General features: G+C 44.9%; 1 protein-coding gene, 1 non-coding gene and 1 pseudogene across 7 annotated transcripts; 1 reads left to right on the top strand and 2 right to left on the bottom strand.

The window, feature by feature from the left end:
- Nucleotides 1-62,917: 62,917 nt before the first annotated feature.
- Nucleotides 62,918-210,238, bottom strand: NRF1 (nuclear respiratory factor 1). 6 transcript variants are annotated; one of them, XM_078439593.2, is made up of 12 exons: nt 210,101-210,236; nt 159,685-159,916; nt 150,406-150,520; nt 147,656-147,782; nt 128,195-128,335; nt 112,004-112,162; nt 111,034-111,231; nt 110,319-110,420; nt 106,317-106,475; nt 103,777-103,934; nt 96,029-96,153; nt 62,918-64,942 (listed from the first exon to the last, which is right to left on the bottom strand). In XM_078439593.2, exons 2-12 carry the CDS (start codon nt 159,905-159,907, stop codon nt 64,779-64,781), a joined length of 1,671 nt encoding a protein of 556 aa, XP_078295719.1. In that variant the 5' UTR covers nt 159,908-159,916; nt 210,101-210,236; the 3' UTR covers nt 62,918-64,778. The 6 variants fall into 6 exon arrangements, with proteins under 6 accessions (XP_078295719.1, XP_078295735.1, XP_078295727.1 ...); XM_078439609.2 differs by having other exon boundaries at nt 106,329-106,475; XM_078439601.2 differs by lacking the exon at nt 210,101-210,236 and adding an exon at nt 209,506-210,037.
- Nucleotides 72,557-72,661, bottom strand: LOC132679994 (small nucleolar RNA U13). Its single transcript, XR_009610471.2, has one exon. It is a non-coding gene; the product is annotated as a small nucleolar RNA U13 (small nucleolar RNA).
- On the top strand, nt 175,275-176,175 carry LOC132676390 (large ribosomal subunit protein uL30 pseudogene; annotated as a pseudogene).
- Nucleotides 210,239-211,406: the final 1,168 nt, after the last annotated feature.

Raw genomic sequence — 211,406 nt, 5'->3', positions numbered from 1 at the left:
GACAGAACCCAGACGCTCCCACTCCGCAGAGGCCGTTCCGCTCGGAGGGGCGGGAAGCGCACCCAGTCCGTCGGTGCAGCGGGGCCGTCGAGGTGGGGGGGCGGACCCCCGAGGCCCAACCGCGCGTGCAGCCTGGAGCCCGCGTGCTCCCCCCCGCACGCACTCGGGGGATCCCGGCCGTCGTCTGCGGAAACGGAAGTGGCCCACCCAGGAGTCGGGAGGGCTCTTCCCGGGGCCGCGGGGCGAGGGATCGAGGGCGCGCGGAGAGAGGCGTGGCCCACCCCCGGCCATCTTGCGCGGCGGCCGTCCCTGCCTCGGACACCAGGGGGCGCCGGAGCCTCGCGCGACAGCCCCCGAGCTCCCGGGCTGCCCCGGCCCTCGGCGCGTGAGCCCCCCGAGCCGGGCGGGGCTGGCCCCGGGGGCCTGGGGCGTCTCTCCCGCCGGAGACCCTCCGCCCCGCCCGCGGGGCCCGGCAGCTGCGGGAGAGAAAACCCCGAGGCCAGCGAACACCGAGCCCGGGGAAGCGGCCCCACCCAGAGTCACCGGCCTTGACCTTCCGTGCCCATCTCCGGAGACAGGGCCTCTCAGCCTGACCGCGCCCTCGGCCGGGGTGGCCAGCGACAGAAGTGGCTGCATAGGCAAGCAGGGGCTTGTTGGAAGGTCAAAATGGGGCCCCAGAATTCCGAGGAGGCTGTACGCCAAGATTTGGAAAAGGAGAGGAGCTGAGGGACTCTGGAGACCCGGCCGCCTCGGGACAGTCGGGCCAGAACAAGGCCACCCTGCATGCACCTCACAATCCTTCCTCTCTGCATCACGTGGGAAAGATGAAGTCCCAGCGGGAGCCAGGGCCCCCGTTCTGCGGGTGGGAAACCAGAGAAGAGGGCGGTAGACCTCTCCCATGTGATCCCTCTGGGAAAAGAGCCCCCGGGACGGAAAGGGAGCCGGAGCCTACACGTTCACTACCTCCGTGCCAGCCCCTCTACCAAGCCCACCGCAAAGTCCGGGGCAGGGAGAGGCGGCTCATCCCTGCTGACCCCGCCTCCCCAACCCAACTTTCAGGCAAGGTGCACTAAAAGTCCTGAAAGCACCACAAACCACAGGGAGGGGCTTCCTGGAGGAGGGGGCTTGATCAGGGCCGGGCTGGACGGGAAGGAACAGTATTAAGGGAGAAGGGGGCTGGGCAGTCCAGGTAGGAGAGAGGCCAGGAGTCTGCCCCGGGGCGGAGAGGAGGGGAGTGGGGAGCGGGTCAGAGGGGAAGGTGAAGGATTCTGGCTGGCCTGGAGGTCGTGGTGGGAAGGGAGGTTGAATGGTCGCTTGGGGCCATGTCCGGCATCAGAGGCATAGCAAGGGTACAGAGGAGAAAGAGAGAGAGGGAGACAGGGAAGCGGACGGGGACCTGACGTGTTCTCCAGAAGATCGGGGAGGGACACGGGGGCGGGGGGGGGGGGGGGGGGCGGGGCGTGGGGAGGAAGGGCAGCTAGGCAAGAGGGATGGGGGGTGGAGCACAAGGGCAGAACGGGTAAAACAGCCGAGGGGGTTTTCCCGTCCTGAGACTGAGTGGGAGACAGCAGCTTCTGCATGGAGTGCACTCTCCCTTGCTGCCTCTTTCAGTCTTGAGTCTCTCTGGGCGAAGCCCAGATAGGCTTTGAGCTGCCCTAGAGAGAGACCCACATGGCTGGGAATTGAAGCCCTGAACCAGCGGCTCCTTACAGACTCACGCAAGCTGGTAATGACTGCAGCTCAGGCTTCTGGAATCCCAGATCCCTGACCCCCAGAAACTGAAACAGATGATCAGTTGTATTAAGCTTCTCAGTTTGGTGCGTAATTAGTTACACGGACATAGATGTCTAATATTGTGTATTACCCACCCCCCCCTTGAGGAAAATTGGGATTCTACGGATGCAAGGTATGGATCTTGTATATTTAGAAACTGTTGGAACAAGTCAGCTCTTAAAAAATTAAGAGACAATTGGAGAAATTTAAACAATGAATGGCTATATGATGAAGAAATTATCATGAAGTCATCGTTGCTTTTTTATGGGTGATAAAGGTATTGTGTTTTATACTGCGGGTGTGTGTGTGTGTGTGTGTGTTCAAAGACCACCTTTACATACTGACTTTATGGATGAAATGATATGATGTCTGGATTTGTTTCACAATAATCCGAGGGAGGGGGCGCCTGGGTGGCTCAGTTGGCTAGGTGTCCAACTCTTGATTTCTGCTCAGGTCATGATCTCACAGTTCATGAAATCAAGCCCCACATCGGGCTCTGTGCTGACAGCTTGGAGCCTGCTTGGGAGTCTTTCTCCCTCTCTCTCTTCCCTTCCCCCTCTCATGCGCGCGCTCTCTCTCTCTCTCTCTCTCTCTCTCTTAAACACACACACACACACACACACACACACACACACGAGAAAAACAATAATAATCCAAGGGTGGAAGGGGAAGGGATTTTTGAATAGGTTATAAAATTTCCTTTAAAGTCCTGCTACGAAGTAAAAGTATTGAGATTTATATTTTTAAAACCGGGGTTCTAAAACATTGGCGTTCTGTTATTAAAAAATAGTGGAGGATGGCTTTGGGGGCACACACGGTCTCCGCCAGTCGCTAGCAATTAAGCTCAATTCCTAACTGACAGAGATTGTCCGAATGTTCCATGATCTGGTATATTCCGACAGGCTTGCGACCTGTCCTCTAGGCCGTGGTACCAGTAGCCTCCTCGGTTGCCTGGCACTTCCTGGATCCTGCTGAATGCCCAGATTTGCATTATAGGCCTGAGAGGAAGGGGGCAGAACCAAAGGCATGTGAGATCCAGGCCCTCGTCCCCAGCAGTTTATGGTTTATTTGAGCAGACAGCGTGAATTGAAGGACCCCCACGCTCCACGTAATGACGCCAGGGTAGGAGACCCATAGGTGGCAGGTTGGAACAGGGCCTTGGCTTGACTTGATAAGGGGACGAGGCAAATGTGGTGAGAGGAGACACTGCCTGTCTCAGGGGCTGGAGGAAGCTACAACTCCGTGCCTCTTCCTGGCCCCGGCAAGGAATTCGGTTTTTGTTTTTGTTTTGTTTTGTTTTTAGTTTATTTATCTATTTGGAGAGAGACAGAGACAGCACGAGTGGGGGAGGGGCAGAGAGAGGGGGAGAATCCCAAGCAGGCCCCGCACGGTCAGCACAGAGGCTGACAGCGGGCTTGAACTCCTGAACCAGGAGGTCATGGCCTGAGCTGAAACCAAGAGTCGGATGCTTAACCGACTGAGCCACCCAGGTGCCCCAGGAATTCGTTCTTAAGGATAAAAAGCCAAGTCACAAAGTCTCCCGTGCACAGTGACAATGACAGCAGCAGCAACAACTAATGTTTGAAGGTTCCCAGCATCGAGCTGAGGATGTTTTTTTTTTCCTTTTTTTTTTTAACGTTTATTTATTTTTGAGACAGAGCATGAACGGGGGAGGGTCAGAGAGAGAGGGAGACACAGAACCTGAAACAGGCTCCAGGCTCTGAGCGGTCAGCACAGAGCCTGACACGGGGCTCGAACTCACAGACTGTGAGATCATGACCTGAGCCGAAGTCGGACGCTTAACCGACTGAGCCACCCAGGCACCCCTGAGCTGAGGGTTTTAATTCATGTCAAGTCTGTGAGGCTGGTGTGATCTCCCTGCAGTAGACCGCCTGTTAGTTTCACCTGCCCAGCATCTGTTCCTTCTCCTTCTGGAATCAGTCCCGCCATGCTCCTTAGCAGGGTCTACCCTTCCTTGCTCACTCTCTTCCATGTGGTTTTTGGAAGCTAACTCCTTCTTCCCCCCCTCCCTCCAATGTGGGCCCCTTTGACCCTGCCGCCAGTCAGACATCCTGCTCTGAGTTCCGAGAGGAGCCCAGGACCGGGATTTCTGCACGGACCACTGACGAACAGATGCGTTTCCCTCTAGGGTTGCCGAGCTGGTAGGAAGTGAGCCTGGAACAAGGCTAGACAGCCTGCCTAAGAACCTCCTCCCTGGACTTTTCATTCACTCATTCATTCATTCATAAAAAAATTTTTAATGTTTATTTTTGAGCGAGAGACAGAGCACGAACGAGAGAGGGGCAGAGACAGAAGGAGACACAGAATCTGAAGCAGACTCCAGTCTCTGAGCTGTCAACACAGAGCCCAACGCGGGGCTTGAACCCACGAACTGGGAGATCATGAACTGAGCTGAAGTCGGACGCTGAACTGACTCAACCACCCAGCTGCCCCTAGACTTTTCCTTTAGATGAGCACATGAAGCCCCGTTTTTATTGAAGCCAGATCATGCTGGCTTTCTGTCATTTGCACTCGAGAATCCTGACTGATACGCACCTCCATTATTCAGGTGAGGAAATTAGAAGGTGCAGTTACAAGCCCGAGGTTACCGCATCTGCTTAGAAGCCATTCCCTTAGAAGCCATTGCCTGAGTCTTAGAAGACAGAATTCTGAAAATGCAGCAAAAAGAATAGGTTTAAGCCAAAGCCTTATATAGAAGAGGATGGCCTCCAATTAAGATGACCAAGCAGTCATACAAGTTAACCTCACTCCCTACCAAAGCCCCTAAAAATGAGAGTATAGGGTCACAGAAGGGGGAAGGGCCATAACCGCAGGAACAAAAAAAAGGAAGTGTAGACAGCAAATAATAAGAACACAACAACATTGTTGGAAACTGGAAAGGACGTGTCGGCATGGTAACTAATATGATAGATGCAAAGCAAAACAAAACAACAAAATGGAGCTTGTCTCATCAAAACCCTGTTCCTGAGCCAGAAGGGAGGGAAATGAACAAGCGACCCAATTGGCACTTCAGAGCCCCACGCCGCCCCCCACCCATGGCTGGTGGCTCCAGGTCCCTTTTGATCCTGGGAGTGACTGAAGGCTGTAAAAGGAGACAGGGTTGGAAGTGTTGGACACGGAGAGCTTGAGATCTCGTCCCTAGTTCTGTCCCCCCAGGCGGCTGGCCCTTTCCACTGGACAGATCAGAGGGTTTTGCCGAGGGAGAGAGTAAACCAGGGCGTTACAAGCACAGCTGAGGGGAAATCGCTGTACTGAAAACCAGGGCGTAAGTGAAAGTTAACATACGGAACTGAACCTCCACCTTCCTCCTCCGCTCAGCCGCCGGAAGCCCAGCAGCGTGTTGGATCCAGGCAGGAAATGGGAGGATTCCACCATGAACACACACTCTCAAGAGGAAGGAGCCTCCACGAACACTGGGAGCCTCCCAGTGAAATGGCCCAGTTAGATCACAAGTGGGAAAGGCCACCGACTGTCAAGCTTACCCGTGCACGTGGAGCTTCTAACCAGCGTAACGTCCCTCTTTTAAACGTGAACTGAACAAAGGCCAACTATATACCATCGGCAGGAAACACACTAGGATTCAAAGATACAAACAGGTTGAAAAGCAAGGGAAAAGATACATCATGCAAGCAGCAACCGAAAGAAAACTAGAGTGACTCTGTTAATATCAGACAAAATAGACTTTATTTTTGTTAAGTTCTTATTTTAATTCCAGTTGGTTGACAAGGGGTGTTAAGTTGGTTTCAGGTATACAGTATAGTGATTGAGCCCTTCCGCACATCACCTGAGGCTCATCATAAGTGCTCTCCTTAATCCCCATCACCTACCCCCCGCCCCTGACCTCCCCTCTGGTCACCATCGGTTTGTTCTCTGTAATTAAGAGTCTGTGTCTTGGGCTGTCTCTCTCTCTCTTATTTTTTTTCCCCTTTGCCTTTTTTTCATGTTTATTTATTTATTTATTTTGAGAGAGAGAGAAAGAGCACGCGCGAGCGAGCATTTGAGCAGGGGAGGGGCAGAGAGAGAGGGAGAGCGTCTGAAGCAGGCTCCACCCTGTGAGCACAGAGTCTGATGCAAAAGACTCAATCCCAGGAACCATGAGACCGTGACCTGAGCTGAAATCAAGAGTCGGTCACTTAAATGACAGAGCCGCCCAGGTGCCCTGTCCCTTTGCTTGTTCGTGAGCAAAATAGACTTTCAAACAAAACATGTTAGTAGAGATAACGAGGGACGTTTTGCAATGATAAAAGAGTCCATCCATCAGAAGGCGATAACGTGAAGGGGAAAAAACGAACAGAAATGAAGGGGGAAAGAGACGATTTGACAGTAACAGTTGGCGACTTCAATACTCCTCTTTCCATAAAGGGTAGAATAAGAAGGCAGAAGATCCACACGGAAGTAGAGGACTGGAACAACACTATAAACCAACCAGACCTATCAGCCATCAATAGACCCCCCAGCCAACAACAGCCGAACACATACTCTCCTCAAATGTACGCGGAACATTGTCAAGGGTAGCCCACAGACTAGGCTGTAAAACAGCCTTCATAAATTTAAGAGGATTAAAATTGCATGCCCTCCAATCACAATATAGTGAATTTTAAAAATTAATAACAGAAGGGCGCCTGAGTGGCTCAGTCGGTTAAGTGTCCAACTTTGGCCGGGGTTGTGATCTCACGGTTCATGGGTTCAAGCCCCACGTCGGGCTCTGTGCTGACAGCTCGGAGCCTGGAGCCTGCTCCAAATTCTGTGTCTCTCTCTGTCTCTGCCCCTCCCCTGCTCGCTCTCTGTTTCTCTCTCTCTCTCTCAAGAAACAAGTAAACATTTAAAAATAATAACAAAAATTAAAAATTAATAACAGAAAGAAATTCGGGAAATGGATACATAGTGAAAATTAAACACCACTCTCCTAACTAACAAACGGATCAAAGAATAAATAACAAGGGAAATTAGGAAATTTTTTAAGATGAATGAACATGATGATACAACATGCTGGAACTTATGAGAAGTAGTAAAGCAGTACTCAGAGGAAAAATTTTAGCTGTAAATGTCTACGTTAAAAAGGAAGAACGATCTCAAACCAATCACCTGAGCTTCCACCATAAAACGCTGAAAAAAAGAGCAAGCTAAACTCGAAGCAAACAGAAGGAAATAATAAAGATTAGAGCAGAAAGTAATGATACAGACAATGGAAAAATCGTAGAGAAAATCACCCACACAAGTTGGTTCTTTTGGGGCGCTTGGCTGGCTCAGTAGGAAGAGTGTGCGACTCTTGATCTCAGGGCCAAGTTCGAGCCCCACGTGAGTACAGGGATTACTTAAAAATAAAATTCTTTTTTTTTTTTAATTTTTTTTTAACGTTTATTTATTTTTGAGACAGAGAGAGACAGAGCATGAACAGGGGAGGGGCAGAGAGAGAGGGAGACACAGAATCTGAAACAGGCCCCAGGCTCTGAGCTGTCAGCACAGAGCCCGACACGGGGCTCGAACTCACGGACCGCACCGTGAGATCATGACCTGAGCCAAAGTCAGACGCTTAACCGACCAAGCCACCCAGGCGCCCCTAAAAATAAAATTCTTAAACAAAGCTGGTTCTTCGAAAGATCAACAAAATGGACACACTTTCAGCTAGATTAACTGAGCAAAATCGAGAGCAGAGTCAAATCACTAAAATCAGAGATGAAAGAGGGGACATTACTATTGACTTCAGAGAAAGAAAAAAGATTTGGAAGGAATACTGTCAACAACAAATTAGATCATTGGATGAAGTGAAGAAATTCCTGAAAAGACCCAAACTACTGAGTCAAGAAGAAATAAAAATCTGAACAGACCTAAAACAAAAGACTTGAAACGGTCATTGTAAAATCACCCACAAGGGACACCTGGGTGGCTCAGTCGGTTAAGCATCCAACTCTTGGCCCAGGTCAGGATCACCCGGTTCGTGGGTTCCAGCCCTGACAGCTGACAGCTCAGAGCCTGGAGCCTGCTTCAGATTCTGTGTTTCCCTCTCTCTCTGCCCCTCCCCTGTTTATGCTCTGTCTCTGTCTCTCTCTCAAAAATAGATAAACATTAAACAAAATAAAACAAACAAACAAAAATACCCACAAAGTAAAGCTCAGGTCCAACCAGCTTCACTGGTGAATTCTATGAAGCATTTAAAGAGAAATTGATACATAAGGCGCCTGAATGGGTCAGTTGGTTAATATCCAACTCTTGATTTCGGCTCAAGTCAGATCTCATGATTCCTGACATGGAGCCCTTTGTCCAGCTCTGTGCTGACAGCAGGGAGCCTGCTTGGAATTCTCTCTCTCCTCTCTCTCTCTGCCCCTCCCTCACTCTCATGTGCACGTGCTCTCTCTCTCAAAATAAACAAATACACTTTTTTTTTTTAATGTTTTTATTTATTTTTGAGACAGAGCATGAGCAGGGGAGGGGCAGAGAGAGAGGGAGACACAGAATCGGAAGCAGGCTCCAGGCTCTGAGCTGTCAGCACAGAGCCCGACGCGGGGCTTGAACTCACACACTGTGAGATCATGACCTGAGCCAAGTCAGACGCTTAACTCCTGAGCCACCCAGGCGCCCCAATACACTTTTTTTTTTTAAAAAAGAGAAATTAATACCAATTTTTAAAATTCTTACCAAAAAAATAGTAAAGAAGGGAAACACTTCTCAACTCATTTGACGAAGCCAACATTATCATGATACAAAAACCAGATAAAGATATCACAAAAGAAAGTGACACTTCACACAATTTTGCATGTCAGTTATATCTCAGTAAGTTTTTATTTTACCAAAATGAAAGGACAACTCACAGAACGAGAGGAATGCTTGCAAATCATATATTTGATAGGGGTTTAGTGCCCAGAATATATAAAGAACTGTTATAACCCGACAATAAAAAGACAAATAACCTGGGACGCGTCTGTGGCTCAGTTGTTTATGCGTCCAACTTCAGCTCAGATCATGATCTCGCAGTTTGTGAGTTCGAGCCCCACAGAAGATCTGAAGCAGACACTGTACTGACAGCAGCAGGTCCGCTTTGGATCTTCTGTCCCCCTCCCCCCTTTCTGCCCCTCTCTAATGCTCTCTCTCAAAAATAAATAAACATTAAAGAAAAGATAAATAACCTAATTTAAAAGTGGGCAAAGACTTGATTAGACATTTCTCCAAAGAAGACATGCAAATGACCAATAAGGACATGAAAATACGCTCAACATCATGAGTCATTAGGGAAATGCATATGAAAACCATAAGATACCACTCATAACTGGCAGAATGGCCGTAGAGGCTCTAATAGAAAAGGTGGGCGGGGCTCCTGGGCGGCTCAGTCTTTGAGCTTCAGACTTCGACTTTGACTTTGGATCTTCTGTCCCCACTCTTTGCTCCTCCCCAGCTTGTGCTGTCCCCAAAATAAACATTTGAAAGAAAGAAAGGAAAGAAAAGAAAGAAAGAAAGAAAGAAAGAAAGAAAGAAAGGAAAGAAAGAAAGAAAGAAAGAAAGAAAGAAAGAAAGAAAGAAAAGGAAAGAAAGAAAGAAAGAAAGAAAGAAAGAAAGAAAGAAAGAAAGAAAAGGTGGGCAGTAACTAGTGTTGGCCAGGATGTGGAGCAGAGGGAGCCCTCAGGCAGCGGTTGGTGGGAATGTAAAATGTCGTAACCACTTTGGAAAACAGCCTGGCAGTCCCTCAAAAGGTTAAGCATAGAGTTAAGCTTAACCTTGTTCTTCCAGCAAGTCCACGCCTAGATGTATACCCAGGAGAAATGAAAACGTGTTCACATAAAAACTCTGAAGGAATGTTCACAGCAGCATTATTTATAATAGCACATAAGCAGAAACAACTCAAACGTCCATGGGACCAAACGTCAAAGGACCAAATGTGATATATAGTCATGCAGTGGAATAGTATCAGATGTGAAAAAGAATGAGATATAGCCGCATGCTACGACATGGATGAAACTTGCAAACATTGTGCTGAGGAAAGAAGCCAGACAACAAAAGGCCACATATTGTAATGAAATGTCCAGAACAGGCAGATCCATAGGGACAGAAAGTCGGTTAGTGGTCATCAGGGGCTGGGTTGAGGGGACAGTGGGAGATGACTATCAATGGATAACGGGTGTTTTAGGCGGTGATAAAAATGTTCTAAAACTAGATACTGGTCATCAGTTGCTGGCTCAGGTGGTAGAGCCTTGTGACTCTTGATCTTGGGGTAGTGAGTTGGGGCCCCGTGTTGAACATGGAGCCTACTTTAAAAATTTTTTTTAAATAAAACTAGATACTGGTCACAATTGCCTGACTTTGTGAATATACTAAAAATCACTGAATTGTTGGGGCATGTGGGTGGCTCGGGTGCTTAAGCGTCCTAGACTTCGGCTCAGGTCATGATCTCACAGTTCGCGAGTTCAAGCCCTGCATCAGCTCTCTGCTGTCAGCACAGAGCCCGCTTCAGATCCTCTGTTCCCCTCTCTGCCCCTCCCCGGCTTGCACATGTGTGCGCAGACACTCTCTCTCTCTCTCTCTCTCTCTCTCTCTTAAAAAAAAAAAAAAAAAAAAAAAAAAGGAAAAATTAAGCACTGGAAAAAAAAGTGGCTATTTGTTTTTCCTAAATTGCTGAATTGTTTGCTTTAAAAGGGTTTTATAGGATGGGAATTATATCTCAAAAAAATTGTTACAAAATGTTATTAGCAATAGCTCTCCTAATGAGATTAATTTTTGTGCCTTTTTTTGCAATTATTTTGTGTATCTATAGTTTTATACAGAATTCAGGAATAATTTTAATCCTGTTTTTCATTTTTAGAGAGGTAAGCACGAAGAAATCTTGTCCACATATATAAGGAGATGGGGAATGGAAACATTTTGATATAGCAATTTTTGTCAATTCTTTGAATTCTTTCTGAATTATGGCCAAAATTGTAATCTATCATCACAAATTTTTAATGATCTACTTGTTGACAAATCTATTCCATTCTCTAGTTTGCTGAAAGCAAAGAATTGGAAGTCACTTGACTTACAAAACAATTTTTTTTTAACTCCATTGCTAAAGTTATTCTGTCAATTATGGCAAGTATATCGAGAAAACTTTGCCAAGACTTAGTAGATAAGTTATCAACTATATCAAAGACTTATCAAATATGTTAATTGTATCTGTTATTTTTTTCACTTTTAGGAACTTGCTTAACTGATCATACTCAGAAGGTTTGGGAGAGTGAAAACATTATTAATTTTAATGATTTCATTAACATAATTTTTTATAAAATGCCTTTATCTGTCATACGTTTTATAGATATAGATATAAATATGAATACACACATATATGTGTAACACACACATGCACACATACATAATTTTTTTGTGTCAAAACCTTAAAATAGCAGAATTGACGATTCAATTTATAGAAAATATTTACTATATAACCGATTCGATCTTCAAATCAATCAACCAAATCAGGCTTAATTTCTGTCTGAAGAACCCTGATGTCACTTTTCAACTCAAATAAATGCTTTAATATGCACTTGGGGAAATAACCATTGGGAAATAAATTATTGAAATACAGCTAGCAAAATAGATTATAAAGGCAGATACAATTAAAATAATATAAAACTAATATAATTACCAGCGATTGTGCTCCTTTATATTTACCCAAAGGAGTTGAAAACTTGTGTCCCCCCAAAAACACCTGCACACTGATGGTTATAGCAGCTTTATTCGTAATTGCCACATCTTGGAGGCGACCGAGGTGTCCTTCAGGAGGTGAATGGAGAATCACAGTGGCACCTCCAGACAATGGAGTATTATTCAGCACTGAAAAGAAATGAGCTATTGAGCCATATAGAGACATGGCAGAACCTTAAATGCATTATCGCTAAGTGAAAGAAGCCAATGTGAAAGTCTATACACCGTATGATTCCAACTGTATGACATTCTGGAAAGGGCAAACTATGAAGGTACTAAGATCAGTGGTTGCCAGAAGTTGAACTGGAGGGGAGGGATGAATAGGCGGGACACAGAGGATTTTTCCGGCAGTGAAAATACTGCCTATGCTGCGTGAAAAATGAATACCTGTCGTTGTACATTTGTCCAAACCCATGGAACATACCAACGGAGAGTAAACCCTAATGTAAGCTATGGATTTGGGCAATAATGATGTGGCAATGTAGGTTCGACCACCGTAACAAGTGCACCACTCTGGTGAGGTTGTTGATAATTCGGGAGGCTGTGCGTGTGGGGGCGGGGCAGGGGACACATGGGAAATCTCTGTACCATCCGCTCAGTTGTGCTGTGAACCTAAAACTGCCCTAAAAAATAGCCTTAATTTTTAAAAATTAATTAAATTTTTTTTAAATTTTTGAGACAGAGAGAGAGACAGAGCATGAGCAGGGGAGGGGCATAGAGAGAGGGAGACACAGAATCCAAAGCAGGCTCCAGGCTCTGAGCTGTCGGCACAGAGCCCGACGCGGGGCTCGAACTCACGGGCTGTGAGATCATGACCTGAGCTGAAGTCGGACACTTAACTGAGCCACCCAGGTGCCCCCAAAATTAATTTATCTGTTAAGGTAAATCTTTTTGTCATTCCTCCTTTTCCGTGCTCAGTTTCCTTTCCTAGAGGTAACCACTATCTGAAGCTTCATGAGTGCCCCCACCCCCGAGATGACTCCTGTGTTTATAAGCGTGAAGTAGCAGATTCTTGCTACAGAAATGGAAGCCAATTATACACACTGCTCTACACGTTGCTTTGTTTTTCATAATAATAATTCCGCATCGGCACATGTAGAGCAGTTTTGTTCTTTTTAATAGCTGTCTAATATTTCGTTGCATGGGCACTATATGTAATGAATTCTTTATTGTCTCAAAGTTCTAGAAGTTCTGGTTGGTTATTTCTCATATCTACTATGTCTATATATGTATATAGAACACCTGGTAAGTGCATAATAATAATAATAATAATAAAGATACATATCTTGGCGGGAAAGACAGACCCAGGACTGAATATTTATAAACTTGGCAGGCAGAAAGGGCTGTGGTGGGGACACAGGCAGGGCACAGTGGGACCCTGGTGCTCAGAGAAGTCTCCTTAGAGGAGAGAGGCCTGAGTTGAGTCTTACATAGGAGGTGAGCAGCAGCTGGGGAGGTGAGGGTAGTATGTTGGGGGGGGGTGGTTGACATTCCAGGCTGAGGAAGAGGCCTAAGTGAAAGCAGAGAGATTGGCACAGCATGAGGGGAACCGCCTAGCGTGTCGTGCCTGATCCTGGAGGGTGAAGGGCAAGCAGGCCCAGGGACTTGATCCTGATCCTTGATCCTGTAGTAACCATGAACGGGCCTGAAGCAGGAGACGGTACGTCATGTGTAGAATGAAAGGGGCTATTGTGCAGGCAGGGAGCCCTGGCCGGGGGCTGTCCCCTCATCCGGGAGAGGGCGGTGTTGGTTTGGACCAGCCTAGAGGCCAGGCAGATGGATTCAAAGAGTCTACGTACAAGGTGGAATTGGAAAGATTTGGTGATGGGGGCCGTGGGCGGGGCTCCAACTCTGGCAGTGAGACCCTCTGGGGTGTGGAGAAGCCTTTCGGGCGCTGGGGATTTGCTTTGCTGCCCAGGTGGAGGCCTCTGGGGCCAGCAGTTGGCCTCCCACTGGGAGTCAAGATACCCGGATCTGCTGAATTATTCAGCCACTGCCTCTCAGTTGTGACTGCGTTAGCAGGGCCTTAGCAGGTACTGGAAACCCGGGATGCTCTGCTGGCTGCCTGGGGACAGGGGAGCCCTGAGCCTCCGGGGAGAGAGAGCCCCTCACCTGCTGCTGGGCCTCTGAGCTGGGGGAGGCACAGTCTCCCTGACATCCTCCCTCCTGCCCACTTCCTGGAGGCCTGAAGCCTGGCCCACTGGGGCTGGCACCCTGGGAGGGCTGATGAGGGAGGTTGTGACCTCACCCTAGTCTAGGGTCTCAGCTCCCATCATCGTCTGCTCGTCACCCTGGAGACCGGTTCCCCCACCGGGCCCAGGATGGTGGTGCTGGGCAGCCCCCAGGGTGAGCAGGTGAGCAGCGGGGGTCTGGCCTGCCAGATGCGGGAGCCTCTGGTCCTGACCTTTGGGGCCCAGAGTTGGGCAATCGATTGCAATCCTGGCCCCCGATAAAAGCCTCAGCCAGAGAAGACCACTCTGGTCATCCAGCCCCTGAGCCCCCTGTCCCTGCCCCCCTGGCCTATATCCATCGTGAACCCAGAAACCAGCCTCCTGTGGTGTCAGTGGTTCTGTGCAGAGCAAACTTGGGGCACACTCAGGGCCGTGGGTGCACGAGCTGTCCTCCTTCCGGAGGGTCATAGTTTCTCTGAGGTCACATGGCTGGTCACTGACAGGGCCCGGCCTGACCCCCCTTCCTGTGAGGAGCTGATCTGTCCCACTTCCTTTTAGGACCACTCTTCCTCAGTGCCCTTGAGCAGCTCAGACCCCACCTCGCCCCACCTAAGATGTGCTCCCCCACTGAAGTTTCCCTTCCCACACAGACCTATCCGTCCAGTAGCTGATGGCCTAAGTCCTGGAGAGCTTTTTCCTCCAGTGCGATGTCTGTCCAGGCATCGATGCCTTATCTCTCGCAGGAGAATTACAGGGCTCCTCGGAGAGGCGTTTTGGGGCAGTCAGGACCTTCCCGTGCCAGGGCAGCTGCTGGAGACGAGTCACAGGCCCCAGGACAGAGCCTGAGTTCCTCAGGGATGTCTCAGAGCTGCAGTGGAAGTGAAGGGGCCATCAGGCGGCGCACAGGGGAGAGGCACGGCCTGAGCCTCTGCCCCTGGGAATGAAGAGCATCTCGCCACATGTATTCCTGGGCTGGGGAGGGGGGGGTGAGCTTCCCATGGCCTGCTCCCCCCTTCCACCTGGGCCTGAGGAGAATCGCTGGGGTGTGAGCAGTGCCCCCTGCCCTCCCACATGCCCCCTGTCCTATTCTCCCCAAAACCCACAATCATGCAGACCTACTTGACCCAGGACATGCCCTCAGGAGCCCCCGCAGCTGGGCCGCTGCTGGCCCTTGGCACACTGAGCCTAGCTTGCCAGGGTCTCACTGTGGCCCTACTGTGTCTCCCACCTCCTACTGCGACCCCCCATGAGGGCAGAGACCAAGTCCCAGGGCTCCAGAACACCAGGCCGGAGGCAGCCTCGAAGCGGACCAGCTCACTCCAGATGAGGAAACTGAGGCCCAGCCCAGGAAGGCCTTGCACCCGAGCAAATTGTTCCTTAGAGGCTCCCTGGGTCATTTCCTGACACTTCCATGCTGGGGGACCTCTGAAAGAAGTGACAGTGTGAACAACCAGTGCTCAGGACGTCAGAAGAGAAAGAACCTGTTTGCATTTCTCTTCGACTTGATGCAGAGACTAGGGCCCGGGGGAAGAGAGGGTGTGCAATGGCTCCACTACAGGGCGGAGTCGGGAGGGCAGGGGGCCCCCAGGCTCGGGTTTCTGCCCCAGTCTGGAAACAGGGCCCGGGGCCAGCGGGATCGGTGGCCATTACTAATGCATGTGCTGGCTGTGGCCATGTCAGCCTCCCCAGATGGGGCCCGGTGGGGCCAGGGCGGGCTCGGGGAGGGTGCTGGGGCCCACGTTCACTCCAGCTCTGGGGAAACGCCAAGACTGGCCTGAGTGGACAACCACCCCCCTCGGGCTGAGAGCTCAGACCGGCAAAGGAGGGGGTCAGGCAGCATCCCGGTCTAGGGCTCCCGTTGTGCCCTAGACCGTGACACCCTGTCCCTCAGAACCTCTCCGGACATATCTGTGCCAGCTGCTTTCCCTAGCCCTGATAGCACCTCGGATTTGAATTTCGTTTTTACAAGGGAAATGACCTGTGCTGCCTGCCAGGGCCTCCACCCTGGATGGTCTCCTTGCTCTTCCAGACGTGTCCAGTCCCGCCAGAGCCAGAATCAAGATGCTCCCTGGATCCTCAGGCACGTGGCTCTCCTGGGCTGGGCCTCACCTGGATCCGGACGCATTTGGTTGGATTGGTATGTCTGTGTCTCTATTTATACACTGCCTTGTTGAGGAAGGGTCTCAGGCACTAAAGTTTTGCACCCAGTAGCCCCCTTGGTCCTGGGAGACACAGAGGGGAGCCGCAGGTGCCCCAGCACGGAGTTCAAGAGACTTGTTCAAGGCCAAACAGAACTCATCCAAGGTCATAACACCAACCTCCCTATCGCCAGCCCAGGGTTCTTTCCACCGGACTCCCATACCTCCTCATGAATAATTTGCACCAGCCTGGCAGAGCGGTCGTTGACCACAGCCCTCTTCTCGCTTTTCTAGAACGCCAACGCCAGCCTCTCTGCTCTCCCTCTGGCAGCTCTCCCGCCCATTCTGGCAAGCTGGAGGACCTGTGTGTTCAAAATTCTTGGTCAGTTCTTTCCCCTCCTGGAAGGAAGGCAGTCAAATAATGTCTCTGTCCTTGTCAGGTGGGCATCTCATGCCCTGAATGCCACCTTGTGTCACCCTGATCAGAGTCATGTTCATAAATTCATTCATTTGGGTCTGACCCAAATGCAAACAGGAGACATTCGCACGCACACACACACACACACACACACACACACACACACTCATTCACATTGCAAGAGCCCCTACAATAATACATCTTTTTTTTTACATCTTTTTTTTTTAAGTTTACTTATTTTTAAAAGAAAGAGAGAGAGAGCACTGCACATGCCAGTGGAGGAGAGGCAGAGAGAGAGGGAGACAGAGAATCCCAAGCAGGCTCCAGGCTGCCAGTGCAGAGCCCGATGCGGGGCTTGAACCCACCAATCACAAGATCATGACCTGAGACGAAATCAAGAGTCAGACGCTCAACCAACTGAGCCACCCAGGCGCCCCTAAGACATCTTTAATTCATGAGTTGACATTTGTGATATAGCAACAGTATATTAAGAGGAAATGTACCTTTGCACCCTACATGCAAAAAAAGTATAAGTCAATAAATAGCATGATTGGGGCGCCTGGGTGGCTCAGTCAGTTAAGCGTCCGACTTCGGCTCAGGTCATGATCTCAAGGTCCGTGAGTTCGAGCCCCGCGTCGGGCTCTGTGCTGACAGCTCGGAGCCTGGAGCCTGTTTCAGATTCTGTATCTCCCTCTCTCTGACCCTCCCCCATTCATGCTCTGTCTCTCTCTGTCTCAAAAATAAATAAAGGTTAAAAAAAATTAAAAAATAAATAAATAAATAGCATGATTGAGAAAAAAAACTTAATATCCTACAAAAATCATCTTCAGGATGGCTTTCGGAGCTTGTAGCAGGGAGACCTGAAGACGGAAGGTTGCCTCCCCCTCGGCTGAACCCTGGGTCCCAAGGTCTCTCTGATGGAACAGATCTCAGGGCCATTTGGGTACAGTCAGAGCACTTGTGACCTTTCTCCATTTATGCTAAAGGAACTCAGATCTCTGCAAACAAAGGCTCTGATCTGATCCTTTGTCTCCTTCCCGTATGGAGAGCCCCAATGGGCAGTTTGTTTCCAAACCTCCTCACACGCTGTTGGACTCCCTGAAGTCTAGTCTGTGGTTCAATGTCTGGCTCAAGCATCAATCCTTGGCATGGTTGGTCATTGATAGGCTGGTGGCCTGGATTTTCTGAAATCCAGGGCATGTTCTGAAAGGAACATCTGGTGTCTTGTATATAACAGGGCTGTGGGCACAGAATCTCTAAAATACCAGACTCGCTTGTTTCTAGGTGCTTCAGAAATATATCTGACAGCTATTTGAAATAGCAAAACATGAAAAACAACCCAAATGGTCACTGAATAAACTATATTTACCTAATGCAATTTTAGGCATCTGTTAAAAAACAGAAGAAACGAAGGGGGGCCCTGGGTGGCTCAGTCGGTTAAGCGTCCGACTCTTGGTTTAGGCTCAGGTCATGATCTCACGGTTTGTGGGCTCGAGCCCCCCATCAGGCTCTGTGCTGATGGCACGGAGCCTGCTTGGGATCCTGTCTCCCTCTCTCTCTGCCCCTCCCCCGCTCGCTCGCTCGCTCACTCGCTCTCTCCCTCTGTCTCAAAAATAAATAAACACTTAAAAATTTTTTAAATGAAAGAAAGGAAGAATTTCTCTATGTGCTTCTATGGCATGACCTCCCAGATATATTAACTAAATTTTGAAGCAAACAATTTTTTTTTAACATCTTTTTTTTTAATGTTTTTTTTTTTTTTTACGTTTATTTATTTTTGAGACAGAGAGAGACAGAGCATGAACGGGGGAGGGGCAGAGAGAGAGGGAGACACAGAACCAGAAGCAGGCTCCAGGCTCTGAGCCATCAGCCCAGAGCCCGACGCGGGGCTTGAACTCACGGACCGTGAGATCGTGACCTGAGCTGAAATCGGACGTTTAACCGACTGAGCCACCCAGGCACCCTGAAGCAATTTTAAGGTAAGCTCTTTCTCTTCCTCTTCTTTCTTTTCTGTTCCCTCCCGGAACACTCCAAAAGCCATGAAGCACTCCAAAAGCCATGAAAGGGGCTGAGCAAGGCGGGTGTGCACGCTGAGATGAGGGGCAGCCTGAGCCGGGTGAGGAGGGCACTGTGCGGGAGGGGTGTGGCCCGGGGTGTCAGAGCAGGAACGGGGAAGGAGGGTGTCCACAGAGCTGGGCTTTCACCCACTTGGGTGTCAGAGCCTGAATGGGATGAGATGGGCACCCCCAAGGGAGGCCCGCCCCTTATGGAGGGTCAGAGAACTAGAATGAGATGTTGGAGCTCAGCAGAGGTGAGAGCGCTTCCGTTCCACCGAGGCAACCCTTGGGGGAAGAGCGGCTGTCACGTGGGGTTAGCTATATACAGGGATTCATCAAACAGGTCAATATTTTAAATTTTTTTTTAACGTTTTTATTTCTTTTTGAGACAGAGAGAGACAGAGCATGAACGGGGGAGGGGCAGAGGGAGAGGGAGACACAGAATCGGAAGCAGGCTCCAGGCTCTGAGCCATCGGCCCAGAGCCCGACACGGGGCTCGAACTCACGGTCCGCGAGACCGTGACCTGAGCCGAAGTCGGACGTTTAACCGACTGAGCCACCCAGGCGCCCCAAACAGGTCAATATTTTAAGAATGACAGGAGCCGGACTTCTCACTGTGGCCAAGGGGGGGGGGGGTGCAAACATGTAAAGAGGGGAGACTAGGATAAGCTGTGAAGTCAGAAAGCTTGTGTTTTTTCGTCATGTGTACAGGCACATAGAAATACATTTAGTTCTGCACACAGACGTGTTTTCATCTATGGATCCAGGAGACGAGGACAGCCGGGTTCACAGCCGGTCGCCGTCACTGGTCACAGGGGACTGTACCCATGGGACATATCTGGCCATTCTTGAGGAACCTTCAGACAGCATGGCAAGAGGTCCTGGTGGGAGGCTAACAATTGTGCGCGGGATCCCAACCTTCAGGACAAGTGACACGGTGGTTTTGGAATTGTGTAAGACACGCTGCGATGACTGACATATGAAGGGGCTAGAGGCTTGACGAGCCCCCTCACGCTTTGCTGTAGAACCTCACTTGGGACAGGCTGACTATGGTGGCCACCGACTGGAACACGTTCCCCAAGAGCCAGGGGAGGAGCCCGGAGGGACCACATCTCTCCGGCAGAGAGCCTCTGGAATCTTTAGCAGAAAACGCATCCTTCCCACTGGACGCGGCAACTCGCACGAGAAAGAAGTCTGGGTGGTGACGTTCCCGCAACTCCTCCATATTGCAGGGCTAATTCGAGGGGGTGCCGTGTAAACGGAGAGGCAGCTAGGTGGTTGCTCCCGGAGAGATGTGAGGTGCAGTCCTGGACGTGGCAGGTGGGGCCGGGAAAGATGTGAACGGGGGGGGGGGGGGGGGGGGGGGCGATGAGGCCTCCCAGGAGAGGGGGAGGTGTCCCATTCACGGAAGGGGGGAGCCTGAGAGAAGGAGCAGCTTATAGGCTTTTTAACATGTTGGCTTCGGGGTGTCTGTGGGATGGCGAGTGAAGGTGTCCACGGGGCCCCGGGTAAGAGGGATCTGAACCTCGGGGAGGAGATCTGCCTGGAAAGACAGTTAAGGGCCTAAAAAAAAAAAAAATGCAAGCTCGCCCCTGAGACTCCAGGAGAGACCGTTTCATGCTTCTCTGCTGCTGGCCACACTTGGTGTCCCTTGGCTTGTACAAGGTCACTTCAGTCCCTGCCTCCACTGTCACATTGCTTCCTCCTCTGCTGTGTCTGTCTCCTCTGTGTGTCTCTTGTAAGGACACTTGTCACTGGATTTAGGACCCACCCGGCTAATCTAGGATGATCTTCTTGTCTCAAAAATCCTTAACTTGAGGGGCGCCTGGGTGGCGCAGTCGGTTAAGCGTCCGACTTCAGCCAGGTCACGATCTCGCGGTCCGTGAGTTCGAGCCCCGCGTCAGGCTCTGGGCTGATGGCTCGGAGCCTGGAGCCTGTTTCCGATTCCGTGTCTCCCTCTCTCTCTGCCCCTCCCCCGTTCATGCTCTGTCTCTCTCTGTCCCAAAAATATATTAAAAAAAAAAAAAAAAAAATCCTTAACTTGATTACATCTGCAAAGACCCTTTTTCCAAATAAAGTAACATTCACAGGTCTTGGGGATTAGAACACCGACATATCTTCTGGGGGGGGGGGGGGGCCACCATTCAACCCACTACCCCAGCCTTTAAGAAGAAACAGGCAAGAACTCCGAATGGAGTCACGGGGCTGGGCTGCTGATGGACCCACTCGGGGATGAGACAAGGTGGGCGCCGATGTTTCTCCTTTGTTTTGATGCGATTTCGACTCCTCAGGTTTCCTTCCTCTGTGATTTAGCAAAAGCCTGCTTTGAAAGTTCTAGTCGGTCTTGGCCGTGAGGAACCCGGTTCGTGGGTCAGAGTAACAGAGGGAGTTCAGCTCACGTGGGGCCAAGGCAGAGTCAGCGGCCATCCAAGTGAGAGACTGAGGAAAGGGGGAGTCGGGAGCACGGTCAGCGTGGTGAGGCCGAGGGTCCCGCCCTCCTGGAAGCCTCCTCTCGGGCCAAGCATTGGAGAGTCAGGGTTCTGTTCCATCAAGGAAGGTACTGTCCTTTACACAAGGCTTCCCACCTGTGGCGCCTCTTGAAGCTTGAGGTGCTGTGCAGAAATAAAGCGGGCAGAGGGGAGATGGCGGGGGGGGGGGGTGGGGAGGGGCAGGGGGGGAGTAGAGTGGAGAAGACAGAGAGGAGTCCAGACCCTGCAAGTTTCGGGTGCCTCCTTTGCCTAGGGAAAAGCCCCTTCTAGACCATGACCCCCCTGAATAGGCCGTGAGCAGCTCCTCACCAGCACCCCCACATCCCTGGGGCTCATGGGGCCCCCGGGGAAATGTGCACCTGTGTGATGAAAGATCTGGTCTAGGGATGCCTGGCTGGTTTAGTCGGCAGAGCGCAGGACTCTTAATCTCAGGGTCATGAGTTCAAGCCCCATGTTGGGTGTGAAGCCTACTTAAAATAAAATGAACTGGTCCAGGTTGGTGCTGAGGAAAGAGAAGCCGGCCAGAGCCAGACGGAGCCAAGGTTCTCTCTTAGCTGGAGGCCGCAGGCGGGGAAGGAGCTGACACTGGAGAACCTGGACCAGAGCTGGCAGAGCACCTTCCAGAATGGCCCCCCAGAATCACAGTTCCCTAATCAAAGCAAGATGATAAGAGTGCCCACCTTGAGGGCAGTTGTGGGGGAGGTAAAGGGGAGCCACTGGGAAGATTTTCGCGCCCACATATTAAGTGGTCACTGATGGTGGTAACCGTCATGAGCACCAGAGGAGGAGGCGGACTGATGCGGCTGGAAAGCCTAGCACCCCTGCAGACATTGCCAGAGGTACTGGGGCAGTGACCCATCCCCCTGAGGTCTCCCCACCTAGGAAAGTGAGAGTTCGGCAGGGCAACCCCTTGAAGGAGGAATATCTTCATGAATCTCACTCAAGCATCATGCAGACCAGTGGGTGCCCCAGCCAGGAAGGCCTCCTTGTTGAATTCGGACGCCCCAGACCTGAGAGTGCTTCCCCAAAGATCGTAGGCAGGAGATGCCACAGCCTTGCTCGTGTTCAAGGTGCCTGTCATCGGGGAGTTCGGCTTGGTACCTCTCTTAACGCTCTCATGCTGGAGGCCTGGCAGATGGCCTGGTGTTGGGCTGGAGACACAGGCAGAGGTGGCTTTGGGAAAACAAAAAAAAATGCACATCAGGATTGAAGGTTCCTGTCCGGCTCCATGGTGACAACCACAAGCCCTTGGTTTTGGGGGGCAGGCGGCAGGGGAGGGACCAGCCGCCACCTGGAGGGGATAGGGCCAGCCTCAGAGCTCTATTCTCAGCCTCTGTCAACTTCAAAAGCAATTTCCTGTATTGCTGGCGCCATTGGCCGGAACCCTGGATGAGCAAATTAATGTTGGAGGCAGGTGGGCACAGTTAATACCTGCGCTCGGCTTTATGTTCTCTCAGTGGTAAACAGAGATAACCTGGAGTCTAAACAGTCAGTTCCAGACTGCTGCCCACATGGGCCCCCCAACAGCTCCCGTCGTTCAGCAGGTGATGTGCGATGTGCTTGTTTGTTCTAACCACACACACACACACACACACACACACACAGGGCCTTTCTTTGACTCTGCTGAGATGCAGGGTGTCCCGGATCGCAGGACTCCGGGATGCCCCAGAGGACAGCTCTGCCAGGGGGAATCCTCCCTGCTGTTCTCCCAGCCCCTCCCCTCCTCCCGTCTCTCACTGCCCCTGCACAGGACATCCTGTAGTAATGCAGATGCTGTGAGGAGCTTGTGACACTGAGGCCTCCAGGCCAGACAGAGACACCTGTCTCCGGCGGGACAGAGACACCTGGGGGGCCCAGCTCTGACTCCCCCCCCCCCCCCCCCCGCATCCACTGGGCAGAGGCTGCTCCTGCTTCCTTGTGTGCTGGCCGGTGTGCAGGCTCCTGCGGCTGCTTAACCCACCCTCCCCCTACAGCCCTTCCCGGCCCTCTTCTGGACCCCTCCCCTGCCCATAGCTCTGAAGGCAGGACACTGTGATCTTCAGCAGGCCCTTCTAGGGACTGGCAGGGCAGAGCCCCTCATAGGGTGCCCGGCAGCACCCAAGGCTGACCACATGGAGGTCCGAGAGCAGACCCTACCGGTGCCTAGACGTCAGAAGACCAGTTGCTATGCTTTTGAACCCCTACTACGTGTGTGCAGAATGCCTCACATACTCGGTCGGACTGGTGTCTCGAGACCACAGCCCTGCGAGGTGCGCACTACTGTCCCCAATTGCTTCGGGTAAGGAGAAAGGGATGCAGAGAGAGCTGGGCTGAGCTCACAGGCAGTGAGTGGTGGACACTGGGACGCATGGACGTGGGAGCCCCCCTTCCACAGAGCCCTGCGTGCCCCCTCCGCCCATGCCCACAGCCAGCATCCTCTGGGACCTTCATGACCGGCTCCCTGGGATTCTAGCCCACCCCTCCTCTCCCGCTCTCTCTCTCTTTCTCTCCAGTCCCTCTTCCACCTGCTGCCATGGCAGCTGCTCTCTTTTATGCCAAAGCCCTTCATGGTCGACAGAATCACATGGAAAGTTCTCAACCCCCAAGACCCACCATGGCTTTAGTTCCCAGCCCCCCTGCCCAGGCAAGCAAGGCTCCCACCAAACAGGTCGCAGGCCCTTAGACCCAGACCCCAGGAGGAGAGCGCTGTGGTCCGGGTGCTGCAGGAGGGAGAAAGCACTTCCAGCTGGGGGTCAGGGAAAGCTTCCAGAAGGAAGCAGCTTTTTAAGGTGGGTCCTGGAGGATGGGCGGGCTGGGGGTGGGCCAGGAGGCACTGGGGCAGGTGAGTTAGCATGGGTCTTGACAGTGACTCCCACGTCCTGACCCCACCCCGTAACAATCCCCTGCTGCTCACCACCCATCCCCAGTTCAAGCTGGCTTGTGCTGACCCCTCTTGGGCTGTCACTGGCTTTGGGAGAGGAACAAACGCCCTGGAAAAGAAGGAGGAGCCAGCCCAGACTGGTGGCCACACAACCCCGATTCCCCAGACATCGATATTGTCCGAATTCCTGTGCATCCGGGGCCCCTGGGCCCAGAGCCAGGAGGAGGATAGCCCTGGGGACAGAGGACAAGGGAACACCACCTGCCCCTTAGCCCTGCTCACTGTCGTAGCATCTGGGTGCTGTTGTGGGTGTGGAGGGTTGGCGGGGGGTCTAGGGACTGCTGTCCTGATCACCGAGGACCCAGGCCAGCACCTACTGCATATAACACCTGCTTGCTGGAATTTATGACGGGGCATATGTGGCTTCTGTAATATGGGCCAATAGTGGGTCTTCAAAAATATTTGTTAAAGTTTATTTCTTTTGAGAGAGAGAGCATGAAAGTGGGGGGAGGACAGAGAAAAAAGGAGACAGAAGATCTGAAGCAGGCTCTGTGCGACAGCAGACAGCCCTACGTGGGGCTCAAACTCATGAACGGTGAGATCATGACCTGAGTTGAAGTCAAATGTTTTAATCGACTGAGCCACCCAGGTGCCCCAAAACAATAATGTTTTAAATTTGGGGCAGCTGGCTGACTCAGTCGGTGGAGCACGTGACCCTTGATCTCAGGGTTGTGAGCTCGAACCCCATGCCGGGGGGTAGAGTTTACTTAAAACATAATAATAATAAATAATCCTTTTGAAATTAATGATTCACATTTACATACTCTTTGACCTAGAGATAGCACTTCTCGACATATAGCCTAAAAGAAAAAAAAAAAAAAAAAATCAGAGTTTGTATTATAGCCGGAAATTGGAAATTACCCAAATGTCCTTAAGATGAGCTTCATAGATTGAAGAATAACTATAGGATGAAATACTGCAGATTATTATCGATTATCACAGGACACAATATTCCCAAATGAGAAAAGGTAATTCAGTGAGAAAAATAAGAGACAAAACAGTATATACCAAATGCTCTTAGTTTTTATTAAGATAAAATGCACATGGGAAAAAAAGACTGGAAAGTAGGGGGTGGTCAGTGTCTTTCTGGGGTTTGCGTTATCTGTTCCGTCTTCTTTATCTTCTGTCTGGGGTTGCGGGTGTCACCAAACGTCAGTTTTAAAAGAAAATTAGGGGCACTGACTTCGGCTCAGGTCACCATCTCACAGTTTGTGAGTTCGAGCCCCACGTCAGGCCCTGTGCTGACCGCTTGGAGCCTGGAGCTGCTTTGGGTTCTGTGTGACCCTCCCCCGCTCATGCTCTCTCTTGCTTTCTCAAAAATAAATAAAACATTTTAAAAATAGAGAGAAGATGGGGCGCCTGGATGGCGCAGTCGGTTAAGCGTCCGACTTCAGCCAGGTCACGATCTCCCGGTCTGTGAGTTCGAGCCCCGCGTCAGGCTCTGGGCTGATGGCTCGGAGCCTGGAGCCTGTTTCCGATTCTGTGTCTCCCTCTCTCTCTGCCCCTCCCCCGTTCATGCTCTGTCTCTCTCTGTCCCAAAAATAAATAAAAAACGTTGAAAAAAAAATTAAAAAAAAAAAAAAAATAGAAGAAAAAGACAATCAGAGAAAAAGAAAAAAGAAAAATCCAAAGCACCCGAACAAATTTCGCCGGGTGGCCCATCCATGGTACACGGTCATGCGTAGGCCCGGCACCTCCATGGCTGCCCTCCCCTCCCCTCTTTCCATGGCTTCTCCGTCATTCACGTAACTCGAGCCTCCCAGCGAGCCAGTGAGGGGGGGTCTCCATCTCCTGGGCTCTTGTCCCTAAGGCAGCTGTTTTCCTGGGCCTGGGGGGTCAAGCCCAGAAGAGAGAGATGCCTCCTCAGGCCGGACGGCAAGGCTTGCCGTGGCTGGCAGGAAAATCCTGTAGTCGAAGTAGCTGGAGTAGGGCTGCAGGACCCTCTGAGGTCGTGTGGCTGTCCTGTCTGCCCAGGGCTTCCTCCTCTATGGTTAATTACCATGTAACAAGATACTGGAGCTGGCTCCTGACCTGCAGAGACAGAGAAGAAACATGTATTAAGGGTCTCCCATTTCCCTGCACTGTGCTCAAAGCTCTACATACATTATTGACGGTAAGCCCGATGTTCCCACGAGGTAGGTGAGGAAACTGAGGCTCAGAGGTTAGGTAGCTTGTTTCAGGTCCCACTAGCCAGGAAAGCCAGCAGATGCTTCTAGCTGCAGGTGGGGCTCGGCTCCCTTCTCCCAGGCTGGTTCCGACTGGGCGGGGTCTTAGCTCCTTTCCTGGGGTATGAAGGCCGGGGAGGTCCCTTCTGCTGCTGCTTGGCTGGGCCTCTGGGTGGAACAGGTCTGGTGAGGCCCTCTGCTCCGAGGAGGCCGGACAGCCCGGCCTCAGGTGGGTGGGGCCTGGGCTGTTCCTGCTGCTCCCCTCCCCTGGTACAGAAGGACAGTGTTTACCCCTTTATAAAGGTCTTGTCTCAACCCATTCCCAGCTGAGAAAGGGTCTCCCGAAAGGCCCGGGGTGGGAAGGGCTGTGGCCGGGAGCCCCAGGCTTGTGTTCCTCACATGACTTTGAGCAGGGCCTAATCCCCCACTCTCCCCTCACCCTCAGGGGTCTCGCCTTCATGGCTGTGCAGGCTGGTCCCCTGGGGGTGGTCTGAATCCTCAGCACCAGGCATTCTCAGTCCTGCTGAACAGTGTCACCTGTAGGGCAACAGGGTATATGGGATGGAGGCCGAGGAAGGACTATCTAAGACAGTGAAGGAGGGCCTGAGCGTAAGAGATGAGCAGAAGACAAGAGAGATGGGAACACAGGCAGGGGAGCAGACAACAGAAAACTTCAGAGACTCCTGGAGAGCACAGGAGGACAACTGGGCCCAGCAGCTGGTCAGACATTGCAGTCAGCAGGGGGGTGGGGATGGCATGAGGTAAAAATACCTTTTTAAGAGAGAGAGAGACAGACAGAGCTTGAGCGGGGAAGGGGGCAGAGAGAAGGAGACACAGAAGCCAACGCACAGAGCCTGACGTGGGGCTCGAACCCACGGATGGCGAGGTAAAAATACTTTTTTAGTATGAGTATGTCCTGTGCAATATTTGGGACACACTTACACTAAAAAAATGATTTGTTGTTGCCTAAAATTCTGACTGGCGTCCTGCGTTGTATCTGGCAACCCTAGACCCAGGGCCTGTGTTTTGCTCAGCTGCCGAGGCCCCCCCCAGACGGCACCCATCTTCACGCAGCCAGGAAGGGGGCTCCCCCCCAGTCATGTGACAGGTTCACCTCTCACCATTCTGGCCTTGGGCCATGACAGGTTATGGCTGCTTAGCATTTTCTACTTAGCAAAGTTCTCTTCCCTCCTTTGTGTCATTCGAGGTGCACAGCTACTCCAGACCCAGTGGAGCCACAAGCCCTGCCCCTGGTTTTGCACGTGCACGTGCAGAATCTGAGGCAGGTGTAAGAGACCAGCCCAAAGCCCTGCAGATGGTAGAGCTCCGACCAGAATGGGGGCTGTCTTGGCTGAAGGCAGAATGAGGAACCCCGGGGCAATGTGTTGCTAATCCCTCAGCCAGTGAGGATTGGGATCCAGAGAAAGTACCTAGCTTCCGCAGACACGAACTCAAGTCCAGGGGCATGCTTGGATGATGAAATATTTGGCTTGGCACACAACACCCCCGCCTCCCCCATGGTCTTGGAAGATCCCAGTTTGTGTTCAAAGGGATTCTGGAAACTTGAAAGATAGCAGAGGTGCCTGAAGCAGCCCCCACCCTGGACGCTAAGCCTTGCCCCCGCCCTGACCTCTGCAAAGGGGCGGCCTGGCTTGAGTGGATTACTTCTCATTCTCCCCCGTATCTCAGTTTCCCCACCTGTGAAGTGGGTGGAAATATGCTGTGATCTCAGGCTCCCAGCAGCCCGGAGTGATGCCCTGTTTGATTACAAAGTGGATTAAAAGTCTTATGTGCTTGATACAGGTAACTCTATCCTGTACATGGATAGTTTCACTGAAAAGCAGCCTCAGGTGGCTTTTCACCAGCCTCCCTGCCCCTCCCTTCAAGCCCCCACCAAATGGGCTGGGAAGGAAAGAGAGAAAGATGATAGGTTCCTCCTGGTGCCCTGAAGTATCACTGTTGCTGCTTATTCTTGCTGAGGGCCCTCAGGAAGACCCCGTGGGGCCTGGCCGCCTGGGCTGGGCCCCAGTTCACGCCCAGCTCCTTGCAGGCTGGGAACTGGTCTCTGCTGAAAAAGGCCCAAACAGCCCTGACAATGGGCTCCAGACCAGAGGGCCAGGGACCCTGCAGAGCACGAGGGGCCGCTCGGGTGCCCAGTCACCTGACTTCTGCGCCCCACCCCAAACCAGACTCCCACTGGGCACTTTTGCTGGAACCTGTGCCCTCGCAAGAGAATCCCACGTGACACAATCTCAGGTTTGGCCTCTGACCAAGACGCGGGCCCCTCAGGTCCCCTGGACATTCAGGTGAAGGCAAAGCGTGAGCTGCCTCGGGGAAAGGCACCACACACTGAAAGGCCACCCTTAGCCCGTTTCTCGCAAGGCAAGTGGTAAGGGCTCCCTGGGCCCCTGAGGTCAGCACCTGCGAAGGGCTTAGTCGCCCTGCTGCTTTAGCTAGTGGTTCTGTGGACTTTTATCCTCCTCTTCTGAGGGGGTTTTGCTGGGGGTTTTCTTCTGTGAACAGCTCTTCTGTAGACGGTCTTTCATTGTCTGCTCCTTCTGGAAGCGGGCTTCAAATAAACAAGTGCCCAAATGAAATGTGGCTCAGTGGTTTTCAGGAAGCTGGACATTAGTGGAGTAGCATTACCGTCCCCACCATGCCCGCCATGCGCCCCCTTCCCCCCCCCCCCCCGCCAAGAGAGAGTGGCAGGGAACCATGACACTGATACTCAGGCCTCCTGTGGCCTCAGCCAGCCTCAGCCACAGGCTGCCAATGGCTGCTGAGTGTGGCCTGAGGCCTGCACTGGCTGAGACGCCTGGGGCTGACCCGTTTGATTTCAAAATGGTTAGCAAGTCTCCTGGGCTTTATACTTTGGAGCAGAGGGATGATCTCTGAGGGTGTGGCTGATGCTGGATTTGGAGATCTCACTCTAGGGAAGATGACTGACATCTTACCTACCTTCACAGGCGTAGTCTGCCAGAAGGGGCCAAGGCCTGTCTGGAGCTCGGGATCTCAGGCTGCCCGCTGCCCACTGGAGGCCCCAGGGCCCATTCAGGGATGTCAGCACTCACTGTCCTCACATACGATAGAGGGTCAGCAGGACACTCAGACTCTGTTTGAGTCCTGGGTCCACCCCATCCTAGGCCAAATTATTAAGGCTAGTAAGCCTCAGTTTTCTCATCCATAAAGTGGGTATGATAATGATAGTCTCACACAGTTGCGGTGAGGAGTGTAAAACACCCACTCAATAGATGTAGTCTCCTTCCTCCCGAAACCGTGTTCATTAACAAATGCCATTCGTTTCGTTAGCAAACTCTAACAAGTGCCTACTATGTGCCAGAAAGGTACTGTTCACATCAGACCTCTTGGACAGAGGTGAGCGTCTGGGTCCACAGGTGGGAAACACACACAAGGACCCAAGGCATCTTGTGTCTGGATTTTCATGATGAGGACAGAAGATGCAGCACACGTGGGCAGAGTCTTCAGCAGGAATATCCTGGTTTTCTTTTCTTTTTTTTTTTTTTTAACGTTTATTTATTTTTGAGACAGAGAGAGACAGAGCATGAACGGGAGAGGGGCAGAGAGAGAGGGAGACACAGAATCCAAAGCAGGCTCCAGGCTCTGAGCCATCAGCCCAGAGCCCAACGCGGGGCTCGAACTCATGGACCGTGAGATCGTGACCTGAGCTGAAGTTGGAGGCTTAACCGACTGAGCCACCCAGGCGCCCCTATCCTGGTTTTCTAATCTCACGACCGAAGGTAACCTAAAGCAAGGTCTCCAGGGGTCTTCAGGCAAGGTCAAAGCCACCATGTTAAGAAAATAGTTCTTTTTTTTCCTTTTCAACACTTCTTTTTTAAGCCCAATGTGGGCTTGAGCTCACGACCCCAAGATCAAGAGTTGCACACTCTACCAACTGAGAAAATATTTCTTTTTCTTTAAAAAAAAATGTTTTTTAATCTTTATTTTTGAGAGAGAGAGAGTTTGAGCAGGGGAGGGGCAGAGAGAGAGGGAGACACAGAATCCAAAGCAGGCTCCAGGCTCTGAGCTGTCAGCACAGAGCCCGACATGGGGCCTGAAACCCGGAACTGTGGGATCATGACCTGAGCCGAAGTCGAACGCTTAACCAACTGAGCCACCCAGGCACCCCCCCCCCTTTTTTTTTTTTTAATCTTTATTTATTTTTGAGAGAGAGAGAGAGAGACAGAGTGTGAGCAGGGGAGGAACAGAGAGAGGGAGTCTTTTTCTTTTTTTAATGTTTATTTATTTTTGAGACACAGAGTGCAAGCAGGGAGGGACAGAGAGAGAGGGAGACACAGAATCTGAAGGAGGTTCCAGGCTCTGAGCTGTCAGCACAGAGCCCAATTCGGGGCTCGAACCCACAGACCATGAGATCATGACCTGAGCCGAAGCCAGTCGCCCAACCGACTGAACCACCCAGGTGACCCTGAGAAAATAGTTCTTTAAAGGTCGCTGAGGTCAAACTAGCTGGGACTGGCTGAGGCCTAGGGCAGGTGGCCCCGGTCAGCTCCTACTGTGGCCCCCCACAGGATTAAGCAGGACAGAGGGGAATCCTTGGATCTCAACACAAGTGGAGGGCAGATGAGCCTCGGCAGGACATACAGTGAAGCCAGAGAGCCAAGAAAGCCGGTAGGGTTCAAGTCTCGGCTCTGCCACTCATGAACTGTGGGGCTTGAACAAGTCACTCAGTCCCCAGAGCCTCAGTTTCCTCACTAGTGGAGTGGGGTTGTCCTGAGAACCCGGTGAGATGAAGTACGTGAGAACTTTTCGTCAGCTGCGAAGGGGTGTTATCACAGCTAGGAGCGAGCAAGACCAGGTCTGAGCCTTGATCCTGAGCGAACCAGGAAAATGCACACCCCCATCAAGCATCAGATCTTCCTCCCTACACCACTGAGATCTGAGGGAGAAACGAAAGTGTTCGAGGAAGAACTCTAAACTGTGCTGTCTGTGGGCTTCAGTCAAGGCTGCTTGCTTCCTTGGCCCATCCTTGACCCGGGTGCCCCTCCCGCGGCATCTCGCTCCGCCACATTTCCCCATGATGCTCCAGACTCAGGCCCTGCTCCCAGCCCCCCTCAAAACTTACCCATCCAGGGGCGCCTGGCTGGCTCGGTCGGTAGAGCAGGTGACTCTTGATCTCGGGGTTGTGAGTTCGAGCCCCGCGTTAGGCATGGAGCCTACTGAAAACAAAACAAAAAACGCAAAAAACTTACCCAGCCAGGCACACAAGCACGTGAAAACAAGTTTTAGCCTCGTCAGTCACCAAGAAAATGCCAACTAACCCCACGGGGAGATGTGCAGCATACCCTGTATAGAATGCTAAAATTAAAAAGGCTAAAAAGACGGGCATATCAAGTGTTGGCAGGGACGGGGAGCAACCAGATCTCTCATGTCTCTCATCAGACCAGGGAAATGAAAATCGGTGGTAGCACGTTGAAAGCTTCAAATTCCCCAGGTGGGGAGTATTTATCCCTCAGAAACCAGCCAATGCTACAGGTTCGGGCTTTCTCCCACCCCAGAGAGCTGGCTGTTAAACATTTAACCAGCACAGACTCTGATGGAAATACGTTCACAAAGAGACTTGCACGTGAACGTTCCTAGTAACTTTATCCACGATGGCGGAAAATTGGAAACAGCTCATGTGTCCATCAGCTGGGGGGCAGGGCGGGATGGGTAAACTGTGGTACATCCATACAATGAAACACAAGTCAGCAATAAGGAGTGAGCTAGCCAGACACGCAATTTGGATGAATCTCAAAGACATGGTGCGGAGTGAAAGCAGCCGGGTTCAAAAGGTTATACGCTACATGACTGCATTTATATGAAATTCTAGGGGCGTGGGTGGCTCAGTCAGTTAAGCGTCCTGCTCTTGGTTTCGGCTCAGATCATGACCTCACGATTCGTGAGTTCAAGCCCCTCGTCGGGCTCTGTGCTGATCTTTTCTCTCTCCCTCTCTCTCTCTGCCTCTCTCAGCCCCTCCCCTGCTTGCACTCTCTCTCGCAAAATAAACAAATTAATTAAAAAAAATAAATTCTAGAGAAGGCAAAACTATAGTGATAGCGAGCAGATCAGTGGTTGTCCGGGGCCAGAGGCGAGGTAGAGGGTATGGTGATGGAGAAGGGAGACTGGCCCGGAAGGAGCATGAGGAAAAGGTTAGGGGATGGTAGAAATGTTCTATATCCTGATTGTGGTGATGGTCGCATGGGTGTATATGCTTGTCAAAGCCCATCTAATTACAGGCTTAAATTTGATTAATTTTATCAGATGCAAATTATATCTCAACACAACCATCCAAGCAAAACAAAACCAAAAACGCATCCATTCAGCATTGCACTCCCTTCGGTTTTGCTAATACATACGGGATCCTGGTGGACGTGCCCTTTGCACCGCCAAGATCCGGTCTTAGAAAATGCCTCCACCTGATGATTGACTGTAGGATAGACCAATGGGGAAGCGATTTGGAAGCAGGAGCTGCCACCTCAAGTTACACCTCTTCCAAGGAGGTGGGGCCGGCCCGGGGTCAGGGTTTCTAGACTGGGCAGAAGCTTCTCTCCCATTCAGGGGCCATCTTTTCCACCTGCTCTCCGCCTGAAGAAGCTGGTGACCTATGGATGCCGATTGACAAAAACTTTGCCTTTTCCCCTGAAGGTGGGAGGAACTGAGGGGTCTGGGGTCACTGAAGCTTAGAGGAAAGAAGATGGGAGGGGGATGAGGGCAGGGAGGGGTCAGGACCATGTCACCATTCACCTGCGTGCTGGGAGGATTAGCACAGGGCAGGTAGCAAGCAGCGGTTCTCTGTCGGTTCCAGACGACAGCCTGTGCCGGGAGCAGGAAAGATTTAGGTGATGCATAATGATGAACTTCCCGAGAGCGCTCGTGAGAAGGTAGACATGTGTGTGCACACCCACGTAGGGGTGTGTGTGTGTGCGTGAGCGTGCGTATGTTGTAAAGTCAGAGCAGGGCAAGAGGGCACTTGGTATGTAGAATTCCTCTCTGGGGCACTTCAGGAATCGGAAAGACAAACACCACTCTGAAATGAGCCTGGTCCCTCTGGGCTGAGGACAGAGGGATGGACTCAGGGCCTTTCTCTAGGTACCTTGGAGGGCAATTAGCTGGCTGGTCCATCAGTAAGACCCCCCAAACCAGAAGCTTGCGGAGCCAGATGGGTACTTACTTCCATGGCCCGACCCCCTCCCAGACGGCCCCGTGCACTCTCCTCCCATTAGGGCAGAAGAGAGCATCCATCACCAGCAGGGATGGTGATGTCACAGCTTCAGGCCTCCGAGTGCACAGGAAGACTGTTCCAACCCCTCTGAGGCGCTAAATCATTCATGGGGCAGAGAGCCCGGGTGGCAGGAGATTTACTGCCGAGGAATCACTTTAGGGACTCGTGGAAATCAATTCTTTAACGAGACCCCATCCGCTGGCAAGTGGCCTGAGGCTGAGGCTCGGGCATGTGATGGGGACCCAGTGATGGGGATCCAGTGAAGCGGGATCTGGTGGGGGCAGCTTTCCAACTCCAAAACAGAGGATGGGAGGGAGCCCACAACCTTCAGCCAAGGGGAGGTCCAAAGTGAAGGCAGATTCCCAGCACCCTGGGAGGGGGGGGGGGTTCCCCGATAGCCAGCTCTGGCTCACCCACTCCTCCTGTCACTCCTGGGGGTTCCTGTGCCTGTACCCACAGGAGTTCTGCAGGTCAGTAAGACAGAATGAGGAATGGTGTTGGGATGTGTTTGCTGAGTCTGTTGGCCCTGCGATCTTGGACCATCCCATCCCATCCAGTCTCTGCCGGAGGGGAAGTTTCAGGCCCAGCATTCACCCTCTTGTTTCAAAGAGAACGTGAACTCCTCAAAGGCCCAGTCTGTGTTGTGATCCAGAGAATTCCAGAACTTGGTGATTCAGCTCCTGGGGTACCATGCGCCAGTTTAACCAGCAGGAGCAGGTGACATCAGAAGCATCCTGGGACTTCGGCCACCCCACGCAGCACAAAGCACACAGTGGGAGCCTCAGATCTCAGACAGTGGAGCTCTTCTGGTCCAAGCCCAGCCCAGCTCATCTGCCTCCATTGAAATGGCTACGGCACACTTCCTCTGTGTGTCTTGAACAAGAGAAATGAAGGGATGAAAGAAGAAAGGGAAGGCATTTCCAGACCAGCTTTGGAAAAGCAGACACAGCTCAGGTTTCTTCCTGGTTCTCTCACTCTACAGCTGAGGAAACTGAAATCTAGAGGCGGAACTGATGGTCCAAAGCCCATGTCCCTGAGATGGGACAATGAGGAGATGAAAGGTCCTCAGAAGTCATGCTGAGCAGTCTCTGCCTCCCTGGAGATGGCCTCCGTCATTGCGAAGAGGGGAAAAGTCGAGCAGGCAGCCGCAACGGAGAGAAAGGTGCGGGCTGGTTCTGGCCCCCATTCTGCTGCCGAGCTCCTTTGCAAAATGGCTCTCGATGTGCTGCAGGGGGAATCCTGTGGGACCCTGATGGGACTGCACTCTGAACCCTTGCTCATTTATTCACTCAAACATGTATTTGCGGAGCACTTTCTGAGAGTCAGGCATGGGGATACAGCAGTGAACTAGACAGATGTAGCCCTTCCTTTCCTGGAGCTTGCATTTTGTGTTACCAGGATCGCGGTTAAAAGTCCGGGCAGGTGATCCCCCTCCGCCATCCAGGCCATCCCTCTCCAGCTCTCCAGGGTGCTCCCAGCACCCCCAACTCCTTGACAAAGGCCGAAGTCTGCTTCTTCAGAGGGACCTCACCACCTGCAGGGCAGTCCCTCCCTCAGCTGCCACCAGTCTCTGGAGGGGCCGTAGGAGCAGGTACTTGGTAGAGCTTTGCAAAGAGCAGACCAAATTCACGGTGGGCCCAGTCCTCCCAACCACCACCCAAACTTCTGGTTTTCCACCTCCCTTTGCGCCTCTACCAGTTCTCCACCCCGCCCCCACCAGCTCCTGACCGGGGGGGGGGGGGGGGGGGGGTCCGTCAGCTTGTGGCCTGGGATGGAGGGAATCTTTCTTCTGGGCATCCCAGCATTTGCTTCTCACCTACTCCTCAGATTTGACCCTAGAAAATCTCAAGTTCCTGGAGCCCCCTCCCGCCTCTACTAGGCTAGAGGCGATGTTCGCTCAGGGGACTGGGTCGATTCTGAGACCTGGAGCTCCTAAGGGCCCTGCCCCAGGGGGTCCCTCAGCATTTCTTTCTTAATCACCAGTTCCAGTTCTCTCTGGACCCTCCCTACCCAATGGGGTGGAGAAAACTCCGGCTGGGGTCCAGAGAACAGGGCTCGTCCTGGCTCAGGCACGAATTCAGGGCCTAGCTGGGCTTCTGATCTCTCCTGTGAAATAATTAGGGGTTGGATCAGACATCCCCTGGAGCCCTGGGAGCGTCAAAGAGGAAGGGAGGCCAACCAAACATGCCCCAAGGCAGACAAGCAAGAGGAGACACTCGCGAAGACGCGGAGACTGAGAGGAACCCGAGGCGAACCCGGGGCCAGCAGGATGCATGACGTCGAGGGGGCGTCCTCAAGGCACCGTGGGGTGCTCACTGGGAGATGCCACCGGCTAGGAGCGAGGGAGAAGGGACACAACGCCCCCGGAACAGAACGCATCGTCTGCTCTGCGGCCACCTGCATGCAGGTAAAAAGACTGTTCTATGTCCCTGCGGGAGCTGTACGTCCTCATTCAACACAGGCTGCCGACTTGGATTTGCGTGGTGACTGCGGGGCTAAAAAGAACCGTCCCCTGGAGAAACGTTTTGCTGTTTCCAAAGCGCTTGCAAAAACATTTCGTTCCTCGATTCCCCAAACAGTCCTCTCTGACTTGGGTAAGCTCCCAATTTTCCAGTGAAGAAATGGAGGTTCGGAAACGTCAGGCAGGTGCCCAACAAATACGTGTTAGGTGATTAAAAATGCAGGTTATTCTAATTTGAGACAAATCTTAACTCTCTAAAGCATCCCAAAACAAATAAAAGCGTTTGCCTGGTTGGGGGCTGAATTATTCAGCTAAATTCTGATTTGGACACAGAAAGTGAAAGACACCTAACCATATCTGGTCACCGACCTCTGGATAATCTGCTGAAGGCTGCCAAACGCCTACCCCACCAACTGCAGGCACAATCTCTCCTTAGAACCTCCCGGCTTGGAGCCCTGGAGCCCTGATGTCATTCCCAGGCCTTGGGGCTCGGACGGGGCTCCATGCCCATGGGCGCCAGAAGGTGGGGGCTGCCTTGCTGGGGCCCTAAGTGGGGGTGAGGATAGTACGTTTCTAGCCCTGGAGGGAACCCCGGCTGAGCCCTGGTGGACAGTGCTTCTTTCCGGGGGCCATGGGCCCGTTTCCTGTCCCTGCCCTCCAGAACGAAGTGCGCGGGCGTTCTCCGTTTTCTTCTACGGAGGAAGAAGCGGAGGCTAGACTCAACTCCCACGCGCTGAGCACCCACCAGCCATCCTCTCCGATGACATCTCTGGGGTGGTGCTCAAGTCTCAGCTTTGGCCAGAGCCAAACTCAGCCGGAGTGTCACCTGGCGGGGGGAGGTAGGAGATAGAATGTTGCACAGACGCAGGGGCCACGGAAGCTTGCTTCCCTCCCGGATGGTCTTTGCACGGACCCAAGCCACCAGGAGCCGTGGGCCCTTGGCACCCCCCACCCCCACCCCAAACCACTGCCTTGCCCTTCACCACAGCACAAGATCTCTGGGTTAGCCTCTGGCTCACCCTCTCTGATTCGACTCCTTCAGGCTTCAGCGTCTGGAATCAGATTTTTTAAAAAAACAACTTATGCAGTTTCTTTTTTTAACTGAAAATTTAATACGCGCATATGGTAAATAAATGCATACACTTCAAACAGTCCAGAAAGACATACAGCAAAGAGAAATTCCCCTGCCCCCCAATTCTCCCACACAGAAGCCACCCCTGTTCGTGTCTTGGGTGGCCGGTGGGAGAAAACCTGACACCTAGATACTGCCCCCCCCCCCAACTTATATTTTTACACAAACAGAAACCCGTGTGTCATTTGTGCTTTTCACCTAAGGGCCAGGACATTTCCCAGGACATATTACGGACCCTATATAATTTCCTCAGTGGTTTTAACAGCCGAGCAGATTCCTATGACAGGATCGCCTTTTATTTGTCTGTGCCTCTGTTTTTCTCGTTCTTTCCCTATCAACCCCTGCATTCGCGGCCCCCTGCACCTAAATCTCTGGGTGTCGGGACCCTTTGAAAATGGTACAGAGACAGCGCGCCGCTGAACAAAAACGCACACACGCACACACGCACTGTTTCTCGAAAGATGGGGGATTCGTTGTTTTTCGAACACACCTGCAAGGGTCGACCAACGCACATTTAGAGTCTAGAACAAAGGCCCGGGATCTGAGGGCCGGGCCTGGCCCAAGACAGAAAGTACTTCGGCTTTCCCCCAGCGGACCGGAGCCCCAAGCACGAGGCGCCGGCGGGGCGTGGGGTGATAGTGGCGACAACTCGAGGGGCAGCACTAAGAATCCTGGATCCGTCCGCAGGGGACCGGCATTGGAAGGCTTCGCGCAGCCAGGCGTACACGGTCCGCGACGGTGATCGTTCGGGTTCCGTAGTTTGTATAGATCTACGGGCCACGAAGTACGTGCGTGCCCACAGGTGCATTTTCTTTATCCTCCTGAGAGGTGGGAGTCATTATACCCATTTTGCAAATAGGGAAACTGAGGCTCTGAGATTCTGAAGTGAATGGCTGGAGGGATCGCGCAATTGGTTAACTGGAGCGCGGGAGGACCCGAACCTGGGACTCCGTCTCACTAGGGAATGCTCGTTCACGCATACTGTGGACCTAGAGCCCGGGTCAGCGCGGGGTGCGGACCAATCTGAGCGAGGCGGCAGGCAGAACTGCCGCTGCCCGGGAGGGTCTAGGTGAGGGAAGGAGGCTGCATCCCAGACAGCCTGCCCCGCAGAGGGAGAAGGGAGGGGAGACTGAGAGTTGATGAGCTCTTCGCTCAACATCTTCAGCACAACGGGGACCGCCAAGGAGAGGGCGAGGTGAGGGAAGCAGAGTGGGCCAGCGGGCGGGAAAGGACTAAGTTGGCCAGAGACAGGCCAAAACACCAGGAGCAAGAAAGGACTGTGTCCAGGGACGAGGGAGGGGGGCCGTCTTCCAGACTGGAGTAGCCCAGGTTTAGGGGTCCTTCCTAAGCCTGACCCCGAGCGTCGAGGAACCCAAACCTACGCGTCCTGGGCAGAGTGAGATGTTGGTGGAGAGGCGGAAAAGGTCCTCTCTAGAAGGAGGAGGATGCCGCCGCCGGGCAGACAGGCGTTCGACCTGCTGAGGGAGGGCACAGGGTACGTAGGACAAGGCAGCAAAGTGAGGACCCGAGGTCGTCCGGAGTCACCTCCTCCCCTGCCTGTGCCCCGGGGCCGAAAGGGATACACGGTATCGGGTCCCCGGGGGCCACCCCCTCACCGTCCGGGTCTGGCTCCAGTTACCGGCCTGTCCTGCTCCCTAAAATATGTATGAGGCCCCTGAGGGTGCAGTTTCACGCGCCCTCCCGGAGTGGGGTTGGGGGCCTTGGGGTGCGCGGGGACCCACGGGAGGAGAAAGCAACGTTGGCTCCTGAGGCCGGGGCCGTCTCAGTTTTCAGCAGCGCATTTAAGAAAAGGTGGAAACTGGATCCGTCTCGGCGGCGCCCCCGCCCCGCCAGCCCCGACCGCCGGACCGCGCTGCCGGGTGGCTCGCTTTGCGTTGAGCGGTGTCTGGTTCTCAACAGCAGGTGAATGGGCCCGGGCGGGGCGCGCCGGGCACGGGGGGCGGGGCGCGCGCTATAAAGAGGGCGCGACAGGCCGCGGGGGCCACTCGCAGCCGGCCTTGCCAGCCCTCTGGTTTTGCGGTTCCTGCCACACCGCGCCCCTACCACCCAGCATCCCATGGCTCTCGGGGAGCAGGTAGGGCGCGGCTGGGGGCAGAGCCAGGGAAGTTCAGGACGACTCGGCCAGGCAGGGGAATGCGTGCCGGCCGGGGAGGGGTTAACGTGGAACGACCCCCCCCCGCCCCTCCTTTGGCCCATTGGGCCCCGCGCTTTGCTCAAGATCTCCCCTGTCCGGGTCCTGGCTCACCACGCCTCATCTCGGGCTATTCTTTAAGAAGGTCACCGAAGCCCCGCGACTCGCCCGGGCGGGCTGCCTCGGGTGGGGGGATCTGGCCTCTTCCCCTAGCTGAGACAAGCAGGGTTTGAGCAGGCCCCGCCCAGGAGTCGGACCTATTTAACGGTTTGTACCCGCACCTCAACTCTCGGCCCCTCCCTGCTGGGCAGGGCCTGGGGTAGTGGGGACTATGGACCCTGCCGCCGCGTCACCACTGCCTACTTTCTGCCTTCGCTGGATCCCAGAAGAGCGTGCTAACGGTCTTCAATTTTAATACAAGAGAGTTTTAGATTTGGTGGGGGGCATTGGCTAAGCACTCTCCTTTTTAGGGGCATCTCAGCCGCCAGACCTGCGAGGTTCAAAAGGGAAAATGGGAGTTAAAAGGGAGGAGGACGGATTAACGTTTTATTTTAATCTGGTTTTGAACTGTGGTTGCCGTCTGGGGAGGCCAGGAGGGGCCGGGACTGGGAAGGGCGCCCAAAGCAGAGGGAGAGGGCGGAGGCGCTGGGGTGCTGAGGATGCTGGGGAAGTAGGAAGAGGCCACCTCAACGCTAACAGCCTGGTTGTCTCCTAGCCCCTGCCCCGCCCCTCGGAATGCTCCGAATGGTATCGGAGCAAAGGACCGCAGAGAAGTATCTAATCAGCGTCTGCGCGCCAACCTAGGGCCGCCCCGCCCCCTCCCGGGGGAGCCACTGCAGTAGGAGAGGGGTTGGGGGAAGAAAGGGAGATGGGAACGGGTCTGGGGGCGTCTCCTCTCCCCCTCCCCCTTCCGGGACAGGCAGCCTTTGTTCCCGCGGCGCAGTGGCCAGACACCTGTGAGGCCGCAGAGCTGGGCAAGCGTAGGTGGGTGAGGAGGTAGAGGGGAGCCTCCTCGTCCCCGCTCCAGCCCTGCAGCCCTGGGTCCGCGTGGGCCCGCTGACACAGGTCAGACTTGCGCACCTTTCTGCCGGGGAGACTGCGGAGGTCCGTCCAGTGGCCCCACAGGGCGTCCCAGCTCCAAACGCACTTCCCCTCCCCCAGCACAGGGTCATATTTCCAAGCACGCTGCTCTACACACACCTCGGCTAGCTCCGGGCTTAGAGGGCGGCGGGGTAGCAGGGCGTCGGGGCGCACCTTGGCCTGCGGCACCCTAGCCTGAGGGCAGGAGGCAGGGGTAGAAGGCGGGCGGCGAGACCCCTTGGGGCCAGCCCCGGCCGGGTTTGGGCAAGCAGGCGGGGCTCCCAGAGTCTCCGCAGTCCCGGTCGGGCGTGCCCTGCGCTGTGCACCAACCCGAGCCACATTCAAGGTGAATCATCCTCGGCCCGCCCCCTGCCCCTCCCCGCCTCAGGGCACCTGAACCAATAGCGCAGCGCGGGGGGCGGGCGGGGCCCAGGGGGCGGTAAACCCTCCCAGAGTCATTATCTCTGAGCTCCCGTCGAGTCCCTACACCTCTGCGCCGGGGCCGGCGGGCCTCTCTCCCGCCGCACAATCCGGGGCGCCCGGCTCACCCTTTCCCTCGGCCTTCGGGGCCCCTGTGTCTCTCCTGCCCGGCCCCGCCTGCCGCGCGGAGGCGGCTCCTCCTCAGGTGGCAGGGCCGGGGCCTCCCCCAGCAGACCTGTCACCCGACACCCAGGAAGCGCGCGGCCCCATCCCGGCTCCTCTTTGTTCCCCCGCCGGACTCCGCGCTCGGGCGCCGCCTCCTCCCGCGGAGCGCTGTGGAGGTTAGGGGCGCCGCCCTCGGCCCGCCTGCGCCCCGGGTTCCGTCCATCTGGCCCGCTCCGAACCAGGGCCCTTTTTATCTTGTTTTTCCCATGTGGACTCCGCACGGAGCTGGAGCTGGGAGGCGGCGGTGCGCCCAGCCCGGAGCCGGCGCAGGTGAGTGTCCGGGGCGGGGCCGGGAAGGGCCAGCGCCCGCGAGGAAGAGAAGGTGGAGGCGGGCGCCCCGGGGCGAGCAGTCCTAGAACCCGGTTTGGGCGGGCGGCCGGCCTTCGGGGATGACGCTGCAGTGCGGCCTCCCTCCTCTCCCGCGCCTTCCGGCAGAGGTGCGCACGCGGTTCCGTGGTCCTGGGTCCCCCGGTGGAGTCGGCCTGTGCGCCCCCCCTCCCCCACACCCCGCTGCGACCCGGGCCCGCGGCGGCCGCGCGGTTTGGGTGCGGATTGTGTTTGGCGAGGTGCGTATCGGTGCTGGCCCAAGCACCTCTCTGGGGAACCGATCAGGGGTCGCGTTGGCGTTTCGCCGCCCTGGTGGGCTCAGGTGGAAACGCAGGGCTGGGAGGCAGGCGCCGATCTGGGCTGGGGGAGAGTTCCTGCTCCCAGAGCTAGTTTCTCCAGCCCCCTCTCCGGGCTTCTCGATGGGTCGTTACCATTTCTGTGGCCCCAGGACGGCCCCGCCCAGTCTCTAGGGGAACGTAGTCTCAGACCTCCAGCTCGCCTCTGCTTCGGGGCCACCCATCCTGGGAGCCTTGGAGCACGCGGCCGAGACACCCAGCCGCCCTGCGCCTATCCCCATATCCTTGTTAGAGCTATCGAGCACCCGAGGCCCCAGAGCTCTGCCTCGGGGTCGGCAGCTGGACGCCGTGCCGGGTCCCTCACCCGTGCGCGCATCCTGGCAACTGGGCCGTGAGGGCGCCGCCTCGGAGTCAGGGGTCGCCCGGTTCCGCCGAGCCCTCTAAGCTCAGCCATTCGCTGTCCCTTCCCCCAGCCCTGGCATCCCTACCCTGTGTATAGACGTACCCGCTGGGGGCTGGGGGCGCTAATACAGGCTCAGAGCGATTAAGAGCCGGGAGCCGGCGGCGCCCTAATCAACCTCCCCACCCCCATTCGTTAGGTGAGGACGGAGCCTCCCTGCGTTCTGTCGGGGTTTCGTAAAGCTCTAGAGGATTAAAAGCCCGATTTTCCTCCTGGGGGCCAGGTGGCCGATGTCTGCGCTGTGCCCCTGGCCCTCTGGCGGGGTCACTGGGCTCCACCCGTGTGCACCACCTCCCGCAGTGAGCCCAGCGGGCTCCGAGTCGTCCGGTCTCCGAGCAGAGATTGAGCCTTCCCCGAAATCTGTCCTGATCGTGGACCGAGCGCACCCAAAGGAACATGGCCCCACATCTCAGCTGAGACAGGCCAGCGCGCCAGGAGGCTAAGGGTTCGGATCCCGGCTTCTGAGCTGCAGCCTAGCTGCCGATTTCTTTACCAATCATGGCTGCCCCTTCGTGTACTTGAGGCCTTGGCCCGCTCCTGGGGGAGTCGGGGAGCCTCTGGAATCGACCTTATGCAAAGGAGAAAGAATGCTGGGGTAACGAATGTGACAATTTCGTTTATTTCTTTACCCCTACTAGTCGGGTTAAACCGGCGCAGTGGCTCCTGCGTGAGCTCGCACAGCTCCAGCCGCCCGCATTAAAGGTGGGAGCTCTGGCGACCGGGGTTGCAACGAAAGCAGCTTTGGGTCTCTTCCCTGGGCCCTCTGGGGAGACAGAAGGGCACGCACTGGGCCCTGGGCATGTCCGAGGGCCCCAGCTGTGTCCAGCCTCTAGCCTCTTGGGCCTGGGGGCATTCGTTGGAGACCAGAGGGACGAGGCCCCGGGCTGGCGGCGGGTGGTGCCCCTCGGATTCGCGACTCCGGAATCATTTTGTACACGTCCAGTGCAGAGCTGTAGGGGGTCTTCTGATGGCCCAAGACCCACGATCTTGGAGTAGTCATGGCATTGTGTCCCAGTGACCCTCTCCTCCTGGGAGCTGTTAGAATTTGGAAGGGAGCCTGGGCCCTGCTCTGTGCCCTGGGGAGGGAAACCTCTAGAGGAAGCAGGAACCAGGGAGGTGTCTGAAGATGGTCCTAGCTGAGTTCTGGAGGGTGGGGCTGATGGCGAGGTCAGCAACGACCTTGTAGAGTGTATAGGGTACACACAGTGTGAGACCCTCAAGTATTCTGTGGACGCTTGGGGGGCTTTAATGTCAGCAGCCTTCCCACCTGGCCCACAGGTCAGGTCCCCATGAGGACACAGCAGCTCTGGAGCTCTTTTCTTTGTCAGTATCTCCCCATCTCCCCCTGGCCAGGGTGGGAGCAGGGACCCGCCTGCTACCAGACCTCATCCTCATCTTCCCACTCCCAGAAGTGGATTTCTGTGCCTTTGGATCTCAAGGTCGGGGCTGTGTCACGTTACCCCCTTCTCCCCGCCGTGGCGGAGGATGTTGCTCTGAGGAGTCACCTTGAACTACAGGCCTCAGTGTTCCCTTTTGACCCTTCAAATGAGGCTTTTAGCTGCTTATACCCTCCCAGCTCCCCTTGGCCCTCATTTCAGGAGAGCAGGGAGACCGTGCTCCCTTAGGATCCAGGCCTGAGCCTGCCCCAGCGGAGAGCAGAGAGGTACCGCAGGGCTCTAGGGGTTGACCCCGGAGGCTGGGGCGGCGGGTATGGCGCCGCCCCAGCACTGCGGCACTGCCGCATTGGGCTTAGCAGGGGCGAGGCAGGCGCAGGGGAGGAGCCTGGCCCAGCTTTGCCACTCCAACTGGAAGCTGGAAGGGGATTTGGCCTTTAAGCTATTCTCTGCTTACAGAGACCCGAGTCAGCTGCAGAGATGAGGAAAACAGACCGAGTGTCTCCACGGATGCCACAATCAGGAGCCCGCACAACCCCCGAGGCCTGCCGCCGCTGTCTTTACCTTTCATTTCCCGTACCAGGGCGAGCGAGCAGGGTCCCTAACTGCTGTCCTCTGCCTGCTCCTGGGTTGCCTGGTGCCAGGCTAGTCTCCCCCAACATCCGCCTCTCCCTGCCCCTCGCTCCCCAGAGAGAGAAAGAAAAAAGAATTTAGGGTTGTTTTAAGTACCCTGGGGTAAGGCTTCTGATGGTCTAGAGTGGTGGCCTCAGGAAAGAGTTCCCAGACCTTCCGCAAAGGTCGGCATCCCCTGCGGCAGAATTGCCAGGGTACCTTTTAAGATGCAGATTTCTGAGTGGCCCACTAATCTGCATTTCAGGGGCCCCTTGGGTGAGTCTGCCGGTTACACCCTGAGCTCTTTTGATAACTACCTCCACGTGACCCACAGTCGGCACCAACGTTCCCACCTACCTCCCACCCCCTCCCCCAGGGTAGCAGAGATCGTGTCCCTTCTTTTCACTAGCTGAGTGCCCCGACGTAGTGGGGGGAAAAAATTGGGGTGGAGTGCCAGTGAGTGACTTTCGAAGACCTCCATCCCAGAGAGCTGGAGACCAGAGGCCAGCAGTAGGCCTGTGTTGAAAAGCAGGGTGAGGATTCCCGGGGGCCTGGGGGAAGGGGAGCGTTGAGCCGTGATTTGGGCTCCATCACTGGCGTCCCAGGGTCAGAGTGGATGAGGATTTAGTATAGGTGCTCATAGGAGGCAGCGTGGCTCCTAGCAGCCCTGAGGTCGCTGGGAGAAGCATCACCAAGGGGTTTCGATAGTTTCTGGGCCAGGGGACTCCCTCTCTGGCCCTTCCAGGCTGCTTTGCTAGCCACTCTGCCCCCTGGTCCCTACTTGGGGCTGGAGCAGACTGAGACTGCCACTCTGCAGAGTCCCCAGCCCTCCTGCCTGGACGCCAGCTCCTCTGAGACCGACGCTTTCTCCCCTTCCCTCCTCTCCTTCCCCAGGGCGCCCGGCACCAGAGGCAGGAGCTGCCACGGTGACTTCTCTCGAGGCAGCCACTCTGGCAACCACTGATGCAACCTTCCCGGCCCCTCCCTCACCTCCCTCACCTCTGCTTTCCTCTGCAGTCCCCTCCGTGCCAGCCAGAAGCTGCTCCCACTGCTGGAGAGCAGCTGTGCCTCCAGCTCCCTCCATGCTGCCCCCTTGGCCAACCGACTTCTGCCCACCTGCCCTCCCGTCCTGGCCACAGGCCGGCGGCAGAGGTGCCCAACCAGGGCAGTTCAGGATCTGGTCTGGTTTAGGATGGGAGTCCCCCCGGGGGGGAGCGGCAGGTTTGGTTTGTCCCCGAGGCTCTTTTTCTGCCACCACGCGGGCTGGGGGCTGGAGGATGGTGCAGACCAAGACATCTTGGAACAGGAGGGTTCTGTGCTCAGAGGTCAGGGGAGGCACTTTGGACGTCCCGCTGGCCACTGCCCCCTTGGGACCTGGTGTGATGGGCAGAGAGGAGGATCTGGCCGGCTGTCTGCTATTCTGAACTGGATTTTCCTCCAGCCCCAACCTGAGCAAGGGTGGGCTGGGTGAGGGTGGGGGACTGGGTGGGCGTTCAGGTTGAGACAAGGAAACACCCCGAGGACGTGGACATCTCACCCCACCCTCTCCCAAGCTGTGAGTGTTGAGCCCTCCTCCACTGTCACTGCTTCCTCAGAAGGTCATTTGGGGCTAAGACAAGGCGTGTCAAGCTTGTGAAGGTGTGGGGTGAGGAGGGCTGCTGAGCCGTTGGTGGGAGGCTGGCCCTTCTGCCCAGGGTTGGGGGGGCGGATCGGGGCGCGGGAGTCTCTCTGCAGGGTCAGCAGGCCGGAGAGCGCGACTCCTGTTCTGTGTATGGCACTGGTAGAATTCACTGTGAACAGTCTCGGTCAGTGAATTACCGAAGGGCCATAAACAGAGCAGAGACAGATCCGCGAGCGTCCCGGGAGCACTCTTCACCCCCTCGGGCCCCGCGGTGGGCCTGGACGTCGGAAACGGGTTGCTTTCGGTGGGGGGTGGTAGGTGCAGGGCTGCCCCCTTCAGCGTGTCCCCACGGGGCCTGCACCACTTACAGTCTGCTTGGCCGATTTTGGCACTAGCACATTTTTGCTTGTGTCTCTCCGCTCTGAGCAATCATGTGCAGTGCCAATATGGGAAAAGCGGGACGCCGCAGCCGCGTTCGCCTCCCCTGCGTCTTGTGTCCGGGGCCCCAGCGTCTCGTCGCCACTCCCTGGCCCATCTGGCTCAGCTGCTGCGAGAGCTGCAGCCCCGTGGGCAGCCAGATCGCCTTACACTGCCTCGGGCCACAGCAGAGCTGCAAGCCGGGCAATCCGAGCTGGGCCAGCAGATGGGGCCGCCTGCAGCAGTGGAGGGGGGGCGGTCACCATCTGTAGGGCCAGCCCGGGTGATGCCATGGATCGGGAAGGCCCAGCTCGGCTCCCAGCACACCCTTGGGGTGAGACCCTGGCTGGCAGCACAGGGCCTGGCCTTCTGCCGCAGGAACTGAGGGAGACAGCTCCTGGCAGTGGGGGCGTCCTCGAGGTCAGGCGCGGTGTTTCATGGGGGCCGTTCTCTGGGGACGGAGCCTGCCATGGAGTGGCACTGGGAACAGGGTGCTTGGTGGGCTTGGAGTTGGAATGTGTTGTTCAGGCCCTGCTCCTGGCAGGTTCTGGGGCAGGGGCCAGTGGTCTCCTTCACGTACCACACACCGGCATGTGACCCCCTGGGTCTACGGACTTGGGCTGTGGTCGTGGAACCTGCACAGGCCACATCACGTAATGTCATCTCTTCGGTTCCCCACCACGGCCCTGTGGGGTGTGGACATTTTTTCAGTCATCTTCTAGATCTTTCTGAGAGGAACAGCCTGGCTGAAGAGGTCAGTCGGTGAGGAGTCGGGCTAGGCCACTGTTGCTTTTAAGTCACCAGCCACAACTCGTGTGGGGTCGGCTTCATTGGTTTTGTGCTTTGGGCACTCCTGGCCCCCAGTGCTTGGAGGCATCTCAGCTCTGAACCCACAGGCCTGGGTTCGGATGTTGCAGACAACCTATTGAGGTTGAGGGGCCTGGACACAGCCGGGCTGTCCCGGTGGGTGTGAGGCCCCAGTGACCTGCGCCCTCAGCAAGAGGCCAGCCGGCTGGCCTGGGATACTGACCAGCTGGGGGCTGAAGTCATTGGCCCCAGTTCCTGATGGAGCTGTTTCTCCTTAGGGAGTGAGCCTCAGGCCTGGGGTGGGGAGGGAGGGTAATGTGTGGTTGAGGCTGTCAGTTGAAGGATGGTGGGATTCAACGAGCTACCAACCCCTCCTGCCTAGGGCCCTAAGGACGCACTGCCCTGGAGGAAGGAGTCAGGCCATTTCTCTATGTTGGTTCCCTGTGTGTCAAATAGGGAAGAGCTCCCTCATCAGGAGTCCCTCCTGGATGAGGTGACAGTGTCCCTGTGCAGAAGCTCTTTGAAGTGCTGCAGGAAAAGGAGGGATGCTAATTACTTGCTATTTATCCTAAGAAGGAGACTTCAGCCCCTGAAGCTTGGATCTCTCCTCTGATGGCCCATTCTCCCTACAGGGCCTGGCTCATCCGGTCTCTCTGCTCAGGCCCTCTCTCCTCAGGGCTAAAATGGCCGACCTGCCTGACAGCTTCCCTCCAGGGCTCCATGCCACAGATGAGAGGGGCAGGGAAGAAGGGTGTCCATCAGAGTGACCCCTGGGGGTGGGGTGGACACAAAGCCCAGCAAGGGGAGCTGGAAGGCCCCTGGGCATGATAGTTTCTAGAGCATCCCTGGAACTTGGGAAATGTCCGGCCACATTTCTGTACCTTCCTGCCTAGTCCTTCCAGCCTGAGAATCGAGCAGCTGCCCCTCACCCCCTGGGTGGTCTGCAGCTGGGCTCCATTCTTCCTGTGGCTTTGCTTCTGCATCTCAACACCTGCGCAGGTGGGTGCCTTTGCTGAGCCCTGAGTCACAGGTGCCAGTCAGGGGGTGTAGAGGAGCCAGTTCTGTCCCTGCGGCCAGCCTCCATGCCTGGCTGTCTCTGGGGCCCAGCTCCAGTGCTCCAGGGGAAAGACCTCAGGCCCTGACTTAGTTTCACCTCGTAATTTAGACGGTCCCAGACCAGGCCCCAGCTCCTGGCCTGCGGGGTGAGTTCGCCCACAATAGCGACTCCGCCAGACTGGGACCCCTGTAGCCAGCTCTCCTCCCCAGGGGCCAATTTCCTGGCAGTTGGGGTGGGACGCCTTCCTTCCCCTCCTCCTACCCCTCCAGCCTTTGTTCCTCACCACCCTGTACCCTGGGCCTGAATCCTCCTTTGTGTCTCTCCGGGGAAATAAGCAGAAGGTTTTACCCACTCAACAGGCAGCTCGGTTATGGAGATGTTTGATCTATCCAATGCCCTGTGCCCCACAGGGATTCCTGTAGTCTGACTGAAGTCCCTCCCGCTGCAGCTGAAAGCATTTTCTTGTCAGAGTGGGAAGCACTTTGCTGATTTTTCGGTGCTTTTCAACAGCAGCCAGTCCAGGGTGTCCAGAGGCCTCCCCCATGCAGGGCCCCTGCTTGTCTCTGGTGCTTGGGGCTTCTGGAGATGGCAGCCCCAGGAGGGACTGTGAAGTGGATTTTCCAGACTCCCCACCCCTCCCCCTCTGCTCCATTTGCTTATTCAATCCCAGCCATTATCCCGGTCCCAGCCTCGGCTCCGCTCCTCGAAATGCGATCCAGCTCCATTGATCGAGGGCGGGGGCCAGCGAAGCCTGGCTGGTGCAGCGAGGAGGCTCCCTCCCCGAGGGGTCCACCCAGCCCAGTGCTCCAGCCACCGCAGGGGGTGGGGACAAGGGACCCGCCCTTCCCACCTACGCTGCGCCGGCCGGGAGCTGGAGGAGCTTCCTGGCCTCGTCACTGGCCCCCGGGGAAAACCCTGGGACCAAGAACCCAGTTCCTGCAGGTGTTCCCCAAACAGGCCCGTGCACCCCACGGTCTGTGAACCTTGCCCAGTTCTGTGAACCTTCAGCACCGAGCAGATTTCTCTCCGCGGAAGAGTCTCTCCCCACACGCGTGCCCGCCGGCGCTCCCCAGGGGCTGCAGCTGTCCCCCGCCCTACCCTGCGGGAGCCTGAGGGTGGCCTCGGCCTGCATCTTGGATCTTCTACTCCATCTTCCCAGGGGCCTCTCTCTACCCCAGAAGGAGCAGTGGCCACTCTCTCCTGGCAGCTGCTTTTCCAGCTTGGGCTTCTGGTTTGGAAAGGGGTCCTCTTGTGATTTGGTCTTACTGCCCAGGGGACTTGAGACAAACGGATCCTTCCAAGCCTTAAAGGGCTGGGACTGCTTGCTGGCTGAAGACTCGGGGTGACCTTAGGTGGTTTCAAACACCCCTTAGGAAAGGGCCTCAATGCACCTAGGGAATGTGGGGCACAGAAGTGTGCTCTCCTTGGGGTAAGTTTCCTGAGGCCTGGGGAGGCGGCGCTTTGGGGAATAAGATTGAGGCCACCCCCCCGGGGGTGTAGGCGTGGGCAGGTAGGGCATGAGTGTATATGGTGGGTTTCATGGTCAGGAGGATGCTGCGTGGATGGGATGTTCCACAGGTTTTGGCTTGGCTCATTTCTGCCACTGACTGGCCAAGGTGAGTGATGTCAGTGGGCCCACAGGCTGCTGGGCCTAGAGGAATGGCACTAGCCCAGGGGTCAGCCCACCATCCCCAGGGAAGAGACCACAGCAAGTGGTTTGCCTCTCCGGGGCTTGATACCCAAGAGTATCAGGTACAGAAACCGCCTTCCTCCCTGTGGGGTGGGCCAGGTGGTGAGAATGACTTGGGGGTCGTGTCTCCCTGGATCGAATGAGACAGTGACATGGGAGTGCAGTGCTCGGTAGGCAGCAGAGCATGGCCCACTTGAGCTACCTCTCCCCTGGAGTCCTGGCAGAGGACTGTGGAGTGGAGGTGCCCTCTAGGGTTCCCCTGAGAGTGGGTGGGGACAGGCCCGGTCCTGAGCTGGGTCCCAGTAGCTGACAGCTGCTGCCCCTGCGTTCCCTCCCTCCCTGCCTGCACAGTCCCGTTGCAGAGGTGCTGCCCGGGGGCAGCTGAGGAGCCACCCGGGAGGACAGAAGGACGTGACCTTGTTGTCTCGCGTCGGTGTGTGGGGGGGTGCCTCCCTCCACCGTTCTGGACCATGGACCATGCTAACTCTCCCGTCTCTTCTTCAGCATAGGCAGCGGCCTCTGCAGCCTCCTCAGCTCCCCGGCCCGCCCGCCCCGCCGCTGCCGCAGCTCGCCTCCCACCGTTTTTGGCAATGGTAGAACTCACACTGGTGAGGTAATGGGATCCGGTGGTTCTAGACTTGCCAACTATGGTGCGAGGGCTCAGCGGGCAACTCTGCAGCCAGCCTCCGATGGAGGGACCACGCCGCGCTGGACCTGCTGACCTCCAGGGGAGGAGGGAGGGACTCCGGGGCCCCGGATGGGGGGTGCCCCCGGTGCCGGGCAGTGGCAGAGGGTGGGTGCAGCTGGAAGTGATACTCGGTGTTTCCCTGCATCCCCCTGAGGTCACAGGTCTCTGAGTCAGCTGGGAAGCTGTCCTCCGGCCTTTGGGGGTTTTACCAAGAGGGCTTGAGGTGTCCCGCCCAAAGTGAGGGTGTTGGGGGTGGGAGGAAGGAGGGAACATTTGGGGTTAGGTACCCTCACCCAGCTCTTACATTCAGGGTGGGCTCTGAGACCTCGAGGGAGGGTCTCCTTCCCTTCCACACATCACTGAGAGCGGGATGAGGGCAGGCCGTCCGTCCTTGGGCATCTGTGTCATGTTGTCGAAGCAGTGACAGATGGATGGGACAGAGACCCGGAGGTGCAATCAGGGGTCTGGTTAGGCCATTTCTATATATTCAGGGCTGGCTCCCTGGGGAGTGGGTGACCTGTGGCCTGGACCTCAGTGTCAGGCTGGTGTCTCAGAGCCTGGGGTGCAGCGGGGGCTCCAAGACAGGCCAGAGGGTCAGGGACCCAGCGTGGCTTGGGATGGGCGTGAGTGCGGTGGACAGACCTGGATCCCAGGACTAGGGCCCCATGGGGGGGGGGGGGAGGGGAAGAATGCATTCTGACCGGAGGTGAACAGTAGAAATAGAAATGCAAAGGCCTTTTCCCTGTTCCCCAGCCCTGCATTTCCTGGGAGACCCCATCCCCTGCAAGTCTAGCCTTATCCCCCTCACTTGCCTTCAGGGAGGAGAGTGGTACCAGCCATGGGCTGGTGGGTGGGCGGGGCCAGGCAGACCTCCCTTGGCTCACTCTGACTCCACACAGCTGCAATGTTTTTTGGGAAGAGTTGGGCTGAACAAGGAAGATAGGGGTGTGAGGGAGGGGAAGCAGGCTGGTGGGGGTGCATGGCCATCTGAACCCATGGCTCTTGGAAAGAAAGAGACAGGAAGAAACACTGTCCTCTCACAGGCTGCAACTGAGTTTAAAAACCTGATACATTATGTGCCAGACGTGAGGATGAGAGTTTGTCCTTGTTGCCAAGCATTTATTAAGCACCCAGCATACCAGGCGGTGCATTAGCACTGGGGCTGTGGCCAGAATGGGCAGTGGGAGGAAGGGTGCGAGGGGCACCTGAAAGGCCCCGGATCGGGGTGGGGGGGGGGGGTTGCTGGAGGAGCGAGACCTGGTACTAGGGGCGGAAGAGGAAGAAAGGAGTCTGAGAAAGTGCAGGTTTTGTATGGGGAAGCAGGCCCAGGGGGCAGTGGGAGCCTTGGAAGGCAGAGGGGGATGTGATCAGGTGAAATGAATGGAGGGATGGAGGCCGGAGGCGGGGGGGGGGGGGGGGGGGGGGGGGGGGGCGGTGGGCACGGGAAGGCCGGTGTCCACCAGCAGGCAGATCTTGGGTAACTAACCGTCTGTGCAATCACAGCGCTCGGTGTGGCTGCTGAATGGTAACAGTCAGGTAAGCAACATCATTAGAATAAATTTATAGCCAAAGCCAGTGGAGGTGAGCAGAGCCGGTGGCCAGGGTGGGCCGACATCCTCCATGACTCCCCTGCCTCGGGCTGGCTACTTTGGGTCTTGGACGTGCAGGCAGGAGTGAGATTATTCCTGGGCCTTCATGGGGAGGGGAATTAAAAGAAGAAATTGGGGGGCTTTGGACAGATTTAGTCGTGGTTAAAGCTACTGATCTTTCAGCACTTGCTGTGTGCAGTATTTTCACGATTTCAATTAATCCTCACAAGTGCGGGCCAGCCAGGGTTAGGACATGAAGCACCTTGACCTTGGTGAGAAGCAGAGAATTTGAGCCCTGGCCATCTGCCTCCAGAGCTGTGAATCGCTGCTCTGAACCAGGGGGCATGGAGCTGGCTGGGACACTGGCCTCCGTGGGGGTCCTGGTAGCCACCTCAGGGATTCTTGCCCCAGTCTGGGGGGCCATGGTTGCTGAGGGAGGTGGAGGCAGAACCAGGGCGGGCAGGGAAGGCCCGGACACCACCACTGCTGCCTCCCTGCCGGGCTCCGCGTTCTCTCCTGACTGTCCCCTGCACTAATCTGACCGTGACAAACCCTCCCTGCTCCACCACCACCAGGATAAAGCCAAGCCCCTTACCTGGTTTTTGGGACCCTGCCTACTAGGCAGTCTGCCCCCTTCTTACCCCCCCCCCCCCCCCGGGCTTCTCATGCTCTGCTAGGAGATCCCATCAATGTCCATGTCTAGCCACCTTCCCTTTGCCTCAGTGCCCAGGGCACAGCCTTCCCTGGGCCCGGCCCTGGCTGTCTCACTTGAAAGCATGTTGGTGGGTCTGTTTCCCCATCAGCTCAAAGCTGTTCGAGGGCCAGGCTCTCTCACTCATAGTTGTGCGCTTGGGACCACATAGGTACCTGGCATGGGACTGGGAGGTCCTGGAATCCTGTAGGGATTGATTTCTGTGATCTTGGACACCTCTACCATTCCTGGTCACCTCCAGAGTCCCAGTTCCCCAGGAATGTAAAAGACCACCCCCCCCATCCCCCCCACCCCCGCTGTCCCACCCCAAGGTCAAAGGGAGGTGTTGCCCCAGGGTCAGGGCCTGGCAGATGGCTATGGCCTGAGGACTTGAGGTGGCAGGGACCCCACCTCTTTTAGGTCTGGCAGCTTTCTGAGCACAGTGTCCATTGAAACCATGTGTGACCAGCCTTAATGCAGAGAGAAGTCAGGTGCCATGAGTTGACTGATAATCCTGTTGGGTGTTAATGGTGAAGGCCTGGGCTTGCTAGAGGCCCATGGGTTGATGTAGAGCTCAAGCGGGGCAGTGTGGACAGAAGGCAGGTGCAAGCAGTGAGATGGTGCGAGGTGCTGGGCCTGGAATCAGGAATGGCCCCCGGAGCAGCGGGGCCATTGAGCTTTCAAGGCAGCACCTGCACTGAGCCTTAGAGAAGGTCTGGGGAGAGACGCAGGCAGCAGCAGCTCCTGGCGAAGGAACAAGCCAGAGCAGGAGTAGGGGAGATGGAGAAGCCTGGGAACTGCCCCCCAGTCTGTGTTCGGGCTGAAGGATGGCCGTGCCAAGGTAGGATCCTGTTCTCTCTGTGCCCATTTGCTGCCAGGATACAGCATGTGGCTGACACAACCAGGTCTGTACAGAACAGTGGCCTTGATGAGGTTTTGGGGTGATGGTGGTCGGGTTCTTGGGGTCTGGAGCCCATGGCCAAGAAAGAATTCCCGAAGACTTCTTCGGTGCAAAATGGTGATTTTGTTACAGCATGGGACAGGACCTGCGGGCAGGAAGAGCTGTGCTGGGGCTGTGAAGAGTGACTGCTTATATACTTTGGAACTGGGATAGGAATGTTATATACTCTGTATTTGCCTCAAGTACTAGTCAATGGGCTGCAGGTTATAAGGAAATTTAATTTTACCTGCCATTTCCATCTTGCCTTTCCCTCACATCAGTTAACCATTTGTTTTCTTTCCTTTCCCTTGTTCTTGGGCAGCCAGGAGTGCCTGAGGAATATCACACATACCCCACCTGTGGGGGTGGGGAGGTGCTGGCTCGTGCTTTGCCCTTAGCTTGCCTGATGGTCCCTCATCAGTCTCAATGGAGTGAAGGGGGGTGAGTTTTGCCCCTCTGGGGAACATCTGGCAATATCTGGAGACACCTGATTGTCATAACTGGAGGTGAGGGTTGCTACTGGTCTCCAGTAGGTGAGGGTCAGGGATGCTGTTGAAGAGCCTGCAATGCATAGGATGCCACAGAGTAATTGGCTCCAAATATCAATAGAGCAGAGGCCAAGAACCCCCAGGGTAGAATAAGTTAGAAGCAAGTTGACATCTCAAGAGGTGAAAATCCTGTGCTTAGGTGAGGAAGAAACCTCAGTTGTACTAGGGTAAGAATGGAGGAGACCGGACTACTGAAATGAAGGCAGAAAGATCTGGTGACTTTGGTTGACCACACATTCACCTGAGATGGCATTGAGGGAGGGACAGCAGCGGGTCACGGGAGGTGAGTAGGCTGTGTCTGTACCTTGGTCAGGGTCTGGTACCCTCCTCAGAGGGTCTGCATCGGCGAGCTGGGACCAGTGACATTTCGGGTACCCACATGCTCTTCTGAGGATTACACAATTGCCTGTGGCTCAGTCAGCTAAGCATCCTGACTTCAGCTTGTCATGATTTTGGGGTTTGTGAGTTCAAGCCCCATGTCAGGCTCTGCTGACAGCTCAGAGCCTGGAACCTGCTTCAGATCCTGTGTTCTTCTCTCTCTGTCCCTCCCCCGGTCACCTCTGTCTCTTTCCCTCTCAAAAAAAAAAAAAATAAATAAATAAAATAAAAATTAAAAAATTAAAAAATAAGAGGTATTTTAAGAGTGCCTGGCTGGCTCAGTTGGAAGAACATACAACTCTTGATCTCGGGGTCGTGTGTTCAAGTCCCATATCGGCTGTAGAGATTACTAGAAAAAAAATTAAAAAAAGTTTTAAAATTCAGCTTTTTTGGTTTTCACTGGGAGGATCATTCAGGAAATCTGGTCCACTTTATATTTGGAAACAGCTGACCAATCTCCAGGAAAAATCGGAACTGGAGATTTTGGCTGTGAAAAGGTTTGGGTGGGAAAGTGAAGGCTGTTTTCAATTATTTGGAAGAAAGGGGACCTTCATAATTCTCTGTGACTGCAGAGGCAGTGAGCAGGTTTTACAGAGGGGCAGATTGTCTCCCAGAACTTCCTTACTGGTCCGTCGGGCTGTGACTTAGGATGGGCAAGCTCCCCGTCCCTGGAGATGTTCCAGCAAAGGCGTTGGGGTGCTGGGGTGGGTGGCCGCCTCAGATGGGGGCTGGACCAGATGCTTTGTCGCTGTGTGAGACGTCGCTTTACACTGAAGCTGCTTCCTTGCCCAAGTGCAGGTGGCTTACGTCTCCCTCAGCTCCTGGGCTGTGACCTAGGCCTTATTCAGCTCACGGGCGCACAGCTTTTGAAATGCACGTAAAGGCTGTTGCGAACAAACTGCAAATTAATTGAAGAACTTTGGATCCATAGGGAATGTGTCTTTTCTCAACCAGCAGATACTGGAAAGCCAAAAACTGTAGTGGCACGGCTGGTGGGCAGCGCGGTTTTGTCGGTGGATCTGTCCCATGCAAGGTTCTCAAAGCTCTGCCATTAAGTGTTGGCTGAAGCCTGACTTGAACCTTTCAGGCCTCCCTGCTGCACTGGCTCCACTGGGGTTTCTCAGGGTGAGATGTCAGGTGGAAGAAGAGGCAGCAGGTCTAGGGGATAGTGATGGAGGCGGCAATGAAGGCTCCCTTTTCCCGGCCATGGCCCTTGCCTAGCCTATCAGTAGATACTTCTGGAGGGTCTCCTGTATGCGTCCTTCACCCCCAGCAGCACTGGAGGTCCCCAGCTTCTGGGAGCCAGTCTTCTGCCTCCTTAGCAATCCTGGGAAGGTGGCATGGGGGCCTGATGGGGCCAGGCACCTTTAGGACCAGGAGAGCAAGGACAACTTCCTGTGGAGGTTATGGGGGAGGGGAGATGCAGACAGAGGTGCCCCTCATTGGAAAGAGATCCAGCCCTTCACTGCCACTGGTGAACCCACCAGTTTTTTTTTTTTTAATCAAGAAACAGACTTTTAAAAACAGTTTATTTATTTGGTTTTTAAAGTTTATTTTTAAAGAGAGAGAGAGGAGAGACAGAGCACGAGTGGGGAGGGGCAGAGAAAGAGGGAGACAGAATCCAAAGCCGGCTCCAGGCTCTGAGCTGTCAGCAAAGAGCCTGACGCAGGGCTCGAAATCATGAGCCGCAAGATCATGATCTGAGCCGAAGTCAGATGCTTAACCCACTGAGCCATCCGGTTTATTCTGAAAGAGAGAGATACAGTGGGGGAGGGGCAGAGAGAGAATCCCAAGCAGGCTCTGTGCTGTCAGCATAGAGCCTGATGCGGGCTCGATCTCACAAACCATGAAATCATGACCTGAGCCGAGATCAAGAGTTGGACACTCGGGGCACCTGGGTGGCTCAGTCAGTTGAGCGTCTGACTTCGGCTCAGGTCATGATCTCGCGGTCCGTGGGTTCGAGCCCCGCGTCGGGGTCTGTGCTGACAGCTCAGAGCCTGGAGCCTGTTTCAGATTCTGTGTCTCCCTCTTTCTCTGACCCTCCCCTGTTCATGCTCTGTCTCTCTCTGTCTCAAAAATAAATAAATGTTAAAAAAAAAAAAAAAAAAAGAGTTGGACACTCAATGGAACCACTCAAGTGCCCCGAACCCACGTTTCAAGTGTCTTCTCTCTTTACAAAGGCAAAGGCATCTTGCCTTGGCGAGTTTGAACACAGTGTGGTTTTATTTTCCACACTCACTACCTTGACCATGTTCTGTTGACTCTCTCTTCTGGTTCCTTAATTACATATTGAGCGAATTCCGTAACTGTATAAACATGATTCATCATTAAATCCAGACTCCCTTGAAGCTTCAGTCTCAGACTCGAGTTCCACTCCACCTTCTTCCAAGCTCCGGGACCCACAGTGTTTGGCAGTATGGTCTGCTTTGTAGTCAGCTACCTACCCTCTGTCCTCTTGCTCCAGATCCTCCAAGGTTGGGGAGGTGGGGGTGGATGGTGACGGGCAGGCAGGGAAGATGGAAAGGGAAGGCAGATATCATAATAGCAAAGCACTTTCCTCAAGGCCAATGACCTTAATGCTCCTCCCATTCCCTGTCGGTCTCCAAGGACTGGGAAAGGGCCATTTCAGACGGCTCATTGATTGATAACAGCTCCCCACACTTACCTCTTGCCTACCCTTTCCTTGGATAGTTAATGATCTCTGAATAGACACTTAACTGCCACGTTAGTTTAGATCCTCCCAAAATACCTTCAAAATGGAGGTGTTTTGAAGCAATGCTCAAGGCTTTAAAAGCCTAAGGAAGTAATCAAAGCTATCGTTTGGGGTGGAAAAATGTAGCAGATGTTGAATGTAAAATAACTTGCGAGCTCCCTCAAACTTTTAAAAAAGAATTTAGTGCTTTGTTTCTGTTGAGTAACTGATGATTTGCTCCTTTCTTCTGGTAACAGGACTTCTTTGTCAAGAGCAGAGCTAAAGGGAGACTTCATCAAATCACCAACGTTGGCTCCATCGTGGCAAATGTGTGGCCTCCTTTTATTTGGTCTTGATTTCTCATTCCCATTTCCTTATTTCACCGCATGTATCTTTTATATATAACCTTCAAGTTCTTTTTTGGGGTAAGTGTTAAAAATAACCTTTTGGGGGGTGATGATGAAAGTGTTCTAAAATTAGATTATGTGGGGGCGCCTGGGTGGCTCAGTCGGTTGGGCGGCCGACTTCGGCTCAGGTCATGATCTCGCGGTCCGTGAGTTCGAGCCCCGCGTCGGGCTGTGTGCTGACAGCTCGGAGCCTGGAGCCTGTTTCCGATTCTGTGTCTCCCTCTCTCTGACCCTCCCCCGTTCATGCTCTCTCTCTGTCTCAAAAATAAATAAACATTAAAAAAAAAATTAAAAAAAAATTAGATTATGTGATGGTCCCACAACTTTGTAAACACACTAAAGATTGTTGAGCTGCTCAGCGCCCTGCCTCCCCCGCTCCCTCCAGCCCAGGAAGGCTCCCCGCCTAAGGCGGGATTGAACTCAGGACCTTGAGATCAAGACCTGAGCTGAGAGATCAAGAGTCTGATGCCCAACCTTCTGAGCCACCCAGGCGCCCCAAGATGCTCATTTTAAAACGGATTACCTGACTGGCATGTAAATCATCTCAAGTTATTTTTAACCGCTGTGAGATTATTGGGATGGTGGGATTGTGCAGATGGGGCACAGTTACCCCAGTGACCTCCTAATTTACTGACTCCAGACATTCAGAGACCTAAGAGGGTTCTTTGGTAGAGGCAACGTGAGACAGCAGGGAAGCTATTAGGATCCCAGCTTCATTGTCCCCGGTTGTCACAGGTTGCGTGGAAATGATGGCAATCGACACTAGGTGGACCAGCATTCCACCAGCTTCTCTACCTGTGAAGTAGACCGCCCTCAATCTCACTGGCCATTGCTGATTGGCCCAGAGGCAGACACGCGACCTCAGTTGTCCGTGGTCTCCTGATACCAAGGCTCAGAGTTGGGCCAGGAGTTTGGATGAACTTTGACCTGGAAGACACAGATCCTTGGCTCCATTCGCAGCTCATCTTTACTCTGGCACCTCTGGGTTCTGCTGTTCACACTAGAAAGGTTTTGGTGCCCAGCGGGCGTCAGGCTCTTTCTGGCGTCATCTCATTCAGTCTGGGCAGATGGGCTGGGCCCTTGCCAGAGGTGTTGGGACCAGCGAGCACAGGAGGAAACTGAGGCCAAGACTCACAGCCTGGACCATCTCAGCTCCGTGCAGCTTATCTGTACTCGACTGAACTAATTCACTAGGAGAAGCAAGGGACGTCACCTGGGCCACTGCACCTCGTTGGTGATAGGGTCCCCTGAATTGTTCATTACCCACTGTTCGCACAGATGAGAAGCCTGAGGGCTAGGGTAAAGAATCCTATTATGTGATGTCTTTCTCTGAATTAAAGCCTGAGGGCTAGGGTAAAGCCTGAGGGCTAGGGTAAAGAATCCTATTATGTGATGTCTTTCTCTGTTTTTATGAATTAAAACCATATTTTTGGCCTCTCCCGCCAAAGTATCCCTTTATGGCTCTTTTCTGCAACAATTTTGGTAAATTCTGGCAAATTTCAGACTCAGATTAATTTATTTGGCTTAAATATTGTTCTCTATGAAAATAGTTCTGGCAAGGGGAATGCGTAGGCATAGATCATTTTCAGGTTTTATTGTTACCTTAATTTTTTTTTTAAGTAATCTCTACGCCTGATGTGGGGCTTGAACTCACAACCCCAAGGTCAAGAGTTGTATGCCGTATTGACTGAGCCAGCCAGGCACCCCTAAATTCTAAGGTTTTAAGAATTTAGATGGCAAGGCCAGGGCAGGAGGAGCTCAGAGTTCATTGTGGGTAGGATCCCGGCCAAGAGTCCGAAGTCTGGGTGCAATGCTACACTCATGTGGTCCTGAGTCTCTCTCTGCCTCTAGGCTTTAATCTTCATAGCCTAAATGAGGGGTGGTGGCTAGTGTCCTTTCCAGCTTTAAAATTCTCTTCCATGCGAGGCCACTGAGGAGCCAAAGACTGTATGGTGCTTCGGCCCAACTGACCACTTCACAATCCAACTACTTTGCCAAGGTTTAGCTTGGCCTCCTTGCTCAGAGCTCCTTGGGTTTTAACATCAACTGATCTCTCTCTAGCGTTTGGGCCCTGGGACGTTTCACGAAGACCATGTAACTTCTCACGCCCAAGAAGGTGTTCGGGCACCAGTGTCTTCACTACCCTTCATCCCTGGCAGGATCTCACAGGGCCAGATTCTTCTTGGGAATAGCGTCAACATTATTTTCACATCAAATTATTTAACAACGTTAACACTGGGTTTTCGCAGAAAGTATTTGTGTGTAACGAGAATGTGTGGGAATGGATGTTTTAGGTTCCTTGAATTCTCTGATTAAGGAGCCACTGGAAACTAAGGTCACTTGTCTGATGAGACGTCGAGAGTCTGCTGTGTTCAAGTTCCTGTGTGTGTTCGCCTGTGTGAGCGCACGTGGTGAAAAGGTCCAGGGGCTGGGAGGCCGCTCCTCCAGTGTGACAAGCCCTGGACAGCCACCATGGCACAGTCAGAAAGCAGGGACCTCTGAGGCTGCACGTGGGCTAAGTTCAGGACTCACCTGCAGGTTTCTTTAAAAATGAGAATCCAGATGTGCAGCTGGTTTTCCGACACCTGCCCTCTGAATGGTTGGTACCAAGAGCGGAACTTCTAGAGACAGATTCCGGTTCGCTAGTTCTGCAATTACCTTGTGAAGTTGCCATCTCAGTTCCCGCACCTATAAAATGAAATCTCACCTCCGTACAGGGTTGCGGAGAGGATTCGAAGTAAAGGTAGACAGCATTTTGCATAGTGTCCTGCTCAGAGCAGCCTTTTAGTTACTGCTAGTTAGAACACTAGTTTCTTAAAGGGTAAATTCAGAAGAAATCTGAGTTCAGGCCCAATTAATTTAAGTTGCACCAACGATTGTAATTACAAGTGCCTTAGGGGTGCCTGGCTGGCTTAGTTGGTAGAGTGTGCGACTCTTGATCTCATCGTCATGAGTTCAACCCCACATTGGGCGTGGAGCCTACTTTAAAAAAAAATCATACTTTAATTACAAATGCCTTAAATTTGGGACGATATTTTCTAGCCTTTTCTCCCAAATATTAAATAAGCTACCTTCAACTTAACCTCTGTACCTGCTTGCTCATCTGTAAAGTGGGGATAATAACAGTACTTTGTAAAGATTAAGGTAATCTATAGGTAAATCTCTAAAACAGAACAAGGCACATTGTAAGGGCTGTGCGTTAACTGTTATTATTGCTACCATATGAATACTCTTTAACTGCAGACAAGCCATAGTTCTCCTAAACAAGAGCTAGGAAAGCCTCTGGACAGGGCTGGTGACATGGGCTTGGGACACAGGCTTGTCCTTGCCTCCCAAGATGGCCCTGGGTAAGTCCTGGGTTCTCAGGGGGACCCTGGTTTCCCCCTCTGCAGATGGGTAATTTCCCTGTTCTGTAGAAATACACTCCCAAGACACCAGTAGTGGATAAATATTTGCTAATACCCCAGCAATTTTCAGAAGGGAGAAACTCAAATTCAGAATGAATTGGGGACTTACTCAGGGGCCCAGCAGCACTGGCAATGGGATAGCAGGTGGGGAGAACCTACTCTGCCTCGCTATTTCAGAGTCTTGTCCTTAAGTGTTACCTGCCCCCCTGTGCTCCCTCCACCATCCCCAGCGGATCTTCTTCAAGAGTTGCCAACCAGGAGCAAACAGCAGAGGCCAGGTGGGAGTGCACTGAGGGGTGTCCTTGACTCTGGCATCTGAGGGTGAGTTGTGCTGAGGCCACAGGCTGGCCTGGGCTGATGACCTGACCCACAGCCCATCGAGGCAGGGATGAGAGAGGAAATGTGGGTTCTCTTTCCAATAATTAAGCTTCAGTTTTGGTGTGGACACCCCAAGGCCGGGTACCACCCAGCCACACCCACATAATGGGGGCATTAGGGAGGAGGGACGGGGACTGGCTGCAGGTAGGGAAGAAGGTGAGTGCAGGAGTAGGCCCTTTTCCACATGCGAAGCAGCTGAAGATGAGCCTGGCTTGGGTCTGAGGGAGGTCCAGGGTGCACTGGCAGCCTGAGCTTAGAGTGAGAGCCCCTTCTCTTCCCTGCCCTTCTGGTTCTCGGCTCACTCATCTGAGTTGAGAAAACTCTAGTGGTCACCAGCATCGCCAGTATCTTCTCAGATGTAGGATGTACAGCCAAGAATTCCTAGCCCAGGCTTAGTTTCTGTGAGCACCGGAGCTTTGCTACCTGGATGATAAGCTACTTTAGGCAGAGGACCCTCAAGGAGATAAGAAGAGACAAGGGAACTTATTCTGCTACAACACTCCACCCAGATGCCACCTTATCACCCTGGGCCGCAGCAATCCGTTCATACAAGATGTCTCCTCTCATCTTGTTTCCCATGGGCACCTGCCAAGGCTGTACTCATCTGGCACATGGCAGGGTTTCACCAAGTTAAACAAAACTGACACATGGGCCAGATCTGGTCTACGGGTGTTTGGTTTTTTTTTTTTTTCCCCTGCAGAATATGTGAAGGATTTTTGACTTGTTGACATCAGGAGATTCGTACACCAATCTGGATTCCCCATCGTCTCTGGAAAATTATGAAGATGGGGCCTCTAGGGCTCATATTCCTTCCACTTGGTGGCAATCTCTGGGCACTCAGGAGAGGCTGCTCCCTTTAGACAGATTCTCTCCACTCTGCAGCACCTCCCCTCCCCAGCAGCTCCCACTTCACTTAGCGATTTTACCTACCTGGTCCCTGCAGCCACCGCTGGTGGTAACTCAGGCAGCAATGAAAGCAAAGGTCTCCATCGGCTCCAAAGACAGTTTTCAACATATGCTTGTGGAAAAGGCAGCACCCGGGTCTTGCCAGGCAAACAGAACACACTGTGCAGTAAGGCACCTCCAGAGAGATGCCGGCCCCATTAGGAGGTACTCTAGATAACCCGCTGTTCCTGGGTGGTCAATGGCAATGATGTTTGGTCGATTTGGCTGCAGTCAATCCTCTCTGTTCACCCTCTAGTGCAAGCAGCCAACAGTGTGTCGTTTGTTCAGGAAGAGGGAGAGGTGGCGCTGGTTTTACTGAGCCGCTGTCAGGCATCAAGGAAAACATCTTGTCTTGTCCATTCATCCATTTAAATCGTTATCGCGAAACTGACCTAAACATCCAGCAACCGGGAAGGGGGTGATGGCAACAGCAAGGAGGGCGTCATTCTAGGCTGAGGCACAGAGTGGCCACAAACACAGAGGTTCAAAACCAACGGCCTAAAGCTGGGGCTGTGGGAGGAGGCACGGCTGGAAAGATGGCGGTCGCCACGTGAGCCGTGACAGAACCCAAGGAGCGAGGACTTAAGGAAACAATTAATGGCTTGAGGCCTCTGCTTCAAGAAGGATAATCCACTGCAATACTGAACAACACTCACATGGAGGGAACCCTGATGGACAGGCACCATCACGCATCCCGATTTTTAATGTGGAATGCAATTGACCCTTAAAGAACTCCAGAGTAGAGTTTTCAAACTATCTTTAGGGTTTTTCAAACTAGATCCCAAACCCCCTCCCTGCCCTGCACCCCCAGGACAGCAGTTTATAAAACGAACTCAGTGGAGCTGCTCTGGAGGCGGGCGCCGGCCAGGAGGCCCTGGCCCTGTCCTAGCACTCTCCTTGCAGGCCTCCACAACGCCACAGAGCACCAGTCAAGGACCACCGAGCTTGAGTTACAAGCACCTTTTACAAAGCAGAACAGGCCACCCCAAAAGAGTTCTAAGAGGCCAAGTGCTCCTATAGAGATGAACATTCCACTTCCTGTTGCCACATTTTAAACTATTTATTGAATGAGGCAGTAATAGACAGAATGGGAAACAACACAGAATCCATGCTCTGCTACTTGGGTTTTGCTTTTCTTCTTCTTGGCAATTTCTCAAACTATTAGGAGGTTATTTCACCACAATGGAACACGGACTTTAAAGCCCCTGAACAGCTTCACAATGACGATAAAAAATAATAATTAAAAAAATAACAAGTTGTAGAACTAGGACTGTTTATATGTAAATTTCCCTTCCCTCCCCCTATTACGTACAGAAAAAAACATACAAAGAACATTAGATAATTTTATATAAAACAAGCAAATACAAGAATCTGAAACTTTTCTCAAAGGCTGAGCAAGACGTGAAGAATCTTTTAATGTCGCATTAAAAAAAAACACATTTAAATACACGATCACACATGGGGGGCCCGGGAGGAGGGAGGAAGAGTTGTCCCTGTACTCAAGGAGCAGAGATTTGGCCTGTCGAGAAGTCAGGTGAATTTAGCCACTGGAGACTCAGGGCTTGCAGCTGAGAAATCACAGAATTTAACAGTTTCAGAGAACACCCAGACCAGTCGGCACCTGTGAGGAGGAAGCTGTGGGGCCTGACCCACCAGGAGGAGCCTGGGAAAACTGCAGGGTCCCTTCTGAATCAGGGCCTGAGCCGGGGTGCAGGAAACATCCTAGGTCCCTTTCTCTTCTGAGGTCCCGCAGTAGGAAGAGCCAGGTGGCCCTGTCAGTTCCAGTCTCCTCTGTGAAGCTACAGAAACGTACTGGAAGGGAAAAAATTGCTCCCATCGGTGTGCCCTGGTCTTTGAAGATTTTTCTCTCCCTCCTTCCTTTCCCCTTCCAACCCCTCCCCTCCCCCTCCCACTCTCTCCCCTCCAAGCACACACCCACAGGCACGCCGGACGCGCACACGCTCCAAAAAACCCTTAATACTTCTGTTACCTTCAGTTCATATACATGACCAATTCAGGAGACTGACCTTAAAACCAGAGCAATATTTTAATAGTCATGAGATCAAGACGACTTCCTGGGAAGGGGAGGAGATGGGAGGCTGAGGAAAACCCTCTCGTCTCGGCCTGGAGCTTTAAGGACATTCACCTGCCTGTGGCAAGGTCAGCACCTGGGCCAGCCCGAGGAGCATCTCAGCTGCCAGACCACGAGGCCCTTGGACCTTGCAAACACAATTTCTGGACCCCACCCCATTCTGGAACCTCCTTCTTCAGGTGAGTCCAGCAGGGAGAGTTCTGGGTGGCCACTGGGAGGCAGCTTTGGTGAAGGGCATGGTCACCTCCGCCTGAGTTTGTCAGTAGCTCAACGCATGACCCTGGTATGAACAAAAACCGGGTGACTGTGTCTGGCCACGTACCCTACACCCACTAAACTGGGTGAATTATATTTTTCCACAGCTCACCTTGATTTCATATAGATAATTCCATGCGGGTTTCATATATATATATATATATATATATATATATCTACATACATACATATATATATACTTTATATATATGTAAATGTGTATATCCATATGTACACATATACATATATTCACACTCACACATACACACACATAAGTATACACACATGTTTCTGCAGAAAGAGGTCCTGCCACAATTTGGCTTTTTCGGGACAGTGAAACTGACAACACGGTATCTTATTCCACCAATCCCAGAAAATCAAGAGTGGTGCTTTAAAAAATGCAATTCCAAAACCCACTGCCTTTCTTCCTTTTTAAAAAAAAGGTTAACAAAACTTTTCTTCCAAAGTCGAGAGACTTAATTCCATTTGATTGCACCTCTGCAAACGTGTAAAAAATTTTGAAGTAGACTAGAAAACGACGCCATGGTATGGCCGCATGTCACTGTTCCAGCGTCACCACCTCCACAGCCTGGCCGTCCATGGTAACTGTGCTGTCCGATATCCTGGTGGTCACAGGGGCCATGGCCACCTGCACCGGCCCATTGCCCTGGGCGAGGCTGGTTACCACAGTCTGGTACATGCTCACAGGGATCTGGACCAGTCCTGGGGAGACAAAGGGGAGACTGTTGGTGGGGATCGGGCTCAGCTTCCCAGATGCCGGCTGGACAGGGCAGCCAACCCCAGCCCTTCAGGGCACCGCTGTCCAGCCTCCTGTAGTCGCACACCGACTGCACAGGCATAAATACATCCCTCTTCTTACCCATTTTAATTCTTTAAAATAGACTATCAGGAAAGGGAAGTTTGAAAAAAATTGTGGAAACATGCCCCAGGGCAGGGTCTCCCCAATCTGCCAGGAGATGACCCTGCCTGCCTCCAGTGTTAGGAAGCCAGGCCGGTCAGGTGTGAACCCTCCTCCCCAGCCCTTCCCTGCTGACTGCCTCCTTCCTCTAGGAGAGGCTGCCATTAATTTCCTTTGATGTTCTGTTACTGACTTCTTAAATCATCTGTCTGCCTATGCTCGAGTTTCTCTCAGCTTAAAAATATGTCTCCCTCACTCCTATCCTGTTTTCTGGCCACCGCCCCCTCCCTTCAGTGTTCACTTATTTGAAAAAAAAAAAATGCTTAGGGCATGGTTTTCTTGATTTTAGAGCCACAGACCACTACAATTTTAAAATACAATTTTGGGGCAATTTGAAAAGACCCAACTGTCTCCTAATATCACTATCATTTCACAGTAGAAAGGAAGGTTTAACTACAAAGAAAGGAAGAAGCACGTGATCTCAGAAAACGGCAGTCCTTCATAAGAAAAGTTGATCTTTTTTTTTTTTTTAATTTTTTTAATGTTTATTTATTATTGAGAGACAGAAAGACACAGAGTGTGAGCAGGGCAAGGGTAGAGAGAGGAGGAGACACAGAATCTGAAACAGGCTCCAGGCTCTGAGCTGTCAGCACAGAGCCCGATGCGGGGCTCAAACCCATGGACCGCGAGATCATGACCCGAGCCAAAGTCAGACACTTAACCTACTGAGCCACCCAGGTGCCCCGAAAAGTTGATCGTTTTATAGGACATATTTTTTTTAAAAAAAGGATCTCCAGTTAAATGAGGCAGAATTAATGTAGATATCAAGCTCCTCTTCCTCTTAAAATTAAATAATTAAGGGGAGGGGAAAGGATATAAACGAAGGATGTCAACATGTTTTCTGAAGATGAAAAGCACACGTAAAGTGGTTCTGACCTATCAGAGAGGCGGAAGCAAGTCCCGTGTTCACGGAGGGCGTGGGACATGTAGCTCTCACTACTGTACCGAGAGACGAGGCTGAAAACGGGAATTGGCTAAAAGTGTGTATTCAACTTGACTGGATCAGTAGCTTCCACCAATTCCAACACCCAGACACCCAGACCTTTGTTGACAGGACATCTGAAGTTCTACCACTGTGTTGAGAAAGGGACCTGGAGAGGCCCGGGAAAAGACCATGGTGCTATCTGGCATGATATCTGTCGGTGGGGCAGTGGGGGGGGGGGAAGACGCTGAAAACACTCACCCCCATCCCCGGGCCTATAGACCACCTAGCTCTGCCCTGCTCTCCCCGAGGCGCTAGCTCATCAGGAACAGAGCTGCAGACAACGCCCAATGCTGGGGGCAGAGGAAAACAAAAGCCCCCAAACTCTAGTATCTTCAGAGAGAGAAGAGATTTGTAGCATAAAGATGGGATGCTTTTCTTAAAAAGGTGTATGAAAAAAAATTTAGGATGAAAAATCTAACAGATGAAATACATTCCAAAGAAAGCAGAAGATGAAGAAATCAAGGACATTTTTCACAAAGTAGAAAAGGTTAAAAGATGGGAAGGAGGAGAGAAAAATAGGAGGCCAAAGGAGTCCAACCTCTGATGAAACAGGTGCCAGAGGGTAAAAAAACCAGAAGGTGGGAAATTATCAGATACATTGGAAATAAATTTCTAGAACTGAAAACCATGCATTTCAGATAGAAAGGGCCCACGAGATGCCCAGCAGAAAAGATGACAAAAGATCGAGACTCTAAGGAACACCTTTGCAAAATTTCAGAACATGAGGGATAAAGCAAGGACCCTGAAGAATTCCAGAACGGAAAAAAAAGTCCTACACAAGAAGCCAGGGGTCAGAATATTATGGGACTTGTCAAAAGCAAACCTGGAAGCTAGATGAAGCAAACGCCTTCAAGTGTCTGGGAGAAAATGCTTTCCAGGAGAACTGGGTTCCCCGCCCATGAAATGACACCCCTTTCGACAGGGTGTGTGGGCAGGAGAAAGACATCTTCAGACGTGTGGGGGGCTCTGGAAGCTGGTCACCCCTCCATGCTTTCTCGGGAGGCTCTGAAGGAGGTGCTGCACAGCAGTGAGAGAGAAAAACAGAGAATCCACTGCAAAGAGCTCTGGGGAAGGATGAGGGACCCAGGACCAGAGCTGTGCGGCATGCCTGGGAGGACAGACAGGCAGGACTGGCACCACCACATGGGGCCGAGGACTCAGAGGGGTCTTCCAGAAGGGGGTAGAACTGATGATTACTGCCTAAAAATCAGAAGGAATAAAGCAAGTAGTAACCGTAATAATATACTTGTCTTAGCAGTGAACAATTTTGATGTAGTTACGGTAATATAAACATACAAACTGGGTTACCAGGAAATTGCAATCATGTCTCAACTCAAGGACTAATGAGATGACTATTATTTAGAGCAGTAAAGACACCAGAAAGAGCATGAAGGGTCGCCTCCAGGGGATAGTCTTTCTTTCTTTTTTTTTTTTTTAAGGCCTTTTAGTCCTTTTATTGACATTTAAAACTGTATCACTTTTTTGAAAATAAAAATTTTAAAAAGGGATGTTTTATCAGGATATTTTCTAATGCCAAAAAAAAAAAAAAAAAACCCAAAATAAAATGTTATTTTAACAATGTTAAGTTCTGTGTTCTAGAGGAAAATCTTGCCACTTTAGACATCCGTATTTGATGATACAACATGAAACGGGCTTGATGTTTTGCTTGGTGACAGTCATTTTAGGAAATCTGGGCTCAGGCTGCTGTGCGTTAACAGGAATGGAGTTCACACAGAAGAGGCCAGCTTACACTTGCACACTAGGCTGAAAGGAGAGCAGCAGGCTGAGGGCCAGGCACTGACCCCAGAATGCTGTGGGGCTCAATTTCCCTCATCTAGACTTCGCATACAGCTCTTAAATGTGTCTAACCAGCCATCTGCAACAATGTGGATGGACCCAGGATGTACTGTGCTAAGAGAAATAAGTCAATCAGGGAAAGACAGATACCGTATGATTTCACCCACATGTGGAATTTAAGAAACACACCAGATGAATAAATGGGAAGAGGGGGGAAAGAGAAGAGGGGTTAACAAACCGCAAGAGACTTTTACTGACAGAGAACAAACTATGGGTTGATGGAGGGAGGTGGGCAGGGGGATGGGCTAAATGGGTGATGATGGGTACTAAGGAGGGCACTTGTGATGGGCACTGGGTGTTACATGTAATGATGAATCGCTAAACTCTACTGCTGAAACCAATATTGTCCTGTAGACTAGCTAAATAAACGTTAAAGGAACACAAAAAACTGTCTCTACGCAGTCCTCTTTCAGTTCCCCCTCCCTGCCACCTGAGACAGCTTCCCATCCCACATCAATCCTCTATCTCAAACTCTTCCAACTCCACGTTCAAAAGGTTCCCAAAGCCTATTAAAAAAACGCTCCTGTTGGACATGGCATTCAAGACATCTCATGCTCTGCCCTGGCCTAGCTCTGCGGGCTCATGTTCTCAAACACAGGTACTCCGTGCTCGTACTCTCATCTCCTGACCCAGCGGCACGCTCCTTCCTCTAAGTCTTTGCTCAAGTTGTTCACCACTGGGAACTCCCTCACTCCCCACGCCTTCCCCTTTCAAAACCAGCTCAGTGGTCCCTCCTCTCGGAAGCTGGCCCCATCCCAGCCCCAGTCGATACTTGAGAGTGGCCTCCTCTGGATTCTCAGCAAGCACCAGGACGGTAGTGCGTATTCTGGCGTGGCCCGGTCAGTGCGCGTGGACAGACCTTGCTGTTTGACAGAGGGCTACTTCAAGGCCAGGGTTGGCTCTGGTTCATGTTCTGTTTCCCACAGTGTGAGGTACCAGATGTGCCAGAAGGGCAATAGGCCAAGGGAGTCTATTACTGGCCTCAGCAATGTGCAGCTGGGCCCTCTGCCCTGGCTTCTAGACTCCAGGCCTGGCCTGAGTATGTGTGAAGACCATACGGCCCCTTCCATCGCTCCAGTGTATTCACGATCGTCATTGCCTTCGTCCTCTCTTCTGGTCACAACGGGCAAAACTAATGAAGTGACCCCAAATGCGCACTGGCCAAGCCAGGACACCTGTGTTATCCTGCAAAGAAGCCACATGCTGGCAAACAGCAATTGAAACTAGAAGCAAAGATCAGTCTTATTTCTTTACTCTTGCTTCTGAGCTTGAGTCAGTTCCAAAAGCTGCAAACTTGGGGAACAAGTCGCACACTTTATAAACGCAGGGGTCACTTTGAGCGAGGAGACCTCCTCACCGCGAACAATCATGCTGGGATCAGAAGGCGGGCGGTGGGGATTTCAAGAATTGTCACAGTTAAATCTCTGATTTATGACATGTTTTTGTTTCCTAGGATGTGGATCCATGTCCAACACTGTCGTTAAAAGTTTTAGTATCGTGGGAGATTGGCTCCAGAATAAAACGGAAAAAGGTGCGAATGCAAAAATATGTATTCGCTGCCACTGTTCTAGCTAGAACAATCTTTTGAACGTAAAAGGATCTTGTTGCCTTCTTTCACAATTCTTCACTGGCCCAAGGGACATGAGGTCCAAATCTCTTTGCAGGATTTAAACCCTTCACGTCAGCTCCTGTTGTTCCGTTCAGGCCAAGTGACCATGTATGTATCCAGCCCTCCTCTCCCGTACACTCCCGTACACTCCCGTACACTCCCATCAGGTGAACCACTTGACTGGGCCTCTACAACCTGCACACAAGCATGCCTTGTGCCTGCAATGATGGCCCTGGACTTGTTCCTTGAATGGGCTCCTATTCTTCCTTCCATGGCAGCCGGTCTCTCCTCCCTGGCCTTAGCCTCTCTCCTGAGGTCCTGAGCACTCTGTACAGGCCTCCGTGGAGGCAGCGCTCGTACTCAGGCACTGTGTGCATGTCTTCAAGAAGACGGTCAACTCTGTAAGGGACTCAGAGTCCTCAGCAATCAGCAGGGCCTCAATGAATGTTTTCTGCACTCACAGAGGAAACTTGCCCTCGAAGCTCGCGCAGGTGTCCCTCCTGGAGACAGGGTGACTGGAGTGGCCCTGTCTTAGGGTGATTAGGAGGTTTTGGAGCCAGGAGCTCCCAGTCAACAGAACAGTAATGTAAACACGACTGCATTCAGGACTCATCCAAAGAGGGACTCATTTATAAAGATTCTCTCTTCTGTATTTCACCTCACAGTCAGGGGAGGAATAAATCTGGCCTCTGCAACTGGGTGATGGAATGCCCCCCTCCACAAGGCTGTCTCGAGAGTGAATGACTGGGAACAGCAGCCACATACCCGAAAAGCTTTACAGAGGGCAGAATTTCATATGCAGGGTCATTCCATAACCCCAAATGCCTCGAAATCCCAATTCCATTATTTTCTACATGCGGTTCCACCTTAAATCAGTGCATTACCGTCCTACTGTGGGGATTTTAGAATTTCAGAATCTCTCTCTCTCACACACACAGCCATTTTGGCAGGGGATTAGATTAAACCGTCTCAGCAGCTCTGACCCTTTCTGTCCACGGAAGGGGAAGGGGGAGGGGACTGGCGGCTTGCAGACCAGCATGAGCTAAGTCGGCCTCCTGCCCTTGGAGGAGAGATGATTAAATGCTGAGGCACAGTAATCAGGCTGGGATTGTCCCTGCATCTGCTCAGCCTGGCCCTGATTAGCCCTAATCTAGAAGGTGTATGTTAATCTCAGTTTATATTCTGGGTCATTTCGTTTGATTAAGCAACAGGAAGCCCTTCACATTCTGCTTTCAGAGTTTGAAGTTCTCCGTCTTGTTTGTCTGAGAGACCCTGTACAATCCTAGCAGTAAGCCTCTGGGCATCTGTTTGGCACTTTTCAAAGCCCTCTTACATCCAGTGTGGATCATCTGATCTCTGCTAAGACCCTAGAGACGCAGGCAGGGCAGGTGTGCCTCCCTCTTGCAAGAGGACAGGCAAGTTCCTTTGGCAGAAACACAAACTTATCCTAAGGGCACATACTGAAGATTTAGGGCCCCAGTCTCGAGTACCCCAATATTTCAAAGCCATAAGAAACCTTAGCATTCATGTGGATTAGTAAACCCCTTTCTTTTTCTTTAAACTCAAAAGGAAGCAGATACAAAGTTTATTAAAAAAAAAAAAAAAAAAGAAAGAAAGAAAGAAGAGAAAAGGAAACACAGAGCAGAGTGATTTTCTCCCAAGATGACAGAGTTTGGCAAAGCCAGGCGTCCAGGCTGTCGATCTGGGAGTCATTCTGTGGGCTCAGCCACCCTTACCATCGAATAGCAGGCCAGCAGGGCCCAGGGAGGCAGGGGACTTCCCTTTTTGGGCTCACTGCTGCCTCTCCCTTCAGGCTTCCAGGCTAGGTTTACAGAACTGGCCAAACTGGGAAGAGGCCAAAGGGGCCTCAGGAGCCACAGTCCCGGCATAAGGATTTCCCTTGTCAAACAGCAATCAGACTAAAATCTCGGGAGGAGCTCTGGCTCCAGGACCACATCTCCCTGCAAAAGACAATGAGACCTAACCCTGCTCACCTCCCTCCTGCCTGGGTGTCCTGAACTTGAGCCCACGTGGTCAGACACGCCCCACCCAGTCTTGCCCAACTGCACCCCTCCGGTTGCCTAGGCCAAAACTGCAGCCGCCTTTGACTTCACACACCATCAGCAAATCCTGTCAACTCGCCCTTCAAACGTAAACCTGGAATTCCGCCACTTCTCTCTGCTGCCTCCCTGGACAAAGTACTATCCTCTCTTGCCAGGACGACGTTTTATCTTCCTTCGTCATCGCCCTGCTCCAGCCGTTGTTCCACTGTAGCCAGAGGGACCTGCTAAAACTTTCACGTGACACGACGGGTATCAGGACCGGCTCTGAAGGTTCAGATCCCTGGGCGAGGCCGCCTCTGACACAACTCACACACTTCCCACCCGACACCCTTCAAAGTCAGGTGACCTTCTGGGGGGAGGACGTGCAGGGAGACTGACCAACAAGGCGGCCATGCTGCCACTCAGAGTGCTCCAAGGAGACCCCCGCACGGGGTCCATTCTTCAAGGGGCTTGCTCCTCTCATCAGGGCCATTATCTCTCAGAAGGTGATCATTTGGCTCTTAAGTTTCCCCTTTTCAGGAGAATCTCTATTTTAACAGAGACTTAATTTCGAAAAACAGGTAACACATGGAGGGCATGGTAAAAAAGGTGCAAAAAGGGCACGGGGTTGAAAAGAGTCAATCTCCCTCCCAGAGGTAACTACTTGTGGCCAGTTTCTGGGCTCGTCCGTAGTCTACCCAAGACTGGGAGATGTGTATACGTGTGTCTGGGTATTTTCCCCATTCGAACACTGCATACGTTCATACTCTTCTGCACCTTGCTTTTTTGGAGATCTTTACTTACAACACAAAGAGAACGGCTGCAGAGTATTCCATTTGTATGAAGGTGCTTAATTTTTGTTTCACGTCAGACGGGTAAGCGTGCCAACGTCGCAACAAGGTTTGAGGGAGGCACATGTCACACGACAGTGTGAACACCCGATCATCACGCTCACGTGCTGCAAAAGGATCTGGAGGCACTTGATTTTGATTCGCCAGTGCTCTAATGACGCACGTCTTGGCTTTCCAATCTTTTGCTATTGTGCTTAATGTATTGCAATTTCTCACATATGCAAGGATAAATATCAAAGACCACGACCGCTTCAGAGGGTATTTATACTTCAAAATTTCATAGGTGCAGGGGCGCACGGGTGGCTCAGGCAGTTAAGCGTCCGACTTCGGCTCAGGTCATGATCTCGCAGCTCCTGAGTTCGGGCCCCGTGTCAAGCTCTGTGCTGGCAGCCCAGAGCCTGGAGCTTGCTTCGGATTCTGTCTCCCTCTCTCTCTGCCCCTTTCCCGCTTGCATTCTGTCTCTCTCTCTCTCTCTCTCTAATATAAATAAACATTACCAAAAAAAAATTTAATTTCATAGGTGTAGTAATGGGGGACTCTCAACTGTTCCACTCAGCCCAATTCCTTTCAAGACTCAAAATAATCTACCTCTAGTAGTGGGATTTAAGATTAAGGCATGATGGGTGACAGGGGAATACACTTTTGGACAGACATTTGTCTTTGAGCCTCTCAAATCATATTACATGGGTAGCAGCTAATGCTATCTAGTCATAAGTCTGGTCTGGTCTTGTCATCTATGTGATCATTTGCTCACGTTTAGGGGCTTGGCCCTATTTTCTGCAAAACAAGAGGCCTTGAGGTTTGTAGTGGTCTGTCTCTGATGGGGGAATGAGGGGAGGCTTTGTGGTAGACCGTGGGCGCCAACGAGAGTAACTTTAAAGGTTAGGGTCATAGCCTTGCACACTCTGAATTTATCATTCATGAGCTGACCTACTCTATTCCTGACCTCTCCTGAAGTAATGAGTTCCATCACTTACCTACTGTATAATGGAACACACACACATGTGCACATGTGTATGTGTATGTATGCAATTTATTTACTTAGGGGAATTCATTTACTTTTCTCAACACTAACTCTTTTGGTATTCTGTGATTTGAGGAATACATCTACGTATCACAGCTAAATCTTGAAATATTGTTTGGCAACGGCCATCCCAACTCCCCCCACTCCCCCAAAACACGCATGCACGCGCACGCACGCACAAAGGACTTTGATGGCTGTCTATTATGGGAAAAATAACAGCCAAAGAGCTACTAGTTTGAAGGATTACATCAGCCTTTCCCACAAATTACTCTACATTCTCTCTTCATTACAACCATACCTGTCCCCTTAGTGTACCCTAACCATCACATGTATTTGCTCAGACAGATCCCTCTACCTAGAATGGTCCCCTGCCACTGTAAGTCCAATTCTTCCACCAATTTCCAAACATTTCATGGAGATACCACAGAGAGAATGGCCCGTCAGGTTCTTTCCTTCCTGTGATTTTATTCCCTCCACCATTTGGCACCGGCTCTGTGCCAACCTGTTTCCAAGTAGTTGTTGTTGTTCTCTGTATAATCTGCTGTCTTTAAAATACTGGGCAGCTTCAACACAGTAGATGCTTACTAATTAAATATGACTCCAGATCTCGTTCCTTGTGATTTTCAGGAACTTGGTTACATTCCTATCAGCCTTGGCCTCCACAGACTGAAGGCCTTGAAGCCTTTCACTCTGTTCCCAAGTGCAGCAGGATTTTCACAACAAGACCCTTAAGGCAGCGTAGCCCAATGCTGTATCGGTAGTTCCCGTGCATTCTGTGTGAGGGTCAAATAAGCTATTTTATTTCCTTTAAAGGCGTGCCAATCAGAAGGACTACATGTGACTCCTGGGTCTGCCATCGAATGGCTTGTGAACCTTGGTTGCTTCAAACGTAAAATGGCAGTTACTAATATCACAGGGCTGTCGAGAACTAGATGTGCTGACTTCGGTGAAGTCTGGCACGGTGCCTGGCACACAGTAGGTATACAATGAATGCCAGCTACTTTTTGACGATGACTTCGAATGAGGGGTCTGATGAAGTCTGGTGGCATCACAGATGTTAGACTAAAGCTCTCATCAAACAGAAAGGAAAGCAGAGACGGCACAGATCTCCTTTCGGCAGTGATGTGCTCCTGCCAGGAAGCACATCATTTGCCAAAGGCCTTCAAAGATGTAAAGATTAGAGATAAGAGCCATGAAATCAGGGCAGATGGACTGGCGGGCAGCTTTCCTTCCGAAATGTGGCGATGGTCAGAACTGGCACTGGAACGGCACCCTGGCATCTATGACATGGCTGGCGACTCAGCGCATCAGTGAAGAATAATCCAGGCTAAACCACTGGTCAATAGCAAGAATGTTAAATACATGGTGAGGGACAGTACGATATGACGTCATCACTCTGATAAATGTGTAAAGCCCTCCACATAATAACAGCATGGGCTCAAGCCTAGCAGAGCACAGGGTTACAGGCCTGGCCCCGGTCACCCGGAACCAGACTGCCCTTCCCCCACCCCGCCCCAGCCCGACAAGATAGAGCAGGACAGACGGCCTGGGGAAGAATGGGCCTTTCATTTGCCCTCACAATCTGGGAAACCTCTGGGAATTGTTGTTTGCTGTAACTGAATCTTTCAGCCCAAAGGCCTTCCAAGTTGGTCATGGAAATATCTTTAGTTGGGAGACAAATATTGATGGTTGTCAGGGAGAAATTGAGAACTAAACAAATAAATTTATCAAATCAACACCTGTGGTGGAAGAGAAAGGATTCTTAAAACCCAAAGGAAAAATTTACAATGTAATGCTTTCTGTAGTTTATGGATGTGAAAGCTAGCTACAGGTACCAGGAAAATGCTGGCTTGAATGGGGATCCAGAAGACTGTGACTGGAAAAGCTAGGAATAGATAAGAAATAAAATCGTAAATTATATTACCTAAGTAATACTCTGCAATTTTTATTTTTTTTTATTTTTTATGATTTTTTAAAAATGTTTTTATTTATTTTTGAGACAGAGAGAGACAGAGCATGAGTGGGGAAGGGGCAGAGAGAGAGGGAGACACAGAATCCGAAGCAGGCTCCGGGCTCTGAGCCGTCAGCCCAGAGCCCGACACGGGGCTCGAACTCACAGACCGCGAGATCGTGACCTGAGCCGAAGTCGGACGCTTAACCGACTGAGCCACCCAGGCGCCCCTCTGCAGTTTTTAAAGAGCTATCGAGGGTTATCTCCAGGTGTCTCTAGGGGTGACAGGCAGGAGGGAAGTCCTTTAAAGTCTTATCTGCAGGCTTGAGAAAGAATTTACACCAGGGACTGAAGTCTAAGACAAGCCACTATTATACGAAGAAAAACAGGCATCGTGTGTACTGGTACAGCGATGGGAGAACGGGAAGGAAAGCAGGGAGAGAAGCTCGTCCAGCAGGCAGGCAGATACAGAAGCTGGGAATGACAAACAAGGACCAGAAAGAAAGAGGACAGTCTCAGGGCAAGAAAAGGAAGGTCATGAAAAGAATGCCAATAGCAAATGAAAAGGAGATCCAGGTAACCTTCCAGACACTGAGACAAGGAGGAAACAGAAAAAGTATTTCTCTCCCAATCATTCTGCTTCTGTTATATTAGCTGCTTCTGGGACATTTAATCTTCCTCTTCCGTGTTTTCTAAGTCCGTGGCTTTTGGGTGCATTTGAGGGATTTATGGATTAAAATATGTATTACACTTGGCGTGCTGAGTATTCTCGTGGAGCCAACAGCGGCCTCGCAGTGCCTTGGGGTAACAGGCACTTCTCGGCATACAAGGTTATCTCCCCTCTTGCTAGACAACGTGAACCCTCTCTTGGAAAAACCACTTTCTGCGATAACCTTCACAGCAGACTCTGTCCTTTGCCTGATTTTTCAGACCACCGGGAAATTTCTCTTGCCCTCATCCCATAAGCCAAATGTTAAAAATAAATTCATTTTTACTTTGCTAGTGACAGGTACAATTCTACAACTTCTGTTCGAAACTACTGGTGTCCAGGAATATTCATGAAGTCAGGGTGTTGTGCTTCAGAACCACTGTGGTGTATTATCCTGCAGGCTGAGCCCCCAGTGTGGGGCTGAACAAGATGACTTCAAGGCCTGCTGGTCTGACCAACAGGGCTTTAAACTGAAAATGGCAGGAGAGAAAAGTATCCAGCTGAAGTTTGTGGGACACGTATGTGCTTATTAGGAGGACATCTGATCTGACCTTCCAGAGAAGGGAAAGAGATGCTCAGTAATATCCAGAAAAATCACTGGGAAGAAGGAGGACACTCAAGGTCCCCAAAGTCTATATACCAATGAAAGGGTCTGAGCAATAAAGTGTTGATATATATATATTTTTAAAGATTTTAGGTAATATCTACACCCACCATGGGGCTCAAACTTACAACCCCGAGATCAAGAGTCAAATGCTCCACTGACTGAGCCAGCCAGGTGCCCCATGGTACCAAGATGATGGAAACCTCAGGGGAAAGTTATCACACGAAGGCTTTGCAACAGTCAGGTGTGGAAATGAATACAAGAGCCAATCAGGAGTTACCTAGAGTTGGGAACGGAGATTTATTTATTTTTCTGTTATTACTTTCAGTGTTTTCATTATGGAGAATTTCAAACCGGTACAAGAGGAGAGAGACTAGCACAAGGAACCCTCCCCCCACCACATTCCAAATGTGCCCACTATCCAGCCCTCGCCTCTGCTAACTGAACACAGAAAGATTGAGGCAAAAAAGCTTCCAAAGATGTTCTACTATTTTTCAATCCCTCACTAAGCACAACCTGTAGAGTACCATTTAGAAAACAAACACTAGAACATTCTAAGAGCATATAAAGAGCAGAATTAAATTGGCTTTAGGCAGTAAGACACCTGAAGACAGTACACTGGAAAGAAGAAATAAATAGTTATGGGGTTTGATAGTCAAAGGAAGAAATCTATCTCAATAAACTTCATCTTGTTCAACTATTTATCCTGCCTTTCCTATCTGGACTGTATTTAGCATAATCAGCTTGATGATGGGGACAAGTTCTTTATAGAAGAATTCCAGCTTCTGCCAGAAGGCGGAAGGAATGACACTAGAGGAATCCCCAGGTTGCTTTCTCTGCACAAAACTGTCAGCGGCTAAGACCATTTGGTGGCCGGAGAACGGAGCGGTCCGCCATCCGTGCCAGGTGCCGTGCCTCTGGTACCTTACACTGAGGCTGCTGCCGTCTTTGCCCAAACATGAGCCCCCTGCGATGCTCGGTCAGCCTCTGCTTGCGATGGGCGGTGGGCCAGACAGAACTTTTAAAAAGCACTGAGCAAGATGCGCCTCCGGGATGCGGCGGGGAGGAGCGGCCACAGGACACGGTCTCCCCTGTATGCCCCGGTGCCCGGGGTACAAAGCCATCTCTGACAACCTCCCATGGAGGGCTCTACAATTCCTTTGGTAAACATGCCAGCACACGGAGTGCTAACGGTGTGCGTGTTTGTAAAAGCAGATCTTACAGTCGGCTCTTAGTTGAGACGAAGGGAGGGTCAGCCGTCTCTCCCATAACCTGGAATTTATGATGCGCTTTTCTTGCAGCAGACTTACTTAGACTTACTTTCCTAATTATGTCTTCCTTAAGCTAATATGAAAACTAATTTGTGTTCCTTAAGTACCCAGCAGCTGGGTGGGGGGGTGGAGGAGATGGTCCAGGCTTATGCTTGCTTGTTGAGAGAAACTGTCCAAGGATTTAAAATGTGTCACGAGTAATCTGCATGACAGATGATCTGTATGTGGCAACTGAGAGTTGACTATACTTACATTTATAAAACAAACGGGCTACTTCTGTCTCATAGGGCTGCTATGAGGATAAGGAACATTATATTTACATGATTTAAGGTCTCGAGAAAAAGGAGAATATCTAGATTCGAGGTAGTTTTGTTATTTCACATAGGTTTCCTCTCAGGAGTCAAAGCAACCATGCAGGGACTTCTAAGAGGCAGACAAATGAAGGAAGCAAGGTTAAAGACCCTGCTCTTGGTCCCCAGAGTTGCTGAAAACGGGAAGGTGCCACTAGCTCAACGGTCCACCCCAGTGTGTTGTCCACGCTTCACGTTGTAGACAAAATGAACAATTCACATACACACTCTTGGCCCTTGAGCACTCACGTGTGCCCTTGTTAGTCAGAAGCTCTGTTTAATGAGAAAACTCTCCAGGCAAACAGCAGGGCCGTGAAAGGTTTAGGAAGGGGTAGGTCAGCTGAAAGTGGACCTTCCTAAAATTAAAGTCCTTTCTGATAGGTATAATTCATTACTATTATTTTGGGTGTATGTGAGGGTGGAGAAGGGACGGGAGATTCTTGCAGGAAAACAATTTTTTAAGGTGAAAAGATAAAGTAACATGGCTGGAAGGAGCCGTTCCAAAACCATCCAGGCAAATTCTCTTTTCCCCCTCCAAACAAGGCTGAAACAGGAAACTCCCAAGGCTTGCTGAAGCAGTCAAGACATTTCAAAAGGTTCAGACTAATCTCTAAAACAGCGCTGTCCACCAGAACTCACTGTAGAGATGGCCATGTTCTGTTTGTGCACTGGCCAACACGGTGGCTAGAGAGCATGTGAAACGTAGCTGGTAGCGCTGAGGAATCCATCTTTACTTCTACTCTAATTAAAGTTTCAATAGCCAGAGTGCAGCTCTAAAACCTTTCCAGAGCTTCCAGTGAGCCAACTCCACGTTATAAACACGCTTCGATCGTACACACACCATAGAACATGATAAGAGTTGCCTTTGTTAAATGGAAACTCAATCTGAAACCGGATGCTCTGCGTTCACCTAAAATATATTTTCCTGGCATTTCTCTTATTTAGACTGTAGGGTTTTCTCCTTTGCTGCTCTACCCCACCAACTTCTTTTAACACCTCCCACCCCCCAGGGCCCCTAGGTGAGAAACTTTATCAGCATTTGAGAACAATATAATATAGCTCTACGTGACAGTACTACAGGCAGTACGGAAAGCTTGGGCTGGGTAAAATCAGAGTTGCTGGACGCCTCTTTCATGCGCCAATCTGATAGCAGGGTTTTTGTAGTCTCACTCAGAGCAGTGTCTCAGTTTCCATATTTAGACCCCTTCAATGATTTTCAGATCCAATTGCTAGCTTTACAACGGAAAAGATGTGTTTACCAATTTCACTTCGAAAACCCCTTTTTGGCTCTGAAAATCTCTAAATTGGGGCCTTTCTAATAATGAAGATTTGGTGTAATTATAATGTCACAGGCAATTGTGCTGACAGAGCAAAACCAATATGTCTCCTTGCGAGGCCTTTGCTCTCAGTCTGACCAACAGGAGGAGAAAAGAGGCTTTGTCAGGAGCAGATGTGCAGTGGGAGGCCCCGGGAAAGCAGATCTGCTGAATGGAGCAGGTGCCACTTAGACATTCACTTTACTGACTCCAACCACAACCTCCCCTTCATTTGATATCCTGCTCTTGGCAGGAGGATGGGGAGAGAGCATCATTCAAAAAGAAGCATGTTTATCCTGTTCAGATTACGGCTCTGCCAGGCTGCTGCTGCTGCTGGGTTCTGCACATTTGCTCTTTATTAAGCAAATGGTAGAGCTGGGAAGTGAATCCCTGTATTTATACAGGTAACCTGAGAGCCAGAGGGCCCCAAACCATACTGGCTGCGATGTACAAGCTATCAGAGTTAATAACAGTGCGCTGACATTCCTCCAAAATCCTAATGGAAGCATAAGTAAAAAAGGAAAGTCCAACTTAAAGACTTCATTCTATAGGAATTCTTCCTGTCACAATATTCTGGCTCTTGGGCGAACAGTGATCAATCCCCTTTTAACACGCTTAATTAAAACCTACTTTTTCATCCACATATTAAATAGCAATGACTCCAATTAAAGTTGTCCAATATGGCTCTGGATTTGGTATGCCAAAAAAAAAAAAAAAAAGATTTCCCTTTACAGAATATTACCTGCAATGACAGGCACCAAGATTCTGCTGGAATCATCTAAGACCAGAATCTGCCTTTCGAATACAAAGACTCAGAAAGATGTGGGGACCTAAAGGGAAGGAGAATGAGATAAGGAAACATGTAACTTGGCCCTCATAACACTGGGGACGGAGAGGTGACTGACTGGTCAAGTCCACCTGCCAGGTGGCAGGCCCCTTTCTGGGAATCTCTGCCCTGAAGCTCTGGTCGGAGTCCTCTGGTCAGAATACCCCGGCTCACCAAGTTCCCCAAGTGGAGAATACCTGACACAGTCAGACTGAGGGACAGACGAAGGTGTGCCAACCCGGTTGGATAATATGTGCTAATTCCCTCTGGGCCTCGAGGGGCCGACTCTGGAGGCATTCAGCTTTTAATATGGAAAGCGTCTAAGAGCTACATGGGAAGGACGTGGCTCTGGCTCAGATGAATATTAAGAATAGAGAACAACGAGTAGAGGCCATTGTACGCGCGCTTTCTTTCTGCAGTCTTCAAGTAGCAGAGCCTAGATGAGCAGTTCCTGGTGTAAGAATGATGAATTCCCGAGGCCACCCTAGTTTATAATGGTATAGGGGAGACGGTACATCCCCTCTGGACTTGCGGACTCCGCAAGGAGAAAGATGAATCTAAACACACACTGGCACTTTCACGAGACAGTCCTGCTCCTTCTGAAGGTATCCACAGGTTAGCATTTTTGTAGGGGACAAAGGCACCAAGACCCCTGACAACCAGCCCCTCCAGCTGTGGGGGCTGTTTCTGATGAGAGACAGGAAAGACCTGGTAATTCTGGAGAAGTGAACCTCAGTTTTGTTTCCCTAGCACCCTTGAGGGACACAATATGCTTTCATTAGCAACAGGGGCTTTTGAAAGCTGGGATTCTGTGGGAGCACTACCTGCTCCCCCCCAAATGGAGGCTCACTGGACCAGACCCTAAGAATGTGTCCTGGAAGAGCTAAGAGTGAACGTTCTCAAGATTAATCTCCTTCCCATTCGGTGTGAGTGCTTAATAATAATAATAATAATAATAATAATAATAACAACAACAACAGCAGCAGCAATAGTAGTTAAGTTATTGCACGCTTACAATGCTCCAGGCACTAAAAAGAGTGGGACTAAATATTCCTGGGTCGCCTGGGTGGCTCAGTAGGTTGAGCCTCCGACTTCGGCTCAGGTCATGATCTCACAGTCCATGAGTTCGAGCCCCGCGTCGGCTCTATGCTGGCAGCTTAGAGCCCGGAGCCTGCTTCGGATTCTGTGTCTCCCTCTCTTTCTGCCCCGCCCTTGCTTGCACTCTGTCTCTTTCTCTCTCTCAAAAATAAACACTAAAAAAAAAAAAATTCTCTGCTGCCCCTAAAATTAGTGTGATTGACATATCCCCCTGGACGGGGAAGCATGGGGAGTCAGAAAACTTGCCATGTCCTTGTGACAGCTAATCTGGAAGGCATTTTGGATTTTAGGAAGTAACTGTGAAGGGAGTCAGGAAGGAGGACAAACTTCAATGCTAGAAAAGGGCTCGGAAGGAACATATCTGGGGCAGAAAACTGTAAACCCCTCTGGGTATTCTAGAAATGAGAGCCCCAGTATACACCTCTACGTTTCTATTTCAGAAGCAGCCATGTTTTCATTGTGAAATCTGTAATTCATCCAATAGTAATGGCTTCTTTCAGCCTTATGACCCACCAGGCTCTGGATATTTGATCCTTTCTGGGGTCACTATAAATCATTAATGCATCTCGCCTCAAGATGCCTGTAGCCAAGAAGAGAAATCTGCCTCTGGAAGGCATGTGGGTGGAAGTGTGCAAGTGGCCCGAGTTGTGCATAAAGAGACTAGGAAGCGGGTCTAGGTGTCTGCACTTCCTCTTGTCTCAGGTTTTCCTGCGAGGCTCTGTCCTTAGAAAAATAGGCCAGTTCTTCTTGCAACCCTCCTGCCCAGCTGTTCACCCGTTGTGGATTACTTCAGTCACATGGTAATGTTTTTTTTTGGTTTTGTTTTCTTTTTTAAGCAAAGCCATGCTGTCTACGAGCTGAGAAGGTCGCTGGGAGGCAGGCTCTGGAAGTACTGGTGCTGTCCTTCCCGCGCAGAGGGGCACAGCTTGCCAGAAGGGCAGTCTTTTTGCTAGAGCCTTTAGATCAGCGCCATCCAATACACTTTACTACAAAGATGGAAACGTTCGGTATCTGTGCAGTTCATTAGAGTAGCTACCACCTACCTGTGGCTATTTAAATTTAAACGTGACTGGGCGCCTGGGTGGTACAATTGGTGGAACGTCTGACTCTTGCTTTTGGCTCAGGTCATGATCCCAGGGTCCTGGGACAGAGCCCAGCATCGGGCTCTGTGCTGAGTGTGGAGCCTGCTTGAGATTTTCTCCGTCTTTCCCTCTGCCGCTCTCCCCCACTCACGCTCTCTCTCAAATAAACAAATAAATAAATATTTTTAAAAATGTGAATAAATTAGAGTAAAAAATCCAGTATCTCAGGCCACACATGGCTGTTGAGCACATGCAATGTGGCTAATGTGACCCAATAACTGAATTTTATTTTACTTAAATTAAAAAAAAATTTTTTTTTAATGTTTATTTATTTTTGAGAGAGAGAGAGAGAGAGAGCGTGAGCAGGGGAAGGGCAGAGAGAGAGGGAGACACAGAATCTGAAGCAGGCTCCAGGCTCTGAGCTGTCAGCACAGAGCCCGATGGGGGGCTCGAACTCACAAGCCAGGAGATCATGACCTGAGCCGAAGTCGGTCACTCAAGGCGCCCCTACATCTTGGGTTTTGATGCCATTTATTTTATTTGCCTCTGCTAAAATTTATCATGACACAAACTTAAAAAAAAAAAAGTCAATTTATTTAGAGAGAGAGAGAGAGAGAGTGCATGTCCCTGTGCCTGCAAGAGAGCAGGGGAGGGGCAGAGAGAGAGAGGGAGAGAGAGAATCCCAAGCAGGCTCCACGCTGTGAGCGCAAAGCCCAACGCAGCGCTCGATCTCATGAACGCTGAGATCATGACCTCAGGGGAGACCAAGAGTCAGATGCTTAACCGACTGAACCACCCAGACACCCCATGACACTGACTTCTAAAGGGAGTAAAATATACCATACCCACTCCTTAAAACAATCCTGCAAAAGAGTGACCCATACAAAGGAACAGATGAATCAGATGAACGATAAAGACAATGATTTTCACCTGTTTTAGATCTCCTTGACTTCTTTGCTTGCGTGGGTTGACAAGAGGGAGTGAAGAGGAAGGAAGGGGACCCACAGTGGCAATAGAGGGTACTGCAGAACTGGGTTTGGTTTCCAGTCTCACCGTTTAGTTGCTCAGTGACAGGTAAGGCCCAGCTTTAGCTGCGTCTGCAAAATAGGGCTCAGAAGCTCTGTTCTACCCACCTTCCTGGGTGAAGGTAGAATAATGCAGACGGTGCTTGTTTAGTCACTGGAAAGGGGGTTATGGTGACAGCAACAGTCATAGTAGTAAAAACAGAAAAGGAAAGGGGCTCCTGAGTGGTTCAGCGAGTTAAGTGTCCGACTCTTGATTTCGGCTCAGGTCATGATCTCACGATTGGTGACTCTGAGCCTCACATTGGGCTCTGGGCTGACAGAGCAGAGCCTGCTTGGGATTCTCTCTCTCTCTCTCTCTCTCTCTCTCCCTCTCTCTCTTCCTCTCTCTCTGCCCCTCCCCTGCTTGCTCTCTCAAAATAAATAAAAAATAAACAGAAAAGGAAAGAAAGAATAAGGAAAAGAAAATGATGAAGGGCCTAAACAATGATGGTCAATGCTTATAGTCAAAAGTCAAAAGCAGGGCAAAACTGAAAGTTATTTTCCTGGTATGACATCTACCAACATGTTTTCCAGGATGAAAACTATTCATTTTAAGACAAAAGCTGACTGAAATAGGGAAGCACTGTCTGCAAAGAAAGCATGGTGCCCAGAGGACACTGTGCAGCACCCGCTTCCCAGTCGGCCCAGAGCAAGCGGCTCATGTACTCACTCCTCACCCTGTTCTTTCTGAGCCACGGCTCAGAGCTCTCCTCATCTGACTCAGGCTTGGGAGTGTGCTCTACCTTCCCCTCCATTAAAAAAGACCTACGGTTCTGAAGGGATAGGAGCTGTAGGACAGATGAACTTTCATTTGCTTTTTCTGACGGAATAGGTAACACCTCAGCTTGGTCTGAGATCTTCCCTTCAGGTGTTCCTGTCAGTGGAGAAGAGAGCCATTTACTCCCCAGGAGGGCAGCCCCCAAACCCACAGCTGCTGTAGGCACTGCTCTGGGGGACTTTCAGGAGGGGAGGCTCACAGCTCATATAAAACTGTTTGTTCAGGGGCACCCGGGTGGCTCAGTCGGTTAAGCGTCCGACTCTTGGTTTTAGCTCAGGTCATGATCTCACGGTATGTGAGGTCGAGCCCCGGATTGGGCTCTGTGCTGACAGCCCAGAGCCTGCTTGGGATTCTCCCTCTCTCCCTCTCTCTCTCTGCCCTTCCCCTGCTCGCACTCACACCTTCTCTCTTTCAAAAAATAAATAAGTAAACTTAAAAAAAAAAATTTAAAACTATTTGCTCAGGGGCTCCCTGCTTTGAGTCCTGGGGGCGATGAGCTTATCATCTGTGGATTAAAGGTACAAATAATATAGTAGCAAAGAATGCAACAGCTCTTTTCAAAGCTACTATCATGCTTTACGGTGACTGAAAATGTACCTTTGCAATAAACTTTATTTCATTTATTACACTAGAATAGCATATCAGCACCTTTTTGGAGGAGCAACATTGACATATTTCCTAAATTAATTTAATACTGATATCCACGGACTCTTCTGGGAACAAGTCCATATACTGATGTGTCCAGATAATGAGCACACAGAAAAAGGGAGAATGAGAGATGTATTTTACAGTTCATCAACATGAGGACTGGCGTTTTAGCTCTTTTAAAGAAGAGCTGGAACAGAGGGACATCTACTCAGTAAAAATGGGTGACAGTGGTGGTAGAGAATAAGGAAGACGTGAAAAAAGTCCCCCTTGATGATGGAGATTGAAATACAATGCAGTCGTGAGATGTGAAGAGAGATTATGCCCTGAGAATGACGAAGGCCACAGCAACTACAGCTGGAAGAGAACGGCAGCCCTGCCTGAGAACAGTGATATGACCAGATCCAGGAGCTGTTAAACAATGTCACCTTCAGTCAAAGTTCCTTCAATTTCCTTTACTCAAGCCTATACAGAAAGAGCTTCTGGTCTCCGATTTCTTTGCAGCGTTTACCTCTGGAACATAAATCCTTCAACTGCATCAGGTAAGCATTTGGATCTGTCCTAAAGACAGGAGGGCACAAGAATACCCTGTATTCTGAAGTATAACTGAACATATTCTGGGGAACGAAGGGGGGATGAAATGATGTGGACAGCTAGTAAGAGTTTTATGCTCACAGTGTACCTATGTGCCAAGCACTATGCTAAGCACTCTATAGGAATCATTCTGTTTACATTTTTTTTTTTAACGTTTTATTTATTTTTGAGACAGAGAGAGACAGAGCATGAACAGGGGAGAGTCAGCGAGAGGGAGACACAGAATCTGAAACAGGCTCCAGGCCCTGAGCGGTCAGCACAGAGCCCGACACGGGGCTCGAACTCACGGACCGCGAGATCATGACCTGAGCCGAAGTCGGCCGCTTAACTGACTGAGCCACCCAGGCGCCCCGGAATCATTCTGTTTAATGCTCACATCAACCTCATAAGCATGAACTGTCATTAGCCTAAGTTTATAGTGAAGGCTTAGGTTAATTTGCTTGCCCAAGATCACAGAGCTTGCTAGTGCAGCTTTTAAAATAAGCTAGGCCTGCAGACTCTCCCATCTCCCTTGCCCCTCTTACTCACAGCACTAGACCAAATATCCACAAAGTTCTATGGCCCCAGCCACCACTTTCTATGACAGAGGCTCTTAATCCTTGGGCGGGGGGCCGAGGAAGGGGAGATTCTCTAATTCATTTGCACATCTGACCAAAGTTATGGGTCCCAGAAAACTACAGAAAACGTGTATAGAGACATGGATGGAACTACAGTGTATTACGCTAAGAGAAATAAGTCAGTCCGAGAAAGACAGATTTCGTATGGTTTCACTCATATGTGGAATTTGAGAAATAACAGATGAACGAACATAGGGGAAGGGAAGGAAAAATAGGATAAAGACAGAGAGGGAGGCAAACCATAAGAGACTCTTAAATACAGAGGACAAACTGGGGGTTGCTGGAGGGCAGGTGGGTGGGGGATGGGGTAAATGGGTGATGGGCATTGAGGAGGGCACTTCTTGGGATGAGCACCGGGTGTCATACGTAAGAGATGAATCGCTGGGTTCTACTCCTGAAACCAAGACTGTGCTGTATGTTAACTAACTTGAATTTAAATTAAAAAATAATAAATAAAATATAGATAAAAGAAAAACAAAACTCGTATAGAATTTCTCAGGGTCCAAGACCCCAGGTTGAGGATGCCCTAATGTCCTTATAATGCACATAAGGGTTGGTTTCCACAGAGAATTAAAGCACACACGTTGCCTCCTGCAGATGCAGCCGCACTTACCTCTTTATAATCAATACAGAACACAACTTTGCGGCATCCTGTCTCACTTGGGAGGCCTTGTGGAATAGGAATGTGTGTTCCAATTTCTCATGCAAGGACCCCGCCCAGGAATCCCGCTCTCTTATCTGAACTTCATGTTTCTGTCCTCATATATCTACTCTTTTATCCCTCTTGCTAAAAAGGTCAATTTTTTTTAAAAAAAGGTATTCCAATGAGCATAGCTGAGATTAAACGAAACTAGGGAAACACATTTTTACAAGTTTCTAACAGGGTCAAAGAAAAGTAGCAAGGTGGAAAGGTGAAGAAGACATATTCAGTGTGAAGGAGAAGACAGAATTTTGTTTCTAAAGGAACTCAAAAACTGATTTGGCTTGATTTGGCAGCTGATGTGGGTAGTAAAACGTGCACTTGTTTTACAGTGTAGCAAGACTGAGTGGGGCCTTGTAGTTGCAGGACATTTATGTTGATGAGTCTTAAGGGGGATCCCTGGCTGCAGGACTGTTGCCAGGGCCGGGTCAGAACAAAGAGGGACACGGGGCACCGCGAAGAAACGAGAAGGGCTGCTCTTTCTGTAAGTATAATGTTAATGCCTTGTAATCAGCTTTAATTTTGAAACAGACCTAGCCTTCTAGTCCACTTCTCTCCGTTGAGGGCGTGAGGCAAGTAGGCAGCCGCAAGTCTCAGCCAGGACAGCACAGGCCACAGTGGATGGTCTCTGGGTGTCGGGCAAGGGAGAAAGATGCATTTTCCAAACTGTCTGGTGGAACCCAATCAAGGGCTGGAGGCAGAGCCAAAGGGAAGGCCCAGTGAGGAGCAGGGGAAGCAAACTGGCCTCCAGCTAGCTCAGGGCAGAGATGCACATTCCCCCGAGCACTTTCTACCCCCTTGGTCTCTATCTCCCTAGAGGCAGGTGGGAATGTTGCAAGAGTGCTGGCATAAATCGAATGGCTGCAGGAGGGCTTGGACAGAAGCTTGTAAGGGGTGAGGAAACAACTCTTAAGCTGGGTTTACCTCTTTGGGAACATCATGTGCTTCTCCCGCAAACAATGTCCCCTGGTTCTAAATAGCAACCCCTCCCCCGCCAACTGAATGAAAATAAGAAAACATGTTCACTAATTGCAAGGTGATCTGCTCACTGGAAATACTAAAATTTGATAGCTGACCACTGAATGGTTCTATAATTTCTGCAACTGGAGAGACACAGACCTATGGGCTCCCCCGGACTTAGCAAAGCAAGCTCTCACACATGTGGAGGGGAGGACTGCTGGACAGGGGAGCACTTGGCATCAGAAACCACCAGAGCATCCCTATCGCCGGGAACAGGCTGGGGCAGGCGGGCACTGTGGCCAAACCAGACAAAGGCAAGTAGCTTCTACCAGGGATGGGGAAAGAGGCCCGACATTCCCTAAATTATTTGTTCAACACCGGGAGACAGTCATCACGCTGTATTTGTGGAGTCCAGGCAGAAGCTGGCTCACATCACAGGGAGGCAGCATAACTGAGTGGTGTGGAGACAAACTGCCTGAATTCAAATTCCACTTCTGCCACTCTCTCTGTGCACGTGGCCAAGTCACTGAAACTTTCTGTGTCTCAGTTTCCCCATATGTTAAATGGAGACAATAGTGTTTACCTCAGAATAGGGTTATTCTGAGTTTTAAGTAAGTTCGTGCATGTGAAACACTTAGCAGAAGACTTGCACATAGCAAGCATTATATAAATGTTTATTAAATAAAGTTAATAAGACAATGGAATTGAGATACAGAATACAAGGTCGATAGTGGGAATGCAGATTCCTAGCTTGGAGTACTCTGTAAGTGGGGTGTGCCCCACCCTCATCTTAGTACAAAAAATGAAATTGAAGAAGTTGGGGTAAAGGAGAGAAATTAAAATTTCAAAGTGCAAGAACTGAGCCTCTATACAACTCTGCATACACAGAATGGACAGCCACAATTTCTTAATCTAGAAAGACGCACCTGGTTTGGTCTTAAGAAAATAAGCACGACTACAGGGACAGTGTTTCCTCCAGCAACAATTAGTGTCTCATTCAATTCATTGGGGCAGTATTAAGAGCACTTGCTTCCCACTTCTGGTCCATCTCTGTGATAATGAATACTCCCCACTTCCCCTGCCCTAGGGAAAGATGGGGCAGAAGGAGAGGAGAACACTTAGTTAAATTAAAAGAAAGCTTTAACACTGTATGTTAACTACACTGGAGTTAAAATTGGGGGGGGGGGGAAAGGCTTAATTCTTCTAGATGAATTTTAAAATTACTGTAAAGGTCATTCCCCTCACAAACCTTTTTGGAATTCTGATTGAATTTTTTTCAAATTTGGAGACAGGACTTTCACTGACAGCTAATAATAACAGCACGATAATAAAATACTACAGTAGAAAGAACAAAATAAATAGATGGATGGAAATAGAAGATTCCCCATACAGTCAATTTAAGAATTCTGCATATGGGGGCGCCTGGGTGGCTCAGTCAGTTAAGCATCCGACTCTTGATTTCAGCTCAGGTCATGATGTCACAGTTCGTGGGATAGAGCCCCATGTTGGGTTCTGTGCTGAGCATGGAGCCTGCTTGGGATTCTCTCTCTCTCTCTCTCTCTCTCTCTCTCTCTCTCTCTGTCCCTTCCCTGACTTGCTCTCTCAAAATAAATAAATAAACATTAAAAAAAAAAAAAGAATTCTGCATATGGATACCAACAGCATTTTTCATAGAACTAGGACAAATAATCCTACAATTTGTATGGAACCACAAAAGACCTAAAAAAAATCTTAAAAGAGAAAAACAAAGCTGGAGGTATCACAATTCCAGATTTCAAGTTATACTACAAAGCTATAATAATCAAAATGGTATGGTACTGGCATAAAAACAGACACACAGATCAATGAAATAGGATAGAAAGCCCAGAAACAAACCCACAATTATATGGTCAGTTAATCTTTGACTAAAGAGATAAGAATGTAAAGACAGTCTCTTCAACAAATGGTGTTGGGAAAACTGGAGACAGCTACATGCAAAAAAATGAAACTGGACCACTTTCTTTCACCATACACAAAAATAAATTCAAAATGGATTAAACACCTTCATGTGAGACCTTAACGATAAAAATTATAGAAATAAGGACAGGCAGGAATATCTCTGACATTGGTCGTAGCAGTATTTTTTTTTTTTAATAAAAAAAATTTTTTATGGCACAAAAACAGACACTCAGATCAATGGAACAGAATAGAGAACCCAGAAATGGACCCACAAACGTATGGCCAACTAATCTTTGACAAAGCAGGAAAGAATATAGAATGGAATAAAGACAGTCTCTTCAGCAAATGGTGCTGGGAAAACTGGACAGCGACATGCAGAAAAATGAACCTGGGCCACTTTCTTCTACCATACACAAAAATAAACTCAAAATGGATGAAAGACTTAAATGTAAGACAGGAAGCCATCAAAATCCTTGAAGAGAAAGCAGGCAAAAACCTCTTTGACCTTGGCCGCAGCAACTTTTTACTCAACGCATCTCCGGAGGCAAGGGAAACAAAAGCAAAAATGAACTATTGCATCAAAATAAAAAGCTTCTGAACGGTGAAGGAAACAATCAGCAAAATTAAAAGGCAGCTGACGGTATGGGAGAAGATATTTGCAAATGACATATCAGATAAAGGGTTAGTATCCAAAATCTATAAAGAACTTACCAAACTCAACGCCCCCAAAATAAATAATCCAGTGAAGAAACGGGCAAAAGACATGAATAAAAAAATTTTTTTAATGTTTATTTTAAGAGAGGGACAGAGTGTGAGTAGGAGAGGGACAGAGAGAGGGGAAGACACAGAATCCAAAGCAGGCTCCAGGCTTGAACTGTCAGCATAGAGTCTGACATGGGGCTCAAACCCACAAACTGTGAGGCCATGACCCGAACCGAAGTCAGATGCTCACCCAATGGAGCTACCCAGGTGCCCCATCTGTAGCGGTATTTTTCTAGGTATGTCTCCTGAGGCAAGGGGAATAAAAGCAAAATAAACTACTGGCACTACATCATAATACAAAGCTTCTGCACAGCAAATGAAACAAAACTAAAAGACAACCTGTTAAACAGGAAGATATAAAAGTATGTAAAATATGGTTAACATCACTCATCATCCGGGAAATGCAAATCAAAACTCTAACGAGATACTACTTCACACCTGTCAGAATGGCTAACATTAAAAGCGTAAGAAACAATAAGTGTTGACAAGGATGTGGAGAAAAAGGAACCCTCTTGCTGCTGGTGGGAATGCAAACTGGTGCAGCCACTGTGGAAAATAGTACGGAGGTTCCTCAAAAAGTTAAAAATAGAAATACTCTATGATCCAGTAATTGCATTACTGGGTATTTATCCAAAGAATACAAAAGCACTGATTCGAAAGGATATTTGCACCCCCATGTCTGGTTATTATTTATAATAATATATGGAAGCAGCCTAAGTATCCATCAATACATGAATGGATACAGAAGATGTGGTATATACACAACGGAATAATGTTCAGCCATAAAAAAGAATGAAATCTTGGGCCATCTGGGTGGCTCAATCTGTTAAGCGTCCGATTCTTCGTTTGGCTCAGATTGTCATATCACGGTTCAGTTTGTGAGATGGAGCCCCAGGTCAGGCTCTGTGCTGACAGTGCAGAGCTTGCTTGGGATTCTCGCTCTTTTACTGCTCCTCCCCTACTTGTGCGCATGCTCTCTCTCTCTCAAAATAAATAAATAGAACATTAAACAAAGAATGGAATCTTGCCATTTGCAACAACATGGATGGGTCTAGAGAGTGTAATACTAAGTGAAATAAGTCAGAAAGACAAATACCTTATGATTTCACTTATATGTGGGATTTAATAAACAAAAGAAATAAAGGGGGAATAGATAAAGGAGAGACAAATGAAGAGGCTGCCCCCCCACCCCCCCGCTTTTTTTTAAAGATTCTCTTAGCTATAGAGAACAAACTGGTGGTTACCAGAGGGGAGGTGGGTCAGAGGATGGGAGAAGCAGGTAAGGGGATTACGAGTACACTTATCGTGATGAGCACTGAGTAATGTACAGAACCGTCGAATCACTCTATTGTCCACCTGAAACTAATAGAACACTGTAAACTACACTGGAATTAAAATAAACTAAAAAAAACATTCTGCATGATAAAAATGGCGCTTCAAATCAGTTTAGAAAGGATGGATTTCAACCTTTTATGGAATAAATGGTGCTGGAATAGATTACATAGGGGAAAAAAATCAATTCAGATCCCTACCTAATGCCACATTCAAAATAAATTCCAGATATTTCACAGTATTTAAAATAAAAAAATGAGACCATAGAAGAACTTCCATATAGATAAGTATCTATATCTGATTTGGGGCCTATGCAAATGTAAAGGCAAAAAAGAAATAATTAAGGAAATAAAAATGAAAGTAACAGAAATAAAATAAAAATAAACTGAAAAAAAAAACAACACCTATTTGCAACGTATACAATTAAAGGGGTTATACCTTTAATATAGGATACTTTCCCAGCAGCTCTGGTGAGAGTCTTAATGGGACAATAGTTGAAACAGATGATCCCCATTACCTTTATTGATTAACTATGAACTATCTGCTTAGTTCCCCCGCCCCCATCTAGCTTTGAGGAATAGAAGACAGCTGCATGAATATGCAATAAGATCTCAGACATAACAGCACCTCAGAAGAGGTGCCCAGGTGCCAATATAATTCCTATTTTTAATTATTTTTGCTGAAATGGGAAGGCAGAAAAAAGATGTGGGAGATCTGGTTCCCTGAAGATTGCTATCCATGGGTGGGAGGTCAGGTGAGAGGTGGTTATCACTCAAAGAGCTCCTCAATCCCTGTGTGGGCCTGCCTTTAGAGATTGTACAACCTTTTATATTAAGATGTGGGGGGCTGGGGGAGGGCCAAGGAACCACTGTGAGAAAAAGAAAGGAAAAGAAAAGAGGTAAAGGAAGGCGCTCACGGAGAGGCCTTTTCCAGTCTTAGGCAATTCTATCTGCCCTTCAATGAAAAGAAAGCCGCCTGTGAAAAGCTTTACTTTGAACTAAACCATGAGATTCCATGAGACCAAAAACTCATTTAGTGCTATAGAAAAAGGAGGAGCACAAAATAAAGTAATACTAGTGCTTGAGTAGTCAGTCCCCTTAGTGTTGGGGCAGGGTAGAGTCCAGAAAAAAGGAGAGGTCTACAGGGTGCAAGGTCTCTGTCCAATCTGCCTTGGTGACCCCGAAATTAAACTTCTGCCATGCATGCATGGGTTATCTCTAACTCGCACACCACAGTCCTCCAGGACACTGCTTCATATCCTTGTGCTGCCTGGCCATCTCTCACCAGTTACTGTACTCTATCAAGCTCCACACCCAATGGTTCTCCATCTCAGAAGACACAAAAACTCCTCTGCTTCAGGCACAAACAATATCCAGATTGCTCTTAGAAGAGCTGTCTGCTATGGTTTTATTTAAAACATACTGTGGAATCTGGGATGTATTTCTTTTTCCCTGGTAGTGGTGTTTCCAAATAGCACACTGTTCTGCTACCATCTGGTTCTTCCTGATAATAAACTTTTCCTGATAATCAGCTTGGTCTATCGGCTGACCCCATAAGGTTGCCATCACAGAAGTGACAAACTCTGGCAAGACAACAACGGTCTGAAAGAACGATGAAAAGAGAATCCCTAAAAGACTACCCAGAAACCAAATTGGCTAGTTACATGGGAAAAATTTGGTTCTAGTCCCACAGCAAATCCTACAGCACTCTGGGTGAAATGTCAGAAGACAGAAGGAGCGTCAGAATTATTTGAATCATATCCAATATTAGAGTCATTTTCTGGATTCCCCAGGAAGAGATGAAATGATCGGCCTTTGCCTAAAATTGCTGGAGTAAGGCGCAACTCAATGGCCTGATTTGACACAGAAAAGCTGTGCCGAGAAAGTGCTAATTCCAACTCTCAAGTCTTAGTTCAGCACATGTCAGTGGTCACAAACTGGGGATGGTATTCTTTGGGAACCACTGGCTTTTAGGATGCAGACCAGAATTTTCTCTTATCGCAAACACACAGCCAAAGACATGAAATCAACACAACGGACTCACACAACCCTAAGGCTACGGAAAAGAGGCAGCTTCTAGGAATCAATAGTGGGCGTGGCTCAGCTTTCCCCCTACACTGCCGAATGGATCTATTTGGCCCGAGACCCACAGGGTCCAAATACTTACATATAAATTCATCTGAAAAGGTGAGGCTGAGAAGGAGCCAGAACGATAAAGCTGTCTGTTCTCCTTGCCCAGACAGGTCAAGACCATTAGAAAGGATAACAGTCTCCTATCAAATGCAGGCAGAGAAGGATCTGTAGTAGTTCCATTGTAAATAACAGCAATTTGCACTTCAGAAGAATGTCACATAGCCAGATGTCCTATCTGTTCAAGGTAGATTAGGACTCAGATGAGGAACAGTGTAAGGTAAGGAAGCAGGGGTAGGACTCTAGCTAAAGAGGGAGGTTTTCCTTACTTCTTCCTGTGGTCCATTTCATCCTGAACATACACGGCTGGAAGATCCCCTTTATCCTGCAGTGTTCTGGCTAAGATCAAGCCTATCCCTGTTAGGGTTAGTTCATGGAAGCCCTAGCCCTACAGAAAAAGCAGACTATAATTGTAGTTTTTTATTTTTTTGTTTGTTTGTTTTTTTTTAGGAAAATGATTCTCAGAAGCCACAGTGGCTCTTTACATTTCTTGTGTTAATTCTTCTTTGGGTGACAGACACAAACACATTCCTCTTCCCACTTCCAAAGGAGGACACAACTTGGGGTCTTTCTTCAAAGACTTTTCCAACTAACTCTATTCACTGATGAGGGACCTATCCTTTAAAAAGTTCCAGGCACTTTTCTTTCAGCTACTAATGTCAGTAAGGAACTTTCTGCCTAAATAAAAGTATGTTATTATTTATCCTCTTTTTAAGACAAAAGAAATCTCCGAAAACCATGAAGTACTTAGTTTGTTCTACTTAATCTAGTAGGGTAGTAGTAGTACCAGCAATGTATGTATGCATGTATATGCATATGTACATATGTATATATACATACATATATATATATATACACACATACATACATATATACACGTTTCATTTTAAAAATTCAATAAATAATCAGCCAAATGGGGCTGGTCCTCCATTTTGACCCAGACTTCTGAGGCACTTCCCAGGGCAGCCCAAGTCTTGGTAACTGACTTCTGGAGCCTGCCGAAGTGGATCCAAAGAGCTGGGCTGGAGTTGTAAATTTTTGCCACCATATTTCTATGAACTTTATCCCTTTTGTTTATTCAGGAAATCACCAATATCCAGGTAGTCAAAGAGCTGGGAAAGAAGGGAAGGGTGGGCGTGTGTAACTGGCTAAATCCAGAGGTCCTTGGTGAGGACACATTTAACAGGATGCAGACTCAGAGCACCAACCAGAAAAGTGCCCTTGTCACAGCTTGCTGGCTGATCTGTGTGAGACGGTGGTGCCTTTCTCAAGATGGAACGTTCTACCCTACCACAACGTACCCGCCCATGGGAGGATCTCTGCTATAGCAGAGGACATTGATCTACCCCATGGGAGAGTAAAGGACAAAATGTGGCCCGTGGCAAATTTTAAAGTACCTCTTGGTAAGTCCTGTCACAGTGAAACAGTTTTCAAATAAGCATTTCAGTTAGATATGCGTTATCATGGATTTTTTTTTTCCCTCAGAAAACCCCAAGTCTCCTCCTAGTGAAAGGAATCAGAGGCTCCTAAAATTTTCCTAGGCATCAATTGCCTGTCAATAAAGAAAAACTCAAATCAAAGCTCAACCTCTTTCTGAAGGGTCTGCTGTCAGTCATGTCATGAAGGTTTAAGTGGAAACGGGGAAGACATTCCATAAAATATTTATGCTCTCTTACCATTAGCATCTTGGACTCCAGTAAGTGCTCCGACAGCTGCTGCGGTTTCCCCAGACAAGACGATCTGTCCCCCTCCTTGCAAGGTAGCCTCGGCCAGTGTGGCGACAGCATGGGCGGCGGCTTCGCTGTGGGCACAGGAACAGGAGAGGGGGACGTGTAAGTTGGATAAAGGTACAGCACTGCAGCGAGACAAACCATCCTTCCGACCCTTCCTTGGATCTCTCTACTGACTCCATGGGTATGAGCCTACCAGCGAATACTGGAGTCCACTGCTGCTGGGGAGAGCCAGGGGAATTTTTAAATGGTAACAGTAAGTAGCTAGAGAAACCCCAAGTCTTACAGATTTAAAGAGCTAATGTGAGATTTTCTTTAAATCTAGGAAATGGGTGTTTGAGGACAGAAGGCACTCACTGCCAGTGGAAGGTATGATCCACATTGACAGCGCAAAAGCCTTTCTGGTTGGTAATTACAAGGTTTTCTTGTTCTCTTTTCTCTTTATGGTAACACTAGGCAGATTACCTAAAACTGCCCTTTTGGGGACATTCACTTTCGAATGTCCCCTCTCTGTAAAGAGAGCTTTCATACTATTCTTCCTTTCTGAGCTTGTCTCCAATAAACTTTTGCCTGCTGCTCAAAAAAACCCAAACAGACAAAACAAAAACGACCCTTTTGTAGCCGAGGATGACAGTACGAGGAGTCAACAACGTGGACTGGCTATTCAATTAATATTAAATAGTAACAATGTGGTTTACACGTGCGACTTCAAGTACAAAGTAATGGCTAACACACTAACATCCTGCAAAGTCTAGGTTTTCTCTTTGCCTCACTGTACATGTGGGCAGTGCTAAATTAAGGCTTGAAATTTTAAATGATCACCATAAGCCCAAACTCCCAGCCTCTAGAAACACAAAGAAACAATAAAATCTCCCTTCCTTGCAAGCACTTTGCAGAATAGATAGGTATTAACCATCTGTTTATAGTGAGCACTATTCTGGCAGTTTGTACCCTATTTTCCTTTCTTCTTGTGATATGCTGGTCCCAAATGCACAAATACCCATTTTTATTGATTCTATGATACCACAAACTAAAAATGCACCATTATTTTATGTGCCAGCAAGCAAGGAAAAAAAAAAAAGCCTGACAATTGTAGTAGTGTGGTTTACCATTCAAATTTCAGAGATGTTAAAATGCGAAAGAAGCAGAAATTCAGCACCTCTCCTGGGAAAGTGTCAGCTCCCACTCTGCACAATTCCTGAAGGAGTATCAAACGTGGGCTCAGAGTGGAGGAGGTGGTGTCATTTAGTTTAGCGGGGGGGGGGGCGGGGGGGGGGGGGGAGCGGCAAAGGCCTGGATCTGACACCAAATAAGCCAGATGAATAAGCTTTGCTCTGAGTTGCAGACTTTGCCTAACTCTGGCAGGCACACTTCGTGGTCACAAGCTGTAGGCAGGGTTGGGTGAGGGACCGTGGACTGGTTAGGGTAGACATGTCCTGACTATGGGCAAAGCAACATGTACCACACTCACTCATGTGTCACTTTCATTTAAGAAAGCCAGCAGACAAGTAAAGCAACTGACACTATCATTTCCCTGGGGGAATATAAGGATTCTAGGAAGCAGTCAAAGAAACCCAATGGATAGAAAAGTCTCATTAAATAGAATATTCCCACTCTCTTCCTAACTTGACTTAATTTTTATGTCTGTGTTCAAGCTATCTTTTTCTGATAATAAAATACATGCGGAAGGCTTGTAAAAATTTCATTAAGTATAAAAGAAACTTTAAAAATATCACAGACATAAGTTATTTCCTTCTAATCTTAAAAACAGCTTTAAACAGCTAATAATGAGGATTACACTTACTGCTAGTTTTATAGCCTGCTTTTTTTCACCTAACATTGTTTCCCCATGTAAACATTCTGACCTTTATTCAAAATAATAAATAAATTAAAATTGCTGATCCCCCTGCTTTTTTTCCTCGTCATTTATCTGTGGCAACTTTTAATTTCCAGGCTTCCTTTGACTTAGTTCAAGGTTATAGTTATATATTTCAAATTTATTTGCTTCCTTCATAAATATTATATATACTTACAATAGTTGTGAATAATATTTATATTATATATTTATTATATATTTTTATATATTTATGAATAATATAAATATATATATATATATTTTAAAGTAATCTCTACACCCACTGTGGGGCTCGAACTCACAACCCCAAGATCAAGAGTCCCATGCTCCCCTGAGTCAGCCAGGCGCTCCCATTCATAAACATTTGGGGACTAACTGAGCCTGAGCAAAAAGCTCACCAGTCATGGAGTGCACGTGCAGTCCATAAAAATTACGATCACCCTCCACTCAGAGGCACACTTCTTGGTGATGTGATGTCCAAAGCCAGTCATTCCATGGTATCTATAACATGAATTTAGAACTAAAGGGGACCTTTGATCTGGAATTCCTACCAAGGCTATTCTTTACACTTTACATGGTAGACTTTAATTTCAAAGTCCTTCAAGAGTTTTTACTAGATATAGTAAAATGAGTGATGATTTAGTGTCTACATCCTTAATCTTTAATATTTTTCTAAGAAACTTATGTCAAATAACACTACCAGCCAAGTTTACAGTACCCAGGTGTCATTGATTAATGACAAAAATATTTCATACTCTGGCCTGAGACTTCCTAGAAAGCTGAAGAGTCTGTTCTTTCCAAAAAGCTGCAGCAGTGTGGTATTTGCAAGAAGGAAGCTGTATATGAAAACTGCTTATATGGAAATACTATCTTTGTTTACACGTTACCTCAGTGACTGTTCATTCCCCAGTTTTTATCACAATGTGTATAATTTTATTTCTGTGACCATCAAAGGTGACGTCCTGCCAGTCTTGGAACCCCTGGACACGTGTTTTCGGTGTGGAATTTTACAGGCGATGAAGGGAGGGCAGCTACCCTGACGTGGATATGCACCTATACCCAATCACACCTATTTCATCATGCCCGAAGCTCTAAACATTTGAGGTCATTTTTTCTTTTTTTCTTTCTTTTCTTTTTAAAATTTTTTACATTTATTTATTTTTTGAGAGACACAGAGAGACAGAGCACAAGTTGGGGAGGGGCAGAGAGAGAAGACACAGAATCTAAAGCAGGCTCTGAGCTGTCAGCACAGAGCCTGACGCGGGGCTTGAACTCACAAACCGTAAGATCATGACCTGAGCCGAAGTCAGATGCTTAACCGACTGAGCCACCCAGGTGCCCCGAGGTCATTTTCTTTAACATCTTTCTAAAATATGTTTGGTAGAAGAAAGGCTGTGAACGAGCACAACCCTAATGCAACCTGGGAGCAGCAGTCCAAGGGGGATGACAGGCCCATAGGCCAGTGAGGTCAGTTATTTCATCGGCTGCCAGAGGCAAAGCAGCGAGGGAGGGATCTTTTCCATGGGGGCATAAAGACAACTGTGACTCCTGTGGTCAGCAGGCCTTCATTTCCAAATCTACTTTAAAACCGCTGACACGAGATTTCATGGAGAGAGGGCAAACTTACTGCTAGAAAAAGATGACCTTTACTTCTAAGATGAAGAGGGATGAAAAGGGCTTTAAGCTACCGCTTCACAAGTTTTTGACAAATATGTCTAATTTTAAGTCAATAGTACTTTCATTTAAAAAAAAAACCAGTCAATTTTTCCGCAAAAATATGATTCACTTTTTTTTTTGAACCCAGTGTCTTCACAGCAAAAGAAAAGCAACTCTAAGTTCCGGAACAAGAGGACTCAAAGCGAGCCTTTGCTTTCCCATAGCGTCGAGTCACAGGAGACGGTAAAAATTGTCTTCGTGTCGACAGCACAGCGTCAATTTCTACTAGAGCAAATGTAGACTCAGTCTATAAATACTTATCATGTATCTGTATATGCAAGGGCTGTACTGACTTAAATTTACTTGTTTAAGAGGGAATATAATCCAGGACAGCTTAACCAACACACTGAAACATCAAATTAACCTTTTTATCGCAACAAATCACATGATGCTTTCACTTCCTTTCCCCTCTGGTTGTTTGGCTGAATACTTTTTTTTTTTCCAGCTGTAATGCTCTGCACCTCATTTGTTCATTTTGATTCTCTCCCCATCTCCTTTCTAAAGATGCTGATTTATATGTATTTTGAAAATACTTAAAAATTAACTAGTTTCCAAATTTTTTAATGACCGTTTCTCCATACCTCTTTGGATTATTTATAATGCCAGGGTGGGCTGTTTGAGCCCGGGGCCCTTGTTCTGACTTGTTACACAAAACTCTTAAACAGTGTGGTCGAAAAATAGGTCTGTCCTGCATCTGTCCTTATCCCCATCTCCCCTCCAACAGGTGAAGGAGCTCCTCTGTCTTCTTATTCCACACCTGCCATGCTGTGCGGCTTCCCTCTCTCCCCTCACTCTGCGCCCACATCTGCCGCTTACGGCGCAGCGGAGGGCAGGTGATCAGTAAAGAACCATGCTTGTTCCAACCGCACCTGAAAGAGGCTAGAAGGAACCAGCGCTAAGAAATCACTTTGTTACCATGGGAACAAAGACTGGCTTTCTCAGTGTAGTTCTAAGATAATTTCCAGCAACAAATTCTGTGGTGAGGCTGGGAGTATCATCTCATCCCACAAAGCAGCAAACACCAAGGGTGCGTGTCTTAAGTCCAAACTTCCTGCCACTGGCCAGTGGGTTACCTCTCTTGGAATCAGAAAGCCCCTAGGAGCCTGCTACAGTCTAGTCTTCGTTGCCAGGCTTGGTTTCTTCACCCTCAGCAGAGGCTGCAAAACACCATCCCCCAACACTCACTGGGTTCTGAACTGATTGCAAACAGATTTCAACATCTTTACTCCTCCTACGTGCCACAGTGAACCATGTTCTCCTTCCTTTGGAGTAAACACTATAGCCACCGCAGCTGCATCTGAGTTTGTTAACAAGCCCTCAGGGGAAACCATTACTCTCTTTGCCTTTAGAAATAAGCCCAGCTCCTTACACTAAAGGGAGCCAGAATGGGCCTCATATTTTCCACTATGTGTAGGGTTCCCAGGACACTCACACTTCACTGGAATATCCAAGGTGCTGGCTCAATGAAATCAAGTTTTGCTGGTCTTTAATGGGTAGGCTCCATGCCACAGTAAGGGGTTACCAGGCCAGAGGGAGGTTCCTACCCTGGCCATGGCTTTTTTAGGAAGTTTATTTGTGGTCCTTTCTCAAAGGAGTGGGGTTGGGCCAAAGCATAAGGGGTCAAATAAGACTTTCAGGTTATTGAAAAGCCACGTGGTTCAATGGGCTAAGAAAAAAAGTCACTTAGAGTACCTCTGAGTGAGTGAGTGTGTGTGTGTGTGTGTGTGTGTGTGTGTGTGTGTGCGTGCGCGCGCGCACTCGTGCACTCCATACCTAATCAACCACCAAGTCTAGCCACACTCCCTTCAAACTCAGTCACTTTACCACCACTCTTACTACTTTAGTTTCCAAGTCTTTAACAAATCACACCTGGTCCGCCTCTTCCTAACTGACCTTCTATTGCTAATCTGTTCTCATTATAAGCGATTCTGAATACACAAAATTGAAAATACAACTTAAATGATAACCCTCAGGTGCCTGGCTGGCTTAGTTGGTAGAGCATGTGACTCTTGGTCTTGGGGTTGTGAGTTTGTGCCCCACGTTGGGTGTAGTGATTACTTTAAAATAAAACCTTAAAAAAATGAAAAATACATGATAACTGTAATTCCTGAAGTGCTAACTAGGGGCTGTGTACTTCGATGAGAGTTTTATTTACATCATCTCCGTGAAACTTTTTTAATTCCATATGATGAGAATTAGCCTTATAATGATGAGGAAACCAAGGCCTAGGGGTTAAATTTCTCAAGATCAAATGGCTAGTAAGTGGCAGAGCTAGAATTCGAACCTGAATCTATGTGACCTCAGAACCTTCTTTTCAGCCCCCCATACTATACAGCCACACGGAAGTCATTTGTGCGTCAGCTTATCGAGGCTTTCTAGTTATTTATCACAACCGATCTAAACTTCGGCTGACTCTTCTATTTTGGAGGAGGTGATCCCCTTCCTCTGAATTTCTGCAGTGCTCGCGGTGTGTACTACATGATTCAACAGTGCATTAAATTCTGAGGAATAGTGTTCACTAACTGTTTTACTTAAGTCAATTTCCCCAGTGTTAATAACATGACTTCTTTGAGGGCAGGCATGGTATCTTAGAGCGCTGTTTATTTACAACCTTACCTAGCAGAGTGTAGGCATGTCCTAAGAGTTCAGTGACTGTCTGAGACTAACAACAGCTGTGCACATAATGGTGGCAGCAGACCTACCGTATGCCAGGCACTGATCTACGGATCTCGCATGCATTGGCTTTCTCAGTTCTCACAACACCCCTACCCAACAGGGGTAGCTGCTGTTTTTATCCCCATTTTACAGAAGAGGAAAGCCTGGGCACTGAGTTCAAGTAAATTATCCAAGGTCAAACAGCTAAGTGGGTGATGGAGTTGTAGTTTAAACCCAGACTGTCTGGCTTCAAGGCCCACACTCTTAAATATTGGTTAAAATGCCTGGGTCCGCTGGAAAATAAAATTACGTCCGCAATGAAGAAGAAAAAGAATGATGTGGGGATGATCTTTTCTGTCAACAGAACCAACAGAAGAAAACCAAGCAGGGAACAATATAATTTAGTTTTGGAAACCTTCAATCACTGGAGTGTCCCATTCTGCAGCACCCTTCCTAAACATCCCTGAAAAGAAATATTTCAATGATTTTTCCCAGTAAGCCAAAACTGATTTCAGAAAGTCACTGATAAGGGAAACATTTCCGGGAAAGTCAGTAAAATCAGCTCTCAACGTGGATTAAATGGATTAATGTCCCTAACAAAAAGTAGTTTCAGGGTGACTGGGTGGCTCAGTCAGTTAAGCATCCGACTTCGGCTCAGGTCCTGATCTCACAGTTCGTGGGTTCGAGCCCTGCATCGGGCTCTGTGCTGAAAGCTCGGAGCCTGGAGCCTGCTTCGGATTCTGTGTCTCCTTCTCTCTGTCCCTCCCCCTCTCACTGTTTCTGTCTCTCAAAAATAAATAAGTGTAGGGGCGCCTGGGTGGCTCAGTCGGTTAAGCGTCCGACTTCAGCTCAGGTCATGATCTCGTGGTTCGTGAGTTCGAGCCCCACGTCGGGCTCTGTGCTGACACCTCAGAGCCTGGAGCCTGCGTCTCCCTCTCTCTCTGCCCCTCCCCTTGCACTCTGTCTCTCTCTCTCTCTCTCTCTCAAAAATAAATAAATAAATAAATAAATAAATAAATGTAAAAAAAAAAAAAAAAAGCTGGTTTCTTTTGTAGAAGTGAAAGAATGACTAAAAGCAATTTGTTTTGTAGGGTAAACAGAAAATCAATCCTGAAGCTTCTTGCTTTATTATATCCTTTGGTCCCATTAAAAACACAAAGTCCTCAAACCTTGCGTTTTTTGGTTTGTTAAAGGGCACAGAATAGGAGAAAGGAAAAGGGATCACGGTCTCTTGACCAGCAGACTCGAGCTGGAAGTCAGAAGGCAGGACTGGCTGTGGGGGCGGGTGACGGAGCACAGGAACGGGCTGGGAAAGGCTGGTTATACGTCAAATGACGATACTCCGTGGGCTGAGAGGATTAAGCTCCAACTGCTAACTGTGACAAACTGAAGTGCAACATTTCTCTTTACAACCTACAGGCAGGGGCAGATCCACTATCCTCATCTAGTCCCCCACCCCTGCCTCCACCTGTTGAGTGCCATGGTGACTGTAGCTCCCTGTTGCATCTCCTGAGAAGCTGCCACTGCGGCCTCTGCCAGTGACGCCACGGCCTGGGTGGCCTCTGATGCTTGCGTCGTCTGGATGGTCATCTCACCTCCTTGCAACGTGGCCCAATTTTGTTCCACCTGAGGCAGAGAGGACACGACAGTAAAGAATCAAAGTCACAAAAGGCTTATGATACATTGCTATGTGCTCAGCCAAATACAGACACATTTTTAAATTAGCATGACCTACAATGTACAGAACAGGGTTTTTAGTATGCTATCTTTTGTGTATGAAAAGGGGGGTATTAGAATATATATTTGAATTTACTTATATTTGCATAAAGAAATTTTGGAAGGACACAAAAGAAACCATTGAAATTATTTTCCTTGGTGTGTGTGGGGGGAAGGGAGTTGTGGGAATAGGTTGGATAAGAGACAGAAAGCAAGATTTTCCAATGTATACTTTTAAAAATATCTGAGACATATCAATGTATTACCTATTCTCTTGAGTTCTTTTGAATAGGTAATATATTGATATGGCTCAGATTGAAAATTGTGACTAAACCAAAAAATTGAAAAATTAGCACTTTTGAATAGACAGTAAATATAATTTTGAAAACATTCAAATGGTACCCAAGGGCATATAATGCCAGTACTCCAGACCTTGAGTACAGAGGTGACTACTGTTCCCTATTTCTTGTGTAGCTTTGCAGGGATAGTCTCTTTATATGCAAGCTTATTTACACACACACACTCACTATTTCCCCCTTTCTACTCCTTCCTAAAAAATATAAATGGCAGCATATTCTTTGTTATCTTTTTGTACCTTGCTTGTTTCGCCAACAACACATCTCTGAAATGATTCTATTTTGGAATGTATAAAACTGCTTCATTCATTCATGATTCATAACAATGGCTGCAAAGCATTGTATTATAGAGGTACACCATGATTTATTTAACCAGCCATCTTTTAAAGGGCATTTAGGTAGTTTTTAGTCTATCTTTACATACTATGTTGTATATTTTGGGGGAGTCTATTTATAGAATGAATTCTTAGAAGTGGGATTGTATATCAGTTATGCTGTATTTTAATTTTTGGTGGAAACTGCCAAATTCAGGAAACAATTTTTTTTTTTTTAATGTAGCAAAAACTGCTTGCCTTTTAGTCGGCGGGGAGGGGGGTAGAATTATGAAGAAACAAAATAAAACAAACAAAAAACTCTGGTGACAGGACAGATTAGATTTCAGGTGTGCAAGATTTAGCACAGGGGTTCTCAGCATCGGCACGATTAACATTTGAAGCCAGACAAGTCTTTGCTGTGGGGGGCTGTCCTGTGCCATGCAGGACGTTTAGCAGCATCCCTGGCTTCTACCTACTACCAGATGCTAACAGCACCCTCCTCGGTCATGAGAATCCAAAGCATCTCCAGATATTATCAAATGTCCTGGGTGTGTGGCGGGAGTGGGGGTGCCCTAATTGAGAACCACATTTAGAGGTTTCTCAGTCCTAGATACCCGTGTCTAGCTACTTCAGTCGGTTTTGCTCGGTAAGTGTTAGTTGATGAATTATTCCCCCTCAAAAACAAAAAGCGGCAGGGACAGCGTGAAAGCAATTTCTATTCGAAAATATGGAAGGTGGCAAATCAATCAGCTCAGGTACAATGTTTCTATGGACTCGGGTCTCAGGACATTAGCTCTGCTTACTGGAGCTCTTACTGTTCCTGATTCGTACTGCTTGGGCCCGGTGAGCGGAGACCTCGTGCCTCCTGCATGTTTACTGTGTCCCAAGCTTAGGAGAGGTAGAGATTTAAAATGCCTCCTGCTTTGGTTCTATGACCACACTTAGATTATGTGATGGTGCTTCTCAGAATGCCTGTCAAAAGCCTCCCAGAAAATGGGACGCTCCTTTGAACTACCCTAGTTTTCGCCCTGAGTTCGCACAGGCAGTGGCTTGTGCCAGCAAAACTTCAGGGCCCGTCACTAAGAGGCAGAGACATCCCACTTCCTTCCCTTAGAGCTGCAAATTTGCCCACTTGGGAACTCACAAAACTCTTGCTTCCCGGGAGTTAGTATCTCTTTGATTTCATTACTCCAGTGAGTGTCAGTGTAAATAATGCCACTTTCAACGGCAAGCTACACCGCGAATCCGCAGATAGTCTATGATCGCGCTCAAAACACCAGCCGAAGCCGGCCAGCCCTGTCACCTTTTGCCATTAAACAGTCTTCCTCTTTCCAGATCTGCCCGTCTAGATTTTTGCCCATCCCACTGCAGAGCTTGGCCTAGTGCAGCTCTCCCAAGACTCAGACTCCAATGGTAGCAATTTAATGTATACACATTTAGTTACAACTGTATTTGCAGTAAAAATGGTATTAGAAAGTTGCCATATACAGTATACTTTAAGGAAGTTAAATTATATGGCATGAAAGATTAATGGATGGTGGCAAAGGGTAGAGAGGAAGTAGGAAGAAGAAGCAGACGAAGAGATTTCTATTCAGAATAATGGCAGGTGATAAATAAATCACTTGGGTGTTAACATTTCTTTGGAATTTCCTATTCTTCAGCCTCAGTGCTTTAGTTGTATTTGCTTGAGCTCTTGTTGCTCTCCCTTTCCATCTGTTGGGAGCCACTGTGTGGTTATCTATGCCGGATGTCACCATGTCCCAGAGAAAGGGCCCCAAGCCCTAGGAGGGAAAGATATTCAGAGGATGTACAGTTAGCATCAATGCTTTTCTGAGAGACCCACTCCAACGAGGCCCTCCAAACTGTGGTTACTCTTATCCCTCTAGCTACAGTGAACCCCGAGGCCCTTCCACGCTTTCCCAGTGCAGTGCGCTGCGTGCACTCCTTTTGACAGGAACACAACTCCCAGCTTTGCTTCCCGTTCACCCTTCTAGTCTGAACTCAGGTGAGCCCGAAGGAGCCCAGACAACTCCACTCCCCTATGGTCCAAGGCTCAGGACCTCTCCTCTGTGTTCCACAGCACCCCAGGCTTGCTTCTACTAAATTCTTACCTCATTGCCATTGTGCTTTGGTATGTTTTTCTCTACCACCTACCTGTGTGCTCCTGAAGAGCAAGAGCAGCCTTTAATTTCCTGTATCTACAGAATCTATAGTACCTGGCATAGGGCTCAGAAAGTATACTGAATGGCAGGATGGAGAACGTATTCCTTTATTCATGTTTTCCTACTTGTTCTTTAGCCTACCTGGATCTCAGTTAAACTGACATTCGTTAAAAAAACCATCTAAAGTAAGTCGTGCTACTGTTATTGTTACGTGTTGATGGTTCAGTTTTAAATTCATGTCTCCGGGGTGTCTGGGTGGCTCAGTCGGTTAATCGTCCGACTCTTGATTTCAGCTCAGGTCATGACCTCATGGTTCGTGAGTTGGAGCCCCACATCGGGACTGTCTGGCATTATTCTCTCTCTCTCATCTCTCTCTGCCCCTACCCCACTTTGCACTCTCTTTCTCAAAATAAATAAACTTCAAAAAAAAAAAAAAACACAACACAACTTTAAAATTCATATCTCCAATGTCTTTGTACTTTGGTTTCTTCTTCTTCTAACAGAACCACATGTACCATGATAATCGGATACCATTCTATTTCAAAATTTGACTTTCCTGCCACTTAAATGCAATTAACATCACCACTACCAACTGGTGGTCTTATCACACAACAGAGTAAATTCTCAAACTCATGTGCATTTGCAAATATGCCATCAAAACTGAAATTGTATAAATACTTTGAAATCAACATAGTTTATTTCACAATATTTTGAAATTCTTTCCTTGTTCATTTCTAAATGTCTATGCAACTTGTTCTGTGTCCTTAATTAGTTTAAAGCTGCCTAAGGTGAGAGATTTTTTTGTTTCTTTGAAACTACAGTCAACCCTGGAACAACACAGGTTTGAACTCTCTGGGTCTGCTTATAAGTGGACTTGTTTTTCAATAAACACAGTAGTACAGTACTGTAAGCGTGTTTTCCTTATAATTTTCTTAATAACATTTTCTTTAGCTTGTTTCATTGTAAGAATACAGGATACAACACATGTAACATACAAAACACGTGCTAATCGATTGTTTATGTTATCAGTAAGGCTTCTGCTTGATCGTAGGCTATTAAATTTTGAAGGAGTCAAAGTTGTACGTGAATTTGACTGCACAGGGGGATCAGCGCCCTTATCTCTCATGCTGTTCAAGGGTCAACTGTACTTAGAATTATTGGGTATTCTGAGCACACAGAGTACTCAAAAAGAGTACTCAAAAAGATTTGGGAGACCATATATTACCACAAGAGGCAGGCCCCCAGTGGTCCTTCTAATCAATGTAACTAAAGGTAACTAACTGGATTTCGAAGGCAGTGTGGTCTAATGGTAAGAGCTCCCTCTCACAGGCAAGGTTAGGATAACAAAATGACCTCACAACTTCTAAAAGTGTAGGTATCGTTTATTTTTGTAGAGTACTTTCTATTCCTTGGGAGAAAAGATGCTAAATAAAAGGCAGTAGGATGTTTTTACTGAGTCATCTGATGTAATGTTTCATTAACTTGATGTGGTCTTATCTGCCGTTAAGTAGTGAGGTATTTTGAGTAATTTCAGTTCTTACGGCTCACAACTGAGAGGCTAACAACCACGTCAACATCTAGGACAAATGAGAAGCCAAATAAATCACACTATAAAATGGAAAACATTTTGTCACTTTCTGAGATAACCTGTCCTTCTCCTCTTTGTTTTGTTTCATTGGAAGTGTGGGAGGAGTTACTTTTTTTTTTTTTTTTTTTTAATCTGACTGAATTTGGGTGTGTACCAGCAGGCTATTTCTGTCATCCACCCACTTCTACAACAGATGACTTATAAATAATGTTAGTGTGCTGAAAAAGCCCTAGGTAAGTAACTGAGATTTTTTTTTTTATTCTTCATATTTTTCCGTGAACTTCTGAATGTGTTAATTACCACCATATATGTGAAGTTATTTAGTAAAATGGGCTCCAAAGAATTAGTCCCTAGAGAAGTGTTTAAGAAACACAAAGTCACTTTCTTTAAATAGTATCACGAAACATCCAGTAGGGAGGAGATATGGTTGATAACTTTGAATAAGTCAAAGAGTTAACAAATTCAGTAAACGCACCCACCACTGTCTTTTCTCTCTCTTTCACATGTCAAGGAGAGCCCTCCAGTTTTAGTGTTTGGGGACTGACGAGTTTTTCCCTCAGCTATTCCATACTCTTACATGATGTTTATATGCTTCTAAAAGTAAATATCCTCTTGACTGTTACCTTTCTATACTGCAAAACCAAACGCTGGCTCCTGCCCCCAAACCTCAGACTCCCTAGCTGGAAACAATCTCTCCTGAAGGCATAGATCACTGTGCAGCATGTCCTACAGCATGGACCATGGTTCATTTCTGCAGACATTTCTCTCCCCCTCCAGACAGGAGCTTCTTGAGGAGCAGGGTTCCTGTGTAAATCAACTCCGCGCATCTAACACATCATTGCGTTATGGCAGGGGCTCACTTCATGCTGGCTGACCGGGTAGCCCGGTTGTTTCTCTTCATCCCCCTAGCCATGAGACTTTTATCAGTTCTCTCCCTTTCCTGAGTTGCACAAGTGAAAATGGCTTTGTGGTGTTCTGAGTGGAAATGCGCCATGGTTTTGAACAAGGGTGCCTTTAGCTTTATTTCTAACACTGCTCTTTGACATTTGTTCGCTGTTTTTCCCACTTCAGGGAAGTGGTGAAGGTACCAGGTACCAGGTACCAGGGTGGTACCTTTAGGGGAAAAGCCTGCAGTGCCTTAACGAACCCTTTCCTGACCTTCACTGATGGCTCAGAGCTCAGAGCCTAGACAGCAGTTTCTAAACGTGTTACACAGCTCCGACACTTATCCTGTGACTTTGGGCAAGTCACCTAACCTCTACATGTTTCTGTTTTCTCATCTATAAAGTGAAGATGATAATAGAACCTATTCTTAATAGAGGGTTGAGTACTTAGTTTATCAAGTGCTCAGTTAAAGGTAGCTACCTTTAGGTTAACATCCCATGGTTACCTTGATTTTGGTAGAGGAGTATTTTCTCATAAGGTCTTTTCAAAGGCATATTTAAAATGTAATAACTGATGACTACTGATTTACAAACATATTTATCCCTTCAAAGAACTCTTTGGTCAGCTCTAGTTTTAACGATCCAATTGTTAAAAAATTAAGCCCAACGATCAAATTCTTTGAGATTCGCAGCATAAAAGTATGACACAGATAATCTCTTTTTGCTATGTGTTATAGAAAAATGCTATGTTGCAAACGTAAAGTTGTAAGTTTCTGACTGGTCTAAATCATAAAGATCTAGGACTTTCAATTATTATAATTCACATACACAGCATGAGATACTCTGCAAAACTGTCACGGTCTGATGTTTCAAAAGGTTTATGCTACAGATGTGTAAGCTGCCTGGTGTCGTTGTCTTCTGGACCCTAACTACTCCCTCACCTACACATTTAAGTATTTAAGCGGCTGCAGAACAAATCCTCTTTCTTACCTCTCCATCAGCCACAGCAGAATAATTCACTTGGGCAACAGTGACTGTGGTTGGCAATTCTGAAGCATCAGCCAATGTGGCTACTGTTGCCCCTGTACCAACCTAAAGAAAAATATGGAAGGTGAGACATGTCAGTGGATGGATTCTTCTACCTTTTCCTTTACTCAGAAGTCAAGATTCATTTAATCCACAATTCAGCACAGGTACTGGCTAATATGCTTCGTAACGTGAAATGAGTTTCCAAAGTCGTCCCAGACACTTACAGGAGTTCCAGAATTTTATTTCAACCAAATAAATCAATATTAGAAGCTATCATGTTTCGCCACTGGTGCCCGGTATCAGTCAACCAACTTTCTACTCTTATCCCAAACTGAATTTTAGACATTCCCTATCTACTAACAAATCGCGTTTTACCTCAGAAGAGGTAATTTAGAAGGAATAGCTGCTAGCCCCTGACGGAATGAAAGCATAAAAAAGATGCCATTTTTATAGTGCTTTGTTCGAGAAATGTCCAGAAAAGCTATCTTATAGCTCTGTAGTTAACAAATTGGGAACAATTTAAAATATTTTTTAAAAATAAATTTCAGATAGATCTTGAGGAGCTTTAAAAAGTTGCATAAGGGTTTTTACATGAAGCAAACTTTCTCCAGTCTGAGGTGAGGTGCCCACGGGTCCACCTCAGAAACCACAGTTTCGTAACCATAGTTTTACTCACCTGGATAAGTGAGACAGTGCCGTCAGGGTTACTAAAGGTCTGGACTACGGTCTGTGATGGTACAAGATGGGCTATACTGTGTGTGGTTGTGGCCTGTGTTTGTGTTTGCTGATCTTCAAAAGCATACAAAAGGTCCTCCCGCCCATGCTGTTTATAACAGTTTTTAACTATGGTCCGTAGTGCCTGGGTCCATGAAACCTGTCACCAAAAGACCAGAAAAGCACATTTAAAAAGTCACACAGAATGTTGGTCATTCAGTCCCACTACGGAATAAGCAGCTGCTTATGTAACAAACCAAATCAAACCTATACAGAGTGAGCTCCCTTAGGCCGATTGTGGCACAAAGAAACTCGGCGCTAAACGCCACAGATCTCCCACCGGTTTCCTTCCTGAGCAAAGTCTGGTTTAGGTTTTGGGTTTTATACGCCATCCTAACCTGAGGCCAACTCTTAAACTTCTCACAAAAGAAGCTTACTCTTTTGCCAAGAACTTTATGTTAAGATTCCCAATAAACTTCCAAGCTAAGAAACAAATATGCGGAAAAGGCAAGGGATGAAAATTAGTTGAGTCCACCTTTTTAAAAAGTGTCGTTATCAGCAGCCTCTACCAACTTCACATCTAATTCTATTATTTATATTTTTCAACGGTGGTTCTTGCTAACCAGGAATAAGGACATTTCTAAGTCTTTGAAGTAATTAATGCTTTTTCCTGAAGTTTCTTCCGTTTTTTCCAATCATCTCATAATATAAAAACTGCTCCAAAAGGCAACTAGGCAGAAGGAAGTGTAAATTCAGGGACCCATCCCACGTCCACAGTGATGATGTGATGAATGGGAAAGGCTGCAAATCAGAGAATATCAAACTTCTTTTGGGAGACAGGTTCAACTATCACACACATGTTTTTAGGCTTTTTAGCATAGTTGATTCAGAATGGAAAAACAACAGGCTACTCAGGTCTGAGAAACCCTCACCCTCTGCTTTTGCTCTTCTGTGCGGACGTCGCTCCGGACGTTTGCCCACGGGATATCTTCAGGCCACCAGATGGGCTTGCAGCTCTCTTTGCCCCAGCCTGGTTTTCCCCGACCTGTGGAGTACTTGAGCATCTCTGGAATAAATGCCCGAAGCTGGGCCTAGAAGACAAGAGTGTGGTCATCAGCAGTCATGAAGGACATCTGGGATGTCTTTGTATCTTCCACCAAATTCTTTTTTTTTTTTTTTTTTTAATTTTATTTTTTTTTTTATTTTTTAATATATGAAATTTACTGTCAAATTGGTTTCCATACAACACCCAGTGCTCATCCCAAAAGGTGCCCTCCTCAATACCCATCACCCACCCTGCCCTCCCTCCCACCCCCCATCAACCCTCAGTTTGTTCTCAGTTTTTAACAGTCTCTTATGCTTTGGCTCTCTCCCACTCTAACCTTTTTTTTTTTTTTTTTTTTTTTTTCCTCCAAATTCTAAGATAATAAAACAGAGAGCTTTCCTGGAGGGTCCCAGAGAATTCCAAGATGTGAATGATGAGAACCCATTGTTTTCCACAGGTTACCACAGCTCCATGGGTGACTGAGAATTATACACGTGTGTGTGTGTGTGTGTGTGTGTGTGTGTGTTGGTAAAGTATACATTAAGCTGTATTTCACAGCCCCTACTTGTCCTTAGAAGATGAATACCTGCCCTCAAGTTTGATTTCTCCCTAAGATACTACTGATGATATTTCCCTCATTTCCCTTCTACAGTTTTCCATGCATTCAAGGTGTCTAACAAAGTCAACATGTTTTCAGTATTGTTCTGGAGTTAGGAACCTGGCAATTAGATAAGGGAAATAAGAGGTGAGGAGCAGGTAGAATCATCATTATTTGTAGGTGACATGACTGTGCGTCTGGAAAACCCCAGAGAATCAAATGAAAAACTACCATAAACAGCAAGAGAATTCAGGAAGCTGGTTGTTTACAAACAGGAAAATAAATAGGCTCTACTTAAAAAGGGAAAATGACCCTAAAGCTTTTCCTGAAAATTTCTAGTATGCTAGGCCAATGTCTGTGAGTCTGACATACAAATAGAGTCAAGTATATGTCATCTTAAACACATTATGGATTTCATGCAGATTTATTTTACAAACTGAATCCAGACCAAGCAGGTGTTAAACCAGAGACAACGGCCATTCTTTATCTCCTGGCACAGTAACCATATTGAGTATATGTTGGAGGAGAAGGGGAGCCTACTTTGTGAACATTCTTAATTGTCTACAATGATTTTTGGCAAGAGAAGCAATTAATCAAATTATAACATCCCTCCCCAGACCTACTGCTTTCCTTTTAACCCCTGCAACACTTCAGAGATAAGCAGCATCCTTCAACTAAGGACACACTCACACTGCCTCTATACCTAAAGACAAGGATAAGACAATTTCGGCAATGAGTCAGACCCAAGGACATGGGCTTGCAGGTGTAAAAGAGAGAGAAGGTGGGGGGAGGGGGAACAGAAATGGAAATACTTAAGTATTAATGAGAGAATGAGTACAACACCACTTTTATACTGAAGAGCCTATTTAAATATCAGGTGTTCTTATTTGAATAATATTTTACCAGAAGATGATACCAATTCTTATATAATTATATCATATAATAATAGGGAATCATGCTTCCCTAATAAACAGAGCTCTGGTTGACGATATTTACATGGTCAATCCTTGTGCCCAGCCTGCCACTTCACCTCCCCGAGTCCGCCTCTCCCAGACAGTCTCCTGCCTACAGGATATGATATAATACACTCCATATATATTTGGCTCTGCGACATCAAGCAGCAGGCTAATAGAAATGTATCCGCTTGCAAACCCAGGCTATCAGCTGGCTCATGAGGTCATCTCTTCAGTTATTTTAAGAAAGTGCATCTCAAAGTCATTTTTCCCTTTATCTTAGTTTCCTGGGAGTGTGTCTTTTTCTAGCCTCAGACACACAGAGAAGGAAAAGGCTTAATCCTCACACACAATATTTGCGTTTCCTCATATAAAAAAAAGGGCTTTCGTCCGTCTCTTTTCTTCTAATCCCATGAACGAACATTCTCCAAAAGGAGAGTTCTTTATATCTGTACCTAGCAGAGGCTGGAGATAATGAAATAAGAAGGCTAAATACCTTTAAATTAACAAAAGACGACAGTGTTCAGAAAGAACTCGCTGTCAGAGTCTGCTCAAATCCTGCCTGGAACCTCACGCGTTCTCTAATTCTGACTTCCAGCTTCTGACGCCCCACCCATTCGCACCACAGTCTCCCACACTCCCCAGTCCTGGGTCACCCTGGCACATGGCTGTCTTGCATTTTGGCTTTCTCATATCAGGCTTTCCACTGGGTTTCAAGGACTCATAGGTTATGGGAAGTGGGGGCAGAGCACCAGCCTACTCGCTTCAAAGCCTCCTCTGCCCTCTCTCCAACCACCTATCGTCTTGAAGTCTTACCCTTGGCCAGGAGAACCCCACCTTCTTTCCCTAGACAGCCAAGCTCAAAATCTCGGTCAGCTTTACCTCTTTCCTTCAAACCCATCTAGCTACTCCGTGCAGGTTCAGCTCTTTCTTCTTTGAAGTGCCTGGGCTCTCCATCACTTCTTCTCTAGTCCCACCTTTGTCCCCACTTCCCAGCCCAAGGCTAGTGCATCCTTCCAGATGACCTTCTTGTGTAATTCCACATTCTCCCCTCTTCCCATCCCATGTATCCTTAACAGACAGGTTTCCCTAAATGCTGCGCAGCTCCAGTGCTCAAAAACTTTCAAATGGCTTCTCACTACTAGCAACTCAACTGGACTCCTCTGTCCAGCTTTGCCACCTGCCACAGCCTGGCCTCCCACCACACTCAGTTTCCGCTAATTGCCAACAAGCAGCCTTGGTCCTCATTAGGTGAGTCTCTGCACTGTCTTATAAACTGAACTCATTTCTGCTTCTATGCCTTCGGATTTGTTCCCCCCGTGGGAGCACCTTCTCAAGCTCAAGCTTCAAGCCGACACTTGTTCCCTATTGCCCAGCAAATCCCACATTCTTTGTGAAATAGATCTTGACTACTTCTTGAGTCAGTTTGTTCTCAATCACTCAATAAGAACACAAGCTCTAGACTCAGAGAATTGGCTCGGAACACTAGCTCGCTCTCTGAATCTTAATTCCCTCAACTGCAAAGCAGTAATGATAATGGCAAGCATATAGGGTCAATTCAAAGGATCACATAGTGGGTATATATACATAGCTGCATTGAATGAATAGCAGTTTTACTATTATTACTTCAGTCATCAGCCCTCTTTTTTTTTTAAGTTTATTTATCTAATATGAGAGAGAGATAGAGCCTTGGGAGAGAAAGGATCCCAACAGGCTCATTGTCGGCACAGAGCACGATGTGGGCGTTGAACCCACAAACAGTGAGATCACTACCTGAGCCAAAACCAAGAGTCAGACATTCAACCGACTGAACCACCCAGGCACCCGCCTCTCCAAATTCAATGAAAAAACCAATGTTCTGAAATGGTTTTCTAATACTAAACACAGCGATGTACGGAAAGATATTTATCCTTAGTTCTTCAAGGTGGGTATGGTGAAAAAATGCAGAAGAGGCAGAAGAATGAGTTTGTAAGTATCTGTGTAAATATGGTTGAAGAGGAGAAATAAAGAATGCTAGAATCAAAAAGCGACCATCTAGACCAATTCCATGCCTTCAGGAAGGGAGTTATTACTCACATGCCCCAATACATAGATAGTGCAGGTGATTTGTTCTGCGGGATCTTCAAGCATTTAAAAATTTTTTTTTCCCTTTTTTAATGTTTATTTATTTTTGAAAGACAGAGCACGAGCCAGGGAGGGCCAGAGAGAGAGGGAGACACAGAATCTGAAACAGTCTCCAGGCTCTGAGCTGTCAGCACAGAGCCTGACGTGGGGCTCGAACTCACAAACCATGAGATCATGATCTGAGCTGAAGTCAGACGCTTACCTGACAGAGTCACCCAGGCGACCCTGAGCATTTTTTTTAAAGTGTACAAGCAGATTACTAATGGAAATTATTAGAAAATGGGACTCAGTGTAACCATAATTAGAAGAAAGAGAGAACAAGACCTAGGAAGCCTGTCAAAGATGTTCTATGTGTCAGAAACCTGGATAGGAAATGTTTCAAAGCCCTGGGAAGAAGAGAGTAGGAGAAACAAGCAACACGGTGGGGGGGGGGGGGGAGGGGATGGTTACGACCACAGGCCAAGACTTCCATTAAAAGTTAAAAAATGGGACCAGAGTGCAATTTAACTGCTGGTGTACAAATTCTGATTCAGAGGCAGATTTTAGATTTTTATTAATTACCAACTGTATAAATTTGCCCACATATCAAAACAAGAGGTAAAAAGCACTTTGTACAGTAAAAGTTCACTTGTCAAGTCTGTACCTTTGGGGGATGAAGACTGTTCTTTGCTTTTAAATGCACAGAAATAATGTGACTTCACTGAAAAAGGCAATTTTCCATCAGACTTTTTTTTAAAGTTTATTTATTTATTTTGACAGAGAGAGCACACACACTTGGGGCAGGGGCAGAGAGGGAGGGGGAGAGAGAGAATGCCTAGCGGGCTCTGCCCTGTCAGCACAGAGCCCAATGCAGGGCTAGAACTCATGAACCATGAGACCATGACTTGTGCTGAAATCAAGAGTCTGACTCCTAACTAAGACACCCAGGCGCCCCCATCAGGCTGTTTTTATAATGTCCCAAATAAACAGTGCTAAGGCTAAAGGGACTATCAATAAGAGAAAATGAACTGTTCAGTACAGAAAGAGTTAAATGATTTCTTTCCAGAATTCAGCACTGTGTTCTCATTACCAGTTGGATTAATTACTGGTCCTGGAGAGTTTTGGAAACCCAAGCTACTCAATGTGCTTGTTAAGGAAGGTTTGTCTTTAATCCCCAGGGGAGACAATCAATAGGCTCAGCAAAGGTAAAGCCTACCCTCCCAGGCTGTCCTTTAATTGGACAAGCTTTCCCAGCCTCCCATTCTGATTCAGGGTTCTAAATGGACTTAAAGTGCCTAGCTTGGTCAGTGAACCCACCCCAAACCAGCAAAGAGTGGACAGTACCGCTCCTTCCAGGGCACATTCAGCAAAGAAAAAACATACCAAATTCCTGCCAGTGGCAGTCAAAAGTAAAGATTATGTGGAAACCGCAGAGGGTTTTTAAAAAGATTCTCTAAAATTCTAAAAAGTTTAATCTATCCAAAATGAAATAATAATCCTTACTATGTTAGAAATTTTCCACTTATAAATCTGCCGTCCAGCAACACATTACCCTTACACATTCCCAAATGCCCGTCTACTCTTTGCTCAGCTTGTACCTGAGTCTAGGATTTTTGAGGCTCCTGGTGTTTACTTTGATTCAGTCACCAAGAAAAGACCTCGCAAATTAAAATGTTTGCCAACTCCCCCTCTACGGAAAAGAGTATACATAATAAATTTCGAGATATGGCTGCTGAAATCCAACCGTGTTGGCAGGTGATGTTTTCTACAGCTTATAAGAAAACAGGGATGTGGCAGAGAAGGAAAACGGGAGAATTTTCAGACTGCGGCTTCATTATTTTAATTTAAAATCATGACCCTCCAGGTTGACAGACTCAATTATATTCAAATGGATATTTAAAGGGCATTAGAAAGCAAAAGCAAAGATTTTTTTGCTCACTATCTGGAATTATTTGTACCACTGACCTCTGTTCACAGAGACAGTGGAAGTGGCTTTCCTTGTTAGAAACGCCAGTCCTATATCCCTATTCCCTAGTAGCAGCAGCAGAAACAGTAGCTTCTTTTAATCTCATTTCTCCATAAAACACAGTCCCATAGAAACAGGGGAAGAACAAGTTGGAAGGAAGAAGAAGTTCAGAGAATACAAGTCAATGAAGACACTCATTTCAAGACTCTTCTCTCAGGCCAACCCTTCTGCTCTGTCTCCACATCCCATCAACCTACCAAACTGTCTCCCTCACATTCATCAAAATGCTCTTAAAATTCTACCTTCTCTTTGAAAGAGTCTCAGATTGGTCCGTTTCTGCTACCTCATCCCAGCTGTACTCTTTTGTACAAAAAAACTGAAATAACAGTCCTTTTTTCCATCCACCTTCCCCAATCCAGTCACCTGTCAGAAGCAGAACATCCTTCCTTATAGGCCAACCTATACATTTACATGAATATATGATGGAAGAGCACAGTTTTATGTGATGAAACAAAACACAAACAGTACCATATTGCACATAGTTTATTACAACTCACTTTTTCCCCTCAACATGCTGTCACAGAGATCTTCTCATGGCAGTGCAACTAGAATAATCTCATTTTTAAAAAGTAGTTGCCTAGCGTCCACGATATAGACTTTGCCCTTTTATTTAACCATTCTCCTGCTGATGAACATTTAGGTTATTTACGGGCCTTGTAAAATGTTTCTTTGTGCACATGTGTATTTCTCTAGTAGCAAAGTGAAATTGCTACTTAGATGGTACATGCATTTAACATTTTATTTATTTTTTTTATTTTTTATTTTTTATTTTTTTTTATTTTTTTTATTTTTTTAAATTTTTTTTTCAACGTTTTTTATTTATTTTTGGGACAGAGAGAGACAGAGCATGAACGGGGGAGGGGCAGAGAGAGAGGGAGACACAGAATCGGAAACTGGCTCCAGGCTCCGAGCCATCAGCCCAGAGCCTGACGCGGGGCTCGAACTCACAGACCGCGAGATCGTGACCTGGCTGAAGTAGGACGCCCAACCGACTGCGCCACCCAGGCGCCCCTTAACATTTTAATAGACACTGCCAAACTGTCCTCCAAAAAGTTGGCCAATCCCACTCTCATCAACAGTGCACAACAATACCCATTTTTTCACACCATCCTTCACATTTATTACCGAGCTTTCTTATTTTGACTCATTGAATGTGGGGGAAATGGTAATCATTTTAATTTTCATTACTAGTGAGGTTGAGAATCTTTTCATACGTTCACTGATTATCTTTCCTTTTGTGAACTGTTTAGGATGCTTTGCTTATTTTTCAAATCATCTCTTTCTTATTAATCTGAAGGAAATATTAATCTGTTCTGGATATTAATACTTTGCCATATAATTTGCAAATATTTTTCGCTAGTCTAGTTGTATCCTGCATATGGAATTTATATGCCTACTCCCTTTTATTAGTATTCCTAATTATACCACTATTCTTTTACTCTACTCAAAATATGCTATGTTCTACTTAAGAATGCAATCTATCTATCTATCTAGATCTATAGATATATCTATAGATATAGATATCTATATCTATCTAGATCTATATCTATATATCTATATCTATCTAGATCTATATAGATCTAGATAGATATATCTATATCTATCTATATCTATATCTATCTAGATCTATAGATAGATCTAGATAGATAGATATGTATTTTTTTTTTGGGTAATGTTTATTTATCTTTTGAGATAGAGTCAGAGTGAGAACAGGGGAGGAACAGAAAGAGGGAGACAGAGACTCTGAAGCAGGCTCCAGGCTGAGCTGTCAGCACAGAGCCCAACACGGGGCTCGAACCCATGAACCACGAGATCATGACCTGAGCCAAAGTCAAACGCTTAACCGACTGAGCGACCCAGGTGCCCCCAAAATTCAGTATTTTTGCTACCAATAATTTTGTCATTCTCTTAATTTCATCCTGCCTACCTAACATTTACCAAATGTGTAGTGGCATCGTATACATAAACATTTTTTGATAATTTAGTAGGAAAAGCCTACTCTGCATATAGGTTTTGACATTACAGGAAGGAGAAGCAGTTTGCAAATTATCTGCAACAGTGGTTCTCAACGTTGGCTGCACAGTGGAATCGCCTTTAAACACTATACATGCCTGGATCTCACCCCCAAAGATTCTGATTTAATTGGTCTGGAGTATGGCCTAGGTACTAGGATTATAAGTTCTCTGGATGATTCCACTATGTGGTCAAGTTTAAAGACCACTTTACTAAAATAATCCTTTTTGTCATAAAATATACATAACAAAATTTATCATTTAAATATGTACAATTCAGGGGCATTAAGTACATTCAGAATGCTGTATTATTTGCGGAACTTATTCATCATCCCAAACAGAAACCCTGCATGCATTAAGCACTAACTCCCCAGCCTCTTGATTCTACTTTCTGTCTCTATGAATTTGCCCATTCTAGGTAAGTCATATAAGTGGAATCAACATAGTATTTGTCTTTTGTGTCTGGCTTATTTCACACAGCATAATGTTTCCATTCTTTGGGCAGGAGAGACCAAACCTATGCTTTTTCAAAACAATACTCAAAAAACCTAAACGAATGAATATTTCCTAGGTAAAGCATGTCAAACCCTGTGAATAACTTCTTCCTAATGAAGCAGTCACTAGGCTGAATGTTTCTGAAGGCTTTTCCTGAAAACTGGTGAAGAATTACTATCCCATTGCATCATCACTCCAAGGGAATATTAAAGCAACACAGACTGCCCCAGTGAGAGTAAGAGGAGGACAGTAAGTTCAAGTGAGGAAAGGGAAGGGACAAGGGAAAAAGCAGTGGGGTTTTTAAAAGCGTAATTATTATACAATATTTATGTTAGTTTCAGGTGTACAACATATTGGTTTGACAATTCTATACATTACGCAATGCTCACCAAAATTACTGTAGTCACCATCTGTTACCATATGATGTTACTGCAACATTATTGACTACATTCCCTATGCCATTTCATCTCCATGACTTATTTTATAGTTAGAAGTTTGTACCTCCTGATGCCTTGTAGCTATTTGCCCATCCCCCTACTCACCTCCCCTCTGGCAACCACCAGTTTGTTCTCCGTATTTAAGAGTCTGTTTGTTTTGTTTTTTTTAGATTCCGCATATAAGTGAAATCATAGGGTATTTTTCTTTCTCAGTCTGACTTATTTCACTTAGCGTAATACCCTGTAGGTGCATCCATGTTGTTGCAAAAGGCAAGATCTCTTTCTTTATTATGGCTGAGTAATATTCCATTGTATATATATGTCCTCTTCCTTATCCATTCATCTATGGATGGACACTTGGGTTGCTTCTGGCTATTGTAAATCTGTCTATTGTAAATAATACTGCAATTAACACAGAGATGCATATATCTCTTTGAATGAATGTTTTTGTTTTCTTTGGGTAAATACCCAGTAGTGGAATTACTGGATCACATGATATTTCTATTTTTAATTTTTTGAGAAATTCCCATTGTTTTCCACACTGGCTGCAATGTACATTTCCACCAATAGTGCACAAGTGTTCTGTTTTCTCCACATTCCCACCAACACTTCTTATTTTTTGTCTTTTTGTTGATACTAGCCATTCTGAGAGGTATGAGGGGATATCTCATTGTGGTTTTGATTTGCATTTCCCTGATGATGAGTGATGTTGAGCGTCTTTTCATGTGTCTGTTGGCCACTTATATGTCTTCTTTGGAAAAATGTCTATTCGGGTCCTGTGACCATTTTTTTTTTTTTTTAATTGGATTGTTAGAGTTTTTTGGTATTGAGTTGTGTAACTTCATTATGTATTTTAGATATTAACCCCTTAACACACACATCATTTGCAAATATCTTCTCACATTCAATAGGCTGCCTTTTTGTTTTGTTGATGATTTCCTTTGCCGGGCAAAGTACTTTTATTCTGGCATAGTCCCAGTTTATTTTTTCTTTGTTTTCCTTGCTTAAAAAGACATATACATAAATATGTTGCTAAGGTGATGTCCAAGAGATTACTGCCTATGTGTTCTTCTAAGAGTTTTCTGGTTTCAGGTCTCCCATTTAGGTCTTTAATCCATTTTGAGTTTATTTTTGTGTAAGGGTGAAAGAAAGTAGTCCAGTTTCATTCTTTTGCATGTAGCTGTCCCATTTTCCCAGCACCATTTTTCCCATTTTATATTTTCCCCATTTTATATTCTTGCCTCTGTGGTCATAGATTAATTGACCATATAAAGGTGGATTTATCTCTGGGCTCTTTATTCTATTGATCTATGTACCTATTTTTGTGCCAGTACCATACTATTCTGATTACTACAGCTTTGTAGTATATCTTGAAATCCGGGATTGTGATACCTCTAGCTGTGTTCTTCTTTCTCAAGACTGCTTTGGCGATTTGGGGTCTTTTGTGGTGCTACAGAAATTTTAGGATTATTTGTTCTAATTTTGTGAAAAAATGCTATTGGAATTTTGATAGGGATTACAGTGAATCTGTAGATTGCTTTGGGCAGTATGGATATTTTAACATTATTAATTAATTCTTCTAATCCATGAGCATAGAATGTCTTTCCATTTGTGTCCTCTTCAGTTTCTTTCATCAGTGTTTTATACTTTTCAGAGTACGTGTCTTTTACCTCCTTGGTTTAAGTTTATTCCTAAGTATTTTATTCTTTTTGGTGCAATTGTAAATGGAACTGTTTTCTTCATTTCTCTTTCTGCTACTTTGTTATTAGTGCACAGAAATGCAATAAATTTCTGTATATTAATTTTGTATCCTGCAACTTTACTGAATTCATCTATCAGTTCTAATAGTTTTTTGGTGGAGTATTTAGGGTTTCTATAGATAGTATCATGGCACCTGCAAATATTAACGGTTTTATACTTCTTCCTTACCAATTTGGATGCCTTTTATTTCTTTTTCTTGTCTGAGTGTTGTGGTTAAGACTTCCAGAATTATGCTGAATAAAAGCAGCGAGAGTGGACATCCTTGTCTTCTTCCTGATCTTAGAGAAAAAGCGCTCAGTTTTTCCCCACTCAGTATAACGTTAGCTGTGGGTTTTTTATATATGGGCTTTATCATGTTGAGGTATGTTCCCTCTAAAACCACTTTGTTGAGAGTTTTTTATCATGAGTGGATGTTGTATTTTGTCAACTACATTTTCTGCATCTCATGAGATGACCATATGGTTTTTAACCTTTCTCTTGTTAATGTGATGTATCACACTGATTGAATGTCAATACTGAACCACTCTTGCATCCCCAGAATAAATAACATTTGATCATGGGAATGATTTTTTTTTTTTTTTTTTTTTTGTATTGTTGAATTCAAATTGCTAATATGTTGTTCAGGACTTTTGCACCTATGTCCATCAGAGCTACTGGCCTGTAGTTTTCTTTTTTGGTCTTTTTCTGGTTTTGATTATCATAGCAACACTGGTGTCATAGAATTAATTTGAAAATTTCACTTCTCTTTTTTTGGAATAGTTTGAGAAGAATAGGTATTAACTCTTCTTTATTTTTTTATTTAAAAAATTTTATTTATTTATTTTGAGAGAGAGAGAGAGAGAGAGAGAGAGAGAGAGAGAGAGACTAGGACAGGGGCAGAGAGACAGTGAGAGAGAATCCCAAGCGGGCTCTGCATTGTCAGTACAGAGCCCGATGCGGGGCTCAAACTCACGAACCCTGAGATCATGACCTGAGCTGAAGTTGGACACTTAACTGACTGAGCCATTGAGGCAACCCTCTTCTTTAATTTTTTTTTAAATTTTGTTTTGAATGTTTATTCATTTTTGAGAGACAGAGTGACAGACCGTGAGGGGGAGGGGCAGAGAGAGAGGAAGACACTGTATCTGAAGCAGGCTCCAGGCTCTGAGCTGTCAGCACAGAGCCCAATGCAGGGACTGAACTCACAAACTGAGATCATGACCTGAGCCAGCCGACGCTTAACCGATAAGCCACCCAGGCGCCCCAAGAAATCCTTTTAAAACAGTAAATGTTCAGTGTAGATGAGCTGAAATACTCAACCTGAGTGATGATTACAATATAGTTTTATATAAAGAGAGACAGAGAAAGCACTGGCAATATGGACTCAACCATTCATTCCATTTCTGTTACTAGCTTGCTTCATAAATTGCTTCCTCTCTTTATGCCTCAATTTTTCAATATATTGTCACCTGTATTGTCCCACTTCATTGCCGAGCCAAATAAAAATTCCAGATTCACTAACTTTCTGTAGGTGAAAAATGGGTGAGAAATGGTATGTTCAGGTTATTCAAAAGTTAATATAGTTTGCATATAGTTAGTATTAATAATTGGTAATAATATCTTTGTGTGATGCTTTAGTTTTCAAACTACCTTCCCTATAATATTTTTTCTTCCTCTGACTCCATAAAGTAGGAGGGGATAGATAACTCTCACTTTCCAGATAATCACGGGTAGTATTTTGGTTCTACAGTAAACAGATTTATATCTCTCTAAAGTTTTATACACACACACACACACACACACACACACACAGGCCAAGTTTTGTGTGCATGGCTAAACAAATGAAATTGATTAACTCAATTATACATTCCCTGAAAAAAAAACTAGCCCTTCCCAAAGAAACATAAAATGAAGTGCTAAACAAAGTACTGAATAAAGCACTCAAAGTAGAGTACATAAGAAATGTTATTTTACAAGCAGTTAAAACAATTGGAACCCTCTATCCCACAGCAATAGAGAGCAAGCCAGCATTTTTAGTGTCTAATATTTCATTGGATAATAAACTTCTAGTCTCTTTTGGGAGCTGTTCTTCTTGCATGTAAACACTAAACATCACTACTATAATTTATTCAAGCACATTGTTCCCAGATTTTCCTATTATAAACAAAGCCACAAACATACATCTTTGCTCACTGAGAGGGCATGACATACACGTGTTATGTCTTGATATGCACTACCAACCTGCTTTCTGGAAAGATCGTACCACTGCACATTTCTATTGACAGTGTGTTAAAATGTCCATATTCCCATTCCTTTTCCTTTGGAGGTTTGGCTTGAAATAACACCATGCTTTTCTGCCATTAATAGTGAAAAATCTTAGGATCGATTACAAAAATGGTAACTGGCTCACATTAAGAACAAGTATCTGAGAAAAATAATAATAATAAAAAAAAAGGTTCCAAGGAGAAAACCTGGGAACCAAATATTCAGAAATTCCCATTTAATCAGGAGCTGGAGTTTTCATTGCCCTGCTCACTTGTCACCATCTGTTTGTTTTGTTTTGTTATGTATTATTTTTTAGTCATGATCTGTGATGAGAAGAGAAAGAAAGGAATGTAGGATGATAAAGAAAATGCATGCCCCCAACAAAGTACCAGCTTCCCTTGGATCCATCATTACACAAAGCTCTCCTGGGTGTATATTTCACAAAAATGGAAAACAACACAGTTTCAAATGTTTTACCTCCAGCATGAAAATTAAACTGTTCGTTCTGACTTCTGAGGCCATCAGCCAAGTTTTGTAATTATCAGTGATATTATTGTTGATTTATATTAATCATTTAATATAATCAAAACCTCAGATTATTTTAATCTAACACATCAAATGTGACAAAGAAGAAAAAAATGCCCATCACAGGAGAGGACATAGTGCCTCACATACCTAACACAGTATTCTTTTTTTTAAAGTTTATTTATTTTGAGGGAGAGAACACATGCGTGCATGCAAGCGGGGCAGGCAGGGGGTGGGGCAGAGAGAGAAGGAGAGAATCCCAAGCAGGCTCTATGCTGTCAGGGCAGAGCCCGATGTGGGGCTCAATCTTACAAACCATGACACCAGGACCTGGGCCGAAATCAAGATTTGGACGCTTAACTGACTGAGATACCCAGGTGCCTCCTGACATAGTATTCTTAAGCAGAAGCTTAGTCAGTTTTACATCTACTTTATATCTGAGACACAGAGTAGATTCTTTTCTTTTTAATGTTTATTTATTTTGAGAGAGAGAGCAAGCAGGGGAGGGTCAGAGAGAGGGGGAGAGAGAAAATCCCCCCAAAGCTCTGCTCTGTCAGCAAAGAGCCTGACACAGGGCTTAATCTCAAGTCTGTGAGATCATGGCCTGAGCCAATATCAAGATGCTTAACTGACTGAGCCACCCAGGTGCCCCCAGAGTAGACTCTTTATATCAATCAGGTAAAAAAAATTCACCTTATGTTTTCTTTCATTACTCAGAATGGTCCTAAGGACAAAATAGCAGGTATGAAGTGACAGGAAAAAAGTTTAGATAATGCTTTCCTTTTTGAACCATTATCTAGATAGTCTCCAAATGTCTGCAGAAAGACCTATGAATCCAAAAAGCAAAAGATCACAATTTAGCTTTACAAAATGTTGTACTGCTTTAGACTAAGTTGCAGGTTCAGACTCAGCAAGAAAAAAAGTGCCACCTCCCAAGTAGCAGCATCGATGTCTGCGGCCAGCGAACACCCCGCTCGGAAGACTTGCAGTCCGGGTACCTACCACATGGGATTCGTTTTACTCTGACCTTTAGGTCATTCACTGAACAGATACTATTATTTAGAATTTAGCTGTTATCTAGGTGCTGCGAGCTGCAGTGGACAGCAGTAAAGGATAGAAAGTAAATCCCGGCTCTCAAATTCTAGCTGGAAAGACGGACTGCAGACAAATATAAATGCTGACGAATAAGAGAGCTCCAGGGTAATCAGTGTTATAAAGACATAAAATATGGGATGCATTAGGAAGTGACTTGGTAGCAAAGAGAAAGCTCCATTAGATGGCATAATCAAGAAAGGCTTATTTCAGGAGGTGATGTCTGAGCCAGACTTTGAATAAGGTAAGGTTAAGCAGACAATGATGTGGGAAAACTGTCTCAGGCAGAGGAAACAGCAAAAGTGAAAGACTGGCCTGGAGCGTTTGAGAAAAAAAGGCCAGTGTGGCCAGAGCACAGTGACTGAGAGGGAAAATGAAGAATGAAGTTGGAAGAGGCTGGATTCTCAGATTATACAGGGCCTCAGAGGCCACAGCAGAGTCTGAATTTGATTCTAGGAATAGTGGGAAGCCATTAAGGAGCTTAAACAAGAGAGTGATGAGAGCCGATTTAAGTTTTTAAAAAAATCTCTGGTGGCTCTGTGAGGTACAGACGGCAGCCGAGCAGGAACAGCAACCAGGAGAGCGACAGAACTGATGAGCTGAAATAGTCTCCATGGGAGAGATACTCGGTTTGGGTGAGGGTGGTAATGGGAACGAAGAAGAACAGGCAGGTTTAGGGTACATCTCAGAGCTGAACTGACATGACTTGCTAATGAATCCACGTTGCAAGCGAGGGCAAAACAGGGAAACGAAGGGTTGCTCCTATGCCAGCACTTGAGCAACCAGACAGATGGTGGTGCTGTTAACTGATGGGGTCGGGGGGTGGCAGTGATAGGGGGAACTGAGGGTTGGGCGATGAAAGGTCCTGTCTGGGGCACACTGGGCACTGGAGATCAAACAGGGGTATAAGCCGGGCTATAAACAGCATACAGAGGAGACATAAAGCCCACAGGACCGGATGAGACCACTTGGAAAGAAACTAAAGATACGGACATGCCAATATCGATCAGGTGAGAACAGGAAGAAGAGTCAGCAGAAGAGCTGAGCGGGAGCACCGTGAGGTAGGAGGGTATTCAGGAGAGTATGGGGTCAGAAACAGAGAACATTTTCAGAAGGAAGGAATAATCAACTGTGTGAAATGTTGCTGGAAGACACTGAATAAGGAAAGAAAACTCACAAGTGGATTTAGCAAGAGAGGAGTATATTAATAAAGAAATACGGTGGGGTAATGTCACAAAAGGGCATTTGATCTTGATCAAGCTATCACTTTCAAAGCTAAGATATTTAAAACAGACCATCTCAGCAAAATTCCTGAAGTATGCTGATTTATCAGGCTAAGTCCATTTTGACTTCCCTTGTCAAAGAAAGAGGAGAGAACAATGACTCAGGAGGGTGTCCTTCTGAGTTTTCCATACTTATTCCCCAGAGAGGGGAGCCTTGGTGACAGCATGGCGGTATTCAGATTTACATGGAAAGAGGAGCAGCTCAGCCCCAAAGAATAACAGTTTGCCTGCTTGATGGTGATTCATCAAAGTCCTAACAGTCACCTGTCCAAACCAACTCCAAGCCAAGTTTCTTTATCTAATCTAGTGGCCCAAGTGAAAGAAAAGAGCTGTCAACCAAGGAGGAGACCACATCCGTGCTCTCTGGGTGGGAGCATTCTTCCAACACTACATTCTCTTCCCCAAGGCTGTCACCGCCTCACTGTCAGACTCCAGCCTGCGTCTCTCTCTGCTGGTGTCACAGAGCACAAAACTGAGAAATGAGATCTGAGGCCCGCCCACACCTGGGCCACTGGCCTTTCTGTCTCCTCCTCACGGCCCGCCCCTTACCTGGGTCATTTTGTCCACAGAGACTGGAATTCCGTCGATGGTGAGAGGGGGCAGCTCTGAGTTAACCTCCTGTGGTGCAGGGGCGTGTTCTGCCAGGGCAGACTCCAGGTCTTCCAGGATCATGCTCTTATACTTACGCACCTGCAGGGAATTAAGGGCAGAAATAAACAAGATGCCCGACAGCCAGGGAGGGTTGGTGCCAAGCAACCGGAAGGTGGGTAGGGCCGCCCTCCTCAACCACAGCAGAGTCCTAAGCACAAACACTTCTACAACTAGCAGATAAAAATACCCGACGGCCCCGAAGACATCACACCGTACAGAGTTCAGTGAAAAGATGATGAAACTACAGGTAATAACAGCAGAAAGGAGCCAGTGGGAAGTTTTACAGAAACACTGCTTCTCAGTTAAAATCACGTTTTCTCCATCAACACTGGCACCATCACCTGTTGCAGATCTAACGGGAACGGAATTCTTTATTCTGTGTTGCCCAGGCCCTCTGATAAAACCTAGCTGTGGCAGTTCGTCACCAAAATCACTTCCAAGATCAGCAAGGACTTGCATCTCTAAAACTCTAAGCAGCCTATCTGAAACTGCTGCTACCTTCCTGCAAGGCCAGACTACCCAACAGGTGATTCAGTGCTTGAGAGGCTGGGCTGAAAGCGTCTGAGATAAAAACAAGAAGCATATACTGTAGTTGTATGTCAAAGGTGCCACTGTCACTATAAGGCTCAGGGCCAAAAGAGAGCCCTGCAGGTCATGCCTTCCTCGTTTCTGGTACTCCCTGGTGACAGAGGTCAACTTCAAATCCACGATGTCTCTGGAGCTCAGACATGTGGGTCTGAACCAGATGTCATTGTTCTGACTCCTTTCCTTCTACTACCAGTGAAAGGTCTCTCCAAAGACAGAGAACTTAACAGCAGCGCATTTGTACATACACACATTCTTCCATGATGAGCAGAAATAGGCAGACACAGGACCCTACAACCACCAATAAGGGGTGCATTCACTTACAAGGACACCCGGGGGGGGGGGGGGAATAAGGACACCTTCGTGGATAACACGAAAGCCAGGGAATTTTGGAAATGTGACAAGGTGAGGCAGGAAACTAACTTGTTTTCAGGGCTCACGCCATTATCTTAGGAAATAAGGGAAGAGAAAATGAGGTATCCCAGAAATTAGGATAATGTTTGAGTCCTGGGTTTTCTACTCCAGACTGGACTCTCAATCAGGACAAGTTTCCTTGTAAGTATCTCATTACGACGGCGAAAAAAAAGAAAGATTCTCATACTCCACCTCAAGCCTGTGGAAAACTAAAAATCATCGTTGGCTATGAAGTACAACTTTGGCAGTTATAGAACCTTCCAAATAGGTCAACAATGAAGGGGATGACAGAAAAATTGTATAAAGGCGTAGAATCGTTATCATCCTAGAGATTCAGTTTTATCCTGGTTTCTAACAAAAAAAGAAAGTTTGAAAAATCATTGCCAACACGTATTTATTATAACAAAAGCAGCTGGTGTTGCCCACTTAAGGATTTATATGTTCTGCTTTCCAGGTTTCTGTATCTGATGTAGAGCGTTTACACTACCAGCCCACAGAAAAACTCAATCTTATTAGCCTAAGTTCCGGTCTTTGAACTTTAATGTATTAGGTTAAATCATTATATTAGTATGCAGGCCCATAGTAAGGATATATATAAATATATTTATTTATAAAAATAAATTTCACTGTGCTGGAAATACCTGGCATTCAAAGACAGGAAATCATTAGATTATTACTATTACATTATTAGCTAGTTTCAAACAATTTTGGTCATTTTTATGGGTCAGTAAAATTCTAGGAATTTATAACCAGGCATTTTGCTAAACTTATCAGTGCCATATAACTCCTTAAAAATATCTTGAGTATCAAAAAAAAAAAAAAAAAAAAAAAATTGTTGGTAGAGCATTCCTCCAAGTAATTTACAACAAAACTTCAGCTGTGACCACAGTATTTTTAAGGTTGCTCAGTAAAGTTTCCCAGAATTATCAAGCTAGTGCTTTAATTCTATCACCTCTGAAATGCATATTTTTTCATATTTAAATGTCCTCTGAAATTGGGATACCTCTTTTTTAAAATTGTTGAGATAGAGTGTGAGCAGGCAAGGGGCAGAAGGGGGGAGACAGAATCCGAAGCAGGCTCTAGGCTCTGAGCTGTCAACACAGAGCCTGACATGGGGCTTGAACCCATGAACCGCGAGATCATGACCTGAGCCCAAGTCGGACGCTTAATCAACTGAGCCGCCCAGGTGTGCCTGAAATTGGGATACATCTTAAAACTGCTGTGGATGAGGCAACCTGGGGCACAGTTGTCACTTCCTGCACATATGAACATGGCTGTTATCCCTGGGAGCAATGCAATCCCTTGCCTTTTCAATCAACAAACCATTGAGCAACATTTGAGAAAGAATGTGAGTCTTGGTTATAGTTGGATAATCTCCCCAGTGATATTTCTGGTAAGATCAAGAAGCCCCAGCATCAAACTCGCTGCAGCTTGGAGACAACAGCAGAGCACTTTCTTTTTCTTTCTTTTTTTTTTTCAGAGCACTTTCTAAAGACATGTAGCACCACCCATATGCTCTTGATGGCACTGAGGACAATATCACATGAAATGTCACAGCCAATGATGTCTTTGAAACAAGAAGTCATTCAGAAGCACTGAGCCGTGAAAGTGAGGACGTTTTAGGAGTATCAATTTATTTCACTTTCATTTTCCTTTTTATGTATTATATAAAAATGCAATGTGATTAAAATCTATGTCTAAATAAGCTTGAAAAAGTTCTTTCAATAAATATAAAATAAAAATTCTAAGTGATAAGCACTGTGCCCGAGTTTGTCAATGTTTTTTCTTTCTTCATGGTAAATAAATAAGGGTGCATCTTATAACTGCTGATGTCATAGATATGATGAAATAGAGGTTTGTTTTTCCAACTTCTATCCTCTATTTCAAAAACCATAGCTTAAGCCTTTATTACTTCATACCAATCTCACTGTCAACTAACTGGTTTTACAAAGTTAAAAACCACTTAAAAACAAAATCAGCTGGTCTGTCTACCAATCTCTCTTCCCCCAATTCATCCTATTGACCAATGACATTTAAAATATCTGAGCCCAGGGTGCCTGGCTGGCTCAGTTAGTAGAGCATGTGACTCTTGATCTCAGGGTTGTGAGTTCAAACTTATGTTGGGTATAGAGATTCCTTTAAAAAAAAAAAAAAAGTATTAAAAAAAAAATCTCAGCCCCTTTGGGACTATATGAAAATAACTAAGTTTCTGAAACACTGAATATGATTTACTGATCACTTACCAGGTGCCAAGCACTGCATATATGATCTCAATTAATCTTCACACAATTCAATAAGGAAAATTCTAGTATACCCATTGTACAGCTAAGAAAAACAAGGCTTAATGAACTTAAGTAACTTCCCCAAATCATATAGTTAGTATAACAGTAATATAGGTATAAACCAAACTATTTTTTTTTAATTTTTTTTTTTTAACGTTTATTTATTTTTGAGACAGAGAGAGACACAGCATGAACGGGGGAGGGGCAGAGAGAGAGGGAAACACAGAATCGGAAGCAGGCTCCAGGCTCCGAGCCATCAGCCCAGAGCCCGACACGGGGCTCGAACCCGCGGACCGCGAGATCGTGACCTGAGCCGAAGTCGGACGCTTAACCGACTGAGCCACCCAGGCGCCCCCCAAACTAATTTTTGTCTAGCTCCAAAGCCTGTACGTTCAGCCACTTAGCTATCATTTCTTTTTTTCTCAAAACCATCTCTACAGCTCCCCAGTTCTCACAGGATGAAGGCCAAACTCTCAGTCCAGCATTTCAACCTTTCTGATCATTCCCTACTTTTCCACTGCGGCCACCAGATAACAGTTGTGCCTGCCCAGTTCTGTAGACTATGGGGACGGCACCCTCTTAGTTGGCCAGTTTCCTCACTAACTTTTGCATCTAGCAAGTTCTTTTCTACCTCTGGGTCTTTAATTCTGCTTCCTATCCAAACATTATCCATCTTTCAAGGCCCAACTCCATTTCCACTTCTTTTAAGAAAAATCCCCAAGTGTTCTACCCATAATTCTCTTACTCCTTTTTAAATTCCTACAAACTCAAATGGTCACTTAGATTGTTATATATACCGTATACAACTAGTGTGTGACATCACTGAGCACAGGGACTGGGTCTTTTATTTAACATATACTATGAAACAGTTGACATAATCAGACATGTGCAGAAGATATATTGACAAGCATTCTCATAACTGCCAGAGATGGAAAGCGTTTAGGGTGTTTACAAGAGCCATTAGAGTTCTGGGCACAGAATGTGCTTGTTGAGGATTTAGGAACTGGCTGCTACAAACATAATATCAACAGGCCTTTAGTCTGGTTGAAAAAACAGTCCCCGACAAAATACCATAGTTCTGTATACCTGAAGCTTTTCTGGAGAAAAGACAAATCTTTAGGAAGGTCCCATGGAAGATTGAAAAATTTTTTTTTTATCTATGAGCTCCTCTAAAATGAAAAATATATTGTCATCTCAGGTAAACCAAAAGATGCCCCAGTGCAGAGCTGCCCTCAGACCTGTGATCCTGAAGCACACCTGGCGTGGAGCCAGGCCAGACTCTGGCCCATGAAGTTATGTTGGCTTCACCCTGTTCTCTCTCCAGCCCCAATGTTAGCCTCTTTCCTCCCCTGCCTCAGTCCAGATTCCTAATTTTCCTCTCGCCCCCGGATCCCTAGTTTTGGACCTTGAAACCTCAAAGGACTTGGATGGAATTCTTATCTCCTCCTACTTTGTACCTAACAGTGTTAGTTATTTGTTAAGTACGTAGATAAATGAAGATTTTTTACTTTACTATTTTTTTTTTTTTTACTTTACCATTTTTAAACATTTTAATTCCAGTAAACATATAGCGTTATCCTAGTTTCAGGTGTACAATATAGTGATTCACCAATTCTATACATTACTCAGTGCTCATCATGGTAAGTGTACTCTTAATCCCCTTACCTGCTTCGCCCATCCACTCCACCCCCCTCTGGTAATCATCCATTTGTTCTCTAAAGTTAAGAGTCTGCTTTTTGGTTTCTCTCTTTTTTTTCTTTGTTCATTTGTTTTGCTTCTTAAATTCCACATATGAGTGAAACTATAAGGTATTTTTACTTTACTATTTTTTAAATATGCTTCCACATCTCCTAACTCAAAGCTATTTTTAAAAACCTATACAAAAGAGTGAATGACTTAGAACAAGAAATCATGACCAACTCCAGGGCTCACCCATCTACTGGGAAAGAAGAATTAAAGACAGAAGAATGATTTCAAAGAAGCTGGTGACAACCCCAGAGCTACCTCTTGCCTCTGTGACTATGACTAATTTCTGTACCTGTGGAACTGGTTAGTCATATCCAGTGTGTCCCCATCTAACTGCTATGGATTATTTTTTTTTTAATTTTTTTTAATGTTTATAATGTTTATTTATTTTTGAAGGAAAGAGAGACAGTGTGGGCGGGGGGGGGGGGGGGGGGGGAATGGGCAGAGAGAGAGAGGGAGACACAGAATCTGAAGCAGGCTCCAGGCTCTGAGCTGTCAGCACAGAGCCTGACGCAGGGCTCGAACCCACAAACCATGAGATCATGACCTGAGCCAAAGTCGGATGCTCAACTAACTGAGCCACCCAGGCACCCCACTGCTATGGATTATTAACTCTGAGAAAAGAGCTACATCTCCAGAGACTCTTGAAGTTCTTCTAAAAACGGATAGAAATTCTCTCTCTGTTCCTCAACAAAATATTTCTAGGCCTATTCCTACTACACCTATAAAAGTATGGGATATGGCAGTAAGCCAAGAGAATGCCCTCAGGGCACGGCAACTTAAAAAAATCTACCATTTGCCAATGCTTCTCATGCCAGCTCTCTCTAAACATATATGGGGGATGATAATCAACTTTAGTTAATTTCTACTGCTCCCCAGTGAGGTAGGTATTATCTTACACATGAGGACACTGAGCAACATATAGGAAAAATCCATGTGCGGAACTATACAAAAAAATCAAAGCTTAAAAACAGATTTCACAAATGTGGAGTTATAGTTATATATGCCCACTCTAGCTTAATACCAACCCATTGGCAAAACTGAATGAGCTTGTCTAAATGTTAATAATGCTATGTTTTACTATGGGAGCCACACCTTCACTTAAGAAGGATATCAAAAAGGGTCAAAACACTCAATGGAGCTGCTCTGGAGGTCTTTTAACTTGTTTTTTGTTTTAAAAAGCTGAGGCTTAAGAAGACAAAGGTTTTAAACTGCAGAGAACATTAGATCTGAAAGTCTAGATCCCAAGCGACGTAGAGAAGCCTTGAGCTTCTGGATAAGGAAATCTCGTTCTACATCATAGTCGAAGGCTCTTTCTGAGAGTTTAGCTGGTTTTATTTCACTATCCCACATTACAAGTATAGACATGGCATATGTGACTTCTGAACCCGGCAGCTCCCCCATCCAGCCAGCCATCAAACAAGTATTTATTATTCATCTCCTGTATGTGAGGCACTGTGCTAAGGAAGGGCTGTGGACAAAATGGAAAGCAAAATCAGTCACAGTGTCCCATTATTGTGTATATTCCTGTTTAGTGGAGAGGACAAACAAAAAATAATCACAAAAATAAATGTACAATTACGAGCCAGGACAAGTACTATAAAGAAGGACACAAGCTAACTTCGTAGTTCTTTACTTTCCAAGGTCTCAATTGAGATCCAACGGAGGATTAGAGCCTAGAAACCAAATCTGCATTGCTGAGTGCTGCCGAATGTTTAAGACGCTTTATTTCATGCAACAAATATTACCGAGCAGCTACTCGTGGCAGGGGGAACGTGCGGCACTGGGAGCACAATGGAGAACAAAGTAGATCTAGCCCCTCCTGTCTTGGGGCTCACAATCTAGCTGGGGACAGACAGTGATCAAATAATCACACAAATAAGAGTGCATGTGTAGTAAGTAGGCGGAGGTGCGGTGAGAGCCTTGGCTAGAATGAGGGGCTGTGACTTATGCAGGAGGTGAGAGAAGGCTTCGCAGAAGAAGTGTCGACTGAACTGAATTCTTAAGTACAAGTCAGAGTTACAAGGTGAGGAAGGAGGTCAGAAAGAGAGCAAATTGGAGTTAAGAGCATACACAAAAGCTCTGTGGAGGGATGACACAGTTTGTGCAAAGGAGTGAGCGGACACTCTTGTGGCTGGAGTGGAGAGAAGCTGGGGAGGGGGGAAGATATGGCTAGAGGTGGAGGAGAGTCACGCAAAGGCCTCCTGCGGAAAGGGAACTGGATGGACACCAGAGTTGGTAGCCAGGCTTGTGGCAATGGAAAGAGAGAAAATTGGGCAAATTTGAGAGCTATTTAGGAAATGGAGAACAAAATAATGGGTATGGGGAAGAGAGGAGAGAGGGAGGTGCCAGAAATGGCTCTAGGTTTCTGCCTTGCATAACTGGATGAGGGACAGACAGACACTGAAATAGACGTAAGAATTTTTTTTTGGTGGAGGAGAAGATTTAAGTTTATAGTTTTGCTCAAGTTGAAGTGCTATTAAGATATCTAGGAGGAGATTTTTCTCTTTCCTGTTCTATTTCAGTGACAATCTTTTGGGAAGTATTTTTGATAATGTCTGTTTTCTGTTATTTGTATCTTTAATGTATATAGAAATAACTTTTCTTTCTTTTTTAAAAACTGCATACAAACATATGGGCATATAGATGGAATTTCACTTTTTTTTTTAAAGATTTTATTTTTTTAAAAAATTTTTAAAAATGTTTTTATTTATTTTTGAGACAAAGAGAGACAGAGCATGAGCAGGGGAGGGGCAGAGACAGAGGGAGACACAGAATCCAAAGCAGGCTCCAGGCTCTGAGCTGTCAGCACAGAGCCTGACGCGGGGCTCGAACTCACAGACTGTGAGATCATGATCTGAGCTGAAGTCGGACGCTTAACCAACTGAGCCACCCAGGCGTCCCTTTAAGATTTTGTTTTTAAGTAATCTCTACATGCAACGTGGGACTTGAACCCACAACCCTGAGATGAAGAGTCACATGCTCTACCTACTGAGCCAGCCAGGTGCCCCCAAAATTTCACTTCTATGTCCTACTATCTTTCACCCCATCACTCACTCACCCTCAAGGTGCCCTGATGGCCTCCCCTCTTGTTTCTGCGGGTGTGACCAAGAAGAGGGAAAGGAGGAGTGACTTCTGCTGTTCATTACCACCACCAGAAAAATGCTCTTTAAACTGTCTCCTTTCCTCCCCAGAAAGAAGCAGGTAGTAGCTACAGTGGGTATTTGCTTTAGAACAACCATCCTGACCTTTCTTTCACAGGACTGTGGAGAACTGAAAGCTCTGTTCCGTTTTAGAAGAAGAGGCAAGGACTAAGGAAATGAGATTAAATTTGAAACCCCATATTTAATGCCCTAGACAAACCTATGGAAAATGTAATACTCCATCACCTTGAACCCAAATCCCAACAGTGGCTTTATTATACAGAAGTTGGGGAATCTTAGGCAAATCACTTAGCCTCTTTGGTCTAGTACTCTCTTGCAAAATGAAAATAATAATATCCCTACACCTCCAGGTTATTGCCAGAATTACTGAGACTATGTATACTTCAAAGTTTTTTTAATAGTTTTTATAAAAAATGATACAAATGTTAGTAACTTTACTAACCATATATTTGCTATACTATACAAATGTAGAGGTTCCATAAACATGTATAAAATGCAGATTTAATTTTAAAGTAGGACCAGACTCTTTGTATGGTTCCATAACCTGTTTGTTCATTTAATACAACATCACCATTTGAAAATGTTAAGAAAAAGATCTATGTCGTGATATTTAATGGCAGGATAGCAGTCCTATCTCTGGATGGGCCATCAATTTAATCCCTTATCTTTAAACATTTAGGTTATTCTCAAATTAAAAAAAAATACTATAAAGAGTACAGTGACTAATGTACATACATCTTTGCCCACTTAACCAATTATTTCCTTAAGATAAAATTTCAAAAGGAAGCTGGATTAAAAAGTGTACATTTGGGCACTTTTTATACCAGTTGCCAATCTGCCCTGTGGAAAATTACACAGTTTAAACTGTCTGTGGGGCGCCTGGGTGGCTCAGTCGGTTAAGCGTCCGACTTCAGCTCAGGTCACGATCTCGCGGTCCGCGAGTTTGAGCCCCGTGTCGGGCTCTGGGCTGATGGCTCGGAGCCTGGAGCCTGCTTCCGATTCTGTGTCTCCCTCTCTCTCTGCCCCTCCCCCGTTCATGCTCTGTCTCTCTCTGTCTCAAAAATAAATAAACGTTAAAAAAAAAATTAAAAAAAAATAAACTGTCTGAGATACCAACATTGCAAGATGTACATCTTTTTCACATTTGCCATTCCCAAGCCATGTAAAATGGCTTTCTGTTTTAATTCCCATTTCTTTGAAAATTTTGGGTTTGTTAGACATTTGTATTTCCTCCTTCTGTTTATGTTTTTTTTCTCTTTTGTCTTTGGGTGTTTGAAAATAGAATTTTAAATGAAAAATTTAAATATCCAGGAAGATGTAAAGAACAGTAAATAAGTGCTTCTACCCTCACCACCCAGATTCAATAATTGTCAATATTTTGGCATAATTATTTTATCTTCCATCTGTACATATACATACACATGCAATGTTTCTGGGGCTAACCACTTAAAGTATATTTTAAACACTTCTAAATACTTTAGCATGCATCCTGGAAATATAAGGGCATTTTCATACCTAACTATAATACAATGATCACATCCTACAGAAATAACAGAATTCCTTAATATCACCTAATAGATAATCCATATTCAAACCTATCTTTGGGTCTTTGTTATTCATCTGTTCATATTTTTATTGACTTTTGAGAGCTCTTTATATATTAAGAATATTAATCATTAGTTCACTACTTACTGTGTGATCTTGAACAAATTACTTAAGCTCTCAAACCCTCAAATTGCTACATCTGTAAAGCACAAATAACATATATATACATATATATATATATATATATATAATAGGATTATTGTGATTAAGTAAAAATCATAAAGTACTCAGCAGAAAACGGGCATGTTAAAAATACTCAATAAATTATAATTGCTGTTATTAATTTGAAAACATTTTTTCCAGTTTGTTGTGAGCCATTTAATTTTATTTACAGTGCTTTGCTAAACACCCCAATTGTAGGCAAGGAGGTAATATGGGCAGAACGCTGAAAAATATTTACAAAACATTTTAACATCAACTATTAAAGGCCTCGTAAAGTTTCCAATCCCCCCCCCCCTTTTTTTTAAACATTTATTTATTTCTTTGAGACAGAGAGAGAGCATGAATGGGGGAGGGTCAGAGAGAGATGGAGACACAGAATCCGAAGCAGGCTCCAGGCTCCGAGCTGTCAGCACAGAGCCCGACGCGGGGCTCAAACTCACAGACCGTGAGATCGTGACCTGAGCCGAAGTTGGACGCTCAACCGACTGAGCTACCCAGGCGCCCCTCCAATCCCCTTTTAACAAGCTCTTAAAATAACAATCTTGAATCTGAAATCCATATTCCAAAACTGAACAGCCCTACTGAATTTTAATTTTCCTAGAGTTCTCAGCAGCTTCCAGCTAGAAAAGCAAAAAGGAAGATTAAGGATAGCTTCAGGCAGGACAAAATGCAAATATCAGTTTTAAAATTATTAAATGAGATTATACATACAAAGTGCTTATAACATACCTACAGTATAGTTATACCTACAGTATATATGCCACAGTAAGCACTCAATAAATGTTAGACATTATTATAAAATCTAAATCATTTCCTTAACTTTTATTAACAAGAGATTATGTGTAATACATTGCATACTGATTATGGTAAACAATGGCTCTAATTATTTAATACCACTTTCTATACCAGTGTATAGTAAGATTAAGGAATATCCTGCACCTTGCAAGTCAACAGAGGTCACCCAAAATAATCGGAGCATAGTGTTTCCTTTGAGGGATAGAGTTTAATTACTTTTTCAATTTTGTACATATTTATTGTTCTACTGAGGTTTATGTATATTTTAGTGATTTTACTTTTTACTAACTTACCCACTTAGTTGAGATTTTTAATTTAGAAGAACAGAATTAATGCACAGAATTTCCTTACAATTTTCAATCTATTCGTATCTGCAGTTAAAACTCTTATCTAATTTCTAAGTCTATATATTTGCTTTCTTCTCCCTTTTCCTCAACTAGCATGCTAGAAATTTTTCTATTTCATTGGATTTTTCACAGTATCATTTCTGGAATGTAACAGTTCTACTTTTTCTGCTTACAGACTCGTTCATTTCTTCCACATGTTTATTCTATTTTTTTCTTAGACTCATGTTGATATTCCCTTTCCAGCTTCTCGAATTCAATAGTTTCTTTTCCATCTTTCTTGCGTATATAAAAAAATTAAGGCAGTGAATATTCCTTTGAGTACCAGTTCGAATCATATTTTTTAAGTTTTGCTTTACATTTTTTAAAGTTTATTTATTTTTGAGAGAGAGACTCCCAAGCAGGCTCCACACTGTTAGCACAGACAACTCGGGGCCCAATTCCACAAAATGTGGGATCATGACCTGAGCTGAAATCAAGAGGTGGACGCTTAACCCAATGAGCCACCCAGGTGCCACACCTCCCTAACCATTTTTTAAAAGTTTAAGAAGTATGCATGTATGTATGTACGAGCATTTAAAAATTTCCATGTAGCTAAAAAATTTTTCTTGTCCATCTTTTGATTTTAAGTTCAAAATTTCCTGTAATTTGGTCAAAAATATGGCCTATATAATTCCACTACTGGGTATTTACCCAAAGAAAATGAAAACACTAATTTGAAAAGATATATGTACCCTATAATGTTTATTGCAGCATTATTTACAATAGCCAAGATACAGAAGCAACCCAAGTGTCCATCCATAGACAGATGGATAAAAAAGAGGTGGTATATTAATGCAATATTTCTCAGCCATAAAAAAAGAATGAAATCTTACCATTTGCAACATGGATGTATGTAAAAGGTAAAATGCTAAGTGAAGTAAGTCAGAGAGAAAGACAAATACCGTATGATTTCATTCACATGTGGAATTTAAGAAACAAAACAAACGAAAAAAACCAACAAACAAAAAAACAGACTCTTAAATACAGAGAACGAACTGTTGGCTGCCAGGGGTGAGGGATGAATAAAATAGATAAAAGGTATTCAAGAGTACACTTAGCTTGAGCACTGAGCAATTTACAGAATCACTGAACCACTGAATTGTGTACCCAAAACTAATATAATACTGTATGTTAATTATACTTCAGTTTTAAAAAAAGAGAGATTTGTGGTTCTGGATGAAAAACAAAATTAAAGTAGTTCCTTGAATAAAAAAACATATGGCTTGTATAGTTTCTGCATTTTGTAATTTATTAAGATTTTTGTTGGGGCCTAATATATGGTCAATTCTTATAATTCATTCATGTTATTTTTCAAATATGGCATATTATATCCTTGTGTAGTAATAATACTAGCATACATATCTTCTTTTTTTTAATGTTTTTTGAATGTTTATTTATTTTTGAGAGACAGAGAGAGAGACAGAGCATGAGCGGGGGAGGGGCAGAGAGTGAGGGAAACACAGAATCCAAAGCAGGCTCCAGGCTCTGAGCTGTCAGCACAGAGCCCAACGCGGGGCTCAAACTCACGAGCTGTGAGATCATGACCTGAGCCGAAGCTGGACACTCAACCGACTGAGCCACCCAGGCTCCCCTAGCATACATATCTTCTATATTAACCTTGTTTATTCTTTTATTCAGATTTTTATATTCTTATTTACAGTTTTCTTCCTTAACCTGACCAAGATTATTAAGGCCTCCTTAATCTGACCAAGATTATTAAGGCCTCCTGCCACTGTCATTTTTAAAAATTTTTCTTATATTTGTAATTTTTTGATCTGCACACTTTGCTTTAATGGTAGTTGAGGCATAAAAAGTTCAGTGTAAATTTATACTGTTTATCAATACCAAATTACCTCTGGTTCTCAGTTAATATTGTCTTGAGAATTTGGCTTTGTCTGATATTAATGCTGTAATCCACGATTTATTTTTGTAGGCATTTGTCTGACATGTCTTTGCCTATTATTTTACTTTTAACATTTTTAACAGCTTTATTGAGACTATAATTCATACACCTTACCTACTAGTTTCGTATGACTGACACAGGTATTGCTAACTTAGTGGCTTAAAACAACAGAATTCATTTTCTTAGTTTTTCACTGGGCTAAAGTCAAGGTTATTGGCAAGCCTGGTCCTTTTGGAGGATCTAGGGGGAGTCCATTTCCTTGTCTTGTCTAGCTGCTCCTAGCCTGTATTCTTTGGCCCCTGACCCCTTCTCTTGCATCCAACCTTTTACTCCTACCAACACATCTTCTATTTCCTTATCAATCTCCCTTTGTCTCCCTCTTATAAAGACAGTGTGGTTAGGCTTAGGGCCTACCTGGATAATCTAGGGCAATCTCCCCCATCTCAAGATTGTTAACCTAATCACATCACAAAGTTCTTTTTGCCACACAAGGTAACACACCAAAGTTCCAGGGATTCAGACCTGGATATCCTTGGGGGTCACTATTCAGCCTATCAGACCATACAATTCACCATTTAAAGTGTACAATTCAACCTTTTTAAGTATATATGTAGGGTTGTGCAAGCATCATCATAATCTAATTTTAGAACACTTTGATTCCCTTTAAAATAAACTCCGTACTCATTGGCTGTCACTTCCCATTCCTCCCTCCCACCTCTCCAACCTGGCAACGACTAATCTACTTTCTGTCTCTACAGACTTGCCTGTTCTGGACACTGCATATACATGGAATCATACAACATGTGGTCTTTTGTGACTGGGCTCTTTAACTTGGTGCAATGTTTTCAAGGTTCATCCATGCTGTAGTTTTTATCAGTATTTCATTCCCTCTTACTGCTCAATAATAGTCCATATATGGATAATAACACATTTTATTTATCCGCTCATGAGCTGATGAACATTTCGGTTGTTCCCACTTTGTGGCTATTATGAATAATGCTGTTAAAAATATCATGTGTAAAGGGGCGCCTGGGTGGCGCAGTCGGTTAAGCGTCCGACTTCAGCCAGGTCACGATCTCGCGGTCCGTGAGTTCGAGCCCCGCGTCGGGCTCTGGGCTGATGGCTCGGAGCCTGGAGCCTGTTTCAGATTCTGTGTCTCCCTCTCTCTCTGCCCCTCCCCCGTTCATGCTCTGTCTCTCTCTGTCGCAAAAATAAATAAAAAACGTTGAAAAAAAAAAAAATATCATGTGTAAGTTTTATGTATAAGTCTTGCTGCTATGGACACTGTGTACAAGATTTGTTTTCAGTTCTCTTGGGTAAACCTAGGAGCAGAACTGCCAGGTCATGTGGTAACTCTACTTTTAATATTTTAAGAAACTGCCAAACTGCTTTCTGAAGCATCTGTATCATTTTATGCTCCCAGTAGCAATGTATGGAGGGCTCCAATTTCTGCATATTCTCAACAACACTTACTGGTGTCCATCTTTTTGATTATAATAATCCTGTCTAATTCTGGTTTTGGTTTTCATTTCCCTAATGACTATTCATCATTAGTGCTCATATACTTGCTGGCCACTTCTCTATCTCTATATATATTTGGAGAAATAGGTATTCAGATTTGTTGCCATTTTTAAAAAACTTTTAGTGTAGTTGAAAACAATTTACATGAGTTTCAGCTATTACAACACAGTGATTTGACAACTCTATGCATTATGCTATGCTCGTAAGTGTAGCTATTGTCACCATACAATGTTATTATGATAGCACTGAGTATATACCCTATACTGTACCTTTCATCCCCAGGACTGATTCATTCCATAATTGGAAACTTGTACCTCCCGCTCCCCTCTACCCATCTGCCCCCCTTTACCTGCCTGCCCATCCCCACCACTCCCCTCTGGCAATCACCAATTTGTTCTCTATTTATGAGTCTGTTTCTGATTGGTTTGGTTTGTTTTTTAGATTCCACATATAACCGAAATCATATGATACTTGTCTTTCTCTGTCTGACTCATTTCACTTAGCGTAATACCCTCTAGAGTACATATTTGTGGTCACAAATGGCAAGATTTCATTCTTTTTTACGGCTGAGTAATATTCCATTGTAGACATATACTACCTCTTCTTTATCCATTCATCAATGGATGGACACTTAGGTTGCTCCCACATCTTGGCAACTGTAAATGATGCTGCAGTAAACATAGGGGTGCATATATCTTTTTGAATTAGTGTTTTTATGTTCTTCTGTAAATACCCAGTAGTAGAATTACTGGATTGTATGGTATTTCTTTTTCTCTTTTTTTAATTTTATTTATTTTGACAGACAGAGAGAGCGAGAGGTTTGGGGGCAGAGAGAGAGAGAGAGAGAGAGAGAGAGAGAAAGAATCCCAGCAGGCTCCATACTGCCGGCACAGAGACCAATGGTGGGGCTCAAACCCACAAACAGCAAGTTCATGGCCTGAGCTGAAACCAAGAGTCCAACAGTTAACGGAGTGAGCCACCCAGGTGCCCCTGGTTATTTCTTCTCAAAAAAAAAAAAAAAAAAAAAAAAAAAAATTTAAGTTTTATTTATTTTTGAGAGAGAGAGAAAGAGAGAGAGAGAGAGAGAGAGAGAGAGAGAGAATAAGTGGGGGACAGGCAGAGAGAGAGAGGGAGAGAATCTCAAGCAGGCTCCACATTGCCCAGGGCAGAGCTCGAACCCATGAACCACGAGATCATGAACTGAGTCAAAGTTGGACACTCAACTGACTGAGCCACCCAGGTGGCCCTCTATTTTTAATTTTTTAAGAAACCTCCATGCTGCTTTCCACAGTGGCTGCACCAAAGTATATTTCTACCAACAGTGCACAAGTGGTGTTTCCTCTACATCCCCACCAACACTTGTTACTTCTTGTTGTTTTGGTACTGGCCATTCTGACAGGTGTGATGTGACATCTCACTACGGTTTTGATTTGCATTTCCCTGATGATGAATGAGGTTGAGCATCTTCTAATGTATCTGTTGGCTACCTGTAGGTATTCTTTGGAAAAATGTCTACTCAGGTCCTCTGCCCCTTTTTTAATTGGATTGTTTGTTTTTTTGGTGTTGAGCTATGTAACTTCTTAATGTATTTTGGATATTAACTCCTTAACAGATATATCATTTACAAGTATCCTCTCACATCGGGGCACCTGGGTGGCTCAGTCAGTTGGACATCTGACTTTGGCTCAGGTCATGATCTTGTCATTTCTGAGTTTGAACCTTGCACTGGGGTCTGTGCTGGCAGCTCAGAGCCTGGAGCCTGCTTAGGATTCTGTGTTTCCCTCTCTCTCTCTGCCCCGCCTCTGCTCATGCTCTGTCTCTCTCTCTCTCAAAAACAAAATAAACGTTTAGAGCAATGTCTTAAAAAAAAACAACAACAAGTATCCTCTCACATTCAGCAGATGGCCTTTTCATTATATTGATGGCTTCCTTTGTTGTACAAAAAGCTTATTTTGGTGTAGTCCTAATAATTTATTTTTGCTCATTTGCCTTGCCTGAGGAGACACATCCATAAATATCTTGATGAGGCCAACGTACAAGAAATTACTGCCCATGTTTTCTTCTAAGAGTTTTATAGTTTTAGGTCTCACATTAGGTTTTTAATCCATTTTGAGTTTATTTTTGTGAATGATGTAAGAAATGGTCTAGTTTCATTCTTCTGCATGTAGCTGTCTAGTGTTCCCAGCACCATTTTTTGAAGAGACTTTCTTTCCTTCATTGTATATTCTTGCCTCCATGGTCATAGATTAATTGACCATATAACAGTGGATTCATTTCTGGGCTTTCTATTCCATTCCATTGATCTATGTGTCTATTTTTTGTGCCAGTACCATACTGTTTTGATTATTAAAGCTTTGTAACATATTGTGAAATCTGGGATTGTGATACCTCCAGCTGTGTTCTTCTTTCTCAAGACTGTGTTGGCTACTCGAGGTCTTTTGTGGATCCATACAAATTTCAGGATTATTTGTTCTGCTTCTATGAAAAATGCTATTGGTATTTTGATTGGGATTGCACTGAATCTGTAGATTACTTTGGGTAGTATGGACATTTTAACAATATTAATTCTTCCAATCCATGAGCAAAAAATATCTTTCTTTTTGTTTGTGTTGTCATCAATTTCCTTCATCATTGTTGTATATTTTTCAGAGTACTGGTCTTCCACCTCCTTGGTTAAGTTTATTCCTAAGTATTTTATTCTTTTTCGGCGCAATTGTAAATAGAATTATTTTCTTCATTTCTGTTTCTGCTACTTTGTTATTAGTGTATGAAGTGCATCAAATTTCTGTATATGAATTTTGTATCCTGCAACAATTCATTTATGCATTTGAACAGATTTTTGGTGGAGTCTATAGGGTATTCTAAATATAGTATAATGTCATCTGCAAATAGTGACAGATTGTTTGCCATTTTAAAATTGGGCTGTCTTTTTATTGTTGAATTCTGAAAGTTCTTTATATATTCTGGATTCAAGTTATTTGTCAGATACATAATTTGCAAATATTTTCTCCCATTCTGTGGATTGTCTTTTCACTTTCTTAATGGTATCATTTACAGCCACTCTGGACATTTGTGGTCAATGTAAGTATGTCACATAAATTAAATACAGTTGGGTTTTGGTTTAGATTATTGTTGTTCCATCTGAAAGAAAATCTTTGTCTTTCTCAAAGGAGTTAATCTATTTATATTTACGATTTATAACAGAATTAATTGATCTCACTTAAATTACTTTGTTCTATATATTGTGTTTTTTTAATTCCTTTTACATGGACTTTTTTTTTCCCTCTTTAGTGTTCTGAAGACATATGTTGCTTCCATTTCTACTAGTATTTATTCTTTAGCTTGTATTTATCAAATGTCAGTCAGTGAAAAAATAGCTACTGCTTTTTATCTCAGTCTAGTTTATCATACAATAGTTTGCTTCTGTTTCATAGAGTCTATACCTTTTTGTACTCTATGGAAGACTCCAACAATTTCCCAAAAACTTCTTTTTGATTTTTTTTTTTTAAAGATTTTAAGTAATCTCTACACCCAACATGGGGCTCAATTTACAATCCTGAGGTCAAGAGTCATACACGCTCAACTTACTGAGCCAGCCAGGCACCCCTCTTTTCAGTGAGTAATTTTCAGAGGTATTTTTCTGAGTCTTCTAGAGGAGTCTTTTTCATAGGTCACATTACTATTAGTAGTAGTAAAATTATTTTAAATTTTTAACACCGAAGAAAAGAAGACATGCCCAGATTTCATGTTTGTGAACATCATGACACTAATGAGTGCTTCTCAGGTGCCATTTTGAGGTAGAAGCCTTCCACCATACTCTTCTAAGGAAAGGTCCTAATATGCATCCCATTCTAGGGCCTCAGGAATTTTTGGCAAAACACAAAAATGTTGAAAAGGAACCACGACATTTGTATGTGAAAGAAAAACCAATAAACAAAATTTCATTAATCAGTCATAAATTCCTAAAATATCTGTATTTTATATGGGAGAAATCTAACGAATGTCTCTTTAGCTAATAAATGTTATCCTAATAAAAACAAAATATAATTTAAATCTGGACAGACCATTATTCTAAGTTATTTTGGCCAGAGAAAAAGCAGTTCACATAGCATAAGTATGCAAGGGTAAAATATCTTTATCAACTTAGCTATGGATAGTTAGGCAATCAAAATATTCAACTCTATTTCTAAACTGAAGCAGAGTACTAAATCGATTTCTTTGAAGAAATGCAAGAGATTTAAATAGGCAACTCAAATACGGACAACCAGTAAAATGCTTCCTGAGGTTTGTCTCATGAAATTTGTATTGTGGAATTATTTCCCACTTTGTTTCTGACATAAATCAGTAACTTTCTTACAAAACCTGCATGGGTTTCTTAACAAACATAATACCACTTTCCCCCCTTGCGTCTGATAGATAGCAACGTATCTATCAGCTAGGATATCTAATAGGGTAGAATATGTGGTTATAATAAGTAGAAACAGAAATAAAGGCTCCTGGCTGATTCAGCTGGTGGAATATGTGACTCTTAATCTTGAGGTTGTGAGTTCAAGCCCTGTGTTGGGTATAGAGATTACTTTAAAAGAAAAAAATTAAAAGAAAGAAAGAAAGAAAGAAACAGAAATAATCCTTTTTATTTTGATCTACATAAAGTAGCTTGAAAATGGGTCCCACTCCCACCCCTGGATGAGGGGAGGATAGGAGTAATAGCTATTGTACTAGACAGAGGATCAAAAGAATGAACAACAACCCACAGAAAGCAAAGAGTATCTGAGAACACAGCTGAGTCTTCTTACCACATTCTCCAAAGGTGCTGCACCAAACACTTTAAAGACAGGGTTGGGTTTGGAGGGTGAGATACAGAGGACAATAGCTTGCTGTCCCACTCGAGTAGTATATTCATCCAACGTGGCTCGGAGTTTCCTGAATCAGAGAACGAAAAAAGAATAAAAACAGTTAAAGGAAATTATGGTGACACAGAAACAAAACTTACTTTGACAATGTATTCTGATTAGATACAGGTGTTTTGTTTTGTTTTGTTTTATGTGAAATGTGAAAAGGGGAGCGTGAGGTTGGATAGCTCATTCATTTAAAATATGTGCATACCTCTGTCCTAAAGACCAATGACTAGCCCACTGATATACGGGTTGGCCACAAGTTTGCTTCAGGATACAGACGTGACACAATGTTGAACATGGAGAGTATAATTCTTCCGGAACCACCAAAGGGGTTTTCTCTTACTGCTACTTATAATAATAAAGATTACTGTTGAGAGGTATTCTTGTAGACTTTATCATATCATCTCCACGCTTAATGAAACTCACAAACTGTGAGACGTAAGCCAAAGTCAGTCACTTAACCAACTGAGCCACCCAGGCGCCCTGCTCTATTAGTTTTAAGACACTATAATTTCTGTCCTGGATCACTACAATAACCTCCTAATTACTCACCCTGCTTCCTTTCTTATACACCCAAATTCTATTCTCAACATGGCAGCCCAAGGGATCCTTTTATTTTTTTTTTTATTTTTATTTTTTACAGGTTTACAACAGGTTTTTTTTTTATTTTTATTTTTTTAATATATGAAATTTATTGTCAAATTGGTTTCCATACAACACCCAGTGCTCATCCCAAAAGGTGCCCTCCTCAATACCCATCACCCACCCTCCCCTCCCTCCCACCCCCCATCAACCCTCAGTTTGTTCTCAGTTTTTAAGAGTCTCTTATGCTTTGGCTCTCTCCCACTCTAACCTCTTTTTTTTTTTTCCTTCCCCTCCCCCATGGGTTTCTGTTAAGTTTCTCAGGATCCAGAGAAGAGTGAAAACATATGGTATCTGTCTTTCTCTGTATGGCTTATTTCACTTAGCATCACACACTCTATCTAGTTCCATCCACGTTACTACAAAGGGCCATATTTCGTTCTTTCTCATTGCCATGTAGTACTCCATTGTGTATATAAAAACCACAATTTCTTTATCCATTCATTAGTTGATGGACATTTAGGCTCTTTCCATAATTTGGCTATTGTTGAGAGTGCTGCTATAAACATTGGGGTACAAGTGCCCCTATGCATCAGTACTCCTGTATCCCAAGGGATCCTTTTAAAATATACATTAGGGGGCGTCTGGGTGACTCAGTTAAGTGTCCTACTCTTGATTTTGACTCGGGTCATGATCTCGCAGTTTATGAGATCGACCGCCCTGTCAGGCTCTGCGCTGACAGCTCGGAGCCTGCTTGGGATTCTCTCTCTCTTCCTGCACCCCTCTGCCACTCCCCCTCCCCATACTCTCTTTCCCCCTCTCCTTCTGCCCTTCCCCCACTAGCACTCTCTCTCTCTCTCTCTCTCTCTCTCTCAAAATAAATAAATATTAAAAAAATATATATATAAATCAGACCATATCACTGCTTTGGTCAAAAGCCTTCACTGACTTCTTGGGGCACCTGGGTGGCTCAGTCAGTTAGGCATCTGACTTGATTTTGCCTCAGGCCATGATCTCAGTTTGTGAGTTCGAGCCCCACACTGGGCTCCGTATTGACAGTATGGAGCTTGCTTAGAATTCTCTCTCTTTCCCTCTTTCTCTGCCTCTTCCCCCCCCCCCTCAAAATAAAGAAATAAACTTAAAAAAAAAAAAAAAAGCTTTCACTGAATGCCCATCTTACTCAGAACAAGAGTCAAAGCCCTTATACTGGACCAAAGACCCCATGACATGGCTCTCTACTACTTTTTTTTTTTTTTTTTTTTAAGAGACATAGAGTAAGGGTGAGTGGGAGAGGCAGGGGGAAAGAAAATCTTAAGCAGACTCCAAACCCAGCACGGGAGCCAATACAGAGCTCGATCTCACGACCCAGAGATCATGACCTGAGCTGAAATCCAGACTCAGACACTCAACCAACTGAGCCACCCAGGCGCCCTTTATCATATATACTACTACTCTGACTCAATCTCCTCTCATTCTCTCCCTGACTGTTCCCCAAACATGACAACCATGTTCCATCCTACTTCAGAAACTTTGTTCTTGCTATTCCCTCTGTCTGAAAAGCTCTTTCCCTAGACATCAACAACGCCCTTGCACTTACTTCAGATCTCTGTTCAAAGTTTGCCTGTCAAGACTTCCCAGACTACCCCTGTAAAATAAACCACTCTATATCCCCAAGCCCCAACCTTTCTATTTTCCTTACTCCACTTTATTTTTTCCCAAAGTATCTACCTTCATTTGACATTTTTCTTCCCCCCCCTCCCCCCACTAGAATAAGAGCTCTTTAAGGGAATCTGTTGTGTTCACTGTTCTATTCCCAAGGCCTAGAACAATGTCTGGCACAGAGCCGGCATAAAAATTTTCTCTGAATGAACTGAAGTGATATTATACATCTGTTCATCATTTCTAGTTTCATTTATTTAATTCCATAGGAGTACTCTGAAGTCTAACTCTGCCATCGAGGGATCTAACTCGGTATCCTCAATGCACCAAATAACATATGTTCTAACTGTCATCCGCACCACGAAGCGTTTGAGGAACAGCAACGATATGGCTAAGGGAGCCCTCACCGAAGCAAACGTGTTTGCTGTCTCTTCCGGATAGATGGATTAGACTCAAACACATGAGGCCGTTTCCGTTTCTTTCCTGTTGCCACAGCAGCAGCAGCAGCCATTCCCACGGGACCTGAAATAACAACGTATGCGCGACATCAGGCAAAGCCTGTGAACTGTACAAGACAGAAAACAGAGGTACAAAAAAGGCAGCACTTATCTAATGTATGTCAATACAGAATGTTCCTGATATGATCAACATACTTCATTATTGTGCAACATGAGTCATATTTTCATTTACCAATAAAACTTACAATGAATCTAAAAAAGTGATGGGCTTAAACACCTCCCGACCATACACTAGCTAAATTTTACATCATGTTTTGGTTGCCAGCATGCCCATACTGTTGAGGCAATATTCTCAGAGGTGCCAGATGAAACTGCAGCATTGAGAGGAAGAGCTTGCCAAAAGAAAACAAAATCACAGATTTCAAATCTCACTTCCATCCCTGTGCCCCTCTTTCCATTACCCCAAGTTAAAGAAGTCAGAGACAGTCATTCATACTTGGATCTCAAACAGTAACAACACCTGTACGAGGAATATCTGGAAGAAAATTATCTTAATTGGATATTCTTTCCTTACATATCTGAGAAATGTGCCTAAAATGGAGTTGTTGATCACAAAAAACCTGACGCTGGCAGGAAAGAGATGACAACCATGCCACTCTTAAGGAAAGCATGTTAATAAAAGTTGGTCTGGCTTGCCCTGAGATTAAAATGAAGCGTAGGCCCTAAGGAATTATTGGAGTCTCTGATCCATGGGACCTCAATATATCAAGGACATTCCATTTTTTTTTCTTTTTTTAAGCAGATGATCCACTTTTATCTTTTTTTTGTAAACCCTATAAAAAGCTAAAATGAAAATTATATTTACTCACATTTATACTGGCATATGTGTTATATATGTTCTAAGTGGCTCAATTAAAATAAGCCTCCCTGGGGGTGCCTGGGTGGCTGTTAGTTAAGCATCTGACTTCAGCTCAGGTCATGATCTCACGGTTCATGAGCCTGAGCACTGCGTCAGGCTCTGTGCGACAGCTCAGAGCCTGGAGCCTGCTTCAGATTCTGTGTCTCCCTCTCTCTCTGCCCCTCTCCTCCTCACATTCTGTCTGTCTGTCCTTCTCTCAAAAATAAACATTAAAAAATATTTAAATAAGCCTCCCTGAAAATCTAGACAAATCTCTCTACATGTTATTTAGTAGTATAATCAGTCTGACTTAAATAAATTCCTCTAAAGAGCCCCAGAGCAAGTCAAAAAATAAATTCATCCTTTTTACCTTCTTTTCCAACATAAACAGCTGATAGATGAAAAAATCTTACTGATGCATTTATCCAGCATTTTATTTTTTTTAATTGTGATAAGAACACTGAACATGAGACCTACCATATTAACTTTTTAAAAATTTTATCTTCATTTATTCCTTCTCTGATGCTCTTCCTTTTTTTAATTTTATTTTTTTAATCTACCATATTAAAATTTTAAGTGTATAAGATAGGCACTATTTTGTACGCCAGATTTCTAGAATTTATTCATCCTGCATAATTGAAACTTTACACCTGTTGAAGAACAACTCTTTCCACACCCCCGTCCCTGGCAACTACCATTGTACCCCTGTTCCTGCGAGTTTGACTAATACCTCATATAAGTGAAATCACGCAGGATCTGTTCTTCTGTAACTGGCTTATTTCACTTAGCATAATGCCCTCAAGGTTCACCCATGTTGTTACCATATGGCAGGATTTCTTTCCTTTTAACGGTTGGATAATATTCCATTCTATATAGGAGCTCCTGGGTGGTTCAGTCGGTTAAGCTTAAGTCTTGATTTTGGCTCAGGTTATGATCTTACAGTTCATGAGAGCCCCCTGTCGGCTGTGCTCTGACAGCACGGAACCTGCTTGGGATATTCTCTCTCTCTCCCTCTCCCTTCTTCCCTCCCTCCCTCCCTCACCTGTTTGCACACACACTCCCTCTTTCAAAATTAAAAAAATTAAAAAAAAAAACATTTAAAAAGATATCCCCTTCCAGATATACACATTTTCTTTAGCCATTCATCTATCAGTGAACATCTGAACTGCTTCCACAACTTAGCTATTGTGAATAATGAACATGGGAATGCAAATAACTCTACGAGGTCCTAATTTCAATTCTTCCAAATAGATATCCAGAGGTGGAACTGCTGGATCATAGGGCAGTTCTATTTTTAATTTTTTGCAGAAACTTCATACTGTTTTCCACAGAGGCTGTACCATTTTACATTCCCACCAACAGCATACAAGGTTCCAATTTCTCCATATCCTTGCTAATATTTATCTTCTGTTTTTTGTTTTTTTTTTTTTTTTTTAATGCTTATTTATGACAGCACAAGAGGGAGAGGGGCAGAGAGAGAGAGAGAGAGAGAGAGAATCTGTGTTGACAGCACAGAGCCCAATGGGGGACTTAATCTCATGAACCATGAGATCATGTCCTGAGCCAAAATCAAGAGTCAAATGCTTAACTGACTGAGCCACCCAGGCCCACCCCCCCGCCCCCTGCCTTTTTTCATAAGAGTCATCCTTACAGGTGTTAGGTAATATCTCATGTGGTTTCAATTTGCATCTCCTTGATGATTAGTAATGTTGAGCATCTTTTCATGGGCCTGTTGACCATTTGTACATCTTCTTTAGAGAGATGTCTACTTCAGTCCTTTGTCCATTTAAAAAAAAATTTTTTTAACGTTTTATTATTGAGAGACAGGGAGACACACAGCGTGAGCAGGGGAGGGGTAGAGAGAGGGGGAGACACAGAATCTGAAGTAGGCTCCAGGCTCAGAGCTGTCAGCCCAGAGCCCGACACGGGGCTCAAACTCACAAACTGTAAGATCATGACCTGAGCTGAAGTTGGTTGTTTAACCAACTGAGCCACCCAGGCGCCCCTGTCCATTTTTTAATCAGGTTATTTGTTTTTATTCTATTGAGTTGTAGGAGTCCAACATTTTATTACTAAAACTTTCAAATACAGAGCAAAGTTGAAAGATTTTTATGGCAAATATTCATATATCTTCCACTTACACTCTACTATTAATATTTTACTATCTGCATCTATCCATCTTTTTTTTTTTTCAAGTTTTTTAAAGACTGTTTTATTTTTAAGTAATCTCTACACCCAACATGGGGCTTGAACTCACAAGCCTCCAGATCAAGAGTTGCATGCTCTACTGACTGAGCATGAGACAGCCAGGTGCCCCCATCCATCTCTCTACCCATATCATTTTTTAAATTCTGATGCATGTATGGTTCTCCTAAGTATTCAGTAGGAAAATCATGGGCTAGAGTTCTATATTTGTTTATAATTTTTTCTTTTGAGGTAAAATTTACATATACTGCAATGTAAAAATCTTAAGTGTAACTTCAATCAATTCTGAAAAATGTACACACCTATGATAACTAATCTATCAAGATATATAATACCACTGCTACACAAAGTTCGCTTATGTCCCCTCCCAGTCAGTTCCTATCCAATCTCCCAAAAAGTACCTACAATTCTGATTTTTATCATCCTATATTAATTCTGCCTATTCTAGAACTTCAAATAAATAGAAATCATACAGAATATACTTTTTTGTGTAAGGTTTCTTTCACTTAGAATAATGTCTTTGAGGTTCATCCACACTGTTATATGTATTAGTAGTTTGTTCCTTTTTATTGATGAGTAATATTCCATAGTATGAATAAGTCATAGTTAATCCATTACCCTACTGATAGACACCCAGGGAATTTCAAGTTTTAGGCTATTAAGAATAAAGATGCTTAATTAATTTATGAATTCAATACAATTCAAATAAAAGTCCCAGTATGGGTTTTTGTGGAAATTGATAAATTGATCTTAAAATTTAAATGGAAATGCAAAAGGCCAAGAACGGCCAGAATAACTGTGAAGAATTTTAAGAATTTTAAAAGGTGCACTCCTATCAAATATCAGTAGTTACTATAAAGTAGTTACTATAAAGCAATAGTCATTAAGACAGTGTAGAACTGCCTGAAGGCTAGACAAATAAACCAATGCAACTTAATGAAGAGTTCACACACATCTTGTGTCAGAAGACCAAAGTGGGAAAAGGATGAATGATTAAAAATATGGTACTGGGGTGTACCTGCGTGGCTCAGTCGGCTAAGCGTCTGACTTCAGCTCAGGTCATGATCTCGTGGTTCATGGGTTTGAGCCCCGCACCGGGCTCTGTGCTGACAGCTCAGAGCCTGGCACCTGCTGCGGATTCTGTGTCTCCCTCTCTCTGCTCCTCCCCTGCTAACACACTGTCCCTCTCTCAAAAATAAATAAACATTTTAAAAGATTTAAAAAAAAAAAAAAAGGGTACTGGGACAGGGGTGCCTGGATGGCTCAGTCAGTTGAATGTCTCTTGATTTTGGCTCAGGTCATGATCTCATGGTTCGTGGTTTCAAGCCCTGCATCAGGCTCTGGGCTGACAGTTCTGAGCTTGGATACTGCTTCACATTCTGTGTCTACCCGTCTCTCTGCCCCTCCCCATCTTGTGTGCGTGCACGTGCGTGCTCTCTCTCACCCCCCTCAAAAATAAATAAACATCAGAAAAAAATTTTTAAAAACCCAACATAGTAAAAATCTTCATAACTTCCATAATACACTGTTGTAGAGCATTTATAAACTCAGGGTTAAGAATTCCTTAAATAAGACTCCAAAAGGATAAGCTGATAAATTTCACAATAATATAAATTAAAACCTTTATGGACAAAAAGAAATAATAAAAACTGAGGGAAAGGGGTGGTCAACAAATTGGGAGAAGATAATAAATGCAATGCATATTATCAAGAGAAGAACAGTATTAAATTTATGTCAATAACTCTTACAAATCAATAGGAAAAAAAAACGATAACCCAAATGGACAAAGGCATAAATAGGAAATGTGCACAAGAAGAAAAGTGAATAGTCAAAAAAGATCTGAAATGGTGCTCTATCTTGTCTTTCTACACTGTCTGGAGCCTCTTGCTCAGACACAAGTAAATTCAACCAACAGCGAGATATTTCATATTCATCCAACTGGCAAAACCAAAAAACGATTGGCAATACCAAATCTGGTATGGATTGGAAGCAAAAGGCACACTGTTTGTGGGAATGTAAGTTCATACAACGATCCGGAAAGACATTTGGAACATTTAGTAAAGCTGAAACTGTGCCCATCTTTGCCCTCTAATTCTCCTCTTGGGTATACCCTTCAGCATTGTTTTCAAACTGCAGGTTTCTGTTCTTTGGTGGTTCATGAGTAATTTCGGTTTTTTTTTTTTTTTTTTTTTTTTTGTATTTTGTGTTTTTTAAAATAAAATGGAATGAAGTGAAAGATTCTAGAACATATCAGAGAGCATGTCACTTGCAGAGGGGTGTTACTCCATGAGAAACTTACTCAGTTATATGTGCATTCATTTCTCCTAGATCACAATGTAAAATGTATCACTGTGGGAACTGTCGAGAGTTTGAAAACCAATGCCAAAAGAAACTCTCACAATTTGTACAAGAAAACACAAAATAATTTTCATTTGAAGCTATTGTAATAGCAAAAACTTATACAACCTAAATGTTATAATGATATATGACGTATTTAGATGATGAATGGAATACCAAATAACAGTTAAAATAAAACTGCCACATTATCAATATGAATAGAATCTCAAAAAAAAAAAAAAAAAAACAACTGAATAAACAATGTTACACAGAGAGAGGATTAGAAATGGTATCATTTAGGGGCGCCTGGGTGGCTCAGTCGGTTAAGCGGCCGACTTCGGCTCAGGTCATGATCTCGCGGTCCGTGAGTTCGAGCCCCGCGTCGGGCTCTGTGCTGACCGCTCAGAGCCTGGAGCCTGTTTCAGATTCTGTGTCTCCCTCTCTCTGACCCTCCCCTGTTCATGCTCTGTCTCTCCCTGTCTCAAAAATAAATAAAACGTTAAAAAAAAAAAAAAAATTAAAAAAAAAAAAGAAATGATATCATTTATATAAAATTTAACACATGTCAAACCAGGTTCAGTATTATTTATTGATACATAGGTGTACAGCAGAAGTATAAAAGAAATGCATGAGAATGAGAAAGATCAAATTTAGAATAGCGGTTACCTCAGTGGAGGGAGAGAAAAGAATAGGATTAGAAAAGCAGCAACCTGCTTCCCTTCCCTCTCCGTTCACCTTACTTCATTATTTCCTCCAGAGTCCTCAGTGCTTTTTATTTTACTTTATTATTTGTACCCTTCTCTCCACCACTGGTCTGTAAGCTACTGTAAGAGCAAGCTCCTGCCTGTCTTGTTTGTAGCAGCTATACACAGTGACAGAGAGTATACAGTAATTCCTCAATAACTGCTGAATGGTTAAATGGTATATCATCTCTACTAGCTAGGCCTCAGTTTCCACATTTGCCACATGAAAGTGTTAGATTAGACTCCTTTCCTAATTTTAACACTATGACAATTCAGCACATACAGTAATGTAGCAAAACTCTGTCTCAAAAGCATCCTCCTTCCTAGGAAAGAAGTTGACCTGGATTCATTATGTTAGGATGCCCTCTTCTGGGAAGTATAAAAATTTCAAAAATATATTTTGCAAACATTTCATGTGTTCCTGCCACTAAGTTTTATTTTAAAATCACAATTCCAGAAATACACAGTGGATAATAACTGATGGTAATTAGATCGTTTTTCATTACACTTGTCTTCTTCTCTTTAAACATAGCAAATACTAAAAAGATGAAATATGTTGGCTATTCCCGATAATTGATTTACTGTTCAGCTTTCCCTAAATATCTTATAAGATCAATGTTCCTTATACAGTATCAAACCCATCCAGGCATGGCTTACATGGAGTCTTCCACATAGTGCTTAACATGCAATGTAAATAGCAAAGAGAATGGCACAAAATATAGCCCAGCTTTAAGTCATTTAGTGGCCCAGAACATCTCAAAACCTTAAATTGGATTAAGATAATCCAGGATTTCTAGTGTCCTCAGGCATCTGGCAGAAGCAAAGAAAAATCCTCTCTAGAGGACAATAATATTATTCTAGACCCCAAATTATTTCTAAAAGTAAATTTCCAAACACACCATCCGGCATTCATTTAAATATAACCAATACATAAAGAGAAAAACTAATGTAAACAAGAAATAGCACTAACAACATATAACAGAAAAAGACGGGCACTTCAGAGAGTAGAATTACCAAATATACTATAAAATCATGATGCTTACTTCACTCACAGAGAATAAAAAAACTTTTTTTTCTACTACAACTAGAAACTATAATAGTACAAATTTGGGGAGAAAAAAACATACTAGAAATTCTAAAACAAGAAAAAAAACTATATTACTAAAATTAGCTTTCTCAGTGATCTCAGTGGACAGATTTAAAAGCACCTTAGACACAGTTGAAGAGAAAAATTAATAAACTGGAAGAGAGTTTGAAGAAACTCAGTCCACAGACTGAAGCATAAAGAGACAAAATGATAGTAATACAGAATAGAAGGTGAGAGACATAAAGGACTCGATGAGAAAAACTAACATATTTAATTGGAGTCATAGAAGGAAGAGATGGAATGGAGCAAAGGCAAAACTTGAAGCAAACTCTATAGTGACTAAGATTTTCTGGAACTGATGAAAGACATCAATACACAGATTCAAAATGTTCAAAGAATCCTAAACAATTAAATGAGAAGTCCAGAGCCAGATATAGCACAAAAACTGAACACAGGAAAACCAAAACAAAACAAAACAAAAGACAGAGAAGATCTTAAGAACAGTGGGAGGTGGGGTCTGTGTGGGAGATAACCTTCAAAGGAGCAGCTGTTAGAATAAAGAAGTTGAATTCCAAAAAGCAAGGATGGAAGCCAGGACAGTGGAAACAGTTTCTTAAATATGGGGGGGGGGAGATAAGTACCAACCTAGAATTCTATACCCAGTAAGAACATCCTTCGAGACTGAAGGTTAAATAAGAACATTCTCAGACAAATAAAAACTGAGAGGGGCGCCTGGGTGGCTCAGTCGGTTAGGCATCTGGCTTCGGCTCAGGTCATGATCTCACGGTCCATGAGTTCAAGCCCTGCGTCAGGCTCTGTGCTGACAGCTCAGAGCCTGGAGCCTGTTTCACATTCTGTGTCTCCCTCTCTCTCTGCCCCTCCCCTGTTCATGCTCTGTCTCTGTCTGTCTCAAAAATAAATAAACGTTAAAAAAAAATAATAATAAATAAATAAATAAATAAATAAATGAATAAATAAAACTGAGAGACTTCCACGATGAAGGAAATACTAAATGGTATCTTTAAGTAGAAGAAAAATTCTCAGAAGGCAAGTTGGATATAAAGGAAAAAGTGAACATTGGGGCGCCTGGGTGGCTCAGTTGGTTAAACTTCCAACTTCGGCTCAGGTCATGATCTCACGGTCCATGAGTTCGAGCCCCATGTCGGGCTCTGTGCTGACAGCTCAGAGCCAGAAGCCTGCTTCAGATTCTGTGTTTCCCTCTCTCTCTGTCCCTCCCCCACTCATAGTCTATCTCTGTCTCTCTCTCAAATAAATAAAACCTTAAAAATTTTTTAAAAACGAACACTAACAATGGATAAAACAAAAAATAATGTCTTGTGTGGCTTAAAATATACAAAGAATCAATACACAGAACAACAAGAGCATATAGGTCAGGATCAGGGGAATAAAATCCGAGTGTTCCAAGAAAATTGCATTATCCCTAAGAGGACAAAAGTACCAGTTACAGAAGACTTCGAAATAAGTTAAAGATGTATTATAATTTCTAGGGGTACCACTCATCATAAAAATATGTATAACTTCCAAACTGACAAGAAAAAAAATTAAAAATTTTCCAGTCCCTCCAAAACATGAAGAAAATATAAACAAAGAATAAGTGGGATGAAGAGAAAGCATACAATAAACATGGTAAATTTAAATCGAAATATACCAGTGACTACATTCAATGTAAATGGACTAAGTGCTTTAGTTAAAAAGTCAAAAGATTGCTGGAATGGATGAAAAAACAAAAACAGTCATATCGTTAATAGTATATGATTCTAAAGCTTCAGTCTCAGTATACCACAAGCACAAGTTGTAAATGCAAGGTTTAAAAGAAAAAATCATGAAGGTATGATATGGAGACGTATGTGAGAGTGCCTGCATCCTAGGCCCTTTCAGATATGCACAATACCAGAGGTAAGCGAAAAATAAAGAGCATCTGATCCAAACAACATTACCTGCAGCAGCCAGATGAGCGGTCACCTCATCAGCCGCTGTGGAGTTGAGTATGTCTGAATCATCGTAAGAGGTGTCCTCAGGAGAAGAAGGAGAGTCTTCATCAGCACTCAGCATACTGTGCTCAGTGTAGGTGGCCACATGGACCTGCTGTACTTGTTGGGCAACTGCATGGGCTTCTATGGTAGCCATGTGTTCAGTTTGGGTCACTCCGTGTTCCTCCATGAAGATTTACTGTCAGAAGAAAAGGCAAAGAACAGAATTCAGTGTGTAATATAACACAATGCTTATACTAAGCAATATTTTCCTCAAGAGCAGAGGAAGGCTACAATTTCACTACATACCTCACCACACCAAGTCGTAGGAAATGGAAAGCACCATTCAAATATGACCTAAAAAATGGCAGAATGTTTCCCTGATGTAAAACCATTCTGATAGAAATTCACTGTGCTAATTTTATCCCTCAGGTCACAAAACCGTAAGTACTCTTGATATCACATATAATAATAAAAAGATACTTTAAAGAACAATAAAAAGATACTTTAAAGATCTTGATGACTCGCATTTGAAATTGTAGACATAAAAACACTTAGTAAGTGGGGCATGTGGGTGGCTCATTTGGTGAAGCATCCAACTGTTGGTTTCAGCTCAGGTCATCATCTCATGGTTTGGTTTGTGGGATCAAGCCCCGTGTCGGGCTTGTGCTGATAACATGGCACCTGCTTGGGATTCTCTCTCCCTCTCTCTCTGCCTCTCCCCCATTTGCGTGTGTGCGCATGCGCACTCTCTCTCGCTCTCTCTCCCTCTCAAAATAAATAAACTTAAAAAAAAACAGGAAGTAAATGAATACTTAACATTTTCTTTGTATTTCAGACAAATGGAAGTTAAGCTTTATTTTTCCCAAAAATAAATCACTTAAAATGGTCTTTCTGCTTATAAAACTGTGCTTCTTATAAACCTTGATATGATAAAGTAATTTTTTAAGTTTATTTATTTTGAGAGAGAGAGAGAGAGAGACAGAGCAGGGGAGGGGCAGAGAAGGAGAGAGAGAGAATCTCAAGCAGGCTCTGCACTATCAGCACAGGGCCTGACATGAAGCTTTATCTCACGAACTGTGAGATCATGACCTGAGCTAAAATCAAGAGTCCAACACTCAACCGACTCAGCCACCCAGGTTCCCCGTGATGCAGTAATCCATAAAGTAGTAACATAAAGGTTTGTACTTCTATGGCAATTTTAATCTGTCCCCTCTTCCCCCTCAACTTAAAGAAGTGCGTTATCCTTAAAAATTTTTTTGAAGCAAACATACATATGTTCATATACAAAAGTCAATTGCTTTCCTATATACCAATAAACAAATAGAATTTGAATTTAAAACACATTGCCATTTACATTAGCAGGTGAACAAAAAACCAAAAAAACCAAGAAACAAAACCCAGAATACTTAGGTATATATCTAACAAATATGGGCACAATCTATTTGAGGAAAACTACAAACTCTGATGAAGGAAATCAAAGAAGAACTAAATAATAGAAACAGATTCCATGTTCATGGATAGGAAGATTCAATACTGTCAAGATGTCCTAAATCGACCCATGGATTCAATGCAATCCCAACTGGAATCCCAGCAAGTTATTTTATGAATATCAAAACTGACTCTCAAGTTTATGTGGAAAGGTAAAAGACCCAGAATAGCAAACATGACACTGAAGAAGAACAAAGCTGGAAGACTGATACTACTCTGTTTCAAGACTTATTAAAGCTACAGTAATCAAAGCAATATGGAATTAGTGAAAGAACAAACAAATCAATGGAACAGAATAGAGAGACCAGAAATAGATCCCTATAAATACAGTCAACTGATCTTTGACAAACAAGCAAAGGCAATACAATGGAGCCAAAAGAGTCTCCTCAACAAATGGTGCTAGAACAACTGGGCATCACATGTCAAAAGTGACTCTCCACAGACTTTACACCCGTCCAAAAATTAACTCAAAATGGATCATAGACCTAAATTAACATGGAAGACTATAAGACTCCTAGAAAATAACATAGGAGAGAAGTTAAGTGACCTTTGCTATGGTGATGAGTTTTTACAGACAACATCAAATGCTTGATCCACGAAAGAAATAATTGACAAGCTGGACATCATTAAAAATTTCTGCTCTGGGGCGCCTGGGTGGCGCAGTCGGTTAAGCGTCCGACTTCAGCCAGGTCACGATCTCGCGGTCCGTGAGTTCGAGCCCTGTGTCGGGCTCTGGGCTGATGGCTCGGAGCCTGGAGCCTGTTTCCGATTCTGTGTCTCCCTCTCTCTCTGCCCCTCCCCCGTTCATGCTCTGTCTCTCTCTGTCCCAAAAAGAAAAAAAAAAAAAAAAAGTTGAAAAAAAAATTTCTGCTCTATGAAAAATACTTTCTATGAAGATAATGAGAACACGAGTCACAGACTAGGAACATATATATCTGTAAAAGTCATTGGATAAAGGACTATTTTCCAAAACATACAAAGAACTCTTAAAACTAAACCATAAGAAAATGAACCACCTGATTAAAAAATGGCGAAAGACCTGAACAGACACCTCACCAAAAAGTTATACAGATGGCAGATTAAGCATGTGAAAAGATGTCCGATCATGTCATTAGGGGATTGTAAATTAAAACAGTGAGATAATAATATACATCTACTGGAATGGCTAAAATCCAAAACACCAATACTACCAGATGCTGGTTAGGATGTGAAGCAACAGCAATTCTTACTTATTAATGGGGGGAATGCAAAATGGTATAGACACTTTGGGAGATCGCTTGGAAGTTTATAACAAAACTAAATATATTCTTAACACACAATCCAGTAATTGTGGTCTTTGGTATTTACCAAAGAAGTTACAAACTTCTGTCCACAAAAAAAAAAAAACCTGTTAAGAGATGTTTACGGCATATTCATAATTGTTATACCTGGGAAGTAACTGAAATATCCTTCAGTAGGTGGATATCCATTCAACAGAATGAATAAATCAACTGTGGAACATCCAGATAATGGAATATTATTCAGCATTACAAAGACATGAGCTATTAAGCTATGAAAAGACATGGAGGAACCTTAAATGCATAGCTAAGTGAAAGAAGTCAATGTTAAAAGGCTACATATTGTGTGACTACAACTATATGAAAGGTCTGGAAAAGGCAGAACTATGGAGACAGTAAAAGAATCGGTGGTTGCCAGGGATGAGGGGGAAGAAAGAATCAAAAGGCGGAGCACAAATTCTGTAGGGTGGTAAAACTACTGCGTATGATACTATAAATGGTAGAAAATATGTCATTATGCATTTATCAAACCCATAGAACGAAAACACAAACAGTAAGCCACAACGTGAATTATGGGATGATAATGGTGTGGCAGTGTAGGCTGACCTGTTAGAACAAGTGCACCTCTCTGGTATGGAGGATGTCGGCACTGGGGGAGGCTGTGCCGGGGAGGGGGGAGGGGGGCACACGGGGAAACTACGCTCTCCCCTCTATGTGTCAATTATACCTCAAGAAAGGTTAAAAAAGGAAAGAAGTTCTGCCACATGCTACCACACAGATGACCTTGAAGACACGCTAAGGGAAATAAGCCAGTCCAAAAGGACAAATCCTGTATGATGCATTCCACTTATATGAGGTCTCTGAAGCAGTCAAATTCATAGACAGAGAGCAGAAGGGTGGTTGCAAGGGGTTGAGAGGGGAGGGAAAACAGAGGGACGGCCTCACAGGACAGAGTTTCAGTTTTGCAAGATGAAAAGAGTTCTGGAGGTTACACAGCAATATAAACGTACTTGACACTACCGAACCGTATACTACGAAGTGGTTAAGGTGGTGGGTACATTTTATGTTATGTAGATTTTTCCACAATTAAAAAGAAAAAAAAAAAATCATCCCTGACATCAGTGTAACTACTGTGTGAAGGATAAATGAATGACATCATAGAGCAGAACAATAAAACTAGCCGTTGTTATCTTAAAAAAAAAAAAAAACTTTGCATATTGTTTGATTTAAAAAAAAAAAAAAAAAGAATACAGGGGCACCTCAGTGGCTCAGTTGGTGAAGTGTCCAACTCTTGGTTTCAGTTCAGGTCATGATCTCATGGTTTGTGGGATCAAGCCCTGCGTCGGGCTCTGCACTGACAGCACGGAACCTGCTTGGGATTCTCTCTCCCCCTCTCTCTGCCCCCCCCACCCCGCTCATACTGTCTCTCTCTCAAAATAAAGAAATCAACTTAAAAAAAATATTTAAAAAGAGTACAATACTCTGAAATAAGTCAGTCAAAGACAAATGCTATGATTTCACCCATATGTGGAATTTAAGAAACAAAACAAGCGAACAAAGAAAAAAAGAGACAAACCAAGAAACAGACTCTTAACTATAGAGAACAAACAGATGGTTACCAGAAGGCAGGGGGATGGGGGGAATACATGAAGGGAATTAAGAGTCACTGAGTGATGTATGGAATTGTGAAATCACTATATTGTACACCTGAAACTAATATAACACTGCATGTTAACTATACTGGAATTAAAATTTAAAAATAATTTTAATAAAAAAAATTCTTAAAGGTAAAATTTCTCAGTCAAGAGTATATATATTTTAAATTTTGATGCTTACTGACAAGCTGAGTGTTTAATCTCTACTTGTATAACCCACCCAGCCACCCACCCCCAATCTGGAATTCAACCAGCATGCAACAGAATAAATACAGCACTACATATCTAGAGTTTACCAGTAAAAAAAAGAAAGGCAGCCAGACAGCTATAACCCTTATGGCTATAAGTAAGAAGAATATACTTATCTCTTCAAGTAAAATTCTTCTATCATTTTTATTCTACTCTATTGTAAAACTCTCCTTTTCCTTCTTTGAAGACTTCTGAGATCCTTGGTTTCTCTGAGTGATTGCTTTCTTTCTTTTCCCTAGAGGCCTACCCCTACCCTTACCCCTCCAGAGAGCTTTCTTAAGCCCCATCTTGTTATGTCTTTGTTCTTCAGGTCAACTGGTTCCATGTAGATGATGACCAGATCTTCGCCTTTCAGAGAGGCTCTTGATTTCTGTTTAATATTCTTGTGTTGTGTCCAAAAAAAAATTTTTTTTTGCTCTTTTTATTACCTTCTCTCACTCTCACACCACTATACATATAACAACTCATCCTTCTAACTCTGATTCCTAACTTTGGGACTATTCAATTATCTCAAGGAGTATTCTCTATTTCAAAATAAAATTCACTTTAATTACAAAATAAAACAACCACATGATGTCTCAAATCTACAAAGGTCAGGAATCACTGATTATCATTTGACCCCTCCTCTTTCCACACGTTTTTTCTGCTTGAGGTCATCTCCCCAGCCCTGTATCTCTGTGTGGCATAATGCTTTCATGATTGTTTCTTCAAATGGAGCTTTGGAAGATACATGGTAAAATAGCATGTATTTAATAAGAGAAAAAAATTTTTTTAAAAAAAAGGTAAAATGTTAACATTTGGGAAATGTGGGTAATGAGAGATCTTTATACTATTTTTACAACTTTTCTAAAAATCTAAAATTATGTTGAAATAATTTTTTTCTTTTCTTCCTCTTCTCCTCCTCCTCCTCCCCCTCCTCCTCCTCCTACTTTTCCTTCTTCTTCTTCTTTTCTTCTTCTTTAAAGAAAGCTATCTAGGGGCGCCTGGGTGGCTCGGTCGGTTAAGCGTCCGACTTCGGCTCAGGTCATGATCTCACGGTCCGTGAGTTCGAGCCCCGCGTCGGGCTCTGTGCTGACAGCTCAGAGCCTGGAGCCTGTTTCGGATTCTGTGTCTCCCTCTCTCTCTGCCCCTCCCCTGTTCATGCTCTGTCTCTCTCTGTCTCAAAAATAAATAAACGTTAAAAAAAAAAATAAAACAATTAAAAAAAAGAAAGCTATCTAGTAAGGTTTCTTCCATATCATAAGTTTGGTGCATTTCAGAAAGGTTTCTTCCATATCCTAAGTTTGGTGCATTTCAGAATATTCAAGGGACTATATCCTATCTCCCAGATTTGCACATATCCAAAATGCAATTTGGACACACTATTTAAGTTGCACAATTAAACACAATATACGAGAGGAAAACACCATGAAAATACTGTTTTTCCATCCATTTCACTGTTCTAGAGTGATAGACAAACTACGTAGGTCATTTTTAAATTCTGGGTTCTTCAAAATTGTTGTTAAATGATTTGGGATTAGATGGCAATCTAACTGCCTTTCAAAGGGATTTGTCCACCATGCACTTGGTGTAATGGATTTCCATTCTTTCCTGCAGAATGCGGTCCGCGGCATAAATCAATACGGCAGTCTGTTTCACAGGCCTGTCACTTGTGCCCAGTGCCTCATCACTTTCCACCTCTCTCCCCATCCCACCCTGCAGCCTCTCTAACCATTTCTTTCAGCACTCTGTAAAAAGCAAAGGCAAAGGTATTTCAGACTTCTCTGAACCAGAGAGGGATACTTGTAAATGATGCTTTTGATGTTTTCATAAAATAACACATAAAATAGGATGTTTAAAGCCAGATATGACTGGCGCGCGCGCGCACGCACGCACGCGCGCGCACACACACACACTGCTGGAGGTCATCATTTCTAGTAAACCATTTTAACTTTCATCCATGCGGAGTCAGATTCTGCAGACAGCAAAACTGATAGGAAATGCTAATAAATGAAAACAGATAGTAAGAATGTTTAAAAACAGCACAGACTATTATCAGATTGTCCAGGACGCTTGGGATAAGTTACTTAACCCGTAAGCCTCAATTTCAACATTTGTTTTTAAGTGAAAAGAAAACGATAGTACCTGTCCTCAAAGCATATGAGGTTAAACGATATCATCCAGATAAAGTGAAAAACACAATGCTCAGGCACATAAATGCTCAATATTAATTATGATGATGACATCAGAATTCCTCATACCCTTTATGGTCATACCCTTCTTGACTCAATACCTGACTAGTCTTGCAAGGACTGGGCCTCAATTTCTTTATCTTTACATGAGACATCCAGCTCTGAGAATATGGTTTTCTTGTGTGCAAGATTTTGAGTCGGGCATCTAAAAAGCCCTTCCTTATTATACTAACTCTGGCAACTGAGATACTGTCCTCCTAGACATAAGGAAACAGTAGAGAACCCACAACTCCAGCCTAATTGTATGAGAGTGCACAAAATGGAGAGCTAGTAGATGAACCTACAGTGACTCCTCCAAACAGATGTGAGAAGCAAGGTGAAAGCAACTTGTCACTCTAGATACCGCATCCAAATGAAGGTACATGTGGGGCCAGTGATGTTCGGCAGATTAGTCAACACTCCACTCAAGAAAGTCATTCCCCAAAACAATAACATTGCATTTAATAAGTTTACTAAAACCTCTTTCTTTCGTAGCTGGATCATCATGGGGTTGGGAAGGAGTGGTCTGGTACAGAGGAGTTCCTGCTCTTGCCATTCTGGGCCAGGAAGAGCGAGACTGAAAGGTAATGAAAAAGGCCCAGAAAAACGGATTTGCCTGTCTCCAAGCACCCTGGTAGTTGAAGTCAATAACGCCTAGGAAGCTACCAGAATTTGGATGACACGTCCAACAGAGTTCAATTTAATCTAATCCACACACAATGGATAAGATTAAGTGTAGAATATTAAAAAAAATCAAAGTATAAAGAGCAGGCCAGGAAATCCAATCGAGGTATAACTTAACGTAAAGGAAACCACTCGGCTAATCAATGGCATTATCATATCAAAAGAAAAACTGCCAAGAACTGCCGAAGGGAAAGTCTCAGAGCCAGGCTGCGTCCACAGTCCAAACCAGGCAGAGTAAAACCAAGAGGTTCAACCTATATTCTCGGACATGTCCAGAATCTAAACTCCATAACTAGGATAGAAATTTCGCTCGACAGAAGAGCCTTTCTCAAGAAAGCCTAAAGTTAACAGTAGAATTTGATTCTTGGGGGAATGTAAAGTAATAGATCAAAATCTCAACACAGCAGGAAAAAAAAAACCGCACAAGAAAGTCAAGGTGAAAAGAGCAGCATGGGTAAAATGTAGCTTAATTCTGAGTAATAAGTGGAGCTTAAGACAAGAAGAATCCATTTGATCTTCCTAGGAATATTCTCTTTCAAAAAGCCCACTGGTGATACCGGACTTGAAAAAAATATCCTCCCACACCACTGTGCTCTCCAAAGAGGGAGAAAAGATGAAGCCACAGTCATGTAGGCAGTTGATTGTTTTCCATTTTCAGACTCCAACTATAGGTAAAAATGCAGAAAACTAAATATAGTACAAAACAGAATGGAAGGGTTAGGAACCATGACCATGTAAAAGCACAGATAAAACTGAGAGAAATGAGGAAGAAGGGGTGGGGGAGTGGAGGAATGGCTAGGAGCACTGACATCCCATCTTCATGCAGTGAGGGAGTCAGGAGATGCTATTAAGAGCTAATGGAAGGGGCACCTCAGTGGCTCAGTTGGACTCTTGATTTCAACTCAGGTCATGATCCCAGGGTCGTGGGATCAAGCCCCCCATCGGGATCTGTGCTGAGTGTGGAGTCTGCTTAAGATTCTCTCTTTCTTTCTTTCCCTCTCTCTCTCTCTCTCTCTCTCTCTCTCTGCCTCCCCCCTATTCACACTCTATCAAAAAAAAAAAAAAAAAGAGGGGCGCCTGGGTGGCTCAGTCGGTTGAGCGTCCGACTTCGGCTCAGGTCATGATCTCACAGTTCATAGGTTTGAGCCCCGCATCAGGCTCTGTGCTGACTGCTTGCTCAGAGCCTGGAGCCTGCTTCAGATTCTGTCTCTTTCTCTCTCCGTCCCTCCCTCGCTCACACTTTGTCTCACTCTCACTCTAGCTCCCAAAAAATAAATAAATAAATAAAGGTAAAAAAAAAAAGAGCGAAAGGAAGAACTCAGTATGACGATGTAACCAACAAAACTAGAGGGGAGCACAGGGAACACTGAGGTAATCCTTATACAGAAGGAAATCAAAAATGCCCACATCTGATAAACCAAGAAGTGGTACTGACATATTATTTACAGTTACAGAGTGCTTATTGTTTGACAATATCATAAACAAAATTTAACTATTTTATATATTTTATAGAGATATAAAAATGGTCAATCATCTCTGAAAAGTAGGACTTTTCAGGGGGTAGGGAAGAGTGTGGCAAAGGCCATTGATTTTTATTATAAATCCTTCTACTTGATTTTTTATCATGAGTGTATACTTTGGCTTCTACCAAAATAAACTTTTAAAACAAATAACTAGAAGATAGCCTTCCAAACTGAGCCTTTTGAAATTCAAGTGACAGACTATAGCAAATTGTCACTAGAAAAATCAAATTCTTATGCTAAGAATCAAGAGAACAGCACAGATCAAGTTTAGAAATCATCTTGCCTTGCGTAAGAGTAACTTCTTAATTTGGAGCATCTGAAAGTAACAAAATTTTGTATGACTGCAATCACATAGTATTTTTCATTCTGATATGTTGACAAAATTTGTAGATATTCATTAATATTAATAACAGCCCAAGAATCCAGTTAATAATAGTGCTGTTATGTAATATGTGAGAAAAAAAGCTCACTACACGACATCATAATGACTTACGGATGAGTATTCGCAGTATTGTCAAACTAATACTGTAAGCTCATTGAAGGCAGCACTTGGGTCCATCAAGTCTCTATGAATAGTAGCTGTCATCATTTGCTCTTTAATAAATGTTTGGGTATATAATTGGTTGCATATTTTAATTACTAAAGCAAAACCCAGGCATTACGGTTTCTGTAGTTTCCCCGTAAGGCTGTGATGGCTATTCATCTCTTGTCTTTCAGTCCCAAGCCCCTCTATTGTGCTGAAGTGCTGTCTACCCAGCTTTGGGCTGGGTCAGCAGCCAACCTTTACCAGACTTGCCTGCCAGTTTCCTGTTAGGTTTTACCAAGGGGAAGCAAAAGTGTGGACTAGGAGGAGGGAGGGAGAGGGGATTTCCTTGTAGTTCTCATTCCTATCCACGTTGTTCCAGCAAAGAGGGCAGCTCTATCTCCCAGCTCCAGCTGCCCCTTCTCCCCTGGTGGGTGAGCACCAGCTGCCTGGCATCCCACTCAGAGATCCAGCTACTAGCTGTGTGGGGGCCCCTCTGAACTCCGAGAGTCTTCTCTTCTGTTCCTCCAGCCCTAGGGGTGGTGGCTGCCAGCCGTAGTTCTTAGTATCTGGATTACCTCGATGTCCACTTTTTGCCCCTTCAGTCTTCCAGCACCTAGGTAGCCCATTCCCAGAATTAAATGCCCTGAAATACCTCCTATGGTTTACTAGGCCTGGATTGATACAAAGGAAAGAAAATATGTACCCTCATCAGAAATAACTCATAGGGGGGCGCCTGGGTGGCTCAGTCGGTTGAGCGTCCGACTTCAGCTCAGGTCATGATCTCATGGTCCGGGAGTTCCAGCCCCGCGTCGGGCTCTGTGCTGATGGCTCAGAGCCTGGAGCCTGTTTCAGATTCTGTGTCTCCCTCTCTCTCTGACCCTCCCCCATTCATGCTCTGTCTCTCTCTGTCTCAAAAATAAATAAACGTTAAAAAAAAATTTTTTTTTAATAAAAAAAAGAAATAACTCATAGGGTGCTGGTAAGCAGCAAAACTTTATACTGACTTGTATAAGTCAATACAACAAAATGTATTGATATTTTATATTGTCAATAAAGTAGATTCTAAGGACATTTTCCGGTAAGATTTCCACTAGGATTTGTTTCCACACACTGATGGAAGGTGAACTCAAATCTTGAGTCTGATGAATCATTAAAACAAGGCTAAGTTAGAGAGTATAATATGAGTCATGAAGAGAGAAATGTAACACTTAGAAGTTAAGAGGGTAACAGACAGAAAGGGAGGTGGGAGATATAAATATAACCCTGTATCTGTTTGAGTGTATCTTACTCTTTTTTTTTTTTTAATTTTTAATAAGCTCTACACCCAACATGGGGCTTAAACTCAGGACCCCGAGATCAAGAGTTGCATGCTCTACCGTCTGAGCCAGCCGGATGCACCTATAAAAAGTCCAACATTCCAGACACCTCAAAGTCAACATCACAGAAATACAATAAATGTATTTTTATGGAAATATTAGTGACAAACTATTATTCACAAAAATATTTGTCATATTATTCAATTAACAGACTAGTTTAGGTGTCTGGACCAATCAAAGAAAATGTGGCAACGATGGCAGTTTTGACCTTCATCTACCGCTCTAAGCTCTTGGCAGACGGCACAGATCCTGTACATCTATTGAAAATCAACAGTGGGTACTATCTATAATTTCCAGTGTGGCTTGCAGCAATTTAGAGTTGTTATTTTTTCTTAGAATAGAACTGGACACAAAGTGTACAGGGTGTACAAAGTCTCCTCTCCATTCCCCCTCATACCTGCTTAAAGGCTTAACCCCACTTCTATAGCGAGGTGGTTAAGAGTACAGAGTGTGAAGCTCAAGTATTATTGGATTCATGTCTTTGCCCTGCCATTCACTAGCACCTTAGACAAGTTCCACTTGACTTCTATGCCTTGGTTTCATCAGCTTTCTCAAATGGGGAGACTAACGGAACCTACTTAATAGAATTACTGAGGACCAAATAAGTTAATAGGTACAAGGGCTTAAAACGGGACATGGTATGTAACAAGTCCTATGTAAGTATTACTTACTATTATTATCATTATTAATTCCACATAGAAATATAAGCAAAGCATAGAAATGCCAAAAGGAAAGTTACATGATTTATTGTTATACTGGGGGGAAAAAATGCTTATAGATCACAAACCAAAAGGTTTTGGCCAGGGGCACCTGGCTGGCTGTCAGTGGAACATGTGACTCTTGATCTCGGGGATGTGGGTTGGAGTCCCACACTGGGTGTAGAGATTACTTAAAAATAAAATCTTAGGAAAAAAAAAAAAGTTTGGGGCTTATAAGGACCTCTACCCAGAAGTAGTTCTTGACATTTTTTGGATTATGAACCCTTCCGAGGATATGTGAAAGCTATAGACGTCCTCCCTATAAAAATGCATATATACACAGAATTTTCCAAAATATTTCAACATTCTTGGATTCAAATCACAGATTATTTCATGATAATGCATTTACACCAAAGCTGAAACACTAGAGGGTGCCACAACCAAAGAAAAATGTAAAGAAAGCACAGAGAATTTCAGATTGCTTAAAATTCTTCAACTGAAACAAACATCCTTCCACAGAAAAGAAGAATGGGGTGAATCTACTTCACCCAATGCTTTAAAATACATGAACTCTTCTACAGGATCTAGATGAGCACCATCCAACAGAAATTTCTGCGACGGAAATGTTCTGAATTTGCACTGTCCAAAACAGAAGCCGCTAACCACGTGTGGCTACTGACCACGTGAAAATGTGACAACTATGACTAAGGCATTAAAATTAAAATTGTATTTAGTTTTAATTGATTTTTAACTTCAAAACCACATGTGGCCGTGGCTACCACACTGAAGAGTGCAGCTCTACATTCTATTTTTAAGTTTTGAAATGACTTGCTTCTAATCACAGGCATTACACAGCATTGTTAAAGAACTTGAAGGGGGCATCCATGAACATCCAGATAGAGGACTCACAAAAAGTCAGAGGACCAAAGGAACACAGCTCTCGGCTGCCTTCACTCCAGATTCTTTCTTTATACTGCAATTTAATCTGCTAAAAATAAAGCTAATGCTGACCCACCTGTCAGAGAACAGTAGTCTATCCACATTGTAAAACATCTCACAGCTCACAACCCTGTGTCAATCACGGTGCCCTGAATGAAAAAGGTACCTAACTGAATGCTGATGACAATGATAAAAAGGATTAGAAAATGCATTTGCAACTATTCGGATGCTTATTAACAGCCACGAATATCAATAAAAAGCAGGTGAGTTGCTGAAGCTATCCCCGGATTAGAAACACGGTGGATAGGGAGTTGAGTATGCCCAGGCATTTGCTAACGGTCAGAAAGCAGCTGGCTCTTTTTTGCAGAAAAATCATTTGTCCACAGCTGCTCCCCAAATCACCAAAAATCAAATTAGCAGTTGTCATGTGAGAGCAAGAGCAGAGGCTGCCTCAATTTCCATTAAGGAGAAATAACTTAAATTGCCAGAAGTCCCATCCCTCCATCTCAGACAAGCACAAAGGACACTTTTATTTCAGATCCTGCTTTCTGTGAAATATAGCATTGTTGCCTGGCGGCCTCTGTGCTGGGCCTCAGTCCTGCTGGATCTGCCTTTCCACAGCCGACATTCAGTTAAAGCGGCCTCTTAGATTCTGGTGGACCGTTCAACGCATCATTTTTCTCTTGAGATAACTACGCTAACGCTGGTCTCTGGAGAAAATCATGAAGGAAGAAAGGTCAGTACTACAGATGGAGGGACCTGCAAGTCAGTCATTCTCTCACTCGTTTTACAAATATTCACTGAACTCTTATCACGTACTCCCAGATTATTTTAGCAACAGCAGTCCGAGGAAAACTATGGCTGGCAGCTCTTAACTTTTTATTTTTAGTTAAAAAAATGCATTGTTATAGAAGCAACTGTTTGGGCAATTGAGAAACACAGGTGAGAGAAACAAAAAAGAAACAGGAGTCACTACAACCTGCTGAGATGGCCCCGTTACCAAGTTACCAATTTGGCCTCTGCTTCTAGCATCCCTCTTCCCCCTGCGGCGGCGAAGCTTCTTATATGGTTGCTTTTGTTTTCTTCCTTTTAAAAACAAAAGTGTGGCTACAGTGCATATCCTATTTTACTTAAGATTTTATTTTTAAGTAATCTCTACACTCAACGTGGGGTTTGAACTCACGACCCTGAGATTAAGGGTGGCACACTCCACCGACTGAGCCAGCCAGGTGTCCCAAGTGCACATACCGTTTCATAAATATTTTAAAATTTAATACATAATAAAATTGTTCATGTTATTAACATTTTCAGACCATTTTTTAACGTTTACAGAGCATTCCCCTGTAAAACTGTACACTGGGTATTTTACTAATTCCCTAAAGTCAATGATTTAGGTTGTTTCCAAGTTTTCACTATTATAAACAGCACTGTGATGACAATTCTGATATTCAATAAATATCTGTTCAATAAATAAGTAGACAAGTGATTTGCTGAGCTAAGTCTTTGCATATACCTGATTATGTCCTTAGTTTCTAAAGGACATGAAACTTTGTTTCATCATTATAATTCTGGACTTGCTATCATAGCAGGCATGGAAAGGTAATGCAGTAAAAACAGCAACCGAGACATAAAAGTAAGCGCATACCTGGCAGTGGACGGAGGACAGAATGAAAATACTAACCTTGACAATGAAAAATGGAGGTATGGCTCCCAGAAGGTAGAATATAGGAAGAGGGAAGTAAGTGCAGGGGTACTCACACCATCTTACAAAATGACAAGTTGAGACCATATTGAAAGTTGATGGATCAAAAAATAAAAATTTATCTCTTAAAAGTTTAAAGATAACTAATCAGAGTCTAAAAATAATATAAATATCAACTAATGGGAGATGGAGAGAGAAAGAGGCAGTAAAATTGAGTTAGTTCTTATTTTTCATGTCAAAAAATCTACAAGATATTGTCTAAAGTTGATGACTAAGGAACAGAAGTTTATACATATTAATAAGCCTTATCAAAGTGACTCCAGGAGAAGCTATAAATAGAAATAGTGGGGGCACCTGGGTGCCTCAGCCGGTTGGGCGTCCCACTTGGGCTCAGGTCATGATCTCATGGTTCATGAGTTCAAGCCCCACATCGGGCTGTCAGTACAGAGCCCACTTCAGATCCTCTGTCCCCTTTTCTCTCTGCCCATCCCTCGCTCGTGCGATCTCTCAAAAATAAATAAATGTTAAAAAAAAATTTTTTTAAATAGAAATAGTGAAATGTTTTTTTAAATATTTATTTTTGAGAGAGAGAGAGAGAGAGAGAGAGAGAGAGAGAGACAGCATGCACGAGTGGGGTAAGGTGGCAGGGTGGTGGAAACAGATGATATGAAGTGGGCTCTGTGCTGACAGAAGAGAGCCTGATGCAGGGCTCAAACTCACGAATGGTGACATCATGACCTGAGCTGAAGTCAGTCACTTAACTGACTGAGTCACCCAGGTGCCCCAGTGAAATAGTTTTTAAACATGGTCTTTAGATGGTAAGGCTGGGGATGGGAAGAAAAGAGATGAGGCAGGAGACATGTTTTTTTCATCATAAGCTTCTCCCTCCTATTCGATTTTTTAACATCGAAAAGTTTATGATGAAAAAAACATGTCTCCTGCCTCATCTCTTTTCTTCCCATCCAGATGAAGTTTGGTTAAAGAAGCTGTAACTACTGGGGTGCCTGGGTGGCTCAGTTGGCTGAGTGTCTGACTCTGGATTTTGGCTCTGGTCATGATCTAATGGTTTGTGGGTTCAAGCCTCATATCGGGCTCCATGCTGGCAGTGCAGAAGCTGCTTGGGATTCTCTCTCTCCCCCTCTCTCTCTCTCTGACTCTCCCCCCTTTTTGCCCCCCCCCCCCCCAACACGCTCATGCTCTCTCTCTCAAAATAAATAGATAAACTTTAAAAAAATCTGTAGGGTAGCCACAGCTTTGGAAACATGGCGGAGCAAGAGCAAAGAAAAAAGATTCCTTTGGTTCCAGAAAATCTCCTGAAAAAGAGGAAGGCGTATCAGGCCCTTAAAGCCACTCAAGCGAAGCAGGCACTTTTGGACAAGAAGGAGCAGAAGAAAGGAAAAGAGGTCAAGTTTAAGCGACTGGAATGGTTCCTACATGATTCCTGGCGGCAGCAACGCGACAGGGTGTGCCTCAGACGACTAGAAGTGAAACCTCACGGTTTGGAAGTGCCGGATAAACATTCCTTGGCCTTTGTTGTACGCATCCAAAGGATTAATGGGGTGAGTTCACTGGTGCAGAGGACCATTGCAAGGCTTCGCCTGAAGAAGATTTTCAGTGGTGTCTTTTTCAGAGTGACCCCCCAGACCATAAAAACGCTGCGTATAGTGGAACCGTATGTGGCCTGGGGATTTCCAAATCTGAAGTCTGTCCGGGAACTCATCTTGAAACGTGGACAAGCCAAGGTCAAGAATAAAACCATCCCTTTGACAGACAACACAGTGATTGAGGAGCACCTGGGGAAGTACGGTGTTATTTGCTTGGAAGACCTCATTCATGAAATTGCCTTTCCGGGGAAGAATTTCCAGGCCATTTGTGACTTCTTACGTCCTTTCCATCTCTCAGTGGCCCGTCATGCTACCAAGAATAGAGTGGGCTTTCTCAAGGAGGTGGGCTTACCAGGCTATCGAGGCGAACGCACCAATCAGCTCATTCGGCAGATGAATTAAACCCAGAATATCTGAAAGCACAGCACATTGGAGGTGTGTTTTGTCTTTTGGAATTGTTATCAGTATCTTCAAAGAAGATATTTTCTGCTATACCTTCAGAAACTGGGGGGGGGGGGGGGGGGGGGGGGAGTCAAGGAAAAGATGATGACGTTCCTGGCAGGCACGTCTCATCACAGCCCAGTTCCAAGAAAAAATTCCAGTGTGTTTTCCACGTTGACTACACTGTCACCCCTTAAGTCAGCAGAGGACTCATGCCATGGAAGAGAGAATCCTGCTACGTCACATCTTCCATTCTGGGGTTTGATGTTAGTAAACGAGTATCCAAGCATGAATACAAGACAGCAGTGGACCACGCTCAGGGACATACTTGAACCTGGGGGTTCTTGGGGCTTTGTTTTGGAAGGAATTTAAAATATAGTTACAAAGAAGAGCACAAAAAAAAAAAAAAAAATCTGTAACTATTCACTTTGACTCCCATTGACTATATCCTTCGATCCTTTTTATTTTTTTTGAGAGACAGCATGCGAGTGGGAGAGGGGCAGAGAGAAAGGGAGAGAAAGAGAATCTTAAGCAGGCTCCAAGATCAGCCTAGAGCCCAATGCGGGGCTCGATCCCACAACCCTGGAATCACGACCTGAGCCCAAATCAAGAGTCAGATGCTTAACTGACAGCCACCCAGGAACCCTCATATCCCTCTACCTTGATAGCTAGTCACACTCAACTGCCCACAGAGCTTTCCTTTAACCAGAGGCAAACTTAAAAATACTTAAGACCTTGAAGACCATCTAGTCTGATTTTTCTCATTTTACAGATTTAGTTGAGACCCAGAAGAGTTAAATGAATTACTCAAAGTCACATCTCTAGTTGGTGGCAAAACCAAAATTCAAACCCACATCTCTTGCCTTCCAATCAAGTGCTCCTTTCGTTCCATCAGAGACCTACCCTTTGTCCTGGAGTACAATCTATTATTGGCTTGGGCTCCTTAACTGCTAATCCCACACTACTATGTCTATATCTTCAAGCCAAAATGTGGCTTTTACTCAGGGTGCAGTGAATTTGTATCATAATAAATTTGTATTGTAAATATGCATGTTGGGAGCGCTTGGGTGGCTCAGTCAGTTAAGCATCGGACTTCAGCTCAGGTCATGATCTCTTGGTTCGTGAGTTCGAGCCCCACACCAGGCTCTCTGCTGTCAGCACAGAGCCCCCTTTGGATGCTCTGTCCCCTTCTCTCTGCCCTTCCCCCACTCATTCTCTCTCTCTCTCTCTGAAAAATATATACACTTTAAAAAATTACAAATATGGATGCATATACTTTTTCAAAACTGCACCTGCAGTCACCCACTACAATGCCTCCTGATGCCCCCACCAGCCCTGCCTGAAAGGATACAGCTACTTTGAGGACTGGCCCCTAAAGCCAAGAGGCCTGACAGCATGCTTCCCAGCCGCAGGAGTAAATGCATGGTTTCCAAAGCTCCGTCTTTTGAAGCAATGTCTTCTGTGAGCACCGGGGTGGACAACTGATTTCATGTTTTTCTTCACCCAGATTAAATGATTTAGCTAACTCTCCACTCTCACTTTTGGCAGATCGAAAGAGAACAAAACTGATTACAAATTTTGAGGAAAATGGAGAATTGTGCACATTATTTTTATGTTTGTGATGATTATGTCATTTTATAAAAATTGTTTTAAAATCAAATTTTAAATGGTATGAAAGTCCCTATTATTTATATAGATTATGGAAACATGGAAATAAAAAACATGTAAAAATGGAGACCAGACCAATCACTGGAAAGCAAGTATATGCAGAGCAGTCAAGAGCTAATAACCAAAACGCCAGTATCTACTGTATTTTCCATAAATTGTACACAATTTTCGGATGGTGTATGCATTGTCTTACTAATTTAAAATAAGTAATACTGGATGGTTAAAGAATGGTTTGGGTGAACTGAGGCTAGGAGACAGTCAAGCCAGTCAGGTAAACTAATTCAATGGTCCGTGAGGAAGCACTCACAGGCACCTGAGCTAAGACAATGGGGAGGCAAAGCATGTCTTAACTATTTAGGTGGTGAAAATGGAAAGGACTTCGTCAACAACTGGCTGTGAAGAGTGAGAGCAAAGTAAGTCCAGTGTGATGCCCACATTTCCGGCAGGTTTAGTGAGTGGCTCATTAACCGAGGCAAGGAGAACAGAACAGCAGAGGAAGACAGTTCATGACAATATTCACATGAGCTCTCCGAACAGACACCCACAGCTGGAGCTGTGATGCAGGTCTAAGTTCGGGATTCACCAACAAGGAGATGGCAAAGAAAGCAGACAGCATGAATACAACTGACCAGGAAATGAATGTAATCGTTGTAAATATGTAAGGCTGGACAAAAAAAGAAGCAAGGAAACTTGGGGAATAATCAAAAGGTATATACAGGAGAAAAAAACAGTAACATACAAAGAAGAATGAGAGGGTTAGAAGAAAAAATGAGAATCAGAAGACAGTAGTGTCAGGGTAGCCAAATGAAGGGAGAAGTCAACAATACAGTGAAAGAAGAATTGAGATAACGACTTGCCAAGAGATTCAATACATTTCATTCATTCAACACATACATGATTATTACCTACTATGTTAAGCACTGATGCAGACAGAGGAGACAGCAGTGACCAAAACAAATCCCTGCCTTCTTGGATTTTGCATCCTACCAGAGGGAGAGAAACAATCAACAAAAACTATGCGCATGCGCACGCGCGCACACACGCACACACACACACACACACACACACACATATATACATAAGTAAGTTAACAACAAAACTATATATATATATATATATATATACACACAACATATATAAATATATATATAACATATAAACAACAAAAACTATATGTTTACGTATATATACATAAATAAGTTAATATATATAAATTATATATATAATACGTAAACAACAAAAACTGTATATATATACATACATACGTATACATATACATAAATAAGTTAACCAATGGAGAGATTCGAGAATGTGCTCTATAAATTACTATGTAAGTATTCTTTCTTCATCCTCTTTTCTTTCTTTCCCTAAAAGCTGCCCTAGTGTAAACAGAAAGAAACCAGAACCTGGAGTCAGAAATGCTTGGTTTTGATTTCTAGTCGCATAACCTTGGGGGAAAAAAAATTGTAAAATTTCCACAACCTTCTGTTTTATCATCTGCAAAACTGAGAATGATAATGCCCACCTCATAGGGAAGTAATAGCTAACATTTATTGAGTCCTTATAACTATATGCTGGATGCTTTCCTAAGACTTTTACATATATAATCTCATATAATCCTCAACTCTATGAGGTATTGTTCACTATTATCCTCAATGACGTAAGATAAAATGAGGCACAAGAAGGTCAAGTTAATTGTTCTAGACCAAACAGGGAGTAGCAGAAACAAAATTTAAATCTGGACAATATGCACATAGCTTTACAGTTTACAAAACGTGCTCACATCTCATTTTGTTTAAGTATTAGAAAAAATGAAATTGCTTTCTGTAGATCCAAAACAGTCAAATCAATTTCATATGGTTCAACTTTAACTATTATGCTATAGACACCTTAAAAATTGAAATATGAATTTTTTTAACTGTAAAGCACTATGGAAGGTATTATTTTAGGCAACAACAAATAGAACCACACTAAGAATTATTAATACAGGGTGCCTGGGTGGCTCAGTCAGTTAAGTGTCTGACTCTTGGTTTCAGCTCAGGTCATGATCTCACAGTTACTGAGTTCGAGCCCTCTGTCGGGCTCTGTGCTGACAGTGCAGAGCTTGCTTGGGATTCTCTCTCTCTCCCTCTCTATCTCTCTCAAAAATAAATAAATAAACTTTAAAAAAGAAAAAAGAACTATTAATACAACTGTGACACTGAAAGTAGTATGAAAGGGATCAGACTATATATACAGAAATCCACTCAAACTGGACATCAATAATCAAGAGTCAATAAAAAGCCCATTATATATATGTCCATTATAAATAACCCACGTTTCTATTTGCAGTCTTGGTATTTTGAGCATTAATATTCTGAAAGGTATGGAGAGAATCTCAAGCAGACATTATTTTCCCCCATGGCACCGATCACCATCTGATGTAATATTTTCTCAGCCCATTAGAAAGTAAGCTCACGAGGGCAAAGAGTTTTCTGTTTTACTCAGTGCTGTTCAGAAACTATTCAAAGCTCACAGTAATCACTCAAATTCATTCGCTGAAAAAATTGAGAAATTAGAATTTCCTAAATTACTTGGACAAGAATACAGGAAATACATTTTAAGACACAAATAAATAGTACTGAGATTTTGTGATGTAAACAATAACAAATAAAACCATCTTTCCCAATGGCATACGATAGTAAGTAACAGTTTCTACCCTTAAACATTTCAGAAAGTGTCAGACATCCAAATTTTGAATACTACCCATTCAGAAATAAAAATCCCCACATTTACTTTGTGAGTAATCCATCCATTAAAATAAACTGTATCTTGAATTACTTACAAAATTAAATTTAGGATTGCATATAATCAAAGTTACAAACAGTAGTAAGAAGGAAAAAATCATCTTAGAATCCTAGATTAGAAAAGGAAGTTAGAGAAAAGTAAAAAAGCACATATGTTTCAGGACTGAAATAAATGAAATTTAGAAAGTGGTTGAATATAAAATTTAAACGACTTCACTTAAAACTAGGAATAACATTTCCATTTTAGAATTTGTTTAACCTGTCCAAGATATCCCTAAGCTGATGGGAGGAGGGGGAATGCTACCCTAAGTTTCTAAAGGAACAAAAGCTCTGTAAATAACACTTACGCTATATTCTCTATTCAAAAAAAAACAAAACAATTTTTTCCATGACTATCAAATGTTGCATCCATTTAGAATAAGTCTTTGAAGAGTTATAGAGCACTGTACGAAGAATAATCATCCCGTAAGAATAACATTTTTTTCACTACATTTCCCAATGTGATCTTTGGTAAAATTCTAAAAAACAGAAGGGGAAAAGGGACCATCAAATGTAATTTACCATATACATTTATGAGCAGCCACTTGGCCTTGGCCACAATAGATATCCTGCAGCTGGCTGTCAAACCACTAAAAGCTGCTTGTCACCCACCTTCCTAATCTCTTAGAACTAAGCTCACTAAGGTCAAAACAAGTCAACTGCCTTTCTCACCAGCAGTAATATACTGGAATAAAAGTGTCAAGTACAATTCTGACTGCCAAGACTTTGTTCTTAGGAACAGACTTGCAACTATTAAAGGCGACATTAAATTAGAGCTATTGCCTAAAAGAAAAGGACTATCTACATCTGTAGCTTAATTGGGATAATATTTCTGAGGTCTTGATCGGTAATCAGACCAGAGGAAAGAGAACCAACCGGGGGAAAAAAAAAAAGCAACAAATATCACAACCCCCAAAAAGAGTGAATAAAGAGTAGACTACTTAAAAAAAATTACTATGCCAGTAGCAATATGTAAGTACAACCAGGGTTATACTTTAGAACTGATTCCATGCGTTATACAACAAGGAATATTCACTCCAACCTAGTATAGGAGGAATACTACCGAAGTATTAATAAAGTGTGAGGCAGACGAATTTGTCCTGACATAGAAAATGTCCACAATATATGTATGAAATTAAAAAAAAAAATAGATGATAAAAATCCGCTAGAATGAGTGTGGTCTCACTAAAAAAAAAAAAAAAAGTATAGATATGGTTATGAGCAAGCAAATTAATCTAGAAAGATATACTGAAACTATTAAGAATGCTTCTGTGCAGAATGGAATTATGAAGACTATTTCTTTTATATAATTTTTTCCCTTTAAAACAATAAGTATATAATTACTTTTATAATGGGGGTGGGGGTGGAGATTTCTAGGTCTAGGAAAGAAAAGACAAACACGGTAATAAGTCTCTCTCTCCCCCTTTACCAAAGGAAAAATCTGAGGATGGCCTCCAAGCTCATGAAGTCACAAAGACACAGTCTAGACTGTCAAAGCTGCATGAGGTTCTGTGGGAATTCTTTAAGCAGAATCCTACGTGGAACCTGAAAACATAGGATAACAGTAGAACTTCTCCTATTGAAGGAGCTGGGAAACACAGACAGCTATACACACTCACCCTCCTCATCTCCTGCAAGGCCTTCTGAGGCTCCTTAGGACCCCACAGAGCACAAGTGGAAACTCCCCGATTAATGCAAGTCTTCCATTGTGCAGTTGGGAAATTGACCCCAAGGATTAGTTTCCTGTTAAGGCCTCTGCCTTACAGACTGGCCCCAGGGTCATTTTATCTGCTAGTCATGACAGACATAGTCCCTGAGCCGTTATCTTTTTAAATACATACAGAATAGTTTACAGAAAGTGGAAAAGATAGATCCATTGGCTCCAAAATACCAAAAGAACACCGCAAAATAAAAATTAATGTAGAAATGTCCAAAAAGGAAAAAGGAACATAACGGTTCTTGCTATTCAACATGATTCAAGACACAACTTAGTGGCTTTGCAACTGTGTTTTTCTACTGTCTGAGGGTCATGTTTAGCCATACATATCCATCAAAGTAATGGAAGCTGGAATCTGCCACTGAGATAAAGAAGTGGAAACAAGGCAGCAAGAGGACAGTTTGAGACTAAAATGTCAGAAAAGGTATGTTGGTCAAGTAGGAAGGTCAAGTAGCAAGTCTAGTGATGCAAGAGATAGTGAAGTCCACCCTTGAAGGGTAAAATAGAATTCCATAGACTCTCAACAGCCTAAAAATAATAAACAAGGGGGTCCTGGGTGGCTCATTTGGTTAAGCGTCCGACTTCGGCTCAGGTCATGATCTCACGGTTGGTGGGTTTGAGCCCCATGTGGGGCACTGTGCTGAGCTCAGAGCCTGGAGCCTGCTTCAGATTCTGTCTCCATCTCTCTGCCTCTCTCCTGCTTGTGCGCTCTCTCTCTCTCAAATATAAAATAAAAACAAAAAAAAATAGATACCTTAAAAAGAAATAATAATAAACAAAATCTCATAGGAGGTATTTTAAGAGGGATAAACATACTATTCTGAACTTTGGTCTAAAAAAAATCATTGCAGGAAAACATAGGATGATAAAGACTTGTATCATTATCATACACACAAAAAAGTTCTGGGGTGCTGGGGCACCTGGGTGGTTGTGGTTAAGTGTCCAACTCAATCTTGGCTCAGGCATGATTTCACAGTTTGTGAGATCGAGCCCTGTGTTGGGCTCTGCACAGACAGCATGGAGCCTGCTTGGGGCTCTCTCTCTCTCAAAACAAACAAACAAACAAACAAACAAACAAACTTAAAAAAAGATTCAAGGGTTTGGCTCACACTAAACTTAGTATGGAAATGAGCATAGGACAAGTAACACATGTAAATGTGGATAATCAAAGGTGGTTTCTGCATCAGCCTGACCACAAGTTAGTTAACATACAGTGTAGTGTTGGTTTCAGGAGTAGAATTTAGTGGTTCATCACTTACATGATGAAGTAACATGATGATGTTCACTTACATGAACACCCGGTGTTCATCCCAACAAGTGGGCACTCTACTTTTTAAAGATGCGGAAAAATCCAATATTTTAAGAAACAGTTGAAAAAAAATAGAGATGTCTAAGTCTAGAGAAGAAAGAGCTTTAGGAAAATGACTTCCCAAATATTAAAGGGCTGCCATAAGGAAGAGGAATTATAAATGGGGTGTATGGCCCCAATAAGAAAAAACAGGCCAGAAGTTAGGGTAGGAAGGGCAGAATTCTGGTTAACAGATCGTTTATCTAACAGGGGTGTGAAGACAGTGAGTTGTCAGAAAACAGAAGTTCTCCTGTCACTAGACACCTGCCTGCAAAGCACACAAAACCACTTGGGGGCGCTGGAGAAGTGGGCTTGGGCACATCAAACTAGTATGCAGAAACTAAGGGAGCAAAAAACAGATTCTGCACCATGGGGTCCACCGTGGACTATATCAGGGAGGCTGTCCCAGGCGAAATGGATACATACCCCAAATAAACTGTGATTCAGTCCTTGCTCTTCACTTATTGGGAGAATATAATTTTTTGATCTATAATTCTACTGTATTTGGGGGTGTGTACAAATGTACACACAAACAGAATCATGCACATAGTATAAAATCAGCTCTAACCAAAGGGTTAGTCTTCTCTGAGAACTGTAACAGTAGAAGCTGAAAGACTTTCCTAGAGAAATGTAGGAAAACACCAAAACTCTTCTGCTATCATAGTCTTAAAACATTTTATACAGTTTCCTTAGTAACAAATTGCAAAGGAAAGCAGGTTTTATTAACGCACTGCTTCATCTTTGAAGATTATGTAAAGTGAAACTGATAACGTAACAACACCTTTACTGAATGCTGTAATCTCAGTCACCCATAATATAGCCAAGAGAGCCTGGGAAAGGATTTTAGTTTTGACTTACTTTGCCTTTTTAATTTGTGTGCTATTCTAACAAGTGTAGTGCTGATTTCCCGGGCTAACACAGAGGTGGTAAAGCAAGGCAAAGAGGGTAAGAGCAAAAAACGAAAAGCAGACAAGAACAAAGTACCACGAGCTGGTGTGATGGAGGGACAGACGGCCCTAGAGACCTCACCTGCTTATAAGGGCATTATCCTATCACAGAACAAGCATTCTTCTACATATCTGAGTAATGTGTTTTTTCACAAAACATGAACAACCTAAAATACATACGGCAGTAACTCTGGAAGACAGTTTGACAGTTTATTACAAAACTAAACACACTCTTACTATGTGATCTAACGATTACACTTGTTGGTATTTAGCTAAATAAGTCGAAATCTTATGTATACGCAAACACTGGCACATTAATGTTTATAGTAGCTTTATTCATAACTGCCAAACCAGGATATCCTTCAATAGGTGAATTAATAAACAAATTGTGGTCCACCCAGAAAATGGGATGTTATTCAGCAGTAAAAAGAAATGAGCTATCAAGCCATGAAACAACATGGAGGAACCTGAAGGGCACAATGCTAAGTGAAAGAAGCCAATCTGAAAATGCTACATACTGTAATAATTCCAACTATATGACATTCTGTAAAAGGCAAAACTAGGGAAACAGTAAAAAGATTAGGGTTGGGAAAAAGGGAAGGAAGGACCACAGGGGATTTGGGGGCACTAAAACCATTCTGTATGATACCATAATGGATGACACATCATAATACACTTGTCAAACCCTCAGGCTGTACAACGTAGTGAATCCTAATGTAAACTATGGCCTTTCGTTAATATTGGTTCATCAACGGTAAGAAATTTACCACACTAAAGCAAGATGTTAATAGAAGGATGGGGTGGCGAGGGAGTATACAGGAACTTACTATACCTTCCGCTCCATTTTTCTACTAAAACTGCTCTAAAAAATGAAGTATATTAGTTTTTTAACTATATGTCAAAAATCAATGTTCTCATAAGAAATCAGGGTAAAGGTGGGGGACAGGAACTTTCAGGCACAGCCAGGAGTTCCTCTAATCCTAAATCACCATAGCCTAGAGTTACATATGCTGAATAGTAACATATATGTGATATTTATTTTCATGGTTTATATATATTTATTCTTAAAATATGGTTTATATGTAAAATGTATACATAGCTTATAGTTTATAATAGTTATACAGTGCTAAATACATTTGAATGTATGGAGTGTATGGTGGTAAGAAAGACTGAAGAAACCAGGGGGTGGGACAGCTTCATCTCATGAAGAGATGATGTTGCTTGTTACAGCTTTCCCAACACTGCTAATAAAGTTCAACTAAAAAGTGCACAAGAGTTCAAACAGAGGCACTGAGGCCAAAAGAAGTTCCAATACAGTTCAGTAATCAGTGCATTCCACAGTGAAATCGAGTTGCCAAGAAAAGATAAAATTATAAAAAGTACATAGTATTCTGGTTTAAACTATACAGAAATACACATTGTAGGTGCTTTTTCTTTAAGACTTTTTTTTGGGACACCTGGCTGGCTCAGTCAGTACAGCATGCAACTCTAAATCTTAGGGTGCTGAGTTCAAGTGTTGGGCATGGAGCCTACCTAAAAAAGGTTTGGTTTTTTTACTTAGTGTTTACTCTTGATGTTGTATGGGTTTAGACAAATGACATATCCATCACTATATGATACAGAGTATTTTCACTACACTAAAAGTCTTCTGTGTTCTGCCTATTCGTTCCCCCTATCTCCACCACTGATCTTTTTCCTTTCTCCATAGTTTTGCCTTTTCTAAAATCTCATATAGTTAGAATCATACAGCATGTAACCTTTCCAGATTGGCTTCTTCCACTTGGTAATATGCATTTAAGGTTCTTCCACGTCTTTTCATGGCTTGATGGTCATTTCTTTTGAGTGCTGAATAATATTCCATTGTATGGATGTACCAGTTATCAATTCTTTCTTTCACAGATCTTGCCTTTGGTGTTGTCCCTAAAAAGTCACCACCATACCCTTGATCATCTAGATTTTCTTTTTTTAATTTTTTAAAATGTTTACTCATTTTTGAGAGAGAGAAGAGAGAGAGAGAGCGAGCATGAGTGAAAGAGGGGAAGACAACGAGGGAGACACAAATCCGAAGCAGGCTCCAGGCTCTGAGCTGTCAGCACAGAACCCCACATGGGGCTTGAACCCACAAGCCGCGAGATCATGACCTGAGCTGAAGGCAGACACTTAACCGACTGACCCACCCAGGCACCCTGATCATCTAGATTTTCTATGTCATCTTCCAGGATTTTTGTAGTTTTATATTTTAAAACATTTAGGACTATGATCCACTTTGAGTTAATTTTAGGGAAGGGTGTAACGTCTGTGTTTAGATTTTTTTTTTTTTTTTTAGATTCATTTTTTGGCATGTGGATATCCAATTGTTCTAGCACCATTTGTTGAAGAGGTTCTCTTTGCTCCATTGTAATGCCTTTGCTCCTCTGTCAAAGATCAGTTGACTATATATATGGGGAGCTATTTCTGGGCTGTCTATTCTGTTCCATTGATTTGTCTGTCTATTCCTTCAATACCACACTGCCTTGATTACTATAGCTTTACAGTCAGTCAAGTAGTATCAGTCTTCCAACTTTGTTCTTCTCCTTCAATATTGTGTTACTTTTTTGGGGTCTTTTGCCTCTCCATATAAACTTTAGAATCAGTTTGTCAGTATCCATAAAATAACTTGCTAGGACTTTGACTGGGATTGCACTGAATCTATAGATCAAAAGGTGTTTTTATTAAAGCATGGGGACAGGACCTGTGCGATCCAGTTATGACATCCTGACAATATTGAGTCTTCCTATCCATGAACACGGAATCTATCTCTATTTATTTAGTTCTTCTTTGATTTCTTTCATCAGTTTTACAATTTTCCTCATATAGATTTTGTCCTTATTTTGTTATATGTATAACCAAGTATTTCATCTTTTTCATTTTTTAAAATAAAAAATGATTAAAACCAAAACAGTACTTATGTTTAAAGATAAGCATCACTTATCCAGTAAATTTGTTCAGTATAAAAATCTCTCATGTAAGTTTAAGAATACGTTTAAAGATAAGCATCACTTACCCGGTAAATTTGCTCAGTATAAAAATCTCTCATGTAAGTTTAAAATATGCTCACAGAGACAGAGTGAGCAGGGGAGGGGGGGAGAGAGAGAGAGAGAGAGAGAGAATCCCAAGCAGGCTCTGCACTATCAGTGGAGAGCCCGATGTGGGGCTAGAACCCATGAACCGTGAGATCATGACCTGAGCAGAAATGAAGAGTCAGACGCTTAACAACTGAGCCACCCAGGTGCTCCCAGATGTCTTTATACAGTGTTTCTATACTAAAAAATATGCCACAATATATGGTATAAACAGTAAATTTACCAGGTATATGTCTAATATATAATGCTCATTCATTTTCTATTTCCAACAAAGAAGCAACTAAAATGGAGTTACAGCCTTTATGTGGCTGTTTTGCAATTCTGTGTAATCAATAAAATTGTATTACTTACGTATTAAAAGGTAGCAAAAAATACATAAACTTAATTAGGAAGGGGGAAAACAAAACAAAACACACCCAAATGTTAACTGTGGCATCTCTGGAGGGCAGGGCTACAAATATTTTCATTTTTGTACTTTATTTTCAAAATTCTCTACAAAGATCACATATTACTTTCACAACTCCATTAAATCAAATATTTACAGCATGTTAAATGAGCACACGATAACTACATAGATCAATAAAGATTAATTCCTTGTGTAAAATTTGAAAACATATAAATATTATGTCTTTTCCATTGATACAACACATAAAGGTTTTTAAAATGCGGGAGAATGAGAAACACCAAATTCAGAATAATGGTCGAAGCTGGGAAGGACGGAGTCTAGGATGAAGGAGTGAGTGTCCAGGAGGCTTCAATAATACCTATGATACTTTATTTCTTAAGCTGGGTAGTAGTACATTGTATTCATTATATTGTTCTATATCCTTCTTTATGCCTGAAGTATTTCAAAATTCTTTTAAAGCAGCAGCTACACAAGTCACGCCAAAGCAGTATTTAACCCCGATCTCTTCAAACTACTTAAATGGAATATGATGCTAGAGGATAAAAGAGAGAAATGTATCTTTTATAAGTGAGAACATTCTTGGGCAATTTTAAAGCAGAGGTTCTGAAAGTGGGTTTTCATGTGTATTTGTACAAGCAAATAAAAACTTGAAATCTGTATTCCATAAAGTATCTGCAGCAAACATTCTAATCTGTACCTTGCACGTAGCTCAAAATTAAATCTGTCCCATGTAATATATAAATTATTTGGAGTATGGCCTCATTTTACATTTCCACTTGCAACCCCATTTTAAAGCAGACTTCTTCCTTTAGTCAGTTTAAAAACAGTAGACTTTAAAGATGTAAAAATAAGATTAATTTCTGAACTCGTATTTTCCATCTTGGTGGATTTAAAATGGATTCTTCTTTTTTTTAAATCTTTTTAATGTTTAATTTTTGAGAGCGAGAGAGCGAGAGAGAGACAGAGCGTTAGCAGGGGAGGGGCAGAGAGAGAGGGAGACACAGAATCCGAAGCAGGATCCAGGCTCTGAGCTGTCAGCACAGAGCCCCATGCGGGCCCGAACTCATGAGCTGTGAGCTCATGACCTGAGCCTAAGTCGGCCGCCCAACCGACTGAGCCACTCAGGTGCCCCTAAAATGGATTCTAACCAGGACATGACATCTCCCACAAAAAGCGCCACAGAAGTGGCTCACATAGTAACACAACCCCTGTATTAGCTACATCCTCTCACATTTGTTACATAGCTATGATAATGACAAAAGTTTAGGTAATGGCCTATCCCACCCAAGTTTTTCCTAGTCTCCACTATAATTTGAATCAAGAACTTTCAAGGACAGAAGGTAAATTCACAAGATCTTTAAAGAAACTCCTTAAAGTAAATCCAGTAACTTTTAACGTGAAACCAAAAAGTGTACTATTCTGATTGTTAGAAATGCCTTCGCTTATCTCTTCCGATCTCTGCCTGAGATAAAAGTCAAAGGTTTTAAAAAGTAAGGATGGGGGGTGGGTAGGGAAAGACCTGCAAGGTTTAAGAAGAACTAGTACTGTTCTTCCCCATTTCCACCTTCAATGTCACCGCCCATTCCTACAACCTAGCCCTAAACCAAAAATAGACTGTTACAAACAAATCACCAGATAACAAAAGGAGTACTATTTATTTAGCAAACTGAAATTATCAAAGTAGCAAGATGGATTGAGGCTTCCTTCTACACTAAAAGAAAAGGATATATCGTGCTGTTTTTAGAACCCAATTCTCTGCCCCAAACAAAAGGAGAAAACAATAGTCCATAATCACAATAGACTATTCATCAGACAGGCTCCCTTAAAGGGGGAAAATGACTCAATTAAAACTACCTACCTGGATCTGCAGTTTATACGAACACAAGACTTTTATTTACTATTCTTCATAAAAAGTGACTTGTTTTTAACATTCACCTTCTGTAACCGTTTTTGAAAAGATTTTACTAGATCAAGCAGTGACCCATTGAAATTTAAATGACATGTTTGCTTTTCAGATCAAATCCATGGACTTGAGGATCCTTTCTTAGACCACTACAAATTTAAGGACCCAAAAACTAGAGGACTCCTTAACAGAAGCCTAACAAGGCTGGAATTGTTGGCTCCGTAGGTACTTGCATGCGTGTATCCGTTCCCTGTGCTTCTCTGAAACCAGGTTAATCCTGATTTTAACATCACCTCATATTTAGTTCTTTATTTCACAATTTGTATTTACTAAATATATTATCATCAATACTTCATTTGACCATCTTATCCTCAACAACTGTGGAAAAGCTGCTTATTCAAGACTACCTACATTATTTTACTCACCAAGTTTTGTCCTGTTTAAATGTCATATCACATTCACTAAACAAATATCCTTTAAGCACCTGCTCTGTGTAAAATCCTGGAGCAGAAACTGAAGAAGGACATCTGAATAATTAGTTTAACCCTCAAATAGCTTATAGCAGTAGTTCTCAAAGTGAACCGTGGAACCCTAGGACCCCTGTGACTTTTTCAAGGGATCCATGAGATCAAAACTATTTGTGTAGTAACTGTGATACTGTGATTTACAAGAAATATATATTTGGTCATCCAAATGGGGGATGACCATTATAGTTAACATACAGTGTTATATTAGTTTCAGGTGTACAATATAGTGATTCAACAATTCTATACTGAGTGCTCATCACAGCATCACAGTAAGTGATCCCTGTCACCTGTTCCATCCGCCACCCCCCCTCTATTAACCATCAGTTTGTTCTCTACAATTAAGAGTCTGTTTCTTGGTTTGTTTCTCTTTTTTTTTTTTCTTTGTTCATTTGTTTTGTTTCTTAAAGTTCACATGAGTGCAATCATTTGGTATTTGTCTTTCTCTGGTTGACTTATTTCACTTAGCATTATATTCTCTAGCTCTCCTCATGTTGTTGCAAATGGTAAGATTTCATTCTCTTTTACGGCTGGATAATATTCCATTGTGTGTATATACCACATCTTCTTTATCCATTTATCTATGGATGGACACTTGGGCTACTTCCATATCTTGGCTATTGCACATAATGCTTCAATAAACATAGGAATGCATGTATTTCTCTGAATTAGTGTTTCTGGGGGGTGCCTGGGTGGCTCAGATGGCTAAACGTGCGACTTTTTTGTTTTAAAATTTTTTAAATGTTTATTTTTGAGAGAGACAGAGACAGAATGTGAATGGGTTAGGGGCAGAGGGAGAGGGAGACACAGAATCTAAAGCAGGCTCCAGGCTCTGAGCTGTCAGCACAGAGCCCGACACGGGGCTCGAACTCCCGGACTGTGAGATCATGACCTGAGCTGAGTCGGATACCCAAGCGACTGAGCCACCCAGGCGCCCCTCGTGTGACTCTTGATTTTGGCTCAGGTCATGATCTCAGTCATGAGATCAAGCCCCAGGTAGGGCAGCGCTGTGCTAAGGGTGGAGTCTGCTTAAGGTTCTCTCCCCTCCTTCTTGTGCCCCTCCCCTAATGCTCTCCCTCAGGGGGAAAAAAAACCCCAATTTGAATTAATGTGGGTTTTTTTAATGTTTATTTATTTTTGAGAAAGAGAGCACAAGCAGGACAGGGACAGAGAGAGGGAGGACACAGAACCTGAAGCAGGCTTCAGGCTCCGAGCTAGCTGGCAGTTCCGAGCCAGACTGAGCCACCCAGGGGCCCCATAAATTAGTGTTTTTGTATTTGGGGGGTAAATGCCCAGTATTGTATTTTGATCTCTGTCCACAGTTCCTGCCTCACAGCTCCTAAAACCCTTATAATTTCTGGTGATAAGGTTGACCAACCAAACTATCTTTCTTTTGTTATGTTATTTAAGGTGACTTTGGGAGTCTACAAAAGGGCAGGGAAGAACTTTTGGCCCCACCCCCACCTCCAGGAAGGGGGAGAGGGGCTGAAGGTTTCATCAGCCAATAGCCAAAGACTTAGTCAATCATGACTACATAACAAAGCCTCCATAAAAACCCAAAGGACTGTGTCCAGAAAGTTTCTAGGTTGGTGAACATATAGAAATGCTGGGAGAGTCGCACGCCTGTAGAGGGCACGGAAATCCCGTGCCCTCTCCGCCCTCTTCCCATCCCTTGCTCGATGTCTCTCTTTACCTGGCTGTTGATTGATTTCCTTTGCTATATCCTTTAATAAACTGGTAAAAATAAATGTTTCCCTCAGTTCTGCGAGCCTCTCTAGCAAATGAGTAAAACCTCGTGGGAATGTCTGATTTACCGCCAGCCAGTTAGAAGTATAGGTACAAAATGGACTTGTGATTAGCATTCTGAGTGGGAGGGAGTCATTGCAACCTCCATCTGCAGGCTAGTTGGTCAGAGGCACAGGTAACAACCTGGGACTTGTGACTGGTGCCTGAAGTAGGGGGCCAGGGGGCAGTCTTATGGGATTGAGCCCTTAACCTGATGCTATCTCTGGGTCAATAGTGTCAGAATTGACTTGAATTCTTGGATACCCTGCTGGTGCCCAGGAATTGCTTGGTTGTATGTATAGGAAACCACCTCTCCGAGACACACACACGCACATTAGAACTGGTCTCAGGGTGCCTGGGTGGTTCAGTCGGTTGAGCAGTTAAGCTTCTGACTTCAGCTCAGGTCATGATCTTGCAGTTTGTGAGTTTGAGCCCACATCGGGCTCTCTGCTGTCAGTGTGGAGCCCACTTCAGATCCTCTGTTACCCCGCCCCCCCTCAAAAATAAATAAAAACACTAAAAAAAACACAATTGGTCTCAGAACAATTTAACAGCCAAGACATGTGCCTTTTTCACTGTGCTTATATTTGCACTAACGGTGTAAACGCAACGGTAGGGTAAACCTACTGCCACCTTAGCACCATATATACCGCGTCGTTATGTGCACATAGTAAAACAGTCAATTTTATTGAAGAACGTGTTGATGAAAGAGTAAAAACTATTAATTTTATTAAATCTTCACCCTTGAGTTCTTGTCTCTTGACTCTTCTGTATAACCAAATAGAAAGTATTCATAAAGCAATTCTGTGTTCAGAAGCGTGCTGTTTCAAAAGCAGACGTATCATGCTTTGAGCTGCAAACTCAATTAGCTATTTTTTCCCCAAAAACACCATTTTTATTTCACTTCAAAGAGCTTTACTTTACTTCACTTTACTATACTTCAAAGAGCAGCTAATAAACAAACTATATGGTTATTCAGACCTGGAGAAAGGACAAATATTTTTTCAAAAATAACAAGTGAGCCTGTCACTTCAAGGAAAATAACTGACAGTATTTGTTGCCAATGATAAAATTGGGGGATTTCAAATGATAATTAGGATTTTGGAAAACTTGTATCTGCCACGGTGAGCCTGATAGCTTTCTCTTACTTTTAAAAAGCCTTTTTGGAAAAGATCCGTGGTAGTGTTAATGAACATGATTTTTGTGACAATAGTTGGAAGGTATGCCTAACTCAGTAAACTGATATTTTCCAAATTGACCAATGTATGATGTTATAAAATCATGCATGGGTTAAAAGATTCTTTCAAAGTGTATGAGAAGCCAATAGACTGGAGCCAAACAAAGTACAATTATGGTTTCTGAATCTCCACGGCAACTCACCTTTAAGAAATTAATATTGCTGAGTTTTGGTGTAATATCAAAGAAGAGTATCCACAATTATCCTAAAAGGCTCTTAAAACGCTTTTCCCTTTTCCAACTACATATTTGGTATGAGATGGGATGTTTTCCATATATTTCAACCAAAGCAACATACTCAGCAGACTGAATGCAAAAACAGATAGAATCCAGCTGTCCTCTGTCAAGCCAAACATTAAAAAGATTTCCACAAACTGTAAAACAATACTCATCATTAAATTTTTGTTTTGGAAAATACAGTTTTTTCTATAACATGTAGTGTGCACCATTATTTTCAAATTAATTAATAAACATTTAAAAATTGCTGTTTAAATTTCTTATACAGTAAATATCAAAAGTTATAACCCACATAAACCTCAGTAATTTTTAAGGATATAAAAGGGTCCTGAGAAAAAGATTAAGAACCAGTATAATAAGAGAAAAAAATAGAAAACACAAATCATAACCCAAGGTCAAAAGTGTGACCACCGTCACGGACCATCTGTTCTTGGGCATCCCAGCTCTTCCTAACTAGGCCTGTGCTACCTACCAGGCTCATGAAGTAATTTATTTGGCCCTGCTGTCGATATAATCAAAATGAGTAAGTCTTTAAGCAAGCATAAAAAGGGCTTAAGCAATACCAAGATAACATGTTAAACCAATCTGAAGTGATAGTTTTTTCTTTACTAGTTTTCTAAATAAATGGCCCGAATTAAATTGGTTTTATTTCTCTGGTATAAACTTAGCCTATAAAGAGAAGTCTTTCACAAAGGACTATATAATATACAACTCCACTGGAAATGCATCCCACACAATCAAATTAGTAATGGAAAGCCATGGAATTTGGTTCCCTGCCTCTCAACAATAGGGAAAAAAAAACCCTAGAAATCCTACACTGGTGCTGGGGATCAGGACACAAAAGATGTCATTCCAAAAAGGGGGTGGAAGGGAAGCACTTTCTAAAGGACCATATGCACATAAGCAATCATTTGTGTTTTTAAAAAGGGAGATACAAACACACTTTTTGCTTAGCCTACCTTAAAGGATACACAAGAAACTGGCAGTGGTGGTGATTTCTGGAGAGGGAGACTGGAAGAGAAACTCATTTTTTCCACTGTATTCCTTTTATATTATTTGATCTTTTAGCCATGTGCATATAAAACTTATGCAAAATAAATATTTTTAATTTTTTAATGTTTATTCATTTTTGAGAGAGAGAGACGAAGGAGAACACAAGTGGGGGAGGGGCAGAAAGAGAGACAGAGGGAGACACAGAATCTGAAGCAAGCTCCAGCTCTGGCTGTCAGCAAAGAGCTTGATGTGGGGCTCAAACCCATGGAGCACAAGATCATGACCTGAGCCGAGGTCAGACGCGCCAGGTGCCCCCAAAATAAATATTTTTAGAACATCACTTGTACACCATCCATTCCTCTAGTCTTTTATCTCAAATGCAAATTCCAAACACTACTAGTAGGTATGGAAATCATTAAATGCATATTTATTACATAAGCAGTGGACACACATTCCATATACCTGACAGAAGAATCAAAAGCAGCCTGTCCATCAACCAAGACCTGATTACAGAAGGAGCACCTAACAATGCTATCCACCTGCCCGGCGTTGATATAGTTGCTACTTCAATGGCAACTTTTTTCTTTTTTATATTCACTACAGCATTTGCTTTAAGAAATATTCTCAGAATACCACCAGAGTAGGTAAGTCTAAAGACTCCTTTAAACCACGCAGCAACATAAAATTCAGAATAGAGCTACTACTATGCACTAGGCACCATGACTTGATAACGTAACACTCGTAACACACAACATAACGCGTAACAATGTACACCTGGGTCTAAAACCTAACTACACGCTTTGGATTTAATAGTTACACCAATAAAAAAAGATGGAGGTTTTAACCAATTTCCCGGTTTAACAAGCCAATCTTATGATGTGGCTACAATACACATATTCAAATGTGGGCTTATTAATCATAGTGGCTACACAGTGCCCAGAATACAAATACCCACTGTAGTTTGTACTTATCAGGCCAATCTCACAACTCGTGCTGGGTTCTAGGCCACACATAACATCTAGAGACCCTAACAAAGCACAGTAGGGTCAGAACAGTTTGATATGTGGAAGGCAACATTTAATGAGTTAGCTATCATGTGGAAAGTACTTCACATGAATTTTTTTTTAATGTTTATTTTTGAAAGAGTGCAAGTGGGGGAGGGGCAGAGAGAGAGACAGACAGACAGACAGACAGACAGAATCCGAAGGCTCCAGGCTCTGAGCTGTCAGCACAGAGACTGACACAGGGGCTCAAACTCATGAAACACAAAATCATGACCTGAGCTGAAGTTGGATGTTTAACCAACCGTGCTATGCAGGTGCTCCCTTCACATGAATTTTTCTTAAATCTTCACATTACCAATGATACAGGCATTACTAACCCTGTCTTAAGATTACAGAGATTCAGACTCAGAAAGGGCAAGTAACATGCTCAAATTTGCACGCAACTTAGCATTAACAGGATTTAAACCCAGAGCCCCTGTAACAGATTGAATGGTGGCTCCCCAAAAGGTAAGTCCGTATCCTAATTCCTGGAACCTGCGAGTGTTACCTTATTCGGAAAAAAAAGGTCTTTCAGATAGAACTAAACTAAGCATCTTGAGATGAGGAGATCACCCTGGATTACCCAGGTTGGTCCAAAATCTAATGACAAGTGCCCTTATAGGAGTGAGGCCAACAGAGATTATACAGAGAGTAGCTCACAGAGGCATATAGCCACAAGTCAAAGAAAGCTAGCAGTCACCAAAAGCATGAAGTGGTAAAGAAAAGATTCCTCCCTAGAGCCTCCAGAGGGATTGTGGCCCTACAAACACCTGATTCCTGACTTCTGGGCTCCAGAACTATGAGAGAATTTCTGTTATTTTAAGGCACTTACTTTATGGTAATTTGTTATGGTAGCCCTAGGAAACAGCCCCCTCAACTCTTTCCAGCATACCCCATTACCTTTCCAAGAAGGCTGAAGGTCCCAGGGACATTTAAACCAAGAGACAATTCAAAAGGGGCACCTGCTCAGTTGGTTAAGCATCTGACTCTTGATTTTGGCTCAGGTCATGATCTCACGGTTTTGTGGGATCCAGCCCCATGGCATCAGGCTCCACGCTGACAGTGCAGAGCCTGCTTGGGATTCTCTCTCCCGCTCTCTCTGCCCTTCCCCCCACTTGCATGTTCTCTGTCAAAAATAAACTTTTCTTTAAAAAAAGGCAACTCAGAGGACTTTATAAAGAAAATATAAAATATTGATTTGGGAAGTCCTAGAGAACAAAAGGTAGGACCAGCAGGGAAAACTTACAGGGAGAAATTTCAGTTGAAATTAAGTTTTCTAATTTATGTCTTAAAGATTAAAAATTAAACAGCCTTTGTTAAGTAGTACATTTCCTATCATTGGATGTGTTCAAGGAGAGACTGATGATCATGTAACTTTGGGGAAGGGGGTGGCTTAGATGACTTAGAATCTGGTTCCACCCGGCGTTCCCAGAAATTATAAAGTATTAGATGGCACCACAAAGTGGTAATAAGGTAAAATATTAAATGAATTTTGCAATGTTTCCACAATCATTCAAATAAATACTGACTGCTTGTTACATTGTCAGGCACTGTGGTTGATAATGGACACTATGTTTGTATCTATGATCATGAAGCTTTACAAGCCGGTGGGAAAGACAGACATGTATCGAGTAATATACAAACAAATGTAAAATGACATGTATAACACACATGGTAAAGTGCAAAAATGAGGGAGATCTGAATAAAGTTCCTGAGGAAATTATGCTCGAGGATAGACCTCAAAGTCATAAAATGTATATGATTTTACTAAAAAGAGATGAAAGGGAAAAGCTTTCCAGGCAGAAGGAACACCAGCAGGAAAGACCTTATAGTTAGGGGAGCATGACTAATAAAAAATGAGTCCAAAAGTTACCAGGTACCACATAAAAGAGCTTTGTCTTCATCCTAAATTCAATGGGGGAAATGACCAGAGCTGTGTATTTAGAAAAGATCGATTCATTCTGGCTGCACTGAGAATGGACTAGGGCTTAGCCAGAGTGGATGCAGGTAGACCAGTTGGAGGTTATTCCAACAGTCCAAGAAAGAAACCATAGCAACTCAGACATAAGTGGTAAAGGTGAAATGAAGAGGGCAAATTGAGTTTAGAGAGTTAAATAAACTTTCTAAAGGATTTGGTGGCACTGAAAGATGAAAGTTTCTAAGAAACCAGATGAAATGGTGGTACCATTCACTGAGGTGAGCCAGAGCTGAACAGGACCAAGTTTGATAAGGGAATTTCATTTTGAGAAGTGCTTCTGAAGCATCCAAGAAATGCCAACTGGGCCATTGGATATAGGGTTCTGAAACTTCACTGTAGGCCGAATCTGAGTGTGCATATTTACATGGAACAACTGCACAGACTTTTATCATTAAGGGAAACTAGTTATTGTTACAAAGTAATCAATTCTCTTAAAAAAATTTTTTTTAACATTTATTTATTTTTGAGAGAGAGAGAGAGAGAGAGAGAGAGAGAGAGCACGAGCGGGGGAGGGGCAGAGAGAGGAGACAGAATCTGAAGCAGGCTCCAAGGCTCTGAATTGTCAGTACTGAGCCCGACACAGGGCTCGAACCCACAAACTGTGAGATCACGACCCGAGCTGAAGTCAAACACTCAACTGACTGAGCCATCCAGGCTCCCCAGTAATCATTATTCTTAAAAAAAAGATAATTTCAAAATCATGCTAACCTAAAAGACAAGAATCACTACTGTACTCAAAGCCCTAAATTACTACTAAACAAAGATTACCTATTTAAAGGGCACTGGATATTTGGATATATACCACTCTCTGGCTACAAAATGGATTTCTTCAGAATAAAGACAATTCATCTTGGTGGACTCTCAACTTAGAATTAGCTACTGTTCTCAAGTATTTTGGACACAAAAACTGAAAACAAGTTTAACAGGCAATAAGTTTGTACGTATTATTCTCAGATTTTCTACCTCTCGCTGTCTGGAAGACATTGATTTAAGCATCTTTTTTTCAAAAAAATTTTTTTGATGTTTATTTTTGAGAGAGTGTGAGGAGAGGAGAGGTAGAGCGAGAGGGAGACACAGAATCCCAAGTAGGCTCCAGGCTCTGAGCTGTCAGCACAGAGCCCAACATGGGGCTTGAACCCTCGAACCAGGAGATGATGACCTGAGCCAAAGTCGGATGCTTTAACCAGCTGAGCCACCCAGGCGGCCCTGACTTAAGCATCTTAACTGTCAGGTATAGTTTTTCTCCTAAAAAAGATTCTAATCTTCAAAGTAAAAGGGAAGAGAATAAACAAACTTTTTTCTTCTGACACACACTTCCACAGGCTTTACACTATACTTGCTTGAAAAAGGACTAAATTGCTTTGGACATTAGTTGCCATAACTAAGGAACTATTTACCCTAGGTTTGTTTTCCATTTTGTATAAAATACAAAAAGCAAACCAACTACCAGAGGGATTAAAGACAGACCTAAATGAGAAGGCAGGAAAACTGGGTTATGTTACCAACTGCAAAGAGAATCCACTGTATAAAACCTTTAAGGAAGTTAACTTTGAGAAAAATCAAGTTATTTTACATAAAATTAGTATTATATATACCACGTACTTCACTGAGGGGAAGCACAAATGAGATTACGTAACATTTTATATTTGTACACATATTTAATTTTATATGTACAAAATCTTTTGAAATCCCCATAATGCTTAAAAACCCAAGTATTAATACTTCTGTATTATACTACTGATGCTACTAATATCTAATTTGTTCTCAATAAGAACAGAAAAACTCAGAAGGTCCCAGGGTAAAATAAAAGAACCAATAATATATTGAGATGAACTTGTTCACTTCAGAAACTACCTTGCAAATAGACATCTTAGCTCAGGAAGTATGAGAGCAGGGTGGAGAAAAAACGAATTATTATGTGAATGAAATTGAGGTTAACCCAGGATTTAGCTTTCATTCTTCACTAAGTAAGCTTTCACAGGCAAGCCCTTTCGCCCTTACTCCAAGTTATCCTTACCTCAGCAAAACCACACAGAGCACGAAACAAACAGCAAGCATTTTCTGAACAAATTTGAATTTGGAGAGAAACTTTTAAATATTTTTAATATTTCATTAAAACAAATGGATTTACAACTGCTGCACTAAGAATATTTCAGGGCAAAGATAAACAGATGGATTAAATATCCTCAGACATTTTTGGTTCAAAACAATATGCAGGGTATAATTCCATTTATCATATACAGTATGTGCATGCACATACATATACCCCTAAAGGAATATCTAAAACTATTATTCATTATCTTTGTATCGTTGTACATTTTTGTAAATTTGTACAAATTTTTGTAAATTTGTATGTATATTTTAAATTTTCTTCTTTTTGCTTTCTTACAATGAACACATATACATACCTTTTTACTTTAAGAAAATACCAGATTTATTAACATGTCATAACACAGACTCAGAATTAATTTTAGAAGGAATTTTTATTCAGAAGAAATTTTAGATATCATTTCTATCCTCTTCATTTTTCAAGTGAGACAACAGGCCCAGTGAGGATAAATAACTTGCCTGCCCAAAATCTGACAGTGAGTCCTTAGGGCCGTAATTATATCATCCATGCTTGTGTGTGTGTGTGTGTGTGTGTCGGGCTGGGGGGGGGGGGGGGGGGCGGCGAGGTTATAAAAGTTAACGCATTTTCACTAAAGATAGTTTGAAAGTTACAAGAAAAAAGATGAAAATCACCTATATGCTTATAAATCAAAGATAACCATTTAACTTGAAGGGTTTTTTGGGTTGTTTTCTTTGTTAAATTGCTCACTACAAAAATTATTTATTTTCAATATAGAAAAACTTTTAAAATATAGAACCAAAAATTAAGGGAGAAAAGACAAAAATTTTAACATTCCGTTATATAACTGGTGATGTCAGAATCATTACTTTCTTAGACTTAGTACCTGAAGCCAGTTTTGGATCAAAAGACTACTTCTGTGATGGCATTTTTATTTAGCAAGCCTTGGTTGGTTCTTTAATTGGTGGGTTATTTTTATGTAGGGGCTAAGAATTTTATTTCATAATTGTTTAATAAAAGACAAAGGACTAGGGCACCTGGTGGCTCAGTCAGTTCAGCGTCTGACTTCGGCTAGGGTCATGATCTCACGGTTCATGAGTTCATGAGTTCGAGTCCCACCTGGGGCTCCCTGCTGTCAGCCTGTCAGCACAAAGCCTACTTCTGCTTCGGATCCTCTGTCCCCCTCTTTCTGCCCCTCCCCCGCTTGCGCTCTCTCAAAAGTAAATAAACATTTAAAAAAAGTATGTTTCTAAACAACAACAAAAAAAGACAAAGGACCAAAACGCAGCAAACAAAGGATAAGATAAAATACTCCTTGGGGCGCCTGGGTGGCTCAGTCGGTTGAGCATCCAACTTCAGCTCAGGTCACGATCTCGCCATCCATGAGTTCCAACCCCGCGTCGGGCTCTGGGCTGACGGCTCAGAGCCTGGAGCCTGCTTCCGATTCTGTGTCTCCCTCTCTCTCTCTCTGCCCTTTCCCCGCTCATGCTCTGTCTCGCTCTGTCTCAAAATAAATAAACGTTAAAAAAAAAAATACTCCAATTCTATTTAGGAATCTTATCTGTAGGGTTAGTGACTGTAAAGATAATCCACATACACAAGCTAATTACAAGTTACAAGCACACATTTTCTATGCTTAAGATTACCCAAAATATTTATTCATTGCTTTCTTGCATTTACCAATACTTCTATAGGGTATTCTATAAAAAATTGCTGGCATTGGGTCGCTGGGTGGCTCAGTCAGTTAAGCGTCGCTCTTTGGCTTAGGTCCTGATCTCATGGTTCAGGAGTTCGAGCCCAGCATCTGACTCTCTGCTGTCAGCATGGAGCCTGCCTTAGATCCTCTGTCTCCCTCTCTCTGCCCCTACCCCAGGTGTGTGCACACAACTCTCTCTCTTAAAAATAAACAACTCTTTTAAAATAAATAAATGAGCACTTTAGAAAAACATTGCTGGCATTAATTATAGAAAACACATGAGTTATGAACAAATATAAAAATAAGCTAATCAAACTAATAAGCTACTGAACCACCATCAACTCAATTTGCAAGACATCAAAAAAAACTATTTCACCTTTACCTTGTCCTTTTAAAATTCCTACCTTCTATACACTTTTATTTTTTTAATGTTTTTATTTATATATTTGAGAGACAGAGAGAGAGAGAGAGAGAGAGAGAGAGAGTGCAAGCGGGGGAGGGGGCAGGAAGAGAGGGAGACAGAATCTGAAGCAGGCTCCAGGCTCTGAAATGTCAGCACAGCGCCCAACGTCGGGCTCAAATCCACAAGCCCTGAGATCATGGCCTGAGCCGAAATTGGACGCTGAACCAACTGAGCCACCCAGGCGCCCCACCTTCTATATTGCTTATAAAGCACATAAATGTATTAGGACAAGAGCACAGGAACATCATTTATAAATAAATGTGATTCAGAATGTGAGCTCAAAATTTTACTTGTAAGGATGACAATCAAAAGTTGGAGATCACTGGGCCATGTGAGTGGCTGCCAGCTAAGCCTCTGACTCTTGATTTCAATTCAGGTCATGATCTCATGGTTCATGGAATCAAGCCCCAGGTCAGGCTCTGCACTATTAGATGGGATTCTCTCCCCATCTCTCTGCCACTCACTCATGTACACGTGCACATGCACGCACTCTCTCAAAATAAGTTGGAGATCACCCCAAACCTAGGGCCTAGCTAACAAAACTGTCTCCTGATATCAAAGATCCAAAAATTATAGAGGAAGAAAGTAAAAATGACCAGTTATCTAAAATTTTAGAATGAAATAATTTTGGAATAAATAAGATCTAATATGGAACATTATTAAAAATTTGCCTAAACTTCTGGGGCGCTGGGTGACTCAGTCGGTCAAGCATCCAACTTTGGCTCAGGTCATGATTGGTTTGTGAGATCGAGCCCACATGGGGCTCACTGCTGTCAGTGCAGAATTTGCTTCAGATCCTCTGTCCCCTTTTCTCTGCCCTTCCATAACTGTCATACTTCTGAAAGACCCTATAGGGGTCCAATGGTATTTTCATTTCATGGTCAGAAAAATTAAGCAAGGAGAGAATTTCTTGCCCCAAATGAGTGGACTGAAACATTTGTGCATTTTAGAAAATTTCCAAAGTACAAGCAACTCCCAACTTAAAAAAATTTTAGTGCAATCTATGAACCAGTTAGATTTCTTTCAAAACTTATTTTCTCTTTAGAATAGTAATTTGAGGGGAGCCTGGGTAGCTCAGTCGGTTGAGTGTCTGACTTCAGCTCAGGTCTTGATCTCACAGTTCGTGAGTTCAATGCCTGCATCGGGCTCTGTGCTGACAGCTCAGAGCCTGGAGCCTGCTTTGGATTGTCTCCCTCTCTCTCTGCCCCTCCCCCGCTCACACTCTGCCTCTCAAAAATGAATAAACATTAAAAAAATAAAAATTAAATAAATAAAATAAAAATAAAATAGTAACTTGATCTCTCACAAAGCCCATTGTATATAGTGCATGAATAGATAGTCATATACTAGTGTGAATCCTGGAGTATAAAACAACAACAACAACAACAACAAACCCAGAAAACAAAACAAAACCCCAAGGAATCCAGAAGACTTGGCAAGATTCTGAAACTGGTGAAGCTTTGCTTTGACATTCCTCCCACCTTCCTTCTGGTGCTCGTAGTCCCATCTCCTAGAGGTGCCTCAGATCTTCCCAAAGTTCCTCACTTGAGATACTCACTCAAAATTTCTTCCCCTTGGGCTGTCCCAGTCAATCCGGTTAACTGATTTCAGACAACTAACACAATAAATATCTGACTGAATTACCAATACTGAAAAGGCCTTTGACTTTTCTGTGTGTCAAGAATGCTTTGAGAATCTCAGAAAAGTTATGGACCCTCTCCCCAGAAAAATCACACACACATACAAAATTTTTCATACAATTTCAAGAGATCAGGGTTACATGGCCAAAATATATCCATGAGTCCCAGAACTATAAAACCCAGGTTAAAATACCTCTGCACTTAACATGTAAATATTATAAAACCTCAAAACTTTTCAAGAGGAATTTGTATTTTAAGAGACTATAAACTCAAACATACTATACACTCAAATCTATAAACTCCATTATTTTTTTTAATGTTTATTTATGACAGAGACAGAGCATGAGGGGGGGAGGGGCAGAGAGAGAGGGAGACACAGAATCCGAAGCGGGCTCCAGGCTCCAAGCAGTCAGTCAGCACAGAGCCCACATGGGGCTCGAACTCACGAACCACGAGATCATGACCGGAGCCAAAGTCGATGCTTAACCAACTGAGCCACCCAGGCACCCCAAATCTATAAACTCTGTTAGAATTTAAGTTTCCTCCCAAAGCTTTTATACTGTAATTCCCGTAAGAGAAGGGGGAAGAATAGGACCTATTTCTAAGCATGGGTCATCTATTAAATCGGGTTTTATAAGCCTTACCCCCTGTATTCAATAATGCTCCAGAAATCTATTGTGTTTAAACTATCATGATTCCTGGCAAAACAATACACATGCATACACACACACACACACACACACACACACACACACACACACACACACCTTTTATCTCTGAAAATTCCTTTTATCTCTGAATTGCCAAACACACACACACACACACACACACACACACACACCTTTTATCTCTGAAAATTCCTTTTATCTCTGAATTGCCAAATCCAGTTTTCACCCTAATGAGCTCTCTGTAGTATTTCAGGTTGCTAAATTCCCCATTAAAATTCCCTTACCCTCTAGACTCAGCTTCTTCAACCCCATACTATTTATCTTACCTCTTTAGCCATTCTTTTTCAACTTCCTTCATAAGCCCCTCTTCTTCCACCTGACCTACAAATGTAGCTGCTTGGCAAGGTCGCCCTTAGTCTTTTCTTCAGTCCTGATTTTATACTCTTTGGCAATTTCTAGATGACATTATGCTAATGAATACAAATCTCATAATTGATCCCCACTTCCCTTTCTGCGCCAGCCTACATCTGTCAATAGGGACCTATATGACATATCTCGATTCCCACATTTAGAACCATACCCTATTACCTTCTTCCTCAAATTCTGTTATTCCAATACATTCCCTATCTTAATTAAAGGCATCATCATTCATTAACGAACTCTAATCTTTGAACTCCCCCATGCTGTTCCCAATCAGGTCACAACAACCTCATCAGCTTCATTTCCCACTACTCCCTAAGTACAGAAAAGTCTACTGGCTATTTCTCAGACTATCAATGCCCTTCTCCTAGCCTCTTCTCCATCAGGCGAAACAGCGACTCACCTTTCCAAGCCCTACTTAAAGATCTCCTACATGAAGTCTTCCCTAACCTCACTTTCTACTTGCATCACTCACCCTCTCCCTCTATAAATCCCACACCAATTTTTCTTTACTTCTCAACATGCTATATGAATGGATAGTTGAGCCCTTATCTTCCTCCCCTAGTAGAAAAGGCCTGTGGTTTATATGTTACCGTAGCACTTAACACGTGCCTGGAATAAAGTAGGTCTTTAATCAATGTCTGGTGAATGAATGGCAAAACTCCAAAGTGAGGACATAGTTAAGGTTATTTCTCAATGGAGGGTATGCCCCCTTTTGAACATAAAATAATAATTAAGTCCCCGAGTCCCTCACTCCCCATTTCTAGTCTACTGCTTAGTTTTAAGCAAGGTTTCATGGGGACATTTCCTCACTTCCTCTTGTTCTTTGTAGGGTTAGCTGCCAGCCTAACCACATTAGCATTCAGGAGCAGCAACAAAACAGACTCTCCAAGTTCTAAAAAGCAAAGACTTTACAATTACCAATAGTAAAATACAAGCTCCTTTTTAAAAATAGTCTTAACGTTTATGCATACAAATCTCATTCTTCAAGATTCTGAAAAAGGTTTGGCATAGTTTATCCAACAGGCACCATTTAAGAGTTCTTAAGAAAATGTCCACTTGTCCAACTATCTCAACCAAAATTTACACATTTATAACCATAGAAATCAGCATGCATGAATTAACCTAAATAATATGCTTATATACTAAATACACTATAAATAGTAGTCTAAGTCACCAGATGACCCACACATAATTAGCTCTTTTAGCTTCTTTTAAAAATACATGTCCAAAATTCCAGTGATCATCCCAATCTATAAGACTAGATTCTTTTATCAGTATCACCCTTTCTCCCTCTTCTCCCCACCAACTTTCACACACACACACACACACACACACACACACACACACACACACCCCTACCTCCCTTAACAGACCTGGTTTCCTCAAGAAATGATCTGATAGCTTAGGAGCAGTTTGATAAGGCAGGCTACATGGTCTGGGATTCTGGAGAAGATTCCATATGATACAATTATCTTCTAAGAGACTGCTGTTGGTGACAGAATACAGATTTGCCTCAAGAGATCACAAATGTGGTAGACCTGCCATAACTGTCCCCTACTTTTTTTGTTTTTTGTCTTTTAAAAATATACTAGAATCTCACTCTCAACTTGTATTTCTGTCTTTTCTTCAGTTCATATAAATGTTCACATTTTAGGCATACAGACCTGGTGAAAAGACAAAAAAAAAAAAAAAAAAAAAAAGACATGGTGAAATGTGTTTGAAGCTTCAGTAACTAAACTGCACCAGGGTCAAAAACTCATTACCCTAATTCTGAACTGCACTTCAAAAAAAAAAAAAAAGAAAAGAAAAAATGTATGCTCCAAAGCATATATAATCCACTTATTTTTCTTGAGCAGTCAAAAATTCTTTTCATTTTCCAAGTTTTGTCCATATTACATCGAAATAACTTCAGACAAAGCATTCTTGTTGCTCCAGGATTAAAACTTTCCAATAGCTCAATGTGGTTGTAATCTTCTGGAAACACCTGAAATTGATTTGTTTCACCTCCTTTTACTCTTTCTCTTCCAGCCTGTTCACCTTAGGAGAATATTGATGGACAAAAGTTCGAACTGAAAAGTCCAGAAAGTGGATAATCTATCCCCTAGCTAATAAGAAAGGAACTATGATACATAATACACAAAAATTGACATGTATCCAGAGCCTCAAAAACAAACAAACAACCCACCCAATGACTGGACTTGGTCTAAATAAGCTTAACAAGTAGGTTTCTTTTTCATTGCTGTTTTACTGAGCATTTATGGAAAACTATATTTGGGTAAGCTCAGGCTAGCTTTAACTCTCAAGAAAAACATGAAAAAACGGAGAGAAAAATCTTCTAATTTTTTTTTTTTTTTTAGAAAATAAAAGATTGGTATTTATTTTAAGGCTGCTTTTCCAAATACAATAAACACTATATACATATATATATATATATATATACATATATATACACACACACACACACACACACACACACACACATATAATTATATAATTAATGAGCATCACACAGTCACAAACATCTAAATTCAAATATCACATTTCCTGGACTAATTACAACCCAAGAGGGTGCACTCAAATTCTTGAGGTTAGAGTAGACACTTCTGAGACTCAACAACCAGAGTTCCCACTTTAAACTTCCAGTTTTTCAGTGGCACTGAGTAGATGAACAAGCTCACTGCCACACAAAGCTGGGCTTGCCTAAAGAGGTCTGACAGGAGCTGAACACACGCAATAACTTCCTGTTCTCCAGAGGACTGGAGGGTGTGCTTCTACAGGCTGACAATTCATAGACCTTTCAAAACCCAAAAGTTAATGTCTTTTCAAATACTTTTGAAAAAAAATTTTAATTCCAAAAATTACTGTTCATCATTATTATTCCCCAGTTATTTACTGAATATCATTATATAAGGAAAGAGGTATAAAAAAGTTAATCCCAGACCCCAAGGAGCTTAAATTTCCCTTAAAACAGTTACCCATTTGTGATTACTTCACATAAAATACTTCTCGAAGACCAACCCAGGGGTCTGGTTGAATTCACAGTACATAGGCAATGCAAATTCAGGTATTTAAATCATAGGGAGTTTGTCTTCAGCTCCCTAACAAAATTAGAGATGGATGTATACTTGCAATTCAATAAAAACAAGAAACCTATAATTTGGGGAATATACATGAATTGGAAGGGAAACCTGAAATCCTTTCTGTATCTGGACAAGGTCTCTCATTATTTCCTGTTCTTATAGTTACTTCCTAAATCCAGAAGCTAAATTTCCTTAAAACCTGATAAGAAATCTATTTCCATGAAAACGCTTGGCTTAAGATTTTTTTTTTTTTTTTTTGCTAAATAAGAAATATGACAGCTACTAAGCAAAAAGTCATTTTTTGTCATATATGTTGCGTTGGGCGGGGGAGGGGAAAGGCACATAGGATGAAATCAAAGGATTTCAAATAAGGATGTGCCAAAAAATAGTAAGCAGTATTTATTAACCTCATTATATTTTTTGTCTTTGTCATGAACCCAATCAAAAGTCACATCTAACTCCTGTCAGAAAAAAATAAAAAGTCCCTTGACACAAACAATTTTGCACACAATTTAGGACCCAATATACTGCACTACATGTGATAATTGTATGTTCCCTCTCCTGCTCATAAAACAAGGCAATTACACTCATGCGCAGATAGAATACTCATATTTTCACTACCTTATGAGAAAACATGTCAAACTAATTTCAAACACAATTCTAGGGATTCGGGATACTACTACTGAATTTTAAAAACAAATCAAACAAAAAATCCCCAGCATCTCCAAGGCCCCTCCTCCCCTCTTTCCTTGAGTGAAAAACAACCCAATAACTTACTGTTAAAAGCCAGAGTAAAAGGGTTTTTTTTTTTTTTTTTTTTTAAAGGCCTGGACCAAGATGAAATAGGAAAAGGAAAAGGATCACTGTGGGCACAGATGATGCCCTGGGGAAAAAGGTGAGATGCACATACCCATTCTCCTGTGAGCACTGTCCAAGCTGACAGGTTCACTCACACTGCCTTCGCTTTAGAAGTTTCCCGATACATTGTCTCTACACACTTAAGAAAATGTGAATTTTGCTCTGACCACAGAAAGAATTAAGCACAACTGACACCAGCTCTAAAGTAAGGAATTAATATATTCTAATCTAACGCTTAAGAAGGGATGGAGTTCAGGCAACAGCTCCTCCAACTGGCTGGAGCAGATTATCATTTGAAGCCCTAAAAATACTAAGATTTTTAAACAACTCCAAGTTCTGATGGGTACAGTCAGATGCACTATGAAACTTTGGGACCAGCGGCAACGACACAACAGGTGAGAGAGGCGGTGGACATCACTGCACAGTGAGGTGGACAACATGCAGGGCAAACCCTTGAGTTCCCCGAAAGGCTGGGGACATGAGATAATACCCGTGCACAAGGCCAAGACCCCGTCTTTACAGTGGCAACAGTTCTGTTCCTTCCGAGGGTCGCGCCACTCCCCCTCTCCTCACCCAGGGGACCACCACCCCAGGCACAGGAAGAACCGAGGCCCCTCCGCGGGCAGCATCTCAGCTGGGGGAAGAAAACACAATGTCGCTCCTTATTTCTGCGTACAAAAGGACTTTGCGCCCTCCTCCTCCAACTGCCGCCACTGCTGCCCGGGCCGCCTCCTAACTTGCAAGAAGGTGGGCAACGCGCCATATTCCAGCGTCCCCCGGTCTACCTGGGTAACAAGCCCACGCCACCCCGGCGGGAGGGAAGCTTCGGAAGCCGCCCAAGAGCCAGCCTCCTCTCCCGCAGGAGACAGCAGCTCCCGCGCCCCGGCCCAGCCCGCCGCGCCGCCCGCAGACCAGCCCCGGGAAGGGCCGAGGGGGCGAGCGGGGAGCCGCGGCTCCGGTCCCGCGCAGCCCGCCCACCTCCCGCTCCCGGCGCGCTCTCCCGGGCCTCCCGCTCCCGAGCCCGCGGGAAGGCCGGGCCCGGGCCCCGGGTTCCACGGTGGAGAGGAGGCCGCGGCCCCTAGAGCCTCAGGCGGCGGGGGAGGCCGGAACCCTGGGGCTCTCGGGAGGGCAGCGCCTCCCTCCCGAGCCCGCCAGGACGCCTGGGGCCTAGTGCGGCCTGCGCATCCTCGGGGTGGCGGTTTGACTGGGCCGGGCCGGGGCCCCCCGCCCGAGGCGGGCCGAATCCGGCGGGGGCCCAGGCCCGGAGCCGGGGGCGGCAGGGTGCAGGCTGCGGGGCGGGCCGGCCGGCCGGCGGGCGGGCGGCGTGTTGCGGCTGCGCCGGGGCTGAAATAGCTGGAGATTGCGCGGTAGGGCACTCACCTCAGAGCGGCTGCGCTACCGTGGGCCTGCGCCGTGGAGACTGCGACCGCGCCGGCTCCTCGCAGCCTCCTGCCACCAGCGGCAATGGCGAGCGCTGCCGCCTCTGCCGCCGCCGCCGCCGCCGCCGAGGAGGGGGAGGGGAGGGAGATGAGGCACGCACGCGACGCACGGGCTCGGCTTCCCCGCCCGGCGGCCGCCATGATGGGGAGGTCGGAGCTGCCTCTGCGGGGCTGGCCCGGAGGGGGTTCTGAGCTAGGGTCCCTGCCGTTATCTTCGGCCTCCTCGAGTACGCATTTAGCTTCAAAGGATTGGATGGGGCCGGGACCACGGAGGCAACTGGATTAGTTGGACTCTCGGGAGAGTGGCGCAAGCAGCCCAAGATGGTTGCTAATCTGGAAATAGTAACATTTCTCGCCCCCCGGCCGCGAGAATTAGCACCTCCTGAATGAGCCTCGGCAATCGGTAACTAGCTTCCTCTGTTTCCTCAGCCTTGCCAGTCGGATCTACATCCTCTTATGGAATGACCTTTGTTTTCCGATTTCAAACCCTGCCCAAGTATTTAAAAGCAGAAAATTGTGTACAAAGCAATATATTAATTTATCCGCTCATTCACTCGTTTGGCGAACATTTCTAGAGGACCCTTTATGTGCCAGTTTTGCCCTGGGCACACTGGAAATGTAGACGAAGTCCTTGCCCTCAAGGGTTTTGAAGTCCTTGCCCTCAAGGGTTTTGTACGTTGAGTGCAAGCAAGAGGGACCCCCCCCCCCCCCCAAGCAGGTGAGAGGTAAAGAGGAGTGGGTAGCAGAAAAACAATGTAAGAGACATAGGAGAGGTAGTTTGTGTTCTTGGTTTTTAAAAGTGTGATGAGGAAACTACATGCTTCAGAAGCACTAACGATGATTACTTAAATCCTAGGCCCCAAGTGGTGTCGCCACAATCTTGGCTTGTTAGCCCAGGAACCTGCATTTTTAAAAAACGCTCCTACTCACACGTCCTGATGATTCTCATGGACAGCATAATGTAAGAAGCATTGCATTAAGATGCATGGTTAGTTCAGGCTATCTATCATCTCTAATCAAGACACTGCAAAAGACTTCATGATCTCCCTGCCACAGGAATTGCCCTCCCTAATCCATTCTCCACCCTACAGTTTGAATGGTCTTTCAAAAAAGTAAATCATGTCATTTCCCTGCTTAACAGGTTTAATAAGATCCCAGCGCACATAAGTTAAAGCCTAAAATTCTTTGAGCTGGCTTCAGAGCCCTCCATGACCTCACTCTTGCTGCCACCTTTGACCTCATCTGCC

This window comes from Panthera onca, chromosome A2, assembly GCF_046562875.1.
Source record: "Panthera onca isolate mPanOnc1 chromosome A2, mPanOnc1 haplotype 2, whole genome shotgun sequence".
NCBI lineage: Eukaryota > Metazoa > Chordata > Mammalia > Carnivora > Felidae > Panthera > Panthera onca.
The sequence above is the reverse complement of the archived record's forward strand: the minus strand, read 5'-3'. Positions and strand labels throughout refer to the sequence as shown.

What these genes read in the sequence shown, in the direction of transcription:
- NRF1 (XM_078439593.2), bottom strand. Translation starts at nt 159,907, where the DNA reads ATGGAGGAACACGGAGTGACCCAAACTGAACACATGGCTACCATAGAA. An exon ending in CAGCACCTTTGGAGAATGTG is followed by an intron (nt 128,336 to 147,655) that starts GTAAGAAGACTC and finishes AATTCCCTGCAG; the next exon opens with GTGCGTAAGTATAAGAGCAT. An exon ending in CTGCTGTGGCTGATGGAGAG is followed by an intron (nt 106,476 to 110,318) that starts GTAAGAAAGAGG and finishes TTTCCCTCCTAG; the next exon opens with GGCTTGGGGCCCTTTCTCTG.